At 34.1% G+C, this 288,358-nt stretch overlaps 22 protein-coding genes, 3 long non-coding RNA genes, 1 other non-coding gene and 1 pseudogene across 52 annotated transcripts in view; 14 read left to right on the top strand and 13 right to left on the bottom strand.

The window, feature by feature from the left end:
- LOC108225474 (CST complex subunit STN1) overlaps positions 1-3,304 on the bottom strand; it is a 5,017-nt gene extending 1,713 nt beyond the window's left edge. Inside the window, exons 1-3 of one of the 4 annotated variants that reach the window (XR_010286191.1) lie at positions 2,230-3,304; positions 1,393-1,474; positions 987-1,227 (exon numbers count right to left, since the gene is read on the bottom strand). Coding sequence is in view for 3 of the 4 variants with exons in the window: in XM_064082565.1 (XP_063938635.1) it covers positions 1,465-1,474; positions 2,230-2,717 (498 nt within the window). In the remaining variant the exon portion in view is untranslated. Of the gene's footprint in view, positions 1-267; positions 843-986; positions 1,475-2,229 lie in introns of those variants that run through there. The other 3 variants (XM_064082569.1, XM_064082565.1, XM_017400346.2) reach the window with 3 other exon arrangements.
- Positions 3,305-4,222: 918 nt separating this feature from the next.
- On the bottom strand, positions 4,223-8,696 carry LOC108207855 (uncharacterized). Of its 2 annotated transcripts, none has more exons than XM_017378288.2 (7): positions 8,561-8,696; positions 7,247-7,353; positions 5,753-5,866; positions 5,389-5,667; positions 5,046-5,159; positions 4,600-4,672; positions 4,223-4,506 (listed from the first exon to the last, which is right to left on the bottom strand). In XM_017378288.2, exons 2-7 carry the CDS (start codon positions 7,307-7,309, stop codon positions 4,469-4,471), a joined length of 681 nt encoding a protein of 226 aa, XP_017233777.1. In that variant the 5' UTR covers positions 7,310-7,353; positions 8,561-8,696; the 3' UTR covers positions 4,223-4,468. The 2 variants fall into 2 exon arrangements, with proteins under 2 accessions (XP_017233777.1, XP_017233783.1); XM_017378294.2 differs by having other exon boundaries at positions 7,247-7,319.
- A 2,270-nt stretch (positions 8,697-10,966) lies between these two features.
- On the top strand, positions 10,967-13,924 carry LOC108205004 (wall-associated receptor kinase-like 8; annotated as a pseudogene).
- A 93-nt stretch (positions 13,925-14,017) lies between these two features.
- Positions 14,018-20,214, bottom strand: LOC108205005 (homocysteine S-methyltransferase 2). The gene is made up of 7 exons (XM_017374747.2): positions 19,919-20,214; positions 18,179-18,235; positions 17,868-18,097; positions 17,240-17,369; positions 16,816-17,019; positions 15,320-15,391; positions 14,018-14,435 (listed from the first exon to the last, which is right to left on the bottom strand). Exons 1-7 carry the CDS (start codon positions 20,096-20,098, stop codon positions 14,286-14,288), a joined length of 1,023 nt encoding a protein of 340 aa, XP_017230236.2. The 5' UTR covers positions 20,099-20,214; the 3' UTR covers positions 14,018-14,285.
- A 3,568-nt stretch (positions 20,215-23,782) lies between these two features.
- LOC108203095 (serine/threonine-protein kinase STY13) lies at positions 23,783-35,295 on the bottom strand. The gene is made up of 6 exons (XM_017371866.2): positions 34,597-35,295; positions 26,285-26,406; positions 25,426-25,634; positions 25,172-25,346; positions 24,961-25,095; positions 23,783-24,213 (listed from the first exon to the last, which is right to left on the bottom strand). The coding sequence occupies exons 1-6, from the start codon at positions 34,895-34,897 to the stop codon at positions 24,007-24,009; spliced, it is 1,149 nt and encodes a 382-aa protein (XP_017227355.1). The 5' UTR covers positions 34,898-35,295; the 3' UTR covers positions 23,783-24,006.
- Positions 35,296-38,597: 3,302 nt separating this feature from the next.
- On the bottom strand, positions 38,598-48,346 carry LOC108204555 (methylcrotonoyl-CoA carboxylase subunit alpha, mitochondrial). 3 transcript variants are annotated; one of them, XM_017374056.2, is made up of 16 exons: positions 47,955-48,346; positions 46,022-46,143; positions 45,353-45,500; positions 44,750-44,887; positions 44,417-44,512; positions 44,264-44,323; positions 43,743-43,835; positions 43,526-43,637; positions 42,513-42,617; positions 42,219-42,355; positions 41,531-41,765; positions 41,288-41,445; positions 40,909-41,025; positions 40,421-40,663; positions 40,204-40,299; positions 38,598-39,011 (listed from the first exon to the last, which is right to left on the bottom strand). In XM_017374056.2, the coding sequence occupies exons 1-16, from the start codon at positions 48,282-48,284 to the stop codon at positions 39,003-39,005; spliced, it is 2,199 nt and encodes a 732-aa protein (XP_017229545.1). In that variant the 5' UTR covers positions 48,285-48,346; the 3' UTR covers positions 38,598-39,002. The 3 variants fall into 3 exon arrangements, with proteins under 3 accessions (XP_017229545.1, XP_017229546.1, XP_017229547.1); XM_017374057.2 differs by having other exon boundaries at positions 38,868-39,011; positions 45,353-45,522; positions 47,955-48,119; XM_017374058.2 differs by having other exon boundaries at positions 38,868-39,011; positions 45,353-45,522; positions 46,022-46,180; positions 47,955-48,088.
- Positions 48,347-50,956: 2,610 nt separating this feature from the next.
- Positions 50,957-56,418, bottom strand: LOC108204650 (sulfate transporter 3.1). Its single transcript, XM_017374192.2, has 11 exons — positions 55,980-56,418; positions 55,379-55,758; positions 54,982-55,047; positions 54,092-54,205; positions 53,408-53,524; positions 52,628-52,754; positions 52,260-52,546; positions 51,980-52,170; positions 51,790-51,875; positions 51,586-51,662; positions 50,957-51,460 (listed from the first exon to the last, which is right to left on the bottom strand). The coding sequence occupies exons 1-11, from the start codon at positions 56,410-56,412 to the stop codon at positions 51,263-51,265; spliced, it is 2,076 nt and encodes a 691-aa protein (XP_017229681.2). The 5' UTR covers positions 56,413-56,418; the 3' UTR covers positions 50,957-51,262.
- Positions 56,419-67,782: 11,364 nt separating this feature from the next.
- On the top strand, positions 67,783-78,003 carry LOC108206061 (uncharacterized). Of its 6 annotated transcripts, none has more exons than XR_001804064.2 (3): positions 67,795-67,898; positions 76,719-76,817; positions 77,733-78,003. XR_001804064.2 is itself a non-coding variant. In XM_017376247.2 (2 exons), exon 2 carries the CDS (start codon positions 69,286-69,288, stop codon positions 70,645-70,647), a length of 1,362 nt encoding a protein of 453 aa, XP_017231736.1. In that variant the 5' UTR covers positions 67,783-67,898; positions 69,273-69,285; the 3' UTR covers positions 70,648-75,542. The 6 variants fall into 6 exon arrangements, 1 of the variants encoding a protein (XP_017231736.1); XR_010286160.1 differs by lacking the exon at positions 77,733-78,003 and adding an exon at positions 76,886-77,726 and having other exon boundaries at positions 76,740-76,817; XR_001804063.2 differs by lacking the exon at positions 77,733-78,003 and adding an exon at positions 76,907-77,726.
- Positions 78,004-80,446: 2,443 nt separating this feature from the next.
- Positions 80,447-84,565, top strand: LOC108198418 (VAN3-binding protein-like). Its single transcript, XM_017366175.2, has 7 exons — positions 80,447-80,886; positions 81,237-81,362; positions 81,904-82,315; positions 82,455-82,676; positions 82,755-82,804; positions 82,953-83,010; positions 84,200-84,565. The coding sequence occupies exons 1-7, from the start codon at positions 80,455-80,457 to the stop codon at positions 84,415-84,417; spliced, it is 1,518 nt and encodes a 505-aa protein (XP_017221664.2). The 5' UTR covers positions 80,447-80,454; the 3' UTR covers positions 84,418-84,565.
- Positions 84,566-99,797: 15,232 nt separating this feature from the next.
- On the top strand, positions 99,798-101,922 carry LOC108206642 (protein FAF-like, chloroplastic). The gene is made up of 2 exons (XM_017377017.2): positions 99,798-99,922; positions 100,141-101,922. Exon 2 carries the CDS (start codon positions 100,157-100,159, stop codon positions 101,705-101,707), a length of 1,551 nt encoding a protein of 516 aa, XP_017232506.1. The 5' UTR covers positions 99,798-99,922; positions 100,141-100,156; the 3' UTR covers positions 101,708-101,922.
- A 4,219-nt stretch (positions 101,923-106,141) lies between these two features.
- LOC108196559 (protein LIFEGUARD 4) lies at positions 106,142-108,458 on the bottom strand. The gene is made up of 4 exons (XM_017363896.2): positions 108,053-108,458; positions 107,781-107,894; positions 106,664-106,821; positions 106,142-106,589 (listed from the first exon to the last, which is right to left on the bottom strand). Exons 1-4 carry the CDS (start codon positions 108,306-108,308, stop codon positions 106,383-106,385), a joined length of 735 nt encoding a protein of 244 aa, XP_017219385.1. The 5' UTR covers positions 108,309-108,458; the 3' UTR covers positions 106,142-106,382.
- A 3,079-nt stretch (positions 108,459-111,537) lies between these two features.
- On the top strand, positions 111,538-118,772 carry LOC108202535 (protein TIFY 4A). 2 transcript variants are annotated; one of them, XM_017371089.2, is made up of 9 exons: positions 111,538-111,945; positions 112,026-112,171; positions 112,372-112,523; positions 115,629-115,719; positions 115,815-115,977; positions 116,175-116,240; positions 116,618-116,678; positions 116,764-116,981; positions 118,178-118,772. In XM_017371089.2, the coding sequence occupies exons 1-9, from the start codon at positions 111,810-111,812 to the stop codon at positions 118,189-118,191; spliced, it is 1,047 nt and encodes a 348-aa protein (XP_017226578.1). In that variant the 5' UTR covers positions 111,538-111,809; the 3' UTR covers positions 118,192-118,772. The 2 variants fall into 2 exon arrangements, with proteins under 2 accessions (XP_017226578.1, XP_017226506.1); XM_017371017.2 differs by having other exon boundaries at positions 111,582-111,945; positions 116,758-116,981.
- Positions 118,773-119,221: 449 nt separating this feature from the next.
- Positions 119,222-122,277, top strand: LOC135148217 (uncharacterized). 3 transcript variants are annotated; one of them, XR_010286147.1, is made up of 3 exons: positions 119,255-119,593; positions 121,375-121,487; positions 121,617-122,277. It is a non-coding gene; the product is annotated as an uncharacterized LOC135148217 (long non-coding RNA). The 3 variants fall into 3 exon arrangements; XR_010286143.1 differs by having other exon boundaries at positions 119,257-119,593; positions 121,416-121,487; XR_010286142.1 differs by lacking the exon at positions 121,375-121,487 and having other exon boundaries at positions 119,222-119,593.
- Positions 122,278-132,303: 10,026 nt separating this feature from the next.
- Positions 132,304-134,011, top strand: LOC135150873 (uncharacterized). Its single transcript, XM_064088443.1, has 5 exons — positions 132,304-132,410; positions 132,509-132,794; positions 132,884-133,375; positions 133,465-133,544; positions 133,633-134,011. The coding sequence occupies exons 3-5, from the start codon at positions 133,087-133,089 to the stop codon at positions 133,891-133,893; spliced, it is 630 nt and encodes a 209-aa protein (XP_063944513.1). The 5' UTR covers positions 132,304-132,410; positions 132,509-132,794; positions 132,884-133,086; the 3' UTR covers positions 133,894-134,011.
- A 2,846-nt stretch (positions 134,012-136,857) lies between these two features.
- LOC108200548 (uncharacterized) lies at positions 136,858-137,597 on the bottom strand. Its single transcript, XR_010289329.1, has 2 exons — positions 137,182-137,597; positions 136,858-137,089 (listed from the first exon to the last, which is right to left on the bottom strand). It is a non-coding gene; the product is annotated as an uncharacterized LOC108200548 (long non-coding RNA).
- A 1,199-nt stretch (positions 137,598-138,796) lies between these two features.
- LOC108204404 (heat stress transcription factor A-7a) lies at positions 138,797-143,715 on the top strand. Of its 6 annotated transcripts, none has more exons than XM_017373816.2 (5): positions 138,804-139,088; positions 139,202-139,275; positions 139,435-139,473; positions 139,600-139,880; positions 141,954-143,715. In XM_017373816.2, exons 4-5 carry the CDS (start codon positions 139,650-139,652, stop codon positions 142,716-142,718), a joined length of 996 nt encoding a protein of 331 aa, XP_017229305.1. In that variant the 5' UTR covers positions 138,804-139,088; positions 139,202-139,275; positions 139,435-139,473; positions 139,600-139,649; the 3' UTR covers positions 142,719-143,715. The 6 variants fall into 6 exon arrangements, with proteins under 6 accessions (XP_017229303.1, XP_017229304.1, XP_017229308.1 ...); XM_017373817.2 differs by having other exon boundaries at positions 139,202-139,289; XM_017373814.2 differs by having other exon boundaries at positions 138,797-139,088; positions 139,435-139,880.
- A 6,741-nt stretch (positions 143,716-150,456) lies between these two features.
- LOC108204403 (protein indeterminate-domain 12) lies at positions 150,457-153,392 on the top strand. Its single transcript, XM_017373813.2, has 3 exons — positions 150,457-150,928; positions 151,027-151,426; positions 152,466-153,392. The coding sequence occupies exons 1-3, from the start codon at positions 150,760-150,762 to the stop codon at positions 153,229-153,231; spliced, it is 1,335 nt and encodes a 444-aa protein (XP_017229302.1). The 5' UTR covers positions 150,457-150,759; the 3' UTR covers positions 153,232-153,392.
- Positions 153,393-155,505: 2,113 nt separating this feature from the next.
- LOC108204710 (lysine-specific demethylase JMJ31) lies at positions 155,506-171,466 on the bottom strand. Of its 3 annotated transcripts, none has more exons than XR_010286129.1 (16): positions 171,248-171,466; positions 171,076-171,153; positions 170,329-170,412; positions 170,078-170,245; positions 169,903-169,971; positions 167,171-167,297; positions 166,286-166,358; positions 166,051-166,167; positions 162,440-162,559; positions 162,289-162,307; positions 161,554-161,635; positions 161,066-161,391; positions 160,447-160,562; positions 160,261-160,354; positions 158,590-158,745; positions 155,506-155,831 (listed from the first exon to the last, which is right to left on the bottom strand). XR_010286129.1 is itself a non-coding variant. In XM_017374289.2 (15 exons), exons 1-15 carry the CDS (start codon positions 171,341-171,343, stop codon positions 158,677-158,679), a joined length of 1,638 nt encoding a protein of 545 aa, XP_017229778.1. In that variant the 5' UTR covers positions 171,344-171,466; the 3' UTR covers positions 157,609-158,676. The 3 variants fall into 3 exon arrangements, 1 of the variants encoding a protein (XP_017229778.1); XR_010286127.1 differs by having other exon boundaries at positions 155,506-155,774; XM_017374289.2 differs by lacking the exon at positions 155,506-155,831 and having other exon boundaries at positions 157,609-158,745.
- Positions 171,467-177,302: 5,836 nt separating this feature from the next.
- Positions 177,303-199,647, top strand: LOC108195475 (protein SPIRRIG). 2 transcript variants are annotated; one of them, XM_017362448.2, is made up of 19 exons: positions 177,303-177,996; positions 181,293-181,365; positions 181,457-181,542; positions 182,600-182,735; positions 182,840-182,896; positions 183,056-183,217; positions 184,360-184,551; positions 184,669-184,734; positions 185,194-185,308; positions 185,543-186,711; positions 188,113-188,806; positions 188,888-188,990; positions 189,083-190,197; positions 190,365-192,015; positions 192,221-195,271; positions 196,163-196,471; positions 196,595-196,901; positions 197,076-197,222; positions 197,678-199,647. In XM_017362448.2, the coding sequence occupies exons 1-19, from the start codon at positions 177,788-177,790 to the stop codon at positions 198,857-198,859; spliced, it is 10,824 nt and encodes a 3,607-aa protein (XP_017217937.1). In that variant the 5' UTR covers positions 177,303-177,787; the 3' UTR covers positions 198,860-199,647. The 2 variants fall into 2 exon arrangements, with proteins under 2 accessions (XP_017217937.1, XP_017217930.1); XM_017362441.2 differs by having other exon boundaries at positions 181,290-181,365.
- A 1,041-nt stretch (positions 199,648-200,688) lies between these two features.
- On the top strand, positions 200,689-203,829 carry LOC108195492 (pentatricopeptide repeat-containing protein At3g63370, chloroplastic). Its single transcript, XM_017362457.2, has one exon. The coding sequence runs from the start codon at positions 200,804-200,806 to the stop codon at positions 203,654-203,656; it is 2,853 nt and encodes a 950-aa protein (XP_017217946.2). The 5' UTR covers positions 200,689-200,803; the 3' UTR covers positions 203,657-203,829.
- Positions 203,830-203,854: 25 nt separating this feature from the next.
- On the bottom strand, positions 203,855-203,926 carry TRNAE-UUC (transfer RNA glutamic acid (anticodon UUC)). Its single transcript has one exon. It is a non-coding gene; the product is annotated as a tRNA-Glu (tRNA).
- Positions 203,927-217,622: 13,696 nt separating this feature from the next.
- On the bottom strand, positions 217,623-229,099 carry LOC108203490 (protein transport protein SEC24 A). 3 transcript variants are annotated; one of them, XM_017372458.2, is made up of 14 exons: positions 228,836-229,099; positions 225,144-226,223; positions 224,901-225,039; positions 224,212-224,402; positions 224,002-224,109; positions 223,688-223,891; positions 223,235-223,466; positions 221,460-221,609; positions 221,180-221,336; positions 220,576-220,703; positions 220,160-220,482; positions 219,903-220,079; positions 218,784-219,025; positions 217,623-218,254 (listed from the first exon to the last, which is right to left on the bottom strand). In XM_017372458.2, exons 2-13 carry the CDS (start codon positions 226,164-226,166, stop codon positions 218,792-218,794), a joined length of 3,066 nt encoding a protein of 1,021 aa, XP_017227947.1. In that variant the 5' UTR covers positions 226,167-226,223; positions 228,836-229,099; the 3' UTR covers positions 217,623-218,254; positions 218,784-218,791. The 3 variants fall into 3 exon arrangements, with proteins under 3 accessions (XP_017227947.1, XP_017227951.1, XP_063938495.1); XM_017372462.2 differs by having other exon boundaries at positions 225,144-226,218; positions 228,836-228,983; XM_064082425.1 differs by having other exon boundaries at positions 218,188-218,254; positions 218,779-219,025; positions 228,836-228,979.
- A 2,235-nt stretch (positions 229,100-231,334) lies between these two features.
- On the bottom strand, positions 231,335-236,023 carry LOC108203676 (calcium-transporting ATPase 12, plasma membrane-type). Its single transcript, XM_017372702.2, has one exon. The coding sequence runs from the start codon at positions 235,757-235,759 to the stop codon at positions 232,628-232,630; it is 3,132 nt and encodes a 1,043-aa protein (XP_017228191.1). The 5' UTR covers positions 235,760-236,023; the 3' UTR covers positions 231,335-232,627.
- A 12,751-nt stretch (positions 236,024-248,774) lies between these two features.
- LOC135148204 (uncharacterized) lies at positions 248,775-254,573 on the top strand. The gene is made up of 3 exons (XR_010286110.1): positions 248,775-252,276; positions 253,371-253,447; positions 254,303-254,573. It is a non-coding gene; the product is annotated as an uncharacterized LOC135148204 (long non-coding RNA).
- Positions 254,574-266,956: 12,383 nt separating this feature from the next.
- Positions 266,957-275,613, top strand: LOC108204575 (peptidyl-prolyl cis-trans isomerase CYP63). 3 transcript variants are annotated; one of them, XM_064082409.1, is made up of 14 exons: positions 266,957-267,096; positions 267,857-267,993; positions 268,103-268,157; positions 269,688-269,776; positions 270,972-270,996; positions 271,110-271,148; positions 271,232-271,349; positions 271,497-271,660; positions 271,833-272,184; positions 272,333-272,469; positions 272,638-272,812; positions 272,898-273,263; positions 273,347-273,409; positions 275,023-275,613. In XM_064082409.1, the coding sequence occupies exons 2-14, from the start codon at positions 267,880-267,882 to the stop codon at positions 275,372-275,374; spliced, it is 2,049 nt and encodes a 682-aa protein (XP_063938479.1). In that variant the 5' UTR covers positions 266,957-267,096; positions 267,857-267,879; the 3' UTR covers positions 275,375-275,613. The 3 variants fall into 3 exon arrangements, with proteins under 3 accessions (XP_063938479.1, XP_017229577.1, XP_063938477.1); XM_017374088.2 differs by having other exon boundaries at positions 272,632-272,812; XM_064082407.1 differs by lacking the exon at positions 266,957-267,096 and adding an exon at positions 267,543-267,561 and having other exon boundaries at positions 272,632-272,812.
- A 1,853-nt stretch (positions 275,614-277,466) lies between these two features.
- Positions 277,467-281,049, bottom strand: LOC108206732 (2-methyl-6-phytyl-1,4-hydroquinone methyltransferase, chloroplastic). Its single transcript, XM_017377161.2, has 3 exons — positions 280,246-281,049; positions 278,069-278,375; positions 277,467-277,801 (listed from the first exon to the last, which is right to left on the bottom strand). Exons 1-3 carry the CDS (start codon positions 280,818-280,820, stop codon positions 277,646-277,648), a joined length of 1,038 nt encoding a protein of 345 aa, XP_017232650.1. The 5' UTR covers positions 280,821-281,049; the 3' UTR covers positions 277,467-277,645.
- A 3,401-nt stretch (positions 281,050-284,450) lies between these two features.
- Positions 284,451-287,009, top strand: LOC108199842 (ammonium transporter 2 member 5). The gene is made up of 3 exons (XM_017367841.2): positions 284,451-285,078; positions 285,542-285,827; positions 286,277-287,009. Exons 1-3 carry the CDS (start codon positions 284,488-284,490, stop codon positions 286,822-286,824), a joined length of 1,425 nt encoding a protein of 474 aa, XP_017223330.1. The 5' UTR covers positions 284,451-284,487; the 3' UTR covers positions 286,825-287,009.
- Positions 287,010-288,358: the final 1,349 nt, after the last annotated feature.

Raw genomic sequence — 288,358 nt, 5'->3', positions numbered from 1 at the left:
TAGTTTGTCTCTGTAGGCGCCCTATTTTTAGTATTCTAGAAGATTTCTATCGATTAGTGTTGTAAAAAACGGTAATCAGACTTAATTGGCGAAGACACAGGACAAGATTTAATCAGTTCGGCGATCTACGAGACAGATATTAATCGTGATTAATCACCGACTTTTAGTACAATGGTGTCAATACAGGAAAAAGAAAAGATATACTAGAAATATAGGAAGGAAATAGTAATAGTGGGATAGGCTAACTATGTACCTGGTACAGCAGAGAGTCTGAAGGGCAAACTAGTGAAACAATTGAACTATGTTGTTTACCCACCAGTAATAAAAAGTCCACCCACGGACTTGTATAATATAGTATTCCTTTTGTTTCTAGAAAGGAAAAAAGTTCTTGCCATAAGCTTTAGAGGTAAATATGTCCAAGATACATGTCATGCAGATCTCAGTAAACACAGACAAGTACATTAGTAAAATACTACTCTAGTCAGTACTAGGCAGCACATGTAACTCATATGTGTGCTTATTGATTATGGTCAGGTTCTTGTGTGGAAGTGATTGCATCATCACCTGTATGATTCATAGCAAAGAAGGCACCACATCCAAACTAAGGGTAACAAATGAAGCACACAAGAATAATGCTCCATGATTCCATGATACTTATAATTGCAAAAACAAACTGAGAATTTTTACGGATACCAGAATGGTAGAATGTACACGGTAAATGTTATTGTATTGATTAACTCGAGGCAATATGCAGCCAGATTATGTGCCTCATTTGTCAGCATCCGGTGCTGCAAATTCAGTTGATTTCGAATGAACCAGAATAGTGTCCAACCACTCATGAGCTAGTGAAAAAGGTAGACATATATACATCAATGATCCATTAATATAAGCCCAATGCAGCAACAATATTCTAACTACCTCACAATATTTAACTAGAAACACAACTTTACCACTACAAGAGATTTAAGCTCGACCTAGGCCATGGCTTTATAATAACTATGGATCAAACTTATCAATTTTAATGTTCAGTGCTAATAATATAGATTTAGCTACATGACTTACCTGATGTCCAGTACTAGGAACATTCAGTTCCACAACATTTTCCAGGGTTCGTTAGATAAACTGTTTGTGTTTCTGGACAGACCTTTACCACATATCCCATTGTCGGTTGTCGATATTCTATGAATTAGAACTGGCTAGTGGCTACAGTATGGATTTTACACAGTCCTGAAAGATACAGAACACAAGGATACATGGCCAACACAAACTTGTATGATAAATCAATATTCCTATTATGGTTAAAACTCGACCAATATTACTTAAAATGCAGAAACTGTTTTTCTCAGGCTACACATTAAAGTAATGTTGCCCCCTTCTGTCGAAATAACTCACCTATTTTCTCAGGCTACCATGGTCTTTAGCAAAGACATAAAGAGCAGCTCCTTGCCTCCTTGTTCCCACAACCTACACAGCTCTGTCGTTTCACAACAGCTTCAATTCCATTATATACTGGTATTACCTCTCTTTCCGACTTGTTCAGTTAAATATGTAAATTATAAAAAAATTGCCTATTCTTTTTTCAAGGTGCATACCATATTCAACATATTAGGTCCTTGTTTATCTCAATGTTCTCTGGATCATCTACTTAGAGCAATAAAAGTATTTAAAACAGCTACTGTTGAGTTCACAAGATTAACTATTAAATCCAATGAGAATTGTTTGTCATTCTTTCACTGGAAAAGAAGAAAGATTACAAGTATCTATACTAGTCTTGTTTGTGACCAAGTCTTAACTTAACCACTCAGAAAAATTATCAGTATCTAACAAACTATACTTTGACATTAACATAACCAATTAGGTAGCTCATCATATTCAATCATTCATGGCAGCTATGCCATAACTTTCTCAAATTGTGCATTTTTCTCGTGTTCTCTTTTGTGTGTGCAATCCCTCGATACAGCCCCACCACACCATCTTAAATAATCAACAATGCTACAATGGTCAACTCAAGCCTTAGTAATACACATCCAAATTTAAGTGCCATAAATTGTCGCCAATTATTAGACAATTCACAATCTAAATATTATCCAATACCAATTCCATTAATTTACTGATCGTATGTCACAGTACTACAAATCACCGGCTGCAATACAATAAACTATTCCAATTTCTCGTTCATATGCAAATATCAATCTTTACTTGATTCATAAAAAACAATACGCAATTTACCTAGAACAAGGCGAAACATTGTAGCATTTCCACGCTAACTTAACACACTGCAACCAATGCAAAATCTCCGCATTAGGATCCCTCTCGACACCAACATCAGCAACCGTGATCTGAACAACCCCTCGATAACCACTAATCCTTCCACGGACACGGGCAACAACTCCAACCTGGACTAGAGAAGCCAAAGAAGCGGCCAGCTGAGCAATCTGTCGAACATCTGTGGGGCTACGACGCGTAAAATAGGGGGAATTGGAGTGATTGAGCCAGAGAATGCAGGGAATGCAGCCAGTGCCGTCGTCAATAGTGAAGCGGAGAAATTTGCCGGGCTTGAGGTCCCGGGAGGTGATTGTGCCCACTGTTTCGGCCCGCGAGAGAGGGGAGGGAGTGGCGGAGCGAGAGAAGAGGGAGGGGTCGGATGGGAGGGGAGTGAGGGCGTTGAAGTCGGAGGCTAGGAGCTTCACATGGGTGTTGATCAGGGTGGTTTCCATGGGGATGATCAGAGGCAAACAATTTGGCGGGAGATTACTGGGGGTTGTGAGAATTATTCAAAAATTCAGAGAGTTATTGAGCGGAAGAAGATAATTATGAGGAATAATAATCGACACTAACACAACACGAATTCAATTCGATTCATAACACGTGAATTTGATTCAGATTATAACACAATGAACATATATGAATCTGAAAATCCGATTTATAACATAATCGAGAGAGTTAAATCTCGAGAATGATATAAGAATGACCTATTGAAATTTTATTTTGTAAAAACAAAAATTCTATAGAATGTTTATAATATATATCCGACCGACGGGGGGAAAAGTTTTCGGATAAGAGAAATTCTAAAACAAACAAAAATTTAGGATCAAGAATATCCGGCATAAAAAAAGTCGGAACATTCACGTATAGGGTAATGATTTGGCACAATCTCAATGATGAAACAAGTCATAAAACATCTTTTTTGCAGAAACATAGAGCTGCTTTGTTTATTTCAATTGATAATATTCAACAGTTTGCTTCATGTATCTGGATGAACCGAGGCTCCTGAGAATAATATTCGTTCAAACATTTTGCATCACGTTCTGTAGTTTCGTTGCATATACAAGATTAGAAGCAAAAAAAAAAACAACTAAAATTCCCAAATATTAAAATTAAAGTACTTATTTTATACTGAATAAACTAGGGATGGCAAAATAATCCGATCCGACGGATACCCGATCCGAAACCCGAATTTTTGGATATACCGAACCCGAATTTTTGGATTTGGATTTGGATATGGATTTGATTTTTGTACCCGAAATTTTTTGGATTTGGATATGGATATGACCTCTACCGATCCGAAACCCGATCCGAAACCCGAAATCCTATCCGAACCCGATCCGAACCCGAAACCCGAAAAAAACCCGAATAATATATATATATATATATATATATATATATATATATATATATATATATATATTATAAATAATTTAATATGAATGTGTGTCTGTGTCTGTATATATAACATATTTATTTTTAATTATTTGGATGAATGTAATATAATACTCTCAATATCAATAGACTAGGTTAAAGGAATAAGGGTTTCTATTTAAGACAAATACTTCATTAATAATATATTGTATAAAATATATTGTATATTGGTAATAATGAAAATTAATATGGTTTAAGTTTATATTATTCTAATTTAAACCAATAGAATCCAATCCAATAATCTTAATTTTGAAAAAAAAATACTTAATTATCATAGTTCAGACAGGTTTATAATTTTTAATTTTTTTTAAAGATATCCGGTTGAAACCCGAATCCGATCCGAAACCCGAAAAAACCCGACGGATTGGATTTGGATTTTACATTTTAATATCCAAACCCGAACCCGATCCGATCCGAAATATAACGGATTGGATATGGATTTCATGAAACCCGACCCGATCCGACCCGATTGCCATCCCTAGAATAAACCAACTGCAACAAGGTTCTACAATGATGATTCAGATTTCAGAACACAAAGGAACATTTCTAACATACATCCACTTATGAAGAAAGTTTGAGTATACAAATGCATAGTTGATTCCAAGAAGGATGCTACCAAGTCCCCGCGTTTAAAAAAAATGGAGAATCGAGGTCAATAGATAAGTATACATAAAGAGAGCTACAAGAAATTTAACTGTAAATAAGAATAACATTCTGTCAGCTTGCAGTAGCCAGTACATAATGCCGAGGTGATTAACAAAGCAATCCCTTAACCAATCATCGTTCTCTTCCTACCCCTTTGTCTCACTGAAAACAAGAATTCGGTTATACAATGTGGATTTAAACAATACATGATATATAATCAAACTTGAAAATAACCTTAAGGTCTGAAGACAATACCTTCACCAAGCTTATTTAATGTTGAGCACCATTGCCTTGATGATTTCCTATACGCAGCGAGTATTTTCTCCATCTAATCAAATGTAAAGACCACAATAAGATCATTAACATATTCTCCTGTTTAAATGTCATTGCACAACTGCTGTAAAAAAGAGGCAATATTTCTTCACAAAAGTGTGCATTCAGATGAATACCAATTTCAGCATATCATAATCTTAACAATTTAGGCTTTATGATGAACACTATTGTTTTACCTATTTTATACTCAACAGATCCATGCTTCAATTTAAAATTATAAAAGAGAACTTCCAATTTAAACTCTAACCGGTCACATTGAAGTATAAAGATGGATTCACTTGAAGTTTAGATAACAAAACATCAGTCAACTTGCTGTTTTTTGAACTCCTTTTCTTCATTGAATTCAGCAAAGTTGAGAGCAGGCTTACCACATTTCCACATGAAGAATGCATTGATAGCAATGCTCGCTCAAGTACATACAGATCTACGGCTCTATCTTCAGGAAGTGCTGACGTAAAGCTCAGACCAAAGTCAATAAGAACCTGAATAAAGACTACAAACTAGCTTTAATATATAAGAAACTCGCCTCTAGAACAGACAAGAAAATCAGCAGCAAACAATCAAGGGGATAAGCCAACCTAAACAAACACCTGCCCTTTAACCGAAGTCATCCTATTCCCACTCTACCCCATTCTTAAGAACGAAAAATGACATGAAAATACAGATAACTAAAAGAATTTGACAGAATGCAATTGCACATAAAGGACCCACCAGTTGATTGGTACTACTACGGATTAACATGTTTGATGTGGTCAAATCACCATGAGCAAGGCCACCATCATGAAGCTTTCCAATGGCATGACCAATCTGCATTGCTATATCATCCATTTTCTCTTCAATGACGCCATGTATCCCAAATTCGAGAAAGACATCTTTAACAGAGGGACCCTCCACATATTCAAATGTCAAGGTTTTCAAAACAGGGTCCACTGCATAAAGAACAGGAGTAGGAACTCCAAGTCGCCTAGCTTTTGCTATGCACCTAGCCTCCTGATCAATTAAAGCATAGAAAGCAACTAAACTATTAGTTACATCAGAAAAGATTGCTAGTGTAAAACTGATTTATTTAACTAACCGCATTCAATCGTTTCTGTGTCAGCTTGGAATCAAGAGTTGGATGCCTATACTTCTTTGAAAACCGTTCTTTCACAATGGATCTCCGCCCAACAAATTGCGACTCAAAAACTCTCTGGGAAGTAATAAGAGAACTTTATGTTAAAATTTATAAGTCAAATGATCATGTATGGCTTTGTAGTTGGAAGTACACTATTTGTCGTTTTTTTAATACTAGATAATGCCTAATCTAGAAAGCAGGGATACTCCAAAGAGGAGAAGAACTGCGAATGGGACACGCGGGGGTGCGGGGGTGCGGCGGAGTGCGGCGGGATACGCCACGTGGCGTATCGGTGGAGGCAGCGAGGGGGATACGCGGGGGTGCGGGAATGGGGGTGCGGGAATGGCACGATTTGTAATTTTGAACAACTTTTTTTTAAAAATAAAAACTTAAAATAACCTGGTCAAATGAAAAGAAAAGACGGGTCTGGGTCAAAATTAGGTTTTTGTACGAGAGAGAACAGAGGCGGCGACTCCAGCGATACTTCAATCATCGATCTTCAATCAAATCGACTCCAGCTCAACTTCAATCATCAATCTTCAATCAAATCAAGATCTCCAGCTCAACTATTTCGTTTGGTAAGTGTGTTTTTGTATATCTACTCGTGTGTATGTATATATAATTGCTCGTGTGTGTGTATATTTATATCTCTGGTATGGTATGATTGATTAATTGGTGATTTGGGGTTATGTGGTATACTGGTATTAGTATATATCTCTGATACGTTTTGATTTTTGAATTTTAAAAGATTTGGTTTGTTATATATGGAAGATTTGATTTGGTTGGTTATAAATGGTAAATTGCAATAATTTAGGAACTGTTATACGGCTTGATTTGATTCGGTTGGTTGTATTAATATTAATTGCTTGTAATCTTATTCAGTAATGGAGTTCATGTCAAACTCGGCTACAACTACAAGTTCATGTCCACACCAATCTCCGGCTCCTTTCTAGAAAGAGTGATCAATACATTAAGGGAGAGACCAAGTTGTGGGATATAGGAGGTGATCGTTTTGATCCACTTGATGGTGCCGAAGAGCTCGAGATTGCTAGTCTTTCTCTTGACGAGCCGGAGATGGAAGCCATGATTATGCTCGATTGAATCACTTAAATTGCACTAGTTATTTATGTGTTTTAGTTATCAAGACTTAAGGATGATTAATTTAGTTATTCCACTATTTTGTTCTACTTAAATGCATCTTATGTATTATTTATATATATATAAATAATATTTTTATTATTTTAATATTTGCCGTATCCCCCCGTATCCGTATCCCCATATTTTGGAATTTGACGAATTCCCGTATCCCCGTACCGCGCACCCGCACTCCCGCACCCGCACTCGTGCTTCCTAGTGCCTAATTAATAAGGCTTATACAAGAGAAAAGAGACATACTTCCACATAGGTAGCAACTAAAACAAAACAGAGAAAGTCAATAGTTCGAGTCTAACTTACAGCTTCAGCTCCTTGCTTCACCAGAATTAGGGAGTCTTCGTTTATATCGGTCATGATCTCCATATAATTTTCCCTGCTAACAAAATTGATCTGATCATACGACCAAACTGCATCATCGCCAAAAAAATTAAAATGACTCAAAGCTCCATGTACACGTAACAATACTTGTGATTTAATATCACAAATATAATGCAGCTTATGTAGCATGCTTATACAGATACTAAAAACTCTCCCTATTGATATCCCTTACAAGATAAAATGCCTTCAAGTGAGCTTTACACACAGAGAATATATCTATGTTTATAAGCATGTGTACCTATCAGATCAACTCAACATTACCTCCCTTCCCACTACTACAATTTTACGGATTTTCATCCCTTTATTACTGTCATTACTCCCTACTAGCTACAATTTTACTCATAAGTCATAACTAGTTTACAATTTTATGAATATTTCATCTCTATATTACTGTAATTACTCACTAGTCACTACTAGCTACAATTTTACTCATAACTAGTTTACAATTCTACGAATGTTTCATCTCTATATTACTGTCATTACTCCCTACCAGTGGCGGAGCCAGACAAAATATTCAAGGGGGGCACTTTTAATTTTTCGATTATTCTCAAAATATGTTACTTAATTAGTTTTACAAATCCGAACAGCAACTACTACAAACTGGAACAAACAGACCTGGCTAAACATCCTAGCCTTCAAATCTTATTTAAAAACCAACCTACTACCACAACTGATTTAAACATACAAATCCTAGAGAAGCATGACCATGCTCAAACTACTGCTAGAACTGAAATAGACTGAAGTTGAGATGATTTCATGAAGAGATTTAATAATTTATCCGGGACACAAATGACAAAACATACGAGTATTACTAATATGTGGGGCCCACAAAGGGAAACCTGTGGGGGCACGTGTCCCCCCAGGCCCCAGTGTGGCACCGCCACTACTCCCTACTAGCTACAATTTTACTCATTACTAGTTACAATTTTACGAATATCTCATCTCTATATTACTGTGATTACTCACTACTAGCTCCAATTTTACTCATTACTAGTTACAATTTTACAAATATTTCATCGCTACATTAATGTCATTATTCATTACTAGCTTGACAATTAGTAGATGCTGAAAAACATACAATATTTCTTAATTAAGGATTCATACATAGAAACCGAACTATTTTGTATTAGCAAAATCAAATAATTTGAATTTAGTATTTCACAAATTACAGGACTGTTGAATATCCATTGATGGGGGAAACAAATACAATAGATACGTTGTTACATACATACATACCTGATTGAGGTCTTGAGAGTGTCTGCAGACTTCTTGCCTGCTGCTTGTGTAATGCAGCTTATTTTTCAATTAGGGTTTGCCGCTTTAGCCAATAGGAAAGTATTTTTATTAGGAAAGTGATACACTTCGATAAGCTTCTTTTTAGTATTTTAAATTATTTTTATTTTCTGGACATTTTTGGGAAAAAAAAAAGTAGAGAGGTGCTTCTTTTACGTTTTTGAAACTAAAAGCTGTAAGTGATAAATATTATTTTTTTCGTTTTTTAAATGATTTATATTTATTACATTATGAAAATTTTAAATTTTTAATGTATAATAAAATTTATTTATTAATAGAATTTATTTTATATCCATTATTTTATTTATTATGAATTTATAAATTTAAATTACTAACTACTCAGTTGACTTTTACTCAAAAAAAACTACTCAGTTGACTTATCAATTAAATTATCCAAACACTTTTAATAACCTGCTAGCTTAGAGCATCTCCAACCATGAAGACCCCTTAGCTAAAATCCTAGTTGTCATACCAAAAATAATAATTATAACCAATGGCTTCAAAAATTTACGCTTCAACTATTCCCACCTGTTATCTATAATTATAGCCAACCTCCTACGGATGATTATATTTGTCGATCCGCTACAGGTCTGTAAGAAAATCTGTTGGAAAATTACACATCACTTATTACCGTATTAAAATGATATATTCTATTTATAACAATCCAAAATATTAATAACATACTATTTTTAAATTATCACCAACCAATATAGTTAATACCATCGAAGCAAAATGTCTTACAGGTTCAATAAATTTTACATAATATCTTACAGGTCCATTGGAGATGCTCTAACATGTGCTATGCACGAGTTATTTATAACGTTTGTAATTTTATCATTTATATTGTAATTTTAACAGAAATAGAAACTGATTATACTGACGGAATTTTTAAATATCTTGACTTAATTGATAATAAAAAATTTTAACAAAACACATTATATATCAAGGAAATTGTTATATATTAAGCATACCGGTTGAATAATATTGACCGACGGATAAAATTGGGAGCAATACAATTATTAATATTTCATTTCTAATAGAATAATAATAACAATAATATCCTTGGCTCTCTCTTCAACTCGTAGAGAAAATTTTCAATCTCATCTTCTTCATGAAGCTCAGAGCCTGAGCACGGTTGGATAGCCTAGTGGTTAAGGGCTTATCCTCTGTCGTCCCAGGTCTTGGGTTCGACCCTGGCTCATCTCGAGAATATCTTAGAACAGATACTCATTTGTAAGGCTATAAGCCATATTTGTCAAAAAATGAAGCTCAGAGCCTTAGAGCAACTCCAATGCAATGCTATACTTGGTTCTATTGCTATATTATAGTATCAAAAGTAAAAAAACTCAACTCCAAAGGGGTGCTATATTTGGATGCATCCATGCATAGATGCATCCTTAGTTCTATATTTGAAACCAAAGATGGATCCATCCATGTTGCCACATCATCAATAACTAGAAATTGGAAACTAGTTAATGAGTTAATGAGTTGGGTAAAAGTTAATGAGTTGGTTCTATATAGAAGTTAGGTAAAAGTTAATGAGTTGGTTAAATTTGAAACTAGTTATAAAACTTAGCATTGGAGTGCAAGTTTTATTTTAGCACCAAAAAACACTTTTTGGTGCTATATTATAGCAATAGCAATATATATATAGCATCTAGCATTGGACTTGCTACTGTTGTTTAGCCCTTTTGTTCATTTCAAACTGCATCTTCAGGTATGATCTTGCAGACTAACAAAATGGCATCTCATGATTCATGAAGTTGGTTTCTGTACACATTCTGTTTATAAATGACTGTCCGGGCAAAACAAAGGCTTCAGCCATCACTCTTCAGGTTATGTAATTAACTGCTGAGAAACGAATCTTACAATTTTACTTTACATAATAAGAAACTAAAATCTCTGATAATTCTGTCGTCAAACAGTTAAGCATGTAGTCGATCAACATAATAATTGTGAGTCGGATAATTTTAACAAAGACATGAGTCATTTGCTTACAAATCTTTTGGAACTTGTAAGAATCAAGTTGACATGAGTTTTCTGATATAAATTATGAGTTTTTGTTTTTTAAGTAGTTCTCAAACAAGTTGGTATCGTTCAGTTCTCGCTGTCAAGATCAAGTTGGAGTCTGACTGAACATGTTAAATAATCAAAGTCAGACTAAATGAAGTTATCACACTACTTATAAAACAATTAACACAAGCAAGCATATAAAAACAATATACATTTTGAGAAAAGTACATTCTCCTGCGTGTTGTAAGATAATTGCCCAGAAAATTTATCTTACTATTTTTTAACATAGCGTGAAGCACGACTAAAGTTGTGTTTTGTTCATGGTTCTCTAAGCCCTGTTAACGGACGGGTTTGAGTTAACAATTTTACCTTATGCAAAGGGAATCTCATTTCCACTTGGTGGGTGAATCATTCCTTCTGTACTGTTTAAAGATTGTTATCTTATACTCCTCATTCCCATTCGGGATTATGATTCTCACCTACCATCCAAATGCCCCTTTTATTATAACAGTTGACTTCTTCATAGAACATAGAAATTTCCCTACATATAAATGTGGCAAATGCCTAAACAAATTTAGATGTGCTATACATTTATCAAAAATGAATAGGAGGATGGCAAAGATGGCTATACGATTACTGCTACACCTAAAAATACTATCCCTGTTAACACAAGATGCTTCTGCTCAAGAAAGTTCTGTTGCAAAGCCTGAATGTCAAGAAAAATGTGGCAATGTTACAATTTCGTAGCCATTCGGAATTGGAACCAATTGTTCAGCTGACCCGAGGTTCGAGATAGATTGCCATGGCAATCCCCCAAGACCTTATCTTTATCACGACGTTCTTGAGGTTCTCAACATATCAGTAACCACAGGCACGCTTGACGTCAACTATACAGTTTTCGAAGACTGTGATACCAATGGAAGTCGAACTGAGAGAGTAACATCTATATTTCGCCCATTTTCATTCTCAGCAACTCGAAATCGGTTCACTGCAATGGGATGCGGCAATCTTGCTCTAATGACCACATTAGGGTCGAATGTCCATGCATGTCATTCTGCAATACTAGTGGATCAGAAAACAGTTGTTACGGCATAAACTGCTGTCAGTCTATAATTCCTCCAGAACTGTGGAATTTCACCACATCTTTAATGAGCATAAATGATACTAGTAGTATTGATGATAAAGGTTGCAGGTATGCATTCATTGCAAATCAGATTTGGTTCAGGAACTTAGGAGACAACAACATAGTCAAAACTATGGGTCATGTTCCTGCTGTTCTAGATTGGAGACTTGGAGAGTACTGTCGCGCAGTCAGAAACACCAATGACTCCGGAGACAGCTATTTGTGTGGAAATAATACTGAGTGCAGGAGTCTAAGCTTGTGTTCTTGCAAGGATGGCTATGAAGGGAATCCTTATTTGCCCAATGGATGTCAAGGTAATATATTTATAAAAATAAATTTGGATTATGTTCAGGAACGTGTATTTCATTTCAAATTTTGAATTTCAAATGACATGATTTGAGACGTCATTTCAAATTCTCAGCTTTATACTAGCATTTGAATGTCCTGGATTACAAATGAAATTCAAATCCAATTTTTTTTTTTTTTTTTGTATCCAAACATGTAATTTTATCAAATCCAGAATTTCAAATGAAATCCAAGTTTCCAAACAGACCATGAGCTTTCCTGCAAGTAGATACATGATCTCATTCACTCAGTCCAACTCACATATATCTGACAAATCTTTTCATGATAGATATCGACGAGTGTGCAGTACCCAACGGATGTGAGCAGATCTGTCAAAATACGCCAGGAAGCTACAATTGCTTATGCAATCATGGGTATGAAGCTATTGCACATAAGTGCATCGATGTATCCAACGTGAAGAAAGCTCCCATAATCTTAGCAATAGGTATGTGCTTAAGATGTCACAGAACGGTTTCTGACTCCATTTACGTTCCTGATCTCTTTCATATTGATCTCTACTGCAGCTACTTGTGGTGGTCTAGGAGTGCTATTGATATCGGCAGCTACATGGTGGTTGTGCAAAGTAGTGAAACGAAGAAAAACACGAAAACTCAAGGCTGAAAATTTTGAGAGAAACGGTGGTCTGCTATTACATCAGCAAGTGTCCTCTAGTGAAGGTAATGTCGACACAACAAAGCTGTTCACTTCGAATGAGCTGGAGACAGCAACTGACCACTATATCACGGATCGAATCCTCGGGCAAGGAGGACAAGGAACCGTCTATAAAGGAATGTTGACAGATGGAAGAATAGTAGCCGTGAAGAAGTCCAAGATAGAAGATGAAAGCAAGCAGGAACAATTTATAAACGAGGTTGTACTTTTGTCGAAAATAAACCACCGAAATATAGTAAAGTTACATGGATGCTGCTTGGAGACTGATGTCCCTTTACTGGTTTACGAGTTCATACCGAATGGAACACTTTTCGAGTACATTCATGACTACAGTGAAGACTTTCCACTTACATGGGATCTCCGTGTCCGTGTCGCTATAGAAATTGCAGGAGCTCTCTTCTATCTACACTCAGCTGCATCGATTCCAATATATCATCGCGATATCAAGTCTTCAAATATACTTTTAGATGTAAAGTATAGAGCAAAAATGGCAGACTTTGGAACTTCCAAGTCGATAGCTATTGATCAAACTCACCTGACAACACGAGTGCAAGGTACATTTGGTTACTTGGATCCAGAGTACTTCCAGTCTAGTCAATATACGGATAAAAGTGATGTTTATAGCTTCGGGGTAGTTCTTGTTGAGCTCTTGACAGGACAAAAGCCAAGTATGGCGCCTAGAGCTCAAGACGAGGGACGAAGTCTGGCAACACATTTCATAGAGACAATGAAAGAGAACCGAATATTTGACATTATTGATCCCCAAGTTGCCAAAGAGGGTCCGAGAGAAGAGATCACAACATTTGCTAACATCGCGTATAGATGCTTGAACTTGAGCGGCAGAAAAAGGCCTACGATGAAACAAGTTGCAGCAGAGCTGGAGAACATTAACTTGTCAAACAGATTTGCTAGTGATGAACAGCACTATGAAGAGATTGATTATCCGGTGAATTATCTGAATGGGCTTTGGGAGCTTACTTCAGCTTCTATGAGCTCTTCTGCAAGTACAAGTGTCAAGGTTGATACAGAGCCTTTTATTCCAAAATATTAAGGCCAGAATGCAAAATGAAACACATTGGTACCATAGTTAGGACGCTTGTATAAACTGTATTTGTGATTTGAACGTCAGCTATATGTATTAATATTTATATTTGCAACCAATGTAATGATTTCATGTTTTAAATAGGAATTAATTCAATAATAAAAAATCATACGACATCTACAAAAATAATCGACTCGAACAAACATAAAAAAGATCATATTACTAAAATTTGAATTTCTCATAGTACATAGTACATACTATCAGACCCTCAACAATTCAACATATCATATTCTGCATCCAAATATTGGATCAACCTTCTATCCTCCCAATTTAATTGGTGAGAAAAAAAAAATATTTCTTGGCAACCAAATATAGAATTTAAATCCCATAAAGGGGATCTGAACAGTATAAGACTATAAGCTGAAACTAGACCTCTTAATCAACTTTTGGTTGTTTTCCCTGCTTGATCACGTTCACGAGACCGATCTCGAAGCTAGAGTCCTATAAATGCCTCTGATAGTGTAGGGTGTAGTTCTGCAGCAACCTCCTACAAGAGAAGCTCCTATTTCACACCATTTGTTCACGTATGAAACAAAGTCGTCATCTGGCACTCCTGTATTTTGCTGCAATCAAAGAGTTGAAACATAACAACCGACGTAAATTAAGGTGTATCAAAATGCAGAAGTGATAATAAGAGGCTGCTTAAAAAAGTAATTACGGCTAAAATGACATGTCAACAGCTTCAGTATGTCAAGGGAAACATAATTATCCCTGATGCAATTGGTTCACCGAGGTAACTTAAAACTGCGTAAACTTTATATTTACAACAAAGGGGGCGGTGAAAGAATAACGATGCATGTAACACCGCTAAAAGATAACTGAATCATGTACTCTAATAAATTTAGGCTATAAACCCTGCAAGTGAAGTCATGATGCAAGTACGATTATATATGTAGAGCATATAGATGATACAAAAAGATAAGCAGCGACAAGTTTTAGCCAATAAAGGACACCGTCAACACTCAGCATATACTACCTTAGAACATATTTGATTCAAACTTGCAAAGTGTTCTGTTACATAGTGAAACACTGCACAATGCCAGATTCCATTATCGTTAATAAGATTGATGTATTCAGACACTTGCCAGCACAATTTTTTATTATAACTAGTAGACGAATAATGAAGAAAAATGGCACAAATTTCCAGAAAACTAAGTGCATAACAAAAAAAAGAAACACCAATGATGTAATGGTTCATCCCTTATAACTGCTTAGAATAGGCGCATATTATATTAAACCATTTTCATATATAATAGCTATACCGCGCACCTCAAATTTGGCGATGTCTTCTTTTGTTAAATACTTTAAATTTTTAATTATTTTGGGCCTTTTATTGTTGAAAAAATCTTATGCAATTTTTTTATTAGAGAAAAGAAAGAAAGAAAGAAAACATGGCAATTCACAAATATTATTCAGTACCATACTTCAGCTGTAGGGAAAAACTCACCACCCACTCTTTCTTCTGGGCGTCATAAGTCTCTCCACTGTTTGGATATATAAGTATCGGCTTTGTTGTCACCTACAATAAAGATAGAGTTGAGATGAGAAATATACCCTATAGCAACTATTAAGAAACTTTGAGCACGTTTATTTAATGGGATTATGATCCCCGGGACTTCTCCTTTATTAACTCTCATTTATATATATATTACAATCCTAACGTATTAAATGGACGAAACTATTATCTTCATTCCTCCGATATCAAATAAGCCCCCAAATGAACTACAAAGTGATCAAAACTTGTTCGTAGGACCATGTAAGGGGTTAAATTAAAAATATGAGTACATGTTATAAATAGTGAAGGGATTATAGTCCTTCCAAGTAAACATAGCCTTCAGTTAATTAACAATCAAAAGTAAAAGAAACAAGTGCAAAATAAGGAACTCGCAAGATATCTATCCTCTGCTTAAGTTTAGTGGTTGACTTGAGATCCCCATATGCATAAACAATACCAAGAAGGAATAAACTGCAAGAAGTACAATAATAGCAAGTGCTTCAAGTTACACGAAATGAAACATATATGATATATCTAGCTTTTAAAAATGATTCTCATAATATTTACCTCTCTCAATCTTCCTAAATAACTAACAGATTGTTCTTTTAACAAGTTAAAATTTAAAATTTAATGAACAGCTATAATTTTATTATATTTTTAAATTAGAAGGTTTACCGCAAAATACTACTAATATAAATTTCTAGAATATGTAGCCTATGTAATATGAAAATATAATAATTTTATGTACTATCTAGTCGTATTGATAATAGTTCAGGTATAAGAAATGATATAATGGAAATATACAAACACATGTGGAATGGTAAAAAAAGAAGTAAATCTGATTATATGAGCCTAATAAATAGCAATAAAGGGATGTAGGCAAATTAACAAAAGAAAGCAGATCTAATAAAAAAAATACAAGACAAAGATCGATAAGCTATGGAGAAACAAAAGGTGGATCAAATGCTTGACTGACTGGCTTTGCAAAATTACATTTGAACACTTCACTCGACCCACAGCATACTACAATATATAGGGAACTATTTAATATTGCATGGGGAAAAAAGGTTAAGAATTATGTACTCTTAGCACAACTTGGGTCCGCCCTTGGTTGAAACAATATTAGCTTTCGGAAGTGGAAGGTTCTACACAGTAATTTGACGGCTTATTCCTTTCTCCTAAAACCATGCTTGACCTAACCAAATTAATTTGGGGTACATAAAAACAACTCAATAATTGGGCAATTGGCTAAAATTCTATTGATATCTCCCTTTCCAGTATGAATCATGTCATACTCCCTTACAATCTCACAACTAACGATTCAAGCCCATATAAGACCTAAAACTCTTTACCACCAAAGCTCTACAAGTGGTAAGACAAGAGTTGCAAGTTTAATGAAGAAAGATATTAAAAAGAAGAAAAAAGATCAGAGTTTTTAGAAGTTCGACCTTTTTGATAGATGTAATCAGATCACTGATAAATCTGGGAGGTGTGCAGTTGATCCCAACCGCAACAACTTTTTTGCATGTATCAGCGACTGTGGCACAGTCAGTCAGGGAATCACCACTGACCACATTTATACCATCTTTAGAATTGAAGGCAAACCATGCAGGAATAGTTATGCATTTGTCCTCGAGAAGCTGAGCAAAAGCCTATCAAGCAGTAAACTATTCAATATCAATATCTTGTGTCAGGCCTAGGGCACTTAGTTCTTTTGAACTTATCAAAAATGCTTGGTGTCTTAGCCCACATTTCAGAATTGCTAAAAACACTTGTCCAAAACAAGTGTAGCAATTGCAACAAAATAAAATTATCGGCATTTTAAAGAGCTACAGGGATCACAAATATAATCCGTTATTAGCTTAAGAAAACCTGGGCTTCAAGCTTATTTGGAATTGTTTCAAATGCTAGCAGATCCGCACCAGCTTCTGCCAAAATATGTACCCTTCTGCAATGGAAGTTCTTCAGATACTCTAGATCTATAGCTTCACCATAGTCCCCACTGTAAATACGTAGAACCATTGACAAAGTCTGTGAGTACCTAGACACAGAGTCTGAAATACACTTGCTCTGGTGAAGGAGAGTGACAGTACTAAAAAGGTCTGAAATATACATGCCCCAGTAAAGGAAAATGACAGTATTAAAAGCTATATGATTTATTATACACTCGGTAGTTGATTTACATTGTAAAAAATCATCAGGGTCACCCTGAAAGACTGCTAGATGGCGAAATGACCAACGTGGTTTGCCTTGTGTATAGCGCAGATGGACTTATGTAGCCTTTTTTATAATATCTGATCCACATTACAAGCACTTTACAAGAACATGCCAAGATTAACATAACATGGGATTTGATCGATAGATCACAATGACATAGATGGTGCAGATAGAAATTCCCTCTCATGTATGATTTATTTCTACATACAAACTATGACATTATGGTTCATCTTAAAAGTTAAGGAACTGAGGTCCTAGATTATCTTATCAGGTTAATTGATACCTGTATTCAGAACCATCAGCTAAATAAGCCCCGTAGCTCCCTACAGATGCCGCAACTATAATAGGTCGATGTTTAAAAATCTTCCCATCCTCCGTCTCTTTAGAAGTAGATTTAAGACATTTTTCATAGTATATTTCTCTTGCCTCACAGGCAACTTCCACACTTCTTTTAAGCATGGCCTCACTTTCTAATTCAGAGTAGCCTTTAGCCTGAAAACCTTGGAGTGTTGCCTGTCCACAAGCAAGTAAACTTAAATGTGAGTTCCACACACACGGTACAGAGCATATCCCACACAAGCAGTGATAATTTACCTGATAAGATGCTGTAATTATGATATCAGCACCAGCCTCAAGGTAATCAAGATGTACCTGCTCAACAAGCAAATGACTTAACCTTAAAAGAATCACAAATCATGTAACAGCAAAAACTTTGGCCAGTATATGGATACAATATGTTCAGTACTGTGTTGCCAGTGGAGCACAGACATGCTACAAATCCAAGAACGATGGAAACAAATCCAAAACATATATAATGGGCATATTCTCAAAAATCCATAGTTTTGCATTTTAAAACTATTGAAATTATAAAGAGCTCATGTATAAAAATCCATAGGTTTGCATTTTACATGTTACATTTGTTAATTTTTCTAAAAGATAATAAAAATTTAAGGTATCATATAGCTTATTTATTATTCAATTAGGTTTTGACAGGATGACAAGAAAAATGGGATGGAGGGAGTAATTAATAGCACCATTCTAATAGCCCTAATTTTAAAACTACTCATAGTTGATAGTTATGCTGTTGACATCTGGTTACATATTTCTGGTTTTCCAACTACGCTACTTTCTGACTGGGACTCTGCACTAATCCATCTCGATCATGTAAGGTAAATGGCTGACTAGTATAGCTTCCTCAATCCAAAAGATTTACTTAACAACTTTAAGCACCATTATTAGAACAATATAGGTAACAGGAAAGAAGACAAAAAGATACAACAGACATTTAATAAGGCAAAAGTGCCCATAACACAAAAATAAGTCCCTCCATAGTCCATACTGTCCAGTATATATGTCACATGTTGTATAAGAAAATCTCTAAACACACCAGTAGTTCATCATAATTCAGAGGGTTTGAGGTTTGATTATTATAGAAACAGATAGGCCACCAGCCACAGGTAGCCATCATGTGCAGATAGTAGGTAGTATAATATTAACAGGCCAGATCACAATTTTTTTATACCTTCTACTATAAAACATAACTTGGATGGGTCTACCTTCTGCTAAAAAATATAGTGCAGTTCCGAACATTTTCTAGCCGGGACTTTAACTTTCTCCGCTATGTATTACAATAAGGCCTCTCTAATGGTGTAAGACGGGTTTGCCCAAATGAAGAAATTTAAAACACAGTTTAAAGCTAGTTACAAATCTGACTAGAAAAGGGCAGATTTAAAATTTGTCAGAAACAGCCATATGGTGGTCCAAATTTGTACATACTTCAAATCCTTACAGCTTACACTTGTTTTTACCATAAAGACAATAACCAAAACAAATCAAACACACAAGCATCTACAGTAACATCTTAACTGAAATCAAAACACGTCAGACACCACTAGCATCATGCATGCAAGACTAATCACCTTATCCAAATAATAAAAAAAAATATAAAGTGAACTAGTATTATACATTATACAACTCCCTCCACACCAAAAGGAACGAACAAATTCTTTTTGCAGGCATTTCAATATGTTCTGAATCTCAATATATTCCGAAGATAATATATAAATAATAGTTTTCAATAAATTTTGTTTTGTATAAAAATATTTCATATTTTTTGACAAAATAAAAAAATTTGAAAAGTAATATTTATAAGTATCTTCTTGGGACGGAGTAGTTTATTAGTATTTTATTAACTGCTATTAGTTTACTCTAAATTAAAAAAATGCAGCACATTAATATACTATAACTACAAATCGCTCGAATGCTCAACAAAATTAATAATAAAATCAATTTGTATATGAAATATATTTAAATATGTATGTGTAATTAATTTACCGAGCGAACGAGGTGAGGGGAAGTGAGGAGACATTTGGCGCTCCAGAGAGGGTCATTCAGGTCGGCTCCGTGGCGCTCCAGCTCCGTCGCAAGGCCGCCGTCGATGACGGCGACGCCGCCGGAGTTTTTGAGGAAGTCGGTCATAAACGACGACGTATCAGTGTTGTCGGCAAGGCCCATTGGAAACAAGTAAAATAGAAGAGAAAAGGGACTAATAAATTGCAGGAAGTGAGTATGGTGAATTTAGGAATGGGTGCTGACCTAACTCAAACTACACCCCTCTGCTTCAATTTATACCCCTCATAGCTGATACATGACTGGGATTTCAATTTATTTATTTATTTATTTTAGGGATTTCAATTTATTAAATGTGTCCAAATTAATACTCCCTCCGTTCCAAAATAATAGTCGCTTCGATTTTTTGCACGTATTTTGAGGTGCATAAAAAATATATTCTTAAATATTATTTTTCAAATCTTCTTTTTTTGATAAAAATAGGGATGTTAAACTTTTATTCAGGAAAAGAAAAATTCAAAAATAATGTATAGAAGCATGTTTTCTTTTACACCTTAAACTACGTGCACAAAGTCAAAGCGACTGTTATTTTGGAATGGAGGGAGTAGTATTTTTATTATTTATGAAATATCTTTAGATTACTTTAACAAAATGTAGGATTTTCATATATTTATATTATTCTAAAATTTGTATCTTCACTTTCTCGATTTTAAAGCTTTGATATTTATTCCTGAATATCTGAAAACGTGAATTTGTTTGTCGTTAATTAAGTATTCAATTTTTATATTATTTATATATATTAAATTATTATATATTTAATTTAAATAATTATTAAAATAATTTAACCCTAAATTTGTTATGGAAAATAAATTTAGCGTGTGAATATTAAAACACTATTTATTTATTACATAATAGTACAAAATTGAGAATATAAAACATCTATTAAATAACTAATCTGCATTTTTCGAAAATATAAAATTATTGAAAACCGTCAGAATAAGTCATTAGAACTTAAAATTTCAGAATAAATTATCATTGAACATGGGTTAATATTAGAGCATCTCCAAGGGCGATTTCTAAATTTGTTAGCTATAATGATTATGTAAATTGTTTATACAACTTTTTTGCTAACAGGTGAGAAAAACACTCCAATGGGGTTATGTATAATTATGTTAAGTTAAAATTATACATAATAGCTTTACAAGTTCAACAAATTTATTGAGTCAAACATGATTATCTATATTTTTTTTTGCTAAAGGATGATGGTTGGAAAGTATTTCTTTTTACATATCATCTAAAAGTGCCATTGAGATGACACATAGGATGACACATAGATATTTTAACTAATATGTCTCAACCCTTGGAGATGCTCTTAGTGCCCCTATTTCTTTTCAAAAGTTACCGCGCATAATCAGTTACTCAGTTACTCACTCCGTTTCAAATTAGATGTCTATTTTAAAAAAATCACACATTTTCTTAAAAGTGGACATGTAAATTGAAACGGAAAGAGTATTACAATAGTAGGCAAAATACGAAGTACCTGACAGTCTGACATTGCCATACAGATGATGCATAGAATATTATAAAAAAATAATCAGGATTTAATAATAACGTTTTTTTTTATAACGTTGTTTTTGAAAAAGGATAAAGTGATAACTTAAACCAGTAGTAGTATTATTATAAAAATAATGTACATAAATGTCACTAGGAGTCAGATATGAGAAAGAAAAGAAAAAGAATGCTTCACTGCATACTATATCAGTGGGCACAGCGGGTGAGAAATGAGAAATCTATAACAGATTCCCCTGGAATATATAGAAGGAATACAAACACAACTACACAAGCACCGAGGAACATAATTTTGTCAACTGTTGAGAGGCATTAGGATCTTGTCTCCACTAAACTCCTGTTTTGCCCCTTCTCTTCTTCTTAACTTGGCATCATGCTTTCTTTCAACGATGCTTGAATCGGAACTAATCAATTGACCGGTTAATTCAAGTTTATCATATTTTTTTTAAATAAATCTAAGTCTTTTAATCAAATCAGAATATAATCAACAAATGGATGAATTTTTATTTAAGACTTAATCCAAGATTTTTAGAACATTGATAACCATGTGTTATCGATTCTTTTCTTTCGATAACTAAAGCAGATGTCCCACTCAAGTATACATGTAACATGTGGGATTGAGCTACAATGTTGGAACCAATTCCTTGAAGCATTTGCATCCAACTAAAGTGAAAGTAAGAAATGACAAAGACCTCACAACTACAAGGGGCATGTAACATTATCTTCCAGTGAATGTGTGTTTTTTAAGCCATAACTAGGGAAAAATACAGCATATTATTATTTTTGATCCAGTAATTTTTTTTTTTTTTCCCATCTTTTTTTCTAAGCAAAGGGACGGAAGGAAGTTGGACTTCCAACTTGTAGCAAATTATTAGACAATTTATAGATTGACCGTCAAATAATAAAGAGCTTGAATTAATGTCAGCAACTGCCACAATATAGTAATCCCTCCGTCCCCTTTTACATGTTCATTTTGCTTTTCGAGGAGTCAAATTGACCAATTTTTGACTAAACATTACAAATTATCTACTTATTATTTTTAAAATCTGAAAGTTGCATATTAAAGTAGACTAAATACACTTTCGAATGGTATAATTTTTATTACTATTCTCAATTATCTAATACATGTAAAGTTCAGTCAAAATATTGTCAATTTGACTGGTCAAAAGTCAAAATGGACATGTAAAAGAGGACGGAGGGAGTACTTGTTACACGAATTAAAGGGTGGCAAGACAAAAATACTAAAACTTCGAAATTCCAACTCATAGCAGATTTTTAGACAAAATTTAAAGATCGATAATCACATAAACAAAAAACTCGAATCCATGTCAACAACTGTTACAACATACTCGCTGCACGAGTTGAGGTGGCAAGAAAGAAACACTAAAACTTGATCCTGCTAAAACATACTTGCCATCATGATAATTACTCACCAAGTATAACCAAGATCCAATTTAAAAATATATTAACCACTAAAATTCTGCTGCACAAGCCTAAATTTTAAATTTTAAATAGACTTTCGTGATCTAAAACTAAATACATGTTTTTTTGCATCGTTGTGTGTGCTTAAAAGAAATTTCAAAATATAATATATAAATCCTGACACTTTGCATGTTCAATTCAGCTGCAGAGTCCTAATTAATACCGGAAATAAGGCAAAATTACTCACTCTACGTAAATATCACATTAATACTACAAGAATAATCGAATTTTGCTACAAAATGTTATATTTAACACCTGAACCGTACGTAAATAACACATTAATACTACACATAAAGCGAATGCTACTTGAGAACCCTAATTAATACTACAAAAAGGCAAATGTTGTTGCAGGACCCGAAATTTTTGAATAGACTTTTTTAATTCAATTGTTAAAATATCTCATGATTTCAATACAAGATACAGAGTTCGGTTGAAAAATACAAAACTACAAAATAAGACTAATTCTTCCATAAGATCTCAGTTAACTTACCTTAGAGGTATAAGTTCTGAGAGTTCTTAAACTAAGGGTTCTAATATCAACATGACCCTATATATCTTTTACCGCTCTTACTAATAAGTATGCCGGAAAAAAACCAGAGACCCTGACCTCATAAACAGTTGCACAATTTCACTATATGAAACAAAAAATTAAAAATAACTGATTATCACAAACTTTGAGATCTCTTTTTGAAAAACATGCGATAAGAGTTGCTTCCTACAAATGCTCTGCAAGGCATTATGATTTCGTCTACTGTTAAATACAAAACACACTATCAATAACAGGAAATTCTAATAAACTCTATCAATAACAGGAGATTTTAATTTTACTATAAAATGTCATCAATTAGGCAAAGGTAAAACTTATTTACCGATATATAGATTTAAGAGAAAATGAAGTGTTTTATCCACTAATGTTCTCCTAAAGTACAAAACATTTCACGTACCATTACAGGCTAGCAATGAACTCAGACAGAAGATACTTTGACACAACAAGCCGTAATGTAGGAGTAAAGATTGGATCATTACGGGCCACGACCTGCTGTGAAACAGAAGCAACCACGGGCTTGATCCTCAGGTATCATGCCACCTCCCTTGCTCGTATCTATTGTTTCTAACAACCTCACAACCTCATCCATTTCCGGACGTTTTTCTGGGTTTGCATCCCAACATTTCCGCATGATGCTTGCAAATGGGCTAGGACAACATCTTGGCACGTCTGGTCGCAAATTCTATAAAAAAACAAAAGAAATATAAATAAATGAATACATGAGGATGTGGTTGCACAATCATGCTTTAAATAACAGAAACCAAACTGATATTCTGTTTATTCGACCGAGATGTTGAAACATGTTGTCTTTCATAACAGGAATTACAGTAAGCATAAACCTAAATCTTCATACATGAAGAGGAAAAGACAAAACAAATAAAAATTAAAAGTTAAGCTTGTCAATTTGGAGAGGACTAGATTAGCAAGTCTTGAATGTTGTTTATGAAGGATGCTTCTCGGTAGATGCAAGCAAGAACAGAAAACAAACTCACATGTGCACGTAGTAAGAGTGTCATAAGAACACTCCATATGTAAAAGTGCACATCATCTCCAAAAACCTTTTGAACACCTTACATTGTTGGGAGAAAGGTCTAATATCTTATAAATTATGTTTATATTTCCTCTCACAAAGTTAAGAGAAAGGTCCAATGTGTATATTAATTATATGTTTATATATTCTCTCAAATCTGACTTTGAACTTGAATAGTGAAGCAGAAAATGATAGCCATGTCCCTAAGTGGAGTACCGGCATTTCTGGTCATTTACCATAACTAGTTTCAGAGTTATTAAGAATCCCATGATCCATACTTGAGAGTTGAGACCACTAGATCATAAAGCTTTAAACTTTCTCAATCAGTTACAACTTGGCAAAACAAAAAAAAATATAGTTTCATGTACACCAATTACATGTCTTAAGAGAAAGAAAGACCTGGCGAACGACTGCAGAAGATACTTCAGCAAAGCTAAGATCTGGGTATGGCATGTCACAGCAGTAAATTTCCCATAAGCATATGCCAAAACTGTAGACATCACATTTTCTGTTGTAAGGCTTTCCATCAAGGACCTAAAACATATATGTAACGGTAAACAGTTAGCTTTCACACTTAAATTATATAAGACAAAAACCAAGAAGCAATTACCTCAGGGGCCATGTAACCAAGTGTACCGGTTTCCCCAGTCATATCTCTAGGATTCTGTGCTTCAACCCGAGCAACACCAAAATCAGCAATCTTCAGGGTTCTATTGATATCTAGCAGCATATTTTCTGTTTTAACATCACGATGCACAATCTTCTTGGAGTGGAGATAATTTAAACTGCAAGATACCAACAGAAAACACACATATAAATACTACTCACATACCATCTCAACTCCAACAATTTTTGTTTACCTACCCTCTTGAGAGGTCCAAAGCGAGTTGAACAACAATCTTGAATGCAAGTTTCTTTCTTGCGTTCCTGATTAAGTATTTCTTCAGTGTTCCTCCTGTTAAGTACTCAACCACAACACAGCAAGCTCTAGAAGGAGGGGAGTTATGTACATCACTTGAAGTGTTCTTGGAAGGAATCTTAAGATTTGATGTTCCCATTGAAGCACCAATGAACTACAAAAAACAATGAACCATTATTATTAAATCAAGAGTAAAGATTTGATGTTTATAATCATACAAGTAGCAACTTGCAAATCTGCTACTCCCTCCGTTTTAATTTTATGTCGCTTTGACTTTTTGCACACATATTTTAATGCTTTGACCACATCGTTAAAAATATGATTTTTAGTTACTTTTTTTTGTTAATTATAAGAATAATTGTTACTTTATAGTATATCTTTCTTAACAAAAGAAAATTTTAAAAATAATTTGTTTAACTTAACTATGAGGTCGAAGCACTTGAAAATGTGTGCAGAAGTCAAAGCAACATACAGAAAAAAGGAGGGAGAATTTATCTAGATGAGGAAGAAGAAAGGACTAATAATAACCCACCAAGAATTATTTTTTAAAGTGATTAATGATCTGAAGCAACATGCAGATTGCAGACACATCAGTTCCAAATTCCAACATTAACACAACAAATAATGTCTAAGCCCTTATGTATAGTTCAAGCTGTAATATAACTACATGATAAAATTAACAGCTTAATACATGTAGAGTGACATACTGTGCCACACAATTAAACAAACAACTAAAATCCAAGATATACATATATTGTGATGACCTCATACTTAAAATATTAATGAAAATTGGAAGACATTTACCTTTGTGACATTCGGATGATCAAGTTTATGCCAGACGGCAACCTCCTGCTGAAATGATGACCGAAGAGCAGCAGTTTCAGCAGCTGTGGCAAGACCATCCTCCCCCCAGTCCAGTACCTTCACTATAATGTACAAGGAGTTTAAAAGTTGTGAAAATGCAGAATGAGCAACAAAAATAATGGGTATTTAAGACATCTTCCATCACCACAAACATCTATGTGCTGTGCACAAATTTACAATAGCTGGAATACCAAATTTCGCATCGGATTAGTAACCATTTAGAAGAATGGGATAAAGGAAACAAAGGAAGAAGAGAACTAAGAATCAGTATCAGTTCCAAAATTAGTGCTGATAACAGTGTTTAAAGAACTCCTACAGGCTATATTCTCGAGTATGCAACTAGCCAGTTAAGTTACTAACTGATTTTACCTATACATGAAGAGTAGTTACAACTTTTGCTATTTTCTACCATCTGCTCCTCATTCTCCTGAATGAAAGTTCTAATATTTTTGGTTTCATATTTCCTAAATTAATCGGATTATACAATCACTTCTTTTAGATTCTGGTGTATCTACAAATTATACATTCAAAAATTCTCGAGCCTAAACCTTCTTCCACTAATTAGATGAGCTGTCTCGATCATGAACTAACTTGTTTGTGTTAATTTGACAGTAAGGTTTTCTTGAGAAGAAATAAAAAGTGGTTATCATACAATAATTTACTAAGAAGCCCCTTTCCCAAGTGCTAGATAAAAACGCGACCTCCCTTCTTTAAATTTTATGTTACCAGAGTACAGAAAATCTTTTCAGCGCTTCATTTAGAAACACTCTTTACATTTATATATAGTTTACTCCTTGTACAAATACACTAGTTAAATTATTATGTCTAAAAAATGAATGATCGAAATTTACTCATTCACCATCTGTTTTAGTAATATTAGTATTGGCAAACTGGTGAATATATAATTTTAACAAAACTGCTGAAGGCTATTCACAATAATTCACAAATAAATAGTGAGTATTAGTGACAAATCAATATAAGTAAAATATATGCTTTCAAATTTCCAAATTCCCCATAAAAATCCAAACAGTCAATTTAACATTTTTCATAGAAACAAGGAAAATATTACATTTAGAGGATTCGCGAGGTCTATAGAATCCCTCTCAAGCACCAAAATATTAAAATACTTACAAGCAGAGGTTGTGATTGTTAGGCATCTAGCAGCAAACAAAAACAATAGAAGCAGAAAATATTCTGCCGTCAAGTATACTACAAGATGCTCAGCAGATTATATATATACTGTTGTGATATAAATTAGGAATTAGTACAGCTATCTTTTGACCTATTAATGAAATATATATGTGTAAATCCATGATTTTCCATGTGATCTAATAGGCGTAGCACAACAAAGTACACTTGGCCATGAAGATTCATAAAAATATTCAAGGATCAAATCACAAAAATACACAAGAAAAAACAAATCCGACAATCACTATATTGAGTAACAAAAGAACAAAATACAGACAGGGGGGAAATTCAATGATTCTATCAACTGAACTCGAAGCACAACATAGATAACTTGAGCACAAAAGAACACACATATAAGAGCATCTCCAGCAGTGTCTTAGTGTCTTCCTTATAAATATTATAAAATATTGAATCCTCTTATAGCCAAATATGGCTAGGTCCTTGTTGGGCCAAGTATGTACTTAGTTTAACTAAGTAAGAAATGAATTGGGCTAAGAGTCCTATATAAAGGAAGGACGCGTCCTGCTGCTTATAAAGGGAGGACGCGACCGACCCTTGAAGAGACTAGTCTGAACGGAAGGGCGCAACCCTCCGTGACGCGACTGATCCGCCGATGTTGCGTATCTTAATGAAGAGGACGCGTCCTCCGCGTCGGAAGGAGGGATGTGTCCTCCAGGTCACACGTGTCCCATGAAGAGGACGCGTCCTCCTGCTTATAAGGGGAGGATGCGATCGACCCTTGGTGTTGCTTGAAAAGGACGCGTCCTCCGAGTCACAAGGAGGGACGCCTTACTTGAGAGTGTTGATGGAGAGACGCGACCGACCTCCGTCCACCCACGTCCTGTAATATGTGGAGGAGGGCACGCCCTCTTCGGAGGTGATCGAGGGGCGCGTCCCTTGTAAGAAGTTGACAATGAGATGAAGACCAAGGGCGTGCCTTTAACGGGGTGTCCTCGCCTCCCCGGGGGCGCGACCTCATGTTAAAGAAGGACCTGTCTGATGTGTTGTAAGAAGGCTCTTCTTATGGGAGAGTGTACATTCGCTGAGACAACCCTTCCGAGGGAGACGAAGACCGTCCCTCCGGGGATAGGAAGACCTACCCCTCCGGGGGGGATATGACGACCCCTCCGGGGGATACGACGACTCTTCCGAGGTGTTGTAGCCGTTTTTGTATATCATGTGGAGGGGAGGACGCGCCCTCCCCAGACATGGCCCGGGAGGTGCGGTCTCTTGTCCAGTAAGGAGGATTGAAGACAAGATAAGGGAAGGACGCGCCCTCCCCAGACATGGCCCGGGAGGTGCGGTCTCTTGTCCAGTAAACAGGGATGAAGACGGGAATTGGGAAGGACACGTCCTCCCTATCAGGGCGCGTCCTTTGACTCAGAAGAGGCATAGTTATGAAATACATGATGAAAGAAAGAGGATGAGTGAGTCTCCGTGACGACCCTTCCGAGGGATATGAAGACTAGTTACCAAGCTCATTTGGTAGTTATCAGGCTCATCTGATAGTTCCCGGGCTCATCCGGGCATGATCTACAATCCTCAATCCTGCTATCTGCCGAGTTAACCCTCGTGTGGGGGCTTGAGGTGATCATGGCTCTTGAAGGCCCTCCGGGGTAACACGAAGGCCGATCATATGTCTGGATCCTGTATTCTGGTGAGTTAGCCCTCATCGGGGGATTGAGACGATCGTGTAATTTGGCTCCTTGTCTACCTTGTTTGAAGATGAAGACCTCACCGAGAGGTGAGGACGTGTCCCTGCACCTCGAGGGGTTAGTCATGGCTCCCCCAGATAACTTCTCCATAAGAGTCGTGGACTCGTGGTAGATGCTATCTCTCGTAGTGGAGATATCGTTGAATCCGTGATCTATTTGGATTAGGAGTCTGAGGTAGTCATACTCAAGACTAATTCTAACAGGAGTAGGATTCTCCAAGATGGGCCTTCGGCCTATCTCCGACCTTATTGCCAAGAGGCCTAGTCCTGATCAAACTAGGACTCCTGGTTCAATAGAACTACGTACGGCTTGATCCCCTATAAATATAGGGGTACGTAGGCACATTGGGGGATCATGAGTTGAGAGCACGTGAGACCAACTCAAAACCCTAATCTCAGCCACCCCCTAAAACAAACAACCACCACTCTCCGGCGACCAAAACCACCGTCACGGATCTTGATTCCGGCCGTGAACCTCATCTTTGTTGATTACCAAATTCCTCTATCAACAAATTGGCGCTAGAAGGAGGGGCTATTCAAGATCTTCATCTTAGGAGGAAGAGATGTCACACGACGGAGATTCGCACGTAGAGGAGGAGCGTTTTCCGGCAGGGCGATGGCTAGAGCACAAAAGAGGAGGAGACCTTCATCTACTTTTTCAGAAAAAGGACGATATCTCCATCGGGAGTTTGAAGGAGGACGATCATCAACTAAATTCTAGGAGGTAACCTAATGTGCGAACAAGGTATTCTGGACCGGGGAGTCAGCGAAGGATGCGATTTTCGGAGACTTGACACCTACGAAGAGGGTATGCCTCCCCCGGACAGAGTACACCTCCCCCGGAGAGAGTACACCTCCCCTGACAGGGTACGCCTCCAGGTGATGTGGTGTCCGACGACCACCGTGAGGAATGCATCCCTTGACACCTACGAAGAGGGTACGCCTCCCCCGGACAGGGTACACCTCCCCCGGATAGAGTACACCTCCCCAGGACAGGGTACACCTCCCTCTGACAGGGTACACCTCCAAGTGATGTGGTGCTCGACTACCACCGTGAGGAATGAATTCCCTGACACCTCCGAAGAAGGCGCACCTCCGGGTAAGATTCTCACAATGCTTTCGCATGTTATTGCTAACAAGTCTGTTGTGGTTTGAGTCTTTACGAGAAGGAGATCGCCTCCCTGGAAGCCTCAACGGTTTTCTGAAGGGGCGCGCCCTCCCCAGAGCAAGTAATTTGAGGTTCGCGAGAGGCGCATGTTGAAGGCCTGACCACGTGTGATGATATGAACGGGAAGGTTACGAAGGGCGAGCTATTGAGATGGAACCTAGCTCGAAAAGTCGTAAGGGTGCGCGCCTTCCCCTGACCGGGCGCGCCCTCAGGTAAATACTAAACTCCCCCAGTATTTGGTTCCCTAAGACTACTACATGTGTAAATTCACAGGTAATATGGTGTTACCTTTATGAGGAATACACCTCTTCGCCGTGAGGAGTAGTCGCACTTTCCTCCAACAAGGCGCGCCCTCCTAAAGGGGTACGCCATATCCAACCAGTATTCTATCAGAGAACGAATTGCGCGCCTCCCTCTGACAGGGCGCGCCCTCTGGTATGTCTGATGCATTAATTGCTTCATATGATACTTTGTGAAGACAAACATACTCAGGAAGGAGCTCACTAGTCTTGAAGAGGTCACGTCCCTCCCTAGGGCGCGTCCTCTCGGAAGTACTCATCACTTGAGGAAGCACATGAGGGCGCGCCCCCAGGATAATAATGTTGAGAAGGGAGATGCTTCAAAGACGCGCCTCCTCCTAGTTGGACGCACCCCGAGTTCCAAGGTCATGTTTCCAGGGTTGATAATTTGGGAGGACGCGTCTTCCCCTAACAGGGCGCGTCGTGAGGTAACACTGACCATCAGTATTAAGTCGTATACATGATAAAGTGCAGGTCAAGTCTAACATGCTAAAGGAGCTGTCCATCTTGATGAGGGCGCGCCCTCCGTTCTACGGGAACGTAGCATGATACCTGCAAGGTCTTTGATTAAGGTACACTTAAGGCCTTTCAAAGGTTACCAAATTATCCATGACTAGCTCTGGGTACTATGAATTTTAACCATCCATGATACGCTCTGGATGTCATCCACGATTTACTCTGGATGCTATGATTATTTACATGTCCATGATACGCTCTGGATACTATATTTGCGCATCCATAATACGCTCTGGACATTATACTTGCGCATCCATGATACGCTCTGGATCTTACATATTCATGATATGCTCTGGATAACAGTTTATACTATTAATTCCCCATTGAGCTATTAGCTCTGGGACCCGTGCGATGCACCGGAGCTTTTTTAAACCACGATAAGATTCGTGATGCCTCGTATGGGATGATGTATGGACTGGGGAGTGGTCTTTTTGAATTTCTTAAGCAAGTGATTCACGCGTGAAAAAGTAAGGCTGCGCCAAAGGCCGCGCCCTCTACTTAATCCTTGGAAAAGATCAAAAGAGCCTTACAAGTAAGGCTGCGCCCTCTGCTTATACAGTCCTTGAAAGAAAAGAAATATTGCAAGGCAGCGCCATCAGCCGCGCCCTCTGCTTAGGCAATTCTTTAACAAAAAGAATTAAAAGGGGTCATGTTATAACTAGGCGGCGCCATTCTGTAAGTCGCGCCTTATATTTACTATTCCCAGATACCATGGACACACTAAGGCTGAAAAAAAAGCCACAAACCTTCGCACAGCGAAGGCGCGCCCTTCTTTTGTTGAAGTTCATTGGCGCGAATGTTATGGTTGAATGTGTCATTTGGAAGGAATAAGCGAAGCTGCGCCACTGTCAACGACAGATAGGCCGCGCCCCCTATTTTCTTTTGTCTACATAAAGATTGCTTATTATTTATGAACACATCAAGAAGACGCGACAGCCTCATGCTTAGCAACTTTGCTAAATGATCAAAGACACCGACATTATATACATGCAAGGCTTGTGCACAGCCTGCATCTTGGAATGTCGAGGAATAGAAGTGGCTTACGTCACGCCTCTATGCGCGGACGCGCTCTCGGAAGAGGATGTGTGGTATGGAGTAAAAATTTCCCTGATATCTCCAATATCAAGAAAATTTGGGGAGTACTTGTTATAGCCAAATATGGCTAGGTCCTTGTTGGGCCAAGTATGTACTTAGTTTAACTAAGTAAGAAATGAATTGGGCTAAGAGTCCTATATAAAGGAAGGACGCGTCCTGCTGCTTATAAAGGGAGGACGCGACCGACCCTTGAAGAGACTAGTCTGAACGGAAGGGCGCAACCCTCCGTGACGCGACTGATCCGCCGATGTTGCGTATCTTAATGAAGAGGACGCGTCCTCCGCGTCGGAAGGAGGGATGTGTCCTCCAGGTCACACGTGTCCCATGAAGAGGACGCGTCCTCCTGCTTATAAGGGGAGGATGCGATCGACCCTTGGTGTTGCTTGAAAAGGACGCGTCCTCCGAGTCACAAGGAGGGACGCCTTACTTGAGAGTGTTGATGGAGAGACGCGACCGACCTCCGTCCACCCACGTCCTGTAATATGTGGAGGAGGGCACGCCCTCTTCGGAGGTGATCGAGGGGCGCGTCCCTTGTAAGAAGTTGACAATGAGATGAAGACCAAGGGCGTGCCTTTAACGGGGTGTCCTCGCCTCCCCGGGGGCGCGACCTCATGTTAAAGAAGGACCTGTCTGATGTGTTGTAAGAAGGCTCTTCTTATGGGAGAGTGTACATTCGCTGAGACAACCCTTCCGAGGGAGACGAAGACCGTCCCTCCGGGGATAGGAAGACCTACCCCTCCGGGGGGGATATGACGACCCCTCCGGGGGATACGACGACTCTTCCGAGGTGTTGTAGCCGTTTTTGTATATCATGTGGAGGGGAGGACGCGCCCTCCCCAGACATGGCCCGGGAGGTGCGGTCTCTTGTCCAGTAAGGAGGATTGAAGACAAGATAAGGGAAGGACGCGCCCTCCCCAGACATGGCCCGGGAGGTGCGGTCTCTTGTCCAGTAAACAGGGATGAAGACGGGAATTGGGAAGGACACGTCCTCCCTATCAGGGCGCGTCCTTTGACTCAGAAGAGGCATAGTTATGAAATACATGATGAAAGAAAGAGGATGAGTGAGTCTCCGTGACGACCCTTCCGAGGGATATGAAGACTAGTTACCAAGCTCATTTGGTAGTTATCAGGCTCATCTGATAGTTCCCGGGCTCATCCGGGCATGATCTACAATCCTCAATCCTGCTATCTGCCGAGTTAACCCTCGTGTGGGGGCTTGAGGTGATCATGGCTCTTGAAGGCCCTCCGGGGTAACACGAAGGCCGATCATATGTCTGGATCCTGTATTCTGGTGAGTTAGCCCTCATCGGGGGATTGAGACGATCGTGTAATTTGGCTCCTTGTCTACCTTGTTTGAAGATGAAGACCTCACCGAGAGGTGAGGACGTGTCCCTGCACCTCGAGGGGTTAGTCATGGCTCCCCCAGATAACTTCTCCATAAGAGTCGTGGACTCGTGGTAGATGCTATCTCTCGTAGTGGAGATATCGTTGAATCCGTGATCTATTTGGATTAGGAGTCTGAGGTAGTCATACTCAAGACTAATTCTAACAGGAGTAGGATTCTCCAAGATGGGCCTTCGGCCTATCTCCGACCTTATTGCCAAGAGGCCTAGTCCTGATCAAACTAGGACTCCTGGTTCAATAGAACTACGTACGGCTTGATCCCCTATAAATATAGGGGTACGTAGGCACATTGGGGGATCATGAGTTGAGAGCACGTGAGACCAACTCAAAACCCTAATCTCAGCCACCCCCTAAAACAAACAACCACCACTCTCCGGCGACCAAAACCACCGTCACGGATCTTGATTCCGGCCGTGAACCTCATCTTTGTTGATTACCAAATTCCTCTATCAACAAATCCTAGTGATTTAGGACAAGATTTTGTATTTCAACTCCAACAATGATCATTATAATTCATTCCTTATTATTATAATAATAATAAAAATGGAAAGAGATTGATAAAATATGGAAGGAAGAGAGAGAAAATAAGTTACAATAAGAGAGAGAAATGATTTTTCTATTAAAGAAATCAAATAAGGCATGGCTAGTGGTGCCTTATTAATAAGGCATGGAAGGAGGATCCTAGTGATTTAAGGCACCTCTAAGACACTGCTGGAGCACTAATTTATGTCACATTCCTTATATTTGGACTTAGGACATGAAATAGGTAAGCTGCTGGAGTTGCTCTAATTGAGTAAAATCTGAGTCTAAAATTTTAACAGAAACTGATAGATACACATACACGAAAATAATTGTGTGGAAAATTTACCTGCAACATCCTGACCATCATAAGAACCTTTATATACAGTACCATAAGTACCATGAGCAATAACATTCCTTATATCCAACTTAGCCAAATCAATTTCCCATTCCTCCTTCTTTGTAGGCACTCCTCCTCCCCCTACTTCTCTGTCTCTGGACCAAACCCTACTCAAGTGCTTCTCTAACTGAAGATCCCAACTCTTGAAATCAATCTTATCTGCCCTCATATAATCTTTGCTGACATCCTTTGAGTTTGAGCCCATCAAAACCCCATCTCCCACAACAGAATTATCCCCTTCACCACTCATTTTACTACTAATCCAATACCAAAAACTTCAAGAACACAAAAAGATTACAATTCTGTATGAGTATGTGGATATATAGGACTAATTATAAGATTACCCAAGAACAAAACTGAAGAAACAAAGTAAAGTTCTAGTCTTTGAACTTTCAAGAACTACTCAAGAAAGTTGAACAAACACTCAAGAAAAAAATAGAGGAAAAAAGGGTTTAAAAGTATAGCAAAAAGACACCTAAAAATGATGAAATCAAAGAAAAATAGATAAAAACATGTTGAAAAAATTGAAATTTTGAGGGGAAAAGGAAGAATTTTGTGGAGGAGATAGAAGAGTAAATGAAAGGGGAAAACAGAATAAGGGGGGTGGAGGGAATTTATGAAGAAAGAGTGGGTGGCTTGAAATAGGGACCCCCGATAAGACTGTTCCTAAACATTTGTTTGTAGAGTACAAAACAAATTAGAACAGTACAATAGTGTAATAATTGGACATGTACTAGTGCTCCTAGATTGCTCCAATAAATATTACTCCCTCCGTCCCCCTAGTTGTATACATTGGGAGACGGAGACGCGGCACGGACTTTAATGCTTCTGTAGAGTGTAGTTGTGTAATTTATTTTTGAAATTTTCTTTTTCTGAATTAAAGTTTGGATGTTATATTTTTATTCAGAAAAAGAAAATCTCAAAAATAAATTACGGAACTATGTTTTATAAGAGCATTGAAATGCGTGTCGAGCAGTTGAAAAGAAACGTATACAATTAAATGGGACAGAGGGAGTAGTATTATACCGAATATATGTTAGCTTTTGTACTGGGCTGTCCTTAGGCTTATATTAGTTGAGCTTTCAATAACGGGTTTGTTTAGTGTGTCGTGGACACGGCTGGTTGCTGGTTGGGCGGGTTCGATGGCTCTATATCAATTAGTAGTGTTTGATCCTTCTGACCTCTTCATCCAATGTGGAGACGGAGTATGTTCGTTATACCTTTTATGACCAGATATTTTTATTTTTTTTCACACTATTATTACTCTACCAATCTCCTTTTTATACATTAAATCAATGGGTCCCTCCGCTTCATCTACTTTTCTTTCACTTTTTCACTACTTTATACATATTTCTTAACTTCTGTGCCCAAACCAAACGTAAAAAATTGACTAGGACGAAGGCAGTAACTAGTATCATGGAATTACTTAGCTTACGGACTTTATCAACAGGCGCTCCTATATACCTCCTTCAATTTCTCGATAAATCGAAATTTGACCAACAGTAGTTCAAATATATATATAGAAAGAATATTCTTTTTTATACTTCTTAGTATTAAATATTGCTCATAAATATCATAATAGGTATTCAAAGATTCATAATGAACTTCGAGAGGAGCTTCTCTTGCACCAATAACGCTTTGATCTAGTCGCCGTCGGAGCCACAAAGGATTATATTACTAAAAATTTATAATAAATTATGTAATTTTGTTCTATACATGATTTAGTTAAACTAATATAAATAATATAATATTATATAAACAGAAAAGTCACAAATTTAGGAGGGACCACAGATCCCTTCTCCTCAGTCCTCACTGATCCCTACCCCAAACCAACGCAAAAGAGAAATAAGAAAAGAAAATATTACTCTCTGCATGAAATGATCTTTCATGGAACGTACCAACATAATACAAATACGTCTCTCAACTGAGTGAAAGGGCAACCACCTTAGTTAGGTCTGGATTTCAGCATAATTACAACGCTGATATTTCATATTTATTTTATTCATTCATACGGCTAAATTTGTTAAAATATGAATACATATGAGTTTCCTATAGTCCGGTATTGTTAAAATATTACACAATCCTTTTCTAAACAATAAAACAAGAAATTATACATTAATACAACTAAGTACTACAATATCAACATGACAAGAATTAACTAAATAGAAATTTATTCTAAAAAGAGTTCTCTATTAATGCGTGCATGAACATATAGTTATATTTCTAATAATAATACAAGATCCACACTCAATTGTGAAAATAAGTCACTTGTGTATCACATTATTGAGCAATTTTTTAAAGATATCTAATAGTATTCCAAATTAATAAAAATAAAACAGTCCTGTTATAAAAAGCATTAGACCATAAAATAGTCTCAGAAGTACATCAATGTTATCTTAATTCAGCGAAAATAAGGTCCAATACGATAATTAATAAGCAGAGTAAACGACTGGTCTACATTTGCAGCATAAAATTCCAGGAGAAAAAACCCAGTAAACACGTTGTCGACAATGCATACTATTCCTTCCAATAACATTTAAGCATCAGTATAACGTAGATTACTCTCTGCTTTGTCAACATTGCTAGAAGCCAGGAGGAAGCAACATACAGAAAATTCAGAATAGAAAACCTTGTTGTTTTCGGATCAGCCAATGAATCACTCTTATTTTTACCTTTGTATTATTAGTCCCTCGTATCTCAATGGTGAGTAGAGTGCCATGTATCTAACATATTTTACGTCTCCTTTTGCTAGTTATTGCCGCCTCACATTGCTAATATCCTCTTCTAAACAATGCTGTTACTGTCACTTTTCTACAAGACACGGCTCGGTTCCATGTTTTTTTTTTTAGTCATTTCTTCTTTTAAAGTACAATTGACGTTAACATCAGAATTTTAGATCCCTATGTTGGAATATATAATGAAGTTGTATTCGACTGTTTTGGTTTGTTGACATTGTTCAGAAATGTGCGTTTTGCTTGCTCCAGAGGAAACAACCAACGAAGATACTAAGAAGCGAGTCTGAGAGATCAAATGTAAGGATGTTGTTTCCGCGAGAGCCGGACATATAAAAACTAATTGATCCCGTTTAACTAAATGAGAGGAGCGAAAGTTTAACATTGTAATGTACAAATTGTGCCTTCATGTATTGTATCTCATTGCCGCCAACACAGAATAATCATTTAGTATATATTCTTTCTTGCTCAGCATACTTCCGCCAGGAAAAAAAAACAGATGAAAGGTAATAATTCAAGAATGATTGATTTTACCGCCCCCTTGAATTTAAATTAAAATTTGGGTTAATGCTTTCCGAGAAAAAATCATTGGTAAATAACATTTGTATGTCAAAGTACCCGGACCCATCTATACTGTGGTCTGTGCATAGACAAAACAGTGGCCAGTAACGTATTTTTTGACATGACAAGCAAACAAGAAGCAGCCCCTGAATCTCACATGCATGGCATGAGGAGGCCTTTCGTTCACCGAAAGTGGCATTCGCGTACCAGCTCAGGCCTCAGACAGTCATTCATATATCGAACAATTACATAAATATGTTGGGGTAAGGGTATTGGTCTATTCTAACACAATTTAAAATGAAAAGGACCAAAATAGCACTTTAGGGAAAGTTGACCTTAAACCATAAGGTCACCCTTACGCTCTCTCTGTTCAGCGCGTACTATAGGGTAAGGGCCACGATGTTACATGGCGCTATTTTGGACATTAATTCCAATTTTGTGCTCTTTCGGTCATGTTCTCAGTTCTCCTGGAGAAATTTATAGCTCATGATGAACTGATAAGATCAAGATTTGTGTTCACGGACGGGTCACAAATTCCAAACCACCAAGAGCTACAATGAATTTTAGATTCACTGATATTCAGAAAACTATACCTCCACTCAGATTCAATTTACATAGTTAATGAAACACGAATGTGAAGGAAAAGCACGATAGCAGTACAGAGAATAGAGGTGTTAAATATATACCATAACTTAGATTCCAATTGATTGGTAGGAACTACAGGGGCAGGAGTCTTTCACATCCACAGGGAGTAAAACCTGGACAAGGTATTTGGCCTATGCTATTGTTTCATTTCACATTTCCTGTACAATTAATGTAAGGAATAATAATGTGTTCTTTTCATAAAAAAAAACTGCATTTCCTTTGTCGGATAAGAACCACTGAACTGGACAGTGATCTGAACCCAAAATGAGTCTAATTCCTCTTCATGGAAAATACCAGAATGCTAAAACACTTCTAGCAAAGACAATTAATTGGATTTTTTCCATCATTATCACAGCATTTATTTATGACTGGAGCCCATCAAAGTAAGATTTATCATGAGAGTATGATGTCACCATCTCATTCGTCCTGCAAAAAAAATAAATCACATATCAATTTGATGCAGTCTAGTTGAAGAGTTAAAATATAATTTTAAGTTAACATGAATCTAGTTCATGTAAAAGTTATCTACAACTACTAGAATCCTCGTAGCGTACATAATTCTTTCCCGAATTCACATAAATAACTGGTACACATCAAACTAAAGTATTAGGATTCACAATCATGTCACCAAACAAACTTAGCTGGAATTCTCTGTTCGAAACAAACAATTGCATTTAAAGCCCAAATGGCTATAAAAAAACACCTCCATTGTAACATACACAGGTTTTAAGGCAGCTTTATGAAGATTTTCCTTGTTACAACTCGCAATCTTGGTTTGAATCTCGCAAGTGCAACATGTTTATAAACAGCAACTAACCAAAAAAAATAGGCGCAACAAATATGTAGAGCGGCTTGGTTGAATATTGGCCTAATATTTTGAAAAAAATTGAAAAATGTGTTGTATGCACAAATCAAAAGCAAGTCTAGAAAGTCTAAAAATTTTTAGTGAAAAACCGATTTGAAGATATCCTTGGTTGGAAGATATAAAATGTACAATTGTAGAGCAATTATTCATTGTGCACCTTCAATCCCCATTTCCATTCATACAAATTTAAATTAGATCTCGACCACACCAATCTACTGATGACTTCTCATATCTACCTTCCCACACATTTCCACCTTTTATCTAGTTCACAAATTTCACTGCATATGTCCAACCAAATGGGTCATATATATGCTCTACCGAGAGACAGCAGACATTAAATCATATAATATTGAAAACTGTGAAGCATAGTAAATGAACCGCAACTTTACTGATGTCTAGTCATGTTTTGGATAATTAGAGTCACAATATTAGCAATTAAGCCATCAGCCACATCACAATATTGACAATTTAGCCATCCGCCATTATCAGCTATCTGATACTGTTGTCCGATATTTGATTGTTTGCTTATTTTAAACTTTCAGTTCAGCATCCGGCGAGACGTATATAGACAGACAGGTTGAAAGTCTTACTAATACGGCATTGCTACATTTCCAAATGAATAATTCTGTGCAACCAAGCAATTCAGTTCATGTAGTAAAAAATTTAGCCATATAAATAAATAAAGCATATAAATATATAATTAATAGGTGTATCACAGTAGAAGTCCCTCTCATCGCAACAGAATTGACTAACCTTAACACTGAAGAGAACAAAACCATCCGAGACCTGTTGACCCACGTTGACTTGAAGGCCACTAACAAGCCCAGCGGTTTGGGACTTTACGATATGCTATTACAAAAATGGAAAAGAAATAAATTTTATCCGGAGTTCCAAAAAGTTTAACCTCTATGATCATAAATGGCATTATATAACAGATGACAGATTTGGGGTCATTAGATTAGATAAATACCTCCATCTTCATTGCTTCTAATACTAATATAGGTTGCCCTTCCTCGACTCTCATCCCATTTTCGACCAGTACTTTAACCACTAAACCGGCCATAGGGGCGACGACAGCTCCACGCTCATGAGATACCAGGCCAGATATGGGCTTCCATTGGGTTGTATCATCATCCAATAGAACACGATGGATTTTCCGTCTGAAATGATGATGATGTGAACCATGCCAAATATGAATGTGCTCATTTTGATCCTGCAAGGCCAAATTTGCATTTTCTTTTATTAGAGAGGGAGAGAGGGAGGGAAGGAATTTAAAGGATTGGATTCACAATTGAGATGGTGACACTGGCTGATCCTTGCAGCGTTTGAGGAAAACATACACCTCAGTCATAAGTCATACAGAAATAAGACGTGCATCCATTCTCAATCATATGATCAATATAGAATTGAATGAATACATGGTGCTAGACTGCTAGTCCTGATAGCATACTTAATTACCTTGAAATAGGCACCTAAGCTGATGTTTATGCAAGCACCATCAACTTCAGTCCTAAAATCATCGTTGCCCAAGTGCTCCACCCGGATCTCCTGAGCAGGACAGCTGCTGTCTCCAGTCTGTACATATGTAAAGGATTAAGAGTGAAAAAGGTTCTTAATGCCTAAAACAAGCCGCCCTCACCAATAATATAAAGTTACCCCCCCCCCCCCCCCCCCCCCACCAACACACACATCACAATATAAATGCTTGCACATATATAAACATTCTGCCTTAAGCATAGATAAATTTACAACCAAAAAAAAAAATCCACAAACAAAGTAGATGAAATGCTACATATATCCGATTACTAGATATATACTACCATGTAAATCTATATACCTTGATAAGATACTTTCCATTATGCTGATAAATGATAGAAAGTGTCAAAATCTCTGAGTCTTTGTCAAAGATGTCATTCTCCCACTCAAGTTCAAATGTACGTGTAGCTCTATGATGGACTCTGAAAGGAGGATTAGAATACCAAATGGAGAGGCCACCTGTAAATGGTAATTAATACAAATTAACAGAACTGTGTCATGCAGCACTTACATATTTTAAAGAGGCCAGGTCCCTTGAAATTACCAGGAGGACTTTTCCTTATAGAAACATGTTCCTTTTCACAGAAGCAAGCAGCTACAAGAATTGCACTTGTTTTTGCAGCATCATATGCTTCCTTAGCTAATTTCATATGATTTGGATCGACAAACAAGTCATCTCTAAAATTCTCAATAAAATGTGTTTCCACATCACCATTTTTAAAAGCCTCATGATTAGCAAGTTTCAATATAAAATCTATGTTGGTAGGCAACCCTGCAACCTGCAGAATAAAGGAAATCTATGTCAGTAAAACCCTGCTAATATAACATAAGTAAACAGACATTGTCACTAGACTCACTACAGCTTGAAAATGGTTAGCGGTCAGCTGGTAGCCTGCTACTATTGGTTAGCATGTCCAACACCACAACCTTGATCCCACACACATACAAGCAGGTCTGTATCCATATAATAACAGAAAACCAAACATGACATGTAACGAAGTAGAAGCCCACTTTACTTCAACATATTGCACTTTGAGATTTTGGTGGCTATCACTTAATTTTATGACATAAACCTCTGAAGATCAACACACAAGGGGAAACATGTGCAAAAATATCACCCAAGAGATTTACCAAATAGATGATCATGAAACCTTGGGTATAAAGTGAAACATTTAGCAAATAACTTATAGATTGACACACTAAATTGTAAATTTATTATCAGTTCATCATACCTGAAATTTGAATAAGCAATCTCTCAGTTTAACTAATGCTGCAGCACGGTTTTCTGCCCAAACAACAAGCTTAGCAATCATGGGATCATAGTGCATGCTCACATCATCTCCTTCTTTAACCCCAGTCTCAACCCTAACTGCAATATAGCTTGTCAAGAAAGTCTCACAACTTCATAAAAATTAGTAACACTATACAATTATTAAAATAAGAAACATAATATCCTCATCTTTTTATCAAATAAAGTATAAACTCATTCATGTACTCAGTAATCTGCCTATTCTGATGCAACACACCTGTTGATGATTCGGTAACAGGACGATAATGGTGGAGAACACCGGTTGCTGGAAGAAATCCTTTGGGAACGTTTTCAGCATATATTCGGGCTTCAAAAGCATGACCTGATCAACTTAAAGTTGTAATACTGTGTTGAAATTGATTAATATCTAACAGAGCAAAAACACATGAAGCATAGTGTTGGCCTTAAAAAAAATGCTATTTATATGTAATTCGAAATTTAGACATCAGGTAGATTTAGAGGTATAACTACAGTACTACACAGGTACAAGTGCTTCAACAAATGTGCGTGCATTCATAAACATCTAGAAGGCATGGAGCTCAATGGCACTATATTATGAACTTCACAAAATTGAATACTTATGTGAAATTCCCAATTATATATAGAGATATGTATCATCCTTGAGACTAAAACTAAAAGGCAACGATAAGGATTGTATCCAGTAACCAGTTCACCAACAGAAGATAGAAATTAAGGAGTATCATTCTTGTGCCACGCAAATTGCACCCATACTTTTTGCAAAATTTCAAATATAGAGACCGAACCTTAGCTTTTACCTAAATTTTACATTAAACTTGATCCAGGAAACATAATTGATAAAAAGTGCAAAATCATAGACTTATAGTTCTTCCCAAATTATTATGACACTTTAGCCTATACTTTCTAAGAGAGTTCGAACTATTAAAAGACTTCATGCTTCTTTTCTCCTAAAATGTGAAATGTGATTAAAAAACTTATACTGAAAATGAACACCGTTTTAGGCAAAATTTTAAGTAATGATTCAACCGAGGAGAAATTCATCAATTTACTTTTCATGTGCAGCATAGTACTTATAAGTAGAAATGCTAGTCTAATAGTTCCAGACTCTATTTTGACCGTATGCCATATACTATTTCTTCCCTTCATTAACTGACAGTCACCAGGAATATATATTTGATTCCAATTGAATCAATGAGAAGAAAATTGTAAAAAGCAGCAAATGTATAAAAAGACAGCACAGCCAAATTTTACCTAATAAGGGCACCTCAGACTGACTCATAGGAAGATGTTCTCCATTTGCAATACGAATCTGCCACTCTACGAGATCTTGACCAACAATCATCTCAGTAACAGGATGTTCAACCTTCGACAATACAGAGAAAAATAGTTAGATACAGGTGAACTTACTTCATAAAAGAAAATCGACCACGAAAAATCAATTAGGAGAAATGAAGAGTGAATATTGAACCTGAAGACGTGTATTCATTTCCATGAAATAAAACTTCCCTGTGATAGTATCAACAATGAACTCAACAGTTCCAGCATTAAAATAACCAACTGCCTGTCGGAAAAGAAAAAAGAAAGATGCGCAGTCACATTAATCAAAAAGTTAAAATCATGATGGACATTTGTCCTTAAGCAAATTTTGCAATTTTGAAATTGACAGTTGCAAATGGTAGTGTCAGAGCCAGATATTGTTTGCTTGATATCTCTCCTTTTTCAAGGGAAGCATCCTAAATATTAACTATATGCTGATTGTCAGCCATTGTAGTATGGCAACATTAATAAGCCAAAACAAGTCTCAGCTTAAAGGATAATAGAGCATTTACATAATGATTTTCAATTTTCACTTTGTGATGAATGTAGGTTATATATAAAATATCTTAGTTATAGCAGATACGATACCAAGCAGTAAATGAATCTATTCCAAAGAATATGACACATCGAATCAAAGTTACAGTCAGATCCTAAAAGTTTATTGTGCATCACCTTTGCAGCAGATACCGCTGCTTCACCCAGTTCAGAGCGGAAGTCTCTCATAATATTTGGCTGCATCCATGTATTTATTTAAATTTGTTACAACTCTAAAACCTGTATAAAGAAATCAAATAATTTATGAGAGATAATAGTATAAAGATTTACAGCTGGGGCTTCTTCGATTATCTTCTGGTGTCTTCTCTGCACACTACAGTCCCTCTCATTCAAGTGCACAACGTTACCATGTTTGTCCCCAAACACCTATCATGTAAAAGTACAGCCATGAATATTTAATATTGCATTAAAATATAGGCAATCACACCCAGACATGTTTTCCTATAAAGTAAAAACTCGTGAGGACATTCGATTTCAAAAGTCAAGCAGACCAACTGAAGTACGAATAAACTGATTGTCCAGGATAAGCTGAAACTTTCAGATTCGTTGCTTAAGAATGAATAGGCGATAACAGAGAAAGGGAAAAAGGAATAAACAGGGAACCTGGACTTCAATATGCCTTGGTTTTGTAATGTATTTCTCCAGCAAGATTGTATTAACACCAAACGAAGCAGCAGCCTCACGTTGTGCACCTAAGAATGAGTCAACAAACTCAGTTGGATTTGTAACAATCCTCATACCCTGAAAGCCAGAGAGAAAACATGGCCAAATCTTAAGAACTTTTACAAACTGAAGGAGTTGTTATAATTTAACAAACAGGCTTCCACTTAGTTTTATAAAAATTAAATGATCCCACACACAGGATTATATGATTTTTTTCCATATTGGGCTAAATTTCCTGCATTAACATTTTTGGAATATATACATAAGTTAACAGACTCTAAATGCTGAACTAATCCAAGTTAAAACAGATTTTTTTTTGCTCATACAAAGGGGGGAAAGAATACAAGATTATGAAAGTAAAGTGATATCTCATATACAAATATATATATATATATATATATATATATATATTGCGATATTATGACTTAACCACCTACCACTAAGAGAGAGGGAGAGCACAAGTGGTTCCTTTTAGAGCAAAAAAAAAATCAAGAATGGAAGAAACAAGAAACAATTCACGAGTATGTAAATCAAATTACACACCTTGCCTCCTCCACCATGTGTTGGCTTTATCAAGATAGGGTAGCCGATCTTTTCTGCTTCTGATTTCATTAGTTCAATATCTTGTTGCTCCCCATGATATCCAGGCACAAGTGGCACACCTGCTGCACCCATTATTCTCTTCGAAGCACTATTGGAGAAAAAAGGACAATCTAAGAGTGGAGAACATATTCCGTTCAGTGGAAGTCTCCAGTCCCCAGTTTATGCAACAATAATGGAAAAAGGAACACAGAAACTTGTATATGTGCTTCTCATGTTTGAAAATGTTATATAAGCAAATACAAGTGATTGCATGTCTGAAAGTGACGGTGTATACAGGAGAGTACCCGTCAAAAACATATATTTAATAAAGAGAACTCTGGATAAAAGTCATGTCTGGCACGGCCAAGAGATTCTTTAAGTCATACTTTCATCTAATTCGCTCTAGATGTATAAGATCACGTTCTCCAGGCATATCAGGGAAAACTGTAATAGACACCGTTGTGACCCTTTTTCCATTATATAGTCCAACCAAACTACGGTTACTTACAAGTCTCTGAATTCATGGGATCACTTGATGATCTACTAATTCATGCAACATGTAATTACAGGACCTTACTACATAGATACGAGCATAAAGCATCATTTTTGACGGCTCAGTTGAGTTTATACCTTTTGTCACCCATATCTCGTATTGCAGAAGCAGGAGGTCCAATAAACGTGAAACCTTCGTCTTCACAAAGTTGAGCAAATGCAGAACTTTCTGATAAGAAGCCATAGCCTGGATGTATAGCCTAATTACCAAAAGAGAGTCTGTTTTTAAGCAAATGACTACAAAAGCAACATGACGCTCGATAAGGTTCCAGCAGTAGTCCCACAAATAATAGGCATTAATATGAACACTATGGTTAATCATGTAAGACTACTTAGTTAAACACAATCCAAAACATCAATCTTGCCTGTGAGGTAACAATATAAAACATGCATAACAGCTTCTGACATAACATCAGTGTCTGCTACATGTGCAAGCAAACAGAATGGCATTAAATAAGGTTGGAGGCAAATATTACTAGAAATAGAGTATAATTGGCATCAACTATGATTCATTAATGACCGACAGGCTAGAGCAGTCTGTCATTTGAATTTATTAGTCAAAGTAATGTGTTGCAAAATATTTTAAACATTTAGCAATCGAAGGTTAAATGTGTGCTTGGAAAGGCCTGTACTATACTTAAAATTCGCATAATAGATCAATTAAACGGTTAGAGATGTTTTTAGGCAATTTCATACTAGATATTGAGTTCTTTATGTGTAACTATTAAAATAAAAACTTGTGTAAGATTTCTAGTATAATTAATACTTATATAAATGCGCCCAGTACCATAGCATTACATTGTACTTCTACAATTCCCTTGATCAAGAATAAGCACTGCAAATCTGCAATACTCCTTTTTTTCCTTATATAACATATTTTTTGACGCAGTAATTGCACAAAGGCAAAGTTAAAAACAAATCAAAACAGAACTAATATTCCCAAAGTATATCAGAAAGTTGCAATAAGAACCGCAACACTTTTTTTTTTATATATATATAATAATTTTTGGTGCAGTAATGTCACAGAGGCCAAGTTACAGACAAATCAAAACAGAACCAGTATTCCCAATGTAAATTAGAAAGATGCCTTAATAAAAGAAACAACACATTTGTAGCAGTGCTTATCATTAGCTTAATAATCAAATATTAGATAGGAAGTCAAGAGCTTAACTCCAGTCTCAGCAAATTAATAAACTAACTAGTGCAGGTTCATAAAAACTTAAATTTAGTATAGAATTTTTATTAAAATAATAATAATAATAATAAAATATACTAAGCAGATGCATATAAAAGGTAAATACTAGTACACTTAGCTTCGATTAACACTAAACAACCAGTACAATAACTTCAATTAATAAAACACATGCATTTTTGTTATTTCAAATATTCAAATTTAAATGAGTTCCATCATGAAATCAGTACAGTACATTCTATGTCACATCTTGATTAAAAATAGTCACAGGGTAGAGAGAACACTGTAATAGAGAACAAAGAGAATTTTAATCATCACCCTCGGTTTTTCCTAAAATGGACAACTAAGATTAGAATGACAAAGTTCAACAACAATCAGGCTTAAGATATTGAATCTATTCTAATATCTCATATAGATTTTAAGCAGTTAACTATTACAGAATCTAATATATGAACACTAACGGTAACAATCATAATGAGATTCTGATCCTGTTATCTTGTTATTTTTAAGCCTAGATTTTGTTCTCAATGGAACAATGGCTATATACAGGCTTGTGCTGATAAGGAAACCACTTAAATAATAAGTCTGTAAACTCGGAATTCGTCTAGCTGAAACTCGAATTTGGATGTCAATTCTTTTATTAAAGCTGCTTGCTTATATAAACTGTAAAGCATATGCATATACAGAGCTCTAATTAACATAAACAACCAGAAACACAACTCTGATTAAAAATACAGACACGAACGTGTGAAATAGCGAAATTAGCTCTCTCTCTCTCTCTCTACCTGCACACAGTGTGTTTGAAATCGATGCAATTACCTGAGCGCCAGTACGGCGAGCAGCATCAATGATAGAATCAGCTTTAAGATAACTCAACCGAGCTGCTGCAGGACCGATATGGATCGCTTCATCTGCGGATTTCACGTGCAGGCTGTGCTTATCAGCATCGCTATAAACGGCGACAGTTCGAATCCCTAATCTCTTCGCCGTTCTCATGATTCTACACGCAATTTCGCCTCTATTAGCTATCAATATCTTCTCTATCTTTACATTTTTAACACTTCTAGTTGAGTAAAGTCTCGCCGGAATTACAAAGTGATTGCTGCTCCGGTTAAATTTCCGGCGAATTATTGCCGCTAGTAATGACATTGGAGGAGTTTTAACTTTTTGTATTCAAATAGCAGTGGTTGCTTGGTTTATTAAGTGTTTTTGGTGCGGTTGCTGCCAGCCTTTTATTATTCGCAAATTCCAAATTGCAGTGAAACCATTTTAATCGCAAAATGTTACTCAATTGCACGTATTTTGAAATTCTTATAAACTAAAATTTTATAATATTTTTCTAATTTATTTTTTTTTGGATAAAATTTTAAATATCAAATTTTTATTCAAAAAATTTATTTTAAAAAATATTATGAAACTACATTTAAAAAATCTAAAAAAAAATACATACCAAAATATAATTTATACAATTAAACAAGACAGAGTGAATAATTATTTTATTGAAACTACCTTGTCCCATCTTGTTTTTTGGACAACTACTTTAGTTAGTGAAAGATTTTATTTGACATAAATTTTTGTGCGGAGAAAGTCATCATTGCTGTTAGTATCAGAAAATCTTATAATAAAATCTCCCATTAATTAATTATGAGAATAATAGAGTTCGTTTATTTGTATTAGAATCTTTTAATTTCACGCAACTATCTCTCTTCGTCTCTCGTGTTTGTCGTAAGAAAATGTTAAATATCCCTAAACATTATCTCAAATTTCACTCCAATAACAATAAAGATTTTTTAATATAAACATAATTATCCGGTCACAAATTTTCACTTGTCTACCACGTAGTTTAGTAAAGAAATTTGAAAAAAAATTTATGGGTTGATTTCACAAATTTATCACACACATATTGTCATTATAATTGATATTCAAAGAAATTATTCGACAAATTTATTTATTAATTTATAAAATAGTTTTAAATCAAAGTTACTCAAGAAAGGAATCAAAACTTTTTCAAGTTCAAATTATTGTTTACATTCTTGTTATAAATCCTACAATAATCCTTATTTTATGAATATTATATAAATGGAGTAATTTCTAAAAATTGCTGTGTATAATATGTTATCAAAGAAAAGTAGGATGTATTTTAAAAATGATATGGGTGATCATCTTTGATATGATGTACTTTAAAAGATATGGATGATCATGTGTGATGCCACCTCAAATGTATGTAGCACAAACAGATATGATCACACACGTTTATGAGCTGTCTCATCTGTTAAACTTGAGATGTTACATAATGTGTGCTCTGGGGACTGGGGAGACTCGAGACTATTGGATTTGGGCCCGGAAGCATGGTCTGATTAAAGATATGAGTAAATTATGCATGGGCATGGGATGAGGAATATTTCTAGCTTTCTATCCATATCATTCACGGATAAATAATATACCCTCCGTCCCCTTCAATAGTTTACATTCAGTTTGGACGGAGGTTAAGAAATATGTATAAAGTAGTGACACAGAGGTTAAAAAATATGTATAAAGTAGTGGAAAAGAGAAAGAAAAGTGGGTAAAGAAAAGGGTTTTGTAATGTAAAGAAAAGTGGGTAAAGTGGTAGAACCATTGATTTTTAATATATAAAAGGGAGATAGTGGAGTAAAAGTAGCGTGAAAAGGAAGAAAAAGTAGGAAAGTGGTGGGACTCATTAACTATTTTAGGAAAGTTTTGTAATGTAAAAAAATGAGGGGACATCCAAAAGAGGAAATTGCAAAGAATTTATAGGTATTTTAGGAAAGTTTTGTAATGTAAAGAAATGAGGGGATATCCAAAAGAGGAAACCGCAAAGAATCTATAGGGATGGGGAGTATAAAATTTTAATGTGATAGTACCCTTTTAGATAACATTTATAAATTCAAAAATGAAAAGTTCAATCTAATACTTTTTATATATAATAAGTTAAGAAATAGACGTATCATAGTTTTTTTATATATATATATCCTTTGGTACAAATAAGATAAATGCTGAATCATTTATATTATAATACTAAAAAATTTTAATTTGCAAAGTTTTTCTATGTGTTGTGGCGTATTACGTGTATATATCTATTTCTTGACCAGATACTAAAAGCATTGCACCTTTATGGGGTGGTTTGGTTGGAGACCGGTACGGAACTGAGTTTTGGGGGAGGGGGGGGGGGGCTAAACGGGCTTGGGGAAGGTTGGGGGGCCACCCACCCATACCTCCGTCTCTGGTTGGAGAGAGGGTATGAGGTTAGAATTAAGAATCGGGTTGAGAATATTTGATTTGAAATATTTTTAAGTGATTAACTATAATTAATTTTAAAAAATTTAAAATATTTTTTTTATATATTTTTGAGTCATCAATTTCATTTTTTACCAATAATTTGAATTTAAGGATATAAATAGAAATGAAAATAAAAGAAAAAAAGTTGATTTCCTCAAACCATGTTTGATACCCACCTCCTCTTCTGGGTATGAAAATCTCATACCTTGTAAGTTTGAAGTATGAGTTTAAAGGAAAAAAAATTCAACCAAACATCAGGTGTGGATTTGAAATCTAAACCGAAAAATATCGGCTACTAACTTAAAGTCATAATAAGTCAAAAACTAATTTTAAGTCGGGTGTTAGTTTGTTAATTTTTTCAATAACTTACCCATAAATCATAACTTATCATGAGTTATGTTAAATCATAACTCACAACTTTAAGTTTAGCCAAATGGGCTCACATGCTCTACCACCCTGTACCCGGTAAACTGCCTTAATATAGTTGCCCCAGAATTTTTTTCCATCTACAAGTGAAATTGATCTTAAGTCTTAACATCCTGGTTGGCTTGTTGTATTTCATTTCCGGCAAACAAGATTGCAGATTCTACAAATTACATAATATGTTGGAAGACAAAAAAAATCTCCAACTTCATCACAAGTGTTAGCACAGGGATATTCCACACTTGTTGTCTATTCAATGCAGAAGCATATATATTGCTAATATCATGGCGCTTGAGTAAAATAATTAAAGACTAATATACATCAAAACCAGGAGCAGCAGCATAAATATTTATATATGCTAGCTAATTTTGCTTCTGTTTTCATTTATGGATCATGCTAATTAAGCTCTAGACATTACTGCTGTCATTGCTCCATGGCTCTGATTGATCAGTGGTAGATTTTGGTTTGTATGTGTGAAGCATGAAGTTACATGCTCCTACAGCTTCCCCCACAGTAAGATAGATCCATTCTTGACCTAGTGCATCGATGAACTTGGCCTTGTTTAGCTTCTTGATTACCTCTCCTCCTGGATTAGCCAAAACAAGCTACATTTGCCAGAAAACATAAATTAATATTGCACGGGGCCTTGAACTTAAAGGCATATGTTTTTTATCTGATATCTGATCTTATAAAAAAATTGTTTAGGAATGATAATTATGCGTAGGTGTACCTTAAGCCCTCTTCTGTCCAAAGTCTTTTTAATCTCTTCAAACATGCTAATCCCGCTGGTATCGATGTTACCCACAGCTGAAAGTGTACACAGAAGTTGTTGATGTTACTTGGAGCTCATTTAGTTTCAGTTTATATATGCTCTTTACAAATAGTTAAACATATGTAGTACTGTAATTCATTAGTCTAATTAGTAATTACTTACCACCCATATCCAGGATAACATATTGTAAGGATGATTCTCCAGAAGTTTTTATCCTGTCTTCCTCCTCGTCAATCCACCTGGTGATTCTGAAAGCGTAATACAAGCACATCAGCATCATCCAGATTTACAGTTGCGTAAATTAGGAAATGTATGTGTATACTTGATATGATACTATAAGATAAATTAATACCTTTCTCTCAAGTAGTTGGAATTAGCAAAGTAAATTGGTGCATCAATCTCAAGTATAAGAATTCCGGGAACATTGTTTGCATTGGGGTATTGATCTACGCTTCTATAGATCCTGGAATCTGGGATGTTTCCTAGAACAACTGTCTTTGGTCTTGTAATGAACAATAGTACTCTTAGGACAGACAACATAACCTGCATTGTAAGTTAACAGAGATCAATTTTCTAGTCAAATTGTACATCGTCGAACATAACAACTAAAATAAGAAAATTCAGAAGCATACCGCCACCACTAAGCCAATCTCAACACTACCAAAAACAACTCCAAGATATGCACCCATGCAAACTACAAAATCATATTTGTCGATGTTCCAGAGGTGAATGGCTGCATTGTAGTCTATGAGGCCCAGCATTGCTGAAATGATAATGGCTGATAGAACAACGATCGGAGTGTAATGAAACACTGGTGTTAGAAACAGCAGAGTAAGCATCACCGCAATGGCCATCACGATGTTTGATACTGCTGTCTTGCATCCTGCATTGAAGTTAACAGCGGAGCGCGAGAATGGCCCTGTTTTCATAGGGTAATTAGTATTATGTTATAGATCAACAAAAATATTTATGAACAAGTTAATAAAGATAATTAAATTACCAGTTGTGAGGTAACAAGAAGTGAAAGAGCCAGCAATATTCATCATCCCAAAAGCAATCATCTCTTTGTTACCATCGATGTGGTAATTCTTGAACATGGAGAAGCTTCTACCTACTGCAATCCCTTCCTGTAATGTTATCACCTCACATTAGTATTTAGTACTGTCATTAACTAACTATGTGGTTATTAAGCTAAACATAATCTAATTAAACTTCATTCACAATCTCAAACACAATTGGGGAACAATGTCATCATACCGATCAGTCATGAATTATACGTATTACTGGTGAACACTTGCTGATGTCGAAGTCCAGTAGGCTAGTGCACTATGTTAAGTTTAATGTCCGCAGACAATTTAACCAGACCAATTCCAAAAATACCAAAGTCTTGTTTATCTCGGGGACGAGGGCTTACACATAATACACATAAGTCATAAATATTTTTCAAAAAAATTTATGAAATTATATTTTATATGTACCTTAGAATGTGTCCAAAAAAAATAAAATAATGGGGACAAAAAACAGAACATTGATTTCTTAGCCGACCAAGTTGGTAAAATTGGAATAAGTTGTTGAATTGCTTAAAACCCGTGAGCAAAAATACCAACTAGTTGTAACTAGCTAGTCTAGATTTGCAGATGAAACAAATTAGGTAACATGTCTTCATATATCGCAACTTGCAAATAGTACTCTGCTGAGATACAATAACAAATGCATGCATGGACAGTATGGAGATACAGTACAAATAATTGAAATTTATGCAATAAATACTGCTGCTTACCGCAAGTGCAATAACACCCGTGACAATGCCAGTTTTAAGAGCTGTGGACATGTACTCTCCTCCAAATGCCAGATGGGTAATTGAAATCGGATTTAGCCCTTTCTTCAGATGTCCAATCTGTTCAAAATATTTAATATATTTAATTTTGCAGATGATGTAAATACGTGTCAGATATGTACAGGATGAACAGATTTTATGAATTATTAAAAAGAACAACGTGGTTAACAAGAAATTAAATGTAATGACACAGGCATTTCAACAGAATTGTTTGCAATAATATAGATGTGATATAATGTTTCCAAATGTATAAAATATTAATTAAATATTCTGGAACCCACTAGTGACAATAATGGAACTCGCCCACAAAATGCACCTCTAGAAATTTTTTGTCTGGTCCACACCATTATTTGGTGAGATGTTCCTTCTAAATAGTACTGGTCCTTGATTTGGCTTTTTAACTTCTTTTATTTTTTAAAATTTATATATTCTATACAAAATATGTTAACATGATTTATTCAAAAGATGGAAGATATAATAAGCTTGTATGCTAAAGAAAAAAAAATTATCAAAGAAATTAAGTAAATAAACTTATCTGTAACTTGTAGAAATGAATTTATACTTTAAACTTATAAAATTACTTTTACATGTAAAAAAAGTCAAAGAGGGTGGGAGAGAAATGCTTACCACTTGAACACCATGTTTCTCAGCATGGGTAAAGTAAACCAGAATGCTTCCTAAAATGACTGAGGTCAAAGGAGCCATTGCCGATATCCAGAACAATTTTGGTCGTTTCGTGCTCTGCATTAACAAATACGCATAATTTAATTATTAAATTTGTCCAACAATACGCAACATTAATATAGCATTTATTGTCGTTTCTAAAGTTGTGTACACATTAAGATTAATTTCTTGGCATGATAGGAGTATATCTTAGACTTGTAGATTCAACTAAACAAGAGTGGGAGCAGGTTGATGTTGAATATAATGAGTAAATTCCTTTGATTTTGCTATAATATTTTGACTCCAATACAGTGTAAGAACCGACAAATTGATAAAGTATAAATTACTTCAGTTTTAAGAGTAGCAAATGAGTGGGTAAGATTCTAGATAGATATATCAATCTCCTCTATAAAGTGTTGTCAAATAAGTTGGAGTAATATCAGTCATGTATATTCTCTGTATAGTACTAGTATCATTATTTTTTTTTTTCAATTTTCTCACAGAATATTAACTATTCAAGAATTAGTTATTCTATACAAAATGATGTTTATTTTATATCACATCACATGAGAGAATAAATCTCCCAGAGTATGACCTACCACTATGTTATAAAATTTATTTTACATATTCGCAATAATCCTCTTTTATTCCATTTTGAAATAAACATATATTGTAGGGTTAAAGGTGAGATTATCTGGAAGCATATAACTCAAATCACTTATTTCTGTCCAATAAACATATATATCTTTTAGTATAGTAATTTCCTGAATTTTGATATTCTAGAATAATTGTTTAAATAATAGTATTATATGCAATTTGCAGGTATATTATGAATGGACCAAGTATATACTTACACAGTATCTAGCCACGAGAAGGTAGAAAAGAAAAACGCATCCCAATACAGCACTTTCCCATCTCCACTGCAATATATACAAATTACAAAACATGTTAAATATAAATACTCCAATCATTTTTTTTCATTATGCATACAATTCGAATTATTATACTATATAGGGATTCAAAATGGCTTGCATGGCTAATTAGTTAAACATGACATAGTAGTAATTATTATTATTATTAATATTAGTATCATGTTTACAGTACTCGAGCTAAAACGTGATTTCCATAGAACACAACCGACCGTGATACTGACGGGAGACGTATGTAACATGGAACAGAAATTATTGCCAGCTGGTGTCATGTGTATTAGTGTGACAGAGAATAAAATGAATAAAATAAAGTAAAACGTACCTCATGAGTCTGTGAGAAAACAGAGCGCATGACAGAAATAAGATCAGTGGAACGAGTGAAATGTTCCAAGCCAAGAATCCCTTTGAGTTGCTGCAGGCACACCACAGTGGCGGCTCCTGCCATGAATCCAACAATTGTTGCATGCGACAGAAAGTCCACTATGAATCCCAGCCTGAATATGCCCAGAGAGGCTTGTAACACCCCGGCAAAGAAACAGGCTGTGAAAGCCAGGTGAAGGTAAAGACTAGGGTTCTCTGTTGCATCCACTTCTTTTCCCAGCATTGAAGCTGTCAGTAGTGAGGCCACGGCCACCGTCCCGACGGCCAAATCTCGCGAACTTCCCATCAAGGCGTAGACCAATGGCGGTATGAAACTCGAATCTGGTTTATATTCACAAATTTAGTAACCAGTTAGTAAATCAGGTTCGTAGGATTAAAGTTGTTACTGACAAGGTTCGGAGATGATACTATATTATTCAATGCAGATAAATTATCAATCAGGTTCGTAATATTAAAATTGTTACTGTATTATTCGAAACAGATAAACTATCGTATGAAAAGTGTAATAATATTGATAATATAGGATAATATGTAAAACTCACATAAGCCGAGAATAGGGGGCAAATTTGCTAGCTTGGCATAACTGATTCCCTGAGGAATGGCCAAGCTAGCAATAGTGATTCCGGCTATGAGGTCGGATTTGAAGAAACTCAAGCTGTAACGCGGCCCCCATTCGAAAATCGGGAACACATATTGTACACCTAGTTTGAGTTTGGTGGATAATGGTTGGTTTTTGAATTGGCGTAGAGGGTCATCAGGGAAGAAGGTTTCTTTGAGATTATTTGCAAACGACTTGGTGAATGGTTGCGGTGGCGGAATCGCGACACGGTGCGAACACTCGACATTCTCCGACGGGTACGAGTAGTCTGCGTTACCCATTTCACGGCAAATAAATATTTTCGAACTCTGTATGAAAATTACTAAGTTGAATATGTGGAGAAAGTATGAAGTGTTGAGGAGCAGAGTATACAACATTGGAGGTGTGCTAGGAGCTTTATATAGTGGAAGTGTGAAGAAATTGTGAGTGGACGTTTGGGTCCCACACATGTTCAGGGGTGCCACGTGGCTCAGAGGTCTTCAAACTTATACTGCTGCCAACCTTGGGCCTGGTTATCATTTAGATTTCCCTGACGAGAGAAAGCAAAGTGTTAGTGGCTCACGTATATGTGTGCACAATGCCGTGTATACTATAGAGTCCCTTAATTTTCCGTCCCACAATAAGATTTCTTCGACTCTGACACTTTATTTAGTCAGAATTATGATTTTGTAATCCGGATCAAAAATGTATAATAATCCTGATTCCGTCACTGTCTACGATTTTATCGGACTCGAATTATATACATGATAAATGATATGGATATGATCTGATCAATTTTATATAATCAAGTGGTTCTTGAAGCAGAGCCGTTTTGGAGTGCTTTCACATTTTGTGCCTGTATCTTTACAAATGACTGTTGTGATATGAGTAGCTGGTGGATTCTCCGTGACGTGGAGGGATTAGTGGATGTTTCGGTTAGCTTAGTGTAAGTTGGACACGTGTAGTCAATTATTTATAAAAATGTAATCAATTCATTGTTAAGAAGATTTTTGTTAAACAAGTAGGTGCTTAAAGTATAAACAATCTTCTAGGAGGGATCCTAACACGATACTGACTAAAAGCAGTCAATCAAGTTGTGTGTGTAATATCTGCACCTACTCGTGCCAACCAGCTTGATACCTCATAGAAGCAACTCATTTACTCGGTGGCTTATACCCTGATTTATCGTGCAGTATCAGCACAATAACGATATTTTAGCTAAGATTGCGTTCGAGAACATATATTTCATTTCAGACTAAGCAAAGATATACGCTTCTAGAGAAATTAGTTATAATCTGAGTGAGATATTAGTTGATACCTGCTGAAATAGAAGGTTAGCAATTTTATTGATTGATAAGAAGGGAATGTGGGAGTGTCTGCACAAGTACTGCTGTGCATATGTGACAGGACCATAGAGCTGAACATGAGGTTTATGCTTTCTCAAAGTTTTTGAGTCGCACTACCAGTGGATGACCTGCCTCCAGGTCTCATGTTATCAATTTTAGAACCATTTTGACTATGACATGGGTCACTGTCTCTGATTGTGATTAATTTAGTTTCTCTGTTTATCATTTGTTTCATTTGTTTGTGACTAACTGGTATTTATTGTTTACCTAGCTCAGATAATTATGAATGCTAATTTTATCATGCAAGTACTGTTGGAAGTTGTATCCTATATTAGTGAACAATTGAGTAGCTATATGGATTGTGAAGCCAAAAATTTATAAAATTATGAGTATTGTTGGGAGTTGTTTCCTATATGTAGGGTTGTAAATGAGTTGATACGCTCGATAAGCGTTCGGTGTTCGGTTTGGAAAAAGCTCGATTCGAGCTCAATTTGATTCATAAACAAGTCGATCTTGAGCATAATTTTAAGATTCGTTTTATAAACGAGCTGAACTTAAGCACAGTAGTGTTCGACTCGATAGTTCGCGAACAAGTTCGAATTATGAGTTTGTGAACATGATTCGTGAACTTGGCTCGTGAGCGTAGTTCGTGAACTAACTCGTGAACATGGTTCGTGAACTCAGCTCTCGGCTCGTGAACATGGCTGATGAGCTTGCCTCGTGAACATGGCTCGTGAGCGTAATTCTTGAACTAGTTCGTGAATTGAACTCATTAACATGCTCAACATTTTATAAAAATTTAATTGTATTAATATATATATAGAGGGTTACTCCAGTGAGAACTTCTTAAAATGAGAACTGTGAGAACTTCCTTAATTTATCATAATTTGACTAATCTAAACATCAAACTAGTGGGTACCCAATATAAAAAATGTATATAAAACTAGTCTCTTCCTATCTAGTCAAAAAAAAAAAAGTCCACTGTCATCAGCGTTTTTTTTTTTTTGGCTAGCTAGGTGAAAACCTTAATGATATACATTTTTTGTGAAAGTGCCCATGGCGAGGCCCTTAAAATGAATGAGATTTTGATAAATTAAAAAAGTTCTCACGGTTCTCATTTTAAAAAAGTTCTCATTTGAGCAAGTGCCTACACACACATATAGGCTATATGTGTGAATAATTGAGTAGCTATGGATTTATGGAGTCAAAATTTATAAAATTATGAGAAAGAACAACAAAATATACGATCCGATATGTGTAAAGTTATGAATTGTGGAGCCATAAATTTATAAAATTGTGAGAAAGAACGTAGTCTCTTTGAAATTTAAAAATAATTCTAACTTATTGTGGTGCATATTAAACCATGGCTGAGGAATTGATCGCTTGACCGTCAGTTTACAGGAGCAAAGAGTAAACGGCTCCGCAGAAGGTAGAATTACTGCTTAAACAAATGTATATTATATACTACGAACAAAATTCCATGTAGTCCACATATTTACTGTAGTACTGTAAATCACGTATGTTCTATAAGTATAGAATGGCATAAAAGTATTGCAAAATGTGTTATTTTGCAAATCATGTTCAATAAACATCATTATTTTGTTAAAAATTTTGACAATCCTAAACATTCTACAAGTTAAATAGTGAAAAACACATTATTCTGCAAAACATGTTAAGTTTGCAGAACATATTTACATATTACAGAACATACGTGTTTTACTTGTCGAACATAAATGATTTTCAATATTTTTCATGAAATAGTGATATTTATAGAAAATATTTCACAAAATAACAAGTTTCATACATTTTGCAATGTTTTTATGTCATTCTATAGTTGCAGAACATACGTGGTCTACGGTACTACAATAAATATGTGAACTACATGGAACTTAACTCAATATACTACTGTATATCTTTTATCTTTAGATTTTTTTCTTTTTTTTGAAACGCAAATGCATTAGAATTATAAAATCCCTTAATTATAGTAGAGGGAACACAAATACTACAGCCAGCCAATCAACAACTAAACAACAAAAGAATTTTTTGTAAAAATACTATCACTTTTTAAAACAAATTGAAAAATACTCCTGAAAATAATTCTAAAAGTACGGTGGTTGCATGTGCAATCAAATCTTCAACTGTTGGCAACCATATACAATCAGAGATGCAACTTTGGAAAAAAAGATTTAAAATAATTCCTGCGGCACCAAACATTACAACCTAAAAAGCAAGTAAAACAACAAATTAAAAATCAACTCAAAAAACAACTCCAAATTCAAAATCAAAATTTAGAATTCAAAATCAATTAAATTAAATCGGCGGCGGAGTGTCGCCGTACATGTATGTATGTAACATGACTTCAACCTCAAACCCCATGTGTGGCCTCTGAACACTTCAATTCTCTTCTGTAATATACACTTCACTTCACACACACAAACTCATAACTTCAAATCACAGAAATAGTATCTGGACATGTGGCGAAAGGCGGTGGTGCGGGAGAGACTGTCCATCAAGTTCCATCACATCAAAACGGCATGCTGATGAACAGACGCAGCCAGATGAGGATCCTAAGTGGGACTTGGCGACGGCGTCTGAGAATAAGGAGGTCGGAGAGTTCGTCGAAAATGGGTATGGGCGGGGAGGAGCGGTGGGTGGTGGGGAGGATAAAGGGGTTGAAGAGTAAGAAATTGATAGTGTAGATTGAAGAGGTGAGAGGGGATGAACAGAGATTATCTTGATTTTAAGAGAGAGGGGGTAAGGTGAGAGAAGAGTAGGCATAAGTAATAAAGAAATGAAAAGATGAATTAGAGAAGATAGTATATTTGAAAATAAGATTTAAAAGATACTCCCTCCGTCCCAATTTATGTGAACTGGTTTGACTTTCACGGAAATTAAGAAAAAGGTAGTATATGTAGTTGAAAAGTGGGTAAAGTGGTGGGACCCATCAATATTTAATAGGGAATTTATCAAATATACTACTTTTTAGGATCTTATTTGCAAAAATACCATCTTCCTAAATTAATTGCATATTTACTAAACTAAGTTTCTAAATTGCAAAAATACTACCCCCTCCCCCGGCAACTAAATACAACCTCATATGCAACTGAATGCCTGATTTCAAGTTCCACTTTTCAAATGTCATTTTCGACCTCATCCTTGGAATCCATATATATATATATATATATATATATATATATATATATATATATATTCTGAAAATCTGGTGGAAATTGACATTTGGAGACTGGAACTTGAAATCAGGCATTTGGTTGCATTGCATTTGGTTGCATTCAGTTGATTCTATTTTGATCTAATGGCCCCGCCAGGGGCACCCATACATCAGTTGTAATTTACAGTTTTCAGTTGCATTTAATTGCTTATGAGATTGCATATTCAGTTGAATATTGCTCCTGCGGGGCCTGCAACCCAAATCCACCACAATATCACCCCACCCTAAAAAAATTCAGTTGCTTATGAAGTTGCATTCAGTTGATTCTATTTTGATCTAATGGCCCCGTCAGGGCACCTATACATCAATTGTAACTTACAGTTTTCAGTTGCATATGAGATTGCATTCAACCATATGCAACTGAATGCAACCTCATATGCAACTGAACTGGAACCTGATTTCAGGTTCCAGTTCTCAAATGTCATTTTCGACCTCATCCTTGCAGTTGCATGTGGTTGCATTCAATTGCAGAAAGGAGGGGTAGTATTTTTGCAATTTAGAAACTTAGTGTAGTAAAACTGCAAATAGCTATTCTTGAGAAAAGTAAATTTGCAAAAATTTACTTTTTCTTATATATTTATGAAAAAACCCCTATTTAATAATAGATTTGAGATTGTGGAGGAAAGTAGTGGGTGTAATAGTGTTTATTTAGTAAAAAGAGAGTATAAAATATAGAGGTAGTGGGTGTAATAGTGAAAAGTAGTGTTCAAAAATAATAAGTATTGTAAGTTCATTCTTTTTGGGACGTCCCAAAAAGGAAATGAGGTCACATAAAATGGGACAGAGGGAGTAGTATATTTAAAAGATTTCAGAGAAGATAGTATATGGGAGAAGTAATAAATAAGACATTTTTGTTATGTAATAATATATGTAGAAAGAAAGTTGAGAGAGCTAGACAAGAGAAAAGAAGTAGACATGATTGTATTATTCATCTCATCACATTGCAAGCTCAACAAGTGGCTTTTATAGGTCCTTGGTAGATAAGTTACAAGACAAGTGAAAAGTCAAAAGTCACATACATTATTGATAGGTCAATCCAAGAGCCAAAAGTCATGAGGTCAATCGAAGAGCCAAAAGTCATCCACCTTTATATTTCATAACACTCCCCCTTGGATGACTTGTATCAACGTCATGCCTCGTTAAAACCTTACTAGGAAAAACCCAGTGGGAAAAACCCTAGTGAAGGAAAAAGAGTACATGAGTTGTACAAAATAAAAACATATCGTTTATGTCTCCCCCACGTCACGATATAACTATAAAAATCAGTAAATATGTCGAAGTATGCTCATCCCGTGTACTAATTTCTCGAAATGAGTGGTAGGAAGTGCCTTTGTGAAGAAATCTGTTGGATTCCTTTAATCATCATTCCTTGCATGTGATGCTGCCTGCAACAATTAAATTCATAGCAAAAGAAAATATCCACTATAATTTATTCAACTTTTGATCCCCTATTTCTTTACGCCTGCAAAATTAGCTTAAAACTTTATAGAATATGTTAGTGGAGATCGAATAAAATCACTTTGTAAGTTCAGGATTAACACGCTCTTAAAGCGAGCGATCCCTTAACAATGAACACTAACCGAAAGCGGAGACTTACTTTAAATAATTATGTCAAACCATGTATGATAAAACATGTCATAGTTTACTTAGATACGGTACCTCAGGACTGAGAATTTCTTTCAAGTGTTCAGAAAAGTCAGTGTACCATCGTGTATTTATAATCCTTCTGGGATTCCCATATGACAACATATCATTCATCTAAGAGTAATTCTTCTTTCAATATATACACCAAAAAACACTTTATCACATAATATAACATCAGGTGCAACTCAATTCAATGTTAACTAGAAACACATTCTAGTTTCCATCTGCTCTGGCCAGAGACTTTATGAGTTGTCACCTATAGATATACAATGATAACACGTATTTGTCCAGAATCCCTTTTCCATTTGAGAGGGTATAGTTCTCGAGAGTTTATTATACTGCTTCTGGCAGTTAAGATCCTTCTAGGATGATTATTGTCAAGTGGGTCGTATAAAACTTAAATTGAACATTCACATATTGCGGGATTATTTCGCAATCAAATAATGATTTCCACCACAAATACTATTACTCTTCATAACCAACACAAGGTTATCATACAATTATTTGAGCTTTACATATCTATAATTTCATTTTATTTTCGCACAAATAATCATACATATCCCACTGACTTAACACCTTTGGGTGTGTGAACTGCAGTTTCAAAAATTTCTCTCTACTTTTTTTAGAGATAATGATTCATAGGGCGCACCACTTTCACAACTTCTGGTGTGAGAGGACTACTGGTCCAAATAATTTTTCTTTGTAATTGCCTCAATTATATCATTTATTTTTTGGCCAATGTTATCAATATTTTCTAACAAATTCTGCTTCATGATCCTCATTGTTATCAATAACCTCAAGTTTTATAAATATCATCGACGTCGATTCGATTTATGGTTCCACTTCATTCTGGACAAGGCATAATATATCGAAATCTCAATAGTTTTCATTACTTTTATTTTCTCTAATTTGTCATGTCTATAATCTCTTCTGGAGATCCTTCAATGCCATGTCTATAATCTCTTCCGGAGATCATTCAGAAATTATTGATTTCTCAATCTAGCCATCATCAATTATTGCTCCTTTTCAACTTTTTTTTTTGTATAAGATATGGAACCAACTTGCCTATCACGCTTCAGGCGTTCTTTAGACATAGTAGTATCTTGAGGTTGTCCTTCTGCGACATTTAAATCATAGGAGCATATGTAGCCGGTGTCCATGACATATATTTTCTGGTCATCAAAATGAATTATCTTATGAACTTCTGGTTCATATTCTTTGTTTTGAGGATCAAGATGAGGCAATGATAACTCATTCTCATATTTCTACTTTCACCGGCTATTTATTTTCTCCCCCTGATTTTGGGAAAACAAACTCATTAAATCAAGTCACAACAAATACATATTGATGATTCCAAATGCACTCATATGTAATATATATCCAATTGAGGAATCGATCTTACTAATGTGGTGGAAAATCTGTGATGACCAAATAATTTATTTAAATGGGGAGAGATTATGAAAATTTTGTTTATATGATGATGCGAATCGATAAATATGTGATACAAAATAATCACTAATTTGAGATAATACTCATTATGAGATGCACCAGCATTATAAACATATATTTTAAATAATGAATCTCGCATACGTCAGGCTGCGAGTTGATAATACTTTTGTATACAACCATATATTTCACAAAATATCTCACTGTTCAACAATATGATATTTTCATCTCATGCCATATCTTCATTAATTTATTCTCAAAGATGATAAATCACAATTATATCTTTGCTGGTGATCAATTTTCCTTTATAACCACTGAGAAGAAGAATCTACAGTTTCTTCAACAAAAGTGCATATAAAATTACTATTCGCATCTTTAACAAATTAAGGTGGCTTAGCTAGTCAGGCCAAACTGTAAACTTATAAGTAAACTTCTGGTTTACTTCAAAATCAATTTCAATTATGCTTATTATAAATTAGTGGAGAATCTTTATCCAAAATACTTTTAGTGTCATGAATTAGATTCACTATTTAAAGGCCTTAATATCTCAATGCGATAAATTATATAAATTTTATTCATCAATTTTCTTGGGAGAGAATAATTGCATCAATACTTTATATGCTCTTCTGGAGTAAAATGTACTTCTGAGAGTAGATAAAAATATACATGCTCTTCGAGAGCCTTATACATGCTCTTCCGGAGCCTTATACTTTCTCTTCCCGAATCTTATATTTAGAAAAACTATAATGAGGCATCATATATAATCCTCCCCTTTGGATGACTCATTTTAGATATGAAATATTGATACTAGTCATCTTTATATCAATCAAGAGAAATATTCCTTATACACATAATAAGAATATGACTTAGAGAATTTGTAATGTCATGACCATTGCTACTATCATGATTGATATCCTCTGATTTTCTAATACTGTCACATAATGGTACGATATTATTTGTTGCAATTCATAATCATTTCATCAATAATTCAAATTTAGTAAACCACATTTAGTCACGATATCAACTCATGCATTTAACACCCCAAATATTTCATCAATTGCATAATATTGTATCTGCGGGACATAATATAATATTTATTTAATCAAAATCTATTATATCCAAATATTATACTATTCTTTATATAGAACCATCCTTCAGGGATATTATATCATCTAGGATAAACTCATGATTTGAATATTATTCTACTATATCACTCTTCTGGAATGTAATCAAGTGTTTAAACACACAACATTGATTTTATAGACCTCGCTCAATATTATATTTATGAAAAATATGATCAATATCCATTAGAAATTTCACAAAAATTAAACACAACGTCAATGTGTGATGATAAAAGAATTTTATTATAGAGAGACAACTTCTAGTTGTTATTACGTGCAACTTCTGGGTGCAATTATATACAATCAATCTATTAAAAACAACGTCAAATAGGTGTTGTCGATAATACCAACATCATGTAGCTCAAGTGAGATAAAAAAAATCACTTTTACAAATGTTAAGTTTTAAATCAATTTTAAATTTAAAGACATGGAGTGATATTAACATTCTATCAACATCAAGAATATCACATAGAGATCACATAATATCACTTATTTGAAGCATGAATATGTAATATATTTAATATGTGAGCAAGACATAATGTGTGCCCATAAGCCATCTCTTCCAAACCATAATATATAAAGTTTTGACTATCTCAAAATTTGGGATGTCCTCTAAGAAGAAAGATTAAATATGGACAAGTAAGGATTCGTGTATCATATATTAATCCGAGATACATAGACAAAGACTAGAGGTAAGGTCATACATAATGTACATAGATAAGAATGATATAGAATTTTTATCTCTCTCGTAGAAAAATTAGCCAAGTCATTAATAAAGCTTACTATCAATTTAAACTCATATGAAATAGATAATGACTTGAGAAAAATCAATTTTAGGATAAAGTGGAGCACATATGACTCATGACCTTTTAAAGATTAGGACGACTTACTATATATTAATCATGTACAATTTATGGATTAGAGAGACATTAATAAATTATGATTTCTTTTTTATGGATTCATAATAAATTGATCACATGTACACAAATATAAATTTTTCATATATCCTATTTGTCAAATTAAAAATAATGTAGTGTACGAGAAAGAGAACGCAAGTGAGAATCATCACATGAATTCTACACATATTTTGAGAGTGACATAATATATAAATCTATAGTAATCAACCGAAGGTAATCATCAAAATTATATATAATGATCACTGAAAATATAATATGGCAGAAAAAAATAGCAACATGGTTTTCATTAGTAAAAAAAAACAAGTATCTCACACATATTCAGATTCCAAGAGAGCCGAGAACAGAGATCCAAAATATTTCATCCAATTCCACTACAAGAAACTGGCTTATTAGCGACCAAAATTATCAGCGACCGCAAATCTGGTAGCAAAATTTGACCAATAGTGACCGACGTCAGCTACCGCCTATAAATTGGTCGCTAATAAATTTTAGCGACCGACCGCCGTAGCTAATTGGTTGCAGATAAATATTTTCCCGAAAAAAAAATGGAGGGAAATTTGGCGCTAATTCTATTAGCGACCGTGTCCTGTTTGCGACCGCAAGCTGTTGCCAAAAGTGCCACATCATCAGATTATTAGCGACCGTAGATGGTAGCTAAAAGCCGTCGCTATAATTTTTCCCTCCATAACAACTAAAACGAATTTTTTGGCTCTATACAGCTGCGACCAAGACTATCAGCGACCGAATATTGTTGCAGAAAACTCCACGTCATATTTTAGCGACCGAATGTGGTAGCAAAATTGGTTGCAAATGTATTTTTTATTTTTTATTAACGATTTCTTATTAGTTATGTCTTAATTGATTTTTTTTGAAATGATAAAATAAGATATATTATTTAGATTTTATGTTATAATAAATTATTTTTATTTTTTTTATTTTATAACTATAAATAGAGAAGATGTTTAGAATTTAGGTATTTGTAAAAATGCAAGAAATTTAAAATAAATATAATCTTATTTTCATTAATTTATTAATAGTATTTTTATCAATTATATATATTTGTTCTTTCTAAGAATATAAGCGTGTGTCCGATTCCGTTTCTCGTTATTCTTTATTAATTTATTTTGTAATGTTAATAGATCAAAAAATAGTTCTATTAAATCAAAGTTTATTAATTCTAATTAATAATATTTACAAAAATGTTATTACTTTATAATTATTATCTATATGATGTCTTGAATTTAAGGATTTGTCAAATTACATTAAATCAAAAAATAATTTAAATAATCATTTTTTATTTAATTGTTATAAAAATACATATTTATTTATTTGACAAAATTAGATTTATTTTGATATTAATTAGGATTTTCGTGAATCCTTTCATAAGGGATCAAGAAGCTAGTTATGTGAGAGAATTGAAGACACTTAAAAAATAGTGCCTTCGTTTGGTTTTAAAATATTAATAATTATAGATATTTCTTAAAGTTATCTAGCTTCCGAGTGAATGTAATTAAATAAAATAATATCATATAGCCTTAAATTTTATGTATGAGGTACCAACATATATATTCTTTTTTAATCTTCCCACTTTTTTATGAATATATTATTATCCATTCATCATGTGCATTTTTAAAAAAATAAAATAATTAAATCTATCTCCATAATATCTATATCTAAGACTTGATTTGTTTAAAATCTTAGTTGTATTCACTATTTTCAAGACATTAAATAGGAGCATTAAAAGAAAAAATTTATACAGATAATTATTCCTTAATATATGTAATTTTTTTTTTTGAATAGACATGTAAAAGAGACGTAAATAAATCAATTTTCTTAAAAAATAATAATTTTTGTTTTAAATAAATCAGTTTCCTTAAATAATAATTTTTATTATTTTAAATTATATATTTATATAAAGAGTTGAATTGATATAAAACTCTCATTATCTTTTTGAAATATTTAATTATATTTTTATTATTTAAATATATAATTATATATTTTTGTTATAATAATAAAAAATAAAGAAAGCAGGTATAAAACTGAAAAAGCACCTCCCACGTCAGCTAGTGCGGGTAAAGCAGCGGGAGAGTACGAAAGGTTTCCACTACATCAGCAAGTGCGGGGGTAACGCAGCGGGAGACTACCGACGGTTTCCACTTGCCACGGCGGCTGCAATTCCAGGTATATCTACAAAACCTTAAACCCACCTATTATTGTGTGTGCATCAGGTGTATAATGAGGAGACCGTTGTGTAATTGATTGTGGGAATGTGTAATTGGTTGTGGGTTTGTGCGTGTATAATTATTCCCGTTATACTTAAATGGTGTTGTTGGTTTCTTGTGGTGTTGTTGATTTTAATGTGGTAGCAGCAGGGGTTTTGATTTTATGGTTCAATTATGGAGTTTTGTGTTTGTTTATGTTCTGCTATAGTTTGTGTGTTCGTTGTGTGATCAGGCTTAACTTGAATCTTTGTTAGATATGCACTTATAAGTCTATACAGAAGTATAGTATGTTGTTTTGGATTTTGAAAAGATTGTGCTGCGATCTATTAGTAATTGGTGAATGTTATTTACTGTAATTGTGCTTGTGTGTACATGAGCTTTACACTCTTTTTAAGTTTTCTTGCCAGATTTTAATTTTCATTAATTTTAAATTCTCTTAGATACATCATAAAGACTTCTCCTAATTTGTGTGAAGAAATTGTCATTTGGAGGTATGTGGATATCCTAATTTAACTTCTTTCCTCGGTTCATCTACTATCTTCAAACACCAGTAGAACCTAGATATCCCCAAAATATAGCTCTGAGTCTGCTGAGTAAGTCCTGCTTCGCAACTGCCGAAGGTGAATTGCCGATATAGGATTCAGCCAAAAATATAGCTATGAGTTCCGCTGAGTAAAGCAGTTAAACTTATATTTATAGTTGCTCTACATTCTTAATTAGACTCATGCTGGCTGATATTATTAGGACCAGGACACACAATACCACCCAAAGCTGGAAGCCTGGGAAAACAAGTGGCCACAATAAGATAGGGTGAACTAAGACTTGGACAAGTACTGTAATTCAATTCAGGCAAATAAACACTTACGGCCACAATAACAATAGACATAATCATAAGTAACAATAGATAGTAGGCTGGTATATGAGCTCTTTTCTTTTCACAAACAATCCCTATAAAATTTATTGAAATTATATAAAAATACAAAATAAATCATGGTTAAATTATCAGTGATACTTGCCAAGTATCTTTCCGTGATTTGTATCTTTTTATACACGTGTGGGACATATAAATATAATTTACATTTTATAAAAATATAATAAATTTAGAATAATATAAATTTAGAATAATTATAAGAATATTATTATTGTTTCATCATGTTTTGCATTAGTTTCATAATCTAATAATAAGGTACTGCATTGAGTAACTGGACCGCAAATGCTTTAATGACTAATATAGTTTCATAATCGGATTTGTAGTAGTGATTTGATTTTGGTGGTATATATGGAACTATTATTTGTATATTTAGTTTTGTAATAAAGATGTACTTGTACATAGGTATATTGGTATCATGGACCTCCTTTCAGACCGTAGTTGGATGGCACGACGAAAGTCAAATACTCAGATAGGTGCTACGGCTGAATTTAGAGCCGGTTGCCTAGCATTTTTAGAATATGCATACAGTCACCCAGAATGTGTGAATGATACCAAACAGATACGGTGTCCATGTTTGAAATGCAAAAATTCTAAATATTTGGATAGAGGCATGGTAAACTATCATTTACTAGTTTCTGGTTTTATGAGAAATTATGAAGAATGCTGGTGGGCACATGGGCAGAGAAGAGATGGTAGCTCTATAGTACATACTCCAAGTAGTGGTAGTACTCATCGTATGAATGAAATGGTTCATGATCTTGCTGGACCAGATTTTGATTGGGAACAAGCTAGAGAGCAACCTATGAATTCTGATGCCAAAGAATTTTTTAAGTTGTTAGAGGAGGGAAGCGAGCCACTGTGGCATGGTTGCACCAAACACACTAAATTGTCTGCAGTGGCAACATTACTTAACATCAAAGCTGATCACAACATGAGCCATGAATGTTTTGAGTCTCTTTTAAAGGCCATCAAAAGTATGTTGCCAGAAGTTGAGAAATTACCTGATAACTATTACTATTGTAAGAAAATGGTGAAGAAATTGGGTCTTGGATACCAAAAGATTGACGCGTGTCCCAATGATTGCATGCTGTTTTATAAGGAAAATGAAAATATGACAAAATGTATGGTTTGCGGTCATGATCGGTTCAAACCTAAAAAAGATGGTGTAACTTCAAAAAAATCTTCTATACCGTTCAAGATTCTAAGATATTTTCCAATAACAGATCGGTTAAAAAGGTTGTACATGTCTTCGAGAACAGCTGAACATATGAGGTGGCATGCGAGATCTCCATCTAAAGATGGAGAACTTAATCATCCTGTAGATGGCCAGGCTTGGAAAGATTTCGACAAAGCACATCCACGATTTGCTTCAGAAACTAGAAATGTGAGGCTTGGGTTGTCCACTGATGGTTTCAACCCGTTTGGCCACTCAGCTGTTCCATACTCTTGTTGGCCCGTGATTGTTACTCCGTATAACCTGCCTCCTTGGATGTGTATGAAACAACCATATTTGTTTCTTTCGCTCATGATTCCCGGCCCTAATAGTCCTGGAAAAAATTTGGATGTTTACATGAGGCCGCTTATAGATGAGCTAAAGGTACTATGGAGTGATGGAGTACAAACTTGGGATGTCTCAACAAAATCTAATTTCAACCTTAAGGTAGCTCTTATGTGGACTATAAGCGACTTCCCAGCTTATGGTATGTTATCTGGTTGGAGCACACATGGAAAGTTGGCATGTCTATTATTTCAAAAGCTATTCCAAAAGCAAACTTAAAAACATGTAAACATCTAAAATGATTCCATTTATGTATACTTGGATGAATTCACAACTTACATGTATCATATCAAGAATACTAACTAGTTGAAGTTATAGAAAATTAAGGGACTATTTCAAAAATATCCAAAACTTCTCAATTTTAATGTACAACTAATTTAGTATAATTTTAGGAGAATATCAAAACTAGCATCACTCAAACATATAAATTTAGTATAGTACCATAAAATGAAAAGAATGGTGAAGGGAGGCTTACCTTAAAATCTTATGATTTGATGATCAATTCATTTGAGTTCAAGATTCCTTACTTCAAGAATGTCGTCTTTGAAAGACCACTAATTCGGAAGAACAACAAACTTCTCGTAGCAAGAACAATCTTCATCGATCCTCTTAAAATATCAAGTACAAGAATTTGTGAACAAAGCAGGAGAGTAGTCTTACAAACAAAATTGAAGAGGGAGCCGTACAACATATAACAAAATGAAAAAGCATATCGTGCTGATAACGTGTTATGTAATAATATATGTAGAAAGAAAGTTGAGAGAGCTAGACAAGAGAAAAGAAGTAGACATGATTGTATTATTCATCTCATCACATTGCAAGCTCAACAAGTGGCTTTTATAGGTCCTTGGTAGATAAGTTACAAGACAAGTGAAAAGTCAAAAGTCACATACATTATTGATAGGTCAATCCAAGAGCCAAAAGTCATGAGGTCAATCCAAGAGATAAAAGTCATCCACCTTTATATTTCATAACAATTTTTTAATTTTTGATGAAAATCCTCATTTCACATTCATTCGGGGCTAGAGTGCGGGCATCAAACGAACACCATTTGGTCTGTGAACAAGGTTCGAGGTCGGGAACATAATGGCACTGCTGAAGCGACCCGACGGCCTAGTTTGTGACAACAGACAAGTTTATTACTCTCTCCGTCTCAATTTATAGGTTCATTTTGGAATAAACACACATATTAAGAAAAAAGTTGGTTAGATAGAATCTTATCTCATGTATCATTAATTAGTGCATTGATAAGTGAGAATATAGTTGAGTTTCAAAAAAATTACAATATATATAGGGATTTAGTGCATTGAGAAATGAAAATAATGTTGAGTTTCAAAAAAGTCACAATTAATATGTAGATAAATTTGTATTGAAAGAAGAGAGGGACAAGTGTTTTGGGACAATTTTTTTATCCAAAATGGACCTATAAATTGAGACGGAGGGAGTATCCGTTAAAATCTTAGATTAGATTGAAATGTGCAATAAGATTACTTTGAATCACAACAAATTACTGCTAACAAGATGACGCGACTTGTTACTAATTTGTGAGAACATGTTCAGGTGCAATATGATTACGTAAAAGTTAACGTAGTTACTTGTTGACTTGCGATTTGACATTTGTGATGCCGAAACCAACTTTTACACGTACATACATACATGCATTTGTAAAGTGTTACCGCGTTGTATATATACATGCATTTCATTATTATAGTACTAAGTATACACCATGAGTCACACATGTTTATACTTTTCTGCGCTGATCTCACATATATATGCTCTGAAGAGAATATTGATTTTAAAAAGAAAATGAAAATGAAACTTGAGGAAATATATTAGCAAAGCAAAAGGAGTGCACAATTATTTTCAAGTTGAAGGTAATTTGAACTCATATTATATAATTTAATATTGCAATTTGCATATGCCGACATGTGTAGAATTGTCTCGTACCCTACTTTAAAATCATTTTAGTTTACATTTCGACTTCATAATGATGGTTGTTAAGCTCAATGCTCAACTTTTTCAAAAGCTTCGTGATAGATAAAACCTACTCAAGCTCTAAACTTTCCCAGAAACAACCTTCTGCCCTTAATAGGAGCCACATATTGAGGATTAGATTTCTGTTAAATGCCCTTTAATTATTAACCCTATTTTAATACTGAGAGTAACTTGGCATTGCTTTTATTAAAGTCTTCCACAACCATTAGGGTAATTATGTGACGATTTCCATTGATTACTATACTCTCATTATTTGTTATAGACATGAGTTAATCAACATTAGTCTGCAGTAAAAAGCACTACACTAATTTCTTGTGGAAATAATGACAACATGAGCAATAATTGAGTTAATTATGCAAATTGTTTATTATTAAAAATATATTATAATATAGTTCACATACTTGACTAAAAAAACACAATATTTCACTTTTTGATTTAATTTTTCTGACCTCTTAATATTAGCATTGTAAGTAACCGTTTTTGTATCAAATGTAATTCAATTTATCTTATAAAAATAAGAATAATTATAAATCAAATGATCCTTAAATTTACAAAAAGAGAAAGAAAAGGATAGGCTGATATAAGTTGACCAATGTAGTGGAGGTGAGGTCTCATTTGAAGAATCTTGCTGTAGTTGGTTATCTATTTGGTGCATGGTTGGTATTATCAGGTAATCTCACTTGTCCAATTGTGTTTTCAGAAATCTCAATAATGCAAAAGCCTGTATATATAGCTCAGTGATCTCCACTTAGAAATCATAGAAATACACTGTTATAAATGGATACTTACGCTGCTATGAAGACCCGCGTATACATGTTAAAATGATTATAGGGAGCCATAATTGAGTTGAATATACCACTATACAAGACATCACATGTGGAATATGACCCCCCAATTCTAGAGGATGGAACTGTTGTTTACACATGTATATTTCTATTGCATGGTGTACCTATTTTGTGGGAAGATATTATGACTTGGCTAGTACTTGTGTCTTGTTGTTCCCTTGCAAGTTATTTTTTTTATTTTTATCTTATAATTTTATTTACAATTTTGTTGGTTTTATTTTTATTTATCATAAAACAATGCAATTCCTTAATTTTTAAGTAGTTAAATTATGCAATATTCACTTTGTTGTCTTTAATTTATTTTTTCTTGCTTATTATTTATTACCTCAATAGTTAGGTGGGAGGTAGCTATCTATGCAGGAGACTTTCTGCTATATTTGCTCACATTTATACAGGTATATATGGAGGGCAAAAGGAGAGTTCCAGGATTGAGTCAAAAAGTTTGTTGTTTAAGGAAACCCTATGTGTGCCTATATAAATCGAACTATAATTGAATTCTAGGCCTAGCCACGAAGTCAAACCTTTACTGCATATGTTACCGTAGTCTGACCATTACTCCTTCTATCAATTTTTACACGTAATTTTGATATCTAAAAAAATATATTTATATATATTCTTTTTCAAATTTTTTATTTTTAAATAAAATTTTAACATCTATATTTTTATTTAAAAAAATAAAATTTTAAAAATATTATGTAGAAACATGTTATTTTTACATCTTAACTTATTGTATAAAAATTCAAAGCGGTCCTTATTTTAGGACAGAGGGAGTATAGTATATACTTACATTTGTCATGTGATTTGTTTTTTAACGAGGTATAAACAAATGATTTGAAAAGTTCATTAATTAGTATATGTAAATAAAATAGTTTATAATTTTATATATCTTAATATTGGGGTGAATGAGATATCTATATTCCAATTAAAAACTATTTTTTAATAACGTTATTGGATGCTTGAATGATATATCAGATATTCATCTTTTTCAATTTATTCGAACAAATGCTCAATTAAATTATACAATGCAATGTATATATATATGATCGAGTACTTTCTTTCAATAATGATTGAAAGTGGGTTGATGTGTTGGTTTTGTTCAGCTTGATTCATTTAGTGATATAGTCATTATCATCTAATCGCATTATATATTAGTTTTGGATACTTTTGATATTAATCAATATGTAAAATATTAATATACATCATACCAACATGAACACTCTTATATAAAAGAGTTTACTTCTTCCGTTTTTCTAGCTAGGTTAGTTTATGTTTTGCACGCATTACACCTTTATAAAGCATAGTTCCACAATTTTTTTATAATTTTTTTTAATAAAAGTTTAAATATCAAACTTTTATTGAGGGAAAAAAATTTAAAAATATGTTATGGAAAGTCTTAAAGACGTGTCAAAAAGTAACGTAAAGATATGAGCGGGACAGAGGGAGTAATATGAAATAATAATTTTAAAAAATTCTCTTAAAACAGCAAAAATAAAATGAAAATTTATAGGTATACTTTGACACTGACAAATAATAAAAATAATATTTATATTTGAATAATTCGTCTACCAATTTTACCCTAACTTCACTTACATATTAACTGTTTTATTGCACGTTTCTCAGATGTCTTTGATCGTACAAAGTTGTCCTAATCACAAGTATAACCTATAAACGTCCATTTTTTTATATTACTAGAAAAGTAGGTATTTTCTTAAACAATATATTCAGAAGGCACATTTTCTTTAAATATCTAGAAAAATTAAAAACCTAAATTTTACAAACGATAATTCTATGGCTTTTATTTGCCAGATTGTACATTTGGAATTTAGGTTGACAAGTGGCGAGATCAGCAAGTTTGAACCCGTGAAATCCACGAAAGTGTAGCAAGGAATCAAATCTCTATATCAAGTATCAACAGCTAATCTATACCCTAGAGTCAAATGCTAAATAGTCACATGGCATTGACCCTTGTGCAACTATTGAATGTGCCCATCTTCCTACAAAGATATATACTACTCCCTCCGTTTCAAATTAGATGTCCACTTAAAAAAATTCACATAGTTTAAGAAAAGTGGATGTTAACAAATCAATTGCATTAAATGATTAAAATATGTGGTGTGAGATTGATCTAGGAAATATAAATAAGAGATATGTGGAGTAGAATTGACTTTGGAAATATGATTTTGCATTGAAAGTTGAAGTGGACAAGTAATTTGAAACAAAAAATTTTCTTGAAAGTGGACATGTAAATTGAAACGGAGGGAGTACCTGCTTATCGATCGTTTTACATTATCAAATCTTCTTTCAATTAACAGTCCTTTTCTCTCATCGATTATACTCCGATTTGCCTTGATCTTCGCAATTGCATACCACCAGCTTTCCGCGCGAATTATGTATGGCAAGCCATGTCCTCTCCTTTACGCAAATTTTTCTATCTGTTTTCTCTCATATTCTGTATCCCCACAACTCCACTAGCCATAAATTTGCATCTTCTTGTTCCATTATGTTCTTAAGCTTGACAAATAAATGTGGACAAGGCCGATGCCCTATATGATTGTCCGTGGGTCATATATAGACAAGTCAAAAACACTAAAATCTTATATTTATTTAGGAATTTTTCAATTTATTTTTGTAATTCTTAAATATTGTGTAGAGTAGTCGTTTGTCAAAGATCCGGAACATTCGGAAATACATATATAAGTTATGTAGAAAGATTTGAATATATTGTTAAGTATATAGTCAACTGTGGATTCGGATGTGTGACCAAAAAAAAAAGGAAAAAAAACTGTGGATTCGGATGTTGAAGTTTATATATTGGCGGTCCTGCCGATACGAATGTAATGTCACGATCTAAAAAATTTGTGAATGTGAGCTTGTTACAGAATCACATAATTATGTCACGCTTAGTGTACTTAGCGATCAAATTTATACCACTGAATGCAACTTTAAGTTTGGAACATGTATAATCAAATTATTACAGTGAGCAGCCCCACCTTAATAATACATGCTCAGTTGCTCACTATGCCTGAGAAGAAGTGGCGATCCGTCATAAATGGTATAGTGTCGTCTGTTTCAGGTATAACACGAGGTCCTACTCCTACATGTGAGGATACGACTATGTACAGTGAGAAAGTCTTTGGACTCACGAGTGACGGGTTTTTGAGTCTGGTATGCATTCGGTCGTAGGTTTTGTATATGAGTAGTGCTAGATGCATAATTGTGTACATAATTTTTGTACATAATAATGTGGCATTGGGTTGTTGATGTAAATGTAGGAGGTCATTCCAATTAAAACCCACCATATATCATTATGTGCATGTTTTTGTACACGATTATGTGCATCAAGCATTTTCTTTTGTATATATAATGGCGGAACTAGAATTTAATATTATCCGGTGTTAATTCAGAAATTTCATGGACTTGAAGTTGAACTGATTTTCAAGGACAATGCAGGACTTAAATTGACTTTTACAGGTCCAGCGCTGCGGATAATGCTAAGGAACATGCTTTATAATTTATTTGCTTGTTTCACGCAGATACGTGCAATACAAGGTACATCATTCTGCAAGCCATATTAATTTATTATAAGACGTAATAATGTAGCTTCAATCACTTGGCAGTTGACATTATGAGGTGATTAGGTTAAACAATCAGCTGAAATTGTTTTCCCCCGGGAACTACAACTTATTGCTCTAGAGATTCTTTCCACCAAGAAGAAACAAGAAAACTTTGGCTTCAAGTGTTTGGTATTGATCGTTGAGTCTCTATGTTAAAAGAATGTTCTTATCTTTATATTTTGTTTAGTTGTGGTACAAAAAGTCCAGCCAGTCTAATATGTTTTTGTTTCATTCCCATTATCCATCTTTGTCTCTCCTTTCTATACTTTGTTTGGTGCCTCTTTTGAAAATCCGGGAGCTAGAATATTGTGGATTAGGTTCATTCAGCTACCATCTTTTCAATTTTCCGAGGGGAAAACTACTAAATACACTATACTAAAGCTGTAGACTTGTAGGTTTCACCCAAATTTCTATGTTTAAGCAGAATATAATATTATCTGATGTTTGGATCACGTAAACCGGTTAACGGGAATCAGAAACTCAAGCCATGTATCGGTGGTGTTTTGTTTAACAAATTTATTTAGGAAATAGGAATGTCATTCTCATTTAGTAGCTAAATAATTTACTTCATAGCGCATAGGATAACTATTTCCGTACTATCTATTCCCATTCCTGATTCTCATTTCGATCACAATCTAGACCCCGCTATTATGAGCATACAAGTATATATATAGTTTATGGAGTTGGTGATGAAGTTGCTGCACAATAACATTGAAGCTTAGCATGAAGCTGGCTCGCTGCACCTTTTCAAATTTTCAATACTTTTTTTTCTTGTTGCAAATAGAGATAATACTAAAGACAAAGCACATGCAGTATATATAAATGACTACTTTTAACAATCGAATGTTAGGCTCGAGGGAATTTCGGATCCAGATATTGATTTGATGTTGCAACTAAAGCCGCAGCCAACATTGAAAGTGGAAGATGATGTCTGTCAGATTCCAATAATACATTTACTCCCTCCGTCCCCCTGAGTAGTATACATTGGGGGACGAGGACGCGGCACGGACTTTAATGCTTTTGCAAAGTGTAATTGTGCAATCTATTTTTAAAATTTTTCTTTTCTGAATTAAAGTTTGGATGTTATACTTTTATACAGAAAAAGAAAATCTCAAAAATAAGTTACGGAACTATATTTTATGAGAGCATTGAAATGCGTGTCGAGCAGTTAAAAAGAAACGTATAGAATTAAATGGGACACAGGGAGTACTTTTTATAGAAAGTGCTATTTTTGTTATCTTATAATTAATTGAGATTTAAGAATGGCATTTAATTTGAAGAATACAATATACTTAATTTCAAAAAATATATATTCTGAAATGTAAATTTGAAAGGATCTAAATAATTATTATAAGGTATGGGCAACTGCAGAGAAAAGTGGAAGAAATGATATGGAAGTGGGGAAAATGCAAGAATGGGGGGTGGGGATGGAGGAAAGCACTTATGCAAGTCGTATAATTGAAAGAGAAGTGAGAGGTGTGTTAATGGAGGGAGAATCATTATATTTCAGGAACAAAAAGAATCTATATTTTACTTTTTTTCATGGAATATGCATAATTTTGTTTTATATATTTTCTGCTTTTAGAAATTAGAATACCTTTAGCTTAAAAGACATGGGACTTTTTACATGGGGATTTCATGGTGTGTTTAATCAAGTCCCCAAGGGAGGTGGAAATAATACTGAAAAATATTCTGGAGCACAATGGCGCTCACACTTTTTTTTTTTAAAAAAAAAAGAAGAAATTTTATTAATTAGAAATTCGAAAAGATATCATCTCCAATAACAAATTTGTAGAAAACAAGAATATATTTAATAAACAAGAATTTTTTAGCCATCTGATGAGCAGCCTATGGAAGGGATAAATCCGACATTTTCTTTTAACTTCAACTTGGAGATCTCGAGAATATGACCTACCTCTGGATATAAAATATAATTCTGAAAAATCTGGATTTTCTTATTAAATTTTATAAAATAAAATTTTTATTTTACTAATTTTTTTTTTATTTTTTCATTGAAGTCATATTTTAAGTCCTATTTGGAGATTAATTCCTTAAATCATTTTTATGTTTGTATAGGCCTGTAGCAACGTTTGCTTGTGTAGAATATGGATTACAACATAAAGGGCCATTGAGATTGAATGACAAAGAAACATGTGTTTGGATGGTTGGTGGAAATGGGAACGGGGGTATAGGAATATTGGAGGGTATGGAAAATGGTAACCCAAGTGATGTGGAGGTATTGATTTACCCTTCAAGAGAGAATGAGGTTCCCATTCCAAGGAAAAATTTTACTAATCCAAACACAATGTATGGGTATTAGGTTCCGATTCCCGTTAACCGGGCTCATTAACCATCAACCAAACGCCCCCTAAATTGATTTTGAGTAGACGAGTAGTAGTTGGTTCATAACAGAGAGATAAATGGACGGTAGTACTTTTATAGCCGGTGTCGATAAGACTCGTATCGAGTTGGGCCCGAATTCATTACCCAGTTCATTAGGGATTATTACAAGTCTGCAAGTGTTTAAAGAAAAAAAAATAAACCGAGTCCGAGAGGATCCCAGCCCAGGGGACCCTATTTGGCTATCTAGAAGTTTTGTCAAAAAGTGAAGTGCGGCTGAAGAAAATGTTGTGTAACTAGCTAGATTATTATTGTTTGATATCTTTATAATTTGATATGTAATAACAAAAAATAATGTTCCGCTGTTATTTGATGATGAAATTTGTGATAGTCCTCACAAAAAAAAATTGAAAAGAAATTAATTCCAAAAACATGAGGACCTGCTTTTTTGTAAAAGTAGCTTTTCACTTAAAAATTGCCATAGAGAAAAACAGTTTTATATTTGTTAAATAGTTTTTCATCAGTTTTTGAGAAAAAAACTGTATGCAACAATGATACCAAACGGAGTCTAAAACAAAAGATAAAAGCTAAAGCTGCTAGCAATATTCTCCATGTATTGCGTCAAGAAAGAAAGATAAATGTAGACGAAGATGGTCACAGTACTTGAACAAAGGTTGTCGATAAAAATCAATGGTGTGTAAGTGTAACCAACGCCGAACAGACGAGGTACTTCCTTGGAGTGGCATCTATGCTTATTTTTCTCCGCTTTAAATTCAATACCCCTTGTCTATATTTCCTTTGACTTGGATATAAGCTTTCGACTTTACTTGAGATGACTCTGCGTAGAATCTTGCCACTCCGAATGCCGAGCTAGAATCTTGCAATAAATCTTTATTTAAGCTATAAAATAATGTTAAACAATTATTACTAATAATTACTTGTCAAGACTTATTTCTTGCTACAAATCTTTTTCAATGTAAGATGCATGACATGGTTCTAGAAATCCCTAATCGATCGATTAATTCCTCGTTAATCTCATGCAAGTTGATTCCTTGATCCGAGTTTTTAAATCCGATTAACAACTATAAATTTTCTTTGATAATATGTTATATTACCAGAGATAATTTAATATCATGTGTTGATACCCAAACAAGAGTATGACATGTGGCAGAATAACAAGCAAGCTTATATAATATTCACACGTTTAATACCCAACATTGTAACATACACACATGAAAAACTCTCTTCAAAAAGGCCACACAAAAGAAACAAATTTATACCACTACTTATTCGAAATTAGTATCAAAGCTCCACGTTTATTTACTGAAAAAATGGAAAGTTGGTGGCCGGAGCAGAGGCAAATGCAGAGTGATGTTCAGCTGCCCCAAGGCCCAACGGAGTCTATGGAGTTCTTAGCAAGATCATGGAGCCCCTCAGCGCTTCGAATGTCGAAATCAGACGCTTCTCCTCTTCCCAAGCTAATTATTTATCCCTCAAAACATTCGAACAACCAAAGTGTTGATACGAGTTTTAGTAGCTTCATAACAGATGAAACATCTGCTGGCCTCGGAGCAGAGGATTCGTTGGTGCTGTCGGAGAATACATTCTCGTCTGCTTCCTCTGCAACATCCCAGCTTGTGCTCGAACGCATTATGTCTCAATCTGTGAGTTTCTCCTAGTAAATACTTGTGAGTTATAGCCTTATTATGAGTAACAATTTTAACATGAAAACACGTGAGAGTAATTGATAGTTAGAGCTGAAGATAATCCCATATATACAAAAAAAACAAATATTATAATGTTTATTATTTAGGAGATGGTCCTGACAAGTGATTGTTGTCAATAATCTATACACGATGAAATATGGCGGAAAAGAGTTTAGCTATAAGAAATAGCAGATAAATTGTAACAACAATCGCGTGTCAGGACCCGGACCCTCACTATTTTACGTTTAGTGGAATATAGTAGATACTCCGGGGATGAAAATGTAAATAAAAGTAAAAATGAATGGCAGGAGACATCGCCGTTAAGTTCAGGGAGATTATCTCACAGCAGCGGACCATTGAGTGCTTTCCTCCTAGAAGAAACCTCAGGCAGTCATCAAGTTTCCCCCACACAAGAGTATGAAAACGTCGTTAAGGTGTGTAACTTGATAATCGTTTATTAGATTTAATCTTTGTTTAAGCATCAGAGTCTATATTTTACATAGTTAATCAGTTATTCACGAACGTATCAAAACTTCCAAGCACGGTTATTTGTTTGTTAGCCAAAAAACAATGCTTTCATCTCATCAGCCGCCTAATTCCATGATCCTTATCGTTCATCCTATCGATTCACTTGTTTTTATTACCACGGGTATCGATTCATCTCATAGTGTTTGTTACCAGAACTTCAGAAAAGGTTCCAGACGGTGATCATTTAACATATTGCTCAAAATTTGTCCCTTGTATTGACACTGAGCCGACCCCTGCATTTCGGGTTAGTGTTTAGTCTTATTACAAGATAATAAAAACATCTGCTGAAATCTTCTCATCCACCGCGTTTATTTCTTTAATCATTGAAACGTTCACCTGTTTACGGATGATTCAATTTTGTATATCAGTAGTGACATTGAAGGGAAATGCTTTCATTGGAGTTAAGAGCCTAATTAACGAGTTTGTAATACCAATTGTGCAATGCAGTACTTAGGAGTAAACAATCCTCTATACGCAAACAGCCACGCTAGTGGTGGAAGTAACACGCCAGGTAGCAAGACAGTTGGAAGGTGGTTGAAGGAGAGGAGAGAAAGGAAAAGGGAAGATAACCGAGCTCAAAATGCTCAAATCCACGCGGCTGTATCAGTTGCTGGAGTGGCTGCTGCACTGGCCGCCATTGCAGCAGCCACGGCAACCACATCAGCTTCTAGAAAAGATGACCAAATGGCAAAGACTGACATGGCTGTGGCTTCAGCAGCTACATTAGTCGCTGCACAATGCGTGGAGGCTGCAGAGTCCTTAGGAGCTCAACGAGACCACCTTCTATCAGTAGTTAATTCAGCTGTTAATGTCAGATCACATGGAGATATATTGACTCTTACAGCTGCAGCTGCCACAGGTAATATAATCAATCTTGTACTTGCAAGCCTCCGCTGATAATTTCTCATTGCTGTAAATTTGTAAATGACAAAAATCACAATTAAAGCAATATGACTAGTAATGCTTTAAGAATGAATGTGAATGAATATTTTGTGCAGCTCTACGTGGAGCAGCAACCTTAAAAGCAAGAGCGTTAAAGGAAGCATGGAATATTGCAGCAGTGATCCCAATAGGGAAAGGGTATGGAGTGGGATTTGGCCAAAATGAATCAAGTGCTAGATGCTCAGAGGAGCAATATCCGGAAGAAAGTTCCCCTGGTGCAGAGCAATATCAAAAACTCCTTGCCAGAGGAAGTGAGCTTCTGAAAAGAACTCGAAATGGTAATTGATATTTCAACTAAAACCAAGTCAGTTTCATCGTCCAAGCTTCGTTGTGAAGAAACTTTTATGATGTTGCAGGTGATCTCCACTGGAAATTTGTATCAGTTTACATTCACCGGACTGGGCAGGTAATTATTAATCTAGGGTAACCTTTACAAACAAATGCCTTACTGCAGTTAAGTAAATCCTACAAAACCTGCAGTCACCAAATTAGGCCACCATAGCATGGGTAAACGTTAAACAATTCGAGGATATTCATGGTGTCTTAATTTGCAGGTAATGCTGAAGATGAAGAGCAAACATGTTGGCTCTACCATAACCAAAAAGAAGAAAAGTAAGTTGATTGCAGTTCTGTTCTAGTAAATCTATTTGAGCAAGGGCAAAAATTGTTCCGAATCAATGAGTTATCCAAAAAATAATAATTTGTAATTAACGTATAGTTTAGAGGCAAAAACGCATCTCTCGTTCCTATGACAAGTGCATGGGTTTGAATCATGACCCTCACTCCCCCAACTAGTTCAAAAAATCACGTAAATTTCCAACTTAAGTACCAAATACACTTGGTTCAAAACGTAGATAAAAAAGACCCTAAAGAATAATGTAATGGTCCGTTTGGAAACCTAGATTTCATTTGAAATTCTGAATTTTAACAGAAAATCTGTTTGAGAATATGGATTTGGATTTCATTTAAAATTCTCAAATCTATACTATACTATTAAAACCGAAACATTAAAAGTTTGGTCGGTCGGTACTTAGGCCGAATTATGGGCCTACTTATATAATCAATTACCTATTTAACTAAAATTATTAATTTTTTATATTTTCTAACTAAAAAAACTAAATTTTCTAAGAATAACACATGCAACATACATATAAAAATATAATATTATTATATATAATTATTACTATACAGTATACAATATGTTTCAACTAAATACACTAATGTTATATTTAATTACTCCATGTTATCACTTTAAAGGTAATATCATAGATTTATACTGTCTATTATACTATACAATACTATATATAATAATAATAATTATTATTATTATTATTATTATTATTATTTTATTAAAACTAAAATGTTAATAATTGTATTGCTTATTCGAGAATGTCATAGATTTATACTGTCTATTTATACTATACTATACTATATATTATTATTATTATCATTATTATTATTATTCTATTAAACCTAAAATGTTAATAATTGTATTGGTTATTCGAGTTTTATCTGCCGGTTGATATTATTCTACAGGTCTCCTTAATTTATAATGTTTTCTAATAAACCTTTTTATTATCAATTAAGTCAAAATATTTAAATATTAAGTCGGTATGATCGGTTTGTATTTCAATTAAATTTAAATATATAGACGATAAAATTACAAATGTTATAAGCACGGGTTATAAGCTAGTATTAGTATAAACATGAGAATTTGACATGACAACTTAAAAAATGTCATTTCAAATGAAATGCATGATTACGAACGCTCTATAATAGTTGAACTTTCTTGGAGCTGCAGACGTAGTGTTGGAGGTGCACAAGAACATGTCAGCATGGCCTGGAAGACAGTTGTTGGAGAATGGAGAGCAGCATCGCTACTTTGGATTAAGAACGACGATACGTGGGATTGTAGAGTTCGAATGCAAGAATGACAAGGAATACGAGATGTGGACTCGTGGGGTATCTAGGCTTCTCTCAGTTGCATCACAAATGAACAACGGACACAAGAAATATTAACCATTTTCGAGTAACTTTGAAACAAATTGTTAGCTGCTTTTCAGATCATGTAAGAAAATCAACTACGCAAATTTAGTAGTTGCTTTTGATAATAAAGGGACTCAATTATTAATTTGAAATTTATTTGACATGTAAAAGGAAAAACCACTTCTCCATAAACCTTTTCGAGGTGTTAAAAGTCATGGTTTTTAAAATCCTAGATTCCGCCGATTTTAAAATCCTATTAAGTAATATAATTTTTAAATGATATGTTATATAATATTATTTCGAATAATCTTTTTGATTGATCCTAACCATTCGAGTAATTTCTAATCAATAATTTTACTGATTATTTCTATTTTCTAATTTTTACAATCATATTTGTGAGATATAAAATGGACTTTTGTGTTCGTATAAAATAAGAATATTGAATTAATCTGAGCTCCTAGCTCTGGAATCTGATAATGGTGTTACGTCGTGTTAGGCCTCGCTTTTCAAATTGTGTTGGAGAGAGATAACCGATCCGAACCTACAACGAGCCAAGGGCTAAGAAAGTTGTTGATATTTTGGGCCACAAGTGCATCATGGGGCCAAAAAATGGGCTTACAGAAATATCGTCTTAGCATATTCTTTTCAACTTCTTATTATTCCGAAGTCCGTATGATAAATCCAGCCGCCGCTATTTTCTTTATTTCATCATGTAGAAAGTAGAAACTATGGTTATAGGATATTATTCCATTTCATTTAAATGTACTGTAGTAAATAACACAGTGGTTTCACTTCATAAAATTGTACAACTCCTTAACGACAAATTACTGAACTAGAAAATTAGGCTCGGTCTAATTCACTTACTTTTGAAAATTTATCCGTTTCTTTTTTTACTTAATTTTAAAATAAGAAATATTAATATATTTCAAAACAAATACTCTTTTTATCTCAAATTAATAATCTTATTCTCATTTGACTTGGTCAAACTTATCAAAATTTGATTGACAACTACACCTATTATTATTATTATTATGCACGCAAGGGTTGGTTCAGCTGGTTAAAGAGAGGACATGTATCCTCTTGGTCACACGTTCGACTTCCGAAGGGAGCAGAATTTGTGATTATGCCTCCTGTATCAGAGCCTGTGGTTCATCAGAGCCTGTGGTTCAGCTGGTTAAAGAGAGGACGAGCTCGTGGGAGCCTGTGGTTCAGCTGGTTAAAGAGAGGACGAGCTCGTGGGTTTACCAGTGCGCATCCGAAAGGTAGCGGCTGCGGGTTCCTCCGTTAAAAAAAAAAAACTACACCTATTATATAAACAAGAAAAAAAAATTATGTAATTAGAAATATATTTAATCTATGTTGAAATATATCTTTCAAATTTAAAAATATATGAAAATATTTAATTATAGTCAAAATTTAATCAATATACTCCCTCAGTCCCATTTTAACTGATGTTTGACTTTTTAACACGTATATTGAGGTGTAAAAAGACAATGTCTACGCTTAATAAAAACATTCAATTCTTATATCAAATAAAAGTTTAGATTCTAAACTTTTATTTGATATAAATTTTATAAAAAAATAATTATATTTAGATGTGATTTTTTTAACACCTTAAAATACGTGTAAAAAAGTCAAAAGCAGTTAAAATGGGACGGAAGGAGTAACTACTTAAAAGTCAAACAAACTACTCTGAACTTAATTTCCTCGGTGAAAACTAATCACCAACCTCGTGACAATTACTTTGAGTAATTATATTACAAATATAACTAATTAACCAGTAAGAAAGCAGTTTACCAAGGAAAATACAAATGGTGACAAAGCAAAATATTACTCCTTCCGTCCTCCTCAATTCTTAACATTGAAGTACGGGGCGTGGCATGAACATATTAAAATGCATATCGATCTGTAAAAAAAAATATTAAAAAATGAAAAGGACACGGGGAGTAATTAAAAAAAACAATAACCGATAATAGAATAAAGAACAAGAACAACGTTTCATATACTATTATGGACTGATGAGATTGCGGTTTATTAAAAAAATAATTACATGGGCATCTACAATCAATTTAATTGCTTTAATGCTTTAAACTTTGTACGCATGTTCTTATTCCAAAAATATACTAATACCTTTCCCTTTCAAATACCTAATTAACCCAATTTGGAAAGACACAGGTCTATTCTAGAATCCTTTGCGATAAAAAATTTGATTCCACACTTCCTGGATAACAATACTTATCATGGTTCATGCAGGCCTTTGCTTTACTCTGTAAAGCCGACCTACGTACGTAGCCAGCCAGCTGATACTGATATTCTTGCTTCATGTTTGAGTGGATTCACTGTGTTTAATTAGAATTTTCATGGCTAGGGCTTTTCCGGATAACAACAAAAAGCAAATGATTCATTATAAATTACTCTCTCCCTCCTAAAATAAGTGTCATTTCAAATTAGAGACGTTCAAAATGCTGAATCGCTGCACGTAATTTAAAATGCAAGAAAAACATACCTTTACACATTATTTTACAAATTTATTTTTTTTGAATAAAAATATAGATGCGAAACTTTTATTCAAAAAAAAAATAATTTGTAAAATAATATATAGAAGTATGACTTTTTTGCACCTTAAATTACGTGAAAAAAGTCAGAACAACACTTATTTTGAGATAGAGAGAGTATTAAGTTATTGTGACAGAGAAACCGGTAATTTGAAGATACTATTTTCGTCCCGTTTTTATGTGTTTTTGTAAAATTCATCTCTTATCTATTCAAATCTAATATATCAATAATTTTAAACATGTAATCATATTTATTATATAAATATTTTCTTTGTTTTAGTTAAAAATAATTAGTAATTAAATTCGATGAAATCTAATATATTATTTTAAATACCTGAAATCATAACATTGTATTTAGTTGTGGTAATATTCGAGAATAATATGTAAATCTTTATAAATAATATTTTTATTCTTTTAACTCAATTTTAGAGCTACCTGTGGCTAACTTAAGTGACCGATTTGATTACTTACTCGATTATTAACCCTTTTTTATTTTTACCATGCCAATTCAGTTTTTAGTTAAGAGATCTTCATGATCAGAGATGATCCTAGAGGTTTCCAATTTAGTCAACAATTATACACAAATCCATTGGAGATGCATGTATCTTATTTTTTATTTGTATAAATAAGTCAAAGAAAAATATCTTACTCCCTCCGCCCCTCATTTGTTTACATCGGGGAACGGGGACTCGGCACGCATTTTAATACTTTCATAAAATATATTATTTTGAAATTTTTCTTTTGAATATATATTTACTATCTAAATTTTTATTTAAAAAATTCAAAAAAAAGTTATGAAATTATATTTTATATGCGCATTAAAATACGTGTCGAGTGATTGAAAAAATGTAAAGAAATGATAGGACATAGGGAGTACACTTTTCGTAAGTAACTTTTTTTTTTACGAAAATGCAAAAGCTTATCCTTCGCTTAAATCTTGTAAAATAGAAGGGGTTAATTATCAAATAGGTCACTTTTTACGCTCAAATATATCAAGTGGATCACTCAGAAATTTTTGGTCTCATTTGAATCACTAAAATCATAAAATATATCAAATAGATACCTCTAATATCTTTTTAAGAAGTAAACTTTACTTTTCATTGAGTTCCACACATTTTTCTTGGCTGTTAGTATAATCAAATTAAAGGTTATAAACTCTAGTATTTATGATAATATATTTAGATTTTAAGAAATTTATTTATTATTTATCTGATATAAATTAAACAAAATAATTGTAAAATTAAAAATAAATAGTAAATAAATTTCTTAAAATCTGAATATATTATCATAAATACTAGAGTTCATAACCTTTAATTTGATTATACTAACACCCAACAAAAATGTGTGGAATTCAATGAAAAATAAATTTTACTTTACGAAAAGATATTAGAGGTATCTCTTTGATATATTTTATGACTATAGTGATTCAAATGAGACCAAAAATTTCCGAGTGATCCACTTGATATTTTCCAATGACCTGTTTGATAATTAACCCAAAATAGAAGTACCAACTTCCATAACGAAACACCTATCAAAAACACACGACCAGGAAACTTATATGTCAATGGAGGTAGTGCATAAGAACTGAGAAGCCGTAATCTTAGCAGACAGTTTTTGTCAAACAGGATTATAATATCTAAAATCTAAACTAGTGATGTTTCATGATTTTGTTATGTTTTAACAAAATAACATTGTTATATTTTGTAATTAGTACAATAATTAAGCAAAACCATGTAATATGCTGCTGATTACAGGCAAAAAAGAACAAACCTGTGCTCCCTCATCTCCGAAATTAAATTAAGGTTCAGAGAAGAATTACTGATCGAAAAATGAGAGTTGAAGTTTTCAAAAAATCAGAGATTTGAATTTTGTTATAAAAAAGATGAATATATATTAAATGAGTACCTAAGTGTGTATAATTATAAATTAATAAAAATAAAAAAAATAAAATTCAAATCACAAAATAAGTGCAGAAATATACCTTCAACAATAAAATCAAAATATCCAGTACTTTGGATTTTGGAACAAGTTAAATTGGGGACAGTGCTAGTGAGAATATATGCAAATGGAGAGCTATGGATTGTGATAAAAGTTGCATGTTAGTGGTGAGTAAGCAGAACCGTATGCTCTATTATTTGTTTTAGTTTTCCTTCTGCTGCACATAATATATAGCCCTTTAAATTACATATTCTATTGCATACTCCATCGTTTTCGATTCTGTGGGCTGTGGCTCTTACTGTTGCCAGTGTTCTCACTTTCTTCCACCTCATCTTTATCGTAAGTGTGTCACACATATAATGTAAAGTACAATGAAATAGAGAATCCACTTGCAAATACTTCATGTACTGTCGTGGTCTCATTGGTCATATATTTTCAATGACAAAATTGATCATTAGCTATTTAGTTCACACCAAAATATATTGTGACTGAAAATTATTAAATTGCTCCCATATATGTACAAAATAAATACCCCTCTCGAGACAGTAATCATCTCTCAAAAAATGGAGATAGTAAGATATAAACTTTTGTTTATAAAAAAACTCAAACATGAATTAAAATATAAATAAAAAAGAAATCATCCTTAAATGACAGTTACTTACCCTTTTACTATTACTTACTCCCTCCGTCCCTAAATACTTTTCCTGTTTGTACTTTTCACGTTTGCCAACACACACTTTTGATCGTTAATATCTTTCATTTTGTAGTTTTATTAAATATAAAAATTTCACCATATTAAAGTACTCGTAAATACGAATCTAACAAGATCACTCATGATTATATTTAGTTTTATAGATTAGATTTAAATTAGTAATTTGTCTCATGTTATGAACAGTACCGACATCACAAGCAGGAAAAGAAAAAAGAAACGGAGGGAGTATCATAGAGTTCATTCTCATCCCCACTCAAGTCTATTAGAACTTTGCCGGTACTTTTTTTTTTTTTTTTTGACGGACGGTACTTAATTAAGTTAGTTTGTATTTGGTGATGGTATTGGAGTAGGACCATGTACTCTCTATATATAATAAAAATTAATATATTAAAATTTTGGTTTGACATATTTTTAATTTTTGATTATTTATTCTATAATAATATTTGAAATTTTAAAAAAAATATTTATTATAGTAAAATCTTAATTGCCCGGTTAGATATTTATGATGGTTTGCAAAAGAAATATAAGTCGTTTTGTTTTAAAATTAGAATCATTTTATTACTTTTATTTTCAGTTGACTTTTGAAAATAATTTATAAGCCGAAATCTCATAATTGAAAAATTAATAATTGTGACTTTGAAAATTCCACCAACTTTTAAGCGAGTGTGTTTTGAGTATCACAACCGTTTATTGTTCACTGCAGATTTCATGTAACACCAACGCCGCCATAAGTACTCATTCCGTTTTAAAATAGATGATATCTAACATTTTAACACACAATTCTAAAAACATCGACCCTGTGGAATAAATATTTTTTAAATCTTTTTTATAAATAAAAATAAAAATTTAATATTCTTATTTAAATAATGTTCACATCAGCGCTAACCCATTATATATTTTTTTTTGCTGGAATTAACCCATTATATTTTGTTTACATAAAAGAAATGGGACACCCTTAATTAAGTGTAGTCGTCGGTTCCTTTGAATTGTTAATTATTTATTCACACAAGTCAACTACAATAGATTTTAGACCTTTACACCTCCACCTTGTGTGTAATAATTAAGAATTCATAATGCATGCAGTTTTTCTCTCTAATGACTATTGACTATTGACTATGCACGCTAAAATTCCATGCCATCCAATTGAAGAAACAGTTGACCTTATTAGCAATTTTTTGTGTAGTTAATTAATATTGTGAGGTACACTTAAAAGGGACTTCATTAAGGCAGTGTCTCTTTAAGACCTCCATCATCCATATTTAAACTAGACTTTATTCTAATAGACCTCGAATAATTTGAAAACCAGCACGATATACTACTGCAAGTCATGGTATTCGTGTGCATATTATAAGTTGTTTGATGTGTAGGTAGTAGGGCTGTCAAAAAAATCAAAAAAATCCGATATCCGTCCGAAAAATCTGTTACCGTATCCGGTAAAAAACGGATATAATCCGTATCCGGAATAAAACGGATATTATCCGTATTCGAATCCGGGGTTTGCGGATACGGATATGGATATAGGCGTATCCGTATCCGAAAAAATTTGTATCCGAAATTATTATATATTTATATATATATATATATATATATATATATAATACTTATATAAATTTATTATTTATTTATATTTTTTATTTTATCATATAAATTTCGAAAAAGAATTAATATTTAAAATAAAAAAGAAACATTAAGTGTCTTGCAAATGGAGGAAAGAAACTATCTGCATCAAATTTTTTCTTTTTAAAATTGTTGCAGATAGTGTTGTTTTTGTGATTTTAAGTAGTTAAAATTAATATTTTGTTCAAAATATTTGGACTGAATGCCCAAACTTCTGTTAAAGTATGTTATTAATTTCAGACTGAGTATACATTTGCTGTTGAACGGTTCAAAATATATTTTTTAATTAATCTCAGAATGTATATTTGATTTTTGATGATGTTTGAAAAAGCGGATACAGATATGCGGTCGGATACGGATACGGATCTTTTTATTCTAAAATTTGCGTATCCGTATCCGGATCCGGATCCGGTTTTGAGTAAGCGGATACGGACCTAGTAGGTAGTGATACTAATATTATAATATTTCATATACCAATCAATATATATATATATAAAGGAGGATGCGGGCGTCTCTAGAATTACTCGATTCAGTCTTCTAATTTTTCTTAAATTTCGGAGAAAAATATAGTTATAATTAAAAAAATTCAGGTTCAAGAACTCTAAAGGTAATACAATTCTTTTCTTATTGGATTCCGAAGATAGTACTCTAGAATCTAGAAAAAGGATTCTAAAAATCAGGTTAGAATTGTTCGATTCAATCTTATAATTTTCTTAAATTTCAGATAAAAAAATAAAATTATAATCTAAAATCAGGTTCAAGTACTGTATAGATAAGAAAATTGCAAATACAGTACAACTCTCTTACTTATTTAGGAATTATAAAAGAGTAGAATTCTATTTATTCAAAATAACAACTATTGGAAAAATATAATTAAAAAATTACAATTCTTACTTTCAAAAGTTATAAATTTATAATCTTATTTTAATTATTTTTTTCCAAATTATATATAAAAACCAGCATCTTCCAGAGTATCTCTATCATGAAAACATCTATGAGATCTTTACAACCCTATTTACAATAATTTGCATGGACTTACAACCAATCTCGATAATATTTGGATCCAATTTTATAATTTTCTTGAATTTCGAATAAAAAATAAAATTATAATTCCAAAAATCAAATTCACGGATCTTAAAGTAATACAATTTTTTTATTGGATTCTAAAAACAATAAAATTCTTTTGTTATAATTTTGTTAAATTTTGGATTGAAAATATAATTATAATTTAAAAAATTAGGTTCAATAATTCCAAAAGTTAATACAATTCTTTTCTTTTTGAATTCTAAAGATAATACGATTCTTTTCTTCTCTAAGAATAAGGAATAGGATTATATTTATTTAAACTAACAATCATAGATAAAATACAATTTATATTTAATATTTGTAAGGTAATACGTACAATTTTTATTTTCAATTTACTCTTATAATTTCTTAAATTTCGAGTGGAAAATAAAAGATTGTAAAGATAATAATCATTAAAAAACTAATAGCAAAAATTAGAACCATAAATGAATAATAATTTTTAATTAATAAATAGAAATCATAAAATAAAAATATTTAATAAAATAAAATAGGATATATAAAATAGAAATCATATATTGATTTTATGATAATGTAAATGATTCTCGATTAGTATTATGTTTGACGGGTACGCGAGGCGGCCTAAACTAATTTTTATCTAAATAATAAAAAACTTTCTATCAGTTTTATGTTTGACGGGAGAGTGACTAAAATAATTTTTATCTATGTTATAATATATTTTTTTTGCTAAAACGGGCTCACGGTTCAAAATAATTTTTATCCAATTATAATCTTTAATTTTATCATAATTAGATAATTTTTATTAGTATTGTGTTTGACAGTAAATAGACTTAAATTAATATTTAAATTATGATGTTTTGTTATTAGTATCGTGTTTGACAAGAGAGCGGCTCAAACTAATTTTGTTCTAAATTATACTGTAATATTTAATTTTATCATAAAAATAATAATTATGGATTAATATTGTTTTTGATGGGAGAGGGGTTTCGAACTAATTTTATTATTTGTATTGTGTTTGACAGATGACCACTTAAACAAATTTTTATACTAATTATAATATTTTTTATTAGTTATATGTTTAACCGGAAGATGACTCAAAATAATTTTTATATTATTATAATATTAATTCGTATCAAAATTTATAACGCCGCCGCGAAGCGCGGCTTTATTCACTAGTCAATATACTTATATAAAGGAGAAGCGAGGGGCGTGTATGTGGCGCCTCTCACATCGCTCCGTTCGATTTTTCTAATTTTTTTGGAATTTTTGGATGAAAAATATCGAAAATTAGAACTACCTTTTTTAGTTTTGGGTATATTAGAAGCAAGTTTCCGAAATTTGATTTTGTTTCAGATTATATATGAAATATGGTAGCTTGAAAGTTTTAATCTGATTTTGTTTCGGATTTTTTAATTATGGGAAAGAGTATGGATGAAAAATATAAAAATCAATATACTTATATAAAGGAGAAGCGCGGGGCGTGTATGTGGCGCCTCTCACATCGGTCCGTTCGATTTTTCTAATTTTTTGGAATTTTTGGATGAAAAATATCGAAAATTAGAACTACCTTTTTTAGTTTTGAGTATATTAGAAGCAAGTTTCCGAAATTTGATTTTGTTTCAGATTATATATGAAATATGGTAGCTTGAAAATTTTAATCTGATTTTGTTTCAGATTTTTTAATTATGGAAAAGAGTATGGATGACAAATATAAAAAAATAAAAACTACCTTTTTTTAGTTTTGGGTACATTAGAAGCAAGTTTCAAAAATTTAATTTTGTTTCAGATTATTTATGGAATATGGTAGGTTGAAAGTTTTAATTTAATTTTGTTTCAGATTATTTAATTATGGGAAAAAGTAGCACACAAGTCTCTCTGAACCTATAAATACCCCTATAGATTGTAGAGTTTTGGATCATCTAAACACAACCTCCTCTCTCTCAATATCACAACTGTATCTCTCTCTGGTGATAGTTCTCTTGCTCGAATTATAACTCGGCGGTGCCGTTCTTCTGCAACGGCTGTTTATACATTTTTAAAAAAATAAAGGTTGTTGCAAGTAGTTATAGACCGCTATATGGGAGTCGACAAATCCAAACACGGGAAAAGAATATAGTCTTGACTTAATATTGATGAAGGAGTCGACAAATCGAAACACGGGAAAAGAATATAGTTTTGACATGATATTGATGAATGATATCAATAAATTAATTATTAGTGATGTATGTTTGTTGGTTATTCTTTTATAATATTTGTTCTGTTCATCTGACATGTTTGTTGTTGTTAATTTTTATATAATTATTTTGTATACGAGAAAAAATTATTCATGCATTATCAGTTTGCTCTGTTCAAGCAACTTTTAAGTGAAGATTGTTTATACAGTATTAAAAATAAAGATTGTTACAAGGAAAGGTAGTTATCGAGCACAATCTCACGAATTTAAGTTAGATGTTTTTATGCACAATCAATCCAAAAAATTGGAGGAAGGTGACGATATAAGAAAATGATTACTTCTAAAAAAAACACAAATAAAATTAAGATTCGTCGTACTTTAAATTGTTAATTACGTGTATAAATTTATTTTCATTTTTTCACCATGAATTATAGTCAATTTTTATTCAAAGGAAAGAAAGCGTGGAGCTGAAATAACATCAGAATTTTAATAATCTAAAATTTATTTTATCCTACAAATATTAATTTTGAATCATTAATTAAAATACTTTTTATAAACTGCCACAAAATTATTGCATTTTACAAATATTAATATTAAATCATTAATATAAATTTTATAGGCCGCCGCAACGCGCGGTTTTTCAACTAGTTATTAAAATAAAAAGAAATCAATATTAACCGTTCCTATATCATATCACTCATCTCATCCGGGGTACATTTTCGCTCACACTCATCCTGCTCGTGTACAATCGATTCAGACTCGTTGGAGTCTTACAAAGGATACTCGACCGCTAGAGTCTCACTAAGAATGGACCTCAGATATTCCGAGGACAATACAAGAGCAAAAATTTAATTTTATTCCGGTCTCAATAAAACCTACGCAGGTCTTCGAACACGTTTCGGGCTTGCTCAAGACAATCTAAAAACACAAATTTGTCATTACCCGGATCTCATTAAACCCTATCGGCCATATTTATCTCGGAGAACATTCCCCAACTTCACAATTCTCATTCCCCTTGATATAATGGAGAGTCGGACTCATATTACAATCCACTTTTAATATACCACTTTATTCGGAACCTTCTTATTTCCATCATTCCAAATAATTTAAAAAAAAAAATTCAACTTCCTTAACTTTAAGTTAGGAACACACTACTTGTTATTTGATAAGGCTATGGTCGCTGGTTAGTGTGAAACTCATCTAGTAATTACTTATATTTGCACGTTAAGATTTTGGCTTATGAGCTAAGCACCGGGTGCAAGTCAAAAATAGAGGCAAGGAAATCAAATTTATTGGTTTATATGCATGCATCTTAAGCCATGGACTAATATATATTACGCGAGAGAAATTCTTCAATAATTAATATGCAATGAGAGATGGATGAGAACTAGTGCGTTAAGTAGAAACAAAATTGGTGGAACCTGAGATGGAGTTTATTAGCTAGGCTGTCCCCTGTCGAAGCCAACTAAGAATTCATAGCTTTTAGTTTACACGGAGTCGAGGGGATCCATCAGTTGGAAAAAGATGCATATACGGGTTATTAAGTGCCTCATGTGAGAGCGAGAGTGACAAAAAGGGTTATTCATGCTAATACCATATACAATTAAATTATATGTGGCCTATGATTTTATATGGCAGGAGTCTATTTGGCATTTAAAGTCAGATTTAAATTATTTTGATTTTATATTAAGAATAAGTAAAAAAAGTTTGAATTCATGAATGGATAATTAGTATTTTTTTTGATATTTTATTTTATTTTTTATATGATAAAAGTTAAAATTATAATTTCAATTATCAATCTACATTAATTTTATCAATATTTTATATTTATACTTTAAATAAGTAATAAATTACTTATAATATGAATCTATCAAATTAAAATCAATTTCACTTTTACTTTCTGAATTGTCATTTTAAATAATTTGAATATTATTACTCTTGTAAATAATCAGAGGTATTTTGATGCAGTGATTTGACCTAACATTAGTCAAGAACAATAAGCACCTTTCACTTTACAATTGGTTACTCCCTCCGTCCCCCTGAGTAGTATACATTGGGGGACGGGGACGCGGCACGGACTTTAATGCTCCTGTAAAGTGTAGTTGTGTAATTTATTTTTAAAATTTTCTTTTTCTGAATTAAAATTTGGATGTTATATTTTTATTCAGAAAAAGAAAATCTCAAAAATAAGTTACGGAACTACGTCTTATAAGAGTATTGAAATGCGTGTCGAGCAGTTGAAAAGAAACGTATACAATTAAATGGGACAGAGGTTTCGTCAAAAAAAAAAAAAAATGGGACAGAGGGGGTAGAAGCTTTTGCGTTATTAATGATAAAGTAATAATTTGAGATAAAACAGCTTTTAACAAATAGACCAGTAGTGTAGATAAGTGTCGGAAGCTAAAAAAAAAAAGGTTTTTTCTATGGTGTGCTCATGGGCACACACTAAGCACCAAAATTGATAAATTTGGATGGTTTCTATTGGTTTACCTTCTTTAATAATGGTGGACCCCCTGCAGTTGCACAACCACACCAATCAAATCTCTCCAATTTTATAAATGTTAGTGCTTAGCATGTGCACATGGGCACACACTAGACAAACCCAACAAAAAATGTTGTGGTATCTAGCTTTATAGGCAGACAAGAGGCATCCAGGTTTTTATTTTCTTCCTCCAATTGCCTAAGGCGAAAGTAATTAAGAGTGTGATCTTAAAATTACGAGACTTATAATAATGTATTATCATATAAGTGCGTAATTTAAATTATCTGTTAGATAATTTTATAATTAAAACAGTAGTTTCACAATTGATCATCACAGTAATTTCATGGATAGTGCAATGTTTAGAACACTCGGTTACAAAAACTTAGTTTAGAAATATCATGTTATGAACATATATATTTTACGAGAGGTGAGCACGTTCACTACCGTTCCAAATGCACCCCAACTATCTATCGGCCGCCGGCCGGACACCAGTTACATACATGCGGAAAGTGTTGTTGATGCGATGTCTTCGGATCTCTCAATACACCGTAAAATTCATTTTCAACACAAACACATGGCATAAAGCGAGACAAATCGCACAAAGCGAGACAATCAAACACACAAACAATAACTCAGACATAAGACATCGAAAAAATTCAAATGGGTTTCCCGAATTTTGTGAAACAAAACTCGATTTTATTGAAGAAAAAAAATAGTAGAAGATTATTGTTTGAAAATTAAAAAAGAGAGAGAGAGAGAGAAAGTGTTGTGCGGATGGAAAAAAGGCGGTTAGAGAATTGAGATGGGATGAAAGGACACCGGGATAGAGATGGGTAAAAGAGGTGGCAAAGGAGATGAAGGCGGCTAAGGTTAGATGAAGATGGAGCAGCCGACTCTCATGAGAGTGAATTTTAGAATATTTTTAATTAATTTCATGCCGGACAAACAAGAATAATTACTCTAACTATTTATCATTAAAATACTCCCTCTGTTTCAATTTACATGTCCACTTAAAAAAAAAAAAATTGTTTCAAATTACTTGTCCACTTCAACTTTCAATGCAAAATTATATTTCTAAAGTCAATTATACTCCATATATCTCTCATTTATATTTCCTAGATCAATCTCACCCCACATATTATGTTCATTTAATATAATTAATTTGTGAATATCCATTTTTCTTAAACTGTGTGATTTTTTGAAAGTGGACCTCTAATTTGAAATGAAAGGAGTATAACTTATCAAGAATCGATAAAATGTATGTATATTTGTCTTGGTGCGTGGTTTGAAAAGATCAAAGTCACAAACTTTTGGTAGGAGTGATCCGTCAAAAAAAAAAAAAAAAAAAAAACTTTTGGTAGGAGTGGATTGAACATCGAAGTGTATGCCATCCCTTCCTTGTAGAGCTGTAATTCGAGCCGGGCGGCTCGCGAGCTCGCCCGGCTCGAACTCGTTTAAGTGGGCTCGGCTCGACTCGACTCGCTAAACGAGCCGAGTTCGAGTAAAGGTTTCAGCTCGTTTAATTAAACGAGCCGGCTCGACTCGACTCGTGAAATTAAACGAGCCGAGTTCGGGTAGAGGTTTGGGCTCGATTAAGTGTAAAATTATACGAGCTGGCTCGCTCGACTCGTTAAGACCGGCTCGTTTAGCCAAACGAGCCGGCTCGACTCGACTCGTGAAATTAGCCGAGTCGAGTTCGGGCAAAGATTTAGGTTCGATTAGTTATTCGAATCGGCTCGGCTCGACTCGATTAATCTTGGCTCGAATTAGGCTCGGCTCAAAATTCGTCCGGCTCGGCTCGAATTACAGCCCTACTTCCTTGAACATACACATACCTATGAGCCTGTTGGCATCTTGGATGAGGAACCTTTGGTGTCATAAATTAGTGAAGAAAGATGAAAGAGGCCCCATGCATAATTTTGTAGACGTGACTTAAATATGGACACAAGTATATAAATTATAATATCTGTGTGAAATTATTAGATTGCAGTACAGTTGCATGCAGTACGTATATTTTTATATTATATAGTTGTATTGTCTGAAAGAATGAAATGATTCTTTATATTAAAATGATTGATGGACAATTGAGGCTTCCACAATCATGCATGTTCTTTGCCAAAGTGGATTCCTCCTTGAGCCATTTTCATCCAATCATCGTCGTCTTCTTCTCTTCCTCTATATCTGTTCAGCTACTGCTTTCCCCAACAATTTTTAACGTTCAACTTTTACTTTCTAATTTCTACTTCAAGTTCGTTATAAAAATGAATAGAATAATATTATTTAAATCTTGATCGAACGGACATAAATATTTGATAAATAGTTGAATTCGAGTTTTTAGATCTATAAAATTTATTGAAAACTATCACCTTCCAGTCCAATCTTTTACATTAGATTTTAGCCCAAGTTAAGAAATGTATAAAATAGTATTAAGTAATAAAAAAAAGTTGATATAATGGGAGGATTAGTCAAGAAAAAAATGGATGAAAGTGATGGGTTAAATTTTATATTGTAAAAAATTATCATTTTTAGAAAATATATTAAGTAACAATAGAAAGGGTAAAAAAATGAAGAAGCGAAAGAAATACATTTTTGCTGAATTTCGGACAAAAAATGTTAAATAATGGCTTTGAGGTCACTATTCTCCTCTGTGGATCACATCAGATGGAGATAATTCAACCCAAAATTTTCAAAATATTGAGTTTGAATTCAAATCCTTGCAATCCTTGTTATGATCTGTGAGCTGGTTCACAATTACAAAGATGGTTCTTACATCAAGAAAATCAGAGTCGTATAGAGAAAAACAGATGAAATGGGCAATGCAGGCGGGTCCCAAGTACCCGATTCCCTAGGCAATTCTGAGCGCCTACAAATACTCGCCAATTTCCACCCATTGTAAATTGCATTCATAGCCACATCCCAAACACTCACCTCCCTTGCCTCCTCCCACTCCCCCAAGGATCAACTTCACTCTCTACTCTCTTCTCACTCTCCAGGGGATAACTCTCTTGCTTCTCAAGGTAAGCAACTACATTTCATTTCTCTCTTATATTATTATATCGGTTCATTCCGGTGTGTGTCTGTGGGCACATGCTATCATAGTATTTGCGTATGGACGTAGTTCTCTTTGTTTTTTTGGTATTTTTAAGTACTGCATGTAAAAAGCTAGCAGCTTTCTTGATCTCTAGTTTTGATCTCCATTAGTCTTCTCATACTTAATCACTCCTTTGGTTTGCAGAGAAGATTTTCTCCAAATGGAAGAGATGTATGTCAACAAGTCTAGCTCAGCACCAAACAACAACTGCTTTCTTGAGGAGCTGTCGCCAACCATGATGGAGAAGCAAGGGATCACTTCTGTTCTTCGTTGCGATGATTCGCAAGGTCTAAAGCCTGCTGAAGGGACCTCCTTTCGCAGAACACTCTCGGCTGACATGTCCTCGAAAACATGGTTGGCGCAGAATGGTTTCAAGCATCCGACCATGAAGAAAATTGCTTCCTCGGGCCAGCTTGCCATCATCTCAGCCCTTGATTCTTTGTCCGAAGGAGAAGGCAGAGTTCGTGTGCAGAAGCAAGATGATGTTTGGGGCACAATTATATCGCAGAAAAAGAGTGATGAGGCTGAACTTCCACCTCCTTATGTTCATCCTCTTTTGAAGAAAAGTAGCAGCACTTTGAGCGAGAAGAGCCTTGAGATATGTACTGAAAACCTAGGATCTGAGACGGGGTCTGACGGGTTTTCGTCTTATTCCTCTTCTGAGGCTAACTCGGAGGCGAGTGACTTCGACAAAGAAGAGGAATCTCGACATGAAGATATCAAGAATCACTTGGGAGATGAGTTTCCTGTAGTTGCAAAATATAGTTACTCTGGCGCTGCTGATAAAAAGATGATGCAAAAGCACCGATCTTTCCCTCCTCCGCTTTCTTCACTCGCACGGAGCAACAACGAGGGACCACACGTTCACATGCATTCTCAGCGTGTTAATGGAAGACTAGTCCTGCAAGCGGTGGCTGTTCCATCGACTAAAAACTTCCAGGCTCAGCGTGAAGATGGACGTCTTCGCCTTACACTACTAAGCACAACGTCTCCAGAGGAAAAAGAGGATGAAGAGCATCCAGTTTTTGATGAAGTGGTGGATGCAAAAGGGGATGATAAACAAGTGGAGGAAGATCTAGAGGAAATGTTTGAGATATTTAAAGAGGATGAGAATAATGCACAAATTGGTGGACAAGTTGAGGAGGACAAAGGAAGTGTGATGAAACTGGAAAGGCCAAAGATGAAAAGTGGTACCATAAATGTGCACAGGTCAGCTTTGATGATGAAAAAACTAGTGGCAATCGAAAACCAGAATTCTACATGGTCTGACAACTTTAACTACAAAACACCAGCCAAGATGATAGAGGATGCCATGACCAAAGAGCTAACTCTCTTGCCTCAGTCACTCCCTCCGCTACCACGAGCAACGCGGCTCATGCCTGGCACACAAGCAGGCACAGCCACAGCTGCCTCATACAATTCTTACGAATACTTCTGGCGAGCCAAGCCTGGGACAACAAGCATAAAGAATGAACTCCCTCGGCCTGTTACCACAATTCTAAAGAAACAACTTACTCGACCTGCCACCACAAACCTAAAGAATCAACTCGCTCACCATGTGTCTCCACACAGAAACAACATTACCAATGGAGTGATCGGGGTTTTCAAGCCAAAGGGAATTGAACAGAAAGAGATTGTGGTGCTGAGGAATTGCAAGGAAGCAAGGAAGTCACTTTTGTTCTGGGATGCACATTGCATCGCAACATCCTGAATCTCCTTATCACCGCAATTCTAATTACCACCACCCAAAACTGTTGATCCTGCCTATTTTTATCTTCTATAATTTGATGAACAATTAGTTACTAGCTAGATCTAATCCTGCTAAGATTAGTTAACAAGTTTGTGTACCGAGTAAGAATGAAATCTGTACTCTGACCAAGGTCCAGAAGAGATATTAAGAAATAAAATGTTACTACAATTATTCTACATCATTTGACAAGATTAGCTAAGCAAATCCCAGCACAATCTTTGACATGGTAGGGTGTCTTTTCTTGTCTCTACAAATTATTATGAGGTTTATTTCACTTTTCCGAACTTTTGTAAGCCCAACCACATGGGATTTTTCAGATGGATCATGTCTGTACTTTTCTTCTTTACTTGGGAAACATCATGATTCACCCTTGATTTATTTACCTTCCTCCTTTTTCAGGAACCATGATACACAAATCTTGAAAATATCTGAAGTTATGATTTCACTTGGAAGATGAACAAGAACCATCCTCTTTACAGTTTCACAGACTTGAATACGCGTATAATAGAATTCTAGAAAACAACAATCAACTCAGTTTTATTTTATAAGATGGCAGAGAACTGCAATGAGTTCTGCCATGGCTCAAATGTCAACACTGTGACACCCGAGCTGGTCGGGATTCCCTCTTCTTGGGTGAAGATTCATTTGTTTACTCCTCCGTCCCAATATACCTCGACTTTTGACTAGTCAAATTGACTATAATTTATATATATTATATAGTTGGAAGAAGTCAAAAAAATTATATCATTCAAAAGTATATTTAATCTATTTTAAAATATAATTTTTTATTTTCAAAAATAATTAATAAATATTTTTTAATATTTAGTCAAAAATTGTTCAATTTGACTTCTTAAAAACCGAAATGAACATGTAATTTGGGACGGAGGGAGTACGCCATGTATATGTAAATATATAGTTTTGCGATTGCTGCCACTGCTGTCAGTGCGGAACAGTACTGAGAGGGCGGAGTCCACAAATTACTTGAAACTTGCAGAAAGCAGGAGCATACAGAATCGGGTTAGCATATGCTAAACCAGTTAATGCATGTCATAGTCGATTAATGCAGGTCTTGACATGATCAGTATATAAGCTGAGTATCTAGCAACAACTAATAGTGGATTAGACACAAATATAAAGTCATGTTGCTTACATTCTTTGGCATGTTGGCCCCATTTTTTGGGGTTCTTCCCACAATTAAGCGACCTACGGAAGATAATTTATCGGACTCAAGGATGGTGAACTGGCCCAAGTAGTTACAGATTGCTTAACTTTCTATATCATTAGTAAGAAAATTGAGCAAGTTAACTTTAAAGATAAGCCAGACATTAACTGGGTTTCTATCTTTCTATATTGGTTTCTCGAATAAATGATAGTCCCTCGGTCCCTCCGGGATCTGTACGTTTGAATTGGTCACGGAGACTAAAAAAAAATTATTAAGTAATATAAAATAATAAGAAAGGAAAAAATATGGATAAAGTGATGAAACTCACCGATATTTAATTGATATAAGCAGTTGGGATTGTTATGTTATAAAAAGTTACTATTACGAGAAAGTTTTAAAATGTATAGAATTGAATCTAACATCAAAAAAGGAAAATGTATAGAAATCAAAGGGACAGAAGAGAGTACAAGATTTGGATCAAGAGTTCAACAAGGGCCAATTGTACAATACAATGGAACAATGTGGGACTTTGCCATGATATTGTAGCCCCCTTGATTCTATAGCATAAACAAACAGAAATGAGAGGGTTTATAAGGAACCAAGTGCTATCCTGCTCGAGTTCAAAACCATTGGCATGTGCCCTCACAACAGCTTTAAAGATCAAACATCGATTAGTTATCCTTAGACATTAGTTTGAGCTCTTAGAAGGTTCACTCAGACAAACCAATGATGCAATCTCACTAGACGTCTCGTCCTGGAAGATTAGTTTAGACACGGAACACCCACAACCACAAAATCAGTTATATATTAAGGATGCGCTAAAAAGTAAGTCTATCTACCTATGCAAGAACAGCGTCCTATAAACTACCCATGACTTAGACCACAAAGCAGGTCCATTTGGTCAGAAGAGTTAGAGCCATTAAATCAAACATGATGAGAAAATTGAGATTCAAGAAAAAAAAAATAAAGACCAAATTTAATAGAAGCAAGAGGACAAAGGAAAAGGTGAACAATAGGAGATTCAATTTTTTTTATGACATTTCGAGAACATGGATAAGTAAGAATGAGACTGATGTAACTGAGCTCTAATTTCTATATGTACGAACGGAAATAAAAAGAGAAAACTCATAATATACAAATTTCTTCCTATTCTATCCAAATTCAATTCTTCCGGTCAAACAGAATATAAGGTAAGTTACATTTGGCTGCATGTTATAGGACGGAGGTCATAAGATATTCAAAGAAAGTTAAAGGCCTAGGATAGAGATGAAACAGGGCGAAATAAACATGATATGGGGAATAATTTAGAAAATTTCTGCAGGGATAAAGAACAAAAAAGAAACAATCACTCAACACAAAGTTCAAAGACTGCATATGAGTGTATCCGCGGAAAGGAGTGGAACAAGAGAATGATGAAGCTCTAAAATAAAATTTAAACCGACATTTCACAGCTCTCATTTATTTTCAACCCAACACATTTAACTTCCGATGCAGCCCTACCTCAATTTCTATTTCGCCAACCAAAGCGCTGAAAAAAGTATTGTAAAATTGAAAAACTAGACAGATTTACCTAGCGATTTCTCATTCATAGACACCCTATACTCGTTAGGGGAAAATTAAACAAAATACATGGGTGACATTTATAATCCCTGTGATTCAATTATAGCCTCCTTCAGAATGACACTACCAATAATACTAGTAGGGACAAGAAATAAGAGCTGTGCTACTATGTCTGTGCCCTCCAATAATCATAGTTGGAATCAATGAAGTTACCAGATAACGTCTTTGATTGCATAGGACACAGCATGCAAAAGATACCTGACTTGGCAGCACTCGCCTACCTCACACACTGAGTCGCAATACAAAAATACAATTAAGTTGCCAAATAATGTCTTCGATTGCATAGGACAGAGCATGTAAATGATACCTGACTTGGCAGCACTCACCTACCCCGAATGCAGTGGCTGAGCCACATCAGAACCAGGGGACAACACACCCCTGTAATTTTAATTTTATAAAACATTACTGATAATGGTATTAGATCATTAGCATTAAAGCATTAGATTCTAGTAACCAAGTTAGTTTGCCTCATGTCTAACATTTGTGAATCAAGGGTTCAACCCTTAACTCACCTTTAGCTCCGCCACAAGTATCCTGTTGGACTCCTATTAGTAGTCCATTCAATCTAGAGTGCCAAATCGGTGAGCTTGTACCAAACAGTATCGAACAATATCTGGATCCTAGAAGATATCCCCACTCAGGTAAAGAGTTGACAATATAAGCTATTAGAGAAGGGTAAACACAAAACATATATCCCCACCACACAAACCAGGCCATACACCAATAGGCCCCTCAGTTATAAGTTCACAATACACACACACACACACACACACACACACACATATGAAGATCACACAAGCAATCTGAATATATATATTGGTGCAGACATACAACAGTCCACATTTTCAACCCTCACAAAAACAACTGATAGTAATTGTAGAAACTTTGCGCCCGATATTCACATTACCACATATGATGTCTCCTTCATATAATCACGGAGAAGTCAATCATTAGGGCTATCTATAAGTGTTCAAAGTTTACATAATAATATAACTGCAGTGGCTATGTATAATTGTTCAAATAATGGTATAAATGCAGTGACTATGCATAATTGTTTGAATAATAATACGAACAGACCATTCTCGAACATAATACTAAACCGTAAACATATATATAATTTAGAGAAAATTGTAATAATATACATTTCGACAGCCCAAAAACAAAGAGCAAAGAATATAGTCAGGCTGACAAAATACATAATTGTCTGTTCTTCAAACATAATGACAAACATGATTTAATGATTTAAGAATTTGCAGATTATGCCTCTAAACAACCGGCTTTTTTTAAATCAGAGGAGGATAAACAAAAGTTGATTCCCATATCTCGCGAACTTTGTAAGGAACTAATAATGAATTTTTTTTTTGAGTTTTTCATTCTGCTAATAGTGTTTATCTGGCTACCTCAACTTTGCATTCCATGGGAGAGAAACAAGATCTTTTATTGTGTTTTAGTTGAGTGGCTTGAGGAATTAAGATATTCTACAAAAATTGCATTTGTTCTACAAAACTAAAAAGACCCGTACATTATACAAATAACTCCAAAAAAATCTTTTTGACAATATTCTTCATAGCACAATTTTTTCCCAATCTGTTAAAACACACCAACACCTTTCAGACAATAAAACACTTTCAATACTTGCATAAAGGAACAAGCAGTAATTAGAGTTATCATCAATACAAGGTTATCAAAAAAAGCTAGCAATTGTCATCTATGCATAGCACAATTTTTTTCCATTCTGCTAAACGCACCAACAGCTTTCAACAGTCGACCACTTACAATATTTACATAGAGGAACAAACACTAGTCAGAGTTATTATGAGGGCAAGGTTATCAAGAAAAGCTGACAACTGCTCTCTATGCATCAGCAGCTCGAAAAACAGTAAGCAGCGCAAGGAAGAGATTGATGATATCTAAATAAAGAGAAACAGCAGCCCAGATGTAATCATCGTATGTGTACCTCTTGATCAGATTATCGGTATCGTAGACGATGTACCCACAAAAGATAACAGCTGCCAGACAACCATATATCATGTGTGATACCCTCCCCATAGGAAACAGTATCTGACATGCAGAACATAGTTAGAAGTCAAACCAGTATATCAACTTATCAAAATATAATGTAGAGATTTACAAACCTGAATCAGAGCAAACACTAAAAGCACAAGAACTGCACCAAATAAGAAGGGGCCTAAGAAATTGAAATCATAGCCCCTTTTTGCTGCCAAGAATGTGTACAGAGTAAGACTCACAACTACCACTGCTGTCAATATAACTGCTTCCAAAACAACCTTCCCTGCAAACCAAGATACATAAGCAACGCGGATCAAGAAAATGTAAAGATTACCAATTCCCCATCTAATTGTTGAAAGTACATAAGGCAACAAAGACGCTACAGAATTCATAATTTAGACATCTTCATAGTTGGCAATCAGTTCACTTGAAGTAGCCAAAAAGTTACTTACAAATATCAAAAAGTTTGTTTATGCACGAAAGCTAGACTACTGCTGGAGCACATTAATTGAAGAACCAGGCAATTCCTCAGAGTGATATATAACATGTTTTAACACCACGAACTAAAAACGGGTTCATGTACTACTTGGTGGGAAATTAAGAATAAGGAGACCCCCTTTGTTCTTCTCTAAATTTAATGACAGAACTCCGCCAATAATTTTTTTTTATTTTATTTTGCTGAATTATTGCCAATAATTTTGAATATACTGTAAGAAGAAAGCTGTGACATGGATAAAAGAAGAGTCTAGTTTTCTATCACTTCATCTATAGTACTTAGCTTGGTTATTTGTCGCAAATTAATATTCATGCCAGGTTTAAAACCTGATAACTTCTGACTTCGGAGAAACAGGTAAAGAGCATAAAGTGAATGCAAAAAATACGCTCGTGTAATAAATTATACAGTAACAGCTTTCAACTTGATTTCTTCACTCAGAAGACTTTGTTTCCACTGTTTTCTTCATCGAAACATGATTACCACGTATGAAAAGAAATATCAGTATAATTAACAATAAACTTAACACATAATTCCAAAAACTAAAGTTTTGGTGAAGTTTCAGCTATAATTCTTAACCTAAATTATAAATAAATAAGAAACAAGATAAATACGTAAGTTACCATAAAGTCATTAACTGTAAGTACTAATCAATCAGAATTGATTACATTCATTACGTAACAGAAAAGTATATATGATTCAAAGCAAAATTCAACAATGCAGTGATCGCGAAGAAAGCGTGAACATACCGTTGGAAAAAGCACAAGACAAACCGATCAGAAACGCAAGTGAAATCGTAAACAATCCGAGTAGTACAAGATTCAGTGGATGCTTCTGCTGATAGTAGTACAACGGACACATCACTACACACATAAACAAAAAAGCCGAACAAATAATTAGTTATGTCAGTAAAAACACCTAATTACACATACTATTTATAAAGTGCAAAACAATTGTTCTCAGGTTCTCGTGTTTTAAGTAATTGTATAAATTTAGGTCAGAGAAGATTAAAAAAGCGTACGAATAAGAGGAGCGATGACGAGAAGGATGTAAACAGCAAGGCCGCCGCGAGTAGAAACGATGAAATGAGAGATTTGATGAACGGAGACGACGACGGCGCCGACGGCGACGGTGAGAAGCAACTGAAGAGCGACGATGGAGTAGACTTTACGAATGAATGACCAGCGGAGCTGAGGAGATTCCAGCATTGAGGGATAGAGTTGGCGGTTAGTTCCTGATTCCACGTCATTTTTCCGGTACTGAGGTGGCGGCCACATGTTCTTCGACTGAGTTAAATATACCGGTGATTTGAGAGAGAGAGATTAGAAATAGTTTACGGGATTAGTGAGGCGGTGATGAAGATGACGAGGCGTGGAAGGGAGGTATATATGCCCGTTTGTGATATGTTTTAGAAACTTCGGGAGTCCTCGTGCATCTATTTATACTTTATTTTTATCAAATGGAATGGAGTATCGCGTGTAAAGGGTTTGTCACTCAAAACTCCTATGGTGTTCTCCCATCTCATTTTACTTTTTCTCAAATATTGAAAAAGAAAAAGAAAAGGAGTTTAGAGTAGTGTTTTTTTTTTATTCACAATACTACGTATACTCTCGTGTCAGTGAATTGTATCAAAGATATAAAATTTTGAACTCGTATAATTCTCGTGAGGTCTTTCATATGATTCTTATCTTGCTGATAAATGTAGACATCGGGTAAGATAAAGTTGAACGGCAGTCTAACTCGTCATTTACTCATTCCAATTAAATTATCATCGAATCAAAATCTTGAAAAATATAATGGATCTAACATCCAAAAACAGATCTAGTAAGAAGTATTATCGAAAAAAAAAACATATCAAAAGAAAGTAACGGATTTCACCGGTGAAAATCAACAAAAACTCTTACGTTTACTTGAAAAATAAGGGAGTGTTATATAGAGAGATTTTCAAGAGCATCTCCAAACGGCGTTGGCTATAATGGTTGGCTAAATGGGACCTTATGTAAATTTTGTTAAATTTGTAACACATTTTGCTTCAATGGTATTCGCTATATTGGTTGACTATAATTTAAAAATAGTATGTTATTAATATTTTAGATTGTTAAAATACAATATATCAGTTCAATATGGTAATAAATGATGTGCAATCTTCCTACATATTTCTTACAGACCTGTTGATGTTCGATAATTTTGGTCATCCATAGGAGGTTGGCTAAAATTATAGATAACAGATGGATATAGTTGGAATTGAGTTTTTCGAACAACAGGTGGGTATGGTTGGAATTGAGTTTTTCAAACTTTTGGCTAAATTTTCTTATTTTTCGCATGACAACTCACCTTTTAGCTAAGGGTTTTCAATGGTTGGAGATACTCTAAGAGCATCTCCAATTATACAACCTCCTTGGCTAAAAAGTGAGTTGGCATTCCAAATATAAAAAATTTAGCCAAGCTGTTCAAAAGATCATACTCCAACCACGTGAACCTGTTATCTATAATTTTAGCCAACCTCCCGTGGATGGCTATATTTGTCAAAACTCTACAGGTTTGTAAGAGAATCTGTAGGATGATTGCACATCATTTATTACCATATTAAACTGATATATTCTATTTTAACAAACTAAAATATTAATAACATTCTATTTTTAAATTATAATCAACCAATATAGCCAATACCATTGAAGTATGTCTTAGAGCATCTCCAACCATACAAACCCCTTAGTTAAAAAATGAGTTGTCATTCCAAATATAAAAAATTTAGCCAACCTACTGAAGAAATCATACTCCAACCACGTGAACCTGTTGTCTATAATTATAGCCAACCTCCAATGGATGATGGCTATATTTGTCGAACCTCTACAGGTCTGTAAGAAATCTGTAGGATGATTGCACATCATTTATTACCATATTAAATTGATATATTCTATTTTAACAAACTAAAATATTAATAACATTCTATTTTTAAATTATAGCCAACCAATATAGCCAATATCATTGAGGTACAATGTCTTACAGGTTCAACAAATTTTACATAATGTCTTACAGGTTCAATTTAGCAAATGATTATAGCCAACGTCGTTAGAGATGCTCTTACAGGTTCAGCAAATTTTACCTAACGTCTTATAGGTTCAATTTAGCCAACGATTATAGCTAACACCGTTGGAGATGCTCTAAGTATGAGAAATTAGTAAAACCACGTATACGGTTTGGTTTGTGTGTTAGTCAAAAATCGCATCATCCACATCGCGATTACGTCTGACCCGATTTGATTGACTGTGATCATTATAGTTAGACAAATAAACAAAAATCCAGCTAATATTTTTTTTTAAATGATTAAAATTAACTTATAAATTAATAATTATATAATATCCAATAGAACACTATTTAATTTATTCATGTATTATTTACAAAAATGTCATTACCTTTTTAGATTTATATTTTAATTACAACTTATTGCAACCAGACAACACATAAATATTCAGGATAAAACTCCAACCCTTGCAATCCTATATTCTCTCTTATAGTTACAAAAATATATTTCTAATTCAATTTTCTCATCAAATATTTTCATTTTCAAACAAACCGATCACAAAATCATAATATTTATTTTATTATCTTTTCATCTATATCATCTTTAGATATCTAATTGTTCGAATCAAAATCCTCCAATGACTAATATATATAGTTGCATCAACCATTAAATGATGACGAATGATGATATGGTGATTTTGAATATTGTTTGGTATAACTTAATAATTGAGATGAATCAATGATGAGTCAAGCTGTAATTCAACTCCAACCACATCGGGTGTTTCCATCTTTTTGCATTACTTAAGATAATAATCATGTGAATTGACCACGAGTTTAGAAATCTTTTGTCTCTGTATTTTTAAATATTACATTTGGTGATATTATTCCTTTGTTGTTAGTTATATATCTCAAAGTTTGATTTGTGTGATTTTTTTTATAAGACTTTATATTATTAATTGTGTTAATATATTTGTGCATCATCTATTTAAATTATTATACTCCCTCGAAGAAGTGTCATAGTTGACTGACTCTTTGATCGTATATGACGATTTTGTTTTATTATTAATTAACAATCATGTTATTTTAGATGATTTTGTTTCGGTGTTTGATATATATTATTGTGTTTGATTATATCTTTTCCACATACTCTTTTCACTACCTCTTTATTTCATTATTTTTGTTGTTCATGTGTCTTTTTAACTGAGATTTCTTTTTGGCCATTAAAATTTTATTGACTAAATTTACGGGACTGTTTTCATTTTTAGTTAGTCGGTATACTTTTTTGAAAGAAATTCCTCTTTTTTTATTCTCAGATCCGCGAATCTTGCTTCTTTTTTTTGGATATTTTTTCAAACATAAAAATTATTTTATCTGAATTGAAACATACCTGCATGTCATTAGATAAAAGATTCACACAGTATAAAAAACAATTTTGTATCATATTTTGGCAAAATTATTGACTTATATATTCTAAAAAAAAGTCCAACACTTAAACAAATCTGTCGGAGAGCAAGTACGTAAATGAAATATCGAAAATGTGTAAACACAATCCAACCGGGAAAGGAATAAAAATAAAGTAGAGTAGTGGTAATAATTTCAACGCACAGCAGCGACGCCGCAGCCCAAACCCCCCGACACACTAATCAGTCAAACACACACTACCACAACAACTTCACACACACTTAAAAAAAGCCCCAATTTTGAGGCAGAACAATAATCATTACTACAACTCCACACTCTCTCCGGTCAATTCGATGCCGGAATCTGACGTCATGACGCCGGAAGAAAGCATCAGCAAGTCAATACTTGAGAAGCCTCTCCACCAGCTCACCGAAGATGACATTTCTCAGCTCACTCGCGAAGATTGCCGTCGTTATCTCAAAGACAAAGGTACTAACTCTCATTTTTCTATTTTCCAAGTGTATATGTGCTTAATTTCGAGTGCTGAGTTGATAAATGATGTACGTTAGGTATGAGGAGACCGTCGTGGAACAAATCTCAGGCGATCCAGCAAGTTATATCTCTTAAGGCGCTTCTTGAACCGGCTTCTGATTCCGATGCTGCTACTGCTCGCAAAAAGCTCCACATTCCTCGCCCTCAGATTGTACCTAATCGAGTGCGTAATTAACCTACTTTGTAGTTAGTTAATTTGTATTTTATTTGGAGACGGTGTAGGGGTAATGTGAACAATACTGCTGCGTAGTTAGATAATTTTTACTAGATCGTGTAGGTATAATGTGTGTACTTTAATTTTTGAGTATTTCGGGAGTTAGTTGTTTGAGGCGTGTTAATTAACAATTAGGTTTTGTAATGTAGGTGCCTAGAGGTACGAGTGCTGATACAGAGATATCTGTTTCAGCTGATGAATCAGTTCCGTGTACGCAAAAAGTGCCGGAGGTGAATCCTGATAGTTCTAGTGATTTGCAGGGAGGACTTGTTCCTGCTTATAATGAAACTGTTCCTCCTAGGTAACTTTTTCGTAAAAATTATGAAATGTATCTTATTATCAATTTTGTTATAGTTGTCCGTATTAGGTAATGTGTTTTATGTGATTTTGTTAAGTAGATTACACTCTATGGAATACTCCCTCTGTCCCATTTAATTCTATACGTTTCTTTTTGACTGTTCGACACGCATTTCAATGCTCTTATAAAATATAATTCCGTAACTTATTTTTGAGATTTTTTTTTTCTGAATAAAAATTTAACATCCAAACTTTAATTCAGAAAAAGAAAATTTTAAAAATAAATTACACAACTACACTTTTCAAGAGCATTAAAGTCCGTGCCGCGTCCCCGTCCCCGTCCCCCAATGTATACTACTCAGGGGGCGGAGGGAGTAACAATTTTAGGAGAGGTTATCTAGTAAAATGGTTGACATTTAATGGTACTTGCCTGCCATAGTAATATAATTGGATCTGTTTCTTTGTCTTGAAGTAGTCCTACTGGCTTTTTATAGTGATGCTTCATGTCTGCTTTCGACTTCTATTGGATATAATAGTGATTACACTTATTACGGCTCCTCTGTCGGGAAGGGTGGTGTCGAAGATGTGATTTTCCATATATATATATATATATATATATATATATATGTTTCCTTGTGGTTAGTGGTGGTTACTAAGATATGCTTAATGTGTTTCGTGCGTCATCATTCTGATTTGGTGAAGATGTTATGGTTTTTGTATATGTATGTCGCAATGTGCTTAACATTGTGGTGTGTGTATCTTTTTTCTTTCTGGTTGATATCTTTGAGAACACCATTATGAAACATGTTTTCCGTAGTTTTTGATAACATTTCTTCGTTTAGACGTTAAGTAATGAGCATGACATGTTTTTTAAAACCATTATACAACCCAATTAGGCAATTAGTTAGTTGAAGACTTGACCGTTCCCAAAATTAGGAATTGCAGTTGTAACACTAACAGTAACCACTAATCAAGTATTGGGTTTCAGTTTTAAATGGTGCAATTTCAATTTTACGCTAGTAACAAGTTAATGAACAATTTATTTATTACTGCTATCTAATTGCAGTGAGACCAACTTATAAAATTGATGTCAAGACTAACTCTATATATATAAAAAAACGATGCAACTTGCAAGATAACCAAACAAATTTAACATTAACAAATTAAATGACTTAAATTTGAACTGATTTCAAGATAAAAACTACTACTCCCTCTGTCCCCCTCATTTGTTTACAGTTTTTTCACACTGATCGACACGCATTTTAATGCGCATATAAAACATAGTTCTATAGCTTATTTTTAAATTTTTTCTTTTTTGTATAAAAATTTAAACATCAAATTTTTATACAGAAGAAAAAAAAGTTCAAAATAATTTACCGAACTACGTTTTACGAGAGCATTAGAATGCGTGCCGAGCCCCCGTCCCCCAATGTAAACAAATGAGGGGGACGGAGGGAGTACCAAATATGGCTGTCATGGCAGTAAGTCGAGTTGACGGATGTCCGGCTCATTGACTAGTCTACAGATCAATAATATTTTCATGCAGTATACAATTAATTTATGTACATATACATGCATACATGCATACATGCATGCATGCATACATGCATACATACATACATACATATATTATAATTGTAACACATATGACATTGTTGTATTTTAGGGATTAAGGAGATACAGTTACGCAATACTAATTTAGCAATAACTTAAAAAGAATGTATATAAATTTGTATAGAAGTGTATAAAAGAATAATTATATTTTTTTTCTAACTAAGAATAATTACGTAATTGATAGTATTCTAAAAAAAATATGCAACTAAGTGCAGTGTGTAGTATATACTGTCACAGAGTACAATAACTATTTACCTCCGTCCTCTTAATAAGTGCAAAATTCAAAAAATAGCACCGAAAATTGAATAATGCAGATTAGGATGTAACAAAATGCAGAAAATTGGAAAAGAGTATGCAGATTGCAGAAATAGATTACAGATATGCAGAAAACTGAGTGCAGTATGCATGCTAGTCGACAAGTCAGCCAAGTTGGACCGATTTGCCTTTAATCTTACAGTCCACCTATCCATTTGGTCCTAGGAAATGGCTGGTCAATTAGTCGTCGACTAGTCGAACACCATGACAACAATGATACTAAAGAGGAACAAGTCAAAGATTAGAATCAGATTTCTAAAAAGAAACAATTCACAGTGTGATGACATAAATTAGTTGTTTAGTTAGAAAGTATTATATATAATCCAATTTTGGAAATACAACTCATCATCTATTTATTGCATAAGCTAAACTAAATCGTGTTGTGCTTTGGGTTTGGGCGGTACAGGAACAATTGCATTAGCTTAAATACCTAATCGGCTATTGTTAATTGTAACAATGTTGTTGTAGTACACTAAGAATAATAAGATGAAGTTACCTTCAAGTTAAACTTTGCTGATTGTTTGATACTTTCTAAGTTACCCGGACACGGGTATGGGTATCGGACACGGGTACAGATCCAAGAGTCAGGTTCGTAGTTTAAGAATAATTAGGATTCGTGGACATGGATCCGGAATTAGACTCGGGTACGGGGACTTGGCACTTAAGTTCCACGCAAGTAAAACTTTATATAGACTGATTTATTATACATTCATAAAAATAGTGTCTACTGCACATAAATCACATACACTGAAAATTGAAGCATAAAATCAACAGAACAACATAGAAACAAGTCATTCGTGGATCTTGATCTCTATAAACAAGTTGAAACAAGACCTAAGTTCTCATTTTGACCTGGGATGTTACAAGGTGAAGTGTCCGGTTGTAATACGAAGGATCCGACTCAGATCTCATACCCACACCCATGTCATGTCCGGTGGACACGGGTATAGGCACAAAAATGGAGAGTCCGGGTAACATAGGTCATACTTTTGTAGCATGAAAGAGAGTTATGCCTTTAACAAGACTGGGTTGCTGAATGACTATGTTTCATAGCTCTCTTTGAATGTGAATATATACTAAGTGAATTGAAGATAGTGATTGGAATATGTCATTTATTAATAAATGAAACAGCCCATTTTGATTTTGACCTCAGAGATTGAATTTTTCTAAATTGCTCCAGAACTACAGGTGTTGCTAGCAAACAAGTTGAACAACTGACGATCTTCTATTGCGGCAAGGTGAATGTTTATGACGATGTTCCATTTGCGAAGGTATTGAAATTTTCCATTTTTTAAGGATCTCTAAATATTACATATACTAAATATGGTCAGGTTCAGTAATTCTCGTGGAACCAAAAATGTTGTAGGCACAAGCTATAATGCAGCTTGCTGCAAGCCCACTTCAGTTTCCTCAGGAGACTTCACTTGAAGGAAATACAGTGTTTAGGTCTTTACCTTGTCATTTACAACCTGCAAGCGTCAAAGTTGGCTTAGATTCTTCTGTCACGGTGTTGCCAAACTTGCGTGCAGGTAAGGCTAAATTCACTCAGTTGTGCTCCTTTATGGTGACTTCTCCTATTGACAAACGAGTCCTGCTGTGATTAGTTTATGGTCGCTAGTGTACCAATACACTGTCTGCTTTCGAGTCGGTGCAGTATTATTTAATTTATTATTGTCAAATGCACATCTTATTACTAACACCTTCCATTTCAATTTGAATTTGACAGTTAAAATGATAGATAACTGTACAGCACAAGTTGAAGAAAGCAACATTGCTCGTGAAGAAAACAATGGTACTATTCCTTGTGTATTACAAAATTCTGTTAGGAGAATGCATAGTCATACTCATGGCTGTTGTTGTGAACTTCCGATCTGAAGAAACTTGTAGTTCAATTATTCACTGCAGTATTATAGAATTACAGGGCAATGGACTTTAAATATATCTTCCTGAAAATATTATATAATGCACGTTTTGGTGGAAAACTATATCTCAATGACAAAACTCCAGCGGCTTGATTCTATAAGTCCTCTTTGTAACTTGTTGTTCCAATATGATAACTAGGTCGGCATCAATTTATGCTAGGCAAATGTTAATTGACAGCATTTATAATCTTCCATTTCGGGAGTCTCAAGTTCCCCCTGCTTATATAATATTATAATATTAATGCAGCTGAAGGTACAGCAAGCAGAAAAGAATCTGTGCGGAGATACCTTGAGAAGAAAAAAGACCGGTAAAAAGAGTAAATACCATATGCTTGTTTTAGCTTATGCCTTACTTTCTCTTATTTGGGTTCCTCGCAATCCTGCAAGGGGAAGGTTTAAGAGCAAGAGAAAGGTAGGAGGTTCTTCAATTACTGGCCTGGACTTTTGCTTAAATCATCATATGGGGAATCAGACTCCAAATGAGCATTCTGGAAGGAGTGGTGCTTTCTCCCCAGTACCAATCAGATCACCAAATATGCGCAACAGTAGTGGCTCGCTGGAGAGCAATATGTTGAAGAATGCTAATTATCCAGTTGTTGTGGATGACAAAGGTACAATAATATTTGGCACTTGCCTTCGTGCTTTCATTTGTTGAAGAACGTTCTTTTTACCTTTTCTTCCCGTATCTTATTTGGTACCTAATATATATATATATATTTTTTATTTATTTTTAAAAAAATTAAGACCTAACATATGAAATATTAAACTTCTCCTTAGACTCTTAATAAATTTATTGCTTTGAACTTTGGTGTACTATTGGATTTTACATAAGAGTGGACGTGTATAAATCAACTTACCAGTCCCCAAAAATAATTTTTTGAAAATAAAAGGAAGATAGATTGAAATAGTGTTGCAACTTGCAAGTGCTCGGACCACTTCTTATATATTGTTTTTTATACAAAAAGAAAAAGAGAAAAAGAAGCAGCTAGAGTTAGGGACAGGAAGGCAGACAATAATTTTTGTAATTGCAGCTAAAAAAAACTTTTGTGCTGTCCAGCTTTATATAGCCTGAACTGTTTTATGCGTGTGTTATTTTGCTAAGTGATCTTTGGTATTTTTTTTTTTTACAAAACTATTATTTGCTTTGTGATATGGTATTCCTATGGATTGTGATGGATAAGTATATAAATCTGAAATTTCAGTTGTTAGCTCATATTGATTAATGTCAACCTTTGTTCATTTCTCATTCCTTTACCTTATATGGTTAGATGTATGTGAATGATTCTATAGTTTGACTGTAGAACACTATGTTAAGTTGTTCAGATAAGATACTGGCATATCGCAGTAGAAACTTTTCTTGTAACCTCTTTTTGTAGAGTGTAGGACTTTCATGGTATCTGTATGTGTACTTCTGCTTCATGTTTGAGTAAAAGTCTTAATAATATATTTTAGTCTGTTAGCTTGGGAGATATCATTTTTCTGGTATTGGCATATTGCAAGAATGCTTGTGCATTAGGTGGTGTTGGTGTGATCAAATACAATCTTTGTGACAAAAGCTTACATGATGAAAGGAATGCTTGATACTTATCCACGTTTGCAAAAATGCTAGTTCATTAAGGTGGTGTTGGCAGGATGGAATACAATCTTTGTGACAAAAGTTTACATTAGAAAATGAATGCCTTGATACTTATCCACATATGCTAAATATATTGACATTTGTATTTAATTTTGTTCTATGTGGATGTTGTAACCAAATCTGTTCAAAAGATTTGAAATGATCTGTGATGATTGATTTATTTCTTTTCAGATTCACAGGAATGAGAAGTGATGTTGAAACTTGTTCTCCGCCATGTAGAGGATCAATGGTTGAATTTCTTTAAACTGTCCACCATTATTTACAAGAATGTGGGGAAATGCTTAAATACTAGTATCGGAGTACTATCTAAATATTGTCACTACCAATCGGAAGTTGAAAACAAAGAGAAGATTTCCCCTCTCAGGTGCTTCAATCCTTGTTTCTTTTTCAAGCTTCAGAGTTGTACAAATATAATTAGTAAGTAGGTTAGGTGGGGTGGTGTGCTCGACTAATCATTGCACCCAGCCACCATGTTATATTAACTTTGGCATATGTAATCTCTAGACTTGCAACTATCAACCGCATCAAAGTGTTAAAACACCAGCATCATGTGGTGCACGCCCTCTTCTGTTAAAGCCGGACGTCGAGATTAAAGCACTTGTTATAACGAGGGTATTAGCTCCGCAATGGAGCTTCGGCTGTTGGGAATGAATATTGTCAAGTTATGCTAAAATGATTTGCAGTAAATGCTTTGTAAGATAGTTTCTCCCACTTAATCCATTTAGAATGTATATAGTATTTATCTAATTATCTATGTTTCGAAGAATTATTGTAAGTTTTAAGTCGACTATGAAGTGATGGAACCTTGGGATTCTACCACAGGCGAAAGAAAAAAATATAGGCAGAACTGGTTAAAGTAATTGTTTAAGAATTTCCGTTGGTGTTACCTTTGCCAAATTCAAGCCAAACACCTGCATCATAATCTAAGTCAACATCAATCCTTCGTCCCTAAAAAAAAGATTTATTTATTTTTATTTCTCTCATGGATTGCAAGTCATTGATTTATCATTTTATTCGGAGATGAGACTTGCACGGTAGATTAGTTCAAAATTTACTTAAATTTTGTTCTTTTTGAATAAAAGTTTGAACGTCAAACTTTTATTTTGAGAATTTTTTTTTGAAAAATATTATGAAACTAGAGCTTCAAAATAGATACTAAAAACCTGATAGGAGGGAGGGAGTAACATTTTTTCTATTACTGTGCCAAATCGTTATTCTCTAAAAGTAGAATAACTATCATACAGACCTTACCCATTCGTATACATGTCTGAGAAGAATATTTTCCAAAAATATTATTGTTTGCAGGGCTGGCATCAAGGCCACTCACGTTCGCATATACCGTCAACTAAAAGCATATACTTGTGCACTAATTCTGTGGACCTAACAAACGAAATATACACTGAAAAATAAAAATTGTATTATCCTCTGAGAGCTTTGATCACAATTTTCTGCACCATCACACTGCAAAACTTGTGATGGCCATCTTTCTCCCTGTGTTGGGCCTGTTTCTTGTATTCATTGTGCAAGATTTGACGGGCTTGCTGTGCTTTTGTTTCTGGATGTAGCTTCCATCTTGAATTTCTTCTGGTTGGTCCTTGCAGTCTTCCTCTGTTTTGCTCTTTTTAGCTCATCATGTCTATTGGTTTAATGCAAGAAATATCGTTGTAGATTAGTTTATATTGTTCTGTTTGTACAGTGTTGAGGAAATCTTATGCGGGAAATGGATTATTTGATTTCTGTAGCTTAGTTCCCGAGTTTTTTTTATCAGAAGCATATGAATTTCAACTTGTTACTAAATTGGTAGGAATCTGAAACTGGCCTGTATGTGAGCTTCTGCTTGTGCAGAAGTTGAAGGGTAATCTCATGAACTGGAATTTTATTAGTTTTTGATCTTTGAGGTTATGATGTTGTCAAATTTATCGCGAAATTTTTTGAAATTTCTGGGCTTGAATCATAGCACTGTTCATCAAAAGTTGTTGGAGGCCTGGTTAAAGTATGAGTAGCATGATGATTGATGAAATTATCTGCCATTTGTGTGCTTATTGTACACAATGTGCTAGACTTGTGTCCAATTTTCTTTTATGGCAAATGAAATGACATCAACCAGACTTTTAAAACATGTGTTTTAAAGGTCCTGTTTTCGCTAATCTACTTCTTATGTTGGGAATGTATTGCTCTGCAATGGAGCTGCAGCTGTTGGGAAAGAATGTTGTCAAGTCATGCTGTAATGATTTTCAGTAAATGCTTTGTAAGAACCTGGCAAAATATGGATTTGGTTTGGTTTTGGACCCAATAATATGGATTTGGTTTGGTTTGGAAACCAAAACCATTTAAAATCCATATTAGATTCAATATGGTTATGGTTTTGGATTGGTTTTATGGATTTGGTTTGAAATATGGATAAATCGTATTTATTTATTGTCATTTAAATATATTTTGAAAAATTAAATTTCATTTAAGATTGTATTTTATTATTTTAAATATGATTATACTAGCTATTCATGATCTATTATCTTTATAAAGTATCATTTTTATGTTGATTAAACTATTAGATTTCATTTCATTAAATACTATAATTTCAGCAAAGGGTATACACCCACCGAGTATTCTCCTATTACTAGTGTGTTTTAAATTAAAGTCCAATTAATAAAGATAATCAAGTTTGTATAAATTAGTTTATGTTCAAATTATCAATCCATCACAGTAGTCACTCCTTAATAAGAAATTTAAATACACGGATATGGACACACACGTACATACACACATTGTCAGAGTTGACCAGATTGTTGACCTACTTTTATGTGCATCTCTTCGTGACTTATTATACTGAGTCTGTCAAAAATGGAAAATCAGAATGGTAATAATGACTGGAACTATCCTAGATGGATAAATGATGAGGCGGTGGAAAAGGATTATTGGAGTATGATTAGGATCCATATTTAGATCCATATTTAGGGTTGAATATGTGATTTGGAAGTTGGAACCGGTCCAAATCCATTTTATATATGTGATTTTTTTATTAACCCATATCCTGAATTCTGGTTTGGATCGGTTTGGTTTTATGGTTTTGAGTCCATTTTGCCACCTCTACAGTAAGATAGTTGTTCTACTTCATCCATTTAGAATACATATATTTATAAATAAATATATGTTTAGAAAAATTGTTGTAAGTTTTAAATTGACTATGAAGTGTGAACGGAACCTTGGATGCTAGCACAGGCGAAAGCGATAGATATATGCAGAACTGGTTAAGGTAGTTTTAAATTATTAAGGTGCTGAGATATACGATGAGATGTGACATGGAAATTATTGTGAGATGTCTGTTGCGTTGCAAAATATTCTCTTTTCTCTGATGATAATAATACTAGGTCCATGTTTGGGGAATGAGAAGTTGGGATTCTTTTCACAGAAAGCCGGCTTCTACCCATTTGTGTGAAGAATCAGAAGCACCTCTAAAAAACTCCACGGAGAGAAATAGAAAGTTGAGAAAGCCAGTATTTTTTTTCCTATTACTTATGATTCACATTTTTACTTAAAATAATAGGTAATTTTTTTTAATCTCAGCCAACCAGCCTCTCGATTTGTTACGCTGGCTTTTTTCTCTTTGTAGGCCTGGAACCAAGGCCAATCAACTTCGTAACTACCGTCAACCAGCATATACTAGACCAAACAAATATGTGATGAACTTTTGCTCTGACCAAAAAAAATTTACTGTCCTTACAGAGCTCTGATCTCAATTTTCTGGCAACTCTTAAGATAGATTATGATCTGTGGTTGTTGAATCAAAGCTGTAAAGGATCTTCGGGCTGCAAGTCATTCTAGTTCTGAACACCATCACACTGCAGGACTTGTGATGGCCATCTTTCTCCCTGCTCTGGGGCTGTTTCTTGTATTATTTGTGCAAGATATGACGGGCTTATTGTGCTTTTGTTTGTGGATGTAGCTTCGATCCGATCATGTGTAGCAGTTGAGGTATCTCTATTGGTTTAAGCAAGAAATATCGATATATATTAGTTTTATTTATTTGTTTGTATAGTGTTAAGGAATTCCTATGCGGGAGATGGCATACTTGGTTTCTGCAGATTAGTTCTGCGATTTTCAATCAGAAGCATATGAATTTTAACTTGTTAATTAAATTTATTGTGAATACTCTTTTCGAGATTGTTGATGCTTGTAGACATCTGAAACTGCCCTATTTTTGAGCTTCCTGCTTGTGCAAAAGCTGGAGGTCAAACTTATTAACTGGAAATTTATTAGTTTTTAACTTTAAATTTTAACGTGGTCGAACTTATCAGGGGAAATCTTGAAATTTCTGGGCTTGAATCCTAGCATTTTTCATCAAAAAGTTGGAGGCATGGTTAAAGACTTAAAAATGAGTAAGACGGATCACAATGTTTTTGTACTGATCAACTTTAAGGTGTCGAGTGAGGGATTGTTCTATCTCTTATGAAAGGGGCCCTGGCGCCTTGTTATTAGAGAACGGGGAGTACTATCTCGATTATTGTCCCATTTCACTCGATTATTGCGCCCAAGATCAAATGATCTGCCATTTTGCATGCTTATTGTACAAAGTGTGCTAAACTTATCTTCAACTTTCTTGTATGGCGCCTTCTGGCAAATGAAATAACATGAAGCAGACTCTTAAAAACACGTGTTTTGAAGGTTCTGTTTTCGCTGATCTACTTGTTAATTGTTATGTGGTGCATCTGCACTTTGGTACGACCCAGCACAAAACAAATATTCGTATGAGCCGTATTGTCCCAGCTAAGACATCTTAGTAGTTGAGATGATATCCTCCTTTGCTAAAAATCTTGGTATTAGCCTGGAGTATTTGTTGCGACCACGAAGTTGTTTACGTGGTCATGCCAAGATCCAGAAACTCGTAGAATATCTGGATGACCCTCCTATTATTTGCCGCTTCATGTTTGGATGTGTTGATAATTCCCGAATCTTTATCTGATGGAGTTGTGTTTATTTTTCCTCCATTCTTTTGTAAATGGTGTGTGTTCCTGTATCTTATTGTGTGAGTTTCAGCTGGGTGAGCAACTGTTCCAACCGGCTCGAACCGGACCTGAAAAAATCGTTGGAATTTTAGAAACCGATTCAGTTCTTAATTAACCTTTAAGGACCCCTAAATTTCGATTTTGTTTCGAACCAAAAGAATTAAAATTTTGATTTTAGTTTAACTCTTTTTCTTTATATTTCTTTACTCTGTAATCATTTACATTTACTTGAATAGATTTTATAATAAACTATTATATATTAAAAGTAAATCATTTCATATCTGGATTATAGAAAGTAGTAAACTAATATATTAACAAAAATATAATATAAGACAATAAATAGGAAAAATAAATTAAGAATAATTTATGAGGAGAAATATATATATATATATATATTACTCCCTCCGTTCCGGTCAATAGTATACATCGGGGGACGGGGGCGCAGCATGGACTTTAATTCTTCAATATAGTATAGTTGTGTAAATTATTTTTAGGATTTTCTTTTTTTGTATAAAAATATAATATTTATACTTTTATGAAAAAAAAATTTAAAAATAAATTGTAGAACTATGTTTTTTTTAAGAGTCTTGAAAGGTGTGTCGAGCCTTGAAAAACAAACGTATAAAATTGACGGAGGGAGTATATATATTTTCGGGTCTACCGTTCTTCATGCAAAACTGGAACTGAAATATTAAGAAATCCAAAACCTAACCGGGCTCAAAACGTGAAGGAATCAAGACACGTCCGAAATTTCGTTTTGACCGATCGTTTTTGTTAGTGCCGTATGAAAGGGACCTTTTATGGATTCATTCATGCAAGTGAGAATGAAAATAAATTTTATATTCTTGTTGTAGGAGTTAAGAATCTATTTATTTATTTATATTTTTTCCATTCGCTTTATTACAAATCATTTTTCTTACAATCTTGTTTAAAAAACCTTTGTATTCATTATTCTTTTAAATACTATTCTTCTATTCTCTATAAAATTATTATTATCAATTTTTCACTTCCCACAGTCGTGATATTTTGAAAATGATATGGTACTCATTTTAAATATTAGACGCTCGTTTAAAAACAAAGAATATATGCTCTTCAACACCATCACCGATTGCATACTCTTTTGTTTCTATGTTTTGTTTAAAGGTGGTTTAAGCTAATTGGATGATTCATAAAGCTTTCAAAAGTTGGCATGAATTTGTATTAAAGTTGTGCATCCACAACTTACAAATAAGTATTTAGCAAAAAAATGAAAAAGAAACAACTTACAAATACTCCCTCCCTCCGTGTCCAAACCCAATGTAAAGTATAAGAGCATCTCCAACGGTACTCCTAAATCATTCCCTAAACAATAATATAAAATGTGGCTCCTAGTAAGTTAATACACCGGAAAACATGAGAACTCCAATGCTACTCTTTAAATTTGGCTCCTTATTCACATTTTATATTTATTTTATATAAATGAGAGGAAAAAGTTAACTAAAAGAGAGAGAAGATTGAAGGAAAAATAATATAATATTGAGTTAGGAGCTACTAGATGCTCTTTAAAAGAAAGGAGAGAGAGTAGGCTCCTAAATTTTTAAAGAGCATCTAGGAGCCCATTGGAGCACTAAATTTTGATTTGCTCCTAAATTTTAGACTTATGAGCTTGTTTAGAGAGCCCCTTGGAGTTGCTCTAAAGTAGTGGAAAAGAGAAAGAAAAGTGGGTGAAGTAGTGGGATCCATTGATTTTTAATATATAAAAGAGAGTTGGTGGAGTAAAAGTAGTGTGAAAAGGAAGAAAAAGTGAGAAAGTGGTGGGACCCATTAACTATTTTAGGAAAATTTTGTGATGTAAAGAAATGGGTGGGACGGCCAAATAAGAAAACTGTAAAGAATCTTGTGGGACGGAGGGAGTAAGAAATGTGTATACTACCAAATCAGTGTACTGTGTCAGTGTGCATGTTCGGGGGAAGACCATTTCTGGCTTCTTTTTGATAAAAAGTTTTTTTTGATAAAAGATTGTCTTTTACTTTATCTTAACCTATTTGTATAAAAGTATTTATAAAAAAAATGAGAATTTTAATTTTTATTTCAGGACTTATACTTTTTCTTCCAAATAATTTAATCACTTATAAATTTTTTCTTTTTCACCATACAAAATCACTTATAAATTTTAATTTACTTATTTCCGGTCATTTTTTAATTTTACCTGCGAGTGCGGTTGTTTTTATTAAAGGCCTCGGTCCTGCTGTTGCTCCTGTTACGTAACTGACATACATTTACTCTCATTTCTGTCGCTACATATTGGGTTTCTTTTGTACTCATTCCCGTACCTAATCAACCCGTGAGGTCATATATTTTGGTTTTTAGTGATTATTATTTTTATTAGAAAAACTGAATTTTGTACTCTTTCCGTTCTATTGATTTTTATATTTTTTTCTAATGTCCCACTCAATTCTATACTCTCTCCGTCCTATTTTATGTGAACTAATTTGACTCAAAACATTAATTCGGACAAAGAATTTCAGGCTTTTGTTAGTTGAGTTGAAAGTAACAGATATACGTGAAATTTTAAATTATAAACGAATAGATTACTTCAGAGAAATTCAGATAAAAAGAAGTCGGAAAGTTACATAAAAAATTTCAAAATAAAAAGAAATAAATAAGTTCACGGAGATTAAGAAAAAGGTAATAAATGTAGGTGGAAAGTGGGTAAAATGGTGTGACCTATCAATATTTAATAATAAATTTGAGACATTGGGGAAAAGGGTTAGGTGTGATAGTGTTTATTAGATAAAAAGAGAGTATAAAATAGAGAGTTAGTGGGTGTGATATTGAAAGGTAGTGTTCAAAAATAGTAATTATAATAGGTTCATTCTTTTTGGACGTCCCAAGAAGAAATAACGGTCATATAAAATGTGAAAAGAAGGAGTATATTTTTTTTAAAAAAAATCAAAATATTAAAAAAATTATATTATAAAAACTTGTCCACCCATCACTTTAATATGGCCCTGTTTGAAAATTAGCGGTTAGCTGTTAGCGGATTGAATTGGATGTTTTGACTAGCGGATTGAAATAGATGTTTTGACTAGCGGATTGAATTAGCAAACTTTTAAATCACCCAAAACCTCTAATTTTTCGTAAACTTCTAATTTCCAAACAGTACCATATTTTTCTAGATATATCAATAGATACCATAGCTTTATCCACTTTCTTTTTATCATTATTTTATGCATTTTAATTGAACTCCGTGTCCAATTCTTACGAGTATATATCATGGGGATGTAATTTAAACTCATGATTTAATAAAATTAAAATTTAAAAATATATAATATATTCATGTTATCCTCCATTCATTCACCAATTTTTATCAAAATAAGTTAAACTCCCTCGTATCTTTTTACTATTCACTTATAAGTTTTATTTAAATATTTTTTGCTTCTTAATCATTTGCTTGTAAATACCATACAATATCATATGTGGTATGATGCCTAAACCACATATTAATATATAAACAATTAAAAATATTTTAAGAAAGAAAATGATGAAGAAAACGAATATATCGAACAATATTTAATTACAAAATTTCTGAAAAATTATATATTATAAAATTTTCAAAACTTGTATTTCATCAATAGTTGGAAAACCTTGATACATTTTATAAAACTATATTATTTTGAATTCAGTTATGTGTCGGTTTGAATTTATACTTGTATGATTATCTTTTTAAATTCCCATACATGCATATACAAAATACTCCCTCTGTCCCATTTGATTCTATACGTTTCTTTTTAACTGCTCGACACGCATTTCAATGCTCTTATAAAATATAGTTCCGTAACTTATTTTTGAGATTTTTTTTCTGTATAAAAATATAACATCCAAACTTTAATTCAGGAAAAAAATTTAAAAATAAATTACACAACTACATTTTGCAGGAGCATTAAAGTCCGTGCCGCATCCCCGTCCCCCAATGTATACAACTCAGGGGGACGGAGGGAGTACAAGTTAGTAGTTAGTACTGCAAACTCGTACAGCTTAAATAGCATCTTTAACGTGCGCATGGCAAAAAATCAAGAAATATATTGAGAAAAATCGTCTGTCGCAAAGCGATAATCAGATTTAATCGAAAAAATTACAAAAATAAAGATTAATTAAAATAAACGAGGATTAATCGAAAATTAGTCAAAAATTTAATAGAAAATAATCATGATCAATGACCGACTTATAGAACGGAGACTCATACCTATTAAAATTTGTATATTCACTAATGATAATTTTAATTTTAATTTTCAAATAAATAAAATAAACTTGAAAATAAGGTCGTCAAAAAATATTCGTAAACCTATACTTTAGGTGCAATAATATATCTTAATACACGTGAAAAAATTGAAATGATTATTCACTTAAATAAAAATTATATTAAAATATAATCAACATATCTTTTATTTTAGTATAGTTATTGACTAGTTGAAAAACCGCGCGTTGCGGCGGCCTATAAAAATCATATTAATAATTTAATATTAATATTTGTAGAATAAAATAATTTTGTGGCTGTCTATAAAAAAATATATTAATATTTCAAAGTTAATATTTGTAGGATAAAATAAATTTATATTATAAAAATCTGGTTGTAAAACCAATACTAATATATAAAATTGCAAAATTGGACTATAATTCAAGGTGAAAAAATGAAAATAAATTCATATGCGTAATTAACAATTTAAAGTATGGCGAATCTTAATTTTTTTTTAAAGTAATTATTTTCTTACATTGTTACCTTCTTCCAATTTTTTTGGATTGATTGTGCACAAAAACATCTAACTTAAATATATGAGATAGCGGTCTATAACTACCCTATTAAAAGTTACTTGAACAGAGCAAACAGATAATGCATCAATAATTTTTTCCTGTAAACAAATTAAATCATATAAAAACTAATAACAACAAACATGTTCGATGAACAAAACAAATATTATAAAAGAATAACCAACAAACACATATCACTAATATTTATTTTGTTGATATCAACCATTAATATCATGTCAAAACTATATTCTTTTCCCGTGTTTGGATTTGTCGACTCCAATATGACGATCTATAACTACCTTTGCTTGCAACAACTTTTGTTTTTTTAATACTGTATAAACAGCCTTCACTTATCGTTACAGAAGAACGGCATCTCCGAGTTAGAAATCGAGCAAGAGAAAGATAGTTCTAATTTTTGATATTTTTCATCCAAAATTTTTAAAAAATTAGAAAAATAGAACGGAGCGATGTGAGAGGCGCCACCTACACGCCCCTCGCTTCTCCTTACCAGAAAGAGGTATGTTTGTGGTACTGTGAGAGGAGGTTGTGTTTAGATGATTCAAAACTCTACGTTCTATACGGGTATTTATAGGTGCAGATAGACTTGTTTGCTACTCTTTACCATAATTAAATAATCTGAACAAAATCAGATTAAAATTTTCAAGTTACCATATTCCATAAATAATCTGTCTTTCCCATAATTAAATAATCTGAAACAAAATCAGATTAAAACTTTCAAGCTATTATATTCCATAAATAATCTTGAAACAAAATCAGATTCTGAAACTTACTTCTAATATACCCGAAACTAAAAAAGGTAGTTCTAATTTTTGATATTTTTCACCCGAAAATTTCAGAAACTTTCAAGATATTATATTCCATAAATAATCTGAAACAAGATCAGATTCTGAAACTTGCTTCTAATATACCCGAAACTAAAAAAGGTAGTTCTAAATTTTGATATTTTTCATCCGAAAATTCCAGAAAATTAGAAAAATAGAGCAGAGCGATGTGAGAGGCGCCACCTAGACGCCCCTCGCTTCTCCTTTATATAAGTATATTGATTTCATCCGAAAATTCTAGAAAATTAGAAAAATAGAACAAAGTGATGTGAGAGGCGCCACCTAGACGCCCCTCGCTTCTCCTTTATATAAGTATATTGATTTCACCCGAAAATTTCAGAAACTTTCAAGATATTATATTCCATAAATAATCTGAAACAAGATCAGATTCTGAAACTTGCTTCTAATATTCCCGAAACTAAAAAAGGTAGTTCTAGATTTTGATATTTTTCATCCGAAAATTCCAGAAAATTAGAAAAATAGAACAGAGCGATGTGAGAGGCGCCACCTAGACGCCCCTCGCTTCTCCTTTATATAAGTATATTGATTGAGTAATTTCACGTATTTCAAGTTATATTCTTAAAAAAATTCCTCAAATTACATGACAGATAAATGACTAATATTAATCGAAAAATAGGAATATATTTCGGATATCTAGTATTTACTTTATTGATTTTTCTATGAACCAATCAGATGCATAAATTTATGTCAACAAAAAAATCAGATGCATAAATTAAAAATCAAGCACAATTTTAGCGGCTTCATTTTCATAATTTTATTATAAATAGTATTGCAAACGGAATTATTAAAACAGGAAAGAGAAATCATATAATTATTTATATTTTCACATGAAAATTTAATTTTCTTGTTATTATTTTTGTTTTCACTCGGTCTTTATTCATGTTTTCTTCTTTTTTTTTTTAAAGCAAGCGGAATAATTATATTAGAACTATCTCGGGAACTCGATCTTACAATTTAATCTTTATCCATGTCTTTTCTACTTCTCTTGTTTTATCTTGGTGTACTAATAAATATTTGCAACTTGATTTGCAAGTGGAAGATGGTCAAGTATTGATATACACAATTGTCAGGTATGACATATTTCAGGGCAAGTGATCGTTATTTTATTTTTTCCCCTTTTTTCTTTACCTAAAGGGAGGGACAAAACTTGAATAATAGAAGGACTAAAATATTTTATCATCCATTTGATGAAAGGTAATGTTAAATAAATTACCACTATCCCGTCGTACTTCTTTAAAGTCGTATTATTCGAGATTGAACACAAACAAATATCTTGCTTGCACGCTGGGCGATATAGAAGTCTAGTGGATTGACGTGGATGATTTTAGTGCCTTGATAGATGTAAATATGTAATTACAAATTTATTCTCATTCCACTATTTTATGAGAGCCTTGAATTATATATTTTTTCATGTATATTAAATTATTATTATATAATTTCAAAAATTTATTTACAAATAAAAGTAAATTATATTATAAATAAAAAGTGCTTAAATTGTATGTAAAACTATCTACAATTGTGTATAGAAAAATTGACATGCATATAAAATAAAAGAGGGAGTATGTATTACAACATTTAATATTTTCGGAGCATAAATTTAATAATGAAATCAAAAATATTGAAAGTGATAGTTTAATATAAATAAATTTAAATTCCTAAATTTTTTTTATTTATGAACTGTATTAGATTTTTATTTGTCTCATTTTAGTTTGAATTTAATAATTTTTTCAAGTCAAATATGAAAAAAGATGCCTATTTTTACCCAAATTCAGGATTCATTTTTATCTTTTTATCGTAGCGGTCTGAAACTTCCATCAATTTTTATGGGTTGAAAGTCCTAAATCAGTTAATTACTTTGTTTTCTTCTTAATTTTTGAATAACACTTCTTGTCAGGGAAGTTAGATCTAGAACAATCAGAGATTTCGTTGTCTTTCTTCAAAGTGGGTGGCTTTTCAGTCTGATTTCTCTTGTTTTTGTGGTTGTGCTCCGAATCTATTCTTAGGAGAATTTATAGATATAAAATCATTGAAGATTTCGCTGTCTTTCTTCTCTATTTCAAGCAGGTGGATTTTCAATCCATTTTTTTTTTTATTTTTGTTATTTCGCTCCCGATGCAAGGTTTATTAATCTTTAGTTATTATTTCGGTTTGGTGTAGTCTCTCCTGAAAGTTAGGTTGTTTCTATCCTTGGTGAAAGTTTTGATTTTTTTTTTCATTATTCGTGAGAGTATGATCTTTGATTTTGTGATAAAAACTCTTAAGGAATTGTAATCATGGTCGATAGTTCAAACAGGTTGGAGTTAAGCACAAACAAAATTAACTCCAACCGGATGTGGTGAAAAGGGTACCTGTAAATATATCATCTTCAATAATTCGCATGATGTCATGAAGAAATATATCATCTTAAACAAATCGCTTGATTCCATGAATAATGAATTATTCAGCGATTAATTTTGTTTTATGTTTGTTCAATACGACTATTTTTTAGATGCGGTATAATTTTTTATTATTGAATTGATTTTATACTCTGGAAAAAATATTATATTAACATAAAAAAAATAAATCGCCATACAGGTTGCTCTATACAGTATTTTTTAGCTCTATATTTTTGTCGACGTAGGTATTACCGTATTACAATACTCGACCAGTGGCTAACATAAAATACTAGGATTATTGCCCGCTTCGCACGGTGAGTTTTAAATTAATATTTTTTGTCTATAATAACTCATTTGAGAATATATATTATAATAATGTTACTGATAATTTTTTGTTTAACGCATGTTATTGTAAGTTAAATTACCTTTAAGTGAATATTATATTAAAAATACAGTTATTAGAAAACATATTAAAAAAATTAGATGTGTTATGAATTTAAATCATCTGTAAAGGAAAAAATTGTTAAACGACATTGTTATATTATTCAGGGCATTATAAGTTTCTTAGGAGCGATAATATAACACATGTCATTTTATAAACAGAAAATCCGAAAAAGATATTGGTTATGTAATGTAACGTGTTGAATGGAGAATAATGTAAGTGAATATGCTAATGATAATTTTATGTTTAACGCATGTTAATATTAGTAAAATTCCCTTGAAGTTAATATTATATTAAAAATACAATTTGTATAGAACATATTAAAAAAATTATATTAAAAATACAATTTGTAGAGAACATATTTAAAATATTATATTAAAAATACAATTTGTAGAGAACATAATTAAAAATTGTTAACCGACATTGTTATATTTTGCAGAATAGTATAAATTTCTTAGAAGCGATAATATAAAACATGTCAATTTATAAACAAAAAAGCCCAAAGTTAAATAAGTTTTAATTAAGAGAATATTGTAAATTTTTTATAATTAAGAGAATAATGTAAATTCTCTCTAATTTATTACAGAACTATTTCAGGTTGACTTGTGTCCGATTTAATTAAGCTGTTAGAAGTTGTGTAATAAATGTCACGAGCTTTGGTAGATAAAAACTGGCCGGGTTTTGGGTTCTGAACACCGTCTCTTTCATCTTTCCCCCTTTTTCTTTTTGTTGCTTCTGGGTGAGGTATGCATATATTTTTTTTGTCCGTTTCCCATATATATAAAGTTTGAAACCTTTTCTTTGATTTTTTTGCCATGCTTGCACAACTGAAACATGTATATTGTTTTTCTTTTCATTGCAATCTCAGTAATGGACGAAATCCCAAAATTTGTGAAAATGTTGAGCCGAGATGCTTGCCGTTCTAATATCTTGGTATGAACTATTATGAACTACATTGTTTTGTACTTGTTATTTCAGTCTTGATTATCGTTGCATGCTTGTTTTTCATTTTTTGTCATTTTGGGTTTTAGGATGTTCCTAAGGTTTTCACCAAGAAATATGGTCATCGTATTCCTACAACTATTAAGATTGTACTGCGCACTGGTTACACCCTCTGGTTGGATTATGATAAGAAAAAGAGTCAATTTTTTGGTATCAAAGAATTGTTCTCTGATTTTTCTGTAACCGGTGGTCAGTTGCTAGTCTTTACATATTCTGATGGCTTTATGTTTGATTTGTGCATAATTGGTGTTGACGGTGGGGAAATCCAGTATCCTCCTATTGTACATAAGCTCCAAGATTGTTCTCCACAGAATGGTACATTTCTTATTTGAAACGATTGATTGTTTTGTGTTAATTTTCAACTGGTTTGTTCTGATCGCACGTAAATCTTAATGTCGTTGTAGTTTCAATTCGTGAGATTGGATGGAGTTTTATTCGCGGTATTACAACTGGTCCCAAAGTTGTTGATGAAGTGGTTAGTGATTTTTTTTGAATTTTATTTAATTATTTTTGTTTGTCAAAGATCTTGATTTTTTATCTATTTTAATGTACTGTGAATGGCTAAATTTTTTAATTGGTACTGTTGGGTTTTATTTTTTAATGGGTTATGTTTTTGGTTAAGGAGCTGCCTACTTCCTTTGTTGAGCATTTGGGTAGGTATATTCCAGCAGACTTGGAAATATCTGTGAGTTGTGGTGTTAAGATTCTTGGTGGATATAATCGCAAGGAAAAGAAAATCAATGGGTTGTCTAGTCTGTGCAACATGGTGGGTTATCGTCACTTGAACTCCTTTAATGTGTTGCTCCTAACCTATTATGGTCGAGAGAAGTTCACTGTCTCGGCTTTTGATTCGGCCATGGTAGAAATCTTTGTGAAAGTTATCCCTGCTGTTCATGGTATGCTTCTGAGCACTTAGTTATCTATTTTGATATTTTTTTGGAACTGAAGTCACATTGTTTATCAATTTTGTCGCCTGATTGTGTAGTTGAGAGATTTGCTGTTTTGGAGCCATCATTTGAAATTGTTGTCCAACCCTTCCATTTGCTTCGTTACTCTTATGGAGTGGTAAATGATTCATCTACTCATTGTGTTTTGTTAGACCTCTTTGTTTCACCTAATTCTAACTTTGGCCTTTCTTAATTTTAATTTACAGGACATTCCTTCAAAGTTCAGCAAGCTTTCTGATCGATGGGATCGTCTTGACTACATTACTGTATATGAGGGCAAACGATGTTGGAAGCTGCAAGTTCGTGCCAGGAGACATGGAAATCGAATGTGCATACATGATGGCTGGATCAAGTTTCGCTCGGACATGCGTCTTGCTGTTGGTGACGTAATGAAGTTCATTTGGCAGAGTGAAAGCATTCGTAACTTTGATGTGTTGGTGCTGAAGAAAGTCCAAAATGCAGACTGATTGTGTGTGTCCCAGACTCTTGTTCTTAACTTTTGGTTTTTTGTGGTATATTCCATGAAACAATATTCTTAGCTTTTAGGTTTATCTTGACTGACTTAATTAAGGTATTAGTACTCCTTTCTTCCATTTCTCAGCTTTAGAAGTTTTTATTGTTGTGAATTTTGTTCTATGTTCATTCCAGCGTTTATGTTTTATAACAGGATAATAAAAAGATGTAATTTGTATGTTTGTAATAATAACGATACAAATTAGAACAATGTGCAAATAACATAAAGTTTAGATAAGTCAGAAAAATATCCAGGTGCAGAAGTTATACATAAAATGCTTGAGCAGCATGAATCCAAAGTTTTTGGTGCATTGGTAGATAATATAATTTAAAGGATTACACAGAGTTGGATGCAATCAAAAGTGCACATAGGCAGAGCAAAAGTTGCTTATCCACATGTCCATTCCTGCAATAGAAATTTTCTTAAGAGTACTAAAATAATATAGGAAAAAGTATATGAGTAATTATGTAAGAAGCGTAAATTACCAATGTCAATTCTAGTTGAGTTGGGAGATGTTGTCCAGGTGAACAGATGTCCCAGTTTGCTGGAGAATTGGTATGTTACTTATTTAGTGGGTATATTTAACATATGCTATATGTAATGGCGTACAATACCTGAGAGCCGAGGTTTTCCATTGTTTCAAGTGTTTGTTCCTGCTCTGCCACATCTTCTTCAGTGTTGAATCCCTTAATTATCTTTGTCGCCATGAATTTAGAACTCTTCTCCTCCACATTATTTGCTGTAACGAATAGTTGGAAACTGCACTGCATTCCTTGAATAGATCTAACTGCTTCTGGGAAAGAATCATCCTAATTAAACTTGTACATTAGTGATTCTTTTAATGAGGAAGAAGATCATAGAATTTGTAATTATAAATTTTCAGATCACCTCACTGTCGACCTCTTCCACATATTTGTGTATCAAGTTCCGAATTTCACGATCTTTGAGGACGACCTTCAGTTCACCGGTGTTATCAGCCACAACCGTGGTGATATGAAACCTTAAATGTAGGGTAGTTAGTTTTGCAGACTAATTTTTACAATCATAATTGTTTATGTCAGCATTACAGTATTTACCTCTTTAATGGATACGGAACAAACCGTGTACAGGTTACACAATACTGTAATCCATCTTTAGTGTAAGTTTGCCTATAGCATGCAGTGCAAATGTACCTCTTCCGATCTGTTTTTTCTTCCACTGTTTTTATTGTTCCCTTACAAATGACCTCTTCCTGTTAAATGGAGTTGATATATTATGAATAGGTTTATGTAATACTTGATTACCTTTGTAGAACAGAGCTTACCTGGTTGTAGTCTTTGCTCAGGTTTAGGATTTGGTCGATGTTAAAAGTTGTAACTTCTTTCTTAATCCTTCCCAGGTTTGAATCGGAGAAATTAGGATCTTCCAACCTGGTTTGATTGAGGTTATTATTTGGTCCTAATTTTTTGTCTTTAACTATATACATAGAAAGGTCAACTTACAACTTCCTCATTTTGGCGACACTGTGATGCTCATAGTTTAAATAGTATTTGGTGGGTGAATAGTTGCAGAGATCAATCTGGTCTGTAATTATTTTCCAATGTGTTATATATCAATGCAAGAAGCCTAGATCATTGAAGAAAGAAGAGGAGTTGTATGACTAAAACTGACAATGCACTGACCTTTATATTGAGTCACTCGTGCACTTGCAATTATAATTATCACCGGCTGCTGGAGTTCTTCTGACATAGCTTGTTCAAACTCTTCCGCAAACGATTTCCAGAAAGTAACATTGACATTTTTACTGAAAGAAAATATTTCAAAAACAAAATTTTCATTATATCTTAAATATGTTTTCGTTTATTAGATGCATAATGTTTTACCTGCCATCAGTGATCACAAATTTGACCTTTACTTGTTTATTTGGGATCCTGCTAATCTCTTCCTTACTCTTAATTATGCCAATAACATCTGTTGGAGTATGAGTAGTTAATCTAAACATTTATCTAGATCTATAATGTGATGCTAGAGTTTTGGTACATATATATTTACCTGTCAAATAGACATCTTGTGTAGCCTGGGATTTCAGATCTGAAAACTGAAACAAATCAAAGTTGTTAGTTGGAATAAAGATTTCACTATCATCCAACTCCTTGACCCTTGTTTCAGTTGTGAAGGAAATTTGTTTATCCATGTGCACGACCCTGTAGTTGTCTTTTTCCGTAAAGTCCTTGACAGTGAAGTTTTTGATCAGATAAATCTTTCCTTCTTCAATTATCCTTGACATTTTGTCTGCTATAGCCGCGGGTATGAAGACATGCATCCTGCAGTTCTGTAACAAAGGTTGCTTGTGAATAAATTTTGTACTACAGCTGATAAGATAATTTGCACAAAACTCATACTGTAATTGATACACATGTCGTAAACTTACCTTTGCATCAAGCAACAAAATGTTGTAGCTCTTAAAAACAATCTCACTGTTAGTGGATCCTCTCCATTGTCTGATAACTCTTGCCTTCACCTTCCAATCTGCTCTTGAACTGTTAATGTTTCTGAGTGAATCACAGGCGTTTGTCGACATCTTGCAGTGTATGTGTGCTGGTGAAATGCTAGTATAGTGTGAATTTGTAAAACTAAAGGTGTGGCTTGTTAAAAAGGTTGGTGGTTGCAGTAGTAAATGTATTAATTTGTGGTAGGTGCACTTGTCTGTGAAGGAATTTGGTTGCGTCTTTATTACTAACATCTGCAATTCATTTGATATTGTTTAGTTTTGACACGGTATTTCTTTGTTAGCACATAGTGACCATATGTTAAATGTGGTTGAAATAACAAAGAATATGTGGTTAGAGTTTGCTTAATATCTTCAATCATATATATTAGTACACAATGGAAGTGTAAGGAAGACGGAAAACTGTTTTAACGTTCACAAACCTGATAATTAATAGGAAAATAAAGTTCCTGGGAATAATTTCAGTGGTAGAATATATTACAATTGTCGACGTTACGAATTGAATAAAGTCCAGCAATGCAAAAGTGGGACAGCATAACAGTTAACTTGCACATAGGCAAGTGCATTCAAACAAAAGATTCTTTAAACACATAGGCAAGTGCATTCAAACAAAAGATTCTTCAAACAGGTTTGCTGGGATTGTAGTTCTTCGTCATCATTTCTGGAAGCAGTTGTAAATCATCGTCAGAGGAGATTTTAATTATTGTATCTTAAAATAGTTTGGTGAACTAATGATAAGTATTATGCACTTACTTTCTCAAGCTTTACTTTCTTCAAATCTGGCTTCTTAATGGGTGTTTCTATGATATCAGCTTTGAGCCTTGATTTGGTCTTGTTTGTAGATTTTTCCGTTGCTGGGCTGTTAATGTTAGAGGTTGGCTCTTTACTGATATCCTGTTGAATAAAAACATTTCTTGTGTGAGTTTGTATGAAACATAAGATAGTTTATGGTGGAAGTTTGCTTACATTGGTAATCTCAGTTTGCTCATTGACAGCATGGACATTTGGATTGGGATCATGGTTGTCTGTAATTTCCAGTGGTTTGGAAATTTTTGTAGCGTTGTAGACATTGGAACCTTGTTTAACATTTTCTTCTGTAAGAAGTATGTCTAAACGATACTGTTTCTTCTCTAAACTTTTCAAGATATCGGGGATTTTGTTCTTCACATCAACCTGTTGTACATTACTCAGGTAATAACTTCACACATAAGTACTGTACATATGTTGTGGTATATTATAAATTCAGTTAGGATAGAACTTAACCTCGTCATCATCAGCATCAACATCATACAAATTATTTGAACACGTTTCTAACATGGACAAAACTACAACAAATAAAATTAAAAATTATGTTAAATACTTTTACTCTCTTTAATCAACTGATTAAAATAAGATTCATCTTTAGGTGGATGAACATATTCTTTCATAACTGGCAGTTGATAGTTAACTGCACATATTGAATGTAAAAGGACAAAGAATCATAGAAACAAAACGAATGTCAGTCCTGTGAGTAATGTCAAAGAATATAACACTGTCCACACACAACAAAACTGACAACTACTCACATAGATTCCAAAGTAGAGGGTCATCTTTCGAAGTACTGCGCCTAAATTTATCCATTCGTCTTAAAAGAAATTCAAATAATCTGGAACACAGGTACAACAAAACACACTCATTGAGAGATACGGATGGAGGCCATTAACTCCGATATACATATACATACATGTAGATACATCCATATAGAAAAAGAAAGACAGTTGGGAGCTCAATTAATTCCAACACCCGGCTCATAAATACCTAACATATATAAACAGTAATATTCAACCTCGATTGCTTATGATGAAGGAATTGGGTAGATGAAGACACATACCTAAACAACAAACCGGCATAAATGTAGAGCTCTGCTATCCAGCACCTCGGCTTTCGACCCGATGATTAGAGAGCTTGGATTGAAAAAAAAAAAGGCAATTAGGTTTCATTAACAAAGCGTGCTGAACACAAAAGAGCGGTATGTAGAGGTACAAAAGTATATTGAGGGAGAAGTCAGTAGAAGTACAGGGAAAATAAGGTGGGGAGGTGTGAGAAATGAATATTTAAGTTGTCTGAGGAAACGTGGCTTCTTGCAGCATCGACAACAAAACAGGAGAGGTATAAATACGGGAAGTCAGTGGCATACGGTGTAAATACGGCAGATTTTAGGAGGACGAACTTGTAAAAAGCCAGTAGAATATCCTTCAGGCTTTATAATTTAAAGGGATGGTACATAACGTTAAACAATTTCTGCTTGTCCATGAAACTAGCGGCTGTCATAAAACAATGTGATCCAGTAGCCCGTGGGTCACGTGGATCCGACCAATAATAATGCTCAGAAATATAATGCAAATCAAATTGTCTGTGTTGGTCCCTGCCACCCATACTTCTCCCTTAAGCAAATTCCAGAAAGTTCCATTAGACAAGAAACTTCATTTATGCCAACCACCCTTCGTTTCATTACTTCTAGGAACTTTCTCACCTTCTTAGAACTTTCAATCTCTAAATTTTATTTCCCCTTATTTTCTTTTAATTGACTTTATCAACCACCTTTCTCAAATTAGAAAGTGTTAGTTACTAAAATAGATTCTTTTTCAGTTTGGAGATGTTGGAATGACCATCTTCAATTTGTAAGCCTTCTAATCTCAAGATTTGTGTATACATGTGCATATATATCTTGAAAATATATTCTTTTTATTTTATGTTGGATAAAGTTTTGATCTTTATTCTTGTTCTTGTTCAGAAAAACAGAGTGATTTGGAAGGAGCCATCTTTCTCATTTGGTGATTACAATCATCATCTTCAGACATTTATATAGTAAGTTTACTGAAGTAAGTATTTCACTTGTTTAGATTACTAAAGTTTCAATCTTTACTTGTTTAGAAGACTAAAGTTTCAATCTTTTCTTGTTTAGCTTGCTAAAGTTTCAATCTTTTGTTGTTTAGCTTACTAAAGTTTCAATCTTTTCTTGTTTAGGTTACCAAAGTTTCAATCTTTTACCTTGTCTTTGTCCAGGTCTGAGTACTGTATATGAAGTGTGATTAAAATTTATCTCAAATCTTAAAAGGGGGTAAAAAATAAAACCCTCTTAAGAAATTTTATATATTGTCATAATCTTGATCATGAATCCCTCATACCCAGTTAAAAAGGAGAATCCAGGATCAAGTTCTTCGAGCGGAGAACAACAGGAGATGGTATTGCAGCCACAGCCAATGGAGGGGTTAAATGAAATAGGCCCTCCACCCTTTCTTAACAAAACATTTGATATGGTTGATGATCCAGCCACTGCTCACATTGTTTCTTGGAGTAGAGGGGGTCATAGCTTTGCTGTATGGGACCCTCATGCTTTCTCTACCAATCTTCTCCCAAGATACTTCAAGCACAATAACTTCTCAAGCTTTGTGAGACAGCTGAATACTTATGTAAGCCTCTCTTGCCTTTCGATTTTGGATACTTATATAGCTCATTTGGTTTTATCTTATGTTTGTTATGGAGTTGTCCTAGACTTGCCATTTGGGTGGTTATTTTTTTTTTAATAAATCAGAATCCATGTTTTGGTGATATATCTTACTTGAGTTATTGATATGCCTTGGTCTTCAAGATTTTATTTTTCCTAGTAAGATCTCTTGAATGAGTTGACTACTCGCTGATATTTAGGGGCATATCATTGCTTAGTGGATGAAAAAAATTGAAATTTTACAAAGAAATTACTACGAAATCCCCAAAGCCAACAAGTGGTCTAATTTTCTTGAACAGTCCTGGGAACTCCATTCCATTTCATACTCTGTTCTATAATGTTTCAATTCTTCTTATAACTGAAGCTTGTAGGGTGTTGATGTTCAAAGATGCTGCTACTATTCTCCCCAAATGAAGTATACCGTTGCTGCCAAGACAAATTTATAACTAATATTTTTTGTTAGGAAATGATCTTTTCAAGAGAAGAAAAAGTGATATCTGTAACATTCTGGATCCAATGCTTAAGACAACGATCTTCGTCGTAAATGCCTTGGCACATGGTTTGCCTTTGTATTGAATTCAGTCTTTTCATACTATCCGGAGTACATCATACTCTTGGCTATATAATCTGCAAACTAAATTAATACATCTATTACTATTAGTTACTCCATCTCCTCTTCAGATGGATCATTAATTCTCACTTACTACCATACCTCTTGCTAGTATTATCTATTCATTTTGTAAAGCTACATAATCTGCAAACTAAATTTTGTAAAGCTACACATTACAGCCTGGCCTCTCGTTATTAAACAGCCCTCATTCTTAAGATTTTAGGTTATTGCCTATTCATGAAGAGCTGGAAAATTTTATCTCATCTTACTCATTTCTGTAGCTGTGACACCACTCTCATTAAAATATCTCTTTTCCATAATATGTATAGGTTTATATGTGGATACAAAGAACTTTCTTTCTCCCATTGTTTTTTCTTGCTGGATCTATTTTCACCTTTAAGCCTTTTGCCTACACCATAGCACTCTAGATATTATTTTGCAGATCCGTAATAAAACTGATTTCCTTTTATACTAAAATTATGAGATCTTCGATGTAACTACTGCACTAATTTTCATGAATAGTCCTAGGGACTCCATTCCATATCATACTTTGAGCTTTAGTAATGATTTTATTCTTCTTATAGCTGATGCTCGTAGGCCGTTGATGTTGAAAGAAGCTGGTAGTGTTCTCCTCAGATAAAGTATACTGTTGCTGCCAAGACAAAATTAACTAATATTTTTTGTTAGGAAATGATCTTGACAAGAGAAGAAAAAGTGATCTCTGTAACGTTCTGCATCCAACATAAGGCAATATCTTCTTCGTAAGTGCCTCGGCACATGGTTTGCCGTAGTATGGAATTCAGTCTTTTCATACCATCCAGAGTATGAAATGCACATTACATCATTCATCTGTAGACTATATTATTAGCTATAATCAGAGCAAGATATCATCTATTAGCTGTATTAACTAGTCCATAATAAGTATAAATTTACATGTATATGGGAGAGCTCTCTTCCAACCCAGTATGGTTTGTCGGAGCCGCTCTCACCTTTAAGCCTTTTAGGTACACTACATAGCACCTTAGAGTTTGTCTTTTAGAGGAAATCCTTAAATTCATAACAGATTTTACATAGGTTATTACATATATTATTGTTGAAAGCAGTTAAAAATATTTATGCTCATGTTGATTACATGTACCAGCCTCTTGTTGCTTCTTTCCTGTTAACTGTGACTGTATACTATGTTATCTCCATGTTTATATATTTGGTCTTTTTCTTTCGAAGGCCGTTTTGAAGATAAGCTCAAGCAGAATTTTCTTGATAACTACTTGGTTCAAGATCTTAATATGTCCAAATTCAAGACTATCACAAGGGAATGCTATAAGCTTGATAGAACAGAATTTAGCTTTCTGACAGAAGCATCAAGAGATTATTAAATCTAATCTTAAACTGCTGTTGACGTTTGGAAATGGATCCTAACTGATGCAGGGTTTTAGAAAGATTGATCCAGACCTATGGGAGTTTGCGAATGAAGCATTTCTACGTGGTCAGAAGCATCTTCTAAGAAATATAAAGAGACAAAAGGCGCCTTCTCAGCCTCCTGTTGAAGCTGGACAGTTTGGAATGGATGGGGAAGTCGAAGGTCTGAAGCGTGACAAACAGGTTCTACTGATGGAACTAGCAAAACTTGGGCAACAGCAGCTAGATACCCGAGCTTACCTGTTATCCATGGAGCAGAGGCTACAAGGGACAGAAAAGAAACAGCAACATATGATGAGTTTCCTAGCAAGAGCCATACAAAATCCTGCTTTCATAAACCAGTTAGTCCAGCAAAAGGAGAAAAGAAAAGATCTGGAAGATTCAATTACTAAAAAAAGGCGGCGCCCAATTGATCAAGGCCGCAGAGGTTTTGAACTTGGAGAATCAAGCCAAAGCACTCGAGGAGTACTAAAGCCCATCAAAGCTGAGCCTACAGAATTTGGAGACTATTATGGGCTTCCAGTGTCTGAACTGGACGTACTTGCATTAGAAATGCAGGGATTCGGTAGAGCAAGGAGTGAGAAAGAGGAAGAAAATGAAGGGTTTGAGAAATTTGAGAGTGATGATAAAGAACTTGATGACGAATTCTGGGAAGAATTATTGAGCGATGGATTTAATGATGAATTAGGTACCAGTGGAAATGAAGAAGGTGAGGAGGAAGATGTCAGTGTCCTGGCTCATAGGATAGGCTTCTTAGGTTCAAGCCCCAAATAGGATGTGAACTTCTTCACATAACCCTTTATGTACTTGTTCAAGCCCCAAATAGGATGTGAACTTCTTCACATAACCCTTTATGTACTTGTTCATTGTCTCGTTAGAAATCACATTCAGTAACTGATCTCTTTCGTGTGTTTTTTTGTGTTCTCTCTGTCTTATTCTCTGTATTAGGTCCTTCGGGTAAAATATGAAGATGTGAATTCTTCTCCAAATCTTTTGGTTCCTTGTCTTCCAGCTCCGTTTGAAATAGCTAGTTCCTTGCTTCATCAGACACTGCTTTATGGTTAATTGTTTCCTTTTCTCGTGTAGCTTAGGCGTTGATGCAATTAGAGTTCTGCTGGATCTTGACATTTGACAGAAGACATAATACAGAGGCTTCTGTCTATGTAAAATATCTTGTTGCTGGTGTTTTTACTCCTTTATTGCACTGCCGTATTATCTTCCTTCTTCCTTGTGATGCACTTTTTCTTTCGTTTGTCTCTTTCTTGATCCGATATTCAAATTGCAGCAATTTATAGGTCAGATGTTCAGTAGGATTTTCTTTGAGGTCAACTTTTATATCTCTTGAAAAACCAAAACTCTACATGACATCAACTGATTAACTCCTGTTACGAAAGCGTCTGATCTGTCTTCCTCTTGTTTTTCTTTTCTGTCTCAGTTAAGATATCGGTATCATGCTAATCTGCTAAGGCTCAAACTCAGTTAAGTGACCTTTTGCAAGCGACAACTGATCTGACCGTATGTTTCTTTTTATCTCCTTTGCTCTGGTGACAGAAGATTGAGTTTTGCAGTCTGGCTCCTGTTCATCTTCACCTACTCTACACTCATCAGAGGTATCACATGTGATTCTCTTGCTACAATTTGGATACATAATCTTTTCCGGATCATATCATTGGGGTAACCAGTTTGTACACGGTGAAAACATTGTTGTTCTTGTTTTGTTGCACCAGACTTACATCTTACAGTATCATAATTGATGTACTCTTTATCCGTAGACAGATTGTTTAAATCTATGTTTTCGATCTTCCATTATTCATGATCACTGATTTCTACAGCCATGGTAACTTATACAAATCTATGAACTTATTCTCTTCTTTATTTTAAATTGTTGATCAAATTAAAATTACTAGATAATGGACATAGCAGTGAAGTAGAGTTGCATTTAGCATATAATTAAGTTTGTGTTCAATTGGATGAAATAGAATGATGGCCGAATGAAATGAAAAATTACAAAAAAGTTTGGTGGAGAAAGAAGAATGTATGAGAAAATAGTTACTAACTATGAGTGAGTCCAAAATGTTTACAATGAAGATCATAAGATACATGATGAAAACGTGGAATAAATATTTATTTTAAAATATGTGAGTTAGATTTTTGATTAAAATAATTAGAATGAAATGATTGAATGAATGAAAATTATATATATTTCTTCGGTCAATTTCAATTTAGAGTTGAAATTTTATTTCATTCTCCCGTCATTCCCTCTGGAAGGTGAAAACAGCCTTGACCTGCGGTTGCTGTAAATGAAAATTAAGGGGATGTGGGTTTTAGCAAGGGCCTCAAGTGGGCTTGTATTCCAGTGTATCAGAGTTTAAAGGCAGATCACACAAATAGCAGAGTTAGGTCCACACTTCCACTAGGCCCGAATGTAGCAGCAGTAATAATAATATTATGGTTACAATAAGATATCTCACATAATTTCTGTAATAAACTATCAGTATCAAAAGTCAAAACTCAAAAGTACATAACTGAGTAGTCGAAAATTCGAATAGATATTTTATGGAAACAATTGAATGTAATTGTTGTTTGATTTTCAGAACCTCAATTAGAAACTATGTTCAGAATTATGTGTTTCGTTCGTAGAAGTCTACGAGATTATCTCCACCGCTATCTTGGATCTCTACATCTAGTTCTACAAATCGATGGATAAAATAAAAATGCAACGGCTTTGACATAAAATCTGAAAGATAGAGAACCCGTGAATGAAAAGTGTGGGCCGGACCCATGACTGAGAAATGTACTATATGTCCGAACGAGATGCAGAAAATAATGAGGAAAGAATGATGATACTCCCTCCGTTTCTTTTTTCTTTTCTTGTTTGTGATGTCGGTACTGTTCATAACTATGAGACAAATTACTAATTTACATCTAATCTATAAAACTAAATATAGTCATGAGGATCTTGTTAGATTCGTATTTACAAGTACTTTAATACGATGAAGTTTTTATATTTAATGCTACTACGAAATGAAAGATATTAACGATCAAAAGTGCGTGTTGGCAAACGTGAAAAGTACAAACAGGAAAAGTATTTAGAGACGGAGGGAGTAATAATCTACAAGTATATAATTGTTGATATGATAATTATACACTTGACTAGAAAAGCTATCCTGCACCTAGCTGTTTCTGCTGCAGACAAACACTACATGCACTAGTGCATATCTGGATTTGGTCAACCATCATCAAATTCTAACCAAGACTAAACAAAAGAATATGTCACTATATACTATATAGCAATGTTAATTAACCGCGTGCACATTTTCTGTTTCATATATTTTTTTTATTATTATCTAATATATATATATATATATTTTAAAATTATATAAAATATAACTTTAAAAATTTATGAAAATATTATTTTTGAGTATAAATTTAAATATTAAATATTTTTCAGAATTTTAGGAAATTATATTTTATTTAATCTTACAATACATGTCAGTATGGGGTATTAAATTTTTATATTTTATTTTTTAACATTCTCTTTATCTCATTTATTTGTACACATTTTGTTGGCATTGGGTGACACACATTTTATCTTTTTTTTTTAATATTTTAAATTTTTATTTAGAAGAAAGTTTACAAATAAATTATAAAATTATATTTATAAGAGTATTATGTGACGTCCTATATAGGACTGGGGAACTGAACAGGGGAGTACGATTCTTGTGTATGTATGTGGGTAATGCAAGAAGGACGCAAAGAAGATTGCAGGTTACTAGTATCAAATCTGCGACATAGATGATGAGTGTCTACCAAGTAGCTTCGTAGGCCAAACTTTTATTTTAATCTAGGTCAGAATAAATATACATCCAATTTTACAGATCCTTATCACAAAAGGAAAAGAATCATCGACTTTAAGCAAAAGCTTAAAGTTTACTACTCCCTCCGTCCCAGTCAATTCTATACAGTTTTTTTTTGGGCTGTCCCATCATTTCTATACATTCCAAAAATAGTAACCTTTAATAATATAAAACACTATTACACCTACTACTTTCTTCCACTATCTTCATTCTATAATAATATAAACACTATTACACCCACTACTTTCCTCCACTATCTCAAATCTATCATTAAATATAAATGGGTCCCACCACTTCACCCATTTTTCCTCTAACTTTACTCACTTTTTACACTTTTTCTTGGTCTCCGTGTCCAAACCATTTGTATATAAATCACCGGGACGGAGGGAGTACTGATTAACAAGATTAATATGCCAAAAATAATAACCCTCATAGGATTCTGATGATAACTCGTGGTAAATATATAAAAGTTGTATATGCAATGAATTAATGTGTGTGTGTTTGTATGTAATGTGCAGCTTGAATATAGAGGGGTCCCATTTGCATGGTGAGAGGCTCATTGATTGTTTATTTGCATGGATTGTGCTACTCGTATTATCTTTGCTTTATGAATCATTAGGGCAAAAGGTGTGCCACATATATACATTCCCTTTTAAATCATGCTGGTCTTTTGTAAAGATGACAAAAATTTACATGTTAGCCATTTAATTTTAGATTTTTTTATGAGAAAATTGAAGGGATAAGAAGATATTCTCCCTCCCTCTCATCCAATTTTTTTACATTTTCTTTTTTAAATATTTTTATAAATTTTTATCTTTCAAAATTTTTAAAAATGATAAATATTAATTATCTCGTCAATTATTTCTATCCACTTCTCATTAAATATTAATGAGTTACTCCAATTCATCTCATTTTATCTGTTTTTCATATTCTTACATATATTTTATATATTTTTAAATTTCGGTGCTAATTCTAAATTAAAAATTTAGATGGCCGGTTGGAGCATGCTCATATGACTTTAAGTTTGGGCTAGGAATATAAAAAAGGTTGATGAGGAGGAGAGAAAGATAGGCACCTTCTAAATTCTGAAATTCCCCAGAGTATGTATACACATGAGTGTGTGTGTAGGCTTTAGTACTGTATGCTACAGCTGGGTTGAGAGAATATTGGGAAAAGAAAGAAAGACAAAAAGGAGAAAATCCTCCCTTAAATAATTGTAAACAAGAAAGTTGTATGAGATTCCAATTTTCATAGGCTTTGTAGTTGTAGTACTAATTCAGTCACTTGATCATGTACATTGAATTATTATTGTTATACTTACTCTCACTCTGGGTGAGAATGAGAATAAGAATCAAGAGTTAATGACACTTTGTAACCCCTAAGTTTGCTCCAAATCGCAGTTTAGTACCTAAACTTTAAAACGTGTCAATATGCACCCTAAACTTAACATTCCCGTGCAAGTTGTAACCCCTAGTCACTATTCCGTTCAAATCTACCGTTAACTTTAACTGTTTGAGCGGAAACTGTGTGTATATCAGTTTCTAACAGCTATTTTATCCATTGTGACCCCTCAAAAATTATGTATTATATTTTGAAATTATTTCTGAACACACACAACGATGTAAAAAAAAATTAAAATAATTTTAAAAATATGTATCTAGATTTAGAATCTGAAAATTTATATTTTTAAAATTATTTTAAAATTTTTTTACATCATTGTGTATGTTCAGAAATAATTTCAAAATATAATACATAATTTTTGAGGGGTCACAGTGGGTAAAGTAGCTGTTAGAAACTGATATACACACAGTTACCGCTCAAACAGTTAAAGTTAACGGTAGATTTGAACGGAATAGTGACTAGGGGTTACAACTTGCACGGGAATGTTAAGTTTAGGGTGCATATTGACACGTTTTAAAATTTAGGTACTAAACTGCGATTTGGAGCAAACTTAGGGGTTACAAAGTGTCATTAACTCTAAGAATCAAATAATAGAAGGGTATGGATTGCCAAAGGATGAGAGGCCAGGGAAGAGAGTCAGGTGACATGAACACAGTTGTACGATCCAGTATTTCATAATTACTTTAATTATCTTACTTTTTAAGTTTAACGCTCCATTACAAAATAATAATAATAATTTTGATTTTTTTAACAAGTATAAAAAACATATTTTATATACTTTCTTTTAATTTCATTTTTCTAAAATAAAATTTTAATATTTTTTTTAAAGTAATATATAAAAATAATTTTTTCCTAACTCAGTTATTGGCGTGTAAAAAATCAAAATTATTTTGAAATGAATGCAAGAGCTTGACCACTTTTACCTGAACCTGCACCCGCGCAGAGCAGAAAGTATATTGTCATAATTACCATTTGTGGAGATACAAGATTCTGTGTTCATTAGGCCATCTGAAGGAGTTGTGATCCAAAATCCAAATTTGGATCATCAACTGATTCAAATTCTGATTCAAATTTTTGACCAATTCCAGCAGCGTGATCCAAATTCTGATCCAAATTACTTTTTGTATATTATATCACATAAATTTTTTATTAAATTATATAATCTTAAATTTAATTTTTATTCATTATTAACTACTTATATCATATTTAATTAATTAATTAATTTAATTATTTTTTTCAATGAAATTTGCTTTCCTAGTATTTTTAAGTTTATATTAAAACATTAATTTTATTAATTATTAATTATAAACTATTATTAGTTAAATATTAATAATCACAAATTAATTTTAAGTTCGATAAACGAAAAATATAGAAATAATCATTATTTTATAATAAAGTAGGTGATCCAAATTTGGATCAGTGAACAGTGGTGATCCAAATTTGGATCAGTACTATCCAAATTTGGATCACTTTTTGGATCAGTGCTGGAGAAGAATTTGGGATAATCTGTCCCAAATTTGGATCTTTGGATCACTGCTGGGTTTGCCCTTAGCTTGTTGCAAATTTTCTGTGAAACATCGTCTACCATCGTGAACTATATCTCTTCAAAATCTACAAATAACAAAATAATTAAATGTTTGGTTTTTCTTATTTTACATAAATTATAATTTAGTTTTGAACGAAAACATGTACTTTTTAAAAAATAAATATTTATTTTTGTACTAAAAACTCCCTCTCCATTATTTGTTTATGTTTAGAGGATTCATTAATATTTATTTAATAATTTCGGAGGTGTGAAAGTGGTGGGTGATAATAATTTTAATGTTATAAAATCTGATAAAAAAGTTAGGAGAGATAATAAAATGAAAATTATATGTAAATATTTTAATATATATATTGAAAATAAATGCATAAATATATAATTTTTTCTAATAATTAATTAGTTTCTAATTTCCAGACAAATATTATTATCAATTTATAGATTATATTATAACCTTATTAAAAAATCTTTATTTACTAAAAAAGTTCAATAAATTTTGAATCATAAATCAAATAGTTAATTCTGATTCTTGTTAAAGAAACTAATCTATCTCCTAATACCACAACTCTGATTAACTTTAGCCTTTTCATTAGCATTCTTTATTAGCCGCACATTCCCTTCTAGCATTTGGGTGTTTTATAGTAAAAACAAAAATAAAGAAAAAGACAGAAAGCGCCAAGGTCGGAGACAAAATAAAAAATATTCTTTAATATTATTAACAATACGAGTAACTGTTTACACAACATTTCATAATCATGAAAATAACTCTGATGGGTCCGTTTCTTCTTCACTGTCTTTGCTCCGGTCTATCTCATAGTCTCTTTCTCTGGTATCTTGGAGCAAGTCCAACAGGTGTGCTAAATCAAGTCTTAAATCCAAAAATAGGGAATATGGGATAAAATTGCACTCCAACACTATGCTAGTGATGTGCTAAATCACTAGCACAAGCTTCCCCTTCCCTATTTTTAGAATATGCTAGCCACTCCTAAACTATTTTTATCATTAAAATATTCATTTCTCTCTCTTCTCCACATCATTTCCCTCTCTCCTCCACACCAAAGTTGTTTAAATTTAATATTATTATAATAATAGGGAATGAATATAGTGAGTACTATTGGAGCTCATGTACTAAATCTTGTGCTAAATCACTAATACATATTATTTTATAATATTTTTAGGGAACCCCTTAGCATAGTGTTGGACTTGCTCTTAGCTTTTCCTTTTCTATGATTTTTTTAACAGCTTAATTTAATGCCATCGTCACCCTTCTTATGTCCAAATATCATTTCTCTGATTATTACACATATACTGGTCGAAATCTAGGATTATTTAGGCATTGTTTTGTTCCGCCAGGGATGATGGCCGTTTGAGTAATCTTACAAAAAGTGTTTTTTTTTTTAAATAAAAAGATAGACAAGAAGTGGGAAGTAAATTAAGAGTTATAATTGATTAAATTACTTAGCGAAAAAACACAAATCTAAAATAAAAATTAGCAGATTAATCTTTTTATAAGTGCTTTTAAATTTTTACACGAGAAAAGTATAATTAAGCCAGCTTTTTATCAGGAAGAACCAGAAGGACTTTTCCCAAACATACACGATATATTTCCGTGTTCACATAAAAAAAGTTTAGATGAATTTAAATTATTGTCTAACGAAAAATGTAATAATCGTCGAGAAACGGAATCATGTATAAATAGACAGGGCCAGGCTAAGGAGGATCAGAAGTATGTCTAAACTTGCAGAGATATGATGCTCTGCAGAGTATTTCTATACATTTAAGCAAACCATAATTAGACAGTGACTTTGAATTTCATCTTCTCTCTTCACGAGTTTTCTTCTTCTCTTTCCTGTTTATCACCTAGCTGGAATCTCTCTTGTTTCTTTCCTTCACTTGGTAAATAGTTTGTTACACTCTAAATAGTTCCAAAGTTTTATTTTGTACCTCCAGGCAGCCTAGCTTGTTATATATACAAAGAGACCAGTGGTATTTTAGTTTTTCTCAGCTAGCTAGCCAAATGTTTCATTCTGTCAAAATGACTTCTCACTCTAATTCTTTATCTGAAGAAGCTAGCTGTGTCTCTTCTTTTGGTAGCTTAAAGCCACTTGTCTCAAATCTCTCTCCTGTTGATCATCAACAAACACAGCACAAAATCAAGAGAAAGAGAAACCTCCCTGGAAATCCAGGTTTGTTTGTTTTTTTCATTTTTTTCGATTTTTGTACAATTTTTCCAAAATATTTCCAAGAGTACTAATTTATGTGATAAGTGTTTACACATGTGCAGATCCTGATGCAGAAGTGATTGCATTGTCTCCAAAGACACTGATGACAACAAACAGATTTGTGTGTGAGATATGCAACAAAGGGTTTCAGAGGGATCAGAATCTGCAGCTTCACAGGAGAGGTCATAATCTACCATGGAAACTGAAGCAGAGAAACAGTAAAGATGTGATCAAGAAGAAAGCCTATGTGTGCCCTGAGCCCTCTTGTGTGCATCACCATCCTTCAAGAGCCCTTGGTGATCTCACTGGCATCAAGAAACACTTTTGTAGAAAACATGGGGAGAAGAAATGGAAGTGTGAGAAGTGTTCTAAGATCTATGCTGTTCAATCAGATTGGAAGGCTCACACTAAAACTTGTGGAACTAGAGAGTATAGATGTGACTGTGGGACCCTCTTCTCCAGGTATCATTATATATATAATTTCATTTTTTTCCTTTTAATTTGACCTTTTAAACTTTATACATGTTCATGTCTGTGATGCAATTTCTTGAAATCTTAAAGACTGCAGTTTATGGTGTGGGTGGTTCTTTTTTGGTGGTTTGTGTTTGTTTTTAAGGTTGTTTTTACAGTATAGAACTGCAAAACCTTGCATGCAAAAATGCAATGAGAATTGGGAAAGCAAACAAGATCTGTGAGCTGGGTTAGGCCTGCAAACTAGTGTTCCTTTAAAACACACATAGTAACAAAGAAGAACTCAATGCATATCAAGTTTGAAGTTTGTTTTATGTGTTGCATTATTGTCATATAGGAGTATACTGTATACAGCTATATCTGCAAGCACCTTCACTTTTATCAGAACCAGTAGAGTACTTGGTAATGCAGCAAAAATGATAATGATTCTGGTCTGTTAAGTACAGTAAAAAAGTCAGATGTTTGGAGAGTACTTTTTGGGTATTTGTGGTTGTATTATTATTATATATACAGTAAATTTGATTATAATATAGAGATCAGAGAATGCATGTAATGATTATTTTATAGGCCAAGTCTAGTGAAGCTAGGTGAATGATGATGAAATGCTACTGCTGTAATAAATCTGAAAATGTATCCAAATTGATTCGGTGTTGAGTTGCTTTCTTTAGCCCCATCCATTCTCACGTCTAACAAGTATTTGTGGTCATATTCTTGCATGTGCTCCCGTTTTCATCAACTCTTTTGCCGTTTTCACACACTTGGTATCATCCTGTATTCCTGTATCAATGTGTTGTTAACTTGTTATGCATGCACACAGTGACTCCACCAGTCAACTATCATGATATCATCCCTCTGTCTTGTTCATCACCACTCTACTTTAAATATGACCTTAGTAAATTACAGATATAGTAGTACTTCCTTTGTTTATCAGGATGGGGCTTGATACGTATTTTAATACTCCTGTAAAAACAGCTACCTGATATATTGCATGTTTGCATGGTAATAATGGAAGATGTTATGGTGCATGCAGGAAGGATAGCTTTGTTACACACAGGGCATTCTGTGATGCTCTTGCAGAGGAAAGTGCCAGGCTCTGTGCAGCCAATGTCCCCATACTCATGTCACCATCATCTGCTACTAATAACACTCATTACCAATTTCCCCTCCTGTCTGTCCCTGATTTCTTGAACCAACACCAAGATCATCATCTGAATCAGCTGCCACAAAACCCACCAATCCATATCTCCTTCAACCCCTGGGACCCACCTCCCCCAAGCCCTGCTCTCAACATCAAAGCTGAGACCAACCATGATCTTCAGGCTGTGAATGCTTCTTCACCATTGTTGTTCTACCAAGATGCTCCTAGCTTCATGCCTTCATCTTTAAGGCAACCAACACCTTCCTCGGCACACCTCTCGGCTACTGCATTGCTCCAGAAGGCGGCCACGGTGGGGACGCATGCCGCGGGGCAGGCGCCCTCCACCATGGCCAACATTGGTGGTGGGGTCCATGTGAGTGCCAGCATGGCACCGGAGTACCTTGGGAGCTACGCTGCCATGCAGCAGCAGAAGAGTGAAGGTTTGACCAGAGATTTTCTCGGGTTGACTGGAGGGGAGAGGGGTGATCACAGAGGCAATGTGGACGTGAATGTTAACGTTAACGTCAACTTGAGGAGCCTGCTATCGTACACAGGGGGTGTTGAGTTCCCGGTGTATGACCGTGACCATTCGCTCATCAGGACCCGGGTCGGGTTTGGATCCGACCCGCATGGTTCTGACACTTGGGGCAACTGTTAAAGCAATGTGAGAGCGAGGCAGATCAGACGTGATCAACTGAGAAGCTATATTTTTTGTTGTCTTTTGATTCTCAAACTTTGATTTGAGTCAGAACTAATGCCACTCTAGCCTCTATGGGTTTGGATAATATTATTTTGCACAATTTAGGTTGATGTTCAGAAGGTTTTGAAACTTCAGGCAACTCATCGTAACATATTACAAGCAAGAAGCTGCAAGAATATTTTTAAGGTTTTTGATGTCTTTGATTCCCCAAAACTTTAGTTACATTACTCTAGATTGGCCAAATATGATATAAAAGCGTGTGGGCGTATCCATCTTAAACTTAGAGCATCTCTGACAAAAGGTGGGTTCTATTTTTAATATTTTTCTTAAATAAAAATAAAATATAAATCGGGAATAATATAAAAAATAATAATAGAGTTATTACATTTTTCAATATATTCACTTAATAGATCTCATATGTCTTATTGTATTTTTATAAAGTAAAGTAGAAAGCTATTAGAAATGCTAGTAAATGTCACTTTAACAACCTCGTGGCCAATTTCTAAAGAGTTATTATACCTATTTCCATTTATCGTTACATTTTTTAGCATTAAAATCTTTTTGTCCCTGCTTTTCACTGATTTGAGTTTAATTCAATATAATAACCAAACTTATTCGAATTGTATATGACCTACTACAAGTTTCATTTTATCAATTGTACACAGTGCGATCTGGACAATTTGTCATCGTGTAACATGCTAACGCATGCAATGAAGACTTTTAGATTATAACCAACAATTTTTATCACATCGTTATAACGTATGCAATAAAAGTTTCAAGTTATAGCCAGCATTGGTTTTCGTTTGGTATAAAAATGTATCCGACCCCGACTATAACGTCATGGTATGTTCCACATAATTGATAAATCATCAATTCATGGTATATTATAATACCCCACCTCCATAACATAAGTTACAAGAATGAATTCCACTTTAACCCTGCCTTGAGAGAGAGTGATTAGCCAAATAGCTTCAACAACAATGAGACACTTTTTTCCGGGATAAATACAAACTAATTTTGTTTCATCTATTCGAATTTAAAACAAAAGCATAAAAGAAGTGTGGGACACTGCATTCAAATGATTCTCAACACCTGCAACCTTTTTTTTGTTACTGTACTCTATTGTATTTTATTTCGTTTTACATGTGAGAAGGGCCACTTGACATTGAAGAAAACAGATATTCTGTCATACGAGATCAGTGGGTGAGTAGAACAAGTACAAGATGAGCGAAGCAAGTAGTACAAAACAGAATATGAATTTTAACTAGTATCACGAGTAAAAACAACAAGAATCATACATGTCAGTGTACCTTCCTCCACTAAAATAGATGTGGTTGTTGACTATTTTTTTAATTAATGCTTCAATTATTCAGTGGCAGAAATAACCGCATAAATTTACAGTTTATTAGAATGTCACAGAATTGTTCATAGAGAGAGAGATATGGGTTTTTTGACTATTTTAATTACTAATGCTAAACTACTTAGGGGTCGTTTGGTTCATGGGGTATGTGGAATCAGGTATGGGGTTTGTCCATTCCAAACCCATACCTAGTGTTTGGTTGGTGAAAATATAATCTCAAACCCATACCTTAAACCCCTAAGGTATGAGTTTTTGATACCTAGGTGGGGAGGTGGGTATGAGATGGAGGTATGGGTATCCATTCATTTTTGATTATTTTTTCTCTATTTAAGTAATCAAATATTAATGTTTTATACAAAATTAAATCAATGATGCAAAAATATATAACAATAATAATTTTATTAATTTTTTCAATTAATATAAATTAATAACTTATTTTTTACAAAAATTGCATATATTGATTCCGGCACTCAACCAAACACATGATATCAGATATGATACCTCAAACCCATACCAGCTTAACCCGATTCCTCATTCCAACCCGATACCACTCTTCGAACCAAACGACCCCTTAGAGGAACAGGGAGAGGGCAGATGGAGGGGGGAGGGAGAGAGAGTTGATGTAATTATATGATATTAGAGAGATACCGACTTGATGTAATTGTTGATTTTAATGCAATTTCAACTTTTTTAACATAAGATATCTAGACTTTTGTAAAGCCGGGACTATAAAACCTGCAGTAAGCATGAGTATAAAGATGATAGTGTGGGTTTATGTGTGTGAGCGCGCAAGTGCTGCAGGTGGTCCGGGATAGTGTGGTACAAAAAATAAAAGGAAATAAAAGGAGAGAAAAGAAAATAAAGAGAAAAAATAAAAATACAATCAAGAAACATGCAGCATTTCACAAAAGTTAAGGAAAATGTCAACGAGTTTTTGCAAAAGAATAAAGATGCACAACAAAATTTTGAAAGTGTGGAGCACCGCAGCATGTCGTGCTGCTTTTCCCTTCACGGCCTACTGTTTCTTAAATTCCGTGCATGTTACATATCAGTCAGTTTTTTTGGCAGTCATATAAGAAAACAAATGTGTAATACCACTACTACAAACTTTCTCATAACCTCAGGACGCTCTTCCTTGCATCTGTAAATTGTGAAGGACCACATACCCATCAACTTACAGTCTTGTGTGTCCATTGAGCTACTCATCAACCACAGAAACTTGATTCAAATTATCTGAATTAACCTAATATTAAAAAGTACTGCATTTAAGCATGCAATTTTGAGATCTAACCCGCGTTTTTCTCATCAAACCCGACAATGCGTAGTTTGTCAAACTTAAACAGGGTTTGGGAAGGGTAAAATGTACAATTACCATGCATGATGCATCTACTACTCATGGGAGCAACATTTCTCGAGAAAACTGAAATATGAGCTGAAAATATCAGAGCTTAAAAGAAGGTATATTCATTATTGATCACCTATAAAGAGAAGAGAGAGTGGAAGAGTGGTCCTAGGGATTAATGCATTGAAGGACCAGGAATTATAGTATATCCAAAGCTTTTAGAAAGTATGAATGTAAGTTGCAGGGCTTAGGTACAATATATACCATTTGCCTACTAAAAGAGTCTGGCTGCCTCTTTTTATCTTACCCTGCAGCACAACCAGACAAACTAAAAGGGTTCTCTTCTATTCCCTACCCTTTCTCTCTTTCTATCTAACAGAATTCTGCATATGCTATCTTTTATCAAGGAATCTCATTTTCACAACTTCCTAATTTCTTTATTTATTCTCCCCTTCCTTCTACGACCAATAATCACTAAATGCTTTACCCTTTCCCCTGCCGGTGCTCTTGTTGGCTGACCAACAGTCTGGCACAAGTTCAACAGATCATTATCCCCTATAGTAAATTTTTAACGACATACCCTATCCTAAACAGAATACTGACTAGCATAATATTAGAGTATTGACTACTGATCAACATTCATGATTTAGCTCAATATAGAAGAAATCTAATCAAAGAGTTTTAAAATCCTCAAAATTTAAATTTCAGTATTTATATTCCCAGAACCAATCAAATGCATCTCATCTCACTATCTGAGCCAAACTTTTGTTATTTTTGGCGGTCTGAAAGTACTCAGCTACTACTATACCATTACAGTTCAAACTTAAAATTAATATTTATTCAGCAGAATACTTAAATAACAAGTCCTAATATTCAAGACACTGTTTACTATACATCGTATATTCATTTTTACAAGTTCAAAAATACCTTCGCAAACTAAATAGACTTTCAAGTTGGACAATCAAAATTTTTTAAAGTAGGAACTTGACAAAATCTCCCCACAGAGGAAGTAGAATCAAACAATTTGCCTGATTAGGTTCTATTTTAACTGATATAGTGACAAATTCATACTTATAATCAAATGTCATTTTCCGCATTTCTATGTGACTCTTTCTTTCAATCACCTCCTTCAGCATTAAAGTTCAATAAAAAAGTGGTAAATACATGCGTATATCCTACCAAATATGATTTTAATCCTCAATTGTTTGCTTTTGTGATGATGGGATTTGACTTCTGCTTAAAGAAGGAATAGCCAGACCTCTAAAGGCCAAAGAAATGATTCTCTAAATGTGTTTATATTGATATTATTAACAAGCTATGGATTATATTGTTTTATAAAAATTGAAGTTCTAATTGTATGAATCGTATCTGTTACTGGTAAGAGTAAAAGGAATTACGTATTCTGAAAGTAAAAGAACATGCACAAAGAAACATACTTCTCACCACAATAGTGCAGACAGCATTTAAACAGATGAATCAGATAGACAGCGTCATGAAAACAAAAGTTAATAGAATATAACTATTCCATAAGACCAAAAGAACTCATATGTAAAGATGGCCTACGAGAAGCATAAGTGACATAGTTTCTCTACATTAGCAGTCAGCCTATAATCATTGCGCTACATGGGGCCTGTGTTTCTTAGTAGCTTTTACCAACTAAATCAAATAAATTTTAAGAGATCATATAGGTATTGTTTTTGGACCACAAGTGCGTTCAAATTTCACATTAGCATGGCTGCTTATGTGCAACTATTAGATCACAGACAAAAGTTCATCGCTCCCTCTCCTTAAGAGTACTACAAAAGAGACTTTCTCCCATTAGTTCATTTCCTCTCTGAGCCATTACAATCTTTATTAGAGTAATACTAGATAAACTTTAATATCTAATCAACTCGATCTGATTCCGGAAGCAAACTAAAATATCTCTCGAGTCTCATCTATCAAAAGCATTTACTCATATTCCTAAATACTAGCTTAATATATGTGCGATGCAAACGTTTTCTTATAGTTCTTTAAGAATTTTAGGTCATATACTTGTGTTATTTTGTGTGAGAGTATCTTATGACAACTTTAAATTCGTATAATCTGGCGGCAACATGATTAATTGTCATGGTATTATTTATATTTGCCATCCTTATAATTTTGGAATTATTAGGTATGATGTGATATTTTGTGATTGTGATCATTTAAGTATATTATATTACAAAGTTTCAAATGTTAATATTAAAATATTAACATAAAGTGTCAATAGTGGTAGACTGGTAGGTGGTATATCAATATTAAAAATCAAAATATTGTATTTACAAAGAATTAGTAGCTCTGGAGGATCGAATTTAAAACCTTTTCGAGGATATAAATAGAGGGGAAATATTAAAATATCTATGTAAAGCAGTTGTAGTTGTAGAGGATCTCAGTAGAGGGGTCAAGCTAGGTATTTTTAAGTTAATTCTGCAGCATGCTCAAGGATTAGAAGTAGATCTGTTGATAGGCACTGAAATTGTTTTGTGACATTTTAGCAAAAAATGTATTTAAGTTCAAAATTATTTGAAACAGACAAAGAGCTTAAACATACTAAACTTGGAAGTAATATGTAAATATACACGGTAAAACTCACAAGTATGAAAGAATTGCTACTGGTGAGCAATTAATTTGCATACTGAAGTGCCCAGTTGCTTTGAGGGAGTCCCTGTCATTAGATGTTTTATCCAACCCATGGTGTTGATCCATTAAACTTAATTCCCAAATATTTGTCTAGAACGTTTCTGAAAGCCTGTAAAAAAAAAAAGCATCATAACTTGACAGTTTGGTCAAACTTATTTTTTTAAAGACTGAGTGTTCATTACACTTGAATCATCATGTAAAATTATTAATTACCCAGCTGCACATAAATCTGTTGTGTGTGTGTGTGTGTGAAATTTAGCACCTACATGTTTGAAAGGAAGAAAGCGGAAAGTATACAAAGAATAAAGAAGATTCAGAATATGTGGCAACTTTCTTTAGAAGAATCGATACTATCGTCAAAGTTAAATAGGCAGAAAGCAATTAGGCATATTATAGGCTTATAGAGTTATAGCCCTGCGTATACTATACATACTTGTGAAAGTAGAGGCATCTAACTGCAATAACGCAAGTCATGTGAATAAATTATTATAAACCAGAAACTCAAACCAAGTCCCTCAGTAAAACTGCAAAAGTACGAAGACAATGTGCATAGACAACTTTCCCAGGCACCATAAGACTCAAAAACTCACAGCTCTCTCTATCTCTCTCTTTAAATGTTTCATTTGCTTATCTTATTTGGATTGGCTTGAATCGATATATTTTCTGATTATTTATAATTTTTGTTTTGTTGCCTAATGCTTAGGATAAATATTTATATGTATGTTCGCCGTAGCGGCCTGCTAGGGCATTATTGCTATGTTGCTCTATTCTGCTGAAAACTGTATACAATCTATCTACATGACTAATACTAATGTATTATATTACTCTTGGAAAAAACATTTAGCTACACATGTTCTTAATTAATATAGACGTGTTGTGTCACTGTCTATGTGGTGCCTGTGCATTTAAAAATCCATAATCCTAAACATGTATCGTCAATACGGCGATTGTCTCGCCCACCACCTCTCAGTTTATCAATAGAATACCCTTGTTGCCTCGCCTCGCCTTACCCCTTAAACAACACTACATACGAGGCAGCATGTTTACTTCAAAAAGGAGAGGGGAGGTGACACCCTCACGACCTCACCTACCTGAAAGGCAAATAACTAATCCTATACAAAATAGGTTTCCGATCATCCTGATTTTTGTGGCAAATTTGAAGAATATATTTAAAATTAATAGAGTAAGTTTTGCTAATATTGTTTCCTCTCTTTAATTGTTGGCTTTCATTTTCATACCATCTTCCTTCTCATTTCTCCAGCATACATGTTTCAGCTCAAGTTCCAGTATTATGGTCAGGTGACTTCGACTCCTGACGGAAGCTATAACTAGCCATCATACTAACAAAAAAGTAGTCATATTCCCTCTCCATCCATAAATTTTTTGAGAAAATTGGGTAATCAACTAATCATCACGAATAATGGTTCATTAAAGCACTACCAAAACTCAAGGTGTAGCTGAGACTTTTATAGAGATGACTAATGGTTCAGGCTTGCACCAAAAGTGTTTTTGCATAAAACTCCTCTACCATTACCAAAACATATATGCAGTACTCTATTATCGACAAAACATAGATGAAAGACTACAAAGTCAACAATAACATGTAAAAAAAACATTTTAATACCTGAAGTGCAAATGACTCTTTCTGATTCAGTAAAGCATCCATCACGGCAAACTGGTCATCAAATACCCCATAAAAAATCTGATAGAAATCGTTCCTAGAAATGCCACAACAGAGACAGTTGTGGTACTCAGATGAGAATACACACTTACTAAAATTTAAACATTAATTTTGCATGACAATACACACCGATCTTCTTCATCCATTAATTGATCCATCTCTTCCAACCTCCTAGTAAGGACCTCAGCCCCCACTGGCGAAAGCAAGTGCAGAACCAAAGTTTCTAAAGTTCTTGGAAAATTTTGCTGAAAAGTATAGAGTACTATTAATAATAAACAAGGAGAGCTCATGGAAATATATAAACTAATTCAATCTACAGTTTTAGGAAGAACTAGCAACAGCTGCAAATATTAATTATAATGCTGTCACTGGCAGCATCTCTAGGCTAAAAGATACAATCCTAAACATATAATATGAATAAGACCGGATAAACTAAGTGTTGCCAGGGCAGACTGAGAAAGACAAACAGTTTGGAGAACTCTACTAAAATAAACAGTGAGATTCTGGCAAAGCTGAAACATCTGAAACAAAAATTATCTACACCACCAAGTAAACTCAGCTGTAGTGAATCTAGTTACTACTGAAGACAGCATCACAAAAACCTGGATAAGGTAATGTATGAGTCAAGGGTTCCCACAGCACATCAGACAAGTGCATTGCTATGTCATCCCCAGCATAATAGTTTGTATGACTATTCCAAATTAATGGCAAATTTATCAAAAAACTAAACAATGGTATACAAACCCACCGCCATTGCAATCAAGACACTTTGAAGGGTAAGCGGTTGGAGTTTCCAAATGATACTTGCAACTGGATCATCTTCTAAACGACAGGCATCTTTTACACTAAGTTTACTTCCACCTTTTTCTCCAACAGCAAAAACATCTGATGTAGAAGGGTCTGCTGACTGACTCTGATCAGCAGTATTAACAAGGTCATGGACTAAAGACACAAGTGCATGAAGGGACTGCACAGCAAGTGGTTCCAGTTCATGCAACATGGTCTTTTCTTTTAGCTTCTTTGCTTTAGAACCCTTGCTCGAACTGTCTTTGTTCAGAATAGGCACATCATTATCTGCTAGACAGCAATTCATTTATCATTAACCTTTAGATTCAAAGTACTTAAGTTGGCAATAAACAGATACAAGGTGCAGAGATGATAGGTTGCAATTAATTTTCTTATAATAAAAAACAATTGCCTGGAGGACAATATACCAACAACAGAAGAGAAGCAGACCTGTTTTTCTGTTATCCGACTGCTCTATTGTATTTGACATTGTTTGACCCACATGGTTTGGTGCTGTACAAAGCACTTGGTTCTGTCCTGATCATGAGAGCCACAGTCATGATTTCGCAATGCTCAGTGCTATTCCAATTTTAAGAACATTAAAAGTAATACATATGATTTATACAATCAGAACATTGTTTATCATGGTACAAGTTTCGATGACATATTATTCAATATATTATAATAATTAATGCAAAAAATTTACACAGAGTATTAAACATGCAAATTATAGACTTTTAAATAACAGAAACAAAAAGTACGGGGGGCAGAAAAAAATTAGAATATATTAGTATTTAGTACATATTATGAGAGAACAAATAGAATCAGGAATTTAGAAGGGAGCATTTGTTTTGCAAAGCACAAATTAATGCAATTTAATAACTACGGATATACTAAATGAAAGGAAAACGAAAAAACTGGATATTTGAAAATTATTATGCACAAGTATGAACTTCGCAAATTTCACACTTTAGGCAAAACAGATCCACACTTTTTTAAAAAGAAGCAAAAAATCTCCAACTGTTTTGAGTGCACAAAGATACATGTTTAGTGCAATGTTCACGGAGCAGAACAGATATTTGCCAAAAAAAAAGTAAAGATTCTAGAGGAATATATTATTCTGTTGCCACAAAGTTGACAACAAAGGAAAAACAAATAAAGGCAAGAGATACACATGGAACTTACCATTTCTTTGTCAGTTAGTCTTAGTATGGATCAAGAACACAGCATATTATACATGTACAAAAAAGAGAACACATCAGCATTTCATATTAACAAATATTAAAAAAAAATGGAATAATGAAAAGTAAGAACAAGAGTGAAGGACAATAAGCACCTTTTTAATATTCTGCGCATGTAATAAGAATCCATGTGTTCTGACATTGCTAACATCACCTCAGATCGCCACCAAAAGTTCACTGCCATGGTCAGACAATCACTATCCACTTGGTGAAACCTGTGAAAAAGGAAATATAATACCTATATAAGGTATTTTACATAATATACAAGAAATCGGGCCTTGCTTGACACATAGACACTAAGCATCAGGGATTAAGTGAAAAGTTGATTTACATTGGATATCTTTCTTCTGAAAAGCAAAATTAACTTTGGGCCTAACAATATTAACTTCCTTTATTTGTTAGATAAGCAACAATAAGAAATAAGTATAATAAAGAGGATCACAACTCCCTCACCAATGTAGTTGCCCATATATATAATGGGTCCGGGTAGAGCAGGCAATCGGGTCGTGTCGTGCAGTTTCGTGTACTTGAAGGTGAAACCCATATCCGACCCGTTATTAATTTCGTGTACTTGATATAACACCCATATCCGATCTGAAAAGTATTGTGTATTTTCCGTGTACTCTTCGTGTACATTAAATATATTTATATTAATATAATTTGGATTAAAAATATATCGAAAATATATTTTTCTGTATAATACTATTAAATATAAATGAAATATTTATGTTTGCATACAATTCTTTCCAAATTCGTTAATGTATAGTGTATATATATACACAAACACACACATACATAAAAATACAAACACACACATACATAAAAATATATGTCTTTTACATTTAAACATATTTAATTATTTATAAATATATTTATTTCGTGTACTTTTGTGTATTTTTGTGTACCCAAAGAGAACACCCGTATCCGGCCAGTTATTGATCATATATAATTTGGTGTCGGTGTCGTTTCATGTCGTGTACCAAATTGTCAGTTGTAGGTACGGGTCCCTAACATACGAATGCTACTGCATACTACCAGCAGGTTTTTTCCGCTAGATGGCATAATCCTAAAGTTCTGATACTAGTGCAGAATGTTATTCCAAAGGAAAAATGACTCATTCTAGGTTCCAGTGTTTTTTTCTGCTGGTAGTATGCTACTAACATTCGACTGTTCTGGATCAGCTGTCATATATTATATAGAGTTAATTACACTTTGTAACCCCTAGGTTTGCTCCAAACGCAGTTTAGTACCTGAACTTTAAAACGTGGCAATATGCACCCTAAACTTAACATTCCCGTGCAAGTTGTAACCCCTAGTCACTATTCCGTCCAAATCTGCCATTAACTTTAGCTGTTTGAGAGGTAACAGTGTGTATATTAGTTTCTAACAGCTACTTTACCCCTTGTGACTCCTCAAAAATTATGTATTATATTTTGAAATTATTTTTAGACACACGCAATGATGTAAAAAAATTTAAAATAATACCTCAAATACCTCCGCTATGGTTAAATACCTCAAACACTTAAACACTTGACGGAATCCCATTACACTTAAACTCAAATACCTCCGCTATGGTTAAATGAGAAAATATTTTATCAAATTCCGTTGAGAGATCTCCTACCTACGACAAATTTAAAATTTGAAATTCAAATTTAATACTGATTGATTGATTGAGATATGGATAATATAAAAGAAGGAAATCATTTAATTGCATATCTTATTAAATGTACTGATCAAATGCATTAAATATATTACTGCTTGAATGCATTAAATATATGCAGAAGATTACTATAATATCCCTTCTGAATTAGATTTCATTGATTTTTTGATAAATCATAATTTATATTATGATTATAAAATCAAGACTTAATTACTAAAATAAACTATACAACTATTATGTTTTTTTCAATTTAACCATAATAATATATTTATTGCGGGATGATGCAAGTAACTTTAAAAAATTATATTTAGAAAACCCAATCTCACTAATCCATAATCATGGATGGTTAAGTTAAAATTGAGATGTATGCCACATATATTGTCAAGTTATAAATTAATTAGTATATGAATTTATTAATTTTTTTACTATCGAGTTAAAAGGTCAAAATCCTAATTCATATTTTACACAAATATAGAGCGAATCATAATTTATGTTTGAAGGCAGAGGACAATGTTAGCATGATTTTTATGAAACACCTATAGCCTACTAGCTACATGTGTATAATTGTATCGATAATTTTTCATGTGATTTATGATATTTGTATCGAATTTATAAATTTATTCGAACTCTTGATCGCTCTTTTAATCGCTATTATTAATTTTGTCGATATATTACTGCAGCATGGATATGATAATTGTGTTTTGTTCGGATACAACCTACACAAGCACATATAATATATATTGGTATTTTGAGATTTTTGCGTGGTTTTTAGATGATTTTTAATAAATATTATAAATTTTCTTTATGCATTTTGTTAATAATTTGTTTGGACAATAAAACTTTATTGAACTAATATTCATCTAAAAAAACAACCAATTTATATGCTATAATTTTTGATAATAAATATAATTCTTCAACAATATTAATATATATGTGTGTGTGTAATTTTTAAAATAAGATTAAATTCTTACTAATCAAAATAAAATGTAAACTAAATTAAATTAATTATTTATCCGATAATAATTTAAAATTATATTATGACGAACCCTGATAATTCAAATAAAAACAGCCCGCATGGGTTGGTTCAGCTGGTTAAAGAGGGGACTTGTATCCTATTGAACCGAAGGGAGCAGAATTTGTGACTATGCTTCCTGAACCAGAGTCTGTCGCTTAAGTGCGGTTTACCTGGTTCACGTAGTTTGCAGGCTATTCGTGAGCTTGTGTGTTTAACTAGTGCGCACCCGAAGGGTAGCGGCTGCGGGTTCCTATGTAAAAAAAAAACCTAATTGTTTAGTGTGTGTACAATGGATTATGTAAATATTTAAAATAAAATTATAAAAAAATGATATTTTAATAATGTTGCGTAGGACATCCATATACCCATGGTTAGAAATATTTTCAAATTGGGTTCTCTCAGATATGTTTTCTATTAGTTAGTTGCATTTTTCTGCAACAAAATTAAATTTATGGTTGAATTGAAAAAATCACAATAGTTTGATAGTTTTTTCGGTAATTATGTCTAAAATCAACGGTGATTAAGTGGGTTTCTCGGTTTTCTTGATAAACTGAGTTTTCTTAGGATCTTCCTCCTATATATATATATATATATATATATATATATATATATATATATATATATATAACACAAAAGAACCTCGCTCTAGAATAAAGGAACTTGCACTCTCTCACTTACTGCCCAGTGCCTACTCAGGACAATGCAAAAGCTACTACTAAATTTGTCCATAATAATATTCCATTTAAAACGTTTTTAAGTCACAGGCTTATGCCTACTTAGCACTATCATAAAGACTCAAAACTTGATGCTCAAGAAATGCAGAACCGTATATGAGAAATACCGGGAGTAGGTATAATATTTAAATGATATGAGAATTTAGAATAACCATAATGACAACACAAAACAGAATATATGTGTGTGCGTGTGTGTGTGTGTGAAAGTTCTCTCTCCCCTACTAATAATTAAGCAGTTCTGTATTCCAATAGTAAAAAAAGTAGAGTTGTTGAAAGAAGTATAAATAGTAAACTTACCACCCTTCAGGAATGAAAAGTGCATCCCCGGCATGAATAGTGACTTTCTGTGAAATTTTCTCTGAGGTTTCTGCTCTCGGGTGAACTGAAAGATCAGCTTTTCCTAAAGCAACAGCACTATACAGATAAATGAATCATAGATCGACTGCCACAAATATAGAACTCGACGAACATTAAGAGCCACTCTTGTATAGGGCTATAGAGGAAATCTTGTAAAATGACATAAAAGATATACCTGTGGTTTGAAGCCTCCCCGTGCAATGGCATTGGATATAAGCAAGGACTTGCTGAAGGAGGCCATAAGCAAACTGGGAGTACATGATGATGAGAATAATAATAGGATACAGAATAGTAATAGAATTAAATAATAGTAATAGTAATAGAATAATAACTGGGAGTCCTAATTTAGCCATTCACATGTTTCGATTCCAAAATATTATATGTAACCTGGTATAACTTATAACAAAACTAGCAAAAACTTAATTATGACCTGAAAATAAGTGTCAAAATTGTGGAAACTGCCTAAAGCTCTTACTGGTGCAAGTGACAATCCTAAGTTGTAACCAACATTATAGGAAACAATAACTTGGATGTCTAGCCCTTGAAATATATGTGTGACGCCTAAACAGACATTTCAGGCTATTTTAGATTTAAATCTTACAGATACTGTTTGAAATATTTGCAAGAGGTAGGACATTTTGATGTATATGGTAGATAACCATACGCAGTCCTTTCAAGAGAAAAAAAAGAAAAAGAATTAAGCATCTACTCGGTGCAAGGTATCAAAATGCTTAAGAAACTCAAAATACAGTTAAGTAAAGAAAGATCTTCAAGGTCATATTATTCTAATTTGTTGTACAGTTTAATAACTAGTATTCCTACATTATTCTGTCGTCCAGGTCTATTGATACTTTAATAGATAAAAGATGTTAACATGGCCATATATTAACAATAGGTTCATAAAATAACATATACCATATCTACCTTCTCAAATTAATGAATGGATTGTCAACTGGTCATAAAAAGTGAAAAAGAGCACATAGGAGCTGGCTATCAGAAGAACCTTTTGAACTCATTAATCAAAACAACAAAAACATGTATGGATGGTTAAAAGACAAACCTTGTTTACATCCACTGACTACACAGAGAACGTTATGATGTGGATCATAGTGAGTACTTGATCTAGCTCGGGCACTGTTCATCCACAAATTGATAGAAGCCAAGGATTTTGCCTCCAAAAACTCAGGCTATCCAAATAAACAAATAGGCAGGTGTCAATACTGGAGGTCGCCCTTGCTGTGTAGTATATTTAAGATTGAAGTATTCTTTTATTCACAAAATAAAAGAAGCATTTTCTTTCTCATAAATATACAAAAATATATGGTTCCAAAGAAGATAGCAGGTTACCATATGACATGATAGACTGTTGTATTGTGATTGAACACTATTATCATCACTAAAATATACTCCCTCCGTCCCCCTCAATTGTTTACATTGGAGGGGGACACGGAGACCAAGACAATGTATGAAAAATGAGTAAAGTTAGATGAAAAGTGGGTAAAGTGGTGGGACCTATCAATATTTAATAATAGATTTGAGATAGTGGAGGAAAGTAGTGGGTGTAATAGTAGTTTTTATTGTTAAATATGAGATAGTGGGGGAAGATAGTGGGTGTAATGATGAGAAAAACTTACTATTTATGGTAATGTAAAGAAATGAGAGGGACATCCCAAAATAGTAACTGTAAACAAATGAGAGGGACAGAGGGAGTATGTATTTATATTATTATATCCTTATATATAATAAGCACAAGGAGGATAATTTGGTTGTTTGGTATTGTACCGTATGAACACTCAAATCTTATTGTATGATAAATGGTTAAGATGTAAAAAAAAAATTATTTATTTGTAATTTATATATAAAACAAAATCGGTCTTTCTAGGGCACACAATAGAACTAAATTTGATGAGTTTGGTGGATTTTTATTGGTGGAATTGGTGTGAATGCAAGGGGGTCCATCCATATTCATGATTAGATGACCAATGAAAATGCATCAAACTCATAGGACTTAGTGCTTATGGTGTGCCCATGGGCACACCATAGAAAAATCCAAACAATATATATATATTCAATTTTCTAAATTAAATAGGCACACCATAGAAAATTCCAAATATATATATATATATATATATTTACAATTTCTAAATTAAATAGGAGTAGGTTTGGTAAACAGAATACGTCTCCTATTCTTTTTTATGTTCTGAACAAAATAGAAGGAAATTTTGTAAAAAACATATAGAATTAGCTTTTCAATTAGAATACGACTTTTATTCTTTGTGTTCTAAATGCCACAGAATAAATACAAATCAATGAATCTTATTGTTCGATAAACGGTTAAGATTATATAATAATAGTATATATTTATATATAATATTTAAATATAATTTATACTTTCTATGTTCTAAATTAAATAGAATTAGAGTTTGTATGAACCGTTAGATCTTATTGTTTGATAAACGGCTAAGATTATATAAAAATAAAATATATATATGTGTGTGTGTGTGATATTTAAATATAAAACGAAACTCATATTTTCGATTTTCCAAATCAAGTAAAAGTAGGTTTTGTAAATTGAATATGTCTCCTATTCTTTTTTATGTTCTGAACAAAATAGAAGGAAATTTTGTAAATCAAATAGAATAAGCTTTTGCAATTAGAATACGACTTGTATTCTTTATGTGTTCCAACTGCCATAAAATAAATACGAACCGGCAGATCTTATTGTTTAATAAACGGTTAAGATTATTTGATAAAATAATATATTCATATATAATATTTAAATATAAAATATAACTTATACATTTTACATTCTAAATAAAATAGAATTAGATTTTGTAAACTTTTTATGTTTTATTTTCACTGATATGAAAATCTTGACTTAAATCGTATATAAATCAGCGTATAAAACATAAGTAAGATAATTCAAAAGGAGAATCAAATAATGATATATTATATTATCTATAGTAATACAAATTTATTATTAAAAATATCCGGAAATCATATGAATTAATGAATTATTAAAATAAACATAATTTTTAAAAATATCTGTGCATAGCACGGGTTATAAGATAGTATTATTAAAGCTAAACATAAAAATGTGTGGTGGTTGGTTTCTAGTTCGGTACAATGAATTATAACCATTAGATCACTTCAATCAAATTGATTGAAACCGTTAAATTGAAATTTCTATATTTCATTATCTATACTGCGAAAGGTCCAAGGTTCGAATCAAACATGTTAAAATATTTATATTATACTCCCTCCGTCCCACCAGGTTCTTTACGCTACTTTTGAGCACGCATTTTGAGACTCCTATAAAATATAGTTTCATAATGGGTTTTTTTCAAAAAAAAAATCCTGAAAAAAAGTTTGACGTTTAAATTTTTATTCAAAAAAAAAATAAATTAAAAAAACGTTATTGAACTATACTTTATAAGAGTCTCAAAATGCGTGCAAACAGTGAACGTAAACATCCTGGTGGGACGGAGGGAGTAATATCTATCTAAAATATTTAAAAAAATAATGTTCAAATCCCATAAACTGTATATTAAATTTATGTACTAGATATTATTTAATTGAAAATACAAAAAAAAGTGTATTGTTATATTATATATTAATTTGATTAAAAATTATAATTTATTATTAACATTAGATTTATTAAAATTATTAAAATGTGTGTGTGTGTGTGTGTGTAAAGTAAAGAAACCCCATGCATGACACGGGTTATAAGCTAGTATAAATAACATAGGAACTAATGATTTACAAACAAATATATGATGAAGGAACACAAACCAGCTTAATGTCTTCCCTAAGAGTAGGCAATTGAACTCTTTCCTCATGCTCAGTGTTCATAATAGAAACCTGCATCGTAGAGTTCAAGTTCCAACTTCAATATATGTGCTAAATAATCTACCTAGTGAATACTCCGTAAGTTGTGTTATAAATATATAGGGGAAGAGTACTCAACCTGCGCTAAATAAACTTGCTTGTTATCATCTTCGGATGCTATACATATTTGGCTTGATTCATCTGATGGCATGTCTTTTTCTGACTTACAGCAAGCACCTGAATTACTATCAATGTCTCCGTGCAGCTCCTTGCAAAATCCTATAAATGTAGAGAAGGGCAATGGAACCTGCAAGGAATGCAAATACAAAGGATGCGTGAGGAACAGATACTTAGACCTACTTTCAAAAAGCGGAGAAATTAGACACGTACCCTATCATGCCTTCTGATATCACCATAAAATACTGGTGCAGATTTGGATAGCATAGCATCCACAACTGATGACCCCACTCGTCCCTAAGTATGTATTCAAAAAGATGCAGACAACAAGAGACACCGGTTTAATCTTAAAAAGGCACTAAAAAAATTGATGAAGTGCAATAGCACATTGGCTATATAATACCGTACTTGTATCAATTCCAAGATTATCTGATTAAGCCACATATAACTCAATTCAGTGAAGCACAGCAAAATATATGTTCATTCGTAAAATCAAAATGCAATAACCAATAATATAAATAAATAGAAGACAGTGTTGAATTAATTAATTGTTTCATCTCTAGCAAAAACAATCAGTAGCACACAGTTCATAAACATGTCTAGTGTCAGATGAAGTAAAACTACATTGACTAGTACGCACATCATGAACCTATATGTGCAAAAACAGTAAAAACTCTATAAACTAATAGCCTCGGGTGCTGAGAATTCAATCAGTCTATCAAGCTCAAAAATGCATTGTCCGTATTGTTTTGGGACCAGGAGATTAAAATTATCGAGTTTAATAATTAATCCATAATTAATCCAGGTTCAACTGCACTAACTATCAATCATTTATATCCGAACATAATAGAATTATTCCAGTGTACAATTAGCTTACAGCGGCGTAATTATTTTATAAATAAAATTAAACAATCAAGTGAAAATCGAAACAAGTGAACACGCACAAATGTAAAAATTTACCTGCAAGTAGTCAAGGCCGCCATTGGATGGATTCCAGAGAGTAAAAGCCTTCCAATTCTTAACGCATCCAACAAACACCTACGCAGTAAAAAAGTGAAAACAAATTGTTATCATCTATGTTAGTTAAAATTGGCGGTGAGTGAGGGTTTATGATTAGAAGAAGAGGAATTACAGCGGGGACGTTTCTGAGTTCGATTTGAGAAGCGAATTCCTCGGGTGTTGGAATGTTCTGGAAGGTTCGAATGCGGAGGCACTCTTGTTTCTCCATTCTTTTTTAGCGGAGTTTGGAGAGGGAAGGGGACAATGGGAAGGCGCTCGATTTCGGCAACAAACTGCAGAGAGAAAAGAAAAATAAATTAAAGGCATACGCAGCTGAAGGGAAATAGAAAGGTGGTTTTATTTTCTTTCTTTTTGCTGGTGCTCCCTTTGTGAGAAAAATTATTGAGCAACTTTTCTCTCACGAATGTTTTTAAAATTTAAATATTATTATAAAATTTTATTCTATATATGATATAAATTATGTAAAAATAAATAAAATATAAGAAAATATCTTTCAATACTTGTCCCAAATATATTGAAATACGATGAAAAAAGAATGAAAGAACTATTTTTTTAGAGACGGGTTTATAATTCTTTATCTCTTTACACGTTTGCATTCGTATAGGAAAAAAATATTAGATTCTTTTCCCGTATATAGTGATGAATATTTTTTCACAAATTATAAATATATTTAATTAAAATTAGGAAGATTCACTTTCTTAGCGCTCATGTTGGCTAGTAAAGTGCGTTGTTTGATCAAGAAAAGAGAAATACAAAGTAATATGTGATTAATTTGAACATTTAAAATAGCTAAACGACATCGAATATGGACATATCCAGGAAAAAAAAAAAAAAAAAAGAAGCGCAGTGACAAAACATTCGTCCATGTCAAGACATGAATATATTTGAAGAAAAATGAAGGTTAGCAACGAAATCACTTGTAAAAAAGATTGGCGGGATGTAAACAAATCAATGTCTATGGAAGAGGAAAAGAGTATTGACGATGTTAATAAGAAAGACACCTATCAATCAATAACGAATCATAAAACAACGGGGTGAATGAATTGTTGAAAGTGATAATATGGATAATATAATTTGATCGGTTACCAAAAACATGACTTTTCATATACAACTCATACTTCAAAACCCATAAACCATATTATTTGTGTTCAATTTTCTGATTTTGAGTTAAAATTTAATGTTATGGTCAAAATTAGTTAAGACCTTGGACCAGATATATGCTTAGCTGAACTAAACTAATGTTAATGAGGCCAGAGCCTATATCTTTTGTCCAAGAGCGTGTTTGCTCAAACAAAAAGAAGAGGAGTGGCCCATGATGTAGAACAAGTCAATTGGATGCATTTTGAGCAAAGCAGGAGGGGTGGCCCTTTCTGTGTGAAAACGCTTAGGGTGCGCCTTTGGAGATCTGGATCCTATGAAATGGTGTATGGCCGAATGTGTGGAAGAAGCCCTCTCTTTGATGAAGAATATGTCGTTATGAATATTATCCTTCCGGGAGATATGAAGACCTAGGCACTTCGAAATTATCTAGCATGATCTATAATCCTCAATCTTGTCTTCAGTCGGGTTGTCCTCGTGCGTGGGTTTGAGATAATCATGATTTTTATCGAAAATCTTTCGGGGAAATATGAAGAACGATCACATATCTTAATCATATAGTCTCACTGATTATCCTCATTGGAGGATTGATATGATCATAAGTCCCGGTAGTTTAGGAGTAGACCCTACCCCATACCTTGTGGATACTCCTCACTAGGAGGGGGGGACTCGTCCATGCACATCGAGGATGATCATGACTATATCGGACGCCTCTTTCCATAATACGAAGAGTAGCGGTTAGTGTTGTCTCCGATAGGCATAGATAACGTCGAATACGTGATATACTTGGATTAGTAGTAATGTATTGACATTCACGGCTAGTCCTTGGTGGGATAGACTCTCCTTTTGAGCGTGTCAAAACCGAATCAGTAGAATACCTTAGAAGACTAGTCTATAAGCCACAATCTTAGCTACGAAGAATCAAAGTCAGATTTTATCATTGATTCCACGAGCCAAATAGCAAGTTCTAGTATCCATGTTAAAGCCCAAAACTCGTCCATACACATCGAGGATGATCATGACTATATCGGACACTTATTTTCATAATACGAAGAGTAGCGGTTAATGTTATATCTGATGGTCATAGATAATGCCGAATTTGTGATATACTTGGATTAGGAGCAATGTTTTGAGCTTCACGGCTAGTCCTTGGTGGGATGGACTCTCCCTTCAAGTATATCCAAACCGAATCAGTAGAATACCTTAGAAGACTAGTTTATAAGCCACAATCTTAGCTACGAAGAATCAAGGTCAGATTTTATCATTGATTCCACGAGCCAAATAGCAAGTTCTGGTAACCATGTTAATTTCCAAAACAAGATCTACTCTCTTATGTTACCATTTTTTGATTTTGGGTAATTTGACTTTTCGACTTTAACGGAGTGATCAAATTAAGTTAATTAATGATCAGTTTGAGTAAAATCTGTAATGAGTGATGTACTTGAGTTTTTTATACGTAGTCAATCACCTACTATTTAATCCCATATTGATATTGGAATATTGGTTAATAAATAACTTAAAAACTACTCCTTCCGTCCCAGCCATTTGTATACAAATGGTTGGGACACGGAGACCAAGAAAAATTGTAAAAAATGAGTAAAGTTAGATGAAAAGTGAGTATAATCGTGGGACCCATTCATATTTAATACTAATAGATTTGAGATAGTGAGGAATGTAGTGGGTGTAATAGTGTTTATATTATTATAGCATAAAGATGGTGTAAGAAAGTAGTTTGTGTTATAGTGTTTTATATTATTAAAAGTTACTATTTTCAGAATGTATACAATTGGTGGGACGTCCCAAAAAAGAAACTGTATACAAATGAATGAGATAGGGGGAGTACTGATATTTTTAATGAGTATATTGAACTTTGTAACCACATACTTTGGCTGATTAGCAAATCAGTCCCCACACTCTGAAACGTGACAGTTTGTAACCTTAAGTTTCATTTAGCTTTCGGTTTGTAACCCTGGCCCACACATCCGTTAAAAACTGCCATTAATTTTAACTGTTTGAGAGGTAACAGTGTGTATATTAGTTTCTAACAACTACTTTACTCCACGTGACCCCTCAAAATTTATGTATCATATTTGGAAATTAATATTTCTGAACACACACAACGATGTAAAATAATTTAAAATAATTTTTAAAATACGTATTTAGATTTAGAAACTGAAAATTTAATTATTTTTACATAAATGATGTAACTTATTTTAAAATTTTAAAACAAATACATATTTTAAAAATTATTTGTAATTTAATATATATTGTTGTGTGTGTTAAGAAATAATTTTAAAATACAATACATAAATTTTGAGAGGTCACAAGAGGTAAAATAGCTGTCAGAAACTAATATACACACTGTTACCTCTCAAACAGTTAAAATTAACGGTTGTATTTAACAGATGTGTGGGCCAGAGTTACAAACCGAAAGCTAAATGAAACTTAAAGTTACAAACTATCACGTTTCAAAATGTGGGATCTAATTTACTAATAAGTCAAAGTGCAGGGTTACAAAGTGCAATGAGCTCATTTTTATAAAATAAAAGGGTTAAATATCAATCAGGTGACTCATTACAGCCCGATGACTCAAGTTGGTCACTGATTGAAAAAGTGACTCAAATGAGTTACTCATTTAAAATTTTTTATCAAAAATATCACTCTATCGTTAGTTGAAATTCTGAAAGTATTATATATTAAGTTTCACACATTTTTTATGAATGATATTACATCCAAATGAAAGGTTCCGAGTTCTACTATTTTAACTAATATTATTAGATTTTTAAAATTTTATCAATTATTTATTTTTATTTAAATCAAATAAAACAATCAAAAAATTAAAGATAAATAGTTGACAAAATTTTAAAAATCCAACAAAATTAGCTAAAATAGTAGAACTCGATACCTTTCATTTAGATGCAATACCATTCATAAAAAAATGTGTGAAACTCAATATATAATACTTTCAGAATTTCGACTAACGATAGAGTGATATTTTTGATAAAAAATTTTAAATGAGAAACTCATTTGAGTCACTTTTTCAATCAGTGACCAACTCCAGTCATCGGGCTGTAATGAGTCATCTCATTGATATTTAACCCTAAAATAAAATAATTTCAAGATAAGCACAAACTTGTGCGCCCGCTCCTAATATTTGAACCAGAGCTGCCAAAGACGTGTGGGTCCATTTACACTTTTTTGGCATCTTATTCAACTGCAAAATCTTCAAAAATTGTTTTCGTCAGCATATACAGTTTAAAATCAATTATCTTGTCACTTGTCAAGCACCTCGCCCTCTTCCCACGATACATCCACAACCCGAGTCCTTGGTTGACTCTGATGCCAAAATTAGATTAGTATATTAGCGTGCTTAGGAACAAGGAGAAGCTGGGTTGGCCGAGTTTTTGTGTCCGGTTTTAATTTTTCGATATTAATTTATACTAAAATTTTATCTATAAATAAGAAATTAGCTTGAAACTAGAAAGAAATTAGAAATTGACTTGCATCAGAAGTTGGTAACATGTATTTTATAATTGACTTAATTTATTTTTATAATTTAATAAAAATAATTTCAACACCAAAATAAATAGTTTATCAAATTTATCTTTTTAATAATTTATGTCTTTTGTAATATAAATGACCTAAATGGATAATTTAAATTAAGCATTTATCATATTAAGTCAATATAACCCATCTTTTAAAATATAAGAACATAAAGATTTTTAAACATTGCAAAAACATAAAAAAAATATTATTCGACAATACTTTAACTAAGATGATAATTTTTTTTTTTTTTTTATGTTTTTGCAAGGTTTAAAAATCTTTTGCAATATTTAAAATGCGAGTCTTTATTAGTATTAATTGAAAGCAACCTTTTAGAGAAACTATAAACAAACTCTGCATCGAGTAATTAAAATTAAGGTAAAAATTCATAACATCGTGTTCAATCTTTAAGCATGATTTACTGTTCCCTCACATGCACGAATAAAACCTAATAAATAATAATTAAAATTCAGTTTTCAATTTTTTATAATCAACAGTAGGTGACAACGTTATTTAAAAAAAAAAAACAGTAGGTGACAACGTCAAACAATTATATCTTTTGTACATTAAAGAGTTTGCAACGCTCGAAATAATGAAATGATTAATACACATATCTACAAGGTGTCCTCTATAAATAAATTTAATATATATATATAGTTTCTTATCAACAGGAAAACGAAAAATATAGATTATTTTATTATGTTTACAACTATAAACTTATACAGTAAACATGTATCATTTTCTTTTTATTGGCCTTTACATAATATAAATATAAACCTTAAGTGTGGTTTTTCCCCCTAATTAATTGGAGTATATATTTTTTTGCTTTTAATTCTTATCCACTTTAGCATTCAACATCGTTTTTGGTATTAAATTGACGCCTTCACTTGCTTGGAATCCTTCTTATTTACCTAACCCCTTTCTGCAATCCAATTTGATGAAAAGAAATGCTACATATGCAGGATTGGTGCTGCAATTTGACCATGACGTTTTAGACTTTTTTATTCCGACATTATCAAAAACAATATGAATGATTCGCTTTTCAAATATGATCGATGAAGTAATTATATTTAACTAAAGAAAGGTGTTTAAGTTTATTTCAAATATTTTTTAAATTTAAATCGAGTTACTGAGAATAAATTTGAGTTCAATATAAACAAAAATTTAATTTGATGCAATCCCTGGAAAAATCAGATTCAGTTTTAGGATTTAAATTGGGGGGGGGGGTGTTTTCTTTGTGTCTCAATTGATGCCCTAATTTCATTTACATTATAATATTCGAGTATATCTCTAGAGTTTTTTTTTTTGTCAGGGTATCTGTAGAGTTTGTTTGTTATAAAAAGCAAAAATTTTAGCTATTTAATATTCGAGTATATCTATGGAACTTGAAATTTAAAAGCAAAAAGCCATCACGTCACAATCCTCGAGGAAAGGTCGCCACGCGGACCAATCACATCCTGGATCCACCGCTGAGATGGCAATTAGTCAATTTTCCACAGGGTTTAAACATTACAGAGAGAGAGAGAGCGAGAGAGACGAGAGAGAGGGGGAGAGAGATTGAGTAAATAGAAAAAAAGTGTGTAAATTCTAGAGAGAGAAAGCAAATAGAGATTTAGAGCGAGAAACAAGGCGCGGAGAGGCCGTCTGAAATCACCAGTTCTACAGACACACACAACACCAAAATTTATAAATCATCATCGTCGTCATCGGCTAATTAAATCCAGCCGCGATTCGTTCAATTCCCTCTTTTCTAGCCCACAATATATTTTCAAATTCAGCTCACAGATCAGCACACATTCAAACACACACACCTATACACACAACATCCTGTATCTACACATCTACACACTCAGATCTCACGCCCAATCGCCACTCGGATCGATCGAGTCGCAGCTCCAATCAATTCGAATCGCATCGCATTGCGGTGTCCTAATTCAATTTACATTTGATCGATATCGATTGTGTTGTGTTATGTGTTTAATCGGATGAGAGAGCAGATTTGTATCTATATATGTTTAAGAGAAAAACTAGTACAATGAAATGGAACTCATTGCTTAAAGACTTTAGAGAAAGAGTTTCTGGTTTTTCGCACTCGAATCCGAATTCTACTTACAATTCTCCCACTTCTTCTGCTTCGCCTTCGTCGTTTCACGGCAGGGAAAATAGTAATGATGACTACGATTTGGCTTCGCAGGACTTGTCCGCCTCGTCTCCTCCAAGGTTTTACAATTTTACACCAATTCTTATTTTTTTGTTGAATTAGTTGTTTTGGTTTTGTTACTTGTTTTACTAGTTTAAGTTAAGATTGAGTGTTTGATAAGCAAGTTTGGTTGTTTTATGTGGTTTTCGTGGATGTTGACCAGGTTTCGGAAGTTGATCACTGATTTTTTAGTCTGTCTTGCTTTTAGTTCAGATGCTAGATTATAGTTTAGCACAATATTATGGCTTGTATATAAGTGAATTTGTATGTTTATTGCTGATTCGGGAGCTTATTGGTAGGTTAAGACCAGATGTTTTAAAGAAATAATCTGATTGTATTTAATGGACTTTTGGACTGTACATATTGAGATAAGAAAGGAACTTCTTTATATAGCTATTATGTTATTTATGTAATTTTTTAATTTTGATCTTTGACATAGTGTTCATAAATTCTGGCGGCGTGGCACTGTCGTGATTCGTATTAATGTGTTTATAACAAAACATGTCGAAAGTCTATCATTTTTTTCTTATTGTTCTATTTTGATTTTTTTTTTTTTTGGTTGTGATATTTGCATATATCATGGGATTGTTTTAATCTAGAAATATAGGCTGTTCGCAGTTGATCTGATAAATTATGTGGTTAAAATGGTATTCTTGGTCCTTCACAAGTACCTTTTGGAAATTTTATTGCAGATGCATCACCTTTAAGACAAGAATGAAACGATTTAAGTTTTCGTTATACAATTCATTTTTACATTATAGAATAATAAAGCGCAATACAAAGCCATATCTATGAATTCTATATATCTGAAGAAAGTCTTGTGGATATTGCTGGAGGTTTGAGGGCTATCGATAAAACAATTAATGAGATTCAGGTTGATAATGTTGTATTCTTGTACTCCCTCTGGTCCTTTTTATAAGCCACTTAGACTTTTTGCACACAATTCTATGTCCTTTGACCACCTACTTAAAATTATTTTTTCTAAAATTTCCTTTTCTGAATTAATATATGAGACATATATTTTTATTTTAAAAAAGAAAATTTTAAAAATATTAATTCTAAGTATGTGGTCAGAACACCTAGATTTGTGCGTAAAAAGTCAAAGTGACTTATATATAGGACCGGAGGGAGTACTTTGTTGGTCTAGGAGGCCTATGTAGACAGTCATGTATTTTAGGGTTTGCGCCTACTGACTGTGAATTGTACTGGGATGGGAAAAGTCAAAGGGACAAGGATGTATAGAAACAGGAAAAAGAGTCCTGAATGAATGAAGATGGCTGGTTGGAGAGGCATTCTTTTAGTTGCACAATCGCCCACATTATAAAGTCAACTATGTTAGTTCCAGTTTTTGGCTTTCTTTTTACATGTAGATATGTAGTGAAGCTAGACATATTTTCCATACAATGGGAAGACTTGTTTTATGATTGTTTTTTATGTGCTTGTGATGCCTGTTACATATAACACTTGGCCACTGTTGGATGCAGTCAAGTCAAGAAAGGATTGAAGTTGTCAGAGGGATCATAGTATGTAGCTGAAGGTTGTATGTGCATATTTTTTGGGAATATAAGTTCAATTTCCACGACCTTTTAACTTAGTAATGCTTTCAAGAACTGGGTTTGACTATAGGAATTAATATTCACTTTGAAGAGTCAGGGAAATTTAACCAATTGTTTAAATCAAATTACACAACTTATGAACGATGGAATTAGGTAAATCATATCTTAAACTTGGTAGGAGAAAGAATCCTATAAAAAAAGAATAAATCTATCTATTGTTGCTCTACTACCATACTCAAGGACCTGATATGGTCCCATCAGTTTACGGACGATATGAGAGAATATCAGTCTGAATACTAAGTTTGTAAACACAAATTCTTGCAGTCAACTGAGATGGTGAAGTTAAAGCAAGTTGGAACTGTACAGTGAGTTTTGGATTGACTATGTTTGTCCATTTTACCTTCCCCTGTAGATAAAGTACAAAATACTTCTGCAGCATTGCTGTCACATATGTGTGTAAACTATTTTGTAAAAATTAAAGTATGTTTTTTAGTGAAACATATAAATATGTTGGTAAACTTTCCATATTTAAAATCTGTTGACACGGATTCCATGAATATATAATACATGATTAAAATCTTAGTTCTCAACAAGTATTATACAGTGTTTAAATTATGTTGAACCATAAGACAAGTCTCTCTCTCTCTCTCATAATCTGAATCTCAACCTTCTCTGAATCTCACTCTCTCTCTCTCTCTCACACACACACACACACACACACACATATGTATATATATATTATTCTCAGTTGAGATTAACACAATGTCTTTTTTATACACTAAAAGACAAAATGGATGTGAAAATTTGACGGTATACTTGCCAATCATTTATAACTGAACTGGTTGTTTTGACTGATATTTTACATTTTGCACTTTTCTTTTCTCAAATCAGTCTAAACTATTCTCTTCCAGTTTCTGCAGCTCATCTGCTATTCTATTTAATGCCCTTGACATTTTGTACCATTGATGTTATAATGGGGTGCTGCCAATGCTCAACAGCTGGGCCTGTTACTTGTTTCATTTGTACTTTACCATCAAATATCTGATGAAGTTCTGCACACCACTTATAACTATATGTTTTGCCATATTTCCATATTTTCTACTCTTTAGCACAGTGTTGTTATATGCGGGTGTTATATATTCAGCTGTGGGATTTGTTGTTTATTATAGTTGCACCAATAAGAAAAAAACCTATGGGGCTTTTGATCGATTGAGTTACTAGGGCGGGACTAACTTGCTTACTTCTTTGCATGTATAGTCTGGATGTGCGTGTAATCCAGAGGGTTTCTTGCAGAAATAGCAATTCCTTTAATACACTATTATGTCGGCATGCACTGGCTTGAACTTTTTGGACTTTAAGTACAACTTTTATAGTATTTTGTTCTGCCGTTTGGGTGAATAGTTCTGTACCCAATTATAGTTCAGTGTGATACATGATGCAATTTTCTTTGATATTTTATGTGAGAATGAAATGATATGCTAAAACATTTTTCTGCTAGCAAGATGTTAGGACACAAACATGTGATAGTTTATGTGTTGTACTGAGCATCTGCAGATAAGTAGAGTTTTTTTTCTATACTACTAAAGTCAACAAACCCATATTTTATTTAAGTTCTTTTGGTGATACCATGTGATATTGAAAAGACTCTCAGGCCTCCTAATCATGCATTTGTTGATAATGTTGAAAGGGTCTGATGGGCTCCTTCCGGAGTCTTTCTCATATTTGGGTCTTAATTTATCTTCTAAATTCATTTTTAGAAGCAATGACAAGCATGAGCTGGAGCTGGACTTCAAGAGGTACTGGGAAGATTTTCGGTCCTCAAGTTCGGAAAAGGTTAATGTTGTATGACCTAAGGGTTAATTTCTTTTTGTTGCACTTGGATTTGAAGACTAATAAGGTCAATATTTTTCTTATCTTGGTGCAGGAGAAAGAAAAGGCGTTGAATTGGACTGTAGAAGTTTTCTGTAGATTAGTAAAACAGCATACTAATGTAGGCCAGTTAATTACAATGTATGCAGAAGACTCTGTCTCTTATGCTTGCTTTATTTTACTTTTGAGTGCATGATTTACCATCTGTAAATGATCAATATTGTCTTGAATCTTTTCTAAAACTTCACATATAATATGGGTTTATCTTCATTATCTTTCTTCACGTAATGGAAAAAATATAATTTCGTGCATTGCAACTTCTCTATTAATTTCATATGTTTGATAGTACTTCGTTGATTCTTAGCAAGCTATAATATTTACAGTAAGGGGCCATTTGTAAAATCTGGATGACTAACTTTGAAGGATTAAAATTTCTAAACAGTTAAGTTGATACATTGAGTGCTAAATGAATGTAATCATTTGATGATTAGTTGTTCTGTGTGATTAAAGAGTACGTCTAAACTGAATTTGTAGTACTAAACATCAATGCTTTATAGGTTGGATTGATTATTGATTATTTACGCATGCATTAAATATTGATTATAGACAGAAATAATAGATTTATTAAATTAACTAATTAGTTATCCTTAATATACTTGATAAATAGTATTTAATTATGTAAAAGCAATGATTGCAAATATATATATATATATATTTTTATATGTATAATAGTGTACATAACATAATTTGAACTGTTCAGTTAAAAACTGTAGCTGGTATGGTCCAGTAGAATTCGCTATAAAGCCCAATGGCCAGATAGTGCTCTTTTTGTATCATCCAGATGAAAGGAAAAATAGACAAACAAGTTTAAGCCGTCCAATTTAGTGTCGTTCACCTGTTCATTGGGGTTATTGCATGAACTCTTTTTTAGTGTCTGACTGTCTGGAAGTTTAGTCAACAAATAAATTTTACTTCTAGTATCAATGGACCTTGTATTGATTGAGTTCCAAGCCAAGAAACTTATTTTGAACCATAATTCAAGCATATATAAATTTGATGGAGATTTTTAACTTGGTCATATTATAATAAAATTATGTCATAATTGATAATGAAAATCTTGTCATAATTATTTATACGTAGCAACTTCAGTAATAGTCTATTCATCAGTGTCATTTCTAACAATGCTTACTTTTTTCAGGTTAGTAGAGACACATATATTCTCTTTCGTTGTGGGAAGAGCATTCGTGACGGATATTGATAAGTTAAAACTAAGCAACAAAACAAGGGCTTTGGAAGCTGAAAAAGTGTTACTATTTTTCACGGAAGTGACTAAGGTTTTGTAGAGATTTAATAATCTTCATTTCTTTAATGTCTCTAGATCAAAATACTTCTCCTTTGTCCTTACTTTGTGACAAATATATGTATGTACATACTGCAGGATGGAATCCGGCCTGGCTCAAATTTGCTGAACGCACTGGAAGTTCTTGTATCCGGGGTATATTCTAAGCTTCACAAGTTCAGTTTATACTGTCTGGTCACTGCTTGTATATTTGTAGCTAAATGTACCATAAACATCAATTAATATTGTTTATGTATTCAGGTATTGTTTCTTGGATGTTATTGTAATCTATTATTTACATTTGTTGTTCTGCAGCCAATTGATAAGCAATCTCTCCTTGATTCTGGAATATTATGCTGCATGATTCATATACTTAATGTTCTTTTGGGCGCCAATGAGGGGAAACCCAAAGAAAAGTCTTCTTCTGAGTTGTTACAGACACCAGAAGTTGATGAGTTAGCCGTGCGCAGACTTGAGGTAATTCGTTTTAGTCCACCTTGACTGTTTTTTTACTTCATGATTACTTATTGTTAGATACTTTTACAGTGTTTACCTAATAGACGCATACCGTGTGGATCAATTGCTAACAAGTTTAACTGGATCTTGAGAAATGCCCACGAAAGAGTCCATCTGTACACAGGCTACATATTTACAAAAATTGCATACTACGATTCTATTGGAATTTCTAGAATATTTTTTACCAGATTATATCTAGTTTTTCAGTGGTTTATATTGATTAGAATATTTATAGTCTTCTTTAATTTGACTTGATATTAGAATGATGTAATCCTTGAAATATGTTATGATCAGACACTATTTTGTGGTTTGATTTTGGACACTTTTAAAATGCTTTCTTGTTACCTTTTTTGCCCTATAGTAGTGAGAATCAGATATTCTTATTTTGGATCATGAATCAACCAGATATATTGTTCTTTCTATTTTTTTTTTGTCATAAGATAAGTATTCTTGGACAAAAGGAACTCTTGGCAGCCGCTATTGTATCCTGATACAGTTCATTATACGAATAGTTATTCTGTTTTTATTTTGCATTATATTTTCAATTTTCATCCCGCTTCACTAATGCAGATAACTAGAGCTTTCATATATGTAGTAACTTATAAAAGCTATTCAAATGCCTCAATCTACCTCTGCATCAAGAGTAGTTCCGAACAGTATTGTAAGATATAAACGCAAGCATCATTGTTTTAGATATAAATTCTTTACACCTGCTCAGTTTTAATTACACTGGAAATGGTGAACAGTTATAAAACTAGCCGTGTCTGTTATTTTTATTCATGAAAGTAAGAAAATTTATTGATTGGTTGAGGGATATCAAGTTGAACTGGGAATTGGGTCTCTTGTCAATTTCTGCTTGCAGCAGCAGAGCACTGAACAATTGATGATTTAATTTGATAATGTAAATTGAGCATCAAGGGATATAAGTATATACCATTATTTAGAAAAAATGATTCTGAAAACGCCGTCCGAAAATACACACTGTTCATATATGCATTCCTAGTGCAAATCTGTGTATACTTGTGTCTACCAGTATATATTTCATTATGTAAAAATTGTCGGAATCATTAGTGATCTATAAATAATATTATATGTTAATGCAGATAGAGGCAAGTGTTGTGCATGTGATGAAAGCATTATCAAGCCATCCATCTGCAGCACAAAGTTTAATTGAAGACAATTCACTTCAGTTGCTCTTTCAGATGGTTGCCAATGGGTCTTTGTTTGTTTTTGCTCTATATAAAGAAGGTCGAGTTCCCTTGCACAACATTCAGTTACATAGGCATGCAATGCAGGTAACTGTCATAATTCTTTCTTTCAATGATGGCTATAGTTGAGGTATGTTTCTGTTTATACCAAGGAATGTCAAAAAAACTCCATGCCTTAATTTTTTTACTTCGTTATTGCTTCAGATACTCGGACTTCTTCTTGCTAGTGACAATGGCTCCACGAGCAAGTACATACGAAAGCATCAGCTGGTAAGCAGTGCATATTACTCGTGATTCTGTATTATATAAGAGATACAACAGTTATGTCTGTCTACATGGATAATTTCTGGGAAGTTTTTTCTAGTTGATCTGATTTCACTGTACTGTATACTTCAAAGTAGTCTTATATGTTTTTTTCCTCTACATTTTATTTTTTGAAAGGGATCATTCAATTTCACTCTTTCCGGAGGTTCTATAACTCCCATTAAAGGAACTACGGCATGAAAACATTTAACACATAGGATAACACTAAGAATAAGTTGTATCAAGGCGTAGTAGAAAATTATAGCAATTTTGGTAGCCAAGGGTCATAATTTTTTTTATAGGCAGATCGCGAGCTTTTATGGTTCTCTGAGTCTTTCCTCATATTGATGCTGGAAATTGTATTGATGTAAGGTTTTGAGTAGATTGTTGAAACTTTAAATGATATAAAGTTACCTTCATGTGCAGATAAAAGTACTTCTCATGGCTGTGAAGGATTTTGATCCTGAATGTGGTGATCCTGCATATACTATGGGAATTGTGGACATGTTGCTTGAGTGCGTAGAGCTCTCGTATAGACAAGGTACATTGTGTAACTTCAGTTTTGGTGGCTGGTAGCTAGATCGTCTGACTTAAGTGTGTTTCTTTACCCCATAAGGTTTCCTTGTTTTGCTTTGTCATAGTACGTTGAATTAATTTTTGCAGTGGATGATTTTAGCGTTCAAGGACTATTAATTTTTTTTATACGCATACTACTTCTTTCTGAATCCTTTACTTTTAATTTCTTGTGCTGATTCTAGTTGCTTTTAAATTTTAGATGCCAAAGGTATCTTGTTGCGAGAAGATATCCATAATGCTCATGGCTATCAGTTTCTAGTTCAGTTTGCGTTAGTTCTTTCGAAAAATCAAGGGTCTCAAGCAGCACATTCTTCTTACCCTGAACAAAATTCTTCTTCTCAGAGTTTGGATGAGTCCAATGATGCAGAAAAGCAAGTTATGAAGGGGAATAATGGGTGTTCTTCTCCTCAACAACTATCCCCTTCTCTGTCTAGATTGCTGGATGTAATTGTTAATCTGGCTCAAACAGGTCTAGCTGATACTAATGGATCTTCAGGATTTAAAGGTCTCATAAGTTCTCATAATAAGCCAAGTGGTCGTGGCAGGAAAAGTAATTTATCTTCTGATAGATTTTTGGATGAAACTTGGGAGAAGGATAAATACATAGTTAAAGACTTAGAAGCTGTTCAAATGTTGCAGGACATCTTTCTTAAAGCAGATAGTACGGAATTGCAAGCCGAAGTACTAAATAGAATGTTTAAGATATTTTCAAGTCATCTTGAGAACTATAAGCTGTGTCAGCAGTTGCGGACAGTGCCTCTCTTAATCCTTAATATGTCTGGCTTTCCATCATCTTTGCAAGAAATAATCTTGAAAATTCTTGAGTATGCAGTCACTGTTGTCAACTGCATTCCAGAACAAGAATTGCTTTCACTATGCTGCTTGTTACAGCAACCCATAACATCTGACTTAAAACACACTATTCTGTCATTCTTTGTGAAGCTATTATCATTCGATCAGCAGTACAAGAAAGTCTTGCGAGAGGTTGGAGTGATGGAAGTTCTTTTAGATGATTTGAAACAACATAAGTATCTTTTGGGCTTAGACCAACAGAGCAGTGAAGATCAATTGGAGAGGATTACCAGTTCGAGCAGTTTGCAGAAACAGATGAAAAGCAAAGATACAATTCTTTCTTCACCGAAACTACTAGAATTAGGCTCGGGAAAATTTCCACTGTTTGAAGTTGAGGGAACTATTGCAGTGGCATGGGATTGCTTGGTGTCCTTGTTGAAGAAAGCTGAAGCAAATCAAGCGTCTTTTCGTTCTGCTGGTGGTGTAACAGCAACTCTTCCTTTCTTGATATCTGATATCCACCGTCCTGGAGTTCTTCGGGTGTTGTCTTGCTTAATAATCGAAGACAGTTCACAGGTTTGGTTTTCATCCTTTTTGGTTCTGTTTTCCAATGTTACTTATTCTGCCCAATGGCATCTTTTAATTAATTTAATATGTTTTATTAAATTTATTCAAGTATACAGCTTTCCAGGTTGTGCCTGTTACTTCATGTTTTCATGTTTTAAGTTTCTTTCCCCATTATTTATAGCTCCAGTATTTTGTTCTGGTTATAGAGCATGCCCATCACTTGTGACTTTTGAACCACCTTAAACCAAGATTACTTGAGGCAGTTATGTTGGAATAGTTGCAACTTTCAGTACTAAGCATTCTCCATACACCAGATAATGCACAAATTCACCTTTCTAAGTTCTATAAAAGAGCGTTACAGTACTACTTGTTAATAGTTCCATCATATCTTCTTCTCTCTTGTGCTATCCTCCCTTGATCTCCACGTCTTGCTTATCTAAATCATCAATCATCAAACATCAAACAAATGAGATAACTCTGGCACATAATATATAAAACATCATTCATCAGCATAAACAGGATGGGTTATATAGGTCGTAAATTCTGGAACAATGTTTGGAGGTGGAGAAGAAAAGGTTAGTTCTGCAGAATGTGAGTCTTTCTTTCTGCTGTGTGGGGATTACTACTTCCAAGATCACCATATAATAACTTTTCAAAATTGTTATATTTTATTGCATGCATAAGCAACCATATAGATATGGATATCAGACTCAACTTGCACGGTCTTCTTCTTGTTTTGTTTTTTTTTATAGAGTTTTTACTTTCAGAAAGCAAAAGTCTTTTGCTTGTTGATTGTATAATTCTATAGGGCCTTCGATGTAAAAGTTTTCTGTTTGTGTTTGTCCCAGAGATTCTTTCTTATTTGAAGTGTTAAATTTTGTCATGTTTCTGTTTGTATACCTATCAAATAATTTAATGGATTGAGTTTTACATTATTCACATCTATCTTAGCCAACATGGTTGGTTCATATGAGGAACAAAAGAAGAAATATCGTCTACAAGACCTTGCTCTATTAGCTGTGGAAGAGTACAAAATCCATATAGACAGCTTGGAAAGTTAGCAACTGATACAATATGTTAGTTGCACTCATATTCCAAAAGCAGGGACTAATGTTGAGATTTTATTTTCACTTATATAATTTTATAACAACAATATTATAATATTAACGGAAGCTACTTGAATGTTGAAGTTGTTAACATTTATTTTGTCTTTATTTAGCCGGGATAAGTTGAAATTTAAATTGTTGCGCAGACATTAATAAATAATAATTATGGCGTTATTCCCTTATCCACTTCGTGACTGCCACAAGTGTCACAAATAATTACACTCTCTTCTATTTTAACTTCCAGCTCTTTTGTTTTCCTTCGTCCTCAAACTTCTAATTAGGCAACTGTAACCAATTTTTTCAGGCTCATCCAGAAGAGTTGGGTGTGTTGGTTGAGGTATCAAAGAGTGGTATGGTTACAACTGATTCAGGATCTCAATACAAGCTTCCCGACGAGGCAAAGTGTGAAACCTATGGAGCCTTGTGGCGCATTCTAGGTGCTAATAACTCAGCACAAAGGGTGTTTGGTGAAGCAACTGGGTTTTCTCTTTTACTAACAGCGCTTCATGGTTTTCAGAGTGATGAAGGGAAAGTGAAGCAGTCCAATCTGACAGTTAAATTATTTACATATCTGCTGCGTTTAATGACAGTTGGGGTGTGGAACAATGCTGTTAATCGGACAAAGTTGCATGCAGTTATTTCATCCCAAACTTTCTATGATCTTCTTTCGGAATCTGGAATTATTTCTGTTGAGTGTGAGAGGCAAGTCATACAATTATTATTTGAACTTGCCCTTGAGGTGGTTATTCCCCCGTTCTTATTGTCAGAAAATGCTACATCTTCTGAAACTATTGAGAACAGTTCTACTACTTTTCTTCTAGTTACTCCGTCAGGCACTTTTTCTCCCAGTAAGGAACGTGTATATAATGCTGGTGCAATTAGGGTGCTCTTACGTTCTCTGCTGCTCTTTACTCCAAGAGTGCAGCTAGAAGTTCTTGACCTTATCCAAAAGCTGGCTTCTGCTGGCCCTTTTAATCAGGAAAACCTTACATCTGCAGGTGCAAATTAGATTGCAAGCATTTCCTCTAATTACCATATTCAGATAATATTCTTACATATTTACCCTGATTTGTGGATAGGTTGCGTGGAACTATTGCTGGAGATCATATATCCATTCCTTACTGTATCCTCGCCATTACTTTCTTACTCTCTTAAGATTGTTGAGGTTCTGGGGGCATATAGGTTGCACATTGAAACCCTTCTATTAAAATATATGCTATGACTAGTATTATTGCTTCCAATTCTGTGGCCTGAAATGCATAATTTGGTTTCAGGTTGTCCGCGTCAGAATTTCGTGTGCTTGTTAGATACATCCTGCAGACGAGGCTGATGAATTCAGGCCAAGTTCTTGTTGGCATGATGGAACGATTAGTTCTTATGGAAGATATTGCTTCAGAAAGTGTTTCTCTTGCTCCTTTTATGCAGATGGACATGAGCAAGATTGGACATGCTTCGATACAGGTGTCTATGGGTGAAAGATCTTGGCCTCCTGCTGCTGGTTATTCTTTTGTTTGCTGGTTTCAATATCGGAATCTCTTAAAATCACATGCAAAGGAAATCGATACGTCCCAGGCCGGGTTGTATAAAAAGCAAAATCAGAATAGTAGCCAGCACAACGGGCCAAATGTACTTCGCATTTTTTCTGTTAGTGCAGTAGACAGTGGTAATGTGTTTTATGCAGAACTTTGTCTTCAAGAGGATGGTACTTTGACCCTTGCAACGAGCAACTCTTCTGCCTTGTCATTCACGGGGTTAGAGATGGAAGAAGGTAGGTGGCACCACCTAGCAGTTGTCCATAGCAAACCTAATGCTTTGGCTGGACTTTTCCAAGCTAGTGTTGCTCACGTCTATCTTAATGGAAAGCTTTGTCATACTGGTAAACTAGGATATGCACCATCTCCATTTGGGAAATCTCTGCAGGTAACAATTGGGACACCAGTCACCTGTGCAAGGATCAGTGACCTATCGTGGAAACTCCGCTGTTGCTATCTTTTTGAAGAGGTTCTCACACCTGGTTCTATTTGTTTCATGTACATTTTGGGTAGAGGATACCGGGGTCTCTTTCAAGATACAAATCTTTTACGATTTGTTCCAAGTCAGGCCTGTGGTGGGGGTAGCATGGCCATTTTAGATTCTTTGGATACGGAGTTACCATTGTCTTCTACTACTCAAAGGCCTGATAGTGCTGTCAAGCTAGGCAACTTGAAGGTTGATCGAAGTGGAATTGTTTGGGATATGGAAAGGCTAGGAAACCTATCTCTACAGCTATCAGGGAAGAAGCTTATTTTTGCATTTGACGGGACATGCACAGAAACTTTTCGCGCATCTGGAGCCATCTCAATGCTGAATCTTGTCGATCCTGTATCAGCTGCTGCTTCTCCCATAGGAGGTGTGTTGTGTTATCTTTCAATTACCACAAATGGGGTCAATTTACTGTTTAGAATTTTGCTACACCAATTAGCATTGTAGTTTACAATCATTGGTTAAAATTTCTTTTTTCTATTAAACCAAATAGCAGGATAGCTCTGATTCTGATTTTGATTTTTTCCTTCTAAGGTATACCTCGGTTTGGACGTCTTCATGGTGATATTTATGTCTGTAAGCAATATGTTATTGGTGACGGCATTGGTCCAGTGGGTGGGATGGCTGTTGTTTTAGCTCTTGTTGAAGCTGCCGAGACAAGGGATATGTTGAACATGTCACTAACATTACTCGCCTGTGCACTTCATCAAAATCCTCAAAATGTGAAAGAGATGCAAACAAATAGAGGATATCACTTGCTTAGTCTCTTTCTGCATCGGAAGATGTTACTTTTTGACATGCGTTCACTTGAAATTTTTTTCCAAATTGCTGCATGCGAGGCTTCTTTTTCTGAGCCAAAGAAGCTGGAACAGGCACAAAATGTTCTGTCTCCTGCTACAACAGTTAATCATAATAATCTTGAGGATGTCAGTCTGTCGAAGTTTCGTGATGAATTCTCCTCAGTCGGGTCTCATGGGGAAATGGATGATTTTTCTGCAACTAAAGATTCGTTTAGCCATATTTCAGAGCTTGAAACTGCGGACATTGGGACTGAAACATCAAGATGCATTGTATTATCAAATGCTGATATGGTGGAGCATGTCTTGCTGGACTGGACTCTATGGGTAATGGCCCAAGTTCCTATCCAAATTTCACTTCTGGGTTTTCTTGAGAATCTGGTGTCTATGCATTGGTATCGGAACCACAATCTTACAATTCTGCGTCGGATTAACCTTGTTCAACACCTATTAGTAACACTGCAGCGGGGTGATGTTGAAGTTCCCGTGTTAGAAAAATTAGTAGTTCTTCTGGGAGTCATTTTGGAAGATGGTTTTCTAACTTCTGAACTGGAACATGTGGTAAGATTTGTGATTATGAGCTTCGATCCTCCTGATTTGACTTCGCGTCATCAGATTACACGAGAGCCTATGGGAAAGCATGTTATTGTAAGAAATATGTTGCTTGAGATGTTGATTGATCTACAAATGACTATTATATTTGAGGATTTGCTTGAGCAGTGGCATAAAATTGTTTCGTCAAAGTTAATTACTTACTTTCTTGATGAAGCTGTTCACCCTACGAGTATGAGATGGATTATGACACTTCTTGGTGTGTGCCTTGCTTCTTCACCTACATTCGCACTAAAATTTCGTACAAGTGGTGGATATCAAGGTTTGTCGAGGGTGCTCCGGAGTTTCTACGATTCTCCGGATATATATTATATTTTGTTCTGTCTGATATTTGGGAAACCTGTATATCCAAGACTACCTGAAGTTCGTATGATTGACTTCCATGCTCTTATGCCTAATGATGGGAACTATGGGGAACTAAAATTTGTTGAGATAGTGGACTCGGTTCTTGCTATGGCCAAGTCTACATTCGACAGGGTGTTTATGCAGTCCATGCATGCCAACCAAACTGGCAATCTCTCACAGGTCAGTGCTGGCCTTGTTGCAGAGCTTGTAGATGGTAATAAAGACATTGCTGGAGAACTTCAAGGCGAAGCTTTGATGCACAAAACCTATGCAGCTCGGCTGATGGGTGGAGAGGCATCAGCTCCTGCTTCTGCAACAGCAATACTAAGGTTTTTGGTTGATTTGGCAAAAATGTGTCCTGCATTTTCAGCTGTTTGCAGACGTGTAGAATTCCTTGAGAGCTGCGTTGAGCTTTATTTTTCTTGTGTCAGGTCTGTCTTATTGCATATTTTCTGCACATAGCACAAATTTCTCTCTCTCTCTCTCTCTCTCTCTCTCTCTCTCTCTCTCTCTCTCTCTCTCTCTCTCTCTCTCTCTCCCTCTCTCCCTCTCTCGCTCTCTCTCTCTACCTGAATCCAGTCGGTTATGTTAGATCATATTCTCTGAAGTTCACTTTGTCATTTATGTTTCATGTAGGGCTGCTCATGCCATCAAGATCACCAAGGAACTGTCTGTAAAGACTGAAGACAAGAATTTAAATGCATCTGATGATACCAGTAGCTCCCAAAATACCTACTCTAGTCTTCCTCATGAACAAGAACAGTCTAACAAAACCTCCACAAGCGTGGACAGCTTTTCAAAGGGGCAGCCTAGTACAACTTCCGATGAGATGCCTACAGTTTTAAGTGATATGCCAGGTGATAAAGCAGAGAAGAGATCTACATTCAACCAGGAAACAGATGAAATATCGAAAGAAGATGCACAATCTGTTCTCAAACCAGAAGGTGAAGCAATTGATCATATATCTACTCCCACCTCAAGCAGTGATGAACTCAGTTTACGTGATGTCAAAAGGAATTTAGAGCCCATTCTCCCCACTGGTTCTCAAAGTTCTACACCCCAGAATTCTCCCATGTTATCTGAGAAATCTCATTCTAAAATGTCACTGACAACTTCATCATCGCCTGTCCTTGCTTTGACATCTTGGTTGGGTGGTGGCAGTCACAGCGAACTTAAAACTCAATCGGCTGCTCCTTCCATGGAATCGTATATATCTGTGACAGAATCTGATGCTTCATCGGAACCGAAGTTTAGTTCTCATGGCTCCACGGCTCCAAATGAATATTTGGCAATTGATTCTGGTTTACTTATTGAAATGGATGATTCTGGATATAGTGGTGGTCCTTGTTCTGCAGGAGCTACTGCTGTTTTAGATTTTCTGGGAGAAGTTCTTTCTGATTTTGTGACCGAGCACCTGAAAGCGACCCCAATTATTGAAAATATATTAGAGAGTGTTCCTTTATATATAGATGCTGAGTCTGTGTTAGTATTTCAGGGGTTGTGCCTTAGTAGATTGATGAACTTTGTTGAAAGGCGTCTCTTGCGTGACGATGAGGAAAATGACAAAAAGCTAGACAAGAACCGGTGGTCACTAAATCTTGATGCTTTGTGTTGGATGATTGTGGATCGTGTATACATGGGTGCTTTTCCTCAGCCTGCTGGCGTACTGAGAACATTAGAGTTCTTGCTATCTATGTTACAGTTGGCAAATAAAGATGGCCGGATTGAGGAAGCACCTCCAGCTGGAAAATTACTCTTGTCAATTACCAGAGGAAGCCGGCAGCTTGATGCTTACATATATGCTGTTCTTAAAAATTTGAATCGCATGATATTGTATTGTTTCCTTCCGCTGTTTTTGATCACCATAGGAGAAGATGATCTTGTTGAGCGCTTAAGGTTGCAAAATGAAGCAAAAAAGCGCCCGTTCTCCAATTTATCACTTGAGGATACTGGGGTTGATATAAGCTCAGTGTTACAGCTGTTAGTTGCCAACAGGCGGATTGTATTCTGTCCCAGTAATATTGATACTGATCTAAATTGTTGTCTTTGCATAAACCTAGTCTCTCTCCTCTTTGACCAGAGACAAAATGTTCAAAACTTGGCAGTTGATATACTCAAGTATCTTCTGCTGCACCGTAGGGCTGCTCTTGAGGAATTATTGGTGTCCAAGCGAAACCAAGGGCCACATGTGGATGTTTTGCATGATGGATTTGACCAACTTTTGACTGAAAATTTGTCTACATTTTTTAAATGGTTCCACAGTTCTGAACAGGACATTAATAAAGTCTTGGAACAATGTGGTTCCATTATGTGGATGCAGTATATTACTGGATCAGCGAAATTTCCTGGAGTCCGAACAAAAGGCTTGGATGGTCGTCGTAAAAGAGAAATAAGTAGGAAATCAAGGGACGACTCAAAACTAGATTTCAGGCACTGGGAGCAGATAAATGAACGTAGAATTGCACTTGAATTGGTTCGTGATGCAATGTCCACTGAACTGAGAGTTGTTCGTCAAGATAAGTACGGATGGGTGCTTCATGCAGAAAGCGAGTGGCAAACACATCTGCAACAACTTGTACATGAAAGAGGAATACTCCCAACACGTAAAAGTGTTACTGATAAAGATCCTGACTGGCAGCTTTGTCCCATTGAGGGTCCTTTCCGTATGCGCAAAAAGCTTGAGCGATGCAAACTTAAGATCGGTACGATACAAAATGTGTTGAGTGGACAATTTGAATTAGGGGAACTTGAGCTGTCCAAAGAGAAGATTGAGAATGAACCAAATGCTTCTGATGCTGAGTCTGATTACTTCTATAATGTTCTTACTGAAAATGCGAAGAATGATTCTTTTGGGAGCGAGCTCTATGATGAATCAATCTTCAAAGAATCAGATGATGCCAGAGATGCAACTTCAAGCAAGACAGGTTGGAATGATGACCGAGACAGCAGTATATATGAAGCAAGCCTTCAGTCTGGAGCTGATTACAGTGTCAAGCCTGATGCACTTAACATCCTCACAGCAGAGAGCATACATGAAAAATCTGATCTAGAATCTCCAGTGCAGCCGCCTGCAGTTAGGACAGAGGAAGGGAAATTACCGGAAGAAAAATCCGATAAGGATCTGAATGACAATGGTGAATATCTGGTTAGGCCTTATCTTGAGCCACTTGAGAAGATAAAGCATCGATATAATTGTGAAAGGGTTGTTGGTCTTGACAAGCACGATGGCATATTTCTTATTGGAGAACTTTGTTTGTATGTCATAGAGAATTTCTATATTGATGAGTCTGGGTGCATATGTGAAAAGGAGGGTGAAGATGAACTCTCAGTTATTGACCAGGCCTTAGGTGTAAAGAAAGATTTCCCTTGCAGTATGGATTCACAAACCAAGTCCACTTCATCTTGGGGTGTTTCCATGAAATCATATGTTGGTGGAAGAGCATGGGCATACAATGGTGGTGCATGGGGAAAGGAAAAGATAAGTAGTGGTGGTAATGTACCTCATCTTTGGCGTATGTGGAAGCTTAATAGCGTCCATGAGATGTTGAAGCGTGATTACCAGCTGCGTCCAGTTGCTATTGAGGTTTTTAGCATGGATGGTTGCAATGATCTTCTTGTTTTCCATAAGAAGGAGAGAGAAGAAGTTTTCAAAAATTTGGTGGCCATGAATCTTCCGAGAAACAGCGTGTATGCTATCTGCTTCATTTACAATAATAACCAGTTTCATATTATCATATTGTAGCTAGGGGTGGCAATATTGGACCCGACCCGACAACCCGACACAAATTCGACCCGCAAAATATGAATTCGGGTTGGGGGTTTTCGGGTTCGGGTCGAATTCGGGTTGACCCAAAATCAACCCAGAAAAATCGGGTCATTTTCGGGTTGAATTCGGGTTACCCGAAATTGACCCGAAATTACCCTAAAATTAATATATAATATAAATATTATATATATTTATATTATTTTTATAAAATTTATTAGTTAAATTTAATATAAAATTATTTAATTTAATAAAAATTAATTTATTTGGATTAAAATAATATTTATTATTTAAAAAATATTTTTATTAATAAATATTAATTTTCGGGTCGGGGTCGGGTTACCCGCGGGTCGGGTTCGGGTTGGGTATTCTGACCCATTAAATTTTCGGGTCGGGTTCGGGTTGGGTAAATTTTTTGACCCGCGACTGTCAACCCGACCCGAAACCCGAAATTGCCAGCCCTAATTGTAGCATGAAGCCATGAATGCGTTGCATCTTATCTTTACAGTTTGCAGATCATGGAGGCTTGCTTCTCCCCTAGGGCCTGACACATACTTCAACACTTTAATTGTAGATGTCATATTGCATATTCTGATTCACTTTTTGTTATTATTATGCTTCCCATGATATTTCATAACATATGTAAAATAGATAGACATTATTCTATGGTGTTTATCTTTTCTCAGTTCTATTCTGTGTTGTTCATTATTATTAGTTCCATGTCAAACTATTTCTGAAACGAATAGTCATTATTTTCTATTTTATTATATCAATGGAAATATTTTTGTAACTTTACACAATTTATTCTCTGACAGGCTGGACACAACAATTATGGGATCAACAAAACAAGAAAGCAATGAAGGAAGTCGCCTATTCAAGATTATGGCAAAATCTTTCTCTAAGAGGTGGCAAAATGGTGAAATTAGCAATTTCCAATACCTCATGCACCTCAACACTCTTGCTGGACGTGGGTACAGTGATTTGACCCAGTATCCTGTGTTTCCTTGGGTCTTGTCAGACTATGAAAGTGAAAATTTGGACTTGTCAGATTCAAGAGCCTTCCGTCAACTTGATAAACCAATGGGTTGTCAAACTCTAGATGGGGCAGAGGAATTCAAGAAAAGGTTGAGTTTCTATATTGTATGCTCAAGTCTTGGTTGATTTTCCACCACTTTTTCCATCACATGATTTATGAATCTCTTTAAATCGGTTGCATCTGACATCTATCTACAAATTCTATTTGTCAGGTATGAGAGCTGGGATGATCCGGAGATTCCAAAATTTCATTACGGGTCTCACTATTCTAGTGCAGGCATTGTTCTTTTCTATCTTTTACGCTTGCCACCATTTAGTATGGAGAATCAAAAGCTTCAGGGTGGACAGTTTGATCATGCTGACCGTCTATTTAACAGTGTACGAGAGACATGGCAAAGTGCGGCTGGTAAAGCCAACACCTCTGATGTAAAGGAACTCATACCTGAATTCTTTTATATGCCGGAATTTTTGGAAAACCGGTTTGAGCTCGATTTGGGTGAGAAACAATCTGGCGAGAAGGTATATTTAATCAACATAAGAGGAAATGTTATGCTTCGTCAATAATCACCTTTAAACTTAAAATCTATTTTGCATTTGATTATGTGATTTAACATGATTCATTCTGTTCTCTATTACATGTGTATTTTTTCCCTTTGAAATGGAGCAAGGTTACATCTTTTGGTATTATACCAGGTTGGCGATGTTGTATTACCTCCATGGGCTAAAGGTAGTGTTAGGGAGTTCATCAGGAAGCACAGAGAAGCATTGGAGTGTGATTATGTTTCTGATAATCTTCATCACTGGATAGACCTCATTTTTGGATATAAACAGAGAGGGAAGGTGAGCATTAACATTGCTTATGTTGGACCTAGATATGAGAGATTGTTTTCACCCCTTCTAGACTTACTTAGACATACATATCATGTAAACAAATTAGATGGGTGTATGCATGTATGGTATTTTTTCTTTTTCCAAAATTAAAATGCCCGCAACTAAATTTGGTTGTATTCGTTGTAAATCTGTTTCCTTTCCCCTTTTTAAAATGACCCTGTTCTATACCTCAAATTCATACTTTCTTGTGAAGAAATTATCAGATATCTCTTGAACAATTTTTGAATGTTGATGTACTTGGTATGCATTACATTTCGTAAATGTGATATCTATTTAGAACTTCTTTATGGTGGTGGAGAAAGGTAGAATTTAGTTTCATATTGCTCATCTTCCATTGATAATCCTAAACTGTATTGCCCTGGATTTTATTTTAATCTGTAGCTAACTATATTTCTCGGCTGTAGGCTGCTGAAGAGGCTGTTAATGTGTTCTATCATTATACATATGAGGGCAGTGTTGACATAGACTCTGTTACAGATCCTGCAATGAAAGCCTCCATTCTCGCACAAATTAATCACTTTGGGCAAACCCCAAAGCAATTATTCCGCAAACCCCACATCAAGAGGAATTCTAATAGAAAGTTCCCTTTGCATTTACTTCGAAATTCTACACTACTTGTTCCGCACGAGGTTCGCAAGAGCTCATCTTCAATATCTCAGATTGTGACAGTGAATGACAAGATTCTTGTAGCAGGAGCAAACAACTTGCTCAAACCCAGAACTTATACCAAATATGTTGCATGGGGATTTCCAGATCGTAGCTTGAGATTTCTCAGCTATGATCAAGATAGACTACTATCTACTCATGAAAATCTTCATAGTGGTGATCAGATCCAGTGTGTCAGTGTTAGTCTTGATGGTCAAGTTATGGTTACTGGCGCAGATGATGGGTTGCTATGTGTTTGGAGAATCAGCAATTATGGTCCCCGTGCATTACAACGGCTGCAGTTGGAAAAGTCACTAAGTGCCCATACAGGCAAAATTACTTGTGTTCATGTGAGCCAGCCTTACATGATGATTGTGAGTGGATCAGATGACTGTACAGTTATTTTATGGGATCTTAGTTCTTTGAATTTTGTTAGGCAGCTTCCGGAGTTTCCATCACCAGTGTCAGCAATATATGTGAATGACTTGACTGGTCAAATTGTGACTGCGGCTGGGGTCATGCTTGCTGTTTGGAGCCTTAATGGGGACTGCCTTGCGGTGGTTAACACATCACAGCTACCATCAGATTTCATTCTCGCTGTTACCAGTTTTACATTTTCTGATTGGTTGGATATTAACTGGTATGTATCAGGGCACCAGAGTGGAGCAGTAAAGGTCTGGGAAATGGTTCATATCTCTGATGAGGATTCCCTCCAAAGCAAGTCTACTGGCAATCCCACAGGAGGACTAGGCTTGAGTGGAAAGGTGCCCGAGTACAGATTAATACTCCACAAAGTGCTTAAGTTTCACAAGCATCCTGTTACAGCCCTTCACCTTACAGGTGATCTTAAACAGTTGTTAAGTGGTGATTCTGGCGGCCACTTGCTTTCATGGACAATACCAGATGATAAGTTGAGGTCGCCTTCAGTTAAACGGGGGTGATCTTGATAATGAAACTGAACAATGAGTGTTTACTGCAGCCCTTCTTTCATTGGGCAAGCTTTGATCATGACAATTCTTGAATGGGAAATTGGTTTGGAATGTCTATCCTCTGTGTAAAAAGGATTGATAATTATTTGATACATCTAAGGAGGTCACCAGAAGAGAGCTGGCGTGGACAGTGTTTGGAACTTGGAAGCATGGAAAGAATACGCAGAAGAAGGCGGCATTTGCTTCCTGTATATAATGGCAGACAGTGAAGTTAAAGTGTTCCCGTATCATCTGCATATCGTGGTTCAAGATTTGGTATGATGAGTAATGAGCCCGGGGCACTGCTGTTGTTTTTCTCCACAGTTGACAGAGCTGTATTGTTGTGTACACCTATTTATACACGGGGGATGTTGGCCTCCTTTTGTTGTATATAGAAAGTTGATGACAGAATAGAAAGAAGGCTGTATAGCAGGAAAAGGTACTAGGCAGGAGGTGAAGTTTTGGCTGAATTATATTTTGTTTATTTCATGGAAGGTAGTGTAATTCAATTTTAGGCCAGTGACTGTATGGATAGTTTTCATTATTATGGTTGTATCTAGTCACCCATGCCCATTTTCTGTTAGTAAAATTTAAGCCTATCTTGCCTGAAAAATTGGAGGCATGTAGTTAGTTATCTTTGCTTTAAATCTGTTCAGGTTCTTATGAGGAATTATATTTTTAGGCCTGTAAAAATGTCGATGGAGGCATGTGTTTAATTATCTTTGATTTATCTATGTTCATATTCTTATAAACAATTTCAAGATATTACTGTCTCTTGTTTCGGTTGAACTGTGACTTATTTTTCGCTTCAGGCATGGTCCCATTGTTGGGAAAGGGATGGCTGTATTCTATATTTTAAAGAATATTTTAAAACAATCTTGTCGTATAATTTACGGTAGAAAAGTTCAATGAAAATCGATATTCTATCAGAAAATTTTGTGTTCTACAAATATCAATAATTCATTAAAATTATTGAGGATTATCTATGTTTAATAAGTAACGTATATGATGTTCAAGATTTTAAATGAAATAAACATGGTTTGCAAAATTATATATTTTGCAATATTTTTAAGCATTATTTTACTTACAAAACATAAGTGATCTCCATGATCTCCAAAAAATTGGTCTCCACAATTTACTCCCGCGAAATATTAGAAATCTCTTAAAATGATGTTAGTTACTTATTTATCTCTTAAAATGATGTTAGTTACTTGTTCACATAAAAATATAATGGACTTCGCAAATTTTTTTTGAGACCTCCGACCTTCTTTCATTAACATGTGAAACTCCGTATCATTATACTAGATTTTATAAATTAATATGATTATTATATAAAAATTATTTGCATACGGAGTGTGTCACTCACTTCTATACCATTTTTTCGCATTGCTTTGCGCACATTGGCTATTATAAGTATGTTTTAATAAAAAAATCATATTTTTTATTTTCAATAACAATTTATATTCAAATTTTTTAAAGAAAATAATCTAAAATAATTTAAAGAACTATGTTTTACAAATTCTTAAAATATGTCCCAAGTCTCCCATCTCAAACGTATACAACATTAAACATACAAAAAATTAATCATTATTTTGTGGTTTGGTAGTGGATTATAATTGTTAGATCTATTAAATTAGATTCAATATAATTGTTACATTGAATTGTTTTTATTTATTATTCATATTATTAAAGATCTAAGTTTTGAATCACATCAAATATATATTTAAAATATTTATGTTGTATTGTTCATCTAAATTTAAGGTTACAAACTGTCACGTTTCAAAGTGTGGGGTCTGATTTGCTAATCAGCCGAAACGTGAGATTACAAAGTGCAATAAGCTCAATAAAAATATATTTTGCTGAAACCGGATAAACAGACAGTTTCACGCCCTCACCTTTGGTAGCTCAGTTTTTGCAATGGGTACAGCAGTCCAAGTATCACCGTTAATTGTACATCCCATTTTTAAGGAGACCCATATTGACACTCCTCATAAAAGTCTCAATTTTTCGAAGAAACTCGTGAAAACGCAATCTTTTAGAGATATTTGTAAGCAAGGGAGTCTCAAAGAAGCTTTTGTGTCACTTAGTGATGGACTAGCGGATCAAAAGAGAAGTCAAGATTGTTTTGATGAACATTACTCGTTAGTGCTCGAGCTTTGTGGGAGTCAAAAGGCTTTGTTTCAGGGCCAACAAATTCATACCCGTGTTTTGAAATCAGATCATGTATATGATCAAGTGTTTTTGGGAACAAAGCTTGTTTTCTTTTATGGGAAATGTGGGGTTTTTTCCGATGCTCGGAAGGTGTTTGATGAAATGTCTGAGAGAAGTGTTTTTACGTGGAATGCGATGATGGGTGCTTATGTGACAAATGGGGAGCCTTTTGAGGCACTGGAATTGCATAGGGAGATGTGGGTTTCTGGGAATTCTCCTGATGCTTGGACTTTTACGTCTGTACTTAAGGCGTGTGGTGAGTGTATAGAGATATGTCATGGGAAACAAATTCACGGGCTTGTTATTAAGCATGGGTTGTTTACAAATGTGTTTGTCTTGAATGCCCTGATGGCTATGTATACCAAGTGTAGGGATCAAAATGCTGCAATGCTGTTATTTGATCGAATGGTTGAGACAAAGGATGTTGTATCATGGAATTCCATTATTTCAGGTTTTAACGCAAATGGGCAATATATGAAAGCACTGAGTAGTTTTAGAGATATGCAAGTCACTGAGATTTTCCCAACCACATATACCTTTGTTATTACTCTGCAAGCTTGTGAAGAGCTGGTGTTTTTGAATTTTGGTAAGCAGATCCATGCTAGTGTACTTAAATCCTCTCATTATGCTGACATTTATGTTGCCAATGCTTTGATAGTGATGTATAGTAAATGTGGTAAAATGGCTGAGGCTGCAATAATTTTTTTTGATATGGAAGTAAAGGATAATATTTCATGGAACTCGATGCTATCTGGATTGGTTCAAAACGGTTTGTATGATGAAACTCGTGAAATGTTTCGGGAGATGCAGAAGGCTCGATATGAACCTGATAAGTGCTCAGTTTTAAGTATGCTTGCTACCTCTGGTCGATTGCGAAACATATTCATTGGTATGGAACTTCATGCTTACACTATAAAAAATGGAATAGATGGTGACTTGCAGGTTGGTAACACACTGATTGATATGTATGCAAAATGTTGCAAGATAGATAATATGAACAATGTATTCAATAGAATTCTTTTTAAGGATGGTATATCATGGACTACTATAATTGCGGGTTACATTCAGAACAACTGTCACTTAAAGGCCATTCAATTTTTTCGGGAAGCATTGTTGAAAAGAGTTAATGTTGATTCAATGATGATTGGGAGCATTCTTCAAGCTTGTAGCAGGTTACATTGCATTTTACTTGTTAAAGAACTTCACGGTTATACAATGCGAAGAGAATTATCTGATATTGTGCAGGAGAATACATTTCTGGATCTTTATGGAGAGTGTGGAAATGTAAATTATGCATTTCATCTTTTTGAACAAATGAAAATTAAAGATGTCGTATCCTGGACAAGCATGATATCTTGTTATGTCAATAATAGACGTGCAAACGAGGGTCTAGCACTTTTCCTTTCCATGATAGCAGCAGGCATCAAATCTGACTCAGTTGCACTGGTGAGTGCACTCTCTGCTGCTGCAGATTTATCTTCTTTGAGAAAAGGGAAAGAGATTCATGGATTTTTGATTCGAAAGGGCTTCATTAAGGAAGGTCATGTTGCAGGGTCTCTTTTAGATATGTATGCCTGCTGTGGAGCTGTGCAGAACTCATGGAAGGTGTTTAGTTCTGTTGACGACAAGGACCTAGTTTTGTGGACTACCATGATTAATGCATATGGAATGCATGGCTATGGTGAGACTGCCATTAGATTATTTCAAATGATGGTGGGTGAAAAAATACTCCCAGATCATATAAGTTTTTTAGCACTTCTTTATGCATGTAGTCATTCATCCCTGGTAGATGAAGGCAGGAAGTATTTCAAAAGTATGATTTGTGAATACAAATTAGAGCCATGGCCAGAGCACTATGTTTGTCTGGTTGATATGCTTGGCCGTGCAAATCAACTTGATGAGGCATTCCAGTTTGTCGAGAGTATGGAAGTAGAACCTACTGCTGCTGTCTACTGTGCTCTTCTTAATGCTTGTCGTATACATCACAACAAAGAGGGATCAGATTTAGCTGCAAAAAAACTATTAGAGTTAGATCCGTGGGATCCTGGGAATTATGTGCTTATATCTAACGTATATGCTTCACAAGGTAGATGGGATGATGTAGAAGAAGTGAGAACTAAAATGAAAGAAAAAGGACTAAAGAAAGATCCCGCGTGTAGTTGGATTGAAGTTGGCAATAATGTTCATACGTTTACGGCAGGAGACAAGTCTCATCCGGAGTCTGATAAAATCCATCGAAAACTAGCTAGCATTACCAGGAGATTGGAAATAGAGGGAGGGTACGTGGCGCAGACCAACTTTGTGCTACACAATGTAGATGAGAAAGAGAAGGTGAAGATGCTTCAGGGTCATAGTGAAAGATTGGCTATTGCATATGGTCTACTTACAAACTCTAGTGGAGCTCCTATTCGGATAACAAAAAATCTCCGTATTTGTGATGACTGCCATTATTTCAGCAAGCTTGTGTCGAAGTTATACGGATGTGAAATTATAGCAAGAGATGCTAACAGATTTCATCATTTTGTTGGTGGAGTTTGCTCCTGTAGAAATTTCTGGTAACATTATGAGTTAGGTAAAGTCAATATTGTTAAAGAAAAATCTTGTACAAAGTTGTGGTGAAGATGCTTCAGGCTCATGTAGAAATTTCTGATAAGCATTCTGAGGTAAAGTCAATATTGTAAAAAATAATTTGTACAAAGTTGTGGTGAAGATGCTTCAGGTTTATCTGGAAAGATTTGAGCATGCAAAATAAAAAAGTTCCATTGCCGGGAATCGAACCCGGGTCTCCTGGGTGAAAGCCAGATATCCTAACCGCTGGACGACAATGGATGCTGTGATGATGTTGTAAAACGTTTTCATCCTACTAGTAAAGTTTCTTTTTTAAAAAAAATGTTTAACAAATCATCATATATATATTTGTTCTAAATAAATATGTTTTTCTCGAAAAAAGAATTTTAATCTGAACTAAAGTGAAGTAACTTGCTCAAATACAAATATTTTAAAAAAAAACTTGGGTTAGTTTCTAAAATATTTTTTTTTATAAAATGAATTAACACAAGTCTTGTTTATTTTATAGTTTAAAAATATGCATAAATTGTACTCAATAGTACGACTGTATGAGATCTAAAAACAAGAAAGGAGATAAGTTGTAGCATGCAGATAATGAATAAATGGAAGGAGAAGAAAAACGTGAAATTATGAAGGCTGTTGGTAGAATATATAGTTACAATTTTAAGAAATTATAGAGCTTCTATTACTTTCTAAATTCTTACAAAGAACAACTTTGAAAAATGTATGAGCTTAGTAATTAACTAGTATTTATATTAAAGTGATTTAAAAATATGTTCAACATACATACACATAAGTTGTGTTCGAAATTTAGTTCCAAAGCAGGAGGTGCTCTAGAATGAAAAAGAACTAAAGCTGTAGCTTGGAAATACTAAACAAAAGAAAAGAGAAAGAATAATGTCATGAGTTGATAGAATATTTAGAACACTCTGTATGCCCTAACCAGCTAAGTTCATATCTTAACTATCAAATTTGGAGTCATCTATTTGAGTTTTTGATTCTCCTTTCTTAGCCAGCCTTGAACAAAAGCTGCTATGCATACACAGAGTTGCAGTCTTGCAGAGCCAGGTTATATGCATTGTGTTGTCACGTTTGCAGCTTATCATTTCGCACACTTTTGTTGTATTATTATTAAACAATAATTTAATTTTACAGCTAATCAACAAGAAATTATATGTCTTTTTCAACTAATTTGTAAATATTTAATAAGTGAAATATAAGAAAATGGAGGTGTTACCCAAAGTGGATAGGTTTTTACTTACAACTTCTATATATCCTCTCCCATCAGCGTAATTTTCTTATATTTTTATATCAATAAAATATACAGAAACGTGATTGTTTCAGACTTTCAGTGTCAACCAACTTGCTGCAGAAAACGATCAAAATTTAACATTTTCCATAAAATTAGATTTAACAATATAATCCTGTCATAATATTTATTGAAAATGTTGCACCTTAATTAGGTGTTCTGTAGTTGACTACGAAACAATGAATTTTGATATTGATGTCATCATATCAAATTGATATGTTTATAATTATTTGACAATTCTTATTAAATTAAAATTTTATTTGATCAGATCTCAACATAAATATAATACTATATATTTTTATAGAGTTAGGCCAGTGCCCCTACTTGCATTAAACTTTTTAAACTTGTTAATTGTTTTATACCTAATCAAAAGTTGCGCTTAAAGTTTCAAAATTAAAAATGTCCATCAACAATCACTAAGACACTAACTAGAGTTGCCATTGGTTACAGACCATCAATCAAAAATAGATTTACATGATTCATCATAAATCATTGCCGTGTAGGTTTTCACATTGGACTTTATGTATAATGGGATTGCGTCCGTATACTAGATGTCCAAGAAAGCTTTTGGAGTAAACTCCAATTCAACTGATCAATAAAAAAACAAAGATGTATCCTATTCTAACTTACAATTATGTTACTACTATTTAAATATATCTAAAGGCAAAAAATCAATTGCGAAACAGTCATGATTCCGGTAACTATAATGTATTACATGCATTGTGTTTTAATAATTACGTTAGTGCTTTGGACTATATGCAAGTGTACAAGTGCAATGCTGTGTTTTTAATTATTGCATTCGTGTTTTGGACTATACGGAAATGAAGGCTTTACGAAGTTCATTTTGATCCCTCTTTCCTAATACTCTATTAACAACTGCTTGTTTCGGATTTTAAGTTGGGTTTTAAAACTGTTTATAATTTTTAACCGAAAAATGTGAGTTCATGTAATAAGTCAAAAAATGAAAGAATAAGCAAGAAATTCGGAAGTTAATTTATAATATTTTTTGATCTTCTTGCTTATTTTTTTTAAAACTTTTTTTTTATAAAAGTTGTCTGAGCAGTTACCCATAAATCACGTTTCAAAATCACCCAAACATACATTTTAAACTCCCAATTATTTTATTAATTACGTGAAGTAATAAGTTATAATTTTTTACTCAAAAAAAAAAGTTTTAATTTTAAATTCAGGCAAACATGTTCTAAGTTCAAATTTTAGGATAAGATTCAGAATTTTTTTTTCTATCAGATTCATTATATCGAGAGAAACCGGCACTCGGCAGGAGTATGGGGGCACTGCGGTGAGCTTGCGTGATTCTTACCTTCAAGGCTTCAATCGTGTGAAGGTGCAAAATTTCTGTAGCAGAAACTGGAAAACGAATAACATGCATAGGGGATAATGTGAAAATGCCCTACTCACAAAGAGGACCACATGCGCGTATAAAATGACTACAAGTCTAGAAAAAAGATGCCCTAAAACAAACAGGTCTGTTGTAACGCTGTCAAGTAACATATCAATTATCAAATGAGAGGTCGCTTCCTGATACGTAGAAGAAGACAGATATGAAATGTGTTGGCAGATAATAGTCTGGTTACTCCTAGAAGCCAAATATTGGGGAACTTTTGGATAGAATATAAAAAATTATCTACTTTTGCAATAAGTTTGATATGGGGATGACTCTGCAAGCACCTATTGGTTCCATTTCTCCGAACCTACCAAGGGAATCAAAACAAACACTCGAAAATGAAACAAAATGTCAAAATCATAACAACCCCTTTTATTATTATATTCAAGCCAGTTTTTCTTTTTCAGTTGATTATTGCAGCTACTTGTTTTTATTCTGGATCTGTTTGTTGATTAAGACTATAGCTATAAGTGTTATTATAATAGGAGTTAGTTCATCGTAATTAACGTCTTTAGCGCTTGCTTTTGATGTATAGGAATCGAGGCAATCCCCGACACATGGAATTCCATGTTTGAAAAGGGGCATAGAGTGCAGTCACATACATAGAGATTCATGAGAGATCTAGGGTCACATGACACTGTTTGCATATCTAACAAACCTTGCATCATTCTGTGTTTATGGTCCCGCACGATTTCAATATGTCTTTCCCACTCATTTTTAGGCTTTAATCCCTTTTCTGTTCTTCTTTTTCGTGTCTGATATGTGTATTATCACTCTAATAATTGTGTCAGCGTCACTTGACATTAAATTTCATTTGAGATCGTATGGATATCACGGGTCTCAAATATATAATTAAAAATAGAGGAGGAAGTTGATCCTTATTAGTGATTGATACCAAATATATTAAGACGATTTTCAAAAAGAGTGTCAAAAAATGACGTGTAATTGACTGGATATAAGAAACCGAAATTTCTAAAACATATATCTTTAAAATTGTTCATAACACACTTTGAGATACAAAATTTTCACTGATACATAATTATTATTAAATTTCATTCGCTCGCAATATTTCTTACTATGAGATTATCTGTATTATTATGCCGATTCAGTAATCAGAGTTTGCGCGTCAAGAGTTTTCTGGTGCCTTCGTGTACAAACCTAAATGCGAAGGTGCTAATTGGTTGGTTTGGAAAGACACAGATGTTGTCTCAAAGCTAAAGCAAGGGGAGTGAGTATTAAAGGATCGAAATTGATGGGATGTTAATATAGTTTACAAAGTCTGAGGACTAAAAATTGAAGTAATGTTGGTGGTGGCGTGGGAGTGACAGTATTCAACTTGTCTAGAGTTTGGACCACTGCCAGCGATCTGTTTTTTCTCATTAATTATATACAATAAGCTTTTCAGGTCCCTAATAACAACATTATCATTATTAAAGTACTAGCCTCTAGCCAGCAGCATGCACCAACATATATGACAGTGTATGAGTATACACGTACAGAAACATACATGTATCTACTGTCCATCTTGCTTCTTCAATCTTCCTTCTATATATACCCGCTTCCCTGCTACATAAATCACTATGCAATTACTGAGCCCCTTCTCTCTCTCTCTCTCCCTTCTATGTCTCTTCTCTCTCAAGTACAGATATCACAAGTCTCTCTCTCCCTCCCTTCTATCTCTCTTCTCTCTCTCCCTTCTATCTCTCTTCTCTCTCTCTCTCTCCACCTCTCTCCCTCCCTTCCATCTCTCTTCTCTCTCAAGTACAGATATCACAAGTCTCTCTCTCCCTCACACTCTCTCTTTCCCTCCCTTCTATCTCTCTTCTCTTGCAAGTACAGATATATATCACAAGTCTCTCTCTCCCCCCCTCTCTCTCTCTCTCGGGCAGATATCACGAGTTTGTGTTGGTAGTAATTACTTAAACGTGGAACGTGAGCCGCTAGTAGTTGAAGCTGCCAGCATGATCTAAACTTCCCCTTGACAGCTAGGAAAGATCAGATCATATGGTAGCTTCACCTGTTATTGGCATCACGAAATATTCTAGCTCAATTCCCTCATATATACCAGGCAAGGACATTTCATATACTAGTACATTTCCTTAGCATACTTATAATATTCTTGTGTTTCTAGGTCACATTTATCATATATAGATCTTCTTTAAGAAACCCTAGTACGAAATCTCTCTAATATCTTGATTTATTATATATGCCAACAGTTTTCACAACATTAATGTACATTTACAGGTGAACAACATTAATATTTAGCAAACTGTCCTGCATGTGATATACATTGTTCATCTTGTCAAATCATTTCTTTATTTCAAGAATAATAACTTTGTGAAATCTTCATTTTAGGAGGATTAATCCTTGACATAATTATATTTTAAATCAACAAAATTGTGACTGTATAATAACAAGCCTTTCTGGCCAAAAGTGATGAGTTTTTTTTGTTTAAACCCAAAAGTCATCATGAGTTCTGATCTTGATGTAATTAAAAAATAAACAGGATTAGAGATTAAGACAGAGAAAGCAAAGAAAATTGATTAAGGGCAAACTTTAGTGGTTGTTTGTTGCAGGTGTCAATTTATGGTGACTGGGAATCAAAGCGGTTGATAAATTTTGTATGTTAGAGTTTTTAGTGACAGGTTTTCGCCTGTCTAAACTTAATTAGTGCTTTTAAGATCCCTATCCATAACATATTATATACACATACTCATAAATCAACAGCATGCATTCGTATGGTCACATCAAGCTGCTTCCCATTGGCTGTTGATTGTGAATATACTATTTGATTAGTTCACAAACACCTGTAATTTGGCTCATGTGTTGTCGCTTGGTAAGATTATAAAACATCATCTTAGCCAGATACAAAGGATTAGAAAAACTAATGTACGTGAAAAGGGAGAAAAGTTAAAGCTTCTTGAATCTTGGTGACCCACGGAGTTCTGTAACTATTAGCTTTATCATAGGAAAAAACATGTTTAAGATAGACTTACTTTGAGTAACATGTTAGGTGAGATGCATGAATTTTTTGTAATTAAATACTGGTTTAAGAATTGAGATCCATGAGGTGATTAGTTTTCACCAAGGCTACCAAAATAGTTATCAATGACAACTTAAAAGGAGCTCAAAGTGAAGTTGCAAGAGCAAAAACTGGATTAAATTACACCGTCTAAAATCAATGAAAATTTATATTTTTTTTGAAGAGAATTAGTATTTATCTTTATTAATAAACAAATCTTTTTTAGTTAGAATATGAGAAAGTATCATATACTAAGGTATCAAAATTTTATTAATATCATTTTTTATTTAATAATAATTATTATTAGACTACTATAAAAAGACTTGTATATTAAATAGGATAATTTTTGTTTTAATAATAATTAGGAACATTTATAAATATACAAACTTTTTACAAATTATTACAAAAATACTATCAAGTTGGAATATTTTTAAAAATACAATTTTTTCAAATTATTTATACAAATACGACTTGCAACTTCTACAACCTTATTTGCAACATCATCTTAATTACAAGTGTTAGTGTTGTAAATGAAGTTGCATAAATTGCAAATGAAATTTTCATTTGCAACTGTTGCGAAGGAGGTTGCAGAAGTTGCAAGTCGTATTTGTTACAGAAGTTGCAAATCAATTTCTCATTTACAATTATTTGTAACTTTCGCAAAATGTTGTTGCAAATGAGGTTGCAGAAGTTGCAAGTCGAATTTTTGCAAATAATGTATAAAAAAAAGGTATGTTTAAAATATTGAATGCAACAATATTTTTGTAAAAAAAATTTAAAGGTTAGCTAGTTATGAAAAAAGCCCTGATAATTACTATGAAAGACTTTTATATTGATCAAGATTTTGTGATTTAAAGATTATTTCATCGATAGAATTATATCGCCAACAGAATTATTTATTTTAATTTTTAAAATTGTAAATATTAAAATATTAAATTTGTTTATCATTATAATTTTTTATTTAATAATTAATATTGTTATACTATTATGAAAATATTTTTATATTGACTAAATTTTTTTAATTTAATGATTATTCCACTAAGAGAATTACGTCATCAACAAAATTATTCATTTTGATTTTTAAAATTCAAACAATTTATTTACGAACAACTCTATATATTTCTATCATGTTTCATATATAATTCAAATAAATATAGAATTCATATTAATATTATTAGTCAAATTAATATTAGTAGAAAATTTTATTCAGTTGATGCCCTTCACAAGATTGCTATAAGAGAAAAAAGACGGTGTTAACACTGACATTGCAAACGGAAACTCAACCAAAATAAAGTCATTGCCATCACTACTGTTGAAGACATTTTAAAAAAATTAATAACAAATTAGTTTTGAATTAAAATTATTTATATCGTTAGATTTTTATATTAATTTGTTAAAATTGTTGAAACAACTATCACGCCACTATTAGCCATATAAAAACTTCAACTAGCATTACATATAATATTTATCTATTAAACGTATAGAACAATCACGACTTAAAAATTTTAATTTTTGATAAAGATTAAATATCTTACAAGTCAACTTATATGTGTTGGTGCTCAATATTATTTTATCATCAGTTTACAAATCATCAAACAACATAATAATTTTACTAAAATAAAATATAGGACTTTTTTTGTTAAATAACCAAATCTAAAAGAATTTTTAAAAAAATATTGTCACTTTTGAAATCAAATTGTAAAAATATTATGTTTCAAAAATTATTTGCAAAAATACGGAGGTTGCATATACAACCATATCTATAACGGTTAGCACCCACAAATGCAATTTTGAAAATATTTGTTGAAAATTACATTTATTTGCATAATAGAGACTAAGTTGAAAGTGGTTGGAAATGATGAAAATATTAATAACACACAAAAGCAACCACAAAATCAACTTAAACAACCATGAAATCAACTAAATAACAATTAAATCTAAAAAGTTAAAAACTAAATTTAATACACAAAACTCCAAAAAACCCGTATCCTCAAACTAGAGTTTCTTGTTTATGCCTTTCTTGCTTTTGTTATAGCATCAATAAGAACAACCAATTGAGCACGATGACAACTCTTGTACGTTTTCAGTCCTCTAAGGCGTTCGCTTCACCTCCAAGATCTCACGGGCCGATGCCAATTCCGAGATGTGACGATGATGGAGGTTGAACGGAGATGGAGGTGGCGAGATATTGAGTTCGGTGATCGTTGTGGAAACCGTCGGCCGTCAGTGTATTTTTTGAATGAGAGAGAGATGAAGAGAGAGTGGGAGAACGAGAGGGCAGGAGAGGGAGGAGAGATGAAACACCGGAAGCATGCAATTGTTTATGAAAAAGCACGTAAATATGAAATGATTCTGGAAGTATCGTATAATTGCAATAAATATATGAAATGTGGTAAATGTGACACATACCCTTATTTTTTCTTTGTTCCTATTTGCTTTATATTATTGTTTTGTTCATGCTAAAGTTATACTTACATGGAAAACGTTAGTTCCAGAAAGTGTCCCAACTTTTTTCTCGAATCTAGGTGTGAAAATCTGATTAGTGCCCTCCATGTTATACATAAATCACTCATGTCATTCAACAAAAAATTTTGAAAACAGAATTTAAGGTACGTAGCAATATTCAATTTAGACCTATGTAATAAAATTACGGGAATTTACCAAATATACTAATTTTTGAATCTTATTTGTAAATATACTAACTTCTCAAAAATCTTGCAAATATACTATCCTTTATAACATATAATCAACTAGTTGAGAATCCGCGCGTTGCGGCGGCCTATAAAAATTATATTAATGATCCAATATTAATAATATTAATATTTGTAGAATAAAATAATTTTATGACTGTCTATAAAAAGTATATTATTGTTTCAAGTTAATATTTGTAAGATAAAATAAATTTATATTATAAAAATCTTGATGTAATACAAATACTAATATATAAAATTGCAAAATTGGACTATAATTCATGGTGAAAAAATGAAAATAAATTTATACACGTAATTAACAATTTAAAGCATGACGAATCTTAACTTTATTTGTTCTTTTTTTGGAAAAGTAATCATGTTCTTACATTGTCACCTTCCTCCAATTTTTTTAGATTGATTGTGCACAAAAACATTTAACTTAAATATAACCTCCCTCTTAAAAGTTGCTTAAACGGAGCAAACAGATAATGCATGAATAATTTTTTCATGTATACAAAGTAAATAATATAAAAATTAACAACAACAAACATGTCCGATGAACAAAACAAATATTATAAAAGAATAACCAACAAACATACATCATTAATAGTTAATTTATTGATATCAACCATCAATATCCTGTCAAGACTATATTCTTTTCCCGTGTTTGGATTTGTCGACTCCAATATAACGGTCTATAATTACATTTGCTTGCAACAACCTTTACTGTAACAGCCTTCACTTATCGTTGCAGAAGAACGACACCTCCGAATTAGAAATCTAGCAAGAGAAAGGTATTTCTAATTTTTGATATTTTTCATCCAAAAATTTCAGAAAATTAAAAAATAGAACGGAGCGATGTGAGAGGCGCCACCTACACGCCCCTCGCTTCTCCTTTAAAAATCGAGTAAGAGAACTATCAGGTAGGTTTGTGGTATTGAGAGAGGAGGTTGTGTTTAGATGATCCAAAATCCTACGATCTATACGGGTATTTATAGGTGGAGAAAGACTTGTTTGCTACTTTTTTCCATAATTAAATAATCTGAACAAAATCAGATTAAAATTTTCAAGCTACTATATTCCATAAATAATATGTCTTTCCCATAATTGAATAATCTGAAACAAAATCAGATTAAAACTTTCAAGTTACTATATTCCATAAATAATCTGAAACAAAATTAGATTCTGAAACTTGCTTCTAATATACCCGAAACTAAAAAAGGTAGTTCTAATTTTTGATATTTTTCATCCAAAAATTCCAGAAAATTAGAAAAATAAAACGGAGCGATGTGAGAGGCGCCACCTACACGCCACTCGCTTCTCCTTTGTATAAGTATATAGTTGAGAAGCCGCGCGTTGCGGCGGCCAATAAAAATTATATTAATGATTCAATATTAATATTTGTAGAATGTAATAATTTTGTGGTTATCTATAAAAAGTATATTAATAATTAAAAATTAATATTTGTATGATAAAATAAATTTTATATTATAAAAATCTTAAATTAATACCAATACTAATATATAAAATTGCAAAATTGGACTATAATTCATGTTGAAAAAATGAAACAAATTTTTACACGTAATTAACAATTTAAAGCACGACGAATCTTAATTTTATTTGTGTTTTTTTTTGTAAAATAATCATGTTCATCCATTATCACCTTCCTCCAATTTTTTTTGGATTGATTGTGCACAAAAATATCTAACTTAAATCCGTGTGATAGCGGTCTATAACTACCCTTGCTTGTAACAACCTTTATTTTTTAACACTGCATGAACAATTTTCACTTAAAAGTTGCTTGAACAGAGCAAACATATAATGCATGAATAATTTTTTCCTGTGTACAAAGTAAATCATATAAAAATTAACAACAACAAACATGTCCGATGAATAAAACAAATATTATAAAAGAATAATCAACAAACATACATCACTAATAGTTAATTTATTGATATCATCCATCAATATCATGTCAAGACTATACTCTTCTTCCGTGTTTGAATTTGTCGACTCCCACCCAGCGCTCTATAACTACCTTTACTTGCAACAACCTTTATTTATTCTTTTTAATATCGTATAAACAGCCTCCACTTAGAAATCGAGCAAGAGAATTATCATCAGAGAGAGGTAGGGTTGTGGTATTGAGAGAAAGTAGGTTGTGTTTAGATGATCCAAAACCCTACAACCTATAGTCGTATTTATAGGTACAGAGAGACTTGTGTGCTATTCTTTCCCATATTTAAATAATTTGAAACAAAATCAGATTAAAACTTTCAAGTTGCTATATTCCATAAATAATCTGAAACAAAATCAGATTCTGAAACTTGCTTCTAATATATCCGAAACTAAAACAGGTAGTTCTAATTTTTAATATTTTTCATCCGAAAATTTCAGAAAATTTGAAAATTAGAAAAATAGAACGGAACGATGTGAGAGGCGCCACCAACACGCCCCTCGCTTGTCCTTTATATAGAAACAAAATCAGATTAAAACTTTCAAGCTACTATATTCCATAAATAATCTGAAACAAAATCAGATTCTGAAACTTGCTTCTAATATATCCAAAACTAAAAAAGGTAATTCTAATTTTTGATATTTTTTCATCCAAAAATTCCAGAAAATTGGAAAAATAGAACGGAGCGATGTGAGAGGCGCCACCTACACGCCCCTCGCTTCTCCTTTATATAAGTATATTGATTAAATTATCAAAATACTACCTTCGCCTCTTTCTCAACCATTTAACTTCCCAACAACTTATACTTCCGCCGGAAAACATGCGCTTCCAGTGAAAAACACCGGTACTTTTTAGGTTGCAATGTTGACTTATTTTTGCAAATATTTTTGCAACATAATATTTTTATAATTAGTTTTAAGAATGACAATATTTTTGCAAAAATTCTTTTATATTTGATTATTTATGAAAAAAGCCCAGTAAATAATCGATGAGCATCTTACTTTTAGGGTGGGTCGGTGATTCTTTAGCATTTGTATTCGGTTTCGAAGTCATCTTAATATCTATAATATTCAAGTAAATTTATGTCCAAATTTCGAATTTAATTTTAAATTGTATTATATATTTTAATTCTCAGATTCATTTTTTATATGAATATTTTATTTTACTAAATTGGACAAATGGCATATGTCTGAAGAAGACATTCTTTTGACAGAAAATAGGTTAAAATATTTGACACACATTTTAAACTCCCATAGCATATTATATAAATATTTAGACATTATATTTTATTTAGAAAAATAATTATCTAAAATACATTTTAAAATTGGGATTCTTAAATTTCATGAGGACATAGAGAATAATACTTATATTTATCCTATTTATAAAAATTATATAACTAATCAAAATAATATCACTTTAAATATAATATATAATAGCTAAAATTTAGACCTAAATTATATGAAAAAATCAGTAATTATTTTTTAAAATAATTAGCATCAAATAATTGTTGGAAATTTATCAAAAATATCATCTTTTTTATTTTATTTTTTCGATTTTACTATTTTTTGAAAAAAATTGTGAAAATACTAAATTTTTAGAAAATATTTGCAAAAAACACTGTCTGCACCTAGATGCAACTTCAGTTTTTCTGATAAAAAAGAAACAATTCATTAATTAAAAGGCATACGACATCTACAAATACAATCGAAATTGGACAGACGCCGAAGAATATCGCTGTTGAATCCTTCCTTATGGGAGACAACTAAGCAATTTGAAGATGATTTGAATATATACACTTATTTCCATCTGATTGGTTTTTACCTGACTGTTCTGAACAGTCGACCATAGATGCGATCCCATAATAACCTTCAAACTTGAATCAAACCCATGAAAAGCATGCCGATCTATAATCTCGGTCATGGAGAACATCAAAACACACCAAAACAAAACAAACCAACTCTCACAAGAAGGGAAACTAACGAAACTCAAATAAATTGGGAACTTATTGAATGGAAAAAAAGATTTCAAAAAAAAAAAAGTTAGGGCTTTCCACCTGTGAAAATTGATGGAATTCACTCAAAAATCTTTAATGAGGGCTAGGGTTTTGAGAAAGAAAGATAGGAGAGGGCGCTAAAAGTAAAAGAGATTTTTTTAGATGCAACTTCACTTAATTGGCCCGAGTTGCGAATATGGTTGCTTTGCGAGTATGGTTACATGTGGTTGCAACAAATTGCACATAGAGTATTTTTTTAAATATTTTCAAAAGTTTGATATTTTTGTAAAATATTTAAAAAAGTATGGTATTTTTGCAAAAAACATGTTTGGACTTAGGTATTTATGAGAAAACCCCATAATTGTTCCTAATTATATATAATAAAATAAAAATATATAACTGTATATTAGAATAAACTAACATCAAAGTATATATTCTATAAATAATATGTTAATCATATGTCATAAACAAATTAGAGCCCAAAAATTTAATTTTATATTATAATATTTAAACTAAATTAAATTCACACATAATTTTTGTTTAGTGAAAAATTGAAATTATAAAAAGTCTATATTCGACTAAAATTTAAATCAATAAATATTATTATGATATAGAAAATAAGTAATAAGTATACGGTACAGCCAACTTTCTGCCCCCAAGTGAAAATAATATACGAGGAGACAATTTAGTTTTAGTTTAAACTGTTTGGAGAGTTGCTCATATAAGCCTTCAGTTTCCGCACACTCACACCGATCTTACTAGTTTTGTTCGAAACAGCAGGCATGTAAGTAGTGAAACAAGAGAAGTCGTATTTAAGACTCCAAACCAACATCTCAAGAACTTATTAATACACAGGACGCGACATGTGAAAACAACAACATCATATCACGGACACAAAGCATCTCCATTAAGTTGATCCCATAATTGAAATCCAGCCACTATCTCTTGCGAAATACTGTTTTAATTAATACTAATATTAAATAAATAAAGAGGCCAGTGATCAATGAGAAGTCGATAATTGAAAGGAAAGAAATGGCAATTCATAAAAAGGGTCGGGTGTTGAAATTGACAGTTCCTTAGAAAAGAAAATCTTTGCCGGAGAAATCATTGCCCTTTATATATATCAGGACATTTGATTTAATGCCTTTGAAGTCTCTCCACTGTTGTCATGTCAACATTAATTTAGAACGTATACATTGCAGCTGAATAGGAATTTATGGACTTTCACATTGAAATAAAATTGAAAATTAAATCGATCCACCCACTTCAAAAATTCAGAGTCAACTTCAAATATACAGCGGCCAGACATGAATCACGTTGAATTTCTCAACTCCTTGATCTGTAAATTTTGTAGAGTGGCTTGTTTGCAGGAAGGCTATTGGAACTGCATTTCTGTTAAAAGGCGTAAAGCATACGTCACTTTAACTCTAACCTTTCACAAAGATCCAAGTGATCCAGAAGAGCAAGCACAGGATGCAAAAGCTTCAATTTTACCGCATACCAGTCCAGACACCAGTAATAACCTCATGGTAAAAAAAACAACAAAAAAGTGAAGCGGTGCCTGGTTATTAAGATAAAGGATGACATCAAAACATCATTTGTTTCATTAAAAAGTACGGGGCAAAATGTGCTGAACAAACTCATACAAGGAGCCCCATAACTCCCTCGTAGTTATGGAAATCTACATATCATGAAATTAGATGCAAAAGTATCTGGAAAATTCGGAGGACTCTAACCACACTGAAAATCATGAATCTGCTTCTATGATTTAGAAAAAAAAAATACAAAATTTACTGAAAAACTGATAAATATGTGAATTGCAGCGACTAAAATATAACAAGGAAGACTTGTAGCTTAACAATGCAAGTTTCCTTGTAGCTTCACAATGCAAGTTTCCCCTTAAAAGTGGCAGTCGTCTCTGAGTGCAACAGCATCAACATCAATAACCATAGTGAGATAAATAATCGAACCCACAGTCCAGCATCTGAGAAATCAGCAGTATTTCAAGCTTGAACAGACAACAGTATCCTTCTAGCTATATTCTAGGATAAAGAATATATCGAAGGAACGAACAGATGTACACACAATTTTAACTTGACTGCAACTAGTAGAGCAGTTGTGTCCATTAATAAATTACCCTCTGCAACTAGATATTCTGCACTTTTGACATTACCCCGCATCTTGATTTCAATAAATTCTGAATCACCGAACATCTGATTGCCACAAAAAAAAGGTAGAGCTGAGATGACTACATGTCTGTTTGCCAAAAAAAATGGAAGTGGGAACACACTGAACTAAACTGTCTTAGAATAGAGCTCTGTATGTGAGGAAATTTCATTGACAACTTGAATCAAAAGAAAATCCTGTCATGGGTGGTTACTGGTTATTTTACATTTTCACATATTCAGGTTAGCCACTAGTGATGCTTACTCCAGCTGGAAGCTGTAGATCATTTAATTTTACACAAGTTCTAAAAATCATAATCAACAACCTTGATTATAGGGCTGCAACAAATGGAGTGCTGCATCACCATTTAGGGACAAAATCCAGAAATGTTGCTAGTAGCAATGCATAGAACATGTGTTTTCTTGTTTAATTCACAAAAGCCAGTTGCTTAGCAGATAGCTTTAATTAACTATACGAGATACCAGATTCCTTCAAGCCTACCGCTATATAAAATGGAAGAACGAAAAACATACATCATGGCAGCACTCAGACTATTACAGTAGTAACTTACATTACCTGTATACTTAGGCATTTTGCTGAATTTGCCTATGAATTTGGAGGATCCAATCAAGATAGCTATTCATACCACCAACTTGGTCCTCAACCAGGTTTACAAGAAGGAAGAACCCTTCTCTGGGCTGTTCACCTTGTCTCACGAGATGACACAGCTGATAATATGATGGGTCAGTCTCCCTAAAAGTCTTCAGTATTTTCATTAGCTTCCTGGACATTGCATTGTCATGCTCGTAGAGACTAACCTGTTTTACAAAATAATAATAGTTAATAGAGCACCAGATGATATCAGAGGTTAATATCATCATTACAAAAACAAAAAAGTGTCAGAGAAAACAGACTGCAGCCAGCAAAGAGTGCAATAATAGCTGAAGTACAACATGTCAATTTATTATATTAAAAATATATTTATATATATCAAACAAAGAAAAGACAGGAAATAAGGGGAAAGGATAAAAAAAGGTTCAATTGCAACTGCTATAAATTAATTGACAAACTCCAAGGAATGGAGCCCCAAAGTTTATATCAGATGTCTAAAGCAAAGAGAGCAAGGGTACTGAAATGATAATTTCTGATGTCTAAAGAAAGAAAAATTAAGTCAAAAATCAATCCATTTACCCTCCCTGCATTATTCTTAATTATTAAAGTCTGAGAACGGACTGTATAGACATAAGTCATATTAGACCCATACAGACTACTGTAAAGTGAAAACTATGCAAGGAGAAACTGATTCACAAACAGCTATTGGCTGCTGATTATCTTTGTTTCTGCACATTGTGCTTGACGAAAAAGCTGCTTACTTTGTCAAATACAGAGTATTAATTACTTCAAAAGTACATTGTACTTTTATCATCTTTCAAGTGTTACGGGCACGAAATATGACAAGCCCATAACCATATAGTGCATGATATATGTTACATAATACTGTAGTTGCTACGTACAGAGGTATTGCAAATAGTTGAAAAAAACAAGGTAAAAGCAAATCATTTATATTTGCATTAGATGCATACAATGTATAACAGATGTTTTTGACTTAGTTTCTGTGCTGGGAATTACCAGTAAAGTCTGTCAACCAGAACACATGAGGTAAGTATATATTATGCAAACAGTAGAAGTTCATACCCTCGAGTAATCTGTAGTGTAGTCTTCGCCAAGTAGGTTCCTTGCAATATCAGGTAAAAGTTGTCTACCAAACCATACTACAAACCTAAAACCATCATCATAAACATAAAGACCGGTGGGATCCAAGCTGTCTGCAGCTAGTGGGACCTTTTTCCAAGTGCTTTCCAATGCATCAGCCTAATTAGATATATATAGTGCAGATATTATATTGTCAATACATAATCACAGAGATAGCAAAAAAGCATCAGTTCATTTACCTTCAGAAGACACTCATCTATCCGTATCAAATTAGGATAGAGAAGCTTCAATAATTTTTTGACAGGTAAAGCCATCATGGTGAATCCTGCTGCACACCGTTCATCGAGTTGAGCATCAGCATACCCACCACGCAGTGCTGTTGATTTGTATAGTGCTAATCCATACAAGGGCAAGAATTTCAAGGATTCTGGATATATCATCCTGCTCCCCACACGATGCTGCACAGCATAGAGATTTCGATATTCTTTGAGAGCTTTAACAATTCTCAGTTGTATAGAATTTCGAGCATCTTCCAGCTTAGAAGTTAGACTTTTCTCAATTGCTGCATATTAAAACAGGTCATCTTTTAAGTATCAATAGAACAATCAAACATAGATGACAAATCCGAATAGAGATGAAAATATGCATAATTTACCTAATCTACCAAGCAAGGAAATGATGGCACCAGTATCAGCTTGGCGATACATTTCTCCTAGATCTGCAACCACTGGTGCGGCTGCCGTATGCACTCTTATACGCCTTTCTCCAGATGATGACGTGTATCTTTTGTAAGTTAAGAAATTCTTAGTAGAAACTTCAATTAAGATGAAACAGATATCCCTTCTTACATTGTAACACAAACAGTAACTCAGGAAATAAGTTGACCGAGGAAGATCTTGCAATGAAACTAACAAAGATTAAGCTCGTCATATTGTATTCCAGAGCATCAAAATTATTATTACATGCTACAAAAAATATACTAATTCTTTTTTTTAATAATTTAAAGAATAAAAAAGGTAGAAAAATTATATCTCCTCTACAATCAAAGATATGTTATTTACTTTAAACTATAATACAAAGATACAGTATCTATATATTCTGGAAAAACTTTTGCACTTTATTCTAGAAATGTAAAATAATCCATACAAGTCATAGTATAAGACATGTATTTTTAATTTTTAGAAGCATTGGGACTCCTGTTACTGCCAGTCACCCAACATACCCAACATATATTGCCAAAATCAAAAGAAAAGGGATACAATAGAGCAACTTGAAAATACACAGTCTGAGTTGTCAGCAAGGTCTCCTCAAGACACAACTGCATGGCATAAGCTTTATCACAATCTACGGCCGGAAGGGCTAATAAATCAGTTGATCTCAACATGAAGTTGCCATGATAAGACGTGAAACGCACACCTGGAAAGAGAAGACAAGTGATAATTCTTTTATTATTGTCAAATTATTCCGCCATTATAATATATAGTTAGATAATTATAGGTCATATGTACATGTGTCTGCACAGGATTTAGACCAACTTACCTCTTCCACATCTTATCCGCAGTACAGCTTCCCAGGCAGTTTCTCTAGTCAAATCCCTTGCTAACTCGTGTTGTAACCTTTCTTTGTGAATGGTAGCCTGGAAGTTTGGATAATAATAAACCTGGCCACCAGTATATTTTGCTAAAGTTCCTAAGAAATACAAAATGGAAATGTTTCAGAAGCAGCGATTAAAATTTGTCATATAATTGTTACAAGTAAGACTGGTAAATTCTAAATTCCAGGACCTGCAGGCTGACACTTGAGATAATGATGGGATTTCCTAAAATAATGCTAACATCTTGTTAAAGTGAGATTCTTGGTGCTGAGTAATGACTAATATAATCATATAAAGGATTTATTAGAGACTACATAGGCAATTGGTTCTGTCAAAAATGTGAGTCAGACTTTGGGACTCCATCATTTCAGTTATAACATGGGTTCTACATATGGAAAAAATGCTTGCAAGGTGTGGGGGGATGTATGACTTGTAGCATGCAACTGTGGAATCTTCAGTCACCAATCTCTCGACTCTAAAGGCAACGTAGCCCCTTTCATTTATAGTTGTAAATTTTTTTGTCAAATGTGTACATCAGCGAGGACAGATGGAAGGGAGGTCCCAGGGGTTAGTGGACACCGCAACTTTTTAGATAAGTATATAAATATATCAGTGATTATATTATTAGAAAAGAGCCAGGCAGTCTGCTACTATGCTTATATTTGGAGACCTGGAAGGACCAACACCCATATTATATCTTCGAAGAGTGCAAAACATCTGAACAATGAAGCAGATATTTTTATAATTACCCATATTACATATATCACACAGAGGCTAGAATACATGAAACGAAGAATGTTAATTGTTAATTGTAACTCTAGAGATTTACTTGTGTCATTACATATTAGGTAAATATACTGCACACATATCTTTTAATGGTTTTTGTCTATAAGGGTGCAGTTTATAAGACAGATCCGCCGCCAGTGTTCACCGGAGACTCATACATAAATAAGAAATTTCATCTCATATATATGGAAACGTTACCTACAATTTTTGTCAACTTGTAACAAGTCTTGTGGGCAATGGTTTATTTGAGCAGAGTTTGAGATCTTAAGCTTTGCAAGTGGCAAGGTGCTAGGGGATTAATAATTTTACTTCTCCTGTTCTTACTAGTGAAAATTACATGGTAATTTATCAGCTTCATGCTAGGAATTGTTATTACAACTAATTTTAGGACTGAACTGGGATAAAAATATGTGGTCATAATTTGTATTAAAATAGACATGAATCATGGTAATCTTTCAGCTATATATCACAAAAAACTTCTATATAGATGCTTACAAAAGTAATAACATTATGTTATAAAACACTGCAAGGGAACAATACAAGTACTGAATGTGTCTTATGACTTTCTTTTTATTTTGGATAAGTGTGTAATATGTCTTACATGGTTCTCTTATTAGAGTCTATGTTGGTCTCATTGTGAAGGTTTGTACTTTATCTCTTTAAAGATTACATATATTGCCCAGTTATTTTTGTAATTTATATTTCTGCACATATTTGCCTCTACATTTGTAGTCTATTCAAGCAAATTCACTTTCATAGAGTTTTGCTTTAAAGCTTCTAATGTGACCATTATCTAATAAAATTGTTTCTGAAGCCAACCCAAAGAAAATGCTCACTAGTTTTTCCTTTTTTAAACCCTTCGATTCTGCTACTTCAGGCAGGTAGTAACATTAAAGGGATACATTTGTAATAAGATAAATCAAATATAACATACCTATAGAAGCTATATCAGTGTACTTATCACTAAACGCATATATGTTTACTGCGATCTGGTACTTGGTGAATTCAGCAGCCATCTGTTTATAAAATGGATCTTCTGGTGTTCTTAGTGCATGTTCTTTATCTGTTCCATAAGCCCGAAGATCATCACCACGCAACCTTAAGCGACCAACGCCAAGAGATGGCAGTGTATTTTGAAAAATTAACAATTTACCACCAAGTTGATTCTGTAGCACAGGCAAGAGATGTTATTCTTTAAAGATAGATAATAGAGAAAGTTTTTGTTAATAAAACGCTAAAGATAATCGCATCACTTATTTATTAAATAGGACTAGTGGGCCTGCATACCATTAAATTTGATATATTTCTGGTGTCACAAATTAGACTAAAGCTTTGTTAGTGCAAAGATGGTAAATATGAAAATAAGACGCCCAGAAAAAGAACCAACCATAATCATATATGCGGCTTTTAGAGCTGGACCAAAAGCTGATTCTACATTAACATTGTCCTGAAACATGGAAGGCAGACTATCCAGAAAGGCATCAACTACACTTCTGGATTCTGACAAATTGACAAGAAGATCATCCGGCAAGGGAACAAATATATCCTCTAGATCTGACACCACCATCATTTGAGGCTGTGTCAAAGATGACTGGCACAAGAGGAAACTCATAAGTGATCCAATATATATATATAATAGTAATTCTTGTAGAAAAGAAGTGAAAGATTAATCTACAAATACATAGTACACTCAACACTTGCCTTCATATTATAAAATTGTATTGTGCTATCAAAAGTTATGAAACCGATCTGAGTTCTAGGATAACCAGGTAGAGTATCCAAGCAAGACTTGATAGTTTGTGCCACCACCTGCATGTTAACAAATGATATCAAATATTAAGGAGGTGTAGACAGTGACTCACTGATACAAGAAGATTTGACATTCCATTACAGCAAGTAGGAACTTCTTACCTCAATAACTCCACTTCTAACAGCAGATATTGATACATCAATAAGGAAGAAATATAGTGGTGGCATCGGCGGTCGCACCATGTATTCTGTTGGAGCAACAAATTCAACACTACCCTTAACAAGTTCAGGACGTTTATCCAAGTCGATTCTTCTCCCACCAGCATCCAGAGGGGCAAAATAATCACCAGGCACTGACGAATCATACTCAAATATGTCAAAATACATTTTGAAAGATACACTATGTACATACAGCACACTACGATTTCATCAGTTTTTATAAGAAAACATGAGCTTCATGATTTATTATTAATCTTTATAAGTAATTTATAACTTACGAAAAAAGGATAGTTTTCATCGCTGTGCCTTGCACATAATAAATCTAAAAAAAATTACCAAATTTGGGTCAATCTCTGGAAAGTACTACTAATGTTTTAAGATAAGATATAAACATGAAGAAGCGTATTATAATCCGTGGAAAAAAAAAATTCTTTTCCCTAAAATCTCCTTTTACATATCAAGTATTAAGCATTAAAGCTCGTCATGATTTAAATATCCTTACATACCTTCATTTATGCCACTTGTTTATCAAGATGTTTAATTTATTAGAAATCCTAAAATATAGTAGTTTATACTTTCTGAGTTACAGTAATTACTTATATTTGCTCTTCTAGTGAATGTTGGAAGCTTACCCTCATTAAGCAAAGTACATATGTTGCATTGCCACTTTCTGCCACCATCAGTAAAAGTCACATAAGGGTTGATATACGTGCGGCATCTTTTACACCGAACAATACCCGTTGTAGCAAAATTAACAATTGGCACTTCCTCCTGTACGAACAACATATACAAGCATAAAAAAAACTTCCACATATATGAATATGACACAGATGATTCATTTCAGGCAATGGGTAAAGCTATTAGATATTGCTCACCCCAGTAGGAGCTTCTGCGAGAGGACAAACAACAGCTCCAAGGGGCAGATGCCACCTGGAAGCTAAAGACTGGGAATTCGGTATAGCACTAGTCGCAAGTCTTAGATATCGAGAATTGCAGTTTAGCGGATACATTTCAGCATAACTTTTTGGTTCCAAATCACCATCTAATGGCCGAGGCAACGCCTTAGAATCAAGTCCTGGATCAAAAGAACCTGGAACAGAACCGATAGATAATGAGTTGAAATCTTCTGCTAAACCCTGAGCAGGTCCCAAAGAGGCTGTAGAGCTTGGAGCTCGTATTTTATCCATCGAATATGGGCCTAAAGTTGCACCTGGAGGAGGTGGGGCATAACCATGTTGAGGAGAGATAAAAGGGGTGGGTGCTACTGGAGGTGGTTGAACATAATTATTTTGGTGATTAAGAAAGGATGCTGATGGTACTGGTGCAGTCTGTGCAGCTGCATTAGGTTGCGTGCCTGGAGCAAAATAAGGCCTCATTGAGGGTGAAGATTGCTGCAAATTTGGCCGAGCAAAATAAGATGATTCCGCAGATGATTGATAATTTGGGTTTTGTAAAGCTGGCATGGATGTATAAGAAGCTGCAGAATGATTAGTTGGCATGGGAGAAGCCTGCTGACCCATAGGTGAAGTGCGTGGTGGGGGCACTTGGGTGTTTGAGGGAAATTGTTGTCCAGGGGCACGTTGAAAAGGTCCTGCAGGAGTCTGGCTATAAGATGGTTGGGATGGATTCATAAATGGGGTAGTAGATCTTACTGGTGGCCCAGGTCTGAAATTTGAGGGTTCTGGTCCAACTGCAGGTCTTGAGGATATAAAAGGAGATGTCTGAGAAGCAGGTGTCGTGGATGGCCTAACGGAAGAAGAATTTGATCCACCAATGGGCCCCTGGGATCCGACCACTGGAGGAGATGATAAGAAAGGCATTGTACTTTGCGGCGATGAGAATGGTGATGCAGCAGGCCTGTACGGGAAATTTTTACGGCTAGGATCTTCAGTCCCCATTTGTATTCTATCAACTGGTCAACTTGTGGTTGCTAATTTTCCATGAACTAGCCTGCTCTAGAAGAATTAAAAGCACAAGAATGTAAATAAAATAAAAAACAATGGCCATAAACTAAAATACAAGAGACAGGGGTAATAAAACAAATCCATGCTAACTGGAGAAAGAAGATACGTGATGATAAAATTAATGATATGATTTATGCGACCTAGAATAATCAAAGAAATGCTTTTTTAAGTTCCAGCGATGGCGCCGGCCTCATGATCGCCAAAAAAATTAGTTCAAAAAATGGCTCACCTTCAAAGTACATAGGGCAATAATTACCTACGTACTCACACACATACAAATAAAAAAAATATCATCCATCTTTCAGGTGTGATAGCTTCAAGCAGATAGTGATCTATGTCAGCGCGGGACTTGAAAGTAGAAGTATAGAGTTAAAAATTGTACTTTTGTATTTTAGAACATTCTTAAGGAGAAGGATAGAGTTATACTGCTAAGTAATGCTGGGAAAAAAATAATAAACCACACTTATAACACACTATGATACATGGTGCAGTTGAGAATATAGGCCGAAGCTTCAAGATAGTAGTGGAACTACTAAAAGAAATTCCATAGTTTAGTACATGTTATCTTTCGATTGGAATCTAATGGACCTTTACTTCAAGAACAAAAATACTCCCTCCGTCCCACTCAGTGTGTCCATACCCGTATTTCCAACTTTTGTTCAATCATATTATACAAACTGATAGTTTCCAATTTATTGTATTGTTTTCCATATAAATTGACATAATTAACACTAAATTTTTACAATATTAACTGAATGTGGACAATATTTTGGGACAGCCACCATGCGGAATGTGGCCGCAATGAATACGACGGAGGGAGTAACAAAATTCTTTGGTAGTAGTTATACTTTGATTGAAATCAAATGGATCTTTAATTTAAAAAAAATAATCTTCACTGCTATATAAATTTCGATTGAAATCTAATGGAACTTTTACGGGTTAAATGGCGTTTTGGTCATTCAACTGACCGGAAACTTTCAATTGAGTCATCCAACTCAAAAAGTTGTCAATCACATCATTATACTCTTAAAAATTTTCATTCAGGTCACTGGCCGTTACATTCCGTTAAAAATTTGACGGAAAGCTGACTAAGCGTAGTGACTTGGCTTAAATAAATCCACTGTGGCATGTACAGTCAGCTGAAGTGGCATTTTGGTCACTCAACTGACTACAAACTTGCAATCGGGTCATCAAACTCAAAAAACTTTCATTTAGGTCACTTATCATAATATCTGTTAAAAATTGAAAAAAGAAAGAATTAAAAGCTATCATGCAACATCTTTTTTCTCTCTTATAATTTCGAAACTTATTAATAAATGAAACAAATACACACACAAAAAAATAAATAGTTTCACCCATAAAAACTTAATCTTTGTTTATCTTTTATCGTTTTATATAGGCCATTTTGGAAAAAACTTCATACTTATATATCTATCGTCATTTTATAATATCTTTTGGTCATTGTGGAAAAGTCCATCAAAAATTTAATGAGTTTTTCCAAAATGGCCTCAAGATATATACAACGATAAGAGATGAACAAAGATTAAATTTTTGTAGGTGAAGATATTGTTTTTATTTGTGTGTATTTGTTTCATTGTTATAAGTTTCGAAATTTTCAAGAGAGAAAAAAAAGGTGTTGCATGATAGTTTTTAATTATTTCTTTTTTCAATTTTTAACGAATAGTATGAAAAATGGCCTAAATAAAAGTTTTCTGAGTTTGATGACCCGATTGCAAGTTTGTAGTCAGTTGAGTGACCAAAATGCCACTTTAGCTGACTGTACATGCCACGATGGATTTATTTAAGCCAAGTCACTACGCTTAGTCAGCTTTCCGTCAAATTTTTAACGGAGTGTAACGGCAAGTGACCTGAATGAAAATTTTTAAGAGTATAATGATGTGACTGACAGCTTGTTGAGTTGGATGACCCAATTGAAAGTTTATGATCAGTTGAGTGACCAAAACGCCATTTAACCCGAACTTTTACTAGGGAAAAACCTACTAGTACCAGTAAATTGTGAACTGGAATCTAATGGACAGTAAGTCTAAGCAGATACAATTATTAAGTTCTGAAGCTTGACTGCTAGCCTTTTCATTAAACTAGGATCATTCCTTTTTGTTTTCAGAATAAACCACTAAACAAGTGATTTATATTGGTGAAATTAAGTACAAGACTTACATTGTTTAGTACTAGTCCAACTTCATTTGGAACAAAATTGACCTATCCTTGTCTAAAGAAGCCATTCTAAGTACCCTTTATAATTTCAATTGCAAGTTTGCAACGGTGGAGTTTTACTCCGTAAAAAATTCTTTTAGTACTGCTTAGATATTGACAGCATCAAACAATCTTAACTAAAAAAAAGATACAATTTTCAACTTCTAGAGCTTGACTACTCATCCTTTCGTCTTAAACCCGCATAATTCACACACATATATACACAATTAAAAGTGATTAACACGATCAAAGTGCATACTATTACTAACATCAACAAGATTGCTAATTCCGATTCAAATAACAATAAAAAATGCATACACAATTAGAGAATATAGAAAGATCGCGACTTGTGAATGCGAGAGAGTGAGGAAGGTATGATGAAATCTCACCGGAGCAGGGGAGATCCGACGGGAGAATCGGCGGCGGAGCGGATCGGATCGGCGGAGCTCCGGCAGGCGAATCGGAGATTAGAAATTGGAGTTGAAAAAGAGATGCTGAGCGCAGAGTGAATTAGAGGGAGGGATTTCAGTTGATTGGGTTTGGTGGACAGACAGCTGATTGTATGTGTGTGTATTTCTGAATTTCTCGATCCAAGTGTTGGGCTGGTCTAGTAGTCGAAGAGGAATATATAGTGGCCGTAAGGAAAAATGTATGCACAATTTCTACTTGGCAAAATCGAAATTTTAATTGTAATTTGATTTTTTGAAATTTGTGGTTGGTGGTCGACAAAATTACAGTTTTTTATCATGAAATATATATTATTGATATAAATTCTGAAAATGAATATTTTCATATTTTGCGTAACCACCCAACATATTAAATTTATTCAACTTTTTTATTTATATTTTTATGTAGCCCCACACATATTTTGGACCAACATTATATGATACGTATTTTAAAAAGCAAAGTTCTAGAAGTTGAGAATAACTAGATATATAAAAAAAATTGGGTTTTATATCAAAGGGATCACTCATTCTGTCCAAAAATCTCACATAAACCACCCATTAAAGAATCATATCTATTAAACGATAAATTGAGTATATATATCATTTTGTTTGATGACGTCATGGTAATTGGCGGAGAACATTAAGTTTTTAAAATTTATGTTTCAATTCAAACTTAAGGGATCGAATTTATGACCTCCCAAATTCATTTTTATCCCGAATAAACAGTTTAATTAAGGTTGTTTATTCTATATACACATGTTTATTAGGTTGATCCGATTAATCTATTTAATTTATCTTTTCTTTTCTAGATGTCATGTTGGATGCATAGATGAGATTTTAAAAACTTTTTGATTCTGCATCCGACATACTATTTGATTCTGCATCCGACATGACATCTAGAAAAGAAAAGATACTATATCATCATCAAATAAAATGATGTATTCTAAATTTAATACTAGTTTAATTGATATGATTTTTTATTGAACGGCATAGATGAGATTTTTAGGCAGAATGAGATTTTCGATGTAAAACCCTTTTAAATTTTAATCCCGTAAACATAACGCATCTTTTGTGACAAAAGACACCGGTACTCGTATAGTAGTGGCATACTTCATCGCGGAAGAGTAATCTAAACATAGCAGTGTAGCACATCGGAAGCTGGAGATTTTCTGGTAACAAATCTCTCTCCTCTCTCCCTCCCTCTCTCTCTGTACAATTGTGTATGGTGTATATTGTCAAATTATGTTATGAATAATTGATTATTATTCTTTGATTAACCGTAGATCGTTTGCTTTAATTCCCCTTGATTTTGTTAAGAATATTAACGATTTTCTTGATTCAAGTCATATCAAACTTCTGAGGCCTGCTTCTAGCTCCAACATTTTTTGTATATCTGAATTTATATTTTGTTTGGAACTTAACACGACCTTAACTCATCAATTTATCTTTAAGCTATTTAATATTTGATGTAGTGTCAGATGAAGACTGGTTTGCGTAATTGTCAAATTCAGATTCTCTGCATATATGTGGTTTAATTTATGTTTTATGTATCGATATTAGTTTGTTTTCCCTCTCCCTTTGAAAGATAAAAATGCTCCACATTAACATGCCTAAATACTTCTTTATGCATGTTCTTTGGATTTAGGGTATTTCGTGCAGAGTTTCGTGACCAGATATTCTCGTTGAGGGCGAATCAAATAGTATGTACTTGTTTTCTGCAAAAGCTCTAGCGGTGTCTAGTCTAGTTATTAGTACACTTAAAACTTATACCTGATATTTCTTATGATATGCGCTTTAATCAGGTGATATTTGTACTCTAAACAGACTGTGATCTTTCTAATTACATGGAGAAACTGAAAATGTTCAGTTTGATGCCCAAAACTGTTTATTGTTCATACTTCATATGAAGGGTCACATATGGCGTTGGGTTGCTTAAAACTTAAAAGCTTAAGTTTCTACTCATTAATGGATTATCCTATCTTTTTGTCTTCTCGGGTGTGTGGGTGGGTGGGGGTTGGGGCCTTGGGGGGTTGTTAATGTCCCACTATGCTACTAATGACTGCAATTATAATAAATAGAAAAGCAAGTAAATGCCAAATTATTTTATGTGATTGAGTTTATCTGCTAGGTGCATACTGTTTAAAAATGTAAGCATGAATTCGTTAGGTGAAATTTGCATTAAGTCAAAGTACTGTAGCAATCTACGTTTCTCTTGCAGGGAGACTGTTTTTTCAGTTTCTCTTCATATAACATATTAGGCATATATAGCCTGCAATGCATGCCCTCTCCCATCTTTCTCTTTTTTATCTCTCACAACATGCTGATTTATAAGGCATGCCAAATATTATGAATGTAGCATTGCTACTAAGAAGCAATCATCAATATAACTACATGAGGTCACCTTTGAAGTTGTTGAAAGTTGCAGAAATTATGCACATGAACTTAAATAATATGAAATATATATTCATTATGAATCTATGATGCAAGCTGCTACAGCTGAATGAGTGATGCAGTTCTAAATACTACAATCAATCAAGATAGATCTCTAACTAACCATTATTCCTCAAGATTTTCTAACTAAATATCTTTATGACTCCATCTGTCATTCTCTGATTTAATATCTATGTGTTAACTGTTATTTCCCTGAGTTGCGTCCTTCTGTCTTGCAGTTTCCTTGTAGTTTCACTAACCTCATTCCCTTCTTGATTGAATTGCTTTTGCTTCCGGTCTGTAGCATATACATTATCGGTTGCAAGTACAGAACTATAGCCTGCATTAAGTGTTTTTGTCAATAATTTTTTGAGCAAGATATGCCTGTTTGCTGATATCACATACTGGACAGTTCAGGTAAAGATGTAAGGGGGTGCTTGCACATTATCATTGTCTGCCTTCACTTCTTCCCCGCTAATAATAAAATAAGAAATTTGTACATAATAAAACATACTTAGTTATTACAGCCTTGCCATATCGTTGATAGATTTATAATATGGCATCCAGGCACACTTGAAGCTGCCGCTACGCCATTATACTGATCCAACCGACTGAGAATAGTATATATAGATTGCTAAATATAATAGAAATATTACATATGCAAACCGTGCGGCACCATATGGACAATGCAGTGCCGCCATATTGATATATCCTTGCGGAGCTTCACTAGTGCCACAGCTCACCAGCAACTCACTAACAACCTCAAATAAATGATTAAATACTTAGTGGAATATGATGATGACGGTTGACACAAGCACAGAATAGCATCCTGTAGAGCCTTCTCGTCTGATCTATAGTATAATATGCTGTCCCTGTTTAAGAGAATCTTGTGGAAACAGGATTTCCACTGACAAAAGGTTTGCCGCTATCTTTATCTGTCAGATCTCTGGTTTTGACTTGACTTTATAAGTGTTTTCAACTTGCCATACAGATTTTTTTGGTGCATAGTTCTGCAGCCCCCTGACGAGCGTAGATGTCAAGTGTTGAACAGCTATTGCAGTTACATATTCAGAGATCAAGTGATGGTAGGTCAACTTTCATTGTCCAGTTGACTTTGATGCTCGGCTTTATGATGGCTGAGAATGGTTTGCTTGCTTCAGGTCTTTAAACATAACCAGTTGGCCACAATGAAGCTGCAATAACAATACAATCTCCTCTTCGTTCTGGGAATCAGTTTAAATAACTTTCATTCTTCGTGTGTCATGCTGAAATTCTGAGTAATTTGTGGACAGGCAGACTTCATTCTCATCTTCTAAGATAGCTGAGAAATGGTCTTTTTGCTACAGGTATGAACTTTACGAAGTAACCAATTGGCCAAGATAAAGCCGCAATGGCAATACAAGCACCCCATTGCCCCCAATTCAATTTTTCTGTGTCCGCAAATTTCTTTAGGAACTCTACCATTACAATCTGAAGAATGATTGTTATTGCAATGATCCCTAGAAACAAATGGTTTTTAAGTATACCTGCAAACACATTCTTCTTCTCCAATTTCCTTGCATTGAATTCATTGAAGACTTGGCAAAGGACAAAAGTGTTAAAGATTAGAGTATTCTTGACCGTCTCATTCACATTAAAGATTGACTTACCCTTGAATTGCAAAGTTAGGAGGATTGTTATCTGGTATATTGCTTGTGCTAACAGGTTTCTCCACATGATATTTGTAATGAGGGGTTCAGTTCGACCCACCGGTGGATTATGCATAAGCTCATTTGTAGGCCGCTCTGTAGCAAGTGCTAAAGCACCTAGTGTGTCCATAATGAGGTTGACCCACAATAGTTGGACTGTTGTTAGAGGAACTTCACCAGCTGAAACTGATGCAACGAAGTTGATGACAAGAGCTGCAACATTAACAGTGAGCTGAAATTGGATAAATTTCTGGATATTGTTGTATACACATCGCCCCCATCTCAAAACTGTGGCCACAGAGGCGAAATCATCATCCAGTATAACGATGTCTGAGCTTTCTTTGGCTACCTCCGTGCCTTGAATTCCCATGGAAAGTCCAATATCAGCTTCTTTCAAGGCTGGTGCATCATTTGTTCCATCTCCTGTGACAGCAACCACATGGCCTTTTTGTTTCAAGCACTGTACCATCAGCAGCTTGTCGAATGGAGACGACCTTGCCATGACACGAATATTCTCAACCTTCTCCATTCTTTCTTCAGATGTGTAATTCCGGAACTCGATCCCTTCTACCACTTCCCCACTATTAACTTGTTGGTCAGGTCCAAGTATTCCGCATTCTGTAGCAATAGCCTTTGCTGTGAAAACATTGTCTCCAGTGATCATTTTAATATCAACCCCAGCAGATCTGCATGTTTGAATGGCTTTTTTTGCTCCTGGTCTGCAAGGATCCTTTAGACCAACAATTCCTAGCAAGGTTAGCCCATCTTCTTTTAGCTTTTTGTTGCTTGTCCCTTCGCCTTTATGTTGCATATCTTCTTCCTGCATTTTACTATGAGCAAAAGCAATGCAACGAAGACTGCTTGCTGCCATTCCTTCGATGATCTTCTCGAACTGTGTTCTTTCATATTCACTTATCAAGTTTACCACTCCATTGCTCTGATAATAATGGGAACACATTGCTAGGACCATCTCAGCTGCTCCTTTCCAATGTACATGGATGGTGTTATCAGCTCTCCTTCTGGCCAAAACACCACTTCGTTTCTTCTCCGAGTTAAATGTTTCAATATGAATAATATTAGAGTTTTGCTTCAGTTCTTCCATATTCATTCCCAATTTCAGGACAGCCCAAGAGAGGATCGCCTTTTCAGTTGGACTACCAGAATACTCTGGCATATTTCCTGAGACTGGTTTGTAGACGCTGCCTGTGGTGTTCAAACCAACTCCTTGGTGAAACAACTCAGCAACTTCTGGTGAAATTGCATCAGAATAATCTTCTCCCATGTTTTCTTGTCCAAGCCAAAACTTTGTTACCGTCATTTGGTTCATTGTCAATGTGCCTGTTTTGTCGGTGCAAATAACTGTGGCCGACCCCATGGTTTCACAAGCTGATAGCTTCCTGACCATTGCCTGATCAGCCATCATTCTCTTCATGGAGTATGCTAGGGTGAGCGTTACAGCCAATGGAAGCCCTTCAGGAATTGCAACCACTACTATAGTGACTGCAGTAGATACAATACGTAGTACTGAATTAATTATATCATTTACTTCTGTTTTGCCACCATGGTACTCCTGATTCCCGTCATCGTCTTCTGTATTTCCGGTAAAGTAGCGAGCCAACATAACTGTAAGTACTAGAAAAGCGACTACAAGGCCGACTTTCCCAATTGATGAAGTCAATTTGTCAAGTCGAGCTTGTAATGGTGTCTGTTCATTGGAATCATGGTTTATTGAGCTCATCATTTGGCCCCAAGCAGTATTCGTCCCAACTGATACAACTAGCATTCGAGCATGGCCATCTGCTACTTTTGAACCTGAAATCAGGAACGGGTTTTGCACAAGGTCCACTTCTACATGGTCGCTCTCTCCTGTCATGCTTGACTCGTCCACTTGTAGAGAATGTCCATTCAAGAACACTCCATCTGCAGGTATTTGATCTCCGATTCCCAGGAACACGACATCCCCGACTACGATGTCAAAGATGGATATCTTTTGCCTCCTTCCGCCTCTCATAACATCTAGCATAATATTATCACTTATTTTTGACAATTTTTGGAATTGTCTCTCTTGTCTGAAGTTACTAGCAGCTGATACAGCAATTACTAAAAAGACTGCTACAAATATACTACCTCCCTCATACCAACCTTCCTTCAAACCATCTTCTCTGATGCCAAAGGCTAGAGAGAGAGCAGCACAGACCAGCAAGATGAGAATAGTGGTGTCTTTGAAAGCCTCTACGATATGAAAAAGTAGCCCTTTCGGTGGTGGCTTCTGGTAAGTATTTGGACCGAATGTGTTGCGTCTTTGGATAACATCTTCTTCAGTGCCCTGGATGCCATTGTCAGGATCAGTTTGAAGAGCCCTGGTTAAGCCCTCAACATCCCCTACTCTGCGGAGCTCTTCCAAATTTTTGTTCCTCATCATATCCGTAAGTTTTGTTTTGTCAATGGTGTCAAAGCTAGAACATCCAGGCAGATTTTCTGTTTTATCAGGATGCACACTATCATTCTCTTCTCGGACATTGGGTTCAATGTTGAGAACAGTATACGAAGGGGTGGATATAATTTCTGAAATGGGAGAAAAGTTTGTTTTCTTCGGGACAATATCTCTGGCTACAGAGATCATGCCCCTGGAGAAATAGATGGCTACAAATGCAACTCGCCATCTTTTTTGTGCTTTGGTGAGGGTTTGGGTGCTTATGTTAAGTATAAGAGTGGCATAATCTTTGGGTAAAATGACTGTGCTCACCATATTCTTGATTTCAAGATATTTTTTCTTCAAATTCTGCCTCAGAAAGGTTTGAACTTCTTTTAGCTACACGGAGCATGCTATCATTTATACTAAACAAGTGAGCTCAGTCGGCTGTAAAGGAAATTTCGCGGCAATTTCGCTCCGCTCATATTCAAAACTCTAATACTCTAATAAAGTACTTTCGTACATAATTGTACTTTGTGAAATTTAGTTTTCTATGTTTTGAACGAGTCTTTTGTGCTACTCTTAAGTCTTTGCGCACGATGGAGACTTGCAGAACTATATATACTTTCTCTGTTTCATTCATTTTTTTACCTTTTTTTATATTACTTGACACAAATTAAAATATATATAAAATATGATTTCATAAGTTATTTTTAATTTTTTGTTTAAATATTTAACTATTAAAATTCTATTTAGAAGCAAAAAAGTTTAAAATAATTTGTGACGCTACATTTATATGAGTTTTAAATTGCATGTCAAACCATGTTCTTCAAGGCAAAGAACGTGGATGACAAAGGGATTATGGCCCTGTTTGGGAATTAGCGGATAGTGGTTAGCTGTTAGCGGATCGAATTAGCTGTTTTGACTAGCGGATCTGATTAGCTGTTTCTTATAAAATTGTTTGGTAAATAGCTGATTGATTAGCTTTTTCTGACAAAAAGCAAAACCTCTAATCCAAAAAGCTCCTCAAAGTAGCTTTTTCAAAATTAGCTTTTTGGACCCAAACCTCCATTTCAATCCGCTAACTACCAAACACTAAAATTAGCGGATTCTAGTGGTTAAACCTCTAAACCACCTCAAACCTCTAATTTTTGTCCAAACCTCCAATTCCAAACAAGGCCTGTATTTTCTACTTTGCTGTTTTCCTTTTGAAAATTTTGAGATGCGTTTGAGTTGTGTACATATGAACTTATGAAGAGTAGTTCGTTATAGTTGAAGTTCACTCACGTTAAAAAGCTGGTAAAAATTGAGAATAACTCTATCAACTAAGCTCAAATCTGTGTACATCATATAGTCTATAGTGAACTATTTGGAGCTACATATAACGGATTTGTTACATAATTGAAATAGTGTTTTGTACTTTGGATTTTTAGTGAAGGCTGAATCTGGGGACGGTGATATTTATTTGGTCAAAGAATGTAAGTTGATAAGCAAGTTGATGATGCGATACCAGAAATTAATACTCCATAGTTTTTTGCACGAAACGACCACCGAAATATCTTTCCGTGTGGTATCCGCGTGGATAATTATGTATTTATTTTTTTCCTTATCATACAAAAAAGAAAAAAAAGTAAACATAATAGGAACCGTTTTTTTTCATGCCGACGACGAGAACAAGTTGGTATCAAATTCTCATGGAATTTTAAAACTTGATTGAAAAGTCACCAATTGCTACTCTAATACTCCCTCCGTACCCCTCAATTGTTTACATTGGAGGGGGACACGGAGACCAAGACAATGTATGAAAAATGAGTAAAGTTAGATGAAAAGTGGATAAAGTGGTGGGACCTACCAATATTTAATAGTAGATTTGAGATAGTGGAGGAAAGTAGTGGGTGTAATAGTAGTTTTTATTGTTAAATATGAGATAGTAGAGGAAGATAGTGGGTGTAATGATGGGAAAAACTTGCTATTTATAGTAACGTAAAGAAATGAGAGGGACATCCCAAAATAGTAACTGTAAAGAAATGAGAGGGACGGAGGGAGTACATACTCTAACTTTTGGGTTAGGTATAACGTGGCAATTCAATCAATTTGGGGACGTTGTTGAGGTGTTACTCCTATATTTTACTTTTACAGTTGCGTACAGCTGTGAAATTAACATTGAGGTCTACTTTTTATTAAATTAAATTAAATTAAGCAGGTGTGAAGTTTTAACAGCAATCTGATTGCGAGTGCTCTGATATTAATATGCTGTGCATGCTTTGTTGGATGGCGTCTCATTGAGTTATTGTTTTTAGTCCGGGTCGTGACGGTTGATTATTACAGTAAAAAAAAATTTTGCAACATAAATATATTAATATTGATTTTTATATGTGCATGTAGCGGGTTCATAAGTCGATTTCCGCTGTAAAAAATCTCGTATAAATTTTTGCCAGACAATTAGGAACCAGTATCTTTTGTTTTTACTGTAGTTTTGTTTGCTAGAGATATTTATGCAAAAGTTTTCTAATTGGCAGTGAATTCTTAGTTACTCTCACTATGTCCCAATCAATTCTATATGGTTTTCTTTTTTAAATGTGCTATCATTTCAATATATTTTTAAAGTAATTTTTTTTTACAATATAAAACACTATTACACCCACTACATTTTTCCACTATCTTCATTCGATAATAATAAAAACACTATTACACCTATTACTTTCTTCCACTATCTCAAATCTATTAGTAAAAATTAATGAGTCTCACCATTATACCCGTTTTTCATCTAATATTACTCATTTCTTACATTTTTTTTTGGTCTCCGTGTCCAATTCCAATGTACATTATTCATTGGGACGGAAAGAGTAGATATAGCAAAGGGACCTGGCTAAAGTGGGATAGTGGGTTGCCTACACAAGCAAAATCGATGGGGGACTGAACTTTAACGTGACAAGATTTTCCGGGTATATTACAATTGACAACCATCTCTCATCTGATGTGTACAGCACATGGGTTCGCTGTCTTTGCATCCTTTTGTGTCATAACTGGGGGTGTTTACGGCACGGTGTGCCGTGTGGTTGGGTTTTTATCCATCTCCGCGAATCAATTCACCCAGATGGTTCGGTAAAATTTGCAAATCATAATAGTACTGCTTAATATAAAATCGTGAGTCACATAAACATGCGGTACATTTGTATATTTTAAAAATACAACACACGCATGTATATATGTTTATTGTAAAATCTGCAATAATTTGCTTACAAAATTTACACAATTATCAAGATATTTAATGAAATAATGATATTCTATAAAATGATATATCGTATAATGTTTTTCACACAAACATCTATGTATAATTTTTAATTATATATATTAAAAATAATTATAATAATAAAGTTACGTATTTTTTTTTTTGCTAAATAATATTTACATATTTACATGTTTAGAACTATGAAAACTATCAAAAGAAATATAAAATATATTATAAGTAAGATAATAATGAAGATGAAAAGATATCATTAATAATAAATTAATTTTGATAAAAGCAATAATGACTTATTCCAGATTCTTTCTGAACTCGACATCAAATTAATTTAAGATATACACCGATTTATAAATTTTACTTGTTCAAAAGAATAAAGAAATATTGTGAGCTCAATATTAACAGTTGGAAAATGAGTTCACAGCATCACTTATATATTTCGACCTTGAATAATATCAGACTCAATAAAAGATTGTGGATTTTTGATTTATCTTATAGATACATTATTTTATATATACATAAGTAGTGTTGTAAAGATTCTGATTAATTTTTATAATTTATTAATTTGACGATTACACTAAATATCTAATTTATCAAGATGCCCAATTTATTAAAAAGTTCTTAAATTGATAAGCGATAAGCCAAATAATCAGCTCTATCTCTCCATTTATACAATCATATTATCATACACATATTGATACTTATACAACATGCATTCCGGTCCCCGGTTGGTCGGTGAAAAAATAGGTCGAGTATTCTAATTTGGGTTCTTGTTCCGGGCAATATAGTCTTGTTAAATGTTTTTTACTACTCCCTCCGTCCCCTTTTACATGTCCATTATGCATTTCGAGGAGTCAAATTGACCAATTTTTGACTAAATATTACAAATTATCTACTCATTATTTTTAAAATCTGAAAGTTGCGTATTAAAATACACTAAATGTACTTTCTATTGATATAATTTTTATTATTTTTCTCAATTATCTGATACATGTAAAGTTCAGTCAAAATAAAGTCAATTTGACTGGTCAAAAGTCAAAGTGGACATGTAAAAAGGGACGGAGGGAGTAGTAGTAAACTACTGTAACAAACTCGTTTCCTACTTTTCAACTGCATTGGTTGACCGTTGGCCGGACAGTTGCATACGTACAATAAAACTGCCGGCTCGTATCTTTCCTCTAGTCCGAGTGGTTCCCCACGAACCTTGTCTACATTGTACTTGTCGGCGCGTTACGAATTGTCTCACAATCTTTAAATGGCGAGTGGCACAAAACTTAACTCATCTCAATTTACAAGAAGCCGGCCTGGCCGGACTGACTTGCATCTAATTTATACAGGGTCTACCTTCTTTTATTTTATTTTTCTTTAAAAAATGGTAAATTTATATTTTGCGGGAAGTTTGCTTAGGGGTAATAGACTTGGTTAGGACTCGGGAGCAGTATATAAAGGTAAACAAAAAATAAGTCTTCTTATGGGTGTTTGTATTAGAAAATTTGTTACTTTCCTTAACTTTTTTAATTTTAAATTCATCCAATATTTTCTTAGTCCATTTTCCACTCTAACTAAGTATTTCTTTTTTTTTTTTACTTGTCTCTTTTTATTGGGGATTTTTTGTAACCTTTTCTCATTGGTAGATGGTCGGTTATTTAGGGGCCGTTTGGATGAGTTTAAGATAAGTGATTTTTGTTTAAAATAAAAAAATTAAAGGGGAAACAAGAAGCAAGTTAAGATTTATAAGTGATTAAAATGTTTAGGAAAGAAGTAGAAGCCGTGAAACAAAAGTTAGGAATCCTAATTTTTAATAAGTGCTTCTCGATTTATCACACAAATGGTACCATTGCTTCTAACTTATAAATCTAGAAACCAGGTTTTTAGGTAGTAAACAAACACCCTTTTAATAATAATATTGGTCTGGGTTCAAAAAACTGATTTTCTTCTCTCGCGGAAAGATGAGCTCCTGGTTCCATTTTTCAAGAGAGTGTGGTGTCTGCCTATCTTATGGAGTGTCATTGAATGGGAGCGGTGAATTTTGTAGAATAATGTTGGAGAGTTAATATACCGGATTAATTATAATGACGGGATATTGACTATATTAATTGATTATATTTTTAAAAAAATTAATATTTTAAATTATTTTAATTAATAAAATATATTATTTTAATATGATTATCGATAACGTGACATTTATTATAAATCTGTTATCGTTTGACAAATATAACTATTTAAGGGACTTGGCTAAAATATAGATAAGAAAAGTGTACAGTTGTGGCGTGAGATTTTGAGAAGATTATCTATATTTTTTTTTATTTTTGACATGTCAATTATTTATTAACTAAAAACTCGGTTGTAGTTGTTCTAAGATTGTTGTGTCGCTGATTACTTGGCGGAATTTTTTTTCAAGATAGTGCGGAGTCCTTAGTAATTTTTTTATAATTATTAGACAAATATTTATTTATTAATATCAATTATTAAATACTTTATTTATTTATAAAAATTTGAAATAATAATACATTATTTTTAAAATAAAACCAAGTATTATGGACAGTATCATGAGAACTAACACCTTACATATTCAATAAATTTTATATAAATTAATTAATTCATATCATTTTAACCAATCATTTTAATCTGAAGATGCTTTAACTGAGTATGTTAGAGCATCTCCAACGGCGTTGGCTATAATCGTTAGCTAAATTGGACCTGTAAAGCATCTCCAACGGCGTTGGCTATAATCGTTGGCTAAATTGGACCTGTAAAGCATTATGTAAAATTTGCTGAACCTGTAAGACATTTTGCTTCAATGGTACTGGCTATATTGGTTGGCTATAATTTAAAAATAGTATGTTATTAATATTTTAAATTGTTAAAATAGAATATATCAGTTCAATATGGTAATAAATGATGTACAATCTTCCTACAGATTTTCTTACAAGTCCTGTAGAGGTTCGACAAATTTAGCCATCCATAGGATGTCGGCTAAATTTATAGACAACAGGTGAGCATGGTTGGAGTTGAGTTTTTGGAGCTGTTGGCTAAATTTTTTTATTTTAAGTAAGCCAACTCACCTTTTAGCCAAGGGCTTTAGATGGTTGGAGATGCTCTTAGACTCTATTTGTATTTAAGTCAGTGAGAAAATGGTGGGGGTGGTGGGGGGACAAGATAACAAGATCATCAGAGGGGGCAAAGTTTCGTGATTGTGGAATGGAAAATGATGAACTTGAATCCCATGACATGGTTACTCTTCACAGGGACGGAGTGTAACAACCGCAAAATTTCAAGTACGTAATAAAATTAATTATTTGATTTTATGCGATTAAGTTAATTATTTAAATAATTGTGAATTTATTATATTGGCACGTAAAATATTTAAGGCCAGTGCTGAGTTTGGATTATATTGGCTAGCATATTGAATCCAGTAACGTACCATTAAATTTTAAGTATCAGGTACGTGGACCAGTTGATAGACGTATAATTGTATGTCACGTCCCGGAGATAATTGTTACGCGTTAGTTAGAATAAATATTTCGTGATAATTAATTAATAAATTACGAAATATGTAGGAAAATATTAGAATGATTATTTAGATAATTATTTTTATAATCTTGAATAATATTTAAATAAGTTTAATAGGTAGCGTTAAATGAGTCGGGACTGAAGTATTCAGTAAATAAATAAAACAAATAAAGCCGTTGCGGGACGTTAAGTAGCGAGCAAATAATTAAATGCAAGATAAAAAAAAAAAAAAAATAAAAAAATATGAAATGAAACCAACAAACAAAAGAGGCGGTACTTAGCACCTCGAATCTTGGACCCAAACTTGGTGCCCAAACATTTTAAGTAGTGCCCAAGTAATATAAAGATTAGCTTTTAATTTAAATTATTAAATATTGTTAATTGTCATTAAGGAGGTGTATAAATTGAAGTGTAAGATGAAAGCAACAGTTTGGTTTTCTATACTGAAAAATAAGAAAGCAAACGCAGAGTTATTAAAGAAAGGGCAAAAGGAAATTTGGAAGGAGTTAATACCTAAAGTCAAGGTGATTATCTTTACCTTCCTTCTGTATACATACGCTTGTGGTGGTTTTTTATCTTTTTATGGCCTCACTTTGGTTAAGGTAAAGTTTGAAACTGATGGAATTCATATATGTAATTTAATTTAGGGTTATGTTATATAAATTAACATCATAGTAATTGGGGATTTGTATTCGAGAAGGAGTAAATTGAATTGTTGGGTTGAGTGCTGGTTGGGGTTGTGGCAGAGAGTTGCCGGGAAAGGGTGATGCTGGAGTCGGCAAGATCCACCGCCACCGTCGCAGCAGAGAGAGAGAGAGAGAGAGAGAGAGAGAGAGAGAGAGAGAGAGAGAGAGGAGGGGGAGGGAGAGAGATAGCTGGTTGGTGGTGGCTGCAGGCCGCCGGGGATTTCCTCCGGCCAAGCAACAGTGGTGGCGAGAGGGGTAATGAGGGAGGAAGAGGTGAGTGAGAGAGATGATGTTGGGGGCAATTTGGACATCTCACCAGCTAGGATTTATTTAAAATAACTTTAAAAATAAGAAATTTGGGAATTATTTAATGATAAGATTTGGAATAATAACAAAATTGGGATTGTCAAATATAAAGAAGGAGTAAAAATATTAGATTCGTGATAGTGTAAGAACTGTTGTACATAAAATAAGATTTGTTAAAATAAAGATTGTGAGCCGGTAATAATTTGAGAATTTAGAGAATATATTATAATTAGTGTTGCAAATTATTAAATTTTGTGGATTTAAGAATTAATTTAATTTATAATGATCGAATAATAATTTGGGTGAGATTGAGTTTATTTGATAATAAATAAATTAGTGAATAATCAATAGTAAAAAGATAAGAGAACGTTATTAATGATCACGGATAGATAATTATTTGAATAATGAAAGAGAATTGTTTATTATCCGATTTTGATGTATTTTATTGGTCAAAAGTTGTACAAAAATATAAAAGTGAGAAGTTATGGATATAATGTTTCGTCAAGAAATTTATAAAGGAAATTAGTAATAAAAGAGATTCATAATATTATAGGAGATTGAATTTAATCATATAAATCATTATCTCTTTTGGTGAGATTTCTAAATCATTATTTTGTGTTGTATCAAATAGTTATATGATATCTGAAAAGGCGGAGCCACTTAGACGTATTAAATTTTGGGAAATAATTTTCAAGCGCTAAGGATGACAGGCAAGTTCACTATCCCTCTCTTGACATGAAGTTTTTCGTGCCTATTCGATAATTGTGTTAAAAGTGTTGATTATGAATATATTACATTTCGTATTATTGTAAATCGATTAAATATCTCCGTTTCATTTTGAAGGCTTCAAAGATATTGTTCACACATTACTTTTTATAATCTGAGCCTTTCCATTATTCGGGAATGAGCTGATCCTATAACAATAATATTCTGAATCTTCGAAATTCGAAATGAATACATTACAGCGATGATCTCACCACAATTAACTTACTCTCTTTTTGGAGATCATCTTATTCTTTGGGAATTTAATTCTTTTAATTGTCCTTCACTTCTTCCTTCGGGTAATCTTTGTTGAAAGGGTGCATTGCTCGCACTTCTTTGGTAATAGTGATGATTAGGAAGTGTTTGTTTGGGAGAATTTCCTTGTATTCGGTGGAATCTGTTCAAGCTGGTCAACACGAATTTATTAAATTCGTGGTAGAGTTGAGAATGTACTATCTGGTAAGGCAGATAGTTTAGGGTTACAAATGTTAACCCTTATGCTAGCAAATGAGAGTGGTAGGTGTGTCTTGTGCGGTTACGATCAGACTGCAAAGATCACACAGGAGAACGGTATTCACGAAATGGTGCTGATCGAGCCATGTAGTGTTACCGAAAGGTGGAAGACCAGCGTTTTCTTTACTTAATCTTATGTTGTCATTTGACGGTAGCTGCTTTGTTGCTTTGACTTGAATTGTTTTCTATGCCTTACGTGCATATTCTGTTGATTGTTGTTTTGTTCTATGTGGACTTGCTGAGCAATTTGATTGCTCATTTTTGCATCTATTTTATTCCTTTTTGAGCAGTAAATAGTGAGTATGGCACAATCCAAGAGAACCGCCCGGAAATGGGTTTTTGGCAAAGGCAGGGAAAAGGCGCGACACCCAAGCTGAAACTGCTAGACGACGCCGCTTGGTAGTATGAGCTATAGTTATTATAATGGTCTGAAATCAGACTTCCCTTTATGTAATAAAGTTAGACTCGGTAGTAATGTTGTAAGACGATCGACCTTGGACTTGTGGGGCAAGAGTTGGATTGTGTAATATTAATATGTAATGCAAGTGTTGTTTTGAGCCATATGTTTAGTGGCGGACCAGATCCGCAGGATGTGGATCTGGGGGCGTCACAGATTTGGTATCAGAGCTGTAGTTATATCCTTAGGATTCGAGAAACCCTGGGAATATAACTAGTGAGAATGACACGAAGATTAAGATAGGTATCCTAGAAGAACCTATCTCCATATGTTAGAGAACATATGCCCAAATAAATTTTTAGCAAAGGGTTAGTAGACCCTATAAATATAAACGTTTATAGTTACGTGCAATCGTAGTAGTAACTATTAGTAATGGTGTTTGTTGTATTATATAGATGTCAGGTTACGACTGATTCTGATCCATTGATGGAGATTGATATGATAGATATCGAGTATGAGAATTCTTCTATACAGATATTAGAGTCATTGGCACCTGAGATCATTAACTTAGTATCCGAGGAGATCAAGGAGAGAGAATCTTTTGAGTTCACTAAGAGTGCTTGGATGAATATCTTTCTATCCTTACCTGAGCTGACTTATGTTCCTACTTTGACCACTTCCTTTTCGATTAACACTTCTACTGTTCCTCCACCTATTTTTTGAGAGTGAGGACCCTTCCATTTTAGGTTTGCTTCAACATTTTGAGCCTACACCTCTTTCTTGTAGTCCTATTACCACACATACTTCTGATTGTTGTCATTTTGGGACTGCTGTGTCATCTCTGATTGAAGATGCTCCTATACCACCTTTCAGTAGTCACACCCATGTTTATATCACACTTAAACCTCGAGTTCGAGTTACACCTCTAGTTACTACCATGTCAGAGACTTGTGTACCATTTACTTTCATATCCACTATTTCAGTTTCCGCACCTCATACCACTCTTTGTCAGATTAGTGGATCTTTTCTATACACCAGTTTCTGTACCATCAGGTGGCGACAATGTGCCACTTTCTTTGGTCCATCAATACCAGCTGTTGAGAGAGTCTGCTTATGACTCTAGATTTGGGATTCCAGGATTTTACGATCCTATGTTTGTTCTGCGGGTTCAGGATTTCTGACCCGTGTGTTTAGTATGGAGATTGTGTATAAGATTTCTATTTCTATATTAGAGGGACTTCGTACTGAAATCGGTGAGATACCCTCCACCAGCTCATGATATGTAAATGTTAAACTTGTTACAATGCTGATAAAATAGAGCCTTTTCTGAGTTTTAGCGTAGGGTCTCAAAGATATTTGGTTGATAGATTTTATTGTTTGACTTTTGAGAGATAACACATGTAGTCTGTGTGTATCTCAATTATAGTATATGATGTATCTGGAGAATACGAGGACACTGTATAGTATTGAAATAGAGAATCGTGCACTTCCTTTTATTTAGATGCAAATGCTATAGTTTTGATCAGTAGATCATTTTGGCAGCAGAGATGTGTATAGGTGATCTACTGTATAGTGATGTCTAGATTAGATTTTATGTAGTATGATGATGACAGAGCAGATATACCTTCTATATCATGACTTGTACCCTAAAAGCTTCGGATATTATGACCACTTTGGGAAGGATAATCAATATTTGTGTCAAAATATTGTTTCTTTTTGTCTATACCTTTCATATGCTTCTTGCACTTGTCAACTACTTTTGACATGTTTCATTCCTGTCAACCTATCTTGCATCTGCTACATCAATAATCCAATGTGAAATTTTAATTTGTGTATTTATTCAACTTTTTATAAAGTTTTTTTTTATATATAGAGGTTTTCAAAAAGAGAAATGTTCAAGTTTCTAAAGTTTTAGAGTTTTCAAAAGAAAAGGCTCAACCTTTAAAGTTTCTAAAAGTTTAAAAAAAAAAAATGCAACTTTGGTGCAACTTGTATTTTCAACCAAAATGTGGAACCTGTTTTCAAAAGTTATACACTGTGTATTTTACAAAATTGCACCTTGTTGTACCTTTGGATAACCTTTATATTTTTACAATGATGAGACCTATTAAACTGATTCGTCTACTCTTATATGTTGAGATGGATTCAAACTTAATGACAATCTTGTTGATGAATCAATACCAGATGCTCCACCTGGATTCCAACCCAGAACCAATCCTGTTCAATTACTTGTTCATCTTCTTCAACAGCATACCCAGAATTTTCAAAACAATCACGAAAGAAGTTCTTCGAGTCAACTTACTAGCTAGTCCTACCTTTTCATTCAAACCTTTCAAATTTTGCTATCCCTAGAGTTTAAAGGGACTATAGATCCCGTTGAGGCAAAGATATGGCTAAGAGAAATAGAGAAGACTTTTGAAATAAGTTGGTGTAGAGGAGGATAAGAAAAGTTATCTTTGATGTTTATATGCTTAATGAAGAGACTAATTATTGGTGGGAAGCTAAGCAAGTTCTAGAAGAGTCTAGTGTGATATCATTGACTAGGTTTACAAAATTATTCCTAAAGAAGTATGTTCCTAAACACCTAGAGAATCATATAGAACTCAAATTTCTAGAGCTTAAGCGAGAGAGTATGATAGTAGCTGATCATGAAGCTAAGTTTATCGAACTTTCAAAATTTATTCCACATCGAGTAAATACGGACGAAAAGAAAGCTAAACGTTTACAGCCGGGCTTAAAGCCCTGGATTCAGATTAGGGTTACTGTTCTCAAGATTGCTAACTATGCGACGTAAGTGTACAAAGCTTGTATAGTTGAGGCAAGCAATGAGTTGTTTAACAGAGAGATTGTTGATAGGAAATGGAAACCCCTGCAACACAAACAAAATATAGAAAAAAAAAACGTTGGACTCATGGTGTGAAGAAACCTTTTGTTAAATAAGAGATGCCGCGAGCAGAGAATATAGGTGAAATAGAAGGAAATCAAAGGTTTAGAACTTCGCAAACCGCGAACGCGTTACAAGGGAGATCACCGTTGCCTGAGTAGAAGATCTGTAGAATACGCTATTTATGAATAATATTACGTTTCACACTATTTCAGCTCAAGTTGACATCAAATCTCATTTTGAAAACTTAGAAGTTTATTCTGTATCTTGAGTCCTTCCTTTGTTCGGAAGCGACTACTCCTAATAATCAATATTTCTTTGATGTTACAAAATCTTTTGTGATTCATGATTTAATACTCGAGAATTGGAATATATATACACCACAATGATGATCTCAATCTAATAATTCTAAGAGATCGTCTCATATTTGTTCCTATTTCTGATTTTATCCACTGAAAATCCTTGAATTGTGATTAAAAGGATGCATTGCTCGCATTCCTTGGAAGAATTGTGTTGAGAAATAATTATGGTTGGTCAATGTTATCCAAATTGTGAAATAACGATTCAAAAGCAAATCTTTGAAATAAATCTTCCTTGATATTTCTTCAATCTGATTGGGATGAACAACCCTAATTATAGGGGACACAAGGTATACCTATCTGTGTGATAGGAGTTGGATGGGACGCCATCACTTGTGTGTGTTGTAATTACAAGAAGGTTAACAACCTTTAGTAGTGTCTTAATATGGACACGCAACACTTAGTTCATTTGATCGTATTGGGCTCCCAATCATCCTTTTATTTCAAATTAAAGCTACTATGAAAACTCATTGATCAGTGATACCATTGTGAAAGACTTCTATTTGTCTAAGAGAGTTTTAAAAATTCTGATTTCTTTTAAAGTCTTCTCGAAATGCTCAGATATCAAATTGTTTGATTTTGTTCTTTCAAAAAAAAAAAAAAACGATTTTTTTTTCTAAAGTGTTTTAAGAAGGTGTTGTATGGAGATGTCAAATTCAGACCCCGGTATGAGGGTTGTTACATCGATTATCGAGATTTAATAAGATGACCCTTGCCTAGGGTTGATGATTTGTTTTATCTACTGAGGAAATCATCTTACTTTTTTAGATAAACTTGAGATCTGGATACCATCAATTAAAGAATCAGGTCTGAGAATATACCTAAGACGGCCATTAGGACCTGATATGGATATTATGAGTTCTTAGTGATGCTTTTTGGATTGACTAATTCACCTAAAACATTTATGGATGTTATGAATAGAGTATTCAAGAAATAATTGTATAAGTTCTTTACTAATTATCAATGATATTTTATAAGATGAAGGAAGAGCATGTTGAGCATCTTACTTGGAGATTTTGAGAAAAGAATAGTTATATGTAAAATTTTCGAGATGTGAAATTTTTATAGCGTAAGTACAGTTTTTAAGGGCATATAGTTTCTAAGAAAAGAATATTGGTAGACTCGCGAAGATTGAGGCAATATCAAATTGGGAAAGACTAAGAACCCCAACCAAAGTAAGAAGTTTTCTTGGTTTAGCAAGATATTATAAAAGATTTTTGAAAGATTCTTCTAAGATTGAGACTCCTTTGACTAAGTTGACTAGAAACGAAGGAGAAGTTTGAGTGGATCTCTAAGTGCGAGGAAAGTTTTTCAAGAATTAAATAAGCGACTTACAATGGCCCATGTATTAACCTTACCTCATGATACAGGAAATTTTGTGGGTTTATAGCAGTACATCTCATAAAGGACTAAGATGTGTTCTTATGCGAACATGAAAAAGAAAATGAACAGATAGCATATGCAACTTAGTGATTACGAGCTGAGATACCCTACCCATAACCTAGAGTTAGCTGCTATAGTGTTTTTTTTAAAAAGATTTGACGACATTACTTGTATGGTGAGAAGTGTGAGATATTTACAAAATACAAAAGTTTAAAGTACTTGTTTACTCAGAAAGAATTGAATATGAGACAGGGAAGATGGTTAGAATTGATAAAGGATTACGATTGTACAAATAACTATAACCAGGGAAGGCAAATGTAGTTGCTGACGCGTCAAGTAGAAAGGAAAGAATTAATGTGATGTCTTTATTAAAGAAATTGATTAAGAAGATGGAAAAACAAGGATTGGAGGTTATGGATTCAGAGTATAAGGAGAGTAGGATTTCTGAGTTATAAGTGCAACCAGAGATACTAGAAAGAATCAAACGAAGTTAAGAGTTGATAATTAAAGAAAGACATTCTGAATTGACAGGTGATGAGTATTTAAGTGAAAGATAAGAAAGGAATTAGGAGATTTTTCAAAAGAATTTGGGTTCCCAACCTGTTCGGTCTTAAAAGAGATATTTGGAGTAAAGCTCACGAATTGAGATATTTTATACATCCAGGAAATACCAAAAATGTCCCAAAATTTGAAGAAGAATTATTGGTAGACTAATATATACATTAAAAAAAAAAAGAGATGGCTGATTGGGTACGTAAATGTTTGACTTGTCAGAAAGTTAAAGCAGAACACCAACGATCTAGTGGATTGTTGTAAACATTAGAAATCCCAGAAGGGAAATGAGACCACATCACCATGGATTTTATATAGGATTTCCTAGGACTCGAGTCAATCATGACGCTATTTGGGAAATTATAGATAGATTGACGAAATCTGCACATTTTCTTCCTGTTAGTGTGAGATATACCTTGGAGAGATCAGTAAAGATGTATATAAACGAAGTTGTGTCTAAGCATAGAGTGCCAGTGTTAATTGTTTTAGATAGAGATGAAATAACTACATCTAGATTTGGGCAAGCATTTCAGGAATGTTTTGGAACAAAGCTTAACCTGAATACTGTATATCACTCTTAGACTGATGGACATAGTAAATGTTTTGCGAACTAAACTTAACCTGAACACTGTATATCACCCTTAGATTGATGGACAGAGTGAAAGGACGGTTCAAACTATAGAAAATATGTTAAGAGCTCGTTCTTTGGATTATTATTATTATTTTTTTTTTTTTTTAAAGTTAGGATGATCACTTACCTTTAGTATAGTTTGCTTATAATAATAGTTATCTTTCTAGTATAGGAATGACACCTGACGAAACATTATATGATAGAAAGTATAGATCATCACTTTGCTGGGATGACGCTGGAGAGGAAAAGATTCTAGGGACAAAACTAGTTCAACACACTAATCAATCAATTAAAAGACATGAAAGAAATTAGTTGCAGCTCAAGATAGACAAAAGGAATTGCAGATTTAGAAAGGAAAGAGAAAGCCCTTGAGGTAGGAAAAAAAAAAAAAAATGCTTCTGAAAGTATCACCCTAGGATGGGAGCCATTAGATTCGGGAAGAAAAGTAAGTTGAAACCAAGATATATAGGACCATTTGAGATTTTAAGGAAAAGTGGTAAGTGTTTCTTATCATTTGGCTTTACCCCTAAACTTTCAACATATTCATGATGTCTTTTATGTGTCCTTACTAAAAGCTCACAAGACTGACAACAGTCATGTTTTGAACTACGAAACAATGAATATCCAATATGGTTTAAAATATGAAGACAAACTAGTAAAGATTGTAGATTCAAAATTTCAAGAGTTGAGGAACAAGAAAGTCAAATTAGTTATAAGGTAATCTGGCAAAACCAAGATGTGGAAGAAGCTATATGAGAACTAGAAGAAGCCATGATAAAAGCTACCCAGAGTTATTCAACACCAATCATGATTCCGAGGACGTAATCCTTTAAGGAGGGAAGAATGTAACAACCGCAAAATTTCAAGTACGTAATAAAATTAATTATTTGATTTTATGCGATTAAGTTAATTATTTAAATAATTGTGAATTTATTATATTGGCACGTAAAATATTTAAGGCCAGTGCTGAGTTTGGATTATATTGGCTAGCATATTGAATCCAGTAACGTACCATTAAATTTTAAGTATCAGGTACGTGGACCAGTTGATAGACGTATAATTGTATGTCACGTCCCGGAGATAATTGTTACGCGTTAGTTAGAATAAATATTTCGTGATAATTAATTAATAAATTACGAAATATGTAGGAAAATATTAGAATGATTATTTAGATAATTATTTTTATAATCTTGAATAATATTTAAATAAGTTTAATAGGTAGCGTTAAATGAGTCGGGACTGAAGTATTCAGTAAATAAATAAAACAAATAAAGCCGTTGCGGGACGTTAAGTAGCGAGCAAATAATTAAATGCAAGATAAAAAAAAAAAAAATAAAAAAATATGAAATGAAACCAACAAACAAAAGAGGCGGTACTTAGCACCTCGAATCTTGGACCCAAACTTGGTGCCCAAACATTTTAAGTAGTGCCCAAGTAATATAAAGATTAGCTTTTAATTTAAATTATTAAATATTGTTAATTGTCATTAAGGAGGTGTATAAATTGAAGTGTAAGATGAAAGCAACAGTTTGGTTTTCTATACTGAAAAATAAGAAAGCAAACGCAGAGTTATTAAAGAAAGGGCAAAAGGAAATTTGGAAGGAGTTAATACCTAAAGTCAAGGTGATTATCTTTACCTTCCTTCTGTATACATACGCTTGTGGTGGTTTTTTATCTTTTTATGGCCTCACTTTGGTTAAGGTAAAGTTTGAAACTGATGGAATTCATATATGTAATTTAATTTAGGGTTATGTTATATAAATTAACATCATAGTAATTGGGGATTTGTATTCGAGAAGGAGTAAATTGAATTGTTGGGTTGAGTGCTGGTTGGGGTTGTGGCAGAGAGTTGCCGGGAAAGGGTGATGCTGGAGTCGGCAAGATCCACCGCCACCGTCGCAGCAGAGAGAGAGAGAGAGAGAGAGAGAGAGAGAGAGAGAGAGAGAGGAGGGGGAGGGAGAGAGATAGCTGGTTGGTGGTGGCTGCAGGCCGCCGGGGATTTCCTCCGGCCAAGCAACAGTGGTGGCGAGAGGGGTAATGAGGGAGGAAGAGGTGAGTGAGAGAGATGATGTTGGGGGCAATTTGGACATCTCACCAGCTAGGATTTATTTAAAATAACTTTAAAAATAAGAAATTTGGGAATTATTTAATGATAAGATTTGGAATAAATAACAAAATTGGGATTGTCAAATATAAAGAAGGAGTAAAAATATTAGATTCGTGATAGTGTAAGAACTGTTGTACATAAAATAAGATTTGTTAAAATAAAGATTGTGAGCCGGTAATAATTTGAGAATTTAGAGAATATATTATAATTAGTGTTGCAAATTATTAAATTTTGTGGATTTAAGAATTAATTTAATTTATAATGATCGAATAATAATTTGGGTGAGATTGAGTTTATTTGATAATAAATAAATTAGTGAATAATCAATAGTAAAAAGATAAGAGAACGTTATTAATGATCACGGATAGATAATTATTTGAATAATGAAAGAGAATTGTTTATTATCCGATTTTGATGTATTTTATTGGTCAAAAGTTGTACAAAAATATAAAAGTGAGAAGTTATGGATATAATGTTTCGTCAAGAAATTTATAAAGGAAATTAGTAATAAAAGAGATTCATAATATTATAGGAGATTGAATTTAATCATATAAATCATTATCTCTTTTGGTGAGATTTCTAAATCATTATTTTGTGTTGTATCAAATAGTTATATGATATCTGAAAAGGCGGAGCCACTTAGACGTATTAAATTTTGGGAAATAATTTTCAAGCTAAGGATGACAGGCAAGTTCACTATCCCTCTCTTGACATGAAGTTTTTCGTGCCTATTCGATAATTGTGTTAAAAGTGTTGATTATGAATATATTACATTTCGTATTATTGTAAATCGATTAAATATCTCCGTTTCATTTTGAAGGCTTCAAAGATATTGTTCACACATTACTTTTTATAATCTGAGCCTTTCCATTATTCGGGAATGAGCTGATCCTATAACAATAATATTCTGAATCTTCGAAATTCGAAATGAATACATTACAGCGATGATCTCACCACAATTAACTTACTCTCTTTTTGGAGATCATCTTATTCTTTGGGAATTTAATTCTTTTAATTGTCCTTCACTTCTTCCTTCGGGTAATCTTTGTTGAAAGGGTGCATTGCTCGCACTTCTTTGGTAATAGTGATGATTAGGAAGTGTTTGTTTGGGAGAATTTCCTTGTATTCGGTGGAATCTGTTCAAGCTGGTCAACACGAATTTATTAAATTCGTGGTAGAGTTGAGAATGTACTATCTGGTAAGGCAGATAGTTTAGGGTTACAAATGTTAACCCTTATGCTAGCAAATGAGAGTGGTAGGTGTGTCTTGTGCGGTTACGATCAGACTGCAAAGATCACACAGGAGAACGGTATTCACGAAATGGTGCTGATCGAGCCATGTAGTGTTACCGAAAGGTGGAAGACCAGCGTTTTCTTTACTTAATCTTATGTTGTCATTTGACGGTAGCTGCTTTGTTGCTTTGACTTGAATTGTTTTCTATGCCTTACGTGCATATTCTGTTGATTGTTGTTTTGTTCTATGTGGACTTGCTGAGCAATTTGATTGCTCATTTTTGCATCTATTTTATTCCTTTTTGAGCAGTAAATAGTGAGTATGGCACAATCCAAGAGAACCGCCCGGAAATGGGTTTTTGGCAAAGGCAGGGAAAAGGCGCGACACCCAAGCTGAAACTGCTAGACGACGCCGCTTGGTAGTATGAGCTATAGTTATTATAATGGTCTGAAATCAGACTTCCCTTTATGTAATAAAGTTAGACTCGGTAGTAATGTTGTAAGACGATCGACCTTGGACTTGTGGGGCAAGAGTTGGATTGTGTAATATTAATATGTAATGCAAGTGTTGTTTTGAGCCATATGTTTAGTGGCGGACCAGATCCGCAGGATGTGGATCTGGGGGCGTCACACGGAGTTATGTCGAGGCAGTGGGGGTACTTGTCACTTGTCCAGTAGGATTTACGGTATATTATTTTGTATGAGAAAAGTTTGATGAATTCATGTCTCGCTGCCAGATTCGATTCCTGCTGCTGCTAGTGCCAATTTTTGTTTGAACAATAAAGCTCTGCGCAAAAAATTTTCCTCCCCCCAGTAAACACTAGCTAGGATATGTTGATGCTGGCAAACTGCATGTTGTCGCTATTGTTTAATTGTTGTTGAGTTCGTTATGAGTTTACACTACTCAAAAAGTTGTAATCGAACATCCCAGTCTTCGAGTTAATAATGTTACTCGTAGTCTTTTGATATTGATAAGTATCCCTTTAAACTACGGGAACCAATAGACCCGGACAAGGAGAACGGGACTCTGAAGTATGGTCCCCGGCATCACAGCTACCCGTTGTCACACATGCGGGTTTCAGGAGGTCACGCCATGACGTCACCAACCTGGGCTGACGACAAAGAATATTCAAGGAGTATAAATAGAGGAAGAGAAAGAGAAGTCAGGTATGCTCAAAACACTATCATCATTTTCCTCTCAAAGACTCTTGACTGATTATCACGCCGGAGGTGCAAATCGGCCACCACCACCGGTTTTGCATTGTTTTGCAGGACCTTACACCATTAAACAGCATCACCTCTCCTGGAAGGCTAGAGACAACACCGAGCAGTGGACGACGACAAATAATGCCTTATCATTTGGCGCGCCAGGAAGGGGGTGGATTTTGAGGAAGTTCCTCCCCTGACCTTTTCCCTGAGTTAGAAATCGCCGGAAGAAAACCACATCGAAAAACCCAACAGTTTCAGTTTTGAAGCTTTTGTCGAAACATTATAGTAGGTCGAGGCATCGAAGACGGTGACGAACATCCCACAACGGATACTTCCCGGGATAAGAAGGTCCATCAAGACGAAGGCTCCAAGCTGCAGAGATCAAACCATGAAGACTATCCAAGCGACGGCCACAACGTCACCCCCTCACCGGAAAACAACTCCGGGCATAACTTTGACAGGGCACACACCAAGACAGGCCAGACACCTAAGGCATATTGTCGCAGACCTAAAACAGAAACACCGACGCAGAAGAGAATTCACTCAAAAGGAAAGGAAGGCCATCAACCAGACGAGACAGCGGGAGGAGAAGCAAAAGGGAGTGGACCATCTTCTCTCGGTCGGTATCCTCGCAGAACACATCACATTCCCGGCATAAAGGGGACAAACACCGAACCGAGATGTGAAGAACGAACCGAAAGCACTGCGATGAAGAAAAGAGAAGATCTGAAAGAAAGGGACGAGCTGAAGAACATCGCGACCACAGAACAGATGAAGAAGAAGGTAAGAAGAACAAGCCTGAAGGAAAACGCCCAGCGATGGTTTAGTGGACTCCCCGCAAGAACTGTCGATAACGGGGAAGACTCCAAGAAGAAATTCCTAGCCTAATTCCGCGCCGATAAGCCGTATGAGATTCACACTTTTTATCTAGAATCCATCCGCCAGGGTGATCAAGAAGGTCTTGAGAGCTACCTCAGACGTTTCAAACGAGCCATTGACAAAGTGGAGGTGGTCACCGAAACTAAAGCTCCAATACACCTCAGACGAGGTCTGAACCCGTACGATTGCGGGTAATGCATATGCGAGTTGATAAGTCAACGACCGAACACACTATCCTAGGTTTACTCCGCAGCCTCACGATCCATCATGAAAGCGGAAGCCGTGAAGGTCTTCACACAAACGAGAGCCCCGTAGATACACCCACAACATCATTTTCAAAGTGAACACATCTCATATCAAACAAACATTGAACACAACGGGACAGAAGCCGTCACAGCAAGGTCAACGGGTAACACAACCGAGAAGAGCGTCATGATCCCCGCGATCCGGTAGAACCCGCCTGCCCTTACAGCTCCTCCTCCCCTGGACAAACGGGAGAAGGGGACGACACTACGCACATGACGACAACATGGACAGCACACATGGGCACACGATGCATAATGACATACCGGGGAGTACGCAACCCGCCGCTCAACGACAAGGGAGCACACCACCCGTCTAAGACAAACACAACACAATCATCACAACAAAACATACAGACAACACAAATACGCATCACACCTCAACGCTAAGTCAAAAAACAGGACCACACGCCTGCAAAATATTCATCTGAAAACACAATACACTCATCACAACAAAACATACAGACAACACAAATACGCATCACACCTCAACGCCAAGTCAAAAAACAGGACCACACGCCTGCAAAATATTCATCTGACAATACAATACACTCATCACAACAAAACATACAGACAACACAAATACGCATCACACCTCAATGCCAAGTCAAAAAACAGGACCACACGCCTGCAAAATATTCATCTGACAACACAGTACACTCATCACAATAGAGGACAGCTACAACACAATTATGACAAAAATATGTACTCAGACAGTCGCAATCAATGCAAAGCGATGAAAACATGTTCGAAACTCCCACAACAATTAGTAACACGGTCACCATGATAATAAACGGAGCATCATCAGTCATGAAGTCACAGATTGCGTATCATTTCCCGCGGTCGACAAAACTGAGACAAACCCGCCACGATTTTGACGGGCAAACTCCACAAAAAATTCCAATATTCATGGACAGAAAGCCACAACCATTTTTTTTCGACGCCGTCAGTCATCCCTCAAAAATCCCCGGTATTCCAATATTCACATAGACACCTTCCCCGCTTCAGCACCCGCAGCCTCTTTATAGGCCGTACTCTTCCGATATTCTGCTATCCCAACTTCCCGTCCCCGTCTCAACTCCTCAGCATATTCCGTGCTACTCCTAAAATTTGCAATACCCTGATCCACCACACCCTTCAATTCTTCTTCAAACTCTTTACTACGGTGATATGTTGCAACCGCATCCAAACGAGATTTTATAACGCCACGCTTATACTCGTCACCACCTCGAAACTCAGCCACAACCATCTTTTTCGACGGGATAGAAGCCAGCGCACTCTCCAGCTCATCATCCACCCATGTGGACACCCGCTAACAGCAGAGACAACACCAAACACTGTGATTACCAAAAAACGCACGACACTCCGGGACAACAAACCCGCTAGTTAGTCACTCTGTCATTCGACAAAAAACACCCGCAAAACAACAAACAGACAACGGAAGTTCAGTTCAGTTCTGCTCTGTTCGTCGAGATCCTCGAACCCGCTATCGATTTCAGACATAAGTCACAAATCCAATCACAAATTACACGAAAGTTACCTCTCGCCTTTCGAAGTTTTGTTCAAAAGTGCTCTGACGTTCTTCAAACACAAAAATACAAAACGTATGAGATACTAAACATCACGTGCCAACATCAATCAAACCTTAAAATTACTACACTGTCACACGGCGGGCTTCGACCCGGAAGATTTCGTCGGTGACTCAGCGGCAACACATCACGTCGACCACGAACAAAAGCTCCAAAGAAACCACCAAACACCCAGGACGGACTCCTCATGTTATCTTAAAACACTCGCGACAACACTACACGGCTTGCACATACATCTTCCCCGCCTCCGCACCAACAGCCTGTTTTAATGCCACACTCCCCTGATATTCAGCAGTCACCACCCCCCGTACCCACTTACGCTCATCAGCAGACTCTAGACCACCTTTAAAATCCGCTACACCTCACTCCGCAGCCCGCGTCAACTCCAAACAATCCATGCGTTTTATCCCGTACACCTTCCACCTCCGATAATTTCCTACTAAGCTCGGCAACCCCCTGCAAGCTCGATAGAGCATCCAAAGCCTTCTGTTTGCCTTCTTCTCCCTCACCCTTTCGCTTACTAGTCAACGTCGGGCATCCCCCGCTGTTGACCAACCCGGGGGTACCCCTTCTCCGATTAAACCTCGCGGCTAGTGGGACATCATCACTAGGATCTATACACATTCCAGACACAAAAAGATGAAAGCACACCAAACTAATGATGTTAACACAAAGCACACAAACACACAAGCGGGAGACAAACAAGCCTTAAGTACGCCACAACAACATTAACAATTAATACATTTTACACACAGGGGGGCAACAAACACCACCACAACTTGACAACTTACAGTGCTTACATTCATCACAACATTAACACGTATCCCCCGGGATCAGTTTTCAACCAAAAAACAAGGAACCATTACACAAGCCAAACCGCCCCTGTATTACATCAGCAAAACAAATAACATTTCATAATTATTATGATCGTTTTCCCGCTGCACGCCCCCGCTTTTTACCCGCCCGTTCCAACTGGTAACAGGCGGTAACAACATCAACAGGCACGGTATATTTATACACGCTGGGGGGCAACACCATAAATACACACGATACACTTCTATACGCCAGAGGCCACCCACAAAATTACTCCCGATCCATTCCCCCACCATTGACACATTTCTTTCATCACTCCATAAGTCGTAGCCGCGATGTTACCCTCGACCCAGTCAATGGCATCATCCCACCTACCACTAGGGGGGGGCAGGGGTACACCAAAACAAATATAAGAACAACGTGGAACGAGAAAGACTAAAACAAAGAGCAAACGGAAAAGTAGAAAGACTTCTGTTTCTTTTCTTCAAACCAATCTTCATATAAGGAAGCCATGACATCCCTACAGCGACGACTACTTTTATTCTCAGCATGATGGCGCTCTTGCAATTTCTTGAGGGCTTCGCGACAACGGGTGTAAACAAGGGGATCCACCCACTTATGAAAGCTCAAACATCCTCAGCGCACGCTTGGTAGCGACAACTGATATTGTCCCCGTACCAACAAGTTTTCTCAACACTCATACGGTAAAAGTCACACATCAAGTCAAGAATGGCATCTGATAAGGACCACCTCAACCAGCCACATGTGGACTCGTGTATACGTCAGCAAAACAGCGGCCAAAGTGACGTTAAAACTAGAAACCACCCGACATCAACCCCTGACTTGAGAAACCCGCAGCCGTGAGCACCAACTAAAAGTCCGTCGTCCGCCATGCCGGAGGCGGGGGGCATGACTGGAAGCACGTGCTGCTAAAACAAAGAGCCAGACTTCAACGTAAAAACAAACATTTGTTCACAACACATTCATATACTTCCCCGCTCTGACCCAAGGGCCATCACGAGAAAGCAGGGGGGCAATGATAAGTATCCCTTTAAACTACGGGAACCAATAGACCCGGACAAGGAGAACGGGACTCTGAAGTATGGTCCCCGGCATCACAGCTACCCGTTGTCACACATGCGGGTTTCAGGAGGTCACGCCATGACGTCACCAACCTGGGCTGACGACAAAGAATATTCAAGGAGTATAAATAGAGGAAGAGAAAGAGAAGTCAGGTATGCTCAAAACACTATCATCATTTTCCTCTCAAAGACTCTTGACTGATTATCACGCCGGAGGTGCAAATCGGCCACCACCACCGGTTTTGCATTGTTTTGCAGGACCTTACACCATTAAACAGCATCACCTCTCCTGGAAGGCTAGAGACAACACCGAGCAGTGGACGACGACAAATAATGCCTTATCAGATATATAAGTTGCAAATAATCCAAATATTGTGGAAGTCTGCGACTCTGCATGATCATCACCTGATTTTCTTCTTGGTGCACAGAAATTTCTGATTTTTAACGTGATGTCATTAACTGCCGTCATATGTTTGGTGTAACCATTGTCATTCGATTTAGCAATTGACTATGCAACTGCTTTTAAGTCCTGTTATTTTTTTAGTTGAGAAATAAACTGTTAAGTTCTTAGAAAATTTAACAAAAGCCTAAGGGTCGTCTCAACCTAACATCCACGCAAACGTCACGTCACAATAATGACGTCACTCTACCGAAAATGTGTGGAAAAATGGGCATCGAGATGGAACTAAAACAATACTACCAATAACCAATATGCTTAAAATTAAACTGACACTAGCAATAACAACAATGTGCTTGTGACACTTGTGAGTGACATCAAGATGAATGACTAGGATCCTTGACTAAGATCAAGATGAGTGACATAATGTGCTTAAAATATTCTTTCATTTTCTATTTGTTTATTTAATAAATATATTTTATGATTATTCAGTTCAAATCATTGTGATTACATTCAATAACATAATAATATAACTATATGACAATTACTTAATCTCAAATAATTAACTGATTAATGGAAAAGTTAGGAAATAAAATCATTCAGATATCATTAAAATTTATTTGTCAAATGATATTTATTATTCAGCATTCAGATATTTTATTGATTCAGATTATTTAGATATCTTATTCAATCAGATGAAACTCATTCAGATTTACGAAATGACCCCTTATTGTTAGATAATCTGAATCGTGTGCGGTATTTTCTGCTTACCAATTGAATTAAAAGCATAATAAGCTAAATAATTGAGGCCAGCTTAAAAAACTTACATCAGCTCAAAAAACTTACATGTGCCTGTTTGGGCATCATAAATAAACACTTCTTTTTATAAGAATCGGTTTTTTACTGCTCTTTATTTAACTGTTCGCGTAAAAATTCAAAAATATTTATAAAATGTTGAGAATTTAAAAAATGTTAAAGCACTGATAATGTATAGTCTTATGTAATTACCCAAAAAAAATTAGAATAAAAATAAGAAAACGTAGATGATAATATATCGTTATCTTAGGATATATATATATATATATATATATATATATATATATATATATATATATATATATATATATATATATATATATATATTCTATATTAACTCAGACCCAAAACCTTATTTTCATCTCGATTCTTATAAAGAATTTAAAATTTGGGGTTTTTTTGCTAGTTAAGAAAACCTAAAGTTTACCATTGCTTTTTAAGAGAAGAAAATTTAGCACGGATCCATGACACACAGATAATGTCATAGTGATAGTGACTTTGCTGCATGGTACATGTCAGAGAGAGATATATTGACTTAAAATATAAACTGATTTGAAATAAAAAATAAACCTGGTTTAAATTCATAAATTAGTTGAAGTAACTATATTTTTCTTAATTTTTATTTTACAAAAATTATCCATAAATCATAAATTATTTATAAATTAACTTTTTATCTTTGTTATTACATTTCTAATAATTTATAAATTATTAAATATATTAAAAAATTTAAATAAACATTTTAAACTACCAAACACATCAATCACAATTTCTTGCTGTACAAATTTCTATACAGTGGCCTGTGGGTGGGTGGTCATTGGCGCAAGTGCGAGGCATTTTCGCTTGAATTTCTTAGAATTATATTTATCGAAATTCGCTACTTTTACTGATAAAAAATTGGAGGATAAGGGCAGAGAAAAGTACTTGTAATCAAGTGCCCCGGCCTAATACGACGAGGTAGAGGTAGCTTGCAATTTGGATTTGTACAAAAATTGACGATTTTCAGTGACATTCCCACTTCGTACGAGATATATCATAGCCGATCTTACTTTGTTTGTTAACAAGTCGATTAAAGATATAAAAAAAAGTCACCAAATTTGAAATGAAAGGAAACTTTAACAAATATTTATCATCCTAATAAAAAAATAAAGAAAACTTTAAAAAGTTGCTTCTTTTTTTCTTTTCTAAGCAAACTTACAGAAGTCTCCTCCTCATAATTCCACTGGTCTTTAGCATGTGTGTAGACAACAACGCACGCATTGTTGCGGGTTTCCCCCACAAACAGCAGATATGAAAAACGACAAAATATAAAGACTTGCTTTAGAATCTTGACTTTTACGATGCCCGGGTGCACTATGAATTTCGCCTCTTGTCGAGGGTTGGAGGCATCATGTTTTTCCTAAGAAAATACTATACTACAATGGAAATTACCATTTTATAAAAGTTTGGTGTAATTTTTCGATTTAGTGATTGCTATTCTCACGGTGAGTTACATTTTGGAGAAACCTTGGTATGATCATCTACAATCACGTAGAATCATCGATTTAAAATCATTGATATATTCTATAAATAATACATATAGATTACATAAAAAAAAAATACCCCCAATAAAACATGTCTAATATTTATAAATATTATAAATGTAAGTAATATTATCATGTTGGCTATTTTTGTCGAATTTCTACAAACATATAAGAAATGTGTAAAAGAAAAATTATTTCATTTATTGACATACTGAGCTGATAATTTCTACTTGTAACAACTTTAAATATTAATAACATATATTTTTAAAATATAGCGAATATCATCAAAGCATAATATCTTACGGGTTTAACGAATTTTACAGAATATTTTACATGCCTAATTCAGCCAAAAAAAATTATCATAATAATTTGAAGAGTAAACTTCAGAGTAAGTGACATTTAACGGGATCCACAATTTTAAAAAACGGAGCCAAAATTTGGCCACCTTCCTGAGAATTTGGAACTCTGGCCAATTTTTTGAAAATCAGCATAAACTTTGACCACAACTTTGAAGTTTACTCTAATTTGAAAGCGGGCAACAAAACTAAGGATAAGCATATGCGGTTTGGTTAATTGAATATCGAACTAAATTAACCAAAATAATTGGATTCGGTTAATCGAACAAAAAAGAATTGTTTTCGTCCTACTATAATTTTCCACATAATTTGATATTTTGATTTTCAGGTATTTTCTACCTACCTGGCCGAAAAACCAAAATTATCTAAACATAGTAAAAAGTTAAATAATTATCGACATTCAAATCAAATAGTTTAGAAATGTATTTGTGAAAATCTAATTTAAATTATTTAAATAACTCATGATTAACGGGTGATGATTTATAGTATTTGAATTTCATATTTTATTTAAGGATATTGTGTAACTTTTCACATAATTGTTTTTCTAAGTAACATGAGTTAGGGATTGGGTGTGAGGAAAACAGAACTAGAATCGAAAAACGAAACGTAATTGTGTAAATTTCTCGATGCTAGTTTTCTAGAAATTTGATCCATTTAGTCCGAATCAAAATAAAAACTGACTCAGACTAATTCTCAAAAAAATGGTATGGACCAAATAGTCCATATAATATACATTACAAATTTGTGATTATGCCTACTATATCAGAGTCTGTTCTCTGTCGCGTTTAGGTGCGGTTTACCTTGGTTCACGTAGTTTGCAGGCTATTGCGTGAGCTCGTGGGTTTACACAGTGCGCATCCGAAGGGTAGCTACGGCGTGTTCTTACGTTAAAAAAAATTATTATATTTTGCGCGCGTGCATATATATATATATATATATATATATATATATATATATATATTAGCCTACAACTAAAAATATCTAAATTAGAATTTAATTATATGTATTAAGTGGATGGTGATTAGTTGATATTATTTATTTATTTAAAAATTGTGAATTATAGTTTTATTTATAAATTTTTTCATAAATAAAATTCGATTCTTTCGGACTGGACTGCACCAAATTGAATTATTTTAATTTGGTTCGTAATGGAATTTCAGCCTTGTTCGATCCGGAAAAAATGACATTACGTTTTTTAGTCTGCAATTCGATCCGATTATGAATTGAACTCACTGAATTTTCAACCTAGTTGTGAATTATTAAATTGTCAATTCTAATACAAGTGTTAGTACCTTAGATAATAGATCTAAGATAGTTAGTAACTTAGTTTGAAATTGCTAATTTTAATAAAAAAAATCATGTTTTTTTCCTTCTAATTTTGTAGTAATTCACTCTATTTTTTAGGGGAAAAAATTATTTTAATATTCATTTTTAAATGAAATATTAAATTCAATTTTATAAAATAATTGAGTTTTTCTTTCAATTCCGGTTGTGATTTTATCCAAAAATCACATTAAATCACATCCACTCTCGACCAGAACTAAGAGCACTTGAAATGGGAAATGGAGACCCATTTAATGTAATGGGGCTCGTAATATGCCTTGGATTGGAAAAATGAGTGAACCACTGCATTCGCGTATTATTTTTTCTGTTGTCGCTTACCTCACCTGCTTTGATTGTGAATAGATAATTTTAACGTTATTACTATAACATTCATTTTATAAACGGTAATATTTTTCTTCTGTAAATACCAATTCTCAAATCTCTACTATTCACGCTCCTTACTTATAAAAAATTATTAACAAAAGATGAATTTTTACATTATTGAATAAAATTAAAAATACAAATATAAAATCCTTTTATTATATGTTCCCTCCGTTTTAAAATACATGTCCACTTTAGAAAAAGAATTTGTTTCAAAATATTTGTTCAATTAATAACTTACACATTTTTTTTTCAAAATTCATTTTTTTTTTAATTATGTGATTTTTAAAAAATGAAATCTAGTCTGAAACGGAAGAACACAGTAAAAGAAAGTGGGCTGACAGATGGGAAAACCCGGTCACAACACGGTTGGCGTCGATGCTCTAAGTTTCAGTTTATAATACAGGTCTGTAGTGATATTTCCAGCCCAGCCCACGAAGTGCCACCTATAATTCCTTGTAAAAAAAAACACACAAAATATATAAAACAGACAGACTTTGGTAATGATTCGCGCACAAATATAAAATGAAGCTGAAAATTAATGAATATGTACCCCGCACTATTAACACCGATTACATAAACAAAATTATGAATCAGGAAGTAAACAATTTTTTTGAATGTAGGAATGTTGTTCATTGACGTTTTAGTTATTTTTAGTAATACCAAAATTCAAGATGCATGAAAAATCGAGATTAAAATAAATTATTAAAAATATGATCAACTTCGTATTTGTGAATAATAGATAGGAATATAAACCGATAAGTATAAACATAGTAATGAAAGTGTTATGTCGAGAATTGGTATGGGTCTTGCAGATCCATATTCAGATATGGATTATTAAGATGGGTCCATCCACCTCTATTCATGAAGATTATATACTCTCCAACTCGAGATGATTATTGGATTAAGTACATTGGGGCTCATTATTGTTCTGAACTGAGTTGTTTTGGGCTCATCATTCTGTTAGATCACCTCATTAGTAAGCCTCCACTACTTAAAAAATTAATGAAGACTTAAGGAGGACTTCATGGAGACCATTATCACTAGAGGTCATTATGAAGATGAACAGTGAGCTTGGTCTCATTATCATATGACCTCACCATTCTTGGGGTCATCATTGTAGAAAACTACTAGCCTAGACCCCAAGACTCATTATCCAATTGGGCTTTCAGGCCTCATCATCTCTACTACAAGTTTGCCTCGTCAAAAGGGTCACCCACCTTGTTTTACTAAGTCCTTCGGGCTCTCACTAGAGCTACTTTCCCGGCTTCGGGTTCCCTAACCTTATAAGAGGATATCGGGTTCCCTTGCTCATAAGAGAATATCGGGTTCCCACACCCCTTAGAGGATGATTGGTCTCTCGTCCCATATGAGGACGATGAAGACATAAAGGCTCATGACCTGTCCCGACTGGGGCCCACGAGTATACACCTCGATGTCTCTACCTCTGCTTATTGGATCTATATCCATTCTCCGACCCGCTCCATGATAGCCTCTTGTCATATGGGCCTAGGTCATGCGAGTACGGGAATCTATTGACGGCGGCTTTCACGGTCCTACGGACTTGAGCGCTGAAAGACCGGACTGACACTTAACCCGCGCTAAGAAGTTTGGCCTGAAAGAAGTACGTGGTAACTTGAACCCTTGTAAAGAGGGTACGTAGGTCTCTTGTGACTCATAACCTAATTCTTGTTGTGAAACGCTTGAGAACAATTTCTCCCTTTCTCTTGAGGATCAAACCACAAGATCAACTACAATATCCATCACTTTCCGTCACGTGTTCTTCGTAGTTCTTCCTATAATCACGCAAGTGCTCACATTTGTTGTTAATCAGCTTCTCCCGTTAACAAAAAATATTAACACCGTATATAGACATTCCTCCTAATTAATTGTTAATACGAATAAAAGAAATTGCTATTAAAAAATATTTTATCTATATGTTCAATATACTCTATGAGAGACGAGACGAATATGTAGAGTTGAAAATAATAAGATAAAGAATTGAAACAATTCATTAAAGTCATTTGTTTGCAAATTTTATGAAAATTAATCATGAATTTATCTCTCAAGTGGAATAACAACGCCATAATACCATTTATTAAACTTGTTGATGAGATGAAATATAATCAAAATATATCTTTTTATCAAATTACGAATGATTTGTCAGATACAACAACAAAATATCGCCCGTATAATTAATTCGCACTTTTTAATTATTGGTTATTATCACTAAAAATTTAGAGATTTGTGTAACCTTTGATTGGAAAACAGAACTAATTACTCAGAAAAAAAGGACCAAATAATCCTGATAAAAAAGAAAATAGCAAAAAAAGCACCAAACCGAAAAAATATATATTCTCTGGTCGCCACTCTTGTAGTTGCGAACAAGCAGCGCAGTCGATACTCTCCGGCGATACTTCACCGCTTTCACGGCGAGGTATATAAATCCATATACTCTAATTCAGTCCCTACTTCAATTTCCTCACTTTTATTAACCCAATTGCCGATGCTAATATACACGTATATTATAACATGTATGTTCTTATTTTTAGGGTTTATGCCGCCGCTTTCAGATTTCAATTTTGTATCAAGTTATATCTGATAATGCTTGCTTGTATGTACGCGTGTCTAATGAACTGACCATTTTGTAGTTGTTATATAATTGAAATCTGAGACGGGGGCTAGGGTTTATGGACAGCTCTAATGTTAAAAATTGTTCCGTGACGATATTTGCGATTTTATGCTGTGGCGAGTGCTAGTATGGTAATGTTCGGAAGAAGGAAAGATCTGTTTCTCGGGGCTTTGTGAATGCATTTGTATTACAAATATGTTGTGGATTTTATGGTGGTTTGATTTGTTGATGGCCACTTTTTATGAAAAATTGCTGCTAAAGATAAATGAGGTGAAGTTTTATGTTATAGTAAATGTGGTTCAGCCTGTGAATAACTGAGTATGTAAGGGTTAATGCTTATAAAATATTTGATATACTGCTACCTGTTACTGCATGTTCATGTAGCATTGATGTTGGCAAAGTTTGGGTGAATTTGAATAACCATAGTATAGTAGCCACAAGGGGTTGGTATGCCTCACAAATGATGGAAAAGAGAAAACATATTTGCCATTATATATCTAATACACGCATATCTTTTCTCTCTTTTTTACGTTCTGACAAGCCACTGGGTTTACATTTTGTTCAGGTACGGCTCTCGTTTGAGTAGGCATGAGTAGAACAAAAGATATGAGTAGAACAAAAGACACGAGTATAAAAAACAACCCGTTGGTATTTATGGACATATCAATGGATGGAGCTCCTGCAGAAAGAATTGTTTTTGAGGTGATTTTATGTCATAAATTTTGTTGAGCCTATGTTGATCTGTATGCCTTTACAATGCTACTGTTAAAGTTTAGATAATGACTGGATTTCTGATTTCTGCAAATTGCAGCTTTTTGCTGATGTTGTGCCTCGGACGGCTGAGAATTTCCGTGCACTCTGTACAGGTTTGTGTTCTCCTCGTGAAGATCGTATATATATGTTACATGCTAGAATCTTTGTTTTCCTCGTTAAAGGATATATATAATTGTGATATTGTGATATGCCTTGATGAGGATCTGGACGACCCATTTTGATAAAATGCAGTATTTGTTTGGAAATATGAAGGATACAATTAGATGAAATCATAATTGCCTAAGTTTCTAATTTTGAGATTGTGATAAATTATAGTATGTTTCGATTGAGAGAAACGCAAATCCCTCGAGGAGTAAACTTTTTGATCATTAAAAACTGCCATTGAAACCTAATATCTATGAAGCACGGGTGTGGGGATACGTGGTGCGGCGATACGGTAAAATAATATGGGGCTTCGGGTGTGGGGGATACAACAATTAAAAAAATTTAAAATATATATTATATATATAGTTCATAACAATACAAAGGAGTAGCATTTGAATTAAATCAAATAGTCAAATACACAAGTTCAACATACTTAATAAATGAAAGACATGATATTTAATATATGTTTGACACATGAATTTAATCATCTTGAAATTTGAATTATCATAGCTTCTATCTTCATTTTTTTCCACTTAAGGCAGTAGCTACTGCCTTTGGCAGTGCTGTGCATTTTTCATATGAATTTATCACCACCGTGGCCACAAAATTACAAAAATTACCCCTCCCGCACCGCCCGTGAATCCTCAACCCGATACTCTGGGATACACCAGGTGGCGGCGTGGTGCACTCAGCCGCACCAGCACTGCACCCTGTGCGCAGTGCAGCACCTGGGTGCCGCACCCATGCTTCATAGCCTAATTTTGTTATTTATATACCAGTTATCTGAAAAGGTAAACAACATAAAACAAAATCAAATAGAAATCTGAAAGTTTTTTACTACCTGTATTTTTTACGTTTTGGGTACAAATGTACAGGTTCAAATCCAGAATTTGTGTCAAGACATCGTCTTGTTGTGTCTAAACTGTATCTTCTGCTTATACTCCATTTCTGACACTAGTAACTAATGCAATCAAACTAATTCGGAATCCCAAGTAATATATCTAGCATCAGCAATATATGCCCAGGAACATGAGCAATATATGCCCGGGAACAGATCTAGTAGGGTGTCATATTGTCATGTCTAGTAGGGTGTCGGTTTAGTGGCAAAAGCTTATAATTTGCATATCCATGAATAAAGAAAAAGTAACAACCTTTATAGTTTTCCCAATGAATGTTAGTTTGGTTTATTCGTTTATGATATCTTTTCTGTGGGAGATAATACAACAGCAGGGAGCACTGTATACTACTTAATAGCGTTGCAATTGGTAACAACAAAAAATTACTTCTTGTTTTAGTAGCATGGATTCACAACAATTAGTTCTAAACTTGCATGTAATGTTGTATGGTTCGAGCTTAATTATGTTATATACTTATATTTTACTTTTACTTGCTTCTATTTCTATTATCTGGCTTTATATGTGTTAAGATGTGAAGCAGCAGGGATACTGGAGACAGTTATCTTATTTTCTGCTTTGTAGGTGAAAAGGGAGTTGGAAGCTCTACAGGGAAACCTCTTCACTTTAAAGGCACCGTGTTTCATCGCATAATTAAGGGTTTCATGGCTCAAGTATGTCTAATCTGATTAAGTACTGTTTTATCCGTGAGATCTAGTTATGTGTCTACCCCATTGTTTGCTACTATTCTCAAGTCAGCACAATACGTGTCCGAAACGCCAGACTCCTTGAACATGAGTTTTTTTTTTTTACCTCAATAAGTTATTACCTATTATGCATGTGTATATCTCTGCTGCAACATTTGCAAATTTTTTCTGAAGGTGTAATATTTAGTTATTGAGAGTGAATCAGTTGTATTTTGGGTGTTTTCTATGTTAGAGTGATAGTGCAGTAATCAAACAGGGAATATAGAGACATGGCAGCATAACTGATGGATAGAATAGAGATAGATCAGTGGAGAGCTTGAGAGAGTTAGTTAGATATGGCGAGAAAGTGCTAAAATTAATTCCTTTTTTATACAATTCACTTAAAGGTAACATACATAGGTTCCATGACATATACTAAAGAGTAGCTAGCTTGTCTTTGACTCCATTACCCTTTCTGTCACTATTACTACTTATTCTGAAGTAACACCAAGTATCATAATTCTATTGCCATGACCTTTTGTTCAGTTAAGAACTTTAAAGCCCAGTGGTCAGCTTTTTACAGAAAGTGTTTGTCCATTATCAGTTTTTCTCAGCTGTAACCAAAGCCTTGATTTCTTTTTCATTTGTAGGCATAGCCTGGCCCTTTACTCCTAATGCTTTACTGAAATAGGCCATATGTTTGCCCTCTTGTGTCAACTCCAATATGTGTATTGGAAGCATTAATTTCACAGTGAACATTTTGTAGTAGAGAGTATACAAGTCACGAGTGCTGATAGAGCCATTTTCAGATCCTCAGAGGTTTTGGTTGCTCTGCAATATTAAATCTTTAAATAACACATATATGAAAGCACTTTTTTTTTTTTGAAACTTCACAATATATGTAATCATCAGGTAATTTATATTTTTATTAAATTAAAATTCTAATAACCGGGAATAGCCCGGGAACTAAACTTTAGGCATTTAAATTTAATAACTTCGCTCGAGAATGTAATCTGTACGGTGATGCTTTTTTGAAGTGCGCATTCAATGAAATATTTATTTACGTTTATGATGGCAGTCAAAAAGGACAGGTCAAGTTTACCTTATTATATCTTTCGTACTTTTTCTCTATAGAGTTTGTGAGAACTGAATGACTTTTTAATTTTTTTGTGTCATCGATCAGGGTGGTGATTTTTCCAAGGGGAATGGTATTCAATTCTTTTCCTGATTTAATTTAATCCTTCAGTGAAGAGATGTTGTCTGGTTTACATTCGTTCATATGCCCAGACTTTGTAAGGCACAAGCTTTTAATGGTTTGCAGGGACTGGTGGGGAAAGTATATATGGAGGGAAGTTTGCAGGTAAGCTTATTGTCTGTACGATAACATATATACTTCAACTTTGTAGTTGTTATTTGTCTTAATACATAACATTTTTTTTGCAGATGAAAACTTTAAAATGGATCATAGTGGACCTGGACTTCTCTCTATGGCAAACGGTGGTCCAAACACAAATGGGTCCCAGTTCTTTATAACTTTCAAACGCGCGCCACATCTTGATGGGTGCTTACTCTTGTTTTAAAACCTTCTTGTTTGTTTTTGTACTTATTGCGTTTTTGCTACCAATCTGTAATCATTCCTAACAGTGTAATTTGCTTTTAATATTGTGTTGCTGTTATTCACGATATTTTGTTATCACTTATATGGCAGGAAACATGTTGTTTTTGGAAAAGTTGTAAAGGGAATGGACATTGTAAAGAAGATTGAGCAGGCGGGAACTAAAGTTGATGGGAAGCCTTCACAGATTGTTAAAATTATAGGCTGCGGGGAAACTTCTGAAAGTAAATCTGAATATTCGGTCGATGCAGAAAAAGGTAAAGTGTGGTACACTACGATATTGGGAACTGAAACAATAAAGAAGTCTCTTTGCATCTGAATTAAGCTCTTAGTTGTCCGTTTTGTTTTGGGGAAAGAGAATAAGTTAGTCAAAGCTCTTTTATCTGATGACAAGTTGAATTAAGCTCAGTGTTATCTTTTTATTTTCAGGGAAGAAGAAAAAGTTAGTCAAAGCTCTTTCATCTGATGATAGTTCTGATGAGCAATCTAAAACAAGACGTAAAACATCTCAAAAAGACAAGAGGAATAAGAGAAAAAGGAAATACTCTTCATCTGATTCATCAAGCTATACGAGTTCAGATACCGAATCTGAATCTGATTCCTCTTCTGATTCTGACTCTGATTTAGATTCTTATTCTTCAAGTTCATCAAGTGATGACAGGCGCCACAAAAAGAAAAGGTCTACCAAGAGAGATAGACACCAAAGCAAAAAAAAGAAAGATAAAAGAAGGGGCAGGAAAGGTGGACGTAATGAAAAAAGAGGCAGGCACAAATCCAGAAGGTTTGATTTGACGTTTAAGCTAAAATCTCTTGTGCATCCCCTTTAGGATAAGTTATAAGTTAACCTGCTGCTTTTAGATTTTAGTTACTTTCAGTTTCAGATTACACTATGACTGTTACATGATAAAAGCTTATATTTGATATTACAGGACTTCTGTGAGTTCAAGTGGTTCAGGTAGCACCAGCAGCAGTGGGAGCAGTTCTGATGACGAAAAAGCCAGTGGCCGTGTTTCTTCCCGTAAAGGCCGGAATATTTCAGATGTTAAAACTAAAACAAAAGTTCCTGGTATATATTTGTTTTACTTGTTAATATGTTGTGTGGTGTTTAGTTCATGACTTGGAATTTGCTTCTAAAAATACAAGGCTTTTGAATTTATCTCAGCAGTCTTAATTTGTTTGGATTACGGTATAGCCATACCTTATTTTTATGATTGTGATTATATTTTAGGAACAGAGGCAGAAGCAGAACATGAAAGGGATCTTAAACTGAAAACCGGAGTGGATAAATCGTCAGATGAAGAGGGTCAGTTTTTGCAGGACGAAAAATTAACCAAAAATGGCCAGTCCACAGAAAAGAAAGCTGATAAAACTACTATCCGTCAGTATGCGGATGAGTCGAGCAAATCCAGGTTTCTATTTCGGTTTATTTTCATAAAGTCTAGTGGTATGTATTATTCTCTAATAAATATTTAACTATGTGAATTAAAAACAAAGGAGCCTGAGCCCCACAAAAAGGCCAAAGTCTGACAGTGACCGCAGTCCTAGAAGGATTACTAGAAGTCCCAGTACTCAGAATGGCAGTAGATCCCCTGTGATTAAATCTGCTCAGCAAATTAAGAATTTTTCAAGGAGTCCAAGGAGAAGTCCTGCACACAAAGCCCCTGAACCATCTGGTTCAAATGTTAATCGAGGTTTGTCAAGGAGCCAGTCTTCAAATGGCTCTCCCAAGCGCATTAGAAAAGGTCGTGGCTTCACTGAACAGTACTCCTCTGCACGACGGTACCATACCCCATCTCCAGATCGTTCTCCTCGTGGATACCGCTATGGTGGAAGAAATTTTCCTGAAAGGAGACATGATAGGTGAAATTGGAAGCGATTTACATATATAAATAGAATCATTGAAGTAGCTGGCATGCATTTACTTTTTGCTTGTTTTCTTGTAGGTATCCAAGCTACAGAAATTATTCTGAACGTCCCTCACAAAGACGGTACCGAAGCCCACCCAGGTACTCTCTCTCTCTCTCTCACTAAAACATGTGCACAAGCATGCACAGTTGGGATGTTAGTTTGTGAGAGATTTTCTCCAACCTGGCAACCTTGGATGATTCTATAGACCTTGACACCTTGTACATATGACATAGTGTATTAGACACCCGATCTAATGCCTTATTGCTCATTTTACTTTCTATACAATACCACAAGAATTGATGTTCAAAAAGACAAAAATGCATTTGGTTTTAAGACCAAATTGAAATGGGACTGAGTAGCAGAGTTTATAGGATTAATAGTGGAAAGAGTTGATCTCATGCCTTTGTAGTTAGGAGTGTGTTTTGTGGGCGATAGTGTTTTGCGTGGATATTGTTAAATGTTCTTTCTTTATTGTACTTTTTAGGAAAGTGATCTGCTAAATACTTAAATGTCAACTGTCAAGCAACTGCATTGTCTATACATCCTTCCTGTATTCCTTTATAGATTATTCATTCAAATTACTTTAGTGTCTTTCCCTTCTTTCTGAGTTTAAGGTTTCCAGAACTAAGAGTTGAACTATTTCGTCGCAGTACCGCTAAGTTGAGTTCAGTCTTGATTCTTGGTCGTGGTTTCTAGCTTTTGAGCTAGTCATACAAGTTAATGAACTTTTAACTCAATGGTGTTCTAGCTTTTGAGCTTGTCATACAAGTTAATGAACTTTTAACTCAAATTAGACATGCTCTGTTTGCCAGTTTTATCTGATTGAACTCATTGAATTGAATGTAGTTGAAGTTGAATATTAAAAAGTTAGGACTTACTACATTTTCTTTTAATCTGTTTAGTCTTTGGTCTGACCTAAATATCATTATATTAGTATATTCCCCTTAACGCTTACTAACTAATAGTACTTTGTCATTTTTAAATGCAACTTATACATATATATGAACTACCTAAACAGATATAACTTGTAAAGTGTTACCTTTACCTTTGAGTTATTTAAAGAACTCAAGTAATACCCCCTCCGTCTCTCTCATTTCTTTACAGTTTTTTTTCACTGCTTGACACGCATTTTAAGGCTCTTATAAAACATAGTTCCGTAACTTATTTTCGAGATCTTTTTGTGTATAAAAATTCAAACATCAAATTTATATTTAAAAGGAAAAAAATATTTTATGAAACTATATTTTCTTTGAGCATTAGAATGCATGCCAAACTCTCGTCCCCCAAGGTAAACTACCTAGGGAGACAAAGGGAGTAGTAAATTTGATATTTTTGTAAGTTAAAACAAATAGGCTATTATTGTACTTTAGGGTAACTTGTAAATCGTACATCTGAATTTACCTATCCAAACAAATAAAAACTTGCAAGTAAAAAAATAGTTTCTACCTTTAGTTGAGGAAATGGACTGTAAGTAACAAGTAATTTGTTTCTTAAAGGCAAGGCAAGTGGGCCTAAAAATTTTTTTGCTGCCTAATAATTCTATGCGAAATATTATACCTTCTTGGTATTTATATAATATTAGGCCCCATGAATTTAGCAGATGATCTTTTGTACAATGGGTAGGTAATATATCTGCTTGCGCAGTCTTTTTCTTATGCAGTGGAGTATGACAATGTACTCTTTACTGATTAAATTTTATGTTGGGAAAAAGGTATCAAAGGCGAAGGAGTAGAAGTAGGAGCGCTTCTCGCTCACCAGGCGTTCATGATGGGCATAATGGGGATCGTAGGCGGAACCGTATACGCAGTCCTAGCCCCAGGGAGAAACGACCTGCATTGAGTGACAAATTAAAGTCTCGTCTAGGTCCTCCAGTGGAAAAGAGTGGAAGGGCAACCTCAAGATCAAGATCCAAGAGCCGTGGTCCTCGTTCTGTATCTCCTGATGCTGTTATAGAAGAGTGTCCCACGAAAGTAGTTGCTCTATCACCAAGCAGATCTAGATCAAGCTCCCCAGCTCCGCAAAGAGGTTTGGTTTCATATGAAGATATCAGCCCCAGCCCTTGAATTTGTGCCATTCCGATTTCTACTGATGGGTTCCTTCAATGGTTTGGTTCTGTCCAGGCCTTTAATTTGCTACAGAATCAAACTGTATTATTAGCGTGATGTTTACAAGAAAAATTGTTTAGACTATTTAAATGACGCTTCTGCAATTTAATCATTTGAACTTCCTTGTGGAAGATGCTAGTATGATTGAAGAGGTGCTGCTTTATTTTTGAGAGTAGACATTCAGAATTTAATTCCCATTCCTGTTGGTAAAATATGTTGCCTTGTTGGTTTCAAATTAATATGGTGCTACTCAGTATTTCCTGTATCTTGACCTGTCAAATTGGTCATGCACTCTCGAGCCGTGTGTATTTTCGTGTTTCGTGTATTCAAAAGTGAAATCCGTATCTGACCATTTATAATTGAGGTAATTGCATATCGTATCCCCTAACTATCGTTCAAAAACGTTATCGTACCCATACTTTGAAAAACTCAACTCGCACCTCCTATCTTTATATTTCAAGAACGCACTCCCTCCGTTAACTTCCGTTAAAATACTCTCTCCGTCTCAATTTACATATCCCTTTTGCTTTTCGAGGAGTCAAATTGACTAATTTTTGATTAACTATTAGAAAATATTTATTTATTATTTTAGGAAATAGAAAGTTACATATTAAAATAGATTAGATTTACTTTTTGATGATATTTTTTTAAATTTTTTTATTTAATTAAGCTATCCCCAAGTCAAAATGATTTTACATATCAAATTTTTGTTTAATAAAAGTGTATATATTTATAATAAATATCACATAATATTTATTATTTTTTATATTTAAAATAGTGTGTATTTTAAGTACTTAATACACATATCACTAAAAATTTAAAATCATTTTATATGTAAAATCATTTTGATATGGGGATAGCTTAATTAAACAAAAAGTTTAAAAAAAATATCATCGAAAAGTAAATATAATCTATTTTAATATGTAACTTTCTATTTCCTAAAATAATAAATAAATATTTTTTAATAGTTGGTAAAAAATTAGTCAATTTGACTCCTCGAAAAGCAAAAGGGACATGTAAATTGAGACGGAGGGAGTCTTTTAACGGAAGTTAACAAAGGGGGGTGCGTAACGTTCTTGAAATGTAAAGATATTTTAGAAACGCTTAAACTATACTTTTAGAGTTTGGGTAGGGTCTAGAAAGATAAATATTGGTTATATAATACGTTTAACTTAGTTATTACATTGAAAATTTAGTTTATGTATTTCTGCAACACAATTTTAATCGTTGTTCAACAAAATATCTTAAAAAATGTTGAACTCAAGTTATATATGTGTTGAACAAAAAAAGTTTGTAAGTTTGTATCATAACCTTCCCATATATATATATATAGACACACACACACTCAAATATAAACTACTAAAATACAAATATACTCATACCCGAAAGTTAGTTTTAATTATTCATTAATTTATACATGATTTTTTATGATTAATATGGTGAGTTCCTTGCAATACGAACCCAATCCCTATTCTTCGAATCGCGATCTCTATTCTTCGAATCATCCCATTCAACTTAGGTGAACGCCTAGGATCTGATGAGGTTTGAACCCGACACTTTGAATCAAAGTAAGCCCCCCAACATTTTGAATCAAAGTAAGTCTCGTTTTCACTGGGACAACTCCCACCCAATTCCCACACTCATATGAATATTATTGATCATAGAATTTAAAAATGAATTCTGATTGATTCTAAAATAATGACTTATTTTTTAATTAACCACATATTATGATAAACTTGAGAATTATAAAACCTATCAAAATTCAAACATATAAACAAAATAAAGGTAAAATATGTGTGTTGGATGGGATCAAAAAGGTTCAACAAAGGTCAAATATGTGTGTTGGATGGAATTAAAAGAGGTTGGACGCGTTTTAAACGTGTTGTCCATAACATCTTTCAATTTTTTTTCCAAAAAGATATTCAAGAAAACTGATGGAATAAGCCCATGTGTTTCCCATAATATGTTTTTACAAAACACATGCATACGAGTCTTCTATTAATACTTTGTAGAAATATTATATTTGAACTTCTGCCCAAATAGCTTCATCTGCAGAAACTTAAATCAGAATAAGTTTACTCTTGAGTGCAGTTCCAGTAATGAAGAAAATTCAAACAGAATCCAAACAAGTCCCATAAATTATTATTTAATTTGAAAAGGTTTACAAGCAACTCCACCAGCTATTACCCTTCCACCATCCACCCTGCCAAATGCACTCAGAATCTCCGCTCATATTGGTCTACCCTTTGGAACAGCCTGATCTTTAAGCCACATGTAGACTGGAACAATTACGTAATAAGTTCCTGCCAGGGCCCCGAGAATGAAGCGTATGAGAAAAACAACTGGATGTGCTGGTTTACTCACATCCTCTACCTTCGGACCCATCTGCAAATTATAGTCATTTTGTAAACGGCTAGCAGAATAAAAAAAATAAAAATGAGCATAACATATTAAGATTTGTCACATTGTAGTTAATCATTACTATCACCACGACACAACGTAGAGTATCAAATATGATGTAGCAAATTGGAAGTTGAATGCTCTTCGTGAAGGACCATACATTTGGTGGAGACGGAAAGAAAATTCACAAAAATGAAATAGCCAGATGCAAAAAATGCACAAGTTAATAAATGGAAAAGCAAAAGATCTAACCTGCAAGGGTGAATCGCCTGATGCAGGTTTTACACCAGTGACAGAGCATCCCATTATCAGACCATGTCGACGAACTCCACGGTACCATTTTGGGCCAATTCGTTTTAGTTGTACATTCTTAAATCCTGCCTTCTCAAACCACTCAATGTACTCCTCCTCTGTCGGGAAGAGCATCCATGCATCTGCAAAAAACCGAGATAACCAAAAAGTTGGGTAGACAGGTCCAATCAAGCAAGCTTTCCCTCCTAGCTTTAAAACCCTGTATGCTTCCTTAATTCCACGTTGTGGATCCGGCCAGTACTCAATACTGAGAAGATCACAGAAATGTAACTGCATAAGAGATGGTACCATAGAATTTTTCCTTCGACTTTACCTTTTCAATTTGAATTATGAATAGTAAGTTGTAGTCATGGCACGTTATAACTAATAATCACAGACTATGTATATGCAGTATACAAAGAGTAAGTTGAGTTACATGCTTACTTATTGGTCTAAAAAAAAAGGCAAATTTTATTAGGTAAGATACAAAAAAGAATTAACAACCTCTTTCCGGTGAAATATCAAGGTAGATGCTTAGTCATCATGAATCTCACACGGATTTTTGCAATACTAAGACCTCGTTTGGCTTACATTATTCTTCAGAATAAATCACTTATTTCTTGGAAGAGAGTATGTAACCGTGTACCTTCAGTTTCTGAAAACAAGTACTCCGTCTGTCCCATTTTATGTGACCCTATCACTTTATGCACGCTTTTTTAGGTATCATAAAGAGGTACTTTTACATGATTTCTTTTTTGTATATTTGAACTTTAAGTTTTTATACAAAATAAAAAATTAAGAAAAAATAATATATATAGATATCTCTATCGAACCATTTAAGTACGCGTAAACAGTAACTAGTCCACATAAAGTGGGACAGAGGTAGCACTTATTTCTGCAAATAAGGAATGCTAAACGCCCCTTAAATACTTAATTACTAAAAAATATTACGTAAATGTGAAATTTTTACTCAAAACAAGTCCTTACTTTTTGTAAAATCAGTCCAGCCAAAGACGCCCTAAACCTTCTTGATAACGGCCATTTTTCATTACCTAGAGTCACCCTATTTAACCACTAATACTCTAATATTATAGAGCAAAAAGTGCTGATGGAATTGCATAGCAAACATGCACTTTTCAGAAGAAGATCTGCCAGACACTTCAATAGGAATATATATAGGGCTCTCGTAAAGCTGGTGCCTGGTGGTACTCAAAAAATTGAATGAACACATAGTATATCCAAAAAGACACCAGTTTTAGATACTTGTTTTAATCAAGTTGCCTCCTAAGATCGTGCTTATTATAGGATAGACCTCCAACACTGCCTCAGTACAAGTCGGTGGATATTTCTGGTCAAATGAAAAATCTGTAAAAGTTTATACTAGAAAGACAGATATGCACAGCAATAAGCCCAGGTTAAAACATATTGAAGACCAAAAAAGTAACTTAAAATGATCTACAAACAGTAAACATGCAACATCCTGTGAATGTAGCATTAACTTCCCTTGAACAATCTCATCTATAGCTAACATGCATAGACTTGCATACTAATTATCATTAAGGTCGAGAGGATGAGAATGCTATTCCCCAGTGGCCAGTGGTAGTTTTTGGTTAAGGGGTTAAATAGGTACAATGAAAAAAGTCAGATACATTAACCTGGTAACCCATTTTACACATGCTTTATGAAATTCCAAATAATCACTTGATTCCCATTCCAATATCAAAATCTATCCCCGCCACTCCTAAATAGTTGTCTCTTTGACTTTTGGCACTTGTCTCAATTGTTAAATGTGCAAAAAGAAAAACACAATTAAATTAATTAAAAAACTCAGCGTCTTACATCAAATAAAAGTTCAGAATCAAAATTTTCATTTGATAGACAATATAAAAATCTAATAACAAGTAAAACTATGTTTTTTTGCAACTAAATATACGTGTCAAATGTCAAACCAAGCATGATCTAGGAATGGGGGAGTAGTATATTAATTTACTGAAGTTATTCCAATTCCAGAGTAAACCAATCATAGGTAAATTCATTCTCATTCCCAACAACAATAAACACGCTCTAAAATATTATTAACATACTACCTCATAACCAAAGTAACGAAATATAGAAACAAAATAGTTTGGGCATTATACCTCCCTGCAGAAACATATCGATCAGCATAATCAGTTTCAAACGGCAAATCTTCAGCATCCCCTTCAATTTTCTTGCACTCCTTCAACGGATTCTTTTCCCTAGCCTTAGCAAGCTGATGAGGGGACTGATCAAGAATAGTCACATTCTTCGCATCCACATTTTTCACAATACCCAATGTCGTAAACCCGGTACCACCCCCAACATCCACCACAATCATATTCCTATCACTCAAATCAGCCGGCTCAAGTGCATCATCCCTCATATCCTCAGTCCAATGCCCAGGATTAATAACATGATCATACACAATTGACAAGAACCTATAGAACCAAAATGCCTCTTTTTTATGCTGTATGAATCTTGGCTGTGAAGCAGGCCTTGAGGCTGAAACATTACACTGGGTCACCAAATTCTTGTGCCTAAAGATTGGATTTTTACCACAAGAAACCATGGAAATTCTTGGAAACTGGGCTTTCCCATGTAAATCTGACCTAACAGAGGCCAGCCCATTTGGGGAAATTGAGTTGGGTTTGAAAAGGGCGAGATTATCAGCACCAATTAACATTGAAGAAGCCATTGAAACTATGAAAAAAGCAAGACCCAGATGAAATAAACCTGAAAGATTGGATTTTTATCAAGTGATTCTGAGAATCAGAACATGATCCCCAAAGTGAATGCAGCAGCTTGCTATTGCTTAAACCCTGCCAGTGTACAGCACAGTATTACACAGATACATAAATAGTGTGTCACGGGTCTGTTTGTTTCTATAAAAGGGTGCTGCTGGACAGCTTTAAGCGTCTAACTAGGCCCACATCCTGTTGTTGACTGCAGAATAGCTATTTGTTTGGGCTTAAAGAAATTAAATGGGCTGGGTCGTTGATGGCAAGCACAATCAGAAACCGGATCCCATTTACTGCAAAGTTTAAGGCCTCGTTTGGTTGACAGTATTTTAAATTACACAGGAATTAAAGTTCCATGAAACTAGGTTACAATCTTCATTTATCGTGGAACTCTGAAACCTGTGTTTGGTATGTTTTCTTGCATGTAACTGTATAATTGAAATTTGATCATATGTATAATATAAAATTAATGAATTTATATAACATATAAAAAATAAAAATTATTTGATATGTAATATTAAATAAAATAATATAAATTTTAATATAATATTAAAAACAAAATATTATATATTGAGATTTATAAAATAAATAAAAAGATTGAAATGAGCTGATATATTAATATATTAATGAAATTCGTGCTTGGTATGTTACTATAATTATATTCACATCTTTTTTAAAATTTTAAATATTATAGTAAGATAACTTAATTATATAAAAATATAATTAAGAATAACTATAATTATATTAATATAATAATAAAAGTAAAAATTATATTTATGTATATTATTTTAAACAACTTACTTAAAATATAATTAGTTATAATTATTATATTAGAAAAAATACAAAATTAAAATTGTACAAACATGATTATAAAAATATTAACATACGAAAATATTGTAATATAAAATTAAAGTAATAATTAGTATTAGGAAATAATTGTAACAAATATTTAAAATATTAAGTAAAAGTTAAATAAAATTAACATATATAACTGAATAATTTATATCAAATATTATTTATATATAATAATTATATTATAAATAAGGAAAGTTAGAAAAAAAATATCAAACACCTACTGTGTAACTCAGAAAAACCATGTCTGAGGTACGTAACTAGGTTACGGTGTTTTGCTGGAAGTTGGAGTACGTAGTAATTCTAAGTTACATAGTTTAAATAAAAAGGTGTACAACCAAACACTGTAACCTAGATCAGTTCCAAGGAAATTTAGGTTACGGTGTTGGGTTACATCCAACCAAACGAGGCCTAAGTAGTTATTTTTACCTAAAAGGTCTATTTATTTCCAAATAAAATGTCTATGTTATTTAAAAGGATCGTTTGTGGGACCCGATTCAGATTCTTGGTAAAATTTTAAAATATTTTTATCCAAAATCATTTTATAAATAATATGATGTTTAATTTATTTGGGTTTTGTTAGTCTCTCCTTCTTGTGAGAGTTGGTTTGTTTTGTGTTTGGTGTGTTTTGATGTTTTTCATGACCGAGGTTATAGATCGGCATGATTTTCATGGGTTTGATTCAGATTTGAAGGTTATCATGGTATCACATCTATGGTCGATTGTTCAGAACACTCAGGTGAAAACCAATCAGATGGAAACAAGTGTGTATATTCAAATCATCTTCAAATCGCTCAGTTGCCTCTCCAAGAAGGAAGGATTCAACAGCGATATTTTTCAGCGTCTGTCCAATTTCGATTGTGTTTGTAGATGCCGTATGGCTTTTAATTAATGAATTGATTCCTTTTTATCAAAAAAATAATATGATGTTTGATGAATCATATATGATCAGTGTTCCACAAATCGCTAGGCGTCCCAGGACGGTCGATGTATCTTCTAGTGATTAATCGGGAAATTGGTGATTAATCGGAGCATTAATCGGACATATATTATTTTTAAATTATTATAATTAAATGCAATTTAATAATTTTATCTACTTTTCACTACTAGTAGAGTCAAACTGATAAACAATATAATATCATATATTAAATAAATACCTGATACATGTAATACAAAATCATTGATTAAATAAATATATACCAATCAGTCTCTTATAAATAATTTAAGAAATATTCAATAAAAATATTACTCATTTTACTTTTTTATAAGATATTAAGTTAAGTACAAGTGAATACTTAATTTCTTATAAATATAATCATAATTTTTTATTTTATTTATTAAAACTATTATTTTTTTTGTTATTAGCCGTCTGGACCGCCTAGGACCGATTTTTGTAAAATAATGTCCAATTGACCGGCTAAGATCGAATCGGGGCATTTTGGGGCCGCCTAGCGCCTGGGCACCGCCGAGGCGGCCGCCTAGACTGATTTTTAGAACACTGTATATGATACACTGAACGAGGTCGGACAAAAGAGATGATAAATTTTGAGAATAAAATTTACATTTTTTTTGCCTTTTCACATAACCCTTTACAAACAAATAGTTTTTCTGAATTTTCTATAAAAAAAAATGAAAATTTCTAAGTTTATATGCTTTCGATCCATATAATTAACCCGAATCATGAGTCAGATCTCATTATATTGTCTGTGTTTAGTTTGGGAATTGGCACATGCTCAATTCTCCGCTCCCTAAACTTGCCGTTTAGACTTTAGATGATGTTAACTTGTAGTAATATTTTCTAATCCTTTCATAAACATAGTTATTAATTTCTATAAACTATTAACTTGGTGGGGATAATTTTTCTTATGCTTTAATCTAGTTCCGGCAAATTACAGAGGATCGCCGTAATCTCATTTTGAGTTTTTGTGAAATTCTTTGTGTTAATCGATGAACAAGTTACACCTTTACATATAAGTTAATTAGATCATACCTTATTCCTTTGTTATTAAACTTGTTGGACCTTGGCATATGAGTCAAATAAATATGTTAGTTCTTGTGATATTCAACAAAAAGAGTAATGGAAAATATGTTTGCAAGGTGAGCTAAAAGAGCCTTAAACAGTTGTTCTCAAAGTCGTTGATTAATCATGACGGATCTCTGAAAATTGTCACCTAATTAAATTTTCGACTATGCAATTAATCATATGATTGATATCTAATCAATTTAATTAATTTTAATTATGATATTAATCGATTAAGTCTGATTTATATTTTTTTTACATCATAATAAATATTTTTTATATAATTAAATACGCTGGCTCACATGTCTAGTCAAAACATATTTTTAACATGATTGAATCATCGGGACGTATAAACAACATAATTAGGCAATCCTGCCTCATCTGTAGCTCATTGGTAAGATCCAATATTGATACTATCAATATTTAGTATATCTGCTTACCCTAAGAAATTCCATCTAATCCTCCGATAAATTTTAATTCACTGCTTCAACTTAGTACAGCTTTGTTCTCTCCGATGTTCACAATACCAACAAATTAGTCCAGGCTAGCTAGCTGTACTCATGGTGAATGCCCCTTGATTCCTCTTTTACCCTCCAAATCACAATGCTTGTAGTACACCACAAGGGCAGTTTAGTACTTCACGTGCCTCGAATATTTGTTACAATGCCAATGTCCCATTCCAGGGCCTCACTATATATGCATGCCCCTTGTGCTCTTCTCATTCCGGTAGCTAATCCCTTTAATTGATCACAATGAGTCTTCCGTCGAACCTGGCTCCCAGTGCGGCTAGCCCGGACTGGATGAACAAAGGTGACAATGCATGGCAGCTCACAGCAGCAACTCTAGTGGGAATTCAGAGTGTTCCAGGGCTAGTCATTCTGTATGGCAGCATTGTGAAGAAGAAATGGGCTGTGAACTCTGCATTCATGGCGCTTTACGCCTTTGCTGCGGTGCTTGTTTGTTGGGTAGGGTGGGGGTACCAGTTGTCATTTGGGAATAAGAAGATGTTTCCTTTTATGGGGAGGCCTGATGTGGCATTGGACCAGAAGTTTTTGTTAGAGCAGGCTTTTGCTGGGATGCTTCCGAATGCTACAATGGTGTTTTTTCAGTTTGTTTTCGCGGCCATAACGCTGATTTTGATAGCAGGGGCGTTGCTAGGGAGGATGAACTTTGTAGCATGGATGTTATTTGTTCCACTTTGGTTAACATTTTCGTATACAATTGGTGCTTATAGTATATGGTCTCCTTGGGGATGGTTGTCCACTAGGGGCATTATTGATTATTCAGGTGGCTATGTGATTCATCTTTCTTCTGGTGTAGCCGGTTTCACCGCAGCATTTTGGGTAAATATTTCATACTTTGCCACAACAAAATATACCAATTGATAGTTTTTAATAACTTTTTAATTGAAAGGCAAATCCTTTTTGGTATAACTTATGTCTACACCAGATAGTGGCAAAATCAGGATTCTGAAAGAGTCGGGACTAAAAATTCAATCTTTATTAATTTTTGAAGTTCAGTCGGGACTGTAGTCTAGGCTAGCCCCTTTAAATCTTTACGGACATTAACTAGTGTCTTTATTGGTATTGACGAAATCATAATTTTAAAAGAGTCAAGACTAAAAAATGAATCTTGATTGATTTTTGAAGTTCAGTCGGGACTGTAGTCTAGGCTGACCCCTTTATTAAATCTGTCACTGTTTACCAAAACTCCAAACTCCCAGCTTCTTATTAAGTTATTAAATGGTTACATTGATAAACTTATTCACTATAATTCGAGATGTTGATGTTTTGTTCAACCATGTAGGTTGGTCCAAGGGCAACCAAGGACAGGGAGAGGTTTCCTCCAAACAACATACTCCTGATGCTCGCAGGAGCAGGTTTACTTTGGATGGGGTGGAGTGGATTCAATGGTGGAGATCCTTATGTTGCCAGCACTGATGCATCTCTGGCCGTCCTTAACACACACGTGTGCGCTGCCACCAGCTTGCTCACTTGGCTCATGCTAGACATTATTTTCTTCGAAAAGCCATCTGTCATCGGTGCCACACAGGGCATGATCACAGGCTTAGTTTGCATCACTCCAGCCGCTGGTACACTTCACATTCCCTAAACTTTAATCCAGTTTTCCGCTGAGGCTTTATCCTGACTCATAAGTAAAATTATTTGCAAGAAAAACTACTTAATTGTGCATCAAATGATTACACAGAAAACTAAGTTGTACTCCCTCCGTCACCCTGAGTAGTATACATCGGGGGACGGGGACGCGACACAGACTTTAATGCTCCTGTAAAATGTAGTTGTGTAATTTATTTTTTAAATTTTTTTTTCTGAATTAAAGTTTGGATGTTATATTTTTATTCAGAAAAAGAAAATCTCAAAAATAAGTTACAGAACTATATTTTATAAGAGCATTGAAATGCGTGTCGAACAGTTGAAATGTATACAATTAAATGGGACAGAGGAGTACATCTTTACAGAGTATCTCTGAACTGCATTGAGCAATTTTGATTTGAATTTAGCAATCGTGTCGTTTTTTCAGGTGTGGTACAAGGTTGGGCAGCAATTACAATGGGATTGTTATCAGGAAGTATTCCATGGTACACAATGATGGTCCTTCACAAAAAAGTATGGTTCTTGAAACAAGTTGATGACACAATGGCAGTGTTCCACACTCATGCAGTTGCTGGAAGCCTAGGGGGCATCCTCACCGGCTTCTTCGCGGACCCAACGCTTAACCGAATGTTCTACAACCTTCCTAAGGAGTCAGATGCTTGGAAGAAATACATAGGACTTGCCTATGGACTTCACAATGGGAGGACTACAGCAGGCTTTAGACAAATGGGAATTCAACTACTTGGAATTTTTTTTGTGGTCTGTTTAAACCTTGTGACAACCAGCATTATTTGCTTGTTAATCAGGCTTATTGTTCCATTAAGATTAAGTGATGAGGAATTAGAGAATGGAGATGATGCCATACATGGGGAAGAGGCCTATGCACTCTGGGGTGATGGTGAAAAATATGAGAACTCAAAGCACAACTCTGTGTATGGTATGGAGGAGATCAATACTACAAGAGCCCAAGTTTGAGAACTTTGATTGTGGGCTTGTGTTTATGAAAATTTGGGCAGGCCCATGATTGTTTAAGGTTTTATTTCATCGACAGAAACTTTGTTTTGAGGTAGGGTTTGATGTTGAAATAAATATTATTTATGACATAATTTTGTTTTGCCCTTAATAAAATTTTAAGCTAATGTGAAACATTATTTCCGTCATATGAATTAATCTTTTGATTTTACTTTTTCCGGTGTGTCTAATGTTTGTTTATGAACACTAACAACTGTTTTTTATATGAATATAATATTTTGATCAGCGTAGATTTTTGTACATACGCGGATTAGTAAAATTGGAATATAAAAGTTTATCACCTAATTAAAAATATGATTGTTAATGCGTAACGTGAGCAATCACGACCAAATCCGTATTTTTCTATGATATTGAATATTATAGAGAAATCCGTATTTTTCACCAAAAAATTCTATACTTTCTTTATGATATTGGATACTATTAAGAAATACGTACTTTCTTTCTGATACCATAGAGTAAAGATTACTACTATCCGTTAGTGTAATTAAGGAGGTGCATGCATACCCAGCAATGATGTCATGTAAATAAACCAGATTTCTTATTCCAACGAGTGTGTTCCATTTTTAATTTGTAGAAAATGCATTGGCATCTCCGCTAAGCATATATGGAAGGAAATAATTAAGTGGTGCAAGTTGGTAGTACAGGTACACTACTAATGGCATAATCTAATCATTAGTTTGATAATCCTCTAAGCAACGTATGAACTTGTTGTCTATTACATCCTCCTAATTAAGCAATCTGGTTGCAACGATTTACGAGGGAGTGAGAAGTTCTTTCTTCTTTTCTTTTGCATTTCAATAAAAATTATCAAGTCGCGGTATCGATGTATTCTTATACGAGAGAGAACCAAATTATTGTGTCTCAGATTAAAAGTAATAATCTTACAGAACTACTGGGCTTTTTTCTTGAAGCTGATATATTTTACAAATTAATAATACTTCGATGAATAAGAATTTAATTTGAGATGATAAGAAAATGTTAAACGACTTATTCGAGCATGAGCTCTAACAAAAACTCAAAATCTTAGAAAGATTACTTAGTAAAATCATGTTATATATTAATAAAATCAAACTCAGAAAATGAGAAATAGTTTCTAATGAACCTAATCGACGTCAATTAATATAGATGCATCCAGGGATGCACATGAGTCGGGTTGAACGAATTAAAGACATTTTACCAACTCAATTCTGAAAATTTTGGATTCAATTATGATGGCTCGTAAAACCGTAGGCTCCCGGTACAGCAGCATTCCTTACAGCTCTTTAATATCCTACGGCAGATTGGTCCCTGCAGTTCCTCCCGCAAGCTTACTCCTCACAACACCTGCCGCAACCCCATGTTCCTACAGCAGCCATGTCACCTCCTTGTCACCTCCTCATCACCTCTTCGTCACCTGCTTCCACTTAGTCATTCCATATTTTACGGAATACTCGCCACCTGTCATCCTAACCTTTCCTTGTCACCTATTCTACATCTA

Source organism: Daucus carota, chromosome 1 (assembly GCF_001625215.2).
Source record: "Daucus carota subsp. sativus chromosome 1, DH1 v3.0, whole genome shotgun sequence".
In the NCBI taxonomy this organism is placed as follows: domain Eukaryota; kingdom Viridiplantae; phylum Streptophyta; class Magnoliopsida; order Apiales; family Apiaceae; genus Daucus; species Daucus carota.
Note: the sequence above shows the minus strand (reverse complement) of the source record. Positions and strands in the feature narration are given on the sequence as shown.

Coding starts and splice junctions, on each gene's coding strand:
- LOC108207855 (XM_017378288.2), bottom strand. CDS start 7,309: ATGGAGATCATGACCGATATAAACGAAGACTCCCTAATTCTGGTGAAG. Junction 5,867..7,246: donor TGAAGCAAGGAGCTGAAGCT/GTAAGTTAGACT, acceptor ATTACTTCCCAG/AGAGTTTTTGAGTCGCAATT. Junction 5,160..5,388: donor GTAGTAGTACCAATCAACTG/GTGGGTCCTTTA, acceptor GTCTTTATTCAG/GTTCTTATTGACTTTGGTCT.
- LOC108205005 (XM_017374747.2), bottom strand. CDS start 20,098: ATGGGCCTTGCCGACAACACTGATACGTCGTCGTTTATGACCGACTTC. Junction 17,370..17,867: donor GCTGATGGTTCTGAATACAG/GTATCAATTAAC, acceptor ACGTATTTACAG/TGGGGACTATGGTGAAGCTA. Junction 17,020..17,239: donor CAAATAAGCTTGAAGCCCAG/GTTTTCTTAAGC, acceptor ACTGCTTGATAG/GCTTTTGCTCAGCTTCTCGA.
- LOC108203095 (XM_017371866.2), bottom strand. CDS start 34,897: ATGAGTGGTGAAGGGGATAATTCTGTTGTGGGAGATGGGGTTTTGATG. Junction 26,407..34,596: donor TGATGGTCAGGATGTTGCAG/GTAAATTTTCCA, acceptor TGTACATTATAG/TGAAGGTACTGGACTGGGGG. Junction 25,347..25,425: donor GCTTTGGACCTCTCAAGAGG/GTAGGTAAACAA, acceptor GGTATCTTGCAG/TTTAAATTATCTCCACTCCA.
- LOC108204555 (XM_017374056.2), bottom strand. CDS start 48,284: ATGTCATTACTAGCGGCAATAATTCGCCGGAAATTTAACCGGAGCAGC. Junction 45,501..46,021: donor CGAGATATGGGTGACAAAAG/GTATAAACTCAA, acceptor TTTCTCCAATAG/TGCTTCGAAGAGAATAATGG. Junction 40,300..40,420: donor TAGAAGCAATGAAGATGGAG/GTATTTATCTAA, acceptor TTTTTGTAATAG/CATATCGTAAAGTCCCAAAC.
- LOC108204650 (XM_017374192.2), bottom strand. CDS start 56,412: ATGTTGTATACTCTGCTCCTCAACACTTCATACTTTCTCCACATATTC. Junction 55,048..55,378: donor TTTTCTCACAGACTCATGAG/GTACGTTTTACT, acceptor TATATATTGCAG/TGGAGATGGGAAAGTGCTGT. Junction 51,876..51,979: donor TCCAACTACTTGAGAGAAAG/GTATTAATTTAT, acceptor TTACGCTTTCAG/AATCACCAGGTGGATTGACG.
- LOC108206061 (XM_017376247.2), top strand. CDS start 69,286: ATGGACCTCCTTTCAGACCGTAGTTGGATGGCACGACGAAAGTCAAAT.
- LOC108198418 (XM_017366175.2), top strand. CDS start 80,455: ATGAAAAACTCTCTTCAAAAAGGCCACACAAAAGAAACAAATTTATAC. Junction 82,805..82,952: donor ACATTCACCGGACTGGGCAG/GTAATTATTAAT, acceptor CTTAATTTGCAG/GTAATGCTGAAGATGAAGAG. Junction 83,011..84,199: donor CATAACCAAAAAGAAGAAAA/GTAAGTTGATTG, acceptor TTGGAGCTGCAG/ACGTAGTGTTGGAGGTGCAC.
- LOC108206642 (XM_017377017.2), top strand. CDS start 100,157: ATGGAAGAGATGTATGTCAACAAGTCTAGCTCAGCACCAAACAACAAC.
- LOC108196559 (XM_017363896.2), bottom strand. CDS start 108,308: ATGTGGCCGCCACCTCAGTACCGGAAAAATGACGTGGAATCAGGAACT. Junction 107,895..108,052: donor CGTCATCGCTCCTCTTATTC/GTACGCTTTTTT, acceptor TTATGTGTGTAG/TGATGTGTCCGTTGTACTAC. Junction 106,822..107,780: donor GTCTTGTGCTTTTTCCAACG/GTATGTTCACGC, acceptor CTTGGTTTGCAG/GGAAGGTTGTTTTGGAAGCA.
- LOC108202535 (XM_017371017.2), top strand. CDS start 111,810: ATGCCGGAATCTGACGTCATGACGCCGGAAGAAAGCATCAGCAAGTCA. Junction 112,172..112,371: donor CTCAGATTGTACCTAATCGA/GTGCGTAATTAA, acceptor TTTGTAATGTAG/GTGCCTAGAGGTACGAGTGC. Junction 115,978..116,174: donor GTTGCCAAACTTGCGTGCAG/GTAAGGCTAAAT, acceptor TGAATTTGACAG/TTAAAATGATAGATAACTGT.
- LOC135150873 (XM_064088443.1), top strand. CDS start 133,087: ATGTTTTTGGTTAAGGAGCTGCCTACTTCCTTTGTTGAGCATTTGGGT. Junction 133,376..133,464: donor AGTTATCCCTGCTGTTCATG/GTATGCTTCTGA, acceptor CTGATTGTGTAG/TTGAGAGATTTGCTGTTTTG. Junction 133,545..133,632: donor TTCGTTACTCTTATGGAGTG/GTAAATGATTCA, acceptor TTTAATTTACAG/GACATTCCTTCAAAGTTCAG.
- LOC108204404 (XM_017373814.2), top strand. CDS start 139,581: ATGAATCCCTCATACCCAGTTAAAAAGGAGAATCCAGGATCAAGTTCT. Junction 139,881..141,953: donor TGAGACAGCTGAATACTTAT/GTAAGCCTCTCT, acceptor TAACTGATGCAG/GGTTTTAGAAAGATTGATCC.
- LOC108204403 (XM_017373813.2), top strand. CDS start 150,760: ATGTTTCATTCTGTCAAAATGACTTCTCACTCTAATTCTTTATCTGAA. Junction 150,929..151,026: donor AAACCTCCCTGGAAATCCAG/GTTTGTTTGTTT, acceptor ACACATGTGCAG/ATCCTGATGCAGAAGTGATT. Junction 151,427..152,465: donor TGTGGGACCCTCTTCTCCAG/GTATCATTATAT, acceptor TGGTGCATGCAG/GAAGGATAGCTTTGTTACAC.
- LOC108204710 (XM_017374289.2), bottom strand. CDS start 171,343: ATGGAGAAACAAGAGTGCCTCCGCATTCGAACCTTCCAGAACATTCCA. Junction 166,359..167,170: donor AGTCAGTGGATGTAAACAAG/GTTTGTCTTTTA, acceptor ATGTACTCCCAG/TTTGCTTATGGCCTCCTTCA. Junction 160,563..161,065: donor GTGTCTTGATTGCAATGGCG/GTGGGTTTGTAT, acceptor TATACTTTTCAG/CAAAATTTTCCAAGAACTTT.
- LOC108195475 (XM_017362441.2), top strand. CDS start 177,788: ATGTTTAAGAGAAAAACTAGTACAATGAAATGGAACTCATTGCTTAAA. Junction 181,543..182,599: donor GTAGGCCAGTTAATTACAAT/GTATGCAGAAGA, acceptor TACTTTTTTCAG/GTTAGTAGAGACACATATAT. Junction 184,552..184,668: donor TACATAGGCATGCAATGCAG/GTAACTGTCATA, acceptor TTATTGCTTCAG/ATACTCGGACTTCTTCTTGC.
- LOC108195492 (XM_017362457.2), top strand. CDS start 200,804: ATGGGTACAGCAGTCCAAGTATCACCGTTAATTGTACATCCCATTTTT.
- LOC108203490 (XM_017372458.2), bottom strand. CDS start 226,166: ATGGGGACTGAAGATCCTAGCCGTAAAAATTTCCCGTACAGGCCTGCT. Junction 223,892..224,001: donor TACAATTTTATAATATGAAG/GCAAGTGTTGAG, acceptor CTCTTGTGCCAG/TCATCTTTGACACAGCCTCA. Junction 223,467..223,687: donor AAGCCGCATATATGATTATG/GTTGGTTCTTTT, acceptor CCTGTGCTACAG/AATCAACTTGGTGGTAAATT.
- LOC108203676 (XM_017372702.2), bottom strand. CDS start 235,759: ATGGTGAGCACAGTCATTTTACCCAAAGATTATGCCACTCTTATACTT.
- LOC108204575 (XM_017374088.2), top strand. CDS start 267,880: ATGAGTAGAACAAAAGATATGAGTAGAACAAAAGACACGAGTATAAAA. Junction 272,185..272,332: donor GGCAGGCACAAATCCAGAAG/GTTTGATTTGAC, acceptor TTGATATTACAG/GACTTCTGTGAGTTCAAGTG. Junction 272,813..272,897: donor GATGAGTCGAGCAAATCCAG/GTTTCTATTTCG, acceptor TTAAAAACAAAG/GAGCCTGAGCCCCACAAAAA.
- LOC108206732 (XM_017377161.2), bottom strand. CDS start 280,820: ATGGCTTCTTCAATGTTAATTGGTGCTGATAATCTCGCCCTTTTCAAA. Junction 278,376..280,245: donor CGATATGTTTCTGCAGGGAG/GTATAATGCCCA, acceptor TGATCTTCTCAG/TATTGAGTACTGGCCGGATC. Junction 277,802..278,068: donor CAGGCGATTCACCCTTGCAG/GTTAGATCTTTT, acceptor TATAATTTGCAG/ATGGGTCCGAAGGTAGAGGA.
- LOC108199842 (XM_017367841.2), top strand. CDS start 284,488: ATGAGTCTTCCGTCGAACCTGGCTCCCAGTGCGGCTAGCCCGGACTGG. Junction 285,079..285,541: donor GTTTCACCGCAGCATTTTGG/GTAAATATTTCA, acceptor TCAACCATGTAG/GTTGGTCCAAGGGCAACCAA. Junction 285,828..286,276: donor TTGCATCACTCCAGCCGCTG/GTACACTTCACA, acceptor TCGTTTTTTCAG/GTGTGGTACAAGGTTGGGCA.